This window comes from Anser anser (genome assembly GCF_964211835.1).
Source record: "Anser anser genome assembly, chromosome: 3".
NCBI lineage: Eukaryota > Metazoa > Chordata > Aves > Anseriformes > Anatidae > Anser > Anser anser.
In genome coordinates, this window is record NC_139722.1 from 7273749 (window position 1) to 7517541 (window position 243793).

At 44.0% G+C, this 243793-nt stretch overlaps 1 protein-coding gene and 1 long non-coding RNA gene across 13 annotated transcripts; one reads left to right on the plus strand and one right to left on the minus strand.

Moving 5' to 3' along the window:
• Positions 1 to 12419: 12419 nt before the first annotated feature.
• LOC310896771 lies at positions 12420 to 26775 on the plus strand. Of its 3 annotated transcripts, none has more exons than XR_014581825.1 (3): positions 12420 to 12770; positions 14488 to 14810; positions 20735 to 26775. It is a non-coding gene; the product is annotated as an uncharacterized lncRNA (long non-coding RNA). The 3 variants fall into 3 exon arrangements; XR_014581827.1 differs by lacking the exon at positions 20735 to 26775 and adding an exon at positions 16038 to 16092; XR_014581826.1 differs by lacking the exon at positions 20735 to 26775 and having other exon boundaries at positions 14488 to 16092.
• Positions 26776 to 33633: 6858 nt separating this feature from the next.
• On the minus strand, positions 33634 to 237653 carry EVA1A (eva-1 homolog A, regulator of programmed cell death). 10 transcript variants are annotated; one of them, XM_083829516.1, is made up of 11 exons: positions 237543 to 237653; positions 235656 to 235782; positions 227520 to 227749; positions 226487 to 226627; positions 180223 to 180437; positions 169458 to 169581; positions 151331 to 151483; positions 134631 to 134774; positions 46572 to 46736; positions 42357 to 42530; positions 33732 to 35094 (listed from the first exon to the last, which is right to left on the minus strand). In XM_083829516.1, exons 5-11 carry the CDS (start codon positions 180301 to 180303, stop codon positions 34724 to 34726), a joined length of 1212 nt encoding a protein of 403 aa, XP_083685642.1. In that variant the 5' UTR covers positions 180304 to 180437; positions 226487 to 226627; positions 227520 to 227749; positions 235656 to 235782; positions 237543 to 237653; the 3' UTR covers positions 33732 to 34723. The 10 variants fall into 10 exon arrangements, with proteins under 10 accessions (XP_083685641.1, XP_083685639.1, XP_083685642.1 ...); XM_083829518.1 differs by lacking the exon at positions 237543 to 237653 and having other exon boundaries at positions 235656 to 236544; XM_083829517.1 differs by lacking the exons at positions 235656 to 235782; positions 237543 to 237653 and adding an exon at positions 235330 to 235630.
• Between the last annotated feature and the right edge of the window lie 6140 nt (positions 237654 to 243793).

Here is a 243793-nt window from a genome sequence, read left to right on the forward strand (position 1 = left end):
TTGTAAGAAGATATTAAAGATGTTAAAATTCAGATAGCTGCAGTACAGACGGAGGCATATGTTGAGCTGTCTGTGCTCATGGTTCTGTGAGAGTCAGGAGCTGATTATGAGCAAGGACAAGACAATTAGGATTTCATGCATGACTAGGACTTGCACAGCCCATGATTTTTCTCCCAGTCTGATGATTTCTATGGCACGAAAGATGGTTTCTGTATGTGGATCCAAATGCACTGAAATAGTACATCCTAGAGAAAGCAGCAACTTGAAGGGTGGATCCCCTTACATTGACTTTACCTGGCAGCACCAGGCACCCTCAAGTTTCTCGGAGGGTTCCCAGGCAAATCCCAAAGATCCTGGCCATTGTCCTCAGACAATCCAGAAGCTCCCAAAACAGACTGTTGTGCAAACTGCTGCCATTGTTGGTAGTCTCAGTAAGCTTTGCTCATGAACCTCAAGAAGGTTCGTGCATTTTATTCAAGACTATTTGTCGGGACTGTTCCCAGGAGCAGAACCTGCCTCATGACTTGGCAAGAGATCCAGATTTCTTCTTGACTTTTCTTCCTCTGTCCCCATAAATCTGGGGGTGGGGGTGTCTTCATTGTCTCTTCTGGAAGGGAGCAGGGTATTCCTGCACATAAACTTAGTTAATTGATAGCTTGTTCTTGCCCTCCTGCTGGAGAAAGGAGTTGCTGAGCCTGAGACTGAGAGGAGCTCAAGTGTCCTCCATCCTTGTCAACACAATAACCACTGCAGTTCTTATACAAAAAGCAGTCTCCTGTATTTGTCTTCTCTGTTGCGAAGGAAAATGAGCCTGCTTTCGGTACCCAAAAGTATAATTCAGGAGCCCAAATCTAAATTTTTTATAGGTTCCTAATGCTAAGAGGGAAGAAGGATTTTAAAAATACTACTCCCTTCAATAGTTCCTGCTAAATACCTCTTCCATCAACACGCTAGCTCTTGCATACAGTCTGAAGTGTCTGTATGTTACTTTCCACTACAGAGGGAACTGGGGTATGTAAATACAGTGGCAGTAGACCTCTAAACTCAGTTATCCTGTTCTCTTTTCTGTATTTACCTTTTATGTGGTTGTCCCTTAATTGTCCAGTGTGCGTACCACATTACAGGGAAGGAAAGACCTGGACTAAGTGGAGGAGCTCAAATAGAAATCAAGTATTGTAACAGAAACAACAGTCTGGGGAAAAAAAAATGTGTTTGCAGCATCTCTTTGAATAGAACTGAAATGAAATCTTGACAAGCTGTGGTGGCAGTTTGGACAGCAGTTCTGCCAAGGAAAACATCTGGATTTTCTAAGATACGAACATGGCCAGCCATGTTAGAAGCACAAGTAGCAAAAGCGACACCCAACCAATAGGTCTCACTCATAAGGAAAGCAACCTTTCAATTATGACAAAAAAGTTTGTGATGGAAGACACAGTGTTTAATAATAGTATGTTCAGTGGCTTCCCATCTGTTTAGGACCCATCCTTACAAGAGACATGATATGCTTGTATCATGCACGGATTCGCATGGGCCAGGGACTATTGCTGATGTTGCAAAGTCTGAACACGGCCAGCAGGAGTTAGAATCATTAGCCATGTGAGTGCAAAAGAACATTCCCCTGGTCATTTACTAGCTATAGCTATGGCTGGTAGCTTTTTGCTTGTCCCAAAATTGTTGTTCTTACATTTTTGTGCAAGTCCATAGAACCACGAAAAATAGGGGTGAAATGGATTCTTATGTGTTACCTACTTTCTACTTGTTCCAAGACAAGGAAGGCAGTGTCACTGAAGCCACTCCACAGAGGACCATCTAACCTGTCATTATTACTCATTATGGACTATGACAACATTCCTACTACCACAGGCTTTGTATGCAGGAAGAATGACACTTGGAAGGACTACTGCAGTGGCACTGAACTGCTTTTTAATTGCTTCTTTTCAGTCTACTCACCTGTGGGCAGTTTCATCCATGCTCTCTTTTCAGGAGAGTCAGCAAATACACGTTTTTCTCTGGGGGGGGGGAGGTTTTTTTCACGTGATGAAGCTTTGAAAGAGTACAGGGAGGAAGGTGATGATGGCTAGCTGGACACATATTCAAGATCACGGCTACTGTAAAAACAGAAGAGAACCAGATACTTCCTAATGAAACTGAGAATAACTCTGGTTAAACATCCCTTGTGGCTACCCACTTGGAAAAATAAGGTCCTTTCAAGTTACAAGACCTGCTGAGGCTGCCTGTGCTTGCAGCAAGATGTGGTGCATGGTCCCGGTCTTCAAATCCACTGTGTTTCATTCGGCTGCTGTTGAGTTAGGCTAGCAGAGTGATTTGTTTTCTCAGGCCCTGTAATACATATCCACTCTCCAGAAAATGCTTTTCAAGACAGTTTCATTTTCAGCATAAAAATTACCTGCAGAACTACTTCTTCCCTCCCACACAAACAAACAAACAAAAAAATCTATTCCTCCTACTTTCTGTTTATTAATCAAACCTTTAAAAATCACATTTTTTTTCATACTAGTCTGCCTAGAAAAATAAACAGGTGCTATTGTTAAAATCTAGAAATCTTTGTTAAAATCTAAAGAAAATCTACTTAGAAACCAACCATTTTGAAACAGGACTGGAACTGAGAACACTGGATTTGATGTACTTTTTTTCTGAACATAATGTAGTGGAATTGACATGTTCCTATAGAAAGTTTTTATATTGATGAATCTGCATTTTCTCATTTAAGAAAAAAATAATGCCAGCTCTAATCCTGAGCACATGGAGTTAAGTGTTTGCACCATCCCAAAATAAAGTGATAGATATAATTACCTGTAAATCATCTTCCCACCCCACAGGCAGATAGCAAGTATCAGTGCTATTTCCAGCGTCAAAATTTTTACAACGTCCTTTCGCAGCTTCTGTTTCAGCTTCTGTGTCTTTTCTTTTAGTACATACAATGCAGTGGGACCAAACTAGCCAAGAATCCTTTGTGCAAAGCACTGGGTAATATACATTCAAAAGACATTCTTTTGCCTGTGTCAGCAGGATTATAGGAGAATGAAACCAAAACAAATGAATGTAGGATTAGAATGAGTGTATTCATAGTTCTCCTAATACTTAACCTACCATTGACTAGCAGGTGCTAGAAGGATGTGACTGTATAGATACACCAGCATGTTTCATGCTAGCTCAGCAGTATTTCTGTGGTTTTCGGTAGTTTCTTCCAGCTGGAGTCTCTGCCATCCTCTGAAGTCCTGTTTAAATGGAGCAGCAGTTCTGATGAGAATTAGCAGCCTCCTGTGCCTTCCTAAAGTTCATCCTTGCTTTTCAAGAGACAGGTGAATGCTCAGGGCTGCTGGACCAGGGGAAGGATACGTCCAGCACCCTTGCTGCAACATGCCAGCGCAACCCCTGCTGAAGAGGGAGCATGCCATCGTGTGGCGATACAACCTCACTGCATCAGTGCAATTTTTCACCACCGTATCGGATGTAGCTGGCGATAACTGCACGGTGAGGTGGGAACCTCCGGATCCTTCCGATTTCCCTGTTCTCTGATCCACTCAAGGACGTTTTAAGCCTTTTTATGTGTCTCTAGTATTGCTCCACTTTACCCAGAAGTTTTGGAGGCCCTCCACTGGCAATAAATAAATAAATAAATAAAAATAAAAATAAAAATAAAAATAAAAATAAAAATAAAAATAAAAATAAAAATAAAAATAAAAATAAAAATAAAAATAAAAATAAAAATAATAAATAAAATAAAATAAATTAAAATAATAAAATAAAATAAAATAAAATAAAATAAAATAAATAAAATAAAATAAAATAAAATAAAATAAAATAAAGTAAAGTAAGGTAAAGTAAAATAAAATAAAATAATGAATTGAAGGATGAAAGCTGGGGTGCTGCCATACAGATGTGACTTTGTCCCCTCTGATGCAGAGAAGCCCTCCTCATCAGCCCTTTGTGATGTCTCTTGGGCATCATGGACATGGGAGGTGCCAACTTCACCAGCATGGTTCTGCTGAGAAGATCTTGGCAAAGTGAATTTTGCCAGGTGAAGGATTGTTCTGGCTGTGGGTGGGGGCTGAAGTGCCCTGAGCTTTCCCATGCATGGCTCCCTCCTACCTGACCTGTGGTGCTCCTTGTGCCTATTCTGGGTCCTTCCTGGAAGGCTGTGGCAAAGCAGGGACATTGTCACGGGAAGAACTGACACAAGGCTACACCACTTCTCACAGCAATTTAAGGGCAGCCACCAAGCAAAACAGGGCTCTGAGGATGACTGACATCACAGCCTACTATCAGAAGGATAGCTCAGCAACAACCTTTGAGATGCACAAGTGCTGAGAAGCAGCCAAGCTCAGATGACTACTATTTGTTTGGAAACTAGGCGTAAACACAAAATATCTCCTGTGTTGATAATGTTATTGACTTCCATACTCTAGAATTCCCAACACCAAATTTGTTCTGTTGATGACAGTATTCAGTTATTAAAATTTTGCAGAATTTCTTGTGTTTCATACAAGCGAGCATACATGGCAGGAAAAAGGCCAAAGCAGTGCTGGGAAGTTGCTGACAGGGGAGGTGGGAAGGACTGTTGGAGGAAATCTTTTCTCTTAGACAAAGATTTTAGAGGTGAAAGAGCTAGACAAAACAGAGTGGCTTTCCAAACTTTGCAAAAAGTTGACATGTCTTTAGAGGTTGACTTTCCTGAATACTTTCTTGCCTGCGACATTTCCATCATCTCCAGACAGATTGTTTTAAATCTAATCCTTGAACCACTGCAATATTGATCGCAGGCAGCCACAGAGAAAGTAATTGGCTCTATCTTATTCCTCTCACAGTCTTCTCTCCCCCTCTTCTACCTCAACATGTACCTCTTCTGGTTTCCCTCTAGCCTGCCTCCACAGCTATCTGATCCCTTCGGGTGACAGCACTCCTCCCAGAACACCATAACCCAGCAGCTACAGTATTTCCTTCCTCCCTCTAGGTGGAGCCATGGGTTTTCCCTGAGTTGCCTGGGACCTCCAAAAATCAAGGTTCTGGTGCAGCGGGATTCTGCATGTAGACCTCAGTGGCTGCATTGGGCAGAGGTTACATTATGGTTGAGGGAGGGTATATGGACAGGGAAACATCACAGAGGGTTTAATCTATTCCCCCCCCCCCACCCCCCCCCCCCTTTTTTTGAGTGAGCAGGCTGGGATAACCGCAGTTGCCCTTTTCTGTTGCAAGATCTTTGAACTCTTCCCTCCTTTTTTCATTCCCTTTCACTTTCTCACCATCCTTTCTTTATTGCCCAGAGTGGCCCCTCTCGATGGAATGTAAAAACAAACTATATGAGAGCATTAAACTGACCTTTGAGACCCAGGGAGCAGGTTTCATCTGTAGATAATGCTATCTGAACTAATCAAAGAGTTTTTATAGTTAGAAGAAGGAAGCTGAACTAAATCCCCATGGCCTAAAGTAGGCATCTGAAACAGGGCAGTGCCACCATGAGAGATGTCCCAGTTGTCGCCATGGAAAGGAGCCTCGGGTAAATAGTTCAAGTGTGAGTGCCTGCATGCTTGACACCGGAAGAAGGATGGGATGAATAACTTAAATAACTTAATAACTTAATAACTAAATTTTTAAGATCCAGAGCAGCTAAATGGCATTTATTTGCTCTAAACACCAGACACAACACAGGCAAAACACAGACTTAAATGAATGGATCTCTTTGCTGCAATAAACCTTAAAGGATGTCATATTCCCAGCACACAGGAGCGGTAGGTTTGTTTTAGTCATGAAAAGCTGGTTAATTCAGAGCTGAACTAATCCTGACCTGGAGATGGTTCAGGTGTGGATCAGAGTCAGATTTCAGTGATCAAGTCTATCTTTACTGGCCTGAACAGTAACCCCAGTGAGACCCTCAGGCCCCACATTTCCATCCCCACATTTATTCCTGTGTCCACTTGTTCTGCTCCAGCACGTTATTACGTGGAGGAAGAGAAGGCAGAGAATCAAGGCTGAGTTTTGCCACAAGTTCCACTAAGAGGTGCAATTTGCCACCACTTTTTCCCCTCTCCCTCCCTTCTGTAGGTGTCATGGGGCAATAAAAATGAATATACCTTTCCAAGAAAGGATTTGAAAGTGTGGCATTGCACTGGCAACCTGCAGCTGGTTCTAACAGGGAGTCTTCCCTGCACTTTTCCTGGAAAATGCATGAATAGTTGTTGTCTATGCTATTCTGACACAAAATCATCCGTAATGTTTCTCTGCTTCCTTTTGCCAGGAAATGCATGAGTTGTTGGTTTTTATGTCTTTCTGAAGCAACAACATTTGTAACGTTTCTCTGCCTTTATAAACAAGGAAGTGGGAGGAAATTGCTTGTCACCCAGCGGTGATATGCCACGTTTATTTACATGGGAAAGCAATAAACATGATCCCAAGTGAGCTTGGGAGCCTTGTGCCTCAGCCAAACACAAGTCACAGGTGTGCTCTGGTCTCGCTGTCAGCCCCACAGGTTGAAACGTAAAGGCTGGGGATAGCAGAGGTCAGATTAAAGAGCTGAAGATCATCCCTGGCCTTAAATAACCCACAATCGAATCTAGACAGCCTTAAAGGAAACAAAGAGATGCCCAACTCTCCATCCCTGAGGAATACCTTCTGCTGTTGGAAGCAGTGGGACAAGGGAAACCCAGTAACTGTCCTCAATGCAAATCAATTTTTATTAAACTGGTGCTACACAGCAGGGAGGCTGAGGGAAATCATTAAACCTGGCCGCCCATTTGGTCACTTCAGCAGTCCACCAGAAAGTCGGGAAATCGAGTTTAGCCATCGCAAGATGAAAGGATTTTCCTTCCCATGTTGTAAGGCAGAAATGAAATAGCAGGACTGCTTTGCTGATGGGAATGTCGAGTGCTGTGATTTTTGAGTGAGACAAGGCTTGTGGGGAGAGGTAACATCTTTTATTAGATCAAGTAGTATAGCTGGAAATAGTTGGATGCTCAGGCAGTTACTTCTTCAGGGCTTGGCACAAGGCTTGTCTCTTTTTAACAACCTTAGCACCTGGTTAGCTGAAAAACATCAGCTCTCAACATCCCCTCCATTTAACTTGGTAGAAGACATCAGACTCTTCATGACAGTGGTCTTTCGCCCCTCTCCGTCTTGCCCAAAACACTGTCTGAAAATGTGACCTACTCCAGCCAGGCTCCCTTGAGTTTCCATAAGGAGGAAGATGCCCCAGGCATGCCACACTATAAGCAGGGCATTTACATTTGTCAGTGGCTGCCTGAAGAATAGACAGACTAGCAAAATGCATACCTGAATGTAGCTACTGTGTTTTCTGAGGGACCATTTCTTTCTGCAGAACCCACAGAATGTGTGCTGCAGCTGCAGACCTCCTTAGAGACAAATGGCATCCGAAAACGTAGCAGCGCTGCTGGCAAAGTGCGTTCAAAGGCATCCAGCTCTCTCCGGAGGATACAGCTATGTTAGACCCTGCTGGATAGATGACTAGGTACCTGTTTTAGGACCAAAGTATTAAAAAGAGCTTTTTCTACCTCAAGGCAGTAATTTGCTGAAGCACATAAGACGCATTTCCCGTTGGCAGGATGAAAAGAAAACTTTCACCCCATTTTTTTGTTTTTTTGAAACACTACATTATGTCATCTCTGAAAAGAGCTCTATTGTACATGTGAGCCATGGCAAATATGGATGGGAGAGAACTGAAATGACAGCTTGTGGTGCTTGTGTAAACACACATTAACCCTGCATGTCCAGGGTTTTGCTCAAATTCCAGGGTCTGACTTATACCAGCAGCCGTGACTTGCAATCAGCGGACATTGTGCAGCTTTCCTCTTGTGTTTTGTTAGTGTGAACCTGGCGAAGGGCCTCGTCCATTTTTGTTTGCTTTAAAGAATGGGAGTTCACGAAAAAAATCCTTAATTTTCTTCTCCTGGATAGATGGTGTGCTGTGCCAGTTTCCCATTCGACTATGTTGGTAAATATTTTGAATCTAGATTGCAACTTGGAAAAAAAAAAAAAAGAAAATTAGATTTTACCCAGGATAATTCTTCTCTCATTTCCTCCAATTTTACACCAGTGACATTAACACAGTTAGTTTTTGATTTACATTGGTACAAGTGAGAGAAAAATGGGCCCTTGAAGAGCTGGCTTTAATTCAAAGCAGCTGAGCAGAAAAAAAGGTGGACTGGGAAAATCCTATTTTCCAGGAAAATGAGAGCCATTAGCTGTCCCTAAAGATATGTTTTAATAAATTGCTTTAGGAGTGCTCTTGGTAACTCCTGCAGAATCTAAAATCTGCTGTGAATGACTGACTTTCTGAAACCAGTGAGTTAGCGAAAAGCCCAGGACCAGATGCAAGATGCTCACATTTAACTACAGCTCATGTATTTTCAAACCTACCCACTTCTCAGTGCCCAGCTTGGATCACCAAACAGGGGAATTTGTCTGTTTTCAAGCTACTGAACTGTACGAGCTAATGCAGCAGATATGATTTAATAATTAAAATCATGGGAAATATTCTATATAAGCTAGGAAATGGTTTCTCGTGCATTCTGTCAAAGTTGCAGCCTTTGCAATCTGGTAACTTGATGAAAATTGCTGTTAGCTCTTAACAAGACCTGGGGGAACTGAGTAATTTGCTGTGTTGATTAACATGCATTAAGTAGAGGGGCAATAATTTTCTTGTAACAGAAGCTGTGATTTAACAGATAAGAGCACATCTAGTAGGTATACAGGTCTGTTTCATTCTGCACATCAGTTTTATATCCTCATCTTTCACAGCCACATTGGATGCTCAATACCTTTTATTGTCAGATCACATTTATTTAGATGCCTGCATATGTCTCTGTGCCTGCCTTTAAGCAATGGATTTTGATAGTTTCTGATAATTTCTAATCTGCTTGGCACCATTTTACTGCAGTGTTTTCCATCCATGCTTTGGACCTCTGGGTGTCCAGGACATCTTCTGCGGGTGTTGTTGTGATGCACAGTGCAGAGCTACAGCTCTTTATTCCCCCTGGACTCCTGATAATCCAAGCTTTTCTCAGGAGGGTCTGCTATCCTGGTCAGGATATCTTTTATATGCTCAGTCCTAATGACTTTACTTTCAGCGGTTTGCTAGCAGCAAAAAGGGAACAGGTACATTCCTCCTCCCTAAGCACCCATGTCCCCACTGCTGTGTGTCCTCTCCTGTGCCACAGCCACAGGAGCCACTGAAGGGTCCCTCCCCATCTTTCTAGAAAAAGGTGGGAATAGATTTCCCTGGGTGGCACTTCGTTTTCTTGGCCATGAGCATGTAACGTACCATGGGCTCCCTCTTGTGATGGAAACAAGCAGGAAGAGCTCCAGCCATGAGTTATATTAGCCAGAGAATTTAGTGAATTTGTGCAAGGCCATGCTACCCAAAACGTCTCCAGGGCTTGCACAGCATACTGGCCCTGTTTTGGTGGCTTTTCGCATACTGGTGGAGAGCATTAGATTCCTTCTTGTCTGGTATGTCCCCAAAGCCACCAACTGGCTGCCAGAAGAGCCTGGTTAGATATGCCTACCACATGTGGTATGCATTAGCAAATATGGTGTTTTGGACCCAACTGAAACCCCTGTGGCTCCTTAATATTGAATTTGCTGTGGCAAGAACAAAAGGCACAGATGGTTTTATTCATCATGCAGTCCGTCCTCTTCAGTAGACCTTTTAACAGCTCATGCAGAAACACTGGCTCTTTCAGACACCAGAGGGAATCGTCAAACCCCAGAGCCAGACCTTATCACTCACCCTGCTCGCTTCCCATGTGCTACAGCCCATTAACACCACTCCTCTCCAGTCCTCAACACGTTCAGCTCCATAGTGGCAATGAGCTACAACAGCCAAGTCCGCCACATTCCCTTATTGCACCATCATCTGCTAAATGCCTCACCTAAAAGATTATGCAACTCAAAGGCCAAAAATAACTTATTTCCCTGTATTCTGTTCTCTAAGGTCTCATGGTTGGCTGATATAGAGGAAAGCCTGGGACCAAGGGACAGAGTGCAGATTAAACTGAATTTAGGTAACAATTATTCTTTTCCTCTGCCGAAGAGCCACACAGGGAGGGACTGTATTTTCTCACTTTTGTCTGGCTTGCGTTCTTCTTTCAAGGGAGGAAAGAGGGCATATCTGTGCCTCAGCAGAGCTCAGGAAGCAAGTTGCTATTTTTTCATTTAAATCACAGTTCATACAACCCTGGAGTGAATGAGCTGCTACCTGAGTGGTCACAGCCTCCGTGCAGCCATGTGTTTCTGGCTGCTTGGCCAAATGTCTTCTTGCTCCGAAAATATTTGCAAGTGTTCACAGAGTGAGAAGAGGGACTGTTAAAAAAATGTTTGCAAGATGTGAATCTCCAATTCACAGTATCCACAGAACTGTCTTTAGAGCAGGTCTCAAACAAAGAAGCATGGACAGCCTCCAAGGAAATCCTTGACTGGGACACTCAATAGAAGAAGTTTCCTTATTTAGAACCGAATCAAACACAGGAGAATGTGGAGCATCCAACAAGACAATATTTTCCTCTAAAATAAACCTCTCAATTTCCTTTTTTTTTTTCAGTCCCTTCTGGGCTGATAATACAAAGTTCTAAATGTCATACTGGAATAGAAATTACCCAAGTTGCATCCCTTTGAATGGTTTTATAGCTAATACTCTCCAATATACTTTACATCAGTAACACAGAAGCATCTCATACAGGGTTTTGTTTTCTTCACTCCTCGTTTCCCTGGCACACAACCAATGAAATTTCAGGCAGGAAAACATGGGGAACACTAGCAGGAAAACGGAAACAAAACCCTCAAAACAAACACACCAGCAATAATTCAAAATAAGGACAACATTTTAAAAAATATCTGGATTTCAGGCCATTCTTCCAAATATGATTGTACCATTTCTTAATACTGGTAATCCTTCCGACAGCTTCAGGAGGATTTAATAGGAAATATCCTTCCTGAAGATTCATGAAATATAAGACAGTTCCTTGTAATAAATCCATCTGAGAACTCCCAGCACATTTAATGTATCTAAGGGTATCTGAATTCAACTATGGGAAAGAGATGTGCCTCCAGTAGAATGTTACTAAAGATTTTTGCCTCCAATATAATTTTACAAATGATTTACAATGAGCTTGCTCAGATTGCTTAGATACTTAGAAAGTGAGAAACACACAAATGCACACACAACCCCACAGATGTCCTCAAACCCCTAAGGCAAGATAGACAAGGACCTTCTGCACAGTGCATCTTTTTACATTCCCCAAAATTCTCCATACTCAGCTACAAGCATGTTAGTTGTCAGTGAACAAGAACTGTTAGCTGGAAACTAGAAGTTAGATGATCTTTAAGGTCCCTTCCAACCCAAGCCATTCTGTGACTATATGAAATATGCAGCTTGAATAAATAAATAAATAAATAAATGCATACATAAATAAACAAACCCTCACCAAAACACATGAAGAGCAAGAGCCACCAGCTGTGTTTGGAAATCAAGCTTGTTGCCACTCTCACCCAGATAGGTGGTCCAGTGACCTGCAATAAGATGTGGCTTAAAAAACTGAATGTTACAGTTGAATTTGGGTGGTGCCTGGTAGGTTTCTACAATGGTGTCAAGTCTGCAGAGCCCCAAAGAGCTGCAGTTGCACAGAAAGAGAGTCAAATGACCCCAGACCTTGTCCATCCACAGACTGCAACCTCTTGCTTTGAAACAGCAGAGGCTGTGGATCTTAAGAGTTGTACATGACCCCAAGGTGACTGGAAGCAACACGTCCTGGAGGTTAACAAGACATTTGTTAATGGCCTAGGGGACATTAAGTTACCTCTATATGAAGGAGGGCTCCATGCTGCCCTCAGTTCTTGACTCCTGCATTGTCCTCTCTGCCTATGGGTGGCTCAAGTTGGGGCTCAAGTATGGCATGTGCTGACTCTGCAGAGAAATATGGACATTGAAGGAGACTACCCTGAACCTGAACCCAATCCATCATCAGAGCCATGGCTTCCAAAGCCAGATCTGCATTGTCTAAGAGGTCATCTGGAGCCTTCACGTTTCACTGTTTCTCTTTCTCTGGTGTGCATCCAGACTTATGCCTGAGCTTCACCACCATGACGTTCTTCTCTGAAAAGGAAAGAGAAGGAACTTCTAGCCTGGGAAATTGGGCACCCATCCAATAACCCCAAACGATTCCCCAGTTCCTACTTCAACTTATAGTCAAAATATGAAATTTGACCAAAATACTTTCTGCCCCTTCACACTCAAGCCCTGTTTTTAAAGGTCTAGGATGTTCATCATACTAACTGGAGGCTTTAGAAAGCAAGCAAAATAAAATGGAGGACTGAATTACTTCCATAAAGGAGGAGATCACAAGTGCAATGTGCCTGGCTTGCTGTTCGCCTGAGACCAGCCCATCAGCTTGTATCTTTTCTGAACACTTTGTCCTCGTAGACAGCAGAGAGACCAGCCCTTCCCCAGGGGTTTCATCCACATCAGAGCCTGGCAGTGTTCCTCCTGCTGACCATCAGCCCTCCTACACGATGTCTTGAGAAACAGCTGATCTTTCACAGGCCAGCTTGTGTCATGACCCTTCCCAAATATGCTTGTGCTGTTTACTAAAAATACCACAGTCCACTCCAACCCATGTGCCCTCCCAGAGAGAGGAGCTCCAGCCCTGGTGCTGTAGGAGGGTGCTGAAGCCACCGAGCCCAGAGGAGAGCACAGGGCATGCTTCAACGGCCAGCAGCTCAGAGGTGGGTCAAGGAGAAAGGTAGGTCTCTGCTTTTGTTCTCCTCCCCTTCCTTCATGCTACTGCATTGCTTTTGTCCACTCTTCCTGGTCTTATTTGTAACCATGATACCAAGTCCTGGGATTTTTTTCTCCAGCATTTCAAAGAACATTGCCAGTTCCCTTCCCCGAGGAAGGAATATATGGAGTGACAACCCTAGCTTCTGTAGCTCTGCAATTTCCTTGCAAAATTACAAACTTGCAACTAACTGAAAATTTTAAAAGAAGCCTTCAGATGCCAAGGGACAGGGCTGCTGTCTCTCCTCTCCTCATTCAGCCGCTCTTTCCATCAAGCCTGGGCACTCTTTAATCTCTGTAAGACCTGGTGTAGGTGGTGAGGTTTCCAGCATAGGGGCTGGAGATGGTGAGAGCTTCAAAAGAAGCTCCAGTGAGTCTACAAATTGGATGTGGAGCCACACGAAATGGTCATAAGAGATGCTGGAGGGTGCCTCACCACCAGCCTGTGCTAGTGGGAAGAGGTGCATCATCTGCCTGGCACTGACACAGCTTCGTGGGCTGCAAGCATCCCAGCTCCCAGCTCCTCACCAGGGCCTCCCTCTGCAGCAGACGCAGCTCTGCTGTCTGGTTCCTTCGCTGTGTCTGCATCTGGCATGGTCTCCCTCTTGAGAACTGTTCTCAGAGACAGAAAAAAAATAATTTATGGAGAGAGAAAGTATCCCCTGAACTGGAAACCTGACTAGAATAGTCATCGCTGGCTACTTTGCTGGGCCCAGAGGTGGGGGTAGCATGCTGTCGGTGTAACATGCTTGGTGAAGCATATAAACAAACCCCAAAGGCCTCGAATTTATAGGCTTTGGGATGACAGATGGGATTTTCTCAGGCTTCCTCAGTGGGTGCTGGTGTTTGGAAAGCAGCTGGTGACAGGAATGTTGGCACCCAGGCTGGACGCAGTGCCCGAACATCTGCAGAAATAAGGGACATCAAAGATCATGTGTGGAGGTGGTGGCTACTTGTCCACCCCTCAGCTGAGTTGTCCAGGCCCAGGGGGGTTAAAGAACAGATCAGAGCCTTGCAGGAGGAGAGGGAATCAGGAAAACTTTTGGGAGAGAAAAGCCATAAACCTCAATGAAGCAGACTGAGGCCTTTTAAAGAGTGACTCAGCCAGCGTCTAGCAATTCTGGGTAAGACTCCACGCTATAAAGAGCTCTTAAGGAGAGGTGCTGAGTGATTGCTTTATTGTTTCTTACAAACCTTGCTGTGAAATCCCTGTAAATATGTTTATGAGCTTGTTGGGGCGGCTTCCCCACTGCTGACTGTACTGTAAATAAACACGCAGGCCTTTGATTCGCGGAAGTTCATCTTCTGGACTCCATTACGGGCCCTGGCTCCGCTTCCAGTTCAGCCGTGGGGCCCCTCCTGCCCCGGCGCACAAGGAGCGCGACACTTCTGCTCTCCAGTGAATAGCTGGAAGAAGCCGCGCACATGTTTGGGATTACACAGCCCATATGGCAGCCCAGCTTGCCTCCAACTCCCTTCTGCTTCCTCCAAGAGCTTTGTGAACCTCACCAGCTCTGGAAAAGCAGCCCATGGCCCTCTGAGCCTGCGTGGGCAATGCAACATCCTGCAAGTTTTGGGGACTGTTTGTTGTCTGCATCCATGGCAGATGTTTGCAGGCGTGTGGTGCACCTAATCTTGAGGACAACCTCAAGAAATTGTGTGTTTTGGTTTCCATCCTGCAGTTTCCCTTGGAGCAACTCAAACCAAAGGAGTATGGCCGAGGTGAGCTGACACAGCTGCTACTCCGTGCTGCCTGTCCCATCCCCTTGTACAGCCAAGCAGTCCCTGTATCATCACAGCTTCACATTTAAAGCGAGCTGAGTTTGGTGCAGTTTTACCCTAAAAGCTCAGATTTTGTGATGCTGGATCTGTGGATGTTCAAGCACTGCCAGATGAGCAGCCAAGACAGATGTGCAAAGGGGTCACAGCACAGACAAATCCTCTGCAGCCATCACAGTTCTCCTGGGGAAGGATCCTCCAAATCCCAACAAAAAACAGAAAACAGGTAATTTACTGGTACTTGTGAGTTTCAGGCCATTCTGGTGTTTTGGTATAGATCAATGGACATAGCCATGAACTACGGTAAAAGCCCTGCTGAGGCCTCCTCCATTCTGTAACCAAACCAGCACCCAGTAAGGGTGTCAGATGGTGTGGTTGTTTGCCCTCAGCATTCAGTCTGGTTTCCTAACCGCAACATCCAAAAAGAAAACAAGAGAAAAAGAAAGAAAAAAAAAACCTTAAGATGAAGAAAACATCTCAGAAATGCAACAAGAGCAAAGGGAGATTTTATCAGCTTCTCTGCTTCCACCCACTCTCTAGCTATGGAGTTAAAATATGGGGTTGGTCCAGGAAGCAATATACATCAAAATTAAAGACCCAGGATATTTGCCCATCAGTATAAGCCAAATGAGAGACACACCAAACATCACAAAGAATCCCAAAAGCAAGGAAACATCTTGTGCACTCAGCAAGCAAAAAGCTCCTATTTTATGCAATGTCTCCTAGCCCGACTGTAATCTGAAATGTTTGCAGCATAGCTTAATAAATTGTCATAGGTATAAACAGGAGACTGAGGAGATATTTCTTAGCTGGCTTTTGAAATGAAACAGAATCAGTGCTGCAGGAAGGCAGCTCCAGAAGACCAAACACTGAACAGAACATTTTTTTACAGCAAAAAAATAAAAAGGACCTTGAGGAGGTTTATTAGTACAAGAGGCTGAAGCCAAGTGGTGGTGAAAGGTTTAAGCAGAAGTGCACCTGCATATCAGCAGGCCGGTGTCTGAGTGACTGTGGCAATGAGTTTGTGTACACAGCAAAGCGATTCTCAATGAAACTGCAGACAGAGACCCCATGGGTAGGGCGCTTGGTCAGGACTCTGCAGGCTGGCTCAGGTCAGGGCATATTTTAGCACATTTAGTCCTAGGCACCAAATTCCCACAAATGCCAATGGGGAATCAAGTGTCCATTTTCAGTTGGTATGTGGGTCTTCACTTTTTTGAGTCATTTGAAAGCTTTATATTTTTCTTTTGGGTCTCCACTTCATATCTACAGGACAGAGACAAGAGGCCACGAGATCTCTTGCCTTCCTTAGCGATCTAGGTTGTGGGTCTTCATGGGGGAAGATTGTCCCTCACTGTAGGTTCCTGTGCCGACACGTAGTAATAGGACCCGCTGAGGGCCCAGGAGTATTATGGTAGCTATACCAGAGCTGGCAGACCCTTTCTTTGCTCAGGAAGGAAGAAAACTCATCAGAATGCCAATCTGGAACCAGTAACAGCTGGAGTCTCGATCTCATTTGGATCACCTACACATTACCTACAAGTTGCAAGGATACAAGGAAACTGTCTGCTATTTAAAAAAAATAAATAAATAAAGACTATTTCATGCCTTCTTTTTAAAAAATCTCCATTTCTCTTTCATGATTTTCAACTACTGGATGGTATAGTTGAATGGTTTGACATTCTGGTCCAAGACTGGTAGCCACAACACAGTAAGTTGCCTTCTGTTCCCAGCTGTCTTCAGAGACTGTGGGGAAGGGAACAGAAGAGGAAAACCCATGGAAAATGAAAAACTGATGGGGCATTTCTAAGAAGTGTTTGCAGGGCTATCCTGGGAAACCACCAGGCTTTGTCCAGCCTGACCCTTTGCGGTGCTAGTGGCCATTTCTCCAAAGCAGACGTCCAGGATATTCTTCCTGATATGTTCACACCTCTGGTTCAGCCTGCCAGCAAACGCTCCCATTTTTGGAGAGACTCAGGAACAACTCTGAACTCTCTGGCGTAGTCCCATTGCTATTTTTAACCTCTAGTCATCTGGACAACACAAATTTAGGGAAAGGGAAATGAAGAGGATTTCCCTCTCCCAGCACATGGCTATCAATTGATCCCAGAAAAAAATCAGATTTACTGCTCCCCATTGATGGCTCATGGGAAAGGCACTGGCTCTACAGCAGTAAGTCAAAGATGGGAAGAAACAGTTGCCTGAGCAATGTGAACGGTGGCCACAGACAAAAACACTTCCCTCTTTGTTTTGTAGGTTAATTGCTGCACCTTAGATTTTAAATAGACATATGGTGACTGACCGTTGGATGGTGATCTGGAGCCTTGCCTTTCACCTTTCTCCGCTGTTCAAATTTTCCTTTCTACTTTCACCAAAACAAAGATTTCTTTTTTCTTTTCCTCCTCCCCTTGCTTTGGCTTAACCAGGACCTGAAGGCTCAAGACAGCAATTATTTGGCATAATTATACACCCTGTGTTATGCAGATAGTCAAGTGAATGATCTAGTTGTCCCCTCTGGCTTGAAAATCTCTTCAGGTCAAAACCGCAATGGCAATGCTAATGCAGACATTTTGCAGATGTTTATTTCAGGATATGAGTGTGCGTGATTCACTTCACTTGGTGTCCAGGAATAATTCAGTTCCCAAACCAGCACTGACAACCATATTTGTTAATTTACTGGCAATAACTTCAAACTTATAGATTGTTTTAGTATTATTCATTTGGGCCCTAGGAACAGAGAAGCTTTGGACAAGCGCATTGCACTACTTCCTAGCATGTCTGAATGTGCTAGCTTTTAAATAAGATGGTTAATCCCTATTAGTTAGTAAGGAAATATTTAGTCCTTCACGTCTAGTCTGCAGGATAGTCTGCAGGATTTGAGTGTCAAGAGAAGCCAAACTAGTACTTCTAACCAATATGAAACTCACTTCAAAAAACAATGAATCAGTTCGTTCTTCCAACTAGAAGAGACACTTTGTCACAATGTTAAGCTCTTGCAAGTTTTATACCTGCTCTGGTTCAGAATCAGATCTAAAATAATTTGGGTTTGATTGCCTGTTCTCAGCTCTGATCATAAAAATGAAGCTTGAATTAGGTTATGAATTTATGTGATTCACAGCACTGTAAATTGGAGGTGATGGCTCCCCCCTCTTTCAAAAATATCTCTAAAAAATCAGTGCCAGAGACTTCCTCGTAACTGGACAATAAAGCAACCCCAAAAAAGAGGGAGTGTGGAGGAGGGAGAGGAGAGAGATAAATGTCAGGTTAATCCAAACACTGGTTTATCCCTCAATCCAGATGCTTAAAAGATTTAACAAGGAGAGAGCTGCCATGTAGCCCGCACATACGCACTAGAGAATGGTTAATGTGCCCTAAAGTTTGATAATCTGAATAAAAATGGATTTGAGAAATTGATTTGGATTAACTTGATCTGCTTTTTAGTGAAAAGATTTGGAATCCTAAACAAGCAGCTTATCCACGATTAACTCATTTAAATACTTTCACCACTAAATGTATTCCCAATGCCCCGAGCTGTAGGAGTTTTACACTTTGGGGATTACACTGAATCTCAGCTGGGATTTCCCCTGCCCTTCTCCTCCATATCTGCCTGCTCTGCAGACTCATCATACCACCTATTGCCTTCCTTTCACTGTAAGGGGCTGGAGAAAGAAAGATGTGGGAATTTCTCCCCATCCATTCCCATCTTGCTGTGAATTCCTTCCCCTTTATCTGGTGAAAAATAATAACAATAATAATAATAATAATAATAATAATAATAATAATATCTGAGTTGCACACCATTTGTCAAGTCACTGAAGAAGCCCAGCATTCAAGATTCAAGCAAGATTAAATCAAGATTCAACCAAGCCCAGCACAGAGATTCAACCATGCAGCTGCTGCCTTAGACTGGCATAGAAATCCTTCAAGGGGATGGGAGTGAGCATCCACTTCTCAGCTTGGAGACTACCCCATAATAAGAATCAGTCCTTGAAGTATGTATGAACACCCAGAGCAGTTCTGCTGATTTAGTCTTGCCTCTGGACCTGTAAGGACTCATTGTCTATGGCTACACTAGCAAACTAAAAAAAATGAGGGCACAAGCCCAAAAAAAGTCATGCAGCCAACCATGCTGTTGCATTATTTGCATCCCCCTTGTCACTGTATAGACCTAGGCCAACTTGAAATGCACGGGCACGACCCACAGGTTAGATCCAGGCCCAGGAGACTATTTGGATGCAGCCATCCTGGTTTGTGGATTAGAGGGATTAATTAATATGTGCATAAATTGCACAGATTAGCCTCAGAACCAAAGAATGCTTCACAACTATTTTATCTGAGAATGCAAAAGGCTTCTTCAATGAGGAAAAATATGCTGGGGAATGTTTGGTGATGTTGCTGAGAGGCAGTCAATGCTTCAGGGAAGCCATGCCGGGTGGTTCACCTCCCTGTTTACCACAAAGAAAGAATCTGTCAGAAAAAAAAAAAAAAAGATAAAAAAATAATAACCTCATTTTACACCATAGGTTGCAACACACACCTACTGTACCGAGAGAAGGAACAAAGCCACTTACCATTAGCTCAGAAGAAACTAACATTGCGAAATAAGTCCTCCCCGAAAGCTGAAATATTTTCTGTCCATTAGATAAAATGTGCTGTGAATTGCCAGTGCCAGAGCTCGTCAGAAATAGTCAATCTATGATTTTTTTAATCTGTATAGGAATGTTCTGGGGCTTTGTTTTGTCTTGTTTTGTTTCTTTCCCAAAGGAAGGGGGAAGATCTGTTTTTAGGACTAAAAGCACCTGGAAATAACATGCTTGATTTATACTAGACCTTAAAAAATTTATGCTCTGCATCTTTGCATTTCTAGAGGCTTCCTGGTGAAAACTGGCATTTTGTGTCCAGACGCCACCTATTACAAGGCAGATGTCTAACCTTAAACTGCTCCTCAGTGCAGACACACAAGCTCTGCTTTCTCATGCAGACACTTGTGCTTTCATTATTTTTCGGCTTTACTGCTTTTGTTTTACTGCTTTTCTTCTTTTTTTTTAATTAAATAACAACACATTTTTTAAACTAAAAGCAGAAAAGAATACAAAATAAGTCTTGAGAAGAGAGCACAGTCTGAGCCTTTACTGCAGGAGCAAGATTCCCTTAGCACTAAATGATGATGTCTTGCTCCAAAAGCCCCTGCAAAGTAAGGTAAAGGGAAAACCAAATCTAAACAGAAATGTAGTTTCATTTACTCAAAATAAATCATGGGACTTATATCGAAACTCCATGTTGCTACCCCAGCCTGATGATTCAATGAAATAATTATGAAGTTTTTTCTCCCTTTTATTTACTATAATATTAATGTAAATGTTGCATTTGCCAAAGGCATTAGATTCACTGTCCTCTGGGGTAACAGACTACAAAATTTGATGTAAAGAGCTTCTAGATCTGGAATTAGGTTCCTAATTAGAACATTTAACTCTGCTACAGTCCTCGGGATCCACCAGGGCTGTCTCTGAATGTCCTTTCGTCACACCCCCACCCTCTCGCTGGTCCTAAACCAAACCTCTGAGACATTGCATTGCCTTCCAGTAGTTGCAATTGGGGCAAACCAGACCCTGAAGGCTCAGAAAAACATACATCCAACAGAGATGGATTTAATTCTCGGTGCCACCATGAAGCACATGGGAAACACATTGTTCCAGATGTGATACTGTGAGATCCCACAGGCCAGAGAGACCAAGGCGGTGGGTTAAAAAGATGGGAAAAGGCATGAGTGTCCCCTGACAGCTCTGTAAGTCAGCTATGCTGCACCATAGTTTCTGATATAGTTAGAGCTCAGTTTATGAACATAGATGGATGCATGAGAAAAGAAGGCTATTACACCCCACTAGTTTAGGATATGGACTTGGAAGGTGTGTGAGGGAAAGTCTGATTATCAAAGGCAGAAGCATGGATATATGCCACCCCACCTGGAGTACTGCATTCAGCTCTGGGGCCCCCAGGACAAGAAGGACATGGACCTGTTGGTGCAAGTCCAGAGAAGGGACACGCTTTCCCACTTTGTGGGAATTAAGCAAAGGATCTTGATGGTGCCCAGAAAAGTCCGCAGAGAACAATTAATCATTTTTGTTTTTTTTCTCTTTTTTTTTCTCTCAGATATCTTTCTCAGGATGAGCTGAATCACCTTCCAGAGGTTCTGACTTCTGTATCTTCTTTATGGAGCTAGCAAAGACTAACTCACAATTAAATGTAATATTGTTGGTGTAATTTAGGGCAGAGGAGTCCCACCCATAGGTATGCCACATCTAACAGTGAGACATTTCCTTCACAACACTCTGCTGAGCTTCAGATACTCCTTGGATGAAATATCCAAAGACTATATAGAGCCTATGGTTCTCCCAAAATGAACACACATGACCACCTATGTCCCGATACTGCCAAGATGCCTGAAGTCTCAGCTCTTGTCTAAAACACAACATTTTTAACAATGTATTTCCTTATTTTATCAGTGTGACCCAAGTCAATATATTTTCTGAGCATACCTACCATATTGGGCCTTCTATACCATCCAACCAACAGCACTAGATAATTTTGCCAAGCATTCATACCTACAAGATGGGAGTTTTGTTTTCAAAGCCTCATTCTGCTCTTTTGGGAGTAGTATATCCATTATCCACAACTCTAGGGCCACCTCTCACAGTGGTCTCATGACATCAGGTTGTGTTTGGTAGCACCTTGCCTTTGTTCTAAGGTAACAAGTAGGAGATGAAGAGGGAGTGCTGCAGCTGGGTATTGCATTAGAGACCTGGACTTCTACTCAGGACAGTGAGATTGCCTACATTATACGATAGCTGAGGTTTAGGCGTTGTAATACCTAAAACACATCTTGGACACATCCTCCAGACCCATCACAAGAGCAGAGCGGAATAAACAATGAAAACTTTCCAACGCATTGCTCCAAGCAGAACCTTGATTGTGAAATACTCTGGCTAGGTATAAAGTCAGAGTAGATCCTTTAAATTAATTTCCCTGCACCAACTCATTTTCAAGGTTATTATTCAGAACACTTCACTTCTTTCAGCCTAAACAAAAGCACTGATCTCCTAAATAGTGTTCATGATTCCTTAGTTCTGTTTTTACACTTCTGCCTCTAATTTTTTTTTCCCCACAAAGCTCAGGATGAACGTTATAAATTGCTTGCTCCACACAAGGAAATGAGCACTAAGTTGTAAACATGGCTTTGCCTTTGGATGAGCTGAAAGAGGGTTTATGAGAAAACTCTCAGGAAGCCAGCCTACGTAATGATGGCCATGCCAGGTTTTTCTGGTTATGACTGACACCAGAGAGCTGACATTGCTTAACTCAAATGGTGTTTCCAGTGTAGATCTGGGAAGGATCCAAAGTTTCTTTCTGTTAATTTGTCAGAGTGGATTAATTTTTCAGCAGCCCATTACTGGAATGCAGCCTGCCCAGCTTCAAGCTTCATTGTAAGAAGCCAGTGATACCGAGCTGACAGCAGTCGTGGGCAGACAGAGCCCAGATGTGGTACAGAGCTGCAGGAACATAGTGATGACATCTGGAGATCAGCTTGCTCCTCCAGAGTGAGACCAGGAGGATGTATTTCAGCCACTTCCACGACCCAGCAATCATTTCCCAAATGAATTGATCCCAGAATCACAACTGCTGAGTCTTGGATATCATCTGTACTCATCTTGCATCTTGAACGGGACAGCGCAAAGGAGAATATAGAGCATAACTGTTATTTTAAGCACTGAATACCAATCCTGGAATACTCTGCTAAATGTTCTCCTGTTTAGCACTGGTTCTCTCTCTTGCCACCAATAAAAAGATCTGATGAGGACTGAGCTACAGCTGTGCTACAGCAGCTGCTCCCAAAGGCTGGCATAGTCAGAGAGCACCACCCACACACTGATGGGGTGCTCGTCAAGTCCCAGCTTTCTGCTTTCTCTTTGCAAAGCCACAAGTAGGTCTAGTAGACCCATATTGTTATTCTGTACATGCAGTATCCGTGAGAAGACCAGATCTGCTTCAGACACAGACATGGACTTCTCTTCAGCAAACCGAAATATTACACTTTTCAGTCCTGCAGATTCATTAATTGCAAGGAAGTTTTAGCTAATTTCATTGATTTATCTATGGGCTTCCTTCTCTCTAAAACAACATCAAACAGCAGAAGTCTACTGAAGCCCATGAAGTTGCATCTCATAGCATACCAATAGTTCATTTTTTTTATTAACAAATACATTGCAGGAACCTTTTTCACCTCTTGTGTGTACATTCACAAAACAGATGAAACATCAACCATTAATAATGTGATGTAAAAAAGCAGCATGAAGTGAAAATCAGCCCCTTTGCCATCTGTTCTCCTAGTTATTTGGCATTCAAAAGGAAGATCTACTGCATGCACATCTGTTTTACCTGAATGAAGAAGTGTTTGCATACATCAGCATGCATGTTAGGAGGGTTAAGCCTGAAATTCATGAGCAAACAACAATGACAATTCAGTGGTCAATGACAAAAGAGTCATTGGGAAGACTGTGATGTTAAATGTAGGCAGCTCACAGAGATGAGCAATCAGGCCCTGATTTGGATAAACTTTTCTGTGACACAGGGTCACGTTCCCAAAAGCTGCAGCTTTCTGTGGCCAAATACTGCTCAGGCTGTATGAGAGGAGAGTTGGTGCTTAGTTCTGAAGCTAAACTGTTTCTTGTCAAACTTTGCACATTTTCAGCGCTACAAAATTCTTAAATACAGTTTACATTAAAAAAAAAAAAATCACAAAATCTTTGAGGTGCATGCCCATAAAGTAAAATTAAGATATTATTGCTGTTGAACTTACAAGGGCCATTTTCCAAAGGAGTATCTAATCATCAGGATAAAGGAAGCCTATGTTCATGTGTGTGTGTGTTTGTGTGTACATACATGTGCACCTTCATCTGCTCCCAGTTTTCTGGCTGAAGTTTTCCTTTCTGCACAGGGCAACAAAGTACTCTCTGGGATAGAAACCCGGAGTGATCCTGAAAATGTTTCTCAGTTTTGTGAATGAAAGACTCGAGCAGCTATAGCAGGAGCTGGGTTGTACCCTTCTGACCCCCAGAACCTTAAATTTAATAATCACCTTAGCTCTCTTTCAGAAAAGGAAGAACGACTGTCAGGCTATGAGCACTAGCAAAGGCTGGTAAAAATAAATGTAAGAAAGATTCATATGCAAAAAGACAGTAACTTCCGTAGAGGTGATCAAGATGAGGACTTTGGAGATGAAAGGCAATACAAATTTTCTTAATTCTCAGGGAGATCTTCCTGGAATAAATCAGAAGATAATTTGCAGTCTTAAAAATTGTGGGTGCTCATTAGTTCAAGGCACAGTGCTTAGCTGCACTCTGCACTGTGTCATGTTTATAAAGCATTTGCCACAGGCCCAATGATTGCGCAAAACACATACCACCATTAAGTTATTTTGCCTCTTGCAGTCATAAGGCAACAAAGGATAATGTGCTCTTTGAAACAAAATGAATACACAGATAGGTCAGCAAGGAAATATTTTACTGCTACAGCCATGCTATGAATAAACCCAAAGATAAAATATCACATTAGAACCACAAGGCATACAGAATTGAGGCTGAAGGATGAAAAAATTCCCAACCAAGGCAACCTTGTCTTCAGCAGTTTGCAATTATAAATCACATTTCAAAGGTTTCTCTCTCAGAAGAGATACTTGGTTTTGAGAGGAATTACTCCAAAGGAATGTTTAGTGCCCTGAACTGACCTAATCAATGCAAGTCTCTTCCCCAGACCTTGAGTTCATCAATATTTCATACATACAAATGGAAGCCCTGTTAGCATTTTAGTTTTGCCCTAAGTAGTTTTTTTTACATGACTGCACCTGTGCTTCTGTTTTTCCCGTAGGATCAGCAACAGATTCAGATCTCTGCATAGAAATCAAAAAATGTCATTTTTCCACATCACCAATACGTTCAGGAAATAGCTTACACTCATCACGAGGGGACTCTGTTTATATCTTCTTGAAATCATTACGGATTTCTTCCTTCCTGAGCTGTAGACAATGCTTTTTCACCCAAGTAAAACTGGGAGAAAAGACCTCTTTCATCTATAAATTTCAGAGGGGCTTAACATCAGGAACATTATGTATCTCAGAAGCTGCATTCCCTGCATCTAAGAACCAGTGCAGATCTCACACTTTGAGTATATTTTTAAGCATATCTTGTCTGCTGAATTAGGTAGAAAGCCAGAGACGGTCAGCTTCATCAGATGATGGTCAAGCACTAGCCACAATAGTATTGCATGGTGCCACGTCCAAACTCAGGTTGTTCACCCCTGAGAGATATCGTGGGTTTGCTTTTTCACCCAGCTCTGCATGGGCATGCTAATCAAACAGCATCCTTTTACCTTCACAAACACGTTGGATGTGCTCTCTGCAAAGCACCCCAGATTCCATGAGCCTGCAAAGAGGGTGGAGGAGTCGTTTCACACCACAGGGCATTGGCACACGAGACCTGGAAAGTAGGCCTGAGGGAGCGGTATCTGCATAGAAGTGCCTCATCATAACCCACTGCACTCATGAAACTGGAGCACGTTATTAATGGGTTATTAATAATGATATTGTTCCCAGAAGGACCTAACGGTGGCTGTCATTCTTCGTGCTGGCTTTTGCTTAGTTTCTGAGTGCTGGATCCCAACAGCCTGGAGGGGTTTTGCAAAAGGCTGGCGGAGAGGGGACGCGTGCTCGCTAACAACCTGCCTCTCCCACACCATTAGTCTTCATGGGAGAAGAAAGTCTTGAGAGGCCTTAGCAAACATGACTGATGGCAGAGAAAGTGCCTCACACACACCAGCTTCTCTCCCTCTTTCCTTCTTCTGTCTCAGCCCCAAGACATGCTTCAAATATGAAGTGTTATTTTTCCCCTCTGTGCTACGCAAATGCTGGCTGCAAACCCCGGCAAGCACCCGCCAGACTGGTGAGACCCAAGACACATCAGGGGTCCCCAGTGAGCAAGCCAACACGATGCCAAGACCCAGGGCTTGGCTCCTCAACCTCTTCAGTAAAAGGAATATCTCCAGTGACTACTTCTATAAAAATCCAGTTTCTCTTAATTGGGCCAGCACAAGGCCCAGTTTGCCCAGGGACAAAGTTTTCCCCCGTGGGCAGGATTGCTGCCTAAAAGGTGGTGTTGAGTAGCTCTGTACTATTGCTGGGTTGCTCTATTGCCATTCTGTAGGCCATAGCCCAGCCCTGAATTTAGCTGAAGGCAGAGTCTGTAGGAGAAGTTCTCCGTGCCATGGGTTAAAGACTTGGCAGGAGCTGTTTTGACTATCTAATATTACTTCAGTATGACATATGTTGAGGCTTTCCCTGAATTCCTCTCTGATTTGAAATGCAGTATGTCATTCAGAACCCCACTCTCCTGATTGCTATTTTCTACAGTCACGTAGAATCCACCACTTGCTAATTTTTTCCAAACCCAAATTATTGTCATTATTGAAAAAGTCTGCTTTATGTCTAGTCTGACTTAGCTTTGTCTTCATTGGCTCTTGTTACTAGAAGTAGGTGAGAAGTTTTCACCAAAACATTTCGTTGTTTTTTAAAAATAATAAAAAAAAAATAAAGAAGATTTGTGGAAAAGGGTTAGTTGCAATGGGGTTTCTCAACTTATCCCTGTTGGGCAATTTTTAGTTGAAACATTTTGACTACCAACCAAAAAATATGTTTTGTCCTTGTGCCTGAATAGCTTGATATAAAATAGAAATAGTCCAAATCAAAATGACACAGCCCGAAATTATTTACTCCTTCATCCTTTCCCTGCAAGAAGTCTGTGTGGGTGTCTGAGACATAAACTTCGACTGCTGTCACTGCTGCTTTTGCTTTTGAATGGTAATTTACAATAAGGAAGTAAATATAATTAGTTCGCATTCAAATGGCATTTTTCCATCCTGGAAAACTGAGTATATTTTAAAGCCAGTGTATAAATATGCCTGTTGTAAATCACAACCCACCAGTGAACTGAGCTGGCTGTACAGCACCAGCCACTCTATGCTGTTTACAAGAAAATATTAGATATTTCTTTTGCGGAAGATAGAGAAGAGTTATCCCTCACCAGGAAAAGTTTTCACTGCCGGAATCAGGTCATGTTCTGCAAATAAAACTGCATCTTGGAAGGATCAAGCTCTCATTCAGAAGGACTATGTAGCCTATTGAAGAGTCTGTCCTGGCCTGGGTCTTCCAGGAAAACCAAGCACCAGAAGGAACTACAGGTGGGAGGGCTTTAGGAAGACCTTGATGTTGGGGAGAGGGATCTGGAGAGCAGGGTGCTCGGAGCCAAGGATCTGTGTTTCACAGTCACCCTGTTCTTCACACCTTCTCCTCTCCTCACCGTTCCTCGCCTCACCACTTCACCAGGAACCCCAGGTGACAACCCCAGCTATCTCCCCACATCTCTCCCATGCTGCTGCCTATCTACTTGCTGCAATCAGCACTCATCCTCCCTGCGAGGGTCCTCCCATGCAGAGAAATTTGTGGTCCTGCTGTGAGGCAGAAGGCAGGCCTGGTAGAAGGAGGCCAATCTCTGAAGGAGCAGAAGATTTTCTCTCCTGGCTACCATCCATGTTTGGGGCAGGGAGGGACATAAGGGCTGTAGACAGCTGTTTCTGGGGCAGGAGGGTCACCAAGGACCGGCAGCTCTTTCCCTGGTGGACCTCAGCCCCCAAGAAGAAGAAGGGAAGAGGCTCAGCTTCACCAGCCTCAACCCTTCTTGTGTAGCTGCTGTGGTTCACCCTCCTCTGGTCCACAAGACAATCTGCTATGGGAACCTGCATTACTGGTACTGTAAACCCAAACATAGATCTGGATAGGGAAGCCTGCTGAAATACTGCTGTAGCAGACAAAACAGAATGGGAAGAGTCTCAAAAGTACGCCAGGATTGCGGGTGGCACCTTCTAGTGTTTTGGCAGGCAGCATTCAGCCTCTCTTCCCATGAAATGCCACCTCTGTTAGTACTGTTCTGTAAGCACAAAAACACACGAGCTCCTTAGTCTTCAGGCAGTATCACTAACAATTGCTTTTTCGGCTGTTTTTTGATCAGTTCTCAGAAGCAAACTTGGTCATTGCCAGATCGCTTCCAGTTCCAGGAGAAAAATCCCGCACTGTGTGCAGAAGCAAAGTCACCAGTTCTGACTCACGCTGGTTTGCTTGAGCCCTCTTGAACTTTTTCCGTGAAATTGTCCTTTCAGAAGATGCCAGAAATATACAGATGCTTTACTGGTACTGTAATCGCCCTGGGAGCTCGGACACCTAGGACAGCTATGGGCTGAAACGGCAACACTCACAGCTTCTGCTGGGCCTGTTACTTTGGAAATCACAGTGTGATTTCCAGAAATGAAAGCAATTCATATAAAGCACGGTTTAGAAAAAGCTTTGGATGACTCTGAGCTCTGCTGTTAGTGGGTGGTCTGGAGGCTCCAAAAAACGCAGGAGCTGGAGGAAGGAGAAAAACTTCTGTCCCTTCTAAATGATTCCTTCATTTAAACAAACGTACCCTTACCCCAAGAACGAGGCGAGGACTATCCCACATTAAAGGAGGGGTTAAAGACCTTTGCAAGAAATGGAATGCACAAATTGCTGCCTTTTTAAAAGCCAGAGGATGTTTTTCCAGCATGGCACCGCTTTCACAGAAAAGTGCCGCAGGGAGCTTATATTTTACTCACGACACAGAATAACATCAGAGTCCAAACACAACCAGAAAATAAACAAGCTAAGTCAGTGCCCCACAAGAAACTGTAAAGAAAGCCGCCTTTTCAGTTAGATATGCCATTTCAGGTTTGTTTGCCTTTTTTTTTTAATGCCAGTTTCCATCACATCTTTCTAGTTTGTATTTTTTCATAAACTGATAATGGAAAGGGAAAGGTGTTTTCTCTTAGCTTAAACAAACAAACTTGACTTTGTTCCCAACTGCTGTCACTATCTGTTCTCAGAAAGTGCTTGTTCCAAAAACAAAAGCTTATTACGCAGGAGAAATTCTTGTAGTTCTCAAGAGTGGCAATGTTTGCATTTGGCAAAGGATGCAAACCCTTGGCAGAAGTAGGTCTCTCTCAAAACTGAGTTTGTCCTGTTCAAGCTCAGCCACAGGCTGAGGATTTGCTTTGCTTTGCAGTCATTCAGCTTTGCTCAGATGTCCTTGAGCAGGAAAAAAATCCAAAACCAGGTTTTGATTTTTTCACTTCCACTCCACTGCCATTTGTTCTTCGATAGGAAAAACATAGAATCACAGAATGGTGTGGGTTGGAAGGGACCTTAAAGATCATCTTGTTCCAAATGCCCTGCCATGTGCAGGGACACCTCCCACCAGCCCAGGCTGCCCCCAGCCCCATCCAGCCTGGCCTTGGGCACTGCCAGGGATGGGGCACCCACAGCTCCTCTGGGCAACCTGTGCCAGGGCCTCACCAACCTCAGAGTAAAGATTTTCCTTCGAACAGCTAACCTAAATCTACCGTCTTTTAGTTTAAAACCATTACCCCTAGTCCTGAGGACTGATGAACTAGTGAAAGCCAAGATCCAGCCCACCGTCATGAAAAACATGGCCTTTTGTCAGCAGTAGATGGGGAAAGGGCAACACTGGCCCCACCAGCTAGGACAAAGAGAGGAGAAAAATCAGCCACAGGAATGTGGTCTGCCGCCATTTATAATCCTAGCCATAGCTGGGCAGTCTACAGAGGAACCAGGAGGAGGGCTGTAAGAGGTTATTCAGCAAAGTAGATATGTAGGAGGGATTGGGACATCTCAAATAAAAATGCTTCCAAAAAATAACAAGATTGGTCATTATCAAAAAGTAACACCTCCTCCATTCATCAGGATTTCCTCCAGAAAGGTGATAAGGCTGATAAGAAAATGTGACATTTTCTCTGGAGAACTCACCTTTTAAATTATTTTCTTGTGGAAAAAATAATTCTCCAAATGTCATATTTTGCAAAGCAGTCTAATTATACTCTGTCGTTGTATAAAGGGAAAAACAAAACATGCTTGGGTCCCCATCCCCAAACATGGAAGGATCTGCTCAGAGGTTCAGCATGGGGCACATTGGTCCAGCTCCCTCTCCATCTGGGTACCTTCCTGATTTGCCCACTCACGTGCAGAAATAATAATCAGTGATGCCACCCATCAAACCTGCCTCTGGAGAGGTGTTGGCCACATTTCCAGGCATTTGACTGAGGAATGTGTCATGCACCTCCCCTCAGCAAGCAGACACTTCTCAAGGGAAGCCGTGGGTCAGCTGCACACACACTTCTAGCCTTGAGAAGGACAAAGCCAAGTCCACTTTCCTTTCGTCCCTTCAGTTTTCTTCTGGAGAGTCCTACAAAGGAACCAGTAGGCAAACACCACACAATGCACTTCCCAGAGCACCCATCGCACACACACTTCTGAACAGCTTACAGGTGGCCATGGTTCATCGCACACGTAACTCCCTAGGGCACTGCACCGGTGACCCAGGACTCCAAATGGTGACAATCACACAACCACTGCTGGAACAGATCCATCCGGTGATGGGTAATTTAAAATCCCCAAAGCAACTCATTTACTTAAATTCTACTAAACCACCACGTCCACCCAGAGCAAGCGAGCACCTTCAGACCAGGCATATTTGTTGCAACATAAAGGTGAGCTGTTGTGTAATGAATCAAAACCATTACTGACTTTTTGGTGAGTTATATTGAGCCGTGGCTGTCCTTAAGACAACCACAGAAATAGACTAACAGACAAAGATAAAGGCAAGGAAATTATGTGAAGAGGCAAGCTGTAGTGATTTTAATGAGTGAACAAGGGAAGGTGAACAATGCTTTAAGAATTTTTTTTTTTTTGGGGGGGTATCTAAGGACACTAGAATCTCAGATCACATTATTAAAACCTACTGTGATTGAGACCTCAGTAATGATTGCAAGCAGAAGGATCTCTGGGCCAGTCTAAGATGATTAATTGCTTGTGATGCCTCCAGAAACTTAAGAGAGTCCATGCAGCACGAGAGGAAATTCAGATTCCCCGCAGTACCTTGAGCATATGCTTTGCATCCTGGCAGCACAACAGCAAAGAGAATTTGCTTTATTTGTGCAGCCCCCGGGGTGCTGGGAACGATGGCAGGCAAGGGGTTAAGTAGTGGCATTGTGGTTTCTGGAAGGGAAAGGCACGCCTCATTAACTGGCTGGAATTTGTGGAGGATATGAGCACCAGGGTGGACATGGGAACAGCAGCAAACACCATGTTACCGAGGTTTTCAGGGTACATTGAACACAGGTCAGCGAAAGAGGTCAGTGCTGATGGAGCAGATGATAGCAGGAGGTGAAAATGGCCCTGAGAAGTCAAGGGCAATGCAGAGGGAGCTGGGAGAGCATAGCGGGTATTTAACAGGAGCAACTCACCTCTCTGCAGTCTCTCCATACATGGCTGTGACTTCTTCTGAAACTGGCCCACCATTCCCACCAGAAAGGAGGATAAAGAACGTGCGGTTGGCTCTTGGAAAGCCTCACCCATTTCCACGCATTTAGCTTCTCCCAGGAGTACCACCCTCCATTTTCCAACCCATCATTTTCATATACAAAGCTAACACGGTGCAAGTTATTGATCTGTAATTTAATGACTCTCCGGTTCCCAATGCAAGTAGCCTGCAATTTGTAGAAGCTTGAATGTGTCTAGGTATGTAGTGGAGGCGTTTCACCTCCTGAGGGTCACCTGCATCCCCACTAGACAGCACAGTAACTGCAATCCTATCTATCTGTCCCTCTCTTTTAAATACTGTACCACACGGCTCCCCTTCAAGTAACTCAGAGTCCAGGATAGTTCTGTTATCCTCTGTTATAAAATTATAAAGGCAAACTGAGGCATAAAGACTAGATTCACGCACACAACGACCTCAGCGCCTTGTTATCCAAAAGGTCACTGATTGGGAAATGCATTCATGAAACGGAAATGTTGATTCCGACTGCTTTATCTGTCTTGGGGAATTCGGATAATGTTATTCTTGTAACAGTATTTCACTTTGATGTAGAAAATTAGATAACCATGAAAGTGAGGCCAGATCTGTGCATAGCCTCCTGCAAGAGCAATTCACATTAGCCTAGTAAAAAAAAGTATTTGTTCTCTGCTCTCTGGCTCCAGAAGCGTTCAAATGTTTTGTGTGGCATGATAAGTGAAACATAAAAGATTGAGAGGATCCTCTTTTCATACTCTTTTTTGGGGTGAGGAGTATGGATTTTACCCCGTTCTGCAGTGAATCCAGCTCTTCTGTACTCCGAGTATGTGTTTTTCCTCTGTTGGTTTATAGAGTTAAAGGCAAACCACCAGTTCCTGCCCCATGAATCTTGATTGTGTTTTTATTTTTGTTTTTTTCCTCCAAACTATGCTAGAGTTTTGGGTCAAATCCAGAAATAGTTACAGAATGACTTGAAGTCTTTTACTTAGGGTAGCTCAAAGGATTGTAGTTTTCTTTTTCTCGAGTCAAAGCTTTATTAGAAATGCACGGCCCTGAGACAAGAGGAGCTAGAAGGTACAGGGAAACATTGCACGTGCTGGGAAGATGGTGAGTCTACTTCTGTTACATCCTGAGACATTGGGCAAGGCTGACCTGGGCTTGTCTGCTCAGCTCTGAGCAGCGGCGTGCACAACCTGCTGCTTTGCCTTGCAAGATTCAGCTGGAAGATTTACAGCAGCACTAGCAATGCTCAAGGACGATTGTTCATCAGTCTGTAACATGGACTCCGTTGTGATTTACATTGGAATCCCTTAGTTGCATATAACGTACACTCGGGCTTACTACACTTGCTTTTTCCTCTGGTCAAAAGAATTCAGTTGGTAAAATTGTATATGTAAATCCATTCACTTATAGCATTTATTTTAATCAGTTTTGCAATCTACCTCTCAGGACACAGCACTTTAAATCTAAAATTTGCTGTCCCCTAATCACCAGTGTTGAGGATTTTATCTTATTGTGGAAGAAAACAAATGGCCAACAAAGATGATCCCCCGACCTCATCCCGTCATTTTGATTCTCTTAGCACAGCACACACAGCAAATTATACAGACCAGCTAAAGCACAGCACCTGGTGTCTCAGCCAGGGTTTGGGACTTTCCTTTCTTCTTTATTTCTAAATATCAGCTGTAAAATTACATCCCAAGTCAATATTGAATCTTTCCATTTGACCCTGAACAGGCCCAGAAACAGGAACCACTCTGTGGTTAAGCCACTTCTTGTTGGCCAAACTCATTGCTGACTTTACCAGCAAGACCTGTTGCAGTTATTCAACTTTGTTCTTACCTTCCAAGAGCCAAGAGACAGGAGAAAGCACTTGTGAGCACTTCAAATGCAGCTGGACTCGATGATCCCTGTGGGTCCCTTCCAGCTCAGGATATCCTACGATTCTAAGAAGGCCCTTGGTCTCCAGGGCTGTCCCACCACACAACTGTTCGGCATAGCATATGAACCCTCGAAGCCCCGCTCTAATGTCCCCAGTTATCTTGTGGGCAGGTCCACCCATCCTCATCTCTCCCCGATGCTAGGGAAAAGCTCTGGGCATCCAGAGCCTTTGGTTGTTATTTGCGTTGCAAACTCTTAAGATACAAGCGTGCCAAGCAACTGAGGAGCAAACCCTAAAGCCATGTGGGCTAAAGCAATCTTGTACTACAATACATTTCACTTTTTTTTTCCATGTATATTTTTTTTTGGTTCATTTAATATTTACCGGACCAGGTATGATTTGGGTCTGGGGAACAAGCTCAAAGCATCATGAAACCACTGGTACTTTTTCCCTTGGTGCAGGTAGGCTTTGGGATGGCCATTGGGAACCAAGGCACGGCTCAGCTGCTCCTGCTTGTGTGCCCTGCAGAATCAGACTTTGGGCTGAGGCCAAAGGAGAAAGTGCCTCCAGGTTCCTGCATGCAGAGGATGTCAGCCTCGATTGCCTGCAGAGGTGTGCTACTCTTCCAAAGCATTTCCCTCGAGCAACCAAAGTGCCAAAAGTGAGGATGCAAATTCAAATGCATTGAAGCAAACCAGAGTTTATTTAGCATTTATTACCCATTCTGCTGTTATATGTGGCTTCTTCTGTCTCCATTTTCCTCTGGTAAACATAGACCTTTTCCTTTTTTATTTTTTTAATAAAATATATAAAACATTGTGCATTGCTATCCATAGGAAAACCGTAGTTTAACAACAAAAAAAGAATAAGGCACATTCCTGTGCAGCATCTTCAAATATATATATATATATATTTAAAACAAAACAAACAAAAAGAAAACCCTTTTCAACCTCTTTGAGGTTGTTAATATCTCACCAATCACTGACACATCTCTTATATTACCATAATTTCATTGTCGGAGGTGGGTTGGGTTGTGTTTGACAGGGGCCAGCAGGGAGAACAGACTCAAAAAATAATAGGATTTTATCCCTGAGGTGTCAGTAAAAAAAAAAAAAAATGCTCCCATTGAAAAAGGAAGATGAAAAGACAGCCATAAATAACTGAATACACTATGGCAAACATCCAAGCACCGAGATGATTTCACGATGGAAGAATCCCTCCCTCCCCCCCATCCCCCAGTTCTTAACAAGTCATATTTGCCGTTGGGTTTAAATTAAGTTAATCTCATGGCTTCTGAAGTCACAAGACAATCAGTCGGGATGTACCTCCCCCTCCCTTCCCAAATCATCTTTCCAGACTTGTAGTTTCGTTCACAATTCTCCCAAAGTCCTCAGGAAAGAGAAACCCCAAAATCCTAAATGAAAACCAAAACCTAGATGACTCCTCTCCCCAGCCAAGAGGGGAGCACTTGTACCGCGGCATGCCAAGCTCCATGCCCCACATGGGAGGACTCTAATTGCCGGCTTCCTGATGGCTACTAAGAAACGAAGTTGGCAACCACCTCTGCTGTAACCAGAAAGTGTCCGTGAAGAGGGGTGATAGCAATATGTCAGGGAAAAGGAGAGGGGGAAAGCTTTATTGCTGTCCATCCACACTGCTCCAGGTAGTACTCCTGGAAGGAAAAGGGGAGACATCCAGGTGACACTGCTCCCCTCCCTCTCCTCTACCAGGTGTGGAGGAGCAGTGCGGGATGGCTGGGCTCCCCACCACCTAGTAGTAACGGTTGAGGCTCCTGGTCCCTGGGATGTCCGGCTGGCCGTTCATCCAGATCTCCCGGATGATGCGCTCCCGCTCCTCCAGCCTCTGAGCTCGCTCCAGCTCCTCCGCCGACGTGAAGACGTTCATGTTCAAAGTCCTCTCGAACCTGCGGTGCCTACGGGCCGACAGGTCAGAAGTGGTGTCCGAATCGTCGTCGCTGTCACTGCTGTCACTGTCGCTCTCCCGCTCCCGAGGAGGTTTTTTGGCGGAGGAGCGTTTGCAGTCCGTTCGGCAGGACACCCTGAGCACCAAGGCCAGCAGCGTCAAGACGAGTCCAATGCACACTCCGGAGACAAAATACAGAGCAGCCCGCTCAGGGTTTTCTGGAAGGGGAAAGGAAACAATGCTTGAGAACAACCCTTAAAAGAACAAGACGCACAATTTGTTCCTCTGTGCAAACACCAGCAACGGTCTCTGGAGGTAAGAAGTTTCTGTTGGGTCTTTTGCTTCCAAACGTCCTTTGCCACCTCTCCCCAGGGAAGCCAGGGAGGAGAATTTAAATGGTGGATTTGCTGCCAAGGCATTTGCCCGCATGCAGAATGTGGGTTAGCTGCAGTTGTGTCTTGGAGTTATCTGGAAGGGGAAGGAGCAGCCCACAGAATTAAATACTAATTCCAGTGGCTGTGGGAGTGGGGCTGAGACCAGGGAGCTGCACACCCAGCAGCAGCTAAGCGCAACTCTCTGTCACATCCATTATCTTCACACGAGGAATAAAGATGATTATAAAGCTTTATACGCTCTCTGTGCTGTAGCCCAGCAGAAATGGCAAGCCTTACAGCAAGGAAAAATGTGTATTACTTATTCATAGGTTTCATTTGCTTATCTAAGGCAAGTGTGCTGGCTTTCCGCCCAGACCACCAAAAAGTATACCTGTGCTGCAGAAGCATAGCTGGAGTTAGTGCACTAACAGGATGAATCCTGCATGGCCGCATTTCAGAGGTGATATAACAAGACTCCAAAGGACCCACAGTGCCTTTTAAACTAGGTTATCTTGTTTACTTACTACAGGGTTTTTTTGGTTCATGGGACTACTTAGAAGTGTAATTATGATCAATGTTGTTACTGCAATTCCCCTGGGCTGAATCATCTCAGCACATTCCGGGTTTATAGATAGACTGAATGGGTGAAGATGAACCAAGCAGAAGTGTCAAGATCAGCTCTACTCTGCTGTGTCTGTTGGGAGTCTTGAGCTGAGGGATGGAGTCAGCTCCTCAGATTGAATCCTACTGCTTTGAATTCAGTGACAGAGCTGTAGCAGTTCCCACAGCTGAGAGCCTGACACTGCATCCCTGGAAGATTTCAGTAACTAAAAGTCTCAGCTCTACCTTCACCTCCCCACACTGTGATTTTAGAAACTGCCTTCTCCAAGTTAATTCCTTTAAGGCAAAGTTTGCAGAAGATGAACTGGAAAAGATTTGGAGATACTCAGAACTCAACAGGACAAGCAACACACTCCAACTTCAACGCTGACTACATTCTGAGTGGGGGCTTGGACCAGGTGACCTCTGGATGCCCCACCCAACCTAAATTATTCTCTGATTCTGTGGTCAGAACTAGACACTGACTTGTGCGTGGTTCAAGGCAGTGCGTGGTTCAAGGCAATGCGTGGTTCAGTGTATGGAGATGCTCATGGAACAGTTTCAGGAACAAGATGACTTTGTGCTCTGCACTTCTCTTCTACCAAAAGCATCCAAAGATGACAAGTTAAGGAAGAGGAAGATGTCATGATAGCCTGAAAACTGGCTAATAAAACTTGAGACTTGCTAGAGGGGCTCACATGGGTGGTGTGGAGAGAGAAAAAGAGACTGAATAGAGACTACAACAGAAGGAAAAGAGAACTGCAAAAGATGCATTCAATAATGCAGAAGAGGAACAAAATACAGTAATAGTTCGAGACACAAGGGAGACCAAAACCAGAGGTTTTAAGCTAAAATATTTTGACAAGAGTGAGCCAGTAAAAAGCTGAAAGTAAAAGAGAATATAGCAGAAAGGTACGAGAGGATGTGCTGGCAGCTCTTGTTACAGTCTGGCTGAGTAAAATCCTGGCTGCAACGAAGTTAACAGCAACCCTGAACTCAAGGGACAGAACTCAAATTAAATTAAAGCTTCAGCCCTGCTTGTGCTGTAGCAAAACCACTGCCCTCCTGCTACAGTGTGAACACCAAAGAAGTGGTCTTAATTTCAGACATTTGACAACCCCAGGAAAAGCGGAACCATCGCTGATACCGCTTTTACCTCCACCTGCAATGTAAGTCAGGACAGCAATTGTAAAGCTTCCCTCGCAAGTAGGTGTAAGGAGGGCTCCAAGGACACCCAGGCTGCAAAGAACAAATGAGCAGGAGTGCTCTGTTTGTCCTGGAAGACACTTGGTCCAGCCTGCCTCTGCTCTCTCTCTGGCTGACAGGATGCCAGGCACACTTTCCTGTGCACCACATTCCTGCACACACATGGGCTTGATTTGGTTGCATTAGTTCCGCTGCTCACTCTTTTAAAGCAACTCATAAAAAAACATAGATTTGAGCCTGAGACACAGACACATGTGGTTTCTCTTCTCCCATTTTCGTCCATGTCTTGCTTTTCCATTCTCCTCCACGCTCCTTTTTCCATGCTACTGTATCCAGCTCATGAGCAAACTGCACCTCAATTACTACTTAAGCAACCATTTTTCATCCCCTGCTTGTCCTTGTGTGTATAGCCCTTCATGCAGTACGAGGCTGTAATTGAATCTTTGGGCTCCACTGGCATTTATGAGCTCCTACAGCTACTCTGTCAACATCTGAGACACTGTCTGGACTTCCTCACTCAGCTGTAACCCTATGTTCAACTGCAGTCTTGGCATTTATCATGCGTACAATCCACTTGCACAGCAACATCTCTCTTTTCACAGCAGAAAGAGCAACTTAAGCTAAAAATCAGGGGCTCTGCTTTTTCTCTGTTGGAGTAGCCAAGTCAGCAATAGCCTAGATTTGGGGGGTTGACAGATGATTAGTGATCTTGAGAACCTCCCCCAATACATGTTCTCCTTGCTAAGTCCGAAAAGGGGCAAACTTTTTCAGTAAATGTATTCTCAGCATCTTCCAAAAACTCAAGAGAGGCTCAGATTCATCATGCCAACACTGACACCTCAAAAACAGTTACTGTATTTGAAAAACTCTTTAAAAGTGTATGGATATCAGTGGCAGGAGTTAACATAATTTTGGTATGCATTCAAGTGTGTATATGTGTGTACCCTATTACACCCTTTAACACATGGATTTTGACCAGAGCAGCTTTTTCTTCCCCTGCTGTGGATGACAGCTCAGAGCTATGTTTTTCTCCTAAACTTTTAGCAGGACCCAGTTGCTGTCAATCTCTCTATTTGGCGTTACCTTCCCCCCTCCCTGGTATTTCTCTTTCTGGACTGAAAGCATTGATGAAAATGTCACTGATTCAAGCCTGAACTTAATCAATGCAGACAAAAGATATATGCTCTTTATAGCCCTTTATACAAAAGCCACCATTTTCTATGTGCTCAAACTGGCCAAAAATTAGAAACACATTTTATTTTGTTTTTCTAACCAAACCAGCAGCAATTATGGAGCCTGTTTCCTGAGGGCTAACAATCTGCTGGGAGCATCAGCCCAGACTGCCATTAATTCCCCAGGAAATGCCCTGGGCCAAGGTTGTTATTGCTATTATAATAAATTGTTTCAATAAATAAAAACCAATCTAGGCATTAACGCTGCTGGCTTCCTGTGATAGCTTCATACATTCAGAAACCTCAGTGGAGAGGAGAATTTCAGAGGGCCCCCGTAAAAGGTTCGCCATTAAGCATAGCCAGATGAACAGTAGGAGCAATATCTTCTAGGGAATTTACAGTTAGCCCCACAGGCCGCTGAAATCCCTTGGTAGAACAGAGGAAGCTCTCCAGGAGCCCCTTATTAATAAGGCTCAGGCCAAGCAGTCCAGAAGTTAGAATGATCTCCCCCGGGTTGTTTTTTGGAAGCCCCTCGTTAATAACTTGGCAGCATAGCTCTCTGCTTACGGAAGAAGAATAAAACAGGGATTTGTGGAGGTTTCCCTCTAACTACTTCAATCTGAATGCGGCAACAAAACTGGAGTAAGTCACCTGTCCAAGGGAAGTGCTCTGATACTATTGGGACATTTAATATTTATATAATCACAAGAGATGGTTCTGGTCTTGCTGATAGACTGTGACTGCAGAGGTAGTTCCAGATGTCACCAAGAGTGGTGAAATCTTCCCAAACACTCAGACAGGTTTTGGATCAGGTCCATGGCAAACAACAGGTCTGAGGTTTACACGCAGGGATTGCATATAATTAAAAACCTAACTCTGTAACAAAGATCAGCTTTCAAATTAAGGGCATCCTTGAGCCTTTTGCAGGACTGCACTTTCAGTAAGACTCATTTGTCTGGTCAGCTTGTAAATTCACTTGTCATAGACATCGTTGACTCTTTCTCCCTGTTTCTGAGAAATTGTATTCAAGGTTCTTGAAGCTGGGACAAGATTAACACCTAACTGGCTCTGATACTCCTAACCATGGTGATAGCTGCAAACAAAATTGACAGTGAAAATCAACACTCCTGCAAAGAGCCTGTGCTTCCTGCTGTGCTGTGATTTTTCAACCCCCGTTTGTCAATAGGAATGTTCCCAACTTTTATATGACAACTTCAGCCAAAAAGATGGTAGAAATGAGCACAGATTTCACTAACCCTGGTACTTTTCCCCTCTATGTATTGCAAGACCCTGCATGTACCAACGGTGCAAATGACAGAGCCTGCAGCTCTTCATTGCAGCTTCCCAGGAAAACCTGTCATCTTGTGAAGAAAAAGTGAACACCTGTGAGCATATGATTTTGGTGTTCTCCCCAGGCCAAGAGACACCCTGCTGTCAGGAGGCGGAAGAAGAAATAGAGTGGATGGTCCTTACACTTGACCCATGCAATACCAAGTGCCCGTAACTTTATTTTTCTGGAATGGATCTGAGGGTATACAGCATCCGCTGTACCACCAACAACATTTTTCTTTATGTTTCACCTCTGCCTGTTTAGAGTTTACTCTTGCGGAGTCCTGTTTTGAGCCAACTCACCAGCACAAGTGAAACCTAAATACAGCAGTTTCAGTTTGCAAAGTGTACCTAAGGGACGTTTTTAGTATCATGAAACATAGCAGTTCTTGCATTAATGTCTCCCTATGGCACAGAAGCTGTGGTTAGGAGTGGTGGAAATTGTGTGAAGCAGAACCAAAGTCTTCCTGGCTGTCCAGCACCCTGCCTCTCCTGAGACACTTTTGTGGCTCCTCTATGAACATCAACAGTTGCTGTGGCTTAAGCTTACTTCAGGGCTCAAAACTCAGGCAAGCATGAAAATTTCCAAGTGTTCTGCTGCTCAGCGTCTGCAAGATGAAGGGGGGTGGCTTTGCAGTGCTTTGGTTTTATGCAGACGACTTTTGTGCCCTATGACACAGCCTGTCTTTGAAAACATAGTTTTAAAAGTCCCCATTCTCACATATAGCAAAATTAACCATGCCAAGTCTATCCTCCCTGCTAAAATCAAAGGGCTATATTACATGTAGCAAATAAAGATGGTTTAGGACATCTGCTGTTTCAATCCATAGGGCAGCCATCAATTATTTTTGTGATAAATAACAAACTGAACATCCATATCATTGAGATCAAAATTCACCTAACAGTCATGGTTAAGTGCACTGATAAACATGAGCAACAAGCTCCTCAACTCATCACTGAAAACCAAGGTTGTGAGGTCTCAGTTTTGCCTATTTATTTGCCATCCAGTGAATCCAAACACATCACAAGGAGACCACATTGTGAGAGGACAAGCAAGTTCCACAGCAACAAGACAGTTAAAGCTGTCATTATTTATTACTTGTGCTGGAGTAAGTTTTCGAGACTCCTGCCAAGAGTGACACCCTGGGAAGGGGATGAATCGAGGCCTTGTGCCCCATAAAATGAATGCAGAGTCAAAGAGTTCTGCTGTGGTAAACGGAAGCAAAGTCCTTGGGGCACAGTCAGCAGTCCTGAATCCTAGTACCAACTGCCCCCTGCCATAAATCCTACAACCTTCTACTACCCATTACTGTTCAGATGGGGAAAATAATGTTAACAGCATTTTATTTTATAGTAAAGTTGGGAATGAAGGCATTTTTCATGTCAAAAATGGCAGATGTAGGTAAAAAAGGGGGGAAGTGCGATACATAGAAGATTCATTTAATGTTTGCTTTTCCTAATTTTTCCTTAGAGAAGTCCATGCAATGAAAATATATCCCTTTCAGCCGTCTTTTGTGAAGAACATTACTACTTCCACTTAATCTACCTGCTCCTTCAAGGTGTCATGAAAAACCAGGGCCCAGTGCGACCATTCAATGAGTAGAAAGCCAGAACTTTGCATTCGCTATTCATGGTCCTTTTAGAAGGACTCTCCACTAAATGTGCAGAAAAACTCTTCTTAAGCTACTCAATCATTCCAAAATGCAAAGCTCGAGTTAGTTGTTTCAAATCCAAATACTTGTCTGTAGCAGCATGGTGGTATCTCAGCAAGAGCATTGAACCAAAAATGCATTAGTATTTAGTGAATCAGCAAGGCTGAATGGCACAAAGACATGAATAACTGTTGCTCATGAATACAGGAGTTTTAGTTATATAGACCCCAGCCTAACTGTGAGCAGGTCGGTTGCAGTACACAGAATTATTAACAGTGTGTAGTGAAAGAGCAACAAGTTAGTATTACAAACAAGGTGCATACAAACATTTCATTCAAATGGAGAACAACCTGCAATCCCACAAGAAACTTCCTTCTGTGGAAAGCAGTAGTTTGCCCTAAAATGTGTTGAATTAGTGCATCTGATGTTACCCAGCCAGTGCTCCTCCTATTTTGGGGATGGCTTATCCAACTCTGTAGTCAACCCCTACTTTGACAAAGCACCTCACAAGAGGAAAACATTTGCACTACATCTCCTGCCTTTGCTGGACTTTTTGCTATCAATGGTACTGACCCCAAGCAATGAACAGAGCACACAGTCTCTATTTCAAGAGCAACTTTTTAACGCCAATCTTTAAGGCAGACTGTTCCTCTGCTACTTGAAAGCTGCATGTGGGTGAATGATAAACTGTGATCCAAGGAAATCTTGCTCTAAACTATATTTAAATATACAATTAAGCAGACTCTCAAGCTACTTCATCTTCACACTTCTACTGAAGATAAGCCAAATTCTCTTAAGCAGGGTAATGATCTGAGTGCTGCTTATTTTCCAAATTACAGGACAACAGGCTTGCCTTCCTAATGTGCCAGGCTTTGATCTCCAGGAAAATGGAGCATTAGGAATAATACAGCATGTAGGATTACATTGTATTCAACTTCAGATGAGAGCAAATCCAGGGGAGAGCAGAGCACAATAAACCCTGTTGTATACTGTCAGCTACAGCTGCCCTCGTCAGGTCTTTCAAGGGAGAATTTGCTGAAAGATGAATGAAAAATACCAACAGTTCAAAGAGGCGGATTTAGCCCTAGGTGGCTGTGAAACATAGGCTCGTTTGAGGGCCCAGAGAGGTGGCGGCCACCAGACCTACCTGTGATGAAGGCGTACGCTGCTAGGATGTTGCTGAGCAGTGCCATCTCTGTGCTAACGCCCACGGGCTCCATGCTGCTGGTGAACACTGGCGGTTGTGTCTCATCCACAGGAAGCAGGAAGGGGGTGTTGTCCAGAGGGTAGAACGTGGCCGATCTCCCTTTCTTCTTCTCTGCTTTTGAAACAGAAAGGGAATGAGGAACCAGGCAAGTGCACCAGCGCTGTCCTGCCCTATCCTCACAAGGTCAGCAGCTGCATTCAGAAATCCAGAGCTACTCAGCAGCAAGCCATCCAGATTTGCTCCTCGTTTGGGGGGCAACTAAACCTTTGCAGTTACCTTCAGTCGAGCCCATGCCCTGTCTGCATCCAGACAGCATCTTCTCTCCCCCGTCTCCTGCTCTTTCATGTCACCACTTAAACACACCCACCTACGTTACAGCAAATATATAATCAGGTTTCTTTTCTCTTATGTAAATCAAAGGGGCCTTTATCAGCTAAGCTTGTTATAAGCCGGCACACTGGCTCGGAAAACACCGACAGAGTTGGCAACCCTCCGCCGGTGTCACGCTGCAGCGATCCATCCACACCTGGCAAACAGATGCACTTTCTCTCCTGCCTTTTCAGGGAAGGGCGGATCTGAGTTTATGACTTCCTTCAGAAGCCTGCTCGCATTGTGTTTCACCCAGACATTATTTCCCCCTCGGAGAGGTGAGTGAACATGGGTTAATGATTTGATTTTATTTGTTGAAGACCGGAGCTAAGAATACAGCTAATTCCAGGAGGCTCAAAGCGACCCTTTCAGACCTTATCAGCTCACTGCTGAGTACTCCCTGCACCTTGATCTGCTGGCAGACACCCCCACTAGTTATAAAACACCAATTGTTTTAAACACACAAAAAAAGTCAGTGCACGGGACCCAGCTCCACCATCCACGTGGCTGTTTAACGGTAGCTGTCACAGATTTCCAGGCTCCTTTCCCCGTGTGTCTGGTTCCAAGCGGCACAAGGTAAAAATCACAGACTTGCACCTGGCTCCCATTTACCTGCAGGTATTAAATTCAGGAAACTGAAGGGTCCATCTCCTACAATACCACCAGTGCCATACAACCAAAGGCTCTCTGACCGCAGCCACAACATGAGACGGTCTGTGCTCACCTGATCTGTGTGCGTTCCCTGAAAACCTGCCAAAATAAGACACCACCTTCAACCTCCCGCTGCGTGCGCTGGGAAGCGGCACAGCCCAGGGAAGCAGTGACAGAAATTGAGGGCTGTCAAAGAGAACAGGTAATACTGGATGGAGAGGCACTGAGCGCACGAACATGCGTGTAGCAGTGTCAAGTCTTAATCTGCCTCACAGAAGCAGCGGGGATGGATGTCCAGGTGTTGCTGTAAGGGATCAGCCCCGAGGAATGTGGTCACGGTTGTATCTCTGCCACTGAAAAGCTGCATGGCCTTGGGAAAGCCACACTTTACAAGCTACCAAGGTGTTAATGACTGGCCCCCGAGCAAAGTTTTCAAATGTGGGTGCCTGGGTGGCAGATGCAGAAGGGAAAAATATCCAAAGAGCCTCTTGCTGTGGGAGAACAGTGACTGCTGCAGACCAGTTATGCAACGGAGGCACTGGGGCACAGAGGGGCAAAGGCACAGCCAGCAGGAAATCAACAGGAGAGCTTTGGAAAATACTTTAATTCAGATGTAAGCACCAGAAATATTAACATAATCTCTAATCTTTCTTTTTATTCTCCTTGCCCAGTCAATCCATGTCTATACAACTGGTTGAGTTTTTCTCAACTACTGTTCCTGCAAAGAAATCCACTGAAAGAAGGGTAAATTTTTCATGTCCACAAACTAAACCACTACCCTCCTGAAGATGTCCTGCATACTTCAAAGCATATCACATAGCACTATGTATCTAGACTGAGGCAACTGAACCCTGCTGTTAGTTGACAGATCTTAAGAGTGATTCAGCTCTCGCCATGGCTGATACTTAAAGCTTGGTGTATTTGCTCATAAATAGACATCTAAGAAACCTCAGGGTCAGCAGGACATCCACACAGAGCTGCCAGATATGAGAAGGGATGTAGGGAAAACTCTCACCCTTTTAGAGCAGCATCCAGAAGCCAGGTGAACATCCCAGGTCATCTCAAATGACACATATATGTGGAAGCAACTGAATCCTGCCCAGGATGTCTACATACTGAGGTCTAGCTCTGAATTACTTAGTCTAAAATCCCTTTACAATCAATGAAAAGGAAGAGAATCGTCAGATGATCTCCTAACCACACATCTCATCCTAAAGAGGACCACTGGTGGTCCTGTAGGTGGCTCCAAGTTCCTAATAGGTCTTTGAGAGGTTTCTATGACACTGCATTGAAGTCCAGCTAACATAGATTAGCTGGTAGGATATGAACCTGGGACCTCTGCATCATGCTCTCTCACTTGTCCAGCTCTGAGTTACTGACAATCTACCTTCCCCTCACTGTCAATGCATTCACGGGATCTCACTAGGACTAAGGTTTAAATTATACTAGCTGTAGGGGCTCTGTATTCATGCACTAGATCAGCCAGGAAAGGCTCAGATGACACCACTTCTGCCTGGGTTTGGACATCCCGTGGAAACCAAGCTGTGCAAAAATGGTGTCTTTTAGGAGAGAGTAATGCATAACTCCTCTTATGTGAAATGTAAGAATCTTTTTTTTTTTTACTTCTGACACATCCAAAGAACAGATGTAATCAAACAAGTTTTTAAATTAATACTCATCTGCATACACTATACTCTGGCAAAGAACACCACAAAACCACAGAACTGGTTTTGTCATCTGCAGGACTGTACAAGCACAGACAGGGAAGACAGAAGATGACTGGGGTTATGCAGGAGGGAAAAAAAAAAACAACAAACAAACATAATTTCATAAGGGTCATGTGTTGCTATGCTACGCAGCTCCCTGTGTCATTTAATCCAGGATCGTACTAAAAGGAACCTCTTTTTCTTTGCTAGCTTTGTAGACTTTGTCTTCACCTAATCCCTCACTGCTTTTCTCTTCACCACGTTCACCCTTTCTCAGCTGTTCCCACTCACTCAAGCAGTTTCCCTGTGACTTTACACCAAAGTTGAACAAAATTATTACAGCTAGCAGTAAATTTGGCCAGTGACACAGTTTAAGCATAGCAGAGGTTATTCATGATATCAGGTAGACTTTAGAAAATAGTTTTAATAAAAGAAATAAAACGGGAAAGGAGATTGCAGAAATGTCCAAATATTTCTTTTTGCTATTTTTGAAACAATCTTCCAGCTTTTAATATCAAAACGACATCTTTGTTTGAAAAGTTGTATTTTCAAAATGAATGAATAAACAATACGAAAGCTAAATAAAAATGTGTCATTTGTAGAAGTGAAATGTTTAGATGAAGGAAAATGAGTTCAGCTTTTTTTTTTCTTGTTTAAAAGAATCACCAGGATCACAAAATTTATTTCAGGCTGACCTAAAATTCTTCTCCTTGACAATTTTTCATTAGATCCTCCAAACTGACAAATCCATTATTGCTGACTTTTAGTTACCTGCAGATTGATTATCCAGGCTGTGGGTTAACTTTACCAAGAGACAGACAAAGACAAGGTAGCTCTGTCCATACACTCCCTAAAGCTGAGTCTCTGGGAGCATAGGGTGGGAATTTCAGAAATAATGTCATCACCGTCTCCAGCATGTTGGGAAATATAATGCAAAAACACTGCCTAACCCAGTAAATGTTCACCTGTGCTTTTCCTTTATTCATACACCATCCCTTCCTCCTACTCACCTGTCCCTAGATAGCAAAGATTTGACTTCATTCATATCTCTTCACTTTGCATTTTATGAAAATAGCATCATATTTCAAAGCTCAGCTGAAAGCTTCTCTGTCCCCTCTGAGGCAGATCTCCTGCTATGTCCGCCCTGGTTTTGATTTGCCACTGTGTTAGACGGGTCTGCAAAGTATTTCTGTGATGAGTTTTGACATGCATGGCTATTGCTGCTACTTCAAGAAACCCAGTGTGAGTTTCACAGTTCACTTTAGTCAGTAGGTGGTCATGCCTCGAAACCTCTCTTTCTGACTTTGACATGGATTTGGGTACAATATAGAAACCAGGGTAAGGTACATAGCCTCTGTAAGGGCAGATGGAAGGGAACAGTTACCACACCACAGTTAGGTTGAGTCAGCATTGCAATAGTCATAGCTACCTGGGAGAGCACGTCCTATATTGGAAGGAGAGACATCAGAAAGGAACACGCCGTCCTCTATAACATTGGGATCAAACACCCTTGGCCGCAGTGGAAAATGTGGCTTCTGAAATCCTTGGTAATTGGTCGGTCCTGGCTGGGTTTCATGCAGAAGCTTCCTGGGAACTGAAAGAGAGGAGTAAGAAAAGCACAGTTGTTAGAGTGAGTTATTTCAGCTGGTCAGGATGAGAATTATCACATTATGCTATGGGCTCATCTGATACTTAATTATACCATGTGCAGACCAAACAGACACTCATTTACCATGAGTACCATTACTTGATGAATGCTCTCCAAATGCCAGCACAGAGACGTTCAATGAGAAAATGCTAGAAACTATAAAGTGAATAAGATATTGTTTACTTGTAATTAAGGGTTGAGACTAGACGAAGGGTCAGATTCAAACAGCTTATTTAGACACCCATCTAAGGCACTGAAATGGCTGGTAAGCTCGTCTTTGGTCTCAGCCCTGAGGTTTGGAGTCCTCCAGCTGGACAGCCCTGTTCCTACCATGGTGTAGGGTTGGGCAGGGAGCCCGTAGCAAAGGGGAGGGACTGTTGGGTATGCCTGAATCCCTGCCTCTCCCCAGCTATCATGTTGCTGGCCCAGAACTGCACAGCTGATATTTCTGTCCACTTTGGATTCCCAAAACCAACCTTTGGAGGATGCTGTCCACAAAAATGCATAAAGCCTAAAACATCCACCACAGAATAAGAAACCCTGCCTACAAGAAATCCTCCCTACTCTGTGGGGTTGAAAATACTCTTCATTGGGCTTTAGGCTTCAGCTAAGCTGGGAAAGACCCCTTCTCTATTCCTGCTATCCTGAGAAAGAGGGTGAAGGCTCAGATAATTCCTTTGGCTCCATGTTTCATCCAATACACAGGCAAGGTAGGTTAATATGTCTACAAGAGTTGGGTCTGAGCATCTTTGGCCTCTTCTTTGGACCAAACCGTGCCTTAGTAAGAAGACTATTTTCCCCTCCTTGATGTTGCAAGGCCAGCTCTTCAGCTGTACCTCCAAGCAAAGCAATCAAAGCCGGTGTGACTACATCAGTGTACACCCACTGAAAGTGAATCCACGCAGTAAATTCACTGATCAAGCCATGTGGAGACACTGAAGTCACTTGTGGAGCTGAACCAGTTCTCTGCCTCAGCCGCGGCCAATGCCTGAGGCTATTTCTGAGCAAAGTGCCTTTCCATATAAAGAGAAAAAAACACATAGACAGGTCGTTCAGCTCAGAAGTCAGAGGAGTAGAGCAATGACGGACAAAATAAATAAATTAAAATTTCCAGAGGAGAAATATATGATCCCCTTCTGTAACTGTACTCTAATACGTACATCAAAGCACCACTTTGTCCTTCAGAGAGCCATGACTTTACTGTGTTAAAGACCCAGACTGCTGAGAATGAGGTACAAGTTCATTAGACCCACAGAAACCCCAAGGGAGGGCTGCTGGGATGCTCAGCTCTCCTTCCTCCAAGTCTAACGGCCACTGCCTTTCATATCCCAAGCTGGCTGCCACCTCCTGGTGCCTCAGTTTCCCCACTGCTCTGTTGCAGATCGTTCTCTCATCTCCACTCTTCACAGGGGTGTGATGTAGCGTAATTAAAGAAGTAAAGCACTTTGAGATCCTTGGCACAGGCTCAAAAGAGGACTTGGAAAGCGTGCAGCCCTGGAACAGAAAGGAAATTCCTGCCTGCCCCCTGCAGCTAATCAGCTGCCAAGCTGAAGCATGAGATTTAATCATGCCCACTAAATTTGCCTGCATAACTACAAATATTACTGGTGGGGGAAGCAATCCAACCGCCTTGTTTACATTGTGTTTGACTTACTGTCTTTGCTGAGGCAAAGAGAATTGTAACTATATTTACTGACTGACCTGTATTAGGCTGCCAAGATATCAGCACTGAAGTTCTCACATTATTAGTAGAGTCATGCTAGGTCAGGAAACAGACATAAAAAACCTACAGCTCCTGAATAGCAAAAAGCTGGCACAGCAGTTTCTAGTGAAACCAGAATTGGCAACTGTCTTCTGATGGGAAGGCAGCAAATGAAACATATCCCCTGCTAAGAACTAAACAGAAGTGAGGGGGATACCTGTGCCAGAGAAATATCAGAACGTCTGGGGAGGAGGTGGGCAGAACAGAGACCATCCACACAGCCAGGGAGAATCACAATTCCGGGTGACTTATTTGAGACACCAAAAGGAAACCTGATGTTCAGAAGGCTCAGCATCCTCCAGAAATAAAAACACCTTTCGCTGCACCTCAGGCTGAGGACCTGAAAGGCATCTAAAGGACACAAGTCAATGTGCCCTTAAACAGTCTTCATCCAAATTGCATCCCAGGTAACATGTTGATATATGTCTGATGAAGAAAATGAAGCAAGAGGAACACAGAGACACATTTTTAGTATATTTTGAGCTAGTCTTTCACATTTCAGACTGCCTTTTAATCATAAACATCCCCTTTCACCTCCCAGTATTCATGTCTGTCTCCGGGGCAGAACACAGGCTGGGTGAAGCTGCGTCTTTCTTTGAACAGGTGGCACCACCAGCTACTTCGAGCCAAATGGGAAAAAAATAAATAAATCTTTTCCTAAGCACACTTAGGAAATTGAACTACATCTTTTCTTTTGGCAGCTGTGCCACAGCCACTATAAATGCTACCTACAGGACCGCAAGAAGAGACAGAGTAAAACAAAGCATCATAAATCACAGAGCAATCAGTCAACAGCATCCTAAGAAAGGGTGGGGACAGAGAAGTAGTTGGAGGGATTCACTCACAAAGTGTCACAGCACCTTAATGGGCTATGGTTGTGCTTTTATCCTTTGGGGATGACTGAGAATATAAAGAATAATACCAAGTGAGCATTTGGTGCCTAAAAATGCAGGTGTATGTATGAGAGAAATGTATGTAGAGAATGTATGTAGAGAAATTCCCAAAAGCAGGCAGACATTTAACATCTGCGATTAGCATGTGCTTTGGTACTTTTAAAAATCCTAGGCAGTTCTTGTCTTCATCTCAGCAACTAAACCCTTTTAAAGACCTGGAAGCAACTTAGTGCAAAACAGGATGTCTACAGCAGATGAACTTAGGACTTTTTCATTTGAAGGTACCATTTTTCTCTCTGGACTCCATAAACATCTCGAGGACATTTTGCCAGGACAAGACTATATTGGCAAAGAGTAAATAAAGTGACGGCACACAGCAAGTCTGTTCTTTTTCTAGTTTATATGACACTAAACCCATGCGCAGCTTAGATAGCTTGATTTAGAAAGTAAAATGGAAAGGCTTTTTCAAGTGCAAAACACCTCACAATTTCCAGTTAGCTTCTGTGTGGCAGCCAACTCCACAAGAAAGATTAAACATCTGGTTCCTTTGAAATACCCTTCTTAAATTCTCCAGAGAGGAGTACATCTGACATTAAGCATGGCATGAACTGAAGCAAGGTGTCAAGAAAAGTTATTTGTAATTGAACCCACCAGAAAAAAAGTACCTGGGATTTTAGTCTTATCTCAGCATTCAGCACAAAAATCCGGGCAGGGAAGGGCTGGCACTCAGCCTGCTCCATTCAATCAAGCAGAGAAGTTAACACAACTCAGTCAGCAGAACAAGTGAAATATGAGGACAAGTGGGAATGAAACAGGGCCCTCAATCAAAATGCTAACAAATCCGATAGTCATGAGCCTTGCACCTTGAAATATGGATGAGAAATGAGTTGGGATGAGTTGGAAGAGAGGAGATGCTTGGGGGACTTCTGGGGACCTTCAGTCTTTCAAGGGGCAGCAATCAACATTGAGATGTGGGCATTTATCCAAATGATGAAATTCTCAGATAACATGGGCCAGGCAGCTGAGCAGGGCTTAAAATCTTTATACCATCCCTCTGTGTCTGTTTTAAAAGCAGTTCCGGCTCCTTGCTCCCACTGCTCCTACTGGAAGACTGCTCATCTGTCTGAATCAACATCGTGCTGGCAATAATTTATTCCAGTTCCCAAACCAAGACCTGCATTACCCGTTTACAATGAATTAGTGGTACTAATCCCACAACGCATCCTCACCACCACTGCCTGCCACCTTCCCCCTGAAATGGAAAACGAAAATCAAATGAAAATCAAAGCCAAAGCGTGCTCTGGCTGGTACAGCAGACCCATCGGACTTGAGTACAAGCAACTGGCATGGCAGCGTGAAGAGGCATGTGCTGCTGCTGCTGACAGCATCCTTATTTGTACGTGGTGGAGCCTACTTCTGCTGGGATTTTCACACAAGCACTCTCTTGTGTGGCCAGGAAACAGAGTTGCTATGCCTACAAGCAGCAAAATTATGAATTACAGTGCTAAGAGATGGAAAATGCCAGCCAACACCTCGCCTTTTTGTTAATCAAGATGGTTTGCTGTATTTTGTCTACTATGTTGATCTGTCTAGTTTTAAACACTCCAGTTCTGGGGGTTCGGCTCCTTGCCACATGGGATTATTTTGAAGAGGAATATGGCTCTTTCTCAGGAACTCTACTCCAATACACTGCTGAGTGTTTCAATTGAAGCGCATATATTATTCCCCTAAACAAAACATTTGGCTGTTACAGCCCCCAAATTTTACAGATGGGGAACTGGCTTAGGGACAGTTTTGAAAGTGTTTAAATATCAAAATAATTTGTCCAATCTCACAGAGGGAATCTGTGCCAAAGAAAGGAAACTAATTCAGACTCCCTGTAGTCCAGCCTCACATTCAAACTCTGCTAATTTCATCATTTGGTGTTTCCTGATGCTTGATCTGGTCCTAAACATGTTTAAAGACTTTCACTCCCTGACCTCCACTATATACACAGATCAGTCACTTGGAGGGGAGATCAGTGAAAGCTCACTCTTAAAAACATACAGACGGGGGCTTTGTCATTCTCCAGTCCTCCACTATATACTCACTTGTGCATTTCCAGTCCATGAGCTCAGTAAAATTAAAGCAGATCTGCAGGACCTTCAGCAAATCCTGCTGTGAATGACTGAGGCAGTGTGCAGTTTGAACAAAACATGATTCTCTCACCAATGAAAATTACAAGCAAACCTTTTATCCGGGCAGGTTGGGGCCAGGAACTGTTGACGCTCAACATATTTATAAAAAATAAAATAAAAATACTGTGAGTAAACACCCAGTACAAACTATTGCAGGTTTTTAGAGCTGGCAGCTCCAAGGGATTGTTGTTTGAGACTTGAAAGTAAACAGCATCTGTCCAGAAATGGGATCATTCATGTTTCTGAACTACTAAAAGAAAGCAATTCCTTAGCACATATGTAAGGTACATGCCTCTCTAAAATTGCAGAACTGGAAGTGCTTTATGTACTGTAAAACCTAAATTCACTAAGCCATCAGTCAACAATTTATATTAAAATAATGGATTTTGACTGCACAACAATATAATCACAGAGGAAAAAGGAAAAGTCACGTATGTGAAAACACTCTGAACCTGGTGACAACAGTAACACCACCATAAAGAGTGGAACATGGGAGTTGAAGATGCTAATTTGATCAAGAAAAGTAAATTAAGGCACAGCCTAACCTTCTGGCTCCTTCCCAAGGGTCTCAGGCATGGCCAAGGTGCAGGTTGAAATTTCTTCCAGCTGTCTGTGGCCCCTCGTAGCCCTTTCACATGACTTTCAGTTAGCATCATGTGGCAAGAGTTTTCATTTTGTCATAGTCTCCTCTGTCACATCAGACATTCAAAGCCTACCTTGAAATCCTGCCCTGTGACTAGACATTCCCCCTTCATCTGGCAGGGGAGCTGTTGCTTTTTGTCAGGTATAGCTATAATACTAGATAGGAGACCATCAGACCCCGCAGTTCTCAAATGTCTCCATGAGTGGCTACATGGCCTGGGCACTCCCATAAAACAGGTTGAGTGCACTGGACATCAGCTCTATGCCTTGGCTGCAAAGCCATATTATACCTTCGGGCAGCCTATATCACATTTAAAGTATGGTACAGTTTACATAAAAAGTGTAAAGTGACCCAGGAGGATGCGAAGGGACTTTGTGCAACAAAACATAAGCCTATAAGTTGGAATTTGATCAACACATTGCCATGTAAAATCATCAGTCCCAAAAAAAAAAAAAAAAAAAGAGCAGATATTTAACAAACATAAGTACTCAAGACCTTTCCCTCTCCTTTATTCATTTTGAAAAGGGAGATAAAAGGGAGATTTTTCAGCCAGCACTGGTATGGTCTGTAATCCTGAAACTGAAGGCAACATCCCAGAGAAAGAGGGAGTTACTCAGCCTACTGCAGGCATGCTCTCTCTGCATGGTGGTTCCAAACCACCGATAACAAGGAAATGACTCATGCCAATTACAGTAAGTCCACTTCCAAGCACCACGTGGAAATCAAGTGAGACTGTCTGGGAAAATAGCCCTGCCGTAACCAACCCACATACACCTCTCCGAGCCCAAAGCCTGCACCAGGGCCCTCCTCCCCTGCCCCTCCCTACAGACACTGCCCAAAGCAGAAATCCATCTTTTTTTCCAGTGAATTTTGGGCTGGTGGGAAATGGTACAAGCTGGGATGCCTGGCACAGCTCCTATAAACTTTTGGAGATCTCTGCCAAGACCACTCCTGAGGAAGCCCAGACACTTTGCTCTTTGCTGCATCTTCTGACAGCAGCTCACTACAGAAAGGTTGTGCAATAAGGGTATAAATATAAGGCAGACAACCTCTTATCTTTTTTGTTTTCCACGGAAAAGATGTTCATCCTTTTCTCACGCAGCTGCAATCAGAGAAGTAACTTCAGAAGTGGAAGCATTTCTGGTCCAGAAACAAAGCCCACACAACAAAAAATCTCTCAGTCTCATTGTTTCTCCCGGCGGATTCTCCTGCAGTCCACTGGGACTCTGATGTGTCTGTGATGTACGTGAGAGGTTTTAGGAGATGAAGGTACCACAGGGCACATCTGACTGAGGCTATTCATGGGGTAGAGACATGCACAGGCACTGCTCCCTCCCGGTTTCTCCCTTCTCTTGCACATGACTTGCAGGACACCTCCCCCCTTGTTTTCTCCTATTTCCAGAAATGCAATAACCTTATCAAAAGAACTAGTTCACCTCATTTGGGCATTCAACATATGTGTGCCCTAAAGAAGTCCTCCTTAAAGAAGCTACATTCCTAAGTTCCCTGTATAGTCACAACAGTGAAAGGTGGGTGCCTTGAAACCCTCCAGGGGAGATTCTGTCTACTTAAATTTAGGAGCCTAATTAGGGGTAGTTAATGAATCATAATGTTACCTGTGGATTTATTCTCCTGGGTGTATCTGAGTTAAAATCTTACAAACTGCTTCACATCTTTTACTCAGATATTTTTCTTCTATCTTGAACTTTTCAGATCAGGATTTGAAGCTACAAACACCTTAATTTCTAGCCAATGATGCATGTGCTTGATCTATCCACAGGCACTTTTCCTTCTGCTTTCATAGTCATGAAAGTTAGTTGTTCTTCTTTCATCATCTTAAATGTAATAACAGAATACGAAGCATCTATTGCCAGGAACTCATAAATCTCTTGCTTGATGTGGCTTTTTGTCTCCAAAGGGCACAGTGGAAAGCATCGCATGCACCAGTCTGCTCCCTACATGTTCTATTTGGAGAGAAAAATGGATCAAAAGGAAGAAAGCCTTGTAAGAGATATCTGCAGATACGAAGAGCTACTTTCATCTGGTAGATTTCTGCTTGCTGCTGAAGTCAGTAGAGTTCTGCATTTTCACTAGATAATACGTCTTTAGGAGGACGAGACTCAAGCTGAGACTTGTCCAAATTCCACTGTATTCAGCTACACCCCCCATAGGACCTTCTGCCAGGTGTAGCTGTAAGACCTCTCTGGCGGTCCAGCTGCATCAAACCTCCACCAGACCCAGAGGAGACCACAACAGCAACTTTACACTCCTAAGCAGCAGCTGTATATTTTAGGGAACAATCAAACTCAACGTCACCTCCAGCAGCTACTGCTAGAAGCATGGGGTAGCTACCATCAGCAAGGTTGCTGTGGGAACAGAAGCCTGGCTCACCACTCACATATGGAGGTAACCCTGCAGAGTTAGGCAAACTTCCCCTTATTTACGTGCCAAGCACATTCAGAATCTGGCCATTCAGTTATGTACCCTCAATTCCACAAGTGGCAGCATTCTTCTGGCTTTCTCTGTTCCCCCGTTTGAACTGCATCTAGCACATACTTGCACTGATACTTTGCAAACCAGCCCACTCATGTATGGATTTCTCATGTATTATTGAGAATACCAGTCAGTTGATCTCTTCAGAGGAGAATTTTATTACAGACTGTAGTTTTATGCAATGATGTAAGTATATCCACTCCACTTTGGATCACAGTGATGCTAAATTTCAAATTTTGACAAAATTCATATTTTTTTATAGATTCATAAACCATACTGAGTTGAAAGGGACCCACATGGATCGTGGAGTCCAACTCCTGGCTCCACACAGGACCACCCAAAACCCTGTGTCTGAGAGCGTTGTCCAAACACTTCTTGAACTCCAGCAGCTCGGTGCTGTGCCCGCAGCCCTGGGGAGCCTGTCCCAGTGCCTGACCACCTCTGGGTGCAGAACCTTTCCCTCACACCCAGCCTGACCCTCCCCTGTCCCAGCCCCATGCCGTTCCCTCGGGTCCTGTCGCTGTCCCCAGAGAGCAGAGCTCAGCGCCTGCCCCTCCGCTCCCCTCGTGAGGGAGCTGCAGGCCGCCATGAGGCCTCCCCTCGGCCTGCTCTGCTCTGGGCTGAACAAACCAAGGCACCTCAGATGCTCCTCATACATCTTCCCCTCCAGACCCTTCACCATCTTTGTAGCCCTCCTTTGGACACTCTCTAATAGTTTTATGTCCTTCTGATAATGTGGTGCCCAAAACTGCACACAGTGCTTGAGATGAGGCCACACCAGTGCAGAGATGTTTAGGTTTAGAGCTTAGTGATATGGTTTAGTGGAGGACTTGTTAGCGTTAGGTCAGAGGTCAGACTAGGTGATCTTGGAGGTCTCTTCCAACCTAGATGATTCTGTGATTCTGAGAGCAGAGCAGGACAATCCCTTCCCTCAACCAGCTAGCAATGCCGGGCCCGATGCACTCAGGGTACAGCTGGCCCTTTGGGCTGCCAGGGCACACGGCTGGCTCAGATTCAACTTGTCAACCAGAACCACCAGATCCCTTTAAGCAGGGCCTCTCCAGCCTCTTTTCCCCAGATCTTTACATACAGCTAGGGCTGCCTCATCCCAGGTGTAGAATCCACCACTTGCACTTGTTGAATTTCATGTGGATGGTGATTGCCAAACCCTCTGATTCAGCAAGATCTGTCTGCAAGGCCTCTCTACCCTCAAGGGATTCAACAGCTCCTCCCAATTTAGCGTCATCCACAAACTAACTCAGCACACCTTCAAGTCCTGCCTCCAAGTCATTAATGAAAACATCAAAGAGAACTTGTCCCTAAAATGAAGCCCTGCAGAACCCCACTAGTGACTAGTTATCATCATGCTCAGTCATTTTAAACAATCTTTTAATACTGCATGAAGGACTTTACTACTGTAAATTACTTTTATAGTACAGAACCATTGTCTTTGGCTTATTTAGGCTTTGGCCTTGGCAGAAAAGCCTTTTGTGCAGCTTATCTATTTTTCAGGAAAATATGTGACACAATGTGTGGCTCACAGGACGCTGACAGAACTGTAAGAATTGTGTGTTCAAGTGTGGCTGATTCAGAGCCAAGGCATTGCTCATGTGAAGAACAGCTTGCCAGTGGTGGAGGAGAGTCTCCGTGCTCAGGATGCCAACACATACCCAAGTGGTTGCAGCTCTGCAAATTTCCAGAAACCAAGGATACAAGGATATCCAAGATAAAGTAAGGGGAATGGCATGGAGTAAAGGACTAGAAGCCCTGAAACAGTCTGGAGCTGATGAAAAGCCATGCCAGCCTCCACCAGGAACAAGACAAGGAAGGCAGAGAAGGAGTCAAAGAAGAAAAGAAGGTACCAGGGATGGTAAGGACATCCACAGCTACATTGCCCTACCCCAAATAAAGTGTAAGAAGCCTCATGCTTCAGCATCTGAGCCAACCACTAGCCTGACACAATCCAACCATTAAATTCCAAGAGTTAGGAATGTAATTCCTCCTCTGAGTCTACTCAGTGAGATGGACATTTAGGGAATTGTCTGTGCCCATCTCTTATGCAGCATTACCCATCCTGTAATACACCTAGACCTGTAGCGCATCAGAGAAGTGATACAGAAAAGAACTAATTAAGAAACAAAACAAAAGAGAACAAACCAAAACAAAAAAACAACAACAACAAAAACCCTAAGCAAACAACAACAAAATACCCAACCAGCATTTCCCCAGACATTCCCACATGGTTTGTCTCCGTGTCTGCTGGCAGGCATAGGCAGGAGATGCTTCCCATTTGTTCCTCTTGTCTAATTAAAAATGTTTGTAATTACAGCAGTAGAGCTATGCTCTCTAAAAAAAATATTTTCTTTTTAACTAAGCACTACTTACCCAACATTGTGTGCTAGTTCTTTATCATTTCATCAGCTTTTTTTCCCAGTAATCAAACAACAGAGAACTACACAATGGGCTAGACTTGTTTTCCAGAAAGATAGCGGAGCCTTGATAACAAGGGCTGAGAAATGTCCAGCGAGCAGCTGGTAACCTCTGCCATTAAAGGCAATGACTTTGTCTGGTCAGATGTCTGATTCAGTGTGACAGTTCCCAGGATCCCACAAGATGCCCAAGCTGGAAACCTTGCACAAGGAAAGCTTAGCAAGAGCACTGGAATAAGGATTTAAAGTGAACGAAACCTTATAAGGTGGCTACAGTGCTATATGCCCTACAGTTATACACAGATTAATGTAAATTAATATTTACCGAACCAAAGTACGATGCAGTTTAAGATACAGAGCTTGATGCAGCTTCCATTGTACAGGACTTGGCTTATGAGAGAAGCCAGACTACAATAACAAACTTGAAATCCAAAGATCTTTGAACAAAGTGGCAAAACTGTTTTTAATATAAATCCTCCTATTCGTATGGTTATAACCTGTGAGACATCCTCCTCTGGGGATGAGACTTCCTGAGCCCAGTGAAAAGTTTGAGGATAAATTCTACAGATGTTTTTGAATTATGAGAGTATTAAACCTCCTCTGCTTTTTTAAATAAGTACATTTAAGTTGCAGAGCCTCTCTAACACACACCATTGGCCTTAAGTTATCTGGCTTGTAGACTGTGAAAAGTTCTTTGCATGTTTTTTGTAATTTTTTTTCTGGTAGAAAAACACGTAGCGTGCATCATCTTGCTTCCATGCATATCCTGAGGGAGCAGTAAGGACTACGAGCTCGAGTGTTACTACAATTGCTACTGCAAGTAACTGCCAGTTCTCTCGAACAGCAAATTATAGTCACTTTCTTGCCACCACATAAAAGCAGACACACACCATGGAAAACAATGCCAGGGTTTTGTTTTAGCAGAGCAAGGATGTTACTGAGCACCTACCCTATGCTCTTATGCAACTTGCCCTGCAGTTACTTCCACCAAGCACAATCTGCGAGCACGGGAAAAAACTGTGGGAATACGCAGCGCTGGATAGTTGTGGCAGCTTTCCAGTACTTAATAATGATTTTTTAAGAGAACTCAAGGTTTCAAAAGCTAAATGTTTGTTTCTGTTAGGCTTTATGAAATGTTCAGTGAGGACACTATTTCGAGCACTCTGGTCTGCTCTTTTCTACCCTTCACACAAGTAACTAAGATTCATTTATGTGGAAGTCCCTTTCTCAGATGGTACCTGGACTTGCACCACGTAGCTGAAGGCACTTACTGAGATGGGATGGGTGATTAATTCATTCCTCCATCAGCTATACAGATAGGCTGACTGGTCTCCCAGTTTAACCAGTTAAATGCCTCTATTAGTGTGATTAAGGCTTTGCAAGACTGAGCTGCAAGTACAAAAGTTATATATAATATGTATATATATACACCTATATAGAGATATTGGGGTGTAGGACATAACTGGGGAAAAGGCTTATCTCATTTATTCCATTGTTAGTTGAGCTAAATAATGCTGAATTGAATCTTACCCGCCAATGAATGGAAAAATTATTTCAGGGCTACTTGGGACTCCCTTGACACCTCTCGAAGAGAATAGCAGGTCTGACACATCCCAGCTACTCATAATACTTGATTCACTGGAAAATCTTCACCACGTTGCCACCCTAGCCAAGCCCCAGGGCAGTCATTCTGGGAAGGTCAGCAACACTCCTTTTTTAGTGACCATTGCCAAGCATGGTCCAGTTTCTGCCTGTTTGGGTAGCAAGGCCTGTTAATTGTCATCTTACCTACTTCACCTTTCAAAGTGATTGAATTCAATCCATTTAAAAGAGTAAATGGAGACGTATCTTCATCTGTTACGTGTTTAAAAGTGCTTCTTATTACACATTCCCTAGGAAATACAGATTGCTAACTCACAGCCAAAGATCTATAGGGCCTCTAGTACACACTCCATGATGTGGTACCTTTATTTTCAGGCTTCCTTTAGGGGACTCTTAAAATCTTTTTAAGACTTTAACACATACCTTTGCTGCTAGTAACTTGAACTCAATGCAGACCCTTTATCTGGCATGCACTCAATTTAAGTTGCCACTTCTTTCAAGTGGAATATAATGTTCTGTATCGCGCAGTGTATTTGTTCCCTCTACTGGCTATCTTGAGCCCACCAACCCTGATATCTTATCATCAGATGAAAGGATTAATCGAACGCAAAGGGCCTGTGAACATCTTTTGAATAACTAAACCTTTAACAAGCACATTTCTAGGAGGTGGTATAGACAGGGATGGTTTATGAGACCCTATAAACAGCAAAGAAACTCATATAGTCCATCAAAGTATTTCTGTCCCATGCTGGGATGACTGTGGTTTATACCAACAGAGAGTCTGCCCTTCTCTTTGAAGACATGTTGCAGGATTCACTCGGCTCACAAATAAAAGTGTCAGGTCCTCCAAACGAAAATGAATCCTTATCGTTTCAACTGCATGGGATAAAATCTACCTCACAACCTGCTCAGGTTATAGTGACAAGCTGTTATTAATTGCAGTTCCAGTAACCATCCACGTTACTTCAAATCTGAAGTATCCACCTTAATTACCTTAATGCTAATAACTGGTTGGGATCATAACAGTTGTAGGAGAAAAATACTTGTTAACTTGTTGACTGCCAGATACAGACTGCTGATAGGAGATTTATCCGATATTAAAGTATTAAAACTGACCTCAGCCTGGCAGGAGAGGGCTGTGATTCATGCCCATGTCTCCTAGGCAGTGTGGGAATGCAAACAAATAATTGAACAAAGATGAAAGCATTAGCTGTTTCACTGGAATAAGGCAAGAGACTCATCTCTGGTTTACTTTCTGGTAAAACTCCTTCCTAACTTTCTCCTAGTTGAGCAAGAACTTCAGCAAGTCCACTACAGAAATCTGTTACATTGCTACCTTGTTTACTCCTGTACCATCCCATTAAAATTACTCTGGTGGAGGGTGAGAATTGGCCCAGTATTCTGCTTAGTCTGAGCTTTCCGTCTTTGAGTTGCTTCAGACTTTTCTCTGTGAAAAAATGGAGAACCTATCTCAAACACAATCTGTATTTAAGAAAATAATCTTGCATAAAAACTATTTTCTTCACCCTTGAGCAAATAGTTCACTTCCAATTACATCCCAGGTAATGGAAAGTCTAAGACAAATAGAGTTCAAAGTCGGGCACGTTGTGAAAGAGGCACACTCTAATTAAAAACACGGTATGTAGAAGAAATGCTATCTTTATGCTTGTACAATAGTCAGTGCAAAGAACTGCCTTCACAATTTCCCAAGAGCAGCACAGGTTTTGGAGGCACCTAAGTACTGCTATGATGTCAAGTTTCACAGAGCTGGAAATCAAAAACTATCGTCAGTCTAGTCTCCATATAACTGGCTGACAAAAGGGATGAAACAGCTACAGCATTATTCAAACTCAGGCATTTAATGAAACATATCAGTGGTAACTCTGAAATATCATCCGTAGAATGGCTTTTTCAAGTGGAATCACAGCAGTTTGCGAAGCTGGGTCTTGCAACAGTCCTGATGCATTTCTTACCACCCTGTAAATCTACTCTCACAGGACTGGTGCTTGCTGTGCACTGAGACAAGGGCTACCCTCAAATTTCATATTTCTGCTGATCGTCTTCAAAAGGCAGTAAGGATTCTTTTCCCTCAACAGGGGCCTGATGTCGTTTGAAGGTTTATTTTGTTTACTTTCTTCTGAAAGGTCGGAGACTAAATATACAACATCCACAGCTATCTGCAGGCAATGAGCACCTGGCCACAGAGGAAGAGGGAAGCTGTGATCTGGAGACAGATTGAAGCGTAGGAGGAATGACCTTAGCATCATTGGCAGGTCCTGACCTTCATGCAAAGGTACCCAAAGCGATGAAGAAACCCAGGAAGGGAAATGCGTGTGGTCCTTCTAGTGTGCTGTTTAGACCCGTGAAGATTTTCTGATAGATAAAATAAAGATCAACTGATTTTTGGAACCATTAAAAAGACACAAAGAGCATTGGGCTTCACTTACATGTTATGGAAGAAGTAAACTGTGGTTGCAGTGATGCTAGGAAATTAAACACACCGTTTACCTGGTACAGCCTAACAACGTTTGTGCTCTCTTAGCACTCAAAACAGTGGCTCCATCCAAAATGCCCACTGGGAATAGCATATAGCCCACGCTAACTTCTAAGCTGTGTCAGGAATGGGCAACAAACACCAAATACTGCACCTGCAACTAAGCGGGACCACTCATTGAGTTCCAGTGGCAAGAGCTCCTGGGCTTTGGCATGGTTTTATTCATCAGTACAGAAAAACACAGAAGCCTAAGCAGCTGGGCTAGTCTGGGAGGTCAGGACTGTTCCTCAGGACTCAAAGCATCTGGGACATGGACTCACAGGTCCATAGCATTATAACAGACATGACGTTGATGACCTGGAGATGTGTCAGGCCAAGAAAGAAGCTGGATCTGCTGTCTGTCCCCAGTGAAGGGACCTGGGACAGCCCTGCAGGACAGTAGCCAGACCCAGGGCCGTGACATGTACTCAGCTCAGGGATGTTACCAGCTATGCATGGTACAAATGGACAGCCCTTTAGAAACACTAGAAGAAGCAAAATGCTCCATGGGGAAAAACAGTTGAAAATATTCACTTGGCTTCCCTGACCTGTCCCTGCTCATGTGTTCCAGCCATGTTTGTAACACAAAAAAAACCTCTTGTATACAGAGCTACCTGTCTCTGGCAGACCATCTGTGATGCACCATCTGCCCCCGTGGAACAGTACACATCCCCTCGACTTGTCAGGGCAACACGGGCAGCAGCACTCAGCCTCCACCATAAAAGAGAATGAACTCGGTTGGCCCTAGCTAAACACTCTTATCAAACTAATTTATTAACACAGCGTAGAGCCGCTACTGCCCAGAAACAGGAAGGAAACATATTACCATATCTTTCCCTAATACTCCTCCTTTCCCTTTAAACACAAAGAACAAAAAGGTTGTGTTAGGGAGTCCAGCAGGCTCCTGTGATTGTGCAAGGATGTTATAGTGGGCACTTCATCCATCAAAGAGACCAGCAGGGTTTAGGGGAGAGATGGTGAGATAAAATAGTCTCCTGGGTCAAATTCAAGCCATAAACGTTGCTCCTTTTTATGTCAAAGGGAAGTCTTTGACTTTTAATCTTTCCATATTTCAATTAAATGATGCAAATGACAGAGCTAAAATAGATGATAGATGTGCAGCGAACCTCCCCCATGTTCTTGGGTTCCTAAGATTTCTCTTAAATACCGTTACAACCACTGGGTAAAATTACAGTGGAACTTAGTCTTAAGCCACACTTGTATCAATCATTTGATTTAATGAGCTATTCAAGGACTGTTTCCCATCGGTGCCCTTCTCCAGTCATGGCTGTGCTAGAGCTAACAGCACGGATGTAAGACAGCTTCCTATGTGGAAACTCTCATCCTCCATCCATGTACGTTTAAGTAAGGCTTTAGAGCCATGCTTGTACACAATTAATCACGATTATATTTTTGCAAAACTATTATGGTATAGTCTGACATTAAAACTGCTTTTTCCTTCTCAGTTTAACCAACTGAAAAACAAAAGTCAGATTTCTGATGGAGTTACCTGAGACCAGTACCTTCATCTATTTAAAGGGGAACATCTTCTACAGGCACGTTTTGCATTTATTTGTTTTCTTGTTCTTCTACTGGTATTTATCAAGTTTTTTTTTCCAACAAGAACGACACTGACTGCACTACCAGGAAAAACATCAGGAGAAACAGTCCAAGAGGAAAAAAGTCCGTATCAGTGCTGAGCATGTGGAGCCAGAGACAGTCCTAAAAAGCTGATCACCCACAGAAGGGGTGAACTGCATCTCCCCACTTCCACTAAAGAGGTCAACAGCCAGAGATTTACAAGCACTCCAGCTCTCTTGAGACAGAAACCTTCCACCCAATTTAAAACCAGGTATTTCCCTACCAGGGCTGTCCTCCCAGGCCCAGCTCTGACTCTGGGGAGTACAAACTCCTCATAGAAATAATTAATGGAAGTTTTGCCCCAAGACACCTTAATGTAGAGCTCAATAGGAGGTCTTCCACTGGTTTCTGCCAGTGCTGGCACATTCACACAGATGGACACAAGCTGCCACGAAAGACAGACTGTAAGGAAAGGGATTAAAAGCTGGCTGTGCAATTCATCCTGAACCCAGCTTTCTACCTCCTTTGTTCTGTGCTTCGTCCTTAACACTAATTGCAGAAAAAATCTGCAGAATGCTGCCAATAAATGTGGGGCTTAGTCAAACAAAGCCCTCATAATTGTTTGATTAAGAATCATTTTCTTTTTGCAAATACAGAGAAAATTAAAAACAGTTGTGCCCTTCTGCATTCATAGTGTGGAAGTAACCACCGTGGAATCTGAACACAGTTAGCTGAGGTTTCTCACTGCCAGCCCAGCGTGAGCCAGACCATGTCCTGGCCTCCTGGGAGGAACGGCTGGACAGAGGAATTGCTATTTTCCCTGGATGGACACAGCCAGTCAGCTGGCCATATAACAGACATTATGAGATAGTCTGGGATTCAAGCACTGCACAGATGTCAGATAAATGTTATGCAGAAGAGGCAAAAGATGATGTCTGGGTGATGAATTGTGTGAAATGAATGTGCTAGCCTTGTTTCAGTACTCAGTAGCAAAAGTCATAATTATGAACGACACTAATGGGAAGACTTGTTGGCTGTCAGTTTACATGCCAAAGACATAATGAATGATACCTCTACCCTAGGACAGCACGACTCTCAGACCCGAGGTGGTTCTTCCAAAACAAGCTCATGACAGGCAGGTGACGTGCAGGAAGCACAGCCTGGCCTGCATCATTTCAGCAGGTAACCAGAGCACATCCACCCCAGGCTACATGGCTGTCAGCTTCACCACCCTCAGCAGTCCCTACTTGTAAAGGAAGGAGCAGAGAAGCCATATCCACCAAATGCTGAAGGCAATATACTTTTAGAGACCAGTCTTTGTGTCTGTCTGCAGCAGACCTGAATAGTATAGCCAAGGATATAACCCAGTGACCACCAAAAAAAACAAATAAATCACATTAGATTCAAATATTCCAATGCCATACAAGTATTATCATCAAATCTGATTGAATGGAAGCAATCCTCTGTCAAGGAGAAAACATTTCCTTTTAAAGCCTTCAAACAGCCTCATCCGTAGCTGACTATTGCCATCTGTTTCTCCTCAAAACTGAACCCAACCAAAACGTTTCCCAAGCAGCACAATACAGTAAGTACATGGGCATGTTGAGCCCAGCCACCAGGCCTTAGGGGTGCACTGGGCTCACACGACAAGTCCTGCCAGCTCTCAGAGAACAAAACACAAGAGACATGGGCTTAGGGCTTGCGCCCAGCCTGTCTCAATGCTCCAAACTGAGTGACTGGATATCTAGTCAAAGAGCATGGAGAACTCCAGGGAGCTTATGTCATGAGCTTAAAAGGTTTGAACACCTACAGATTTCCCATGTGAGTCACTAATTGCTGCATCAGTACAGGCTTCATTTGGGTGACATGCCCTCTCCCCGGGATTTGATCCCTGAGCATCCTACAGAGCTGAGCTACGAAGTCCTCCCAGCACTGGTGCTGTAGGCCCATAAACTACATTTCTCCTTGTGTTCTCCAGAGACCCAGGGCATTGGTCCAAGCACTACAAAATGATCATCTGTACTCTTTAAATGCTCACACAGTCCTCAGCGGAGTCTTGGACCACGCCAACCAGCACTCCCTGGACCAGGGCTGGCAACAGCCTGGATACATGCCATTGACCTGTTTTGGAGAAAAAACATCTGTCTGGATGCAAATACTGCTGTACCACTTGCTCCCAAGACCAGAGAGGCTTTGCCATATTTTATTTCACAGTATTGGTGCAGCCTCTGCACTCTGCGCTGTGCCCCGTCACAATCATTCTTTAACATCTAGCTCAAGAGGTTTTGGTAAGGAGTAAGGCCCCCAGTGCACACCACCTTACCTTTCTATTTGCACAAGAGAGAGCAAGCCAGAGTCTGAGCTGATTTAAATCAGCCTGAGAAATCTGGCAAGGAGTCCTGCTCTGCAAAGTGAAGCCAGCTGGAATGTAAGGCTTTCCACTCCACGCTCTGCATCCACAGCCAAAAATCACATGTGGGTAGCATCGCCAAAAAACAAACACCTTCTCCTGTCCTGCCTCAAGTTTTGTGTGAAAACAAACGATGGCCTTCACAGTTGGAAAACTCATATTTCAAGGTAGAGTTTTGTGCTTCAGGAAAAAAACACCCTGAAGTGAAAGAGCAGCATTAGCTCCTGGCAGTGCTGCAGAAAAGTCCAAGGAGAGGTCTACTGGCAAATAGTCAAAGAAGCATGGCAAATCCTGGCTCTAAAAACAACACGTTATGTGGTTTTAGGCAAGTCACGGGATCAACCTGAAGCAACTGCAAAATAAAGTTGAGTGTAGAGCATACCAATAGGGTTGAAAATCACTTTGCAGGGTTGTGTAGTCTCTCCTGGCTCTGTAGCAGGATGCAAACTAGCTTGCTTGTAAAGACTCCCGGTGATGGAGACCCCACTATTACCATTTAGTGTCTTCCTGTACCTTTCTCTTTTCACCACTGCGATATTTTTCTGAATGTATAACCCAACTTTCCTTTGCTACAGTTTATGTTCTTATCTTCTCCAGCAACTAGGTTAAGAACAGGCAGTTCTCTCCATCTCTGCCACAGCCTATGTCCCTGAAAACTACTAACCTACTCTCATCCTAGTCTTCCTTTCTTTAGGCTAAACCACTTCTAATTAGGATTCATATTACAGTTGTACCCAAAGGCAGAAAACAGGCTGAAGTCCTTCCTAGAGCCACACAAACACAGTCTGAGTGTCCCTGCTCCAAAATGCTCATATTTGACACAGAAAGGGAAAAGGACAGTAAAATGGTCAAAGAGGTAATTCATCTTTCAAAGGTAGAAACTCGAGCTTATTCTTTTCAAGAACTCCCATAGCTGCAAAGGAGATTACCGGGGGCTTAGTACCTAACAAAATTATTGCATTTGAAAATGTGGCTATTTCAGCTTCTACTGAGCTGCTAGATAAACTATTTTGAAATACAACCTGCAGATGTATGACTGTTTGTGACAGAGCTGGGAAACACAAACCAGATCCTCCAAGTCCTCCTCCAAAGCCCTAATCTCAAAACCATTCTTCCTTGTAGGGGAAGTAGTAATGATTAATGATATTTTCAAAGCTCTCCGAAGATCATATTTTTTCTACGGGAGCTTGAGAGAAAATGATCATCACTTGCATGAAACAGTTACATGCACCCTTCCTTGCAGGGCAAATCTAAATGATAAATACAAGTTTAAAGGATTCTGCACATCAAATTTACTGTACTTGCAAATTTCCTTAAGACAGAGCCATTAATAATTGCCTGAATGGTCAAATTTAGGATTTTCTAAAAACGTCTTCTGAATTAGTATGTGCATTACTGATCACCCATAGGCTTCACTGAACATTCACTCACCGTTTTAATTCATTCTCTTTGACATTAGCGCACACGCAAATTCCCTGCTCCTTGCAACGTTATGCTTTTGCAGCATTTTTCATGCACTCCACTGACATTTAAAATAATTCACGCAGCAGAGGCAAACATAGTTCCAGAATATCAACAGAATATCAACCAGATCATGCTGGTCTCGAGGACTATATTACAGAGTTAGTGGACCCTGAATACAATGTAATAAATGCAAAGGTAATGCTAATGAACTAAAAAAGTCAAAGACAAAACATCTTTAAATAAAATGTAAACATTACACAGAGTGATTTTGTGTCAGAGAGGGAAATTGCATGTGAGAAAGGAATTAGACAAACAATTTTATGACAAAAATTTGTCCTAAAACAACCTGGGGGAAGCATTAATCTTGAATTGTTCAGATATAAAACCTATCCTCCAACCAGAAATCTGTTTGGGGGCAGTCGTATACACTGATTGCCCCAGCACACTCAGGTTGATGACCTCAGTCCATTGATGCACACAGAACTATGGCAGCAATCTATTCATCAGCAGGGCAGGAGTCAAGTCAAATTGCCTTTGCAGTAGGCAGAACAAGAGCACAAGGAGGAGGACAGGGCTGTCTTGTGTTGGAAGCAGCAGCATTGAATAAACAGAGGTCACTGTGAATAAAAAACATGCGGTGTGATGCTCTGACTGTAGTATGTTATTTAGAGGTATAAAGGGGAGGAGTGTTGTAGGGACAGGGTATGTTACTCTCTTGTGTGACATGGCTGAGACTGTAATTGGAATATTGTGTATAATTCAGGCAGTCTGTTTGTTTTAGCTTGAAGAAAAAAAAAAAAGATGAAAGAAGAAGCAGAGAAGAAGCAGTGGAGTGATTTAAGACCTGAAGAAAAGCTTTATGCTGGAAAACGGGAAGAGCATGATGTGCTCTGTGAAAGACGACTTGACCTGATATATTTTGAGATAGAAACCATCAGCTTCCAGTGAATGCTTCAGCCTAGCAGAGGGAGCCATAACAAGAACCACTGGCTGGACACATCCCAGATTAGAGAAATGGTGCAAGTCTTTAACAGTCTGGGTTGCTAATCTTTACCGTCACTGCCATGGGTGACTTGTGAGTTCTCCAAATCAGGCCTGGACCCCAAGGTGGGATGTGTTTATTGTAACGAGCTTAGTATAAAAGCAACTGGATAAAATGTAATAAAGTGTATTAGATCACATTGGATGATCCAGTGGTCCCTTCTGGCTTTTAAACTACATGAATGAACAAACCTATGACCTTTATAAAACATTGGCTGCACTGGAAAAGATATTTAAAAGTATGTGCAATGAGTTTCCCATTATGCTAAGACAGGCATCTTCAACTCTGTTTCTAAGACTTAACCTCATATTGTCATAAACATTGCCCATACTGCTATAGTTTCAGCGTGGCCTGTCTTTGTGATCAGTGATTCTCTGAGAACATCGCTCAATGTATGCTTTCAAATGCGTTTCCGTTAAGAGTGAGCCAAAACAGAGTAAAAATGTTAGGTTCCTTTCCTCCATAAACTGAAAGTAGCAGGAGGCACATGAGCTATACACACTATGTCAGCATTTGTCCCATTTTCTAACGCCTTGTCCACTACCTACCTTAGAGCCCTGAACCCTCATAGCTGACCCAGCACTGAGCAAGCAGTAGGATTAGAGACCTCCAGGGCTCCCTCTCGACCTGAACTCCTCTATGCCCTATGATCCTATTTTGCTGCATGTCTGTGATGAGTTTTGCACAAAGCCCCTTGCGAGAAGCATGGTTTCATTGCACCTGATTTTCTGCCTTGTCCAGCTGTGGGTGCTCTCAACACTGTAGATCATACACTTGGAAGAAAAAAAGAAAAAAAAAGAAAAGAGATAAAAAGGCTACATTCACCTGAGCATATATAGTATACTAAGCAGGCAATGGAATCTATTACATCTAGTAATAGATGTAATATAGTCTCTCATCATAGTCATTATCTCTCATCATAGTCTCTCTAAGACTACTTAGTAAGACCCTTTAACCTAAATAAAAAAATTAAAAATTTGCATGTATATTTCATGATGATGCTCTTTTCTCCTAATCCCTGATTTCGGAAGCCTAGTTACAAACTTTCTGCCCTCATATTTGTCTCACAGAGACATCGTGTAAGTTAGTATGCCTTACCCTGCTGTCTTTGAAAATCAGCATGCAGCCCCGCAGACGCCGAGCCCTTCTTTGTTTACTGCCTTATTATTTTCATTCACTCTCGCTTGCACTTGCAAAGCGAATTGCTAATGGCAATCACATGTGTGTAGGTTGTCACACCCCAACACATGCCTGCCTGTGATTTATAACCCTCCACTTCCTGGCACACGAGGCAGCCCAACATCTGGTTGTGACTAGTGCCCCATTTCGGTTTGAGGTTCCTTTTCTCCCCTGGTGTCTGAAAGCATCGAGGACCAAAAATGACATAGGGAGCAAACCAGCCCATGGCGCGCTGGAGCTGGGCTTGAGTCTTGCCATAAAAGCAAGCAGAGAGCAAGAGGCAGCAACATCCAGCCACAAAACACACCTTGTTTAATCCCCGTTTACAACGTTAAATGAAGGTGCACACACACCTATGTCCTGCTGACACTCAAGATGTGGCTTGCAAGCCACTCCAAAATGGTTTGTTAAATAAAATTTATTCTTATCCCTTCACCTTTAACAATTTGAGGAGTTTCACAGTCAGTTTTCACAGTATGCAGATGGCTTGAAAAATAGAAACTTACGTGATGCAGGGTTAGATCAGATTGCCCCTTCTTACTGTACAATTCAGGCATCCTAATTATCATGAAATCTAAATTCAAGATGATGATGAGCAACTGCCAAAGGCTGAGAGCTTGGCTTGTAACACCGTCAATGAAGAAAAATAATCACTGGCTCTACACTGGAAAGTCATAGCAGGCTGACCTCATGATTACCAGTCAATCAGAAGCATGAAAAAATAAAGTCAGCTCTTAATAAACATCACTGAGTTGGTAAATCTTGAGGGTGGGCCAGTTGCTACCAGAGCTATTAAGGACACTTCAGAAGGTTTGTCCATGTCCATAGGCAATGACTGAATTAGGAATTTAAGAAAGACCTGTCTATGAACTTTTAGAAGCGTCCTGTGGCAAAAACTTCTACTCTACCCCATTATTTAATTACCATGGGAGTTGAATTATTTGTTTAAAGGTGCTGGTGTGACATAGCAGGTTCCACACCAGGGTATGTTGTGACCAATGGGTTTCAGCATCAAGAAATGCTTTCATTAATCAGTTTTTGTTCAGTTCAAGATAACGAATATCAGTTCTGATAACAGAAGGATGAAAAATTTTCATTAATGAGCAAAGTCTAAATAACAAACTTTCCTTTCTCTTCCTCCACACCATAAATTAAGTGTTAATAATATTCATGAAAAGACTATTTTGAAGACAAACCTATGGCTCATGAGGCTGTAAGCCTCAAGCACAAAAGAACCTTTATTCCAGCAAATTCTGACACATGTTGAACAGCATTAAAACTCACCTGTGTGCAAGTATGAACACCTGGCCTTAAAAGCAACCCTCATGGACCCACTTCCTATCACAAGGGGAAGGAGAACTTTCAAAATCATTTAAAATGCACATCTAAGTATTTGGCACCTTTTCTTACAATTGTAAGGGTGCTGTGGTTGCTATGCTTATGCTTACAAATAAGACTGGTCAGGGCTCATTCTCTGACCCTCAGGGCAATACGCTCAGCACAGCTTGCGTCCATATGGCTAAACTTTCTCCCTTGCATGCTCCCACACAGCATGGTTTCATTCATAATGCTTACAGGGAAGAGCTGCTGGCCCACATTCACTCCCAAGCCTGGACAAGGGCTAGAGAGCACAGGGCAAAGCCATGGCAAAAAGCACAGGAACAATTCAACAGCTCCGGTGCTTGAGCCCACACCTGGGACCTTTGGAGCTTGTTAGTATGGATGCAGCCAGAGAGAGCAGTCAAGAGATTCAGACAAGAAGTCATGTGGCTGTGTATTTAATATAAACAGAGTTTGATCAGAGGTGGGCTAAAGTCAGATTCTGGGACGCAAACACTATAGAAATAAAATTAATATTCTGCCTTCCTCCCAGCTAATGAGGTTGCATTATGAAAATACCATAACAGCATATTCTTATTTAGCACCTACTTATATGCACTATCACATATTTCTCACTTATTGTTGATAAGTAAGCTGACTCATAAATTTTAATCTATTCAAACGTCATCAGGACATACTAATTTTGCAAATAAAACTTATTTTCAGAGCAAAGTTGGTTTCCTACTGTGCAGCTATTCAGAAAGCTGTGGAAATACCCAGCATTAATTCTACACAGTATTCCCCTGTCCTGGGAAAGGTGTCTGGGGGAAGGAAGGCTCCATGTGCCTCTAGCACGAAAGTCAAAATGAAATATTCTTGAAAGATGCACTGTTTGCTTTGCAGCATTAGAGTCAAATGCTGTGTGGTCTTGAGAAACAGAGCTGTGCTGCTTCTCAGAAAACGAGGAAAGAAAAATGAGCAGTAGCTTTCAGACTGACCATTGTGTGTTCTAGCATTTCATTTACGGTTTGCCTTCACCGGAGGATTAATTTGCTGTTAATCTGAACACTCCCTATTCAGACACTACACATCAGCAGTGTCTTGGAAAGAATAGTGTCTCCCAGGACTTTCCCATAATCAAACTACAGAAACTTGGTGTGCTGTTAGGGCAGGAACTAAACTAGATGGAAAAGAGTTTAGAGTGTAGTTATCAATGATTCATTTTCACAGCGAAAGGATATATCAAGTGGGGTTTTGCAGAGGTCAGTCCTAGATCCAGTCCTAATGAAAAATATTTGTATGTTCCTGGACACAGAGTACCTGGATGATGACCAGGATGCTGGAATACAGATAATGTTTATTACATTTGCAGATGATACCAAGTGAGGAAGGACTGTAATAAAAGGAGGAGAGAATTCCACATGCTCGTGACAGGTTGGAGATATGGACGAGTCCAAGATACCAAAGTCAGCCAGGAACAATCCAGTAGACACATACAGGAGAGCTGCCCACATGGCAGTCATGCAGATCACAAGGATGGACATCAACCAGTGATGTCAAGTGGCTAATGGGCCTCAGACCAGAATGTCTGAACCCTTTCCTTCTGCTCAACATTGGTAAGATCTCAGCTGAAGTACTGTGCCTGGTCTGAGTCTCTCATTTGCAAGTGAAACATGGACCTTCAGAAAAGAATATAACGGATTAGACAATACTGATACTCTCACCACACAGCAGAAGACTGAGAGGGAATGTGGGAGGCACAAAAACTGGCTTCAGAACTATAAAGGTTGCTAGACAGCAGAAAGACATAATGTGTTTTGTGCTTGGACGCTTGGACACATGAGAAATAATGGGCTAAGAGAAACTGCAGCAGGAAAATTTAGGTTAGTCATTAGGCAAGCACTTCCAATGGAAAGGAAAGTGCTGGAAGTACGTTGCCAGAAGGGTCTCCTGACAAAGGATATCTGTCAAGATTGGTCAGTGCCCATCCTGCTTGCTGACACAAAGGTAGACTATATGAGTTTCTGAAATGAGTTTACAGTTTTCTGACTCAGAGTGAACCAGTTGCTTCTCCACGTGTACAAGAAGATCCTGACAAAGCCGGCCTGTGTTGGCAACTTTAAATTGCCTTCTGGCCATTGATACATCATTATGATGCATCATTCCCAGTTTCCCAGTCACTTTCCCCAGACCTCCAGAGTCTTCCATCTCAGTCCAACCTAATTCAGTCCCAGTTGCCTGCTTGCTCATCACATTCCCTTGTCTGATGACTCAGCTTTGATTGTCTCTGTTCTCCCTGTTGGCAATGATAAGGTCTATGTTAATTCACCAAGGTATCATACTGCCAGCTGACTAGGAGCTCTTACTTAAATGGTTTTTAACCTTATAAGGATGGCAGAAAAGCATATAAGTTAGGAAAGCAGGCGGAAAACAAATCTGTATAGAGGGAGCTAATTAAAAAGGTCAACCTCTAGCTCATCAGTGCAGCTCAGCCGCACAAGTCAAAGATTCAGCGAACAAAGGACTGGAAGAGGTTATTTGAGTTTTCAAGTCCTTACAGACATGTTAAATGTGCACAAGAAACTTTGTCCAAACTGATTTCCTTCATACTTCCCCATGCAGAAAACCAATCCCAGAAAAGAGGATGTTTCAAACCTACAGCATGACAGAGAAAAAAGCAAGAAAGACCAGAAGCACTCTCCAAGTACTACTGGGGATTCTGGCAGTGCACATATTCAGAGGATTGTGCAGAGCATTTCTGTACCCCAAAACATACCTCAGCAGGATCAGACCTCCCAGATTCTGAACATGAGGAAGGCAATGCCATGAATCACCTTTGCCTTGTCACAAGTCCCATCCTGTCCTACCTCTCTTTCATAAGTTAATAAGGACTCTGATTTGAAATAGATAACTTCTAATTAGCATCTCTTATTTGTGAGAATTAAATTGTTTGATTGTTATTTTCAGCCGGTATAAAAACAACTAGCCAGCAGGCTCACAGGTTTCATCCATGAAGGAAGAAGGCATTTCTCTTCACCTTTTGCATTTCTGCCTTGGAACAATGAACTGTTATCTCTTTATAACAGGATTAAGTGACCCCAACACCCACCTCCATATCTTCATTCTGTTGCTTGGGAGCTACTCTGATGAATAGCTAATCAACCTGTATTTCCTTTCCTTTTCTCTTGCTTTTTGTTTCAGAGAAGCACATCTACACATCCAATTACTGAGCGATGCATCCTGCCTTGTCTCACTCCTGCCCAATGTTCATCCAATGCAGTTTATCAAGCAAAGCGTAATTTGGATGGGAGCTTCCACAGTGCAATGTTTGTAAATCATCATCTAAATGTTTCAGAGTGCCAAAGCCTAAAATAACCAAGCAGTCAGCAAGTGACCAGCAGTGACCTGATTCTGGCAGTCAGCAGTGTTGTTCTCGCAGTGGATGTTGCTTGACACCTAACCCAAATAAATGCATCATCCTGGCAAAGCAACGAGAATAAGAAAAGATGCAGACAAGTCAGCCTTTCTCTACGATCAACACCACAGAGAGAAGAGTGCGTCAGAGTTGTGACCACTGGCATGAAGGATTTTGCTAGTATTACCACATCAGCCCTAGAAAAGAAAAAGCCATAAGGTTGGTCCCAGCTGTGCAGGAGAAGGAAACCCTTGGTGTAGCAGAATGTTCTCTGTCTGCTTTTTTATGCACTGTTTCATTTCTCACCCTGGGCATACCACTTCAGGCTGGATTTACGACACAGCAATCAGGCACACAAACTGCACTTCAGGGAGAAAGTAAGTGCTTAACATTAACAAAACGAGTCAAAAAAAAAAAAATTTATACTCACTACCTGCCCAGGTACCTCACTAAACCCAGACTTCTTATTTTGGCATGCCAGGTTGGCATCTGCTGTGCATGCCTGGGAATGTCACCAGGTCAGCAAAGCATCCCTTAAGGTCCCATATCATGCAGTGGCCTCTTGCACAAAGCTCAGCACTCACAGACACTTTCCATCAAAAATAGAGCATGCAACCACCTTCTCCAACCTTGTCAGTGGAGCTCAGGAAACAAGGGATTCGCATCCAAAGCCCAGCTCAGCCTGAGGAGGGCTACAATCAAAGTTAATCATTTCCAAGTCCTGAAAGGACAAGAGAGCCCAGATGAAGGAAATGTCCTCTCTTCAGGAAGCTAAGCAGCTGAGCCCAAAAGCTGTAGGGCAGAGTCTCTTCTGTTACTCAACGCCTCACCACCAGATGAGCAGATGTGAGATTTGCAGCCCAGGTGAGCAAGGACTGTATTCCTGACAGCAGCCCTGATGGTCCATACCGCTGATCTTCTCTCAGCAGCAGTGTTGACCAAAACCTGGCCAGCTGTCCAAGAAAAGAAGCCCACAGCCATTTTGTTGTTTCAGTCACCAGCCACACGAGGCAAACACCCACATGGTGTCTCAAGCAAGGCCTGGTCATGAAAGCAGAAAAAGAGCTGGCAGCACAGAGCCTCTACAGCCTTCAAGCTGGGAATGGGAGAAGTCCTGGGTCCTGGCTGAGCTCTGCTTTTAGGCCCTGAGTGCCAAATTCATGTGCACCTCAGGAAGCAGGGATGAGAACCCAGGCTTTCCCTCACCCATCTCCTGTATGTGAACCCAGGCCCAAACTGCACGTGCTTTGTGAGGGGGCAGCCCAAGACGTTTGGTCACACCCAAGCACCTCAGTGCTCATGCGGATCAGGATTTACATCCCTCTTTGTCCCAGTTCTCCATAAAGGCAGGAAAAAAGTATTTCCCAGCACCCAAAGGCTAACACAAAGATTATGAGTGACAGCGAGCAGGCCCCGTAAGTGGCTCTCATAGACAGGCACGGCCCTTTCCATTACAACAGGCACTGCAAGAGGAATTAAAACACATCCACGTGCCCTCGAACTTCAGAAAAAAACAAATCTTGATCCATCCTCTCAAGTGGAGGTTACAAACTGCTGGGCTTTTCATATCATGAATCAAAAACCATCCTGGGGAAAGAGGAGCTACAGAACTGCTGCCATGCCGCGCTCGCAGGACAGCGTCCCTCTTTTGCTGGCCCCCATTGCAGTGTTTTTATGGTTTTCTTGCTTTCCTTTCTGCCCTCTTTCACGGTCCCCTGGAATTTCAATCAAAATTGCATTTCCCTGCTTTTCGTTCCCCCCCCTTGCATTCCGGGAAGCAAAACAAGGCCAGGCTGGCCATAAAAAGCTGTTCTCGCAGCAAAGGCAGCGCTATGCAATAAAACTGAAGAGGTCTGGCTGCGCTGCCTGTGCTTCGCTTCCCTGCTTTAGGGCACATCTGCAGAGAGACAGCAGCCTCGAATGGGTGACATAAATAATAAGGAATAATTCTTAATAATCAAGCGACTTCAGCCTTGCCAAAAAAGTAGCCAATCCACCCACTCCAGCTACTGCACACTTATAAATATGCTGATCTCCAGAGCCCCCTTCCACCCCCGCAGCTGGTAACTGAACCAGTCCCAGGTTTGATATTTCTCTCAGTTGACTTGTTTATTGCCAAATTCCTAAACTGAAAAAAAAAAAAAAAAATGCACTTTTCAAACGTGATTTATGAAGTGCCTCTAAGTAAGCGCGCGCATGTACACACAAAAACACACAGGGCTGTGGTTCCAGCTGTACAGGAAAAGCAGCAACAGGAACTCTCACTACATAATAAAATCTACCTGAGCAAACCCTTTTCCTTCTCTGCAGAAGCTTGTGGTCAGATCTTCAGGGAGAGGCATAACTGCATTGCTTCATTAGCTTCATTCTGGTTGTGAAGTGATGCTTTTTTGTTGTTCCGTTTCAAAAAAGTTTTCTTAAACATACACACACACAGAGGAGAGACAACTATCAGGTTTTGATCATTTTAAATCGCCGTCCTTGCATGTCCAAATAGCTTAACAGCCCCAGCTTTAAGCCTTTACAAGCACCTCTTCTCATCATCAAAGAGGAAAGCTGTTTAATTTTTATTTTACAGGGTAGAAGGAAAGTATATTAATCTTCATCCTATCTTTAGTTAACAATAGTGCTGTGTACCTTGGCCCAAAGCAGCAGTCATTGTCCAAGATGCTCCCACAGCTATTAGTAGAGCAGCAGCTCTTACATCACCCCTGTAAACTCAACGTGCCAGTCACTGGGAAGCAAACCAGGGTATGCAGCAAAGAACAGAGCTCGCTTGCTGAAGCTTGCATGCTGCAGATTGCGAGTAAAGCATTTCAAGTCCCAAGAAATGCTCCATGGTAAAGCCCAGTCCAACAAAGGTACTCTGATAGGGATCAGCAGCCCCTGCCTGGCTCTGATAAGGAACACGGTTTTGCATCCCCAGAGGTCCATGCTCTGAGCTTTACCCTGGCTCCTGCTCTCCTCCCTAGGCCTGTGGAAGTTCAGATATTTTTAGCTGCTTGCTATGAGTGAAGGAATGTCTTTTCCTAAGTTACCTCATTCACAAGGGCAGCTCCGCCAAGACAAACAGGTCCAAAGTGTGATTACACCGAATCTAGCCAGGGGAGAGAGCTCGCACCACATTAATGTGCATGCTCAAATCATAAGTACCTGGAATTATTAGTATTTATGGTGCATGAAATGACGTTCTTGACTTCCTCACCTGGCCACACAGACAGGAGGAGGAGGCAATTTCAGCTCCTTCCTGCCCTTACGTGGCTGAGCAGCTCTGAATGCAAGTGAGGAGCCCTGAAAGCAGCCCTGCAAGATCCAGGATGAGCATGGAGTCATCATGGGGTTCTCCCCAAACTGCAGCCTTTGCAGGAACACATGCCAAAAGGAAAGCCAGCAGCCAACAACAGCTCAGTTTCTCGCCTGGGGAAATCTGCTCACCCCCAGGCTCACTGTGTTAATCACACACTCACTTCCATGTGCCTTCACTCTGAATAACCCCTATATAACACTGTTGTGCCTCAAACACCAACTAATTAACCCTTTAAAACACCACCTCTGTTGTAAAACCAGCAAAGCATTTACCTTTTGCAAGTGACAAAATTAAATCTTGGGAGTCAATTGATTTGCCCAAGGCCAACACGACAAATCAGTGTCAGAGCAAACTAAAGGCAGCAAATGTCCCACAGCTGCCTATGTGATCTCAGGCCCATAGGATGTGTAAGTCTGGGGGAATGGGGCTTCTCTGCTTCTGGGGGGCAAACCCATTCAAGGTGTCCAGACGCAATCTGCCTGCAGATACCACGTAAGCACTGACAATGACACTGACTCAGAGGTCTGGCTTAGACACTTCAACCATGCCAGGCAGGGAAATGTAGATAACAAATATTTACACTACTTTTGTAATTGTAATACAGGTGACAACATGCAAAGAGACAATGACATCCATCCCTTGCAAGGGACGTGTGCTCATCGTGGCGTGCCTTGTGCACAGCATTTATCATCCTCTCAGCAGCGACAAACTCGGTATCAACAACAACAACAAAAAAGGCTTAATCCTTTTCCAGGGAGTTCTTGTCTGCAAAATCCTCTTTATGAAAGACATATGTGAACCTGCCAGTTGGGCCAGATGCAGAAAGCCCTGGTAAATGCAGGAATGAGTGTTCACTCGCAGAAAATTGGCAAGAAATAACGGGGAGATTCAAACAATGAAAGAAGTAAATCACTTCAATATGACAGGCTGGATTTGAGAAAGATTTCGGGCCACGGACATAGAAATCAAAGACCATCATCTCCGTCAATCCCAAAGGAACATAAACCTTGCCTTTCTCCAATGAGTAAAGTTATAAGCCAAGGTGAAGTGAATTGAGAGTGAGAAAGGGAATGATCCCTGTTCAGTGAGGCATACTGCAATAATCAGGTACTGGGGACTTAATTTAAAGCAGAGATCAAATTCTACAAAGCAAGACGAAAAGGAGAAGTAATAGTAAAGGAATGCTGTGAGCGACAGGAAACCCCAGGCAGTGACGAGGCTTGCTGAGCACTGCACAGCCCATACAGCGCTGCCTGCACCTGAGAGGAGCTTTCACACTGCCCAGATATTCCATTCCCCTGCCAGACTGTGCGCATGATTTTTCTTTTCATTAGCCAAGATCCAAATCCAGCATTTAATGAAAGTTCTAAGTCTCTCTAACCAGCAGGAATAAGAAAGATGCCAGAGTAATTTCTGGGTTAGGATGAAACAATGGGAAGTTTGGGAGGTCGGAGCCTTACCTTGGATTCCTGGCAGCACAGCGCTCCAGCCTCTCCCCTCCTTAATGCCTGGGGGCAAGGAGAGCCTTTTGCTTTTGTTAGGGTATGAATCCTACATGTTGCAGGCACAAATGGAGTTATTTGCACCTTCAGCACTAGCAGGTAGCTCACTTTGGTGAGCCTGGGCAAGAAGAGAGGACAAAGCAGAGGGTTGCAAGAAGCAACGAATGTGGGCACAGCACCACATCTGCTTTCCTAGTCAAAGAAAACACCAAAAACAGCTTTTAGGCTTTTGAGCCTTTTGCTGGGGAGGCTGAGTCAGTGGGGGAAAAGGGCTGTCACCGCTCCTTGCATGCCAGCACCACCCACCCTATCACACCCACTCAGCACCAACCCTTTACCCCACACCACTTCCAGCACCTTCTCCCACCCTCAAAAATAAACGCATGGGTGGTGACAAGCCTGAAAAATGAACCAGCACGGAGAACTCCAGGCTGTTATCACTCATCAGTACCCATACTTTTTAGAGATAAACATCCCTTCTTTGAACCCAAAGCAACACTGTCCTCATCTGCTAAATATCACTGTCCTCCTCACCAGCTCTGCAAAGATACAAGATTCTGGTTGTATTAACTCTCAACCTTCTTTTATTTATTTATTTATTTAATTACCAATTCAAAATCATTACTCCATTCTTCCCTCAAACAGTTCATTACTTCAATTACCTTCTTGTAAGCTTTCATTTCATGGTAAAATGTTCCCAGAGTTCCTTTCCAACCAAAATAATAGCAATTACCTTAGGAATTGGCTTCCTTCTTACGTGAGTTTTGGCTATTTACCTCTCTCTCTAGCAATAAAAATGGTCTGCAAACCAACCACTTTCAACTCTTACCATAACTTCGGAACTCAGGACTACATTTTGGGGAAGAATACTGAGGTTAAGAAAATATAATATATATATAGCATTGCACATTGTTCACCCACCACCTCAAAGCAGTTTTGGGGTAAAGTGGCATATAATTGTTTCAGCCTTCCAGTTCCTTTTCTCCCCAGCAAGATGTCAAACTTTCTTTGTGAGCTGCAGGGATGATCTCACAGGTTTCTAATCGCAAGCATTTCTGTTGTGGGTGACTGCGAGCGATGATTCAAACTACGCGAGCCCTGTTCCGATCCAGGAGCATAAAACTGCAGCCGCTGCTGCTTGGACCGTGGCCACTGCTTAGCAGAGCAGAAACACACCACGGATCCTGGGAATAGCAAGAGGGAGTCATTCGTGCAACATGTGAAATTTACACAAAGCTGGGGGATTTGTGCAGGCAGAGCAGAGATGGCGATTCCAGCACCATGGGCTTGGGCATCAGCACAATACTGGCTCACACAGAGATCCCCTGCCACCCTTCCTCCGTTAGCCCTTGGGAATCCCACTGTTGAGGCAAAACATCCAGGAGATGACTTGTTTCAGCACTAGAGGCTCAAGGTTTAAAATTGCCTTTTTCCAGCCACATCCATACAGAAAAACAGCATCTCCTCTGTCTTCAGCCCAGGGGAGTCCCATCCATGTCTACAGGTTGCCACTAGCTCGGGAGGAAAACACAGGCACTTTCACATCTCCTTCTGTAGTTCTGGTTCACCTGCTATCCATCTCCACTATTTATCACGGAGAAATCAAGCTATATATTTGAAAAAATCTATCAACTGTCTGACATTTGAAAATCTATGCACAGCGCTTGTCTTCTCATTACCCTGTTTACTTTACAACCTTGATTTCATTGAAATGGCATTTCAGAATATTGATTTCACTCAAATGGCAAATAAATTGGTCTTTCTTGAAGAAAATGAAATATATATATATATTTCATAGTCAACAGATAGGAAAATCTCTTTGAGTCAGCCTTGAATCATGAAAAAAATGGCCCCGTTTAAGAGGGCCTTGTAGTGTTGTACAACTCAGGAGACTGAGAGCTAAGTGCCAGTGCCTGGGGGTTCAAATCCTGTTCACAGCCCAGCACCGTAGAACCCATTTATTCAGACGTGTGTTTTCACAATTCCCAGCAGTGATGATGAAAAGCCCTGCAATAAAACTTGGCCTTTTATTCTTTTCTCACTGTGCCACCAGCTCTACCGTTCTCTCCATTAAGCTCTTGGTAAAAGGTGGGTGAGTGGAACTGGACCTTCTCCAGTGGATGGAGAAAGTACGTGACATTGGCTCATTTTGTACATAAACCCTTTGCCAGTAACACTGTGTCAGTAAGAAGTGTGGAAAATCACACACCTGCATCTGACATGGCTATACAAACAAAGCACCTCATGCAGGGGCCAGGAACCCTATTTCCTGCTATAGCTTCTCCTTCCAAGCTGTAGAGTAAAAACTACATGGGCAAAAAAAAAGCTTTCTGGCAGAGATTAATGATGTCTTTATTGGGCAATTTATTAAAAGAGCTTGGCTGTTGGAGTTGTAAATCCAGGTAAGTAAAGCAACCCTTTATTTGGAAAGAAAGAAAGAAGTGTCATTACAAAGGATATATATTGTGTTCATTGCAGGGCAGTAAACGGTCATTAGAGATGGCTCCACCTTTTCAATCACAAGGAAGCCCTAAAATCCTCTGGGCATCACGGTCCAAGTGTCTTCTCACTCTGTCCAGGGGCTTATCATGAGTGCTAGCCCCTCCAAATCCCTCATTGCCCCACCAAAGGGAGAAGGCATCACCGCATCCAAAGAAAAGGGCTTTGCAAGCCCCTGCAGACAGAGACTCCAGCTGTGAATCTTCATACCAGGAAAAGGATTGGAGGCATATTGAGCCAAGATATACAACCAAAATGATTTCCAGTGAAGCAAAGAAGCAGTGAGGTGGGAACTCCCCCTGCAGAGCTTCTCCCGGAGGAGATAGCTACCAGCCGCGGAGCTGCCTCTGATAAGCGCTACCAGCTGCTCATTGCTCCTTGGTTATTAACGCTCATCAGATGGCCAGCAAAAGAGAGAGATTTGGGGTTTCTCACAGGGAGAGTCACTACTAATTCAGTTACAACAGACCAAACGTGGAATGGGAATATGCTGACCCACGAAGCACTGGAAATACCTGCAGATGGGTCAGAAAGACTGTCCCTCTCCCATGGGTCACAAGATCCCCCTCTGTATTTCCAACACTGCCTTAATTAAACAAAGCAACCAGATTGCTTTACCAACCTTTAAACCTGCAAACACACCTCTCATATATTCTGAACGTCTTTGGTTCAGTTGCACAACAGGAGTGCTGCAAGACTACGCCACACACTAGGCTGAGGACACAACTATGGGCTCAAAGCCCTAATCCACTGCCCAAGCATGTCGGTAATCACCTAACCCTGAAACAAGCATCCTCCTCGACCTGCTACGAAGAGGTAGATCAGGACAAGTCATAGTTTGAAGCCACCTGTAACATGATTAGACCTGCATACTTCTTCCCAGGAGCCGAGGAGGGAGAAAAGCCCCAGAAAGTCTCCTTTCCTCCAGCATCACATCCCAGCACCTGCTGGTAGCGTGATACAGGAGGAGAAGACCTCCTCAGGCAGGCGGCAGCCTTGGCCATGTCACAGAGCTGTTACCTGCTGGCTCCTAGCCCGAGTGCGTGCCTGGGCAGTCACAGCAGTGTCTGCACAGAGACAGAAACACGCTTGGCCAAACCTCAGCCTTCAATGGGAATGCAAAAGATAAGCAGAGCAGTGGAGGCTGTGTCAGCTACTTCTCCAGTGTGTCTTGGCCCTGGGCAAGAGAGACTTCTCACAGACGTATGAGAACTTTCTCTTTGGAGTATTTGCCAAGTGGTCTCTGCAACCTGGTGCAAAACTGATGGACATCTGTACCTCCTCGTGCTACTCCTGTGCTTAGCTGTAAAAATATATAAATGGCTTTAGTAAGTACTGTCCTAAAAGAATGACCACGACATATGGCAAGTCCCACAAAGTGTCAAGACTGAAACGGGGCCCTAAAGAGCCCCAAAAGGCACAACTTCTTAACCTGGGCTAAAGGACGAGCAGCCCCTTTCAGTCCAACAGGTAAATCCCTATATAACCCTACAGACTCGCTGTAGTTTAACCCAGCAGGCAGCTATGCACCACACAGCCATTTGCTCACTCACCGCATTGTGGGATGGGGGAGAGAATCAGAAGAAAAAAAAAAAAAAGAAAAAAAAAAGTAAAACAGATTGGTTGTGATAAAGACAGATTTATAAGGAAAAAGAAAAAAAAAAAAAGGAAAAAGAAAAGAATACACAAACAAGAGATGCACAATGCGATTGCTCACCACCAGCTGATTGATGGAGCTGAAAAGTCCTTGCCTCAGTGTAAGTGCTGCTCTGCAACAACTAAAACATCACGTGTTATCAGCATTATTCTCATCCTAAATCCAAAACACAGCACCATACCTAGCTACTAGGTATGTACAGTACCACAGCTACCAGGAAGAAAATTAACTCTATTCCAGATGAAACAAGGAGACTCACCAAGGCAGATGCCATTTGCTGTGCGCAACAGAGGCAAAGGAAGCTTCTAGGTAGGAAGGACATCCAGATACAAAACTTGGTGATAAGGAGTGATGGCCTGCTGTGTTGAGAGCATATGCATTACCCAATGTGCCAAATGTCAAGAGGAGGAGAATTCTGAATTTTGTGACACCGTTCTTTATGTCACCACTGAACTTAGCAGCAGTTACCACAAAAAGTCATTTTAGCCTCTTAAATTTGCTATAAGAAACAAAACCGGTTTTTGAAGTGGCAGCTCAGGTAAACACTTAAGTCTCAATCTGTACACAATAGGGGGGCCAGGAAACAGGTAGCCTATTCTGTAGGTATCTGCCTATAAAATGCTGTCATGGCAATGTTCTTTTCTGCTCCTGATCCATCTGCAGGAAACTTTCAAATACTAAAAGCTATTAATTCCAGAAACAATAAATTATCTACAAGGAAAAGGGAGAAGAGGCAGCTCCTTTAATCTCCTAATAAAGAAGCAAAGGAAATTGCATCATACCCAGATGGGAGACTGATGTTGGCTTGCCAGACAGACAGAGGGATCGGTGCGTTGGCATTAATGGCATCACTTTCACAGATCCAGACAGACAGACACCAGCTACAGAGAAGAGGGCCAAAATGAATCCAGCTCCCTCTTGGCCATCCTAGAGTCTTGACTCACTTGTGGTGTCTGGTTATTACTTCTCACGCAAAGTGAATCAAAACCCTGGCCCTAACCATCTTCACACATGGCAGGGAGTGAACTTTGCTACTCAGACACATTTCTGGTGCGGTTCTCAAACAACATGGGAAAGGAAAGTTAGAAATCTTTATCCCCCAAGTGTCCAACCCAACAACTCTACAAAGTGAGACTGAGCTGAAAAACCACGTTTGTCTTCATTTTCAGGGCAAAGTAAAAAGAAATGAGAAACAGCTTTTTGCCTGAGTTTCCTTTTCCTTTTTTAGTGCCGCTATCTTCTTTTTTTTTAATCCATTATCTCGTCAGTAGCAACAGTTTATTTTCTGGCCCCCTTCCACAAGCTCTCTGGGTCACATAGTGGCATTTGTTTTAATGTAACAAATATGATTGTTAACCAAAAAGAGGCAGACATTCATCATAGGAAGGTTCCCTACACAATCCCAATCCCCTTTTCCCGAGGTTACCTCTGTCTGAATAAAATGCATTTAAAAACCAGAAGTAACCACTCCGGAGAGCAACAAATAACCATGATATAGTGGAGAATGACATCCTCCTTCCCTCTTGTCATGCCCCTTACCATTTACACCTCACCAAAGTGGAGTATGTACTCCCAAATCAGAGCAGCAGCATTTCAGATGTGGCCTCCCCTGTCTTAACCAGGAAGCAGGGTAAGAGAAATGGAGCCTGTATGCTTAGGAAATAATTCTCTGGATGATGTTTTCACCTGGAGCAGGGGTTTTCTATACATCAGCACCCCTAAAGACTTAACGTATGGAGCCTCAGTATGCCACCAGCCTTAACCCAGCTGTAACTTGGAGCTGTAACTCTCCAAAAAAAAAAAAAAAAAGGAAAGGAAGACCAGAAATCAACAGGAAGCCTCTGCTTTCACAACCCACTAAATGAAGGCAGATGATCTACCACTGCCTAAGACCAAGCTCACAGCCAGTTACTGAAAAGCAACCGAGAAGCACTATTGCTCATCTGGGCCCACCAAAGCCCTGATACACCATCTGCTTTTGCTCCATCACACATCCTAAGAGCAGTTTCATGCTCACCGGGGAGCATCCTCCTGCACAGATGGCAGAAGTGTTGCCACTGCTCCCTCCGCTGATAGAAGGTCTGGTTTTAGGGAGCAGTTCCTCGCCTCGCCCAGATTGGCCATTCACAAGGAGCTGCTGGAAAGCTGGGTGCGAAATCACATCCACATGTAGACCTAACCCTGGAAAAGCAGCACAGCCATTAACGGCCATGACAAAAGGCTCTAGATTTCTCCAGGACCCTCAACACTTACATATCAGCCTGAGTGACTTGCCACGGCTGAGGTTAACTCAAAAGGGCCACAGCAGGAAGAAAAACATTTGAAACTAGGGGCAGGAATATTTATTAGCCAAGAGAAAAACCTCCCTCTCCATTGGGATCTGCCCGGGTAAACACAGAAGACACAAATCAACTTAATTGCCCGGCCAACCCCTCACCCCACATCCAGCCAGTGCATGGAGCCAGCCCCCTTTGCTCTCTCCGGCAGGAGACTCCGCAGCTTTCCTTCTCTGAAGTTTGCTTACATTACTTGCTCCCTTTGCTGACATTGGCAGCTGGCTCAAGCCTTAGCAAAACTATTTTTTCTAGGATATACTTAATCTATCTTATTTTTATCCCATCTGTGAGAAAAAAACGGCCGCAGCGCAAACGGATCTGCTCAGCGGTGCTGCCAGCCCCGCAGCTCCCATGACCTCCTCGCTGGGTTGCTGCAGCGTTTGCTGTTTGTCTGGTGCTGCTCCGGTGCACTCACCCACGTCCTATCCCTAATGCGGCGTGCATTTTTAGAGTTCTCTCAACGGCCTCTTCAAGGTGAATTAACCGAGTCCCATGCATGTTGGAGCGTGGACTTCCAGAACTTTCTTTTTCCATATAAAGTTTTAAATAAGCTTAGGCTGAAAATCATCCTGAGGTTTTCTCATGTGTTCTCCATGTGTGGAACCTGCAAATGAAGGTGGCTGCACTCCCCGGGAGATGCTGCCACGGCTCAGGGTGTCCCAAACGAGGACACACGGACCACTAATGGCACACACACAAAAGGATTTAGGGCCAAGGAGAGGGAAGGTAATGGCTGTACCCACGTCAGCCGCTGGTGATGGTGGAACAACCCCTGCCAAGGATGGTACCACCTGCAGAACAAAGGTGGGATGCTTGCTGTAACTGAAATGGGAACTAATTCAGGGAAAATCTATGTCTGCTTTTATCCAGGAAGATGGACTGAATGGTCTCAGTGGTCTTTTCTCCCCTTTTATTTAGGAACCTAGGGAAATAACTGGGGTTGCCTGCTTCGTGATGGCAGCCAGGAGGCTGTGATTTTAATTTCTCAGGTAAATGTTCCTCTGACAGATCACTTCATTGCCTTGGGGGAGGAGAGAATTTCCCCTGCAGGAAAACAAAATGTCTATATCACTTTTGCTTTGCACTCCTAAGGAAGGAGAAAAGAGGAAAGGTTGCCACTGTCCCTGGGATGCATGGCTGGGCTTTTGCAAGGGCACAGCGTCCTTCTCAGCCCAGCGTGTCCCATGCTCCCCTCCCTGAGTGGTCAGCAGAGCCACGGCAGGTCCATGCAGGGCCGTGCTGGCTTCTCAGCCGCTGGAAAGGTCTCCAGGACACAGAGAAGGCACGGCTGTTTGTCCCTGTCTGCCACCCCAGACAGCACTGTGCTCGTGTGAAGCCTACGGTTCGGAGACAAATGACGTGACTGTTTGTAAATCCATGCGTGTTTGTAAATCCAAACGTTTGTAAACCCCTTCTCACCAACTGGAAATACATGAGTCATTGACCGTGGCAGGCGAATACCCGCAGTACTTACAGGAAGGCGGAAAGACATCATCCTTCTTTTTTAAATCAATATTTTTAACCAAAATTGCCTGAAGGAATTCGGTAGAGCAAAGATTGTTGTAAAAGTAGACACTTGAGGACTTGACTGTCCCTTCCACTCTCCCTGTTTCTAAATGAAGGAGCAGGACACAAGATGGTCCTTCTACTAGCCAGGACTTACAGACGAGCCATACTCTCACACCACTTCATCTTCCTCTGAAAGAAATCCATGGCCCAGCCTGCACAACATTAGAGAATTCTTTCAGTCGCACATAAATAAAAATTGGCTAAGCTTTGAATGTTTACATCTTGTTTTTATTTTATCTGCTTTCTTGGCTGGCTCACTGGGCAGCAGGGGAGTGTGCTGGTATGGGTTGTCTTCATTTGTTTGCAGACCACCTCCTCGTGCATCCAGGTCCGTTGACAAAGGAATGCTTCTCCAAGGGATGCTACAGGAGGGTGCTCTCCTAAGCACGTTAAGGAGGTCTGAGTCTTCTCAAGATGTTATGAATCTTGTGCTTCCTCCACCTCTGGAAACTCTGTAACTCCACGGTACACCCTCTCGGCCCCTTGCTAGTAGCACACCGCGGTCCTTAATGCCGAATTCATGCAGAAGAACCAGAGTACACAGAGTTCTTGGGGAGAGGGAGATAATGACTGCCTTTTGAATTCTCCTGGAAAAATGTAAAAGTGGTGTTTTTTTGGAGTTAATATCTTTTCCTGCTGCTCAGTCTGGCTGGAAGGATCCCCTCGCCTTTCCTGCCTAGCATTCATCTGCTCCTTTCTGAAATGCAGGAGATAAAGGAGATTTCTCCTGTGAGACTGGGTGGGGAAGGAGATGTGGTCCATAGGTAAAGCACAGGAACATGAAAGATCTGGAATGCTCATTTTCCTAAGGATTTCACTTAATCAAATTATCACCAAACTGTAGGCCATGTCTAACCACTAATCACCCACTGCCTGGAAACTATTTTGAATGAATGTAAATGTGTACAAAAATCTGGTTGATGAAAGCCTTGAAATATAGATCCTGGGAAGTTTGTGAACTCTAACAACTGCGGAGAAACAAAACCACAGTTTCTTTTTGTAACTTTGATCCTATTCTAGGGGCAATACACAGGCGCATGTAACAGATATTTTCTTCCTCTCTATTTTCTTGCCAAGGATGCCATTTAAACTCTTTGGAAAGAGCTCTACAGCTACTCCATTTATATTTGAATAAATGCATGCTAGAATTTTTCTACAATGCCTCCCAGTAAACAGGGGTTGTAATGAGACGACATTCAGACTGAGAGAGTCAAAAAAGAGCTAATCTGAAGTCAAATTGAAGAATTTGGTGTCATCCCACAGTACCAGCCTCTGCATAGCGATATAACAGGTGAAACACTCAGAAGGAGTGAGGGACCACAGACCTTCCCTTCCCCTACAAAAAATAATAATAATAATAATAAATAATTTAAAAAAAAAATGCAGCCTGCCTTGGCAATGACTTCTTCTCTTTGTGCCTTGAACCTCACAGGGAAGACTTGTCACTGCATATTGCACTGCAGCAGCAGAACAGCTGAACCGACTACCCAGCCTTGGACAGGGGGAAAAGCCCCCACGGATACCCTCAAGCAGTCCACGTCTCTTCCTGAGGATTTCTGAGCAGGTTCACTTCATCCTTCTCCAAGTCACACGGTTCAATGGAAACAACAAGGTAGAACTAATTCCCTGCAAAGCCATGGAGATTGTATTTTGTTAAGCTTTCCTATGCTATGTGTTTTTAATCTGTAGGTCCTTATGGCCCAAAGAGGTTTTTCAGAATGAAATATCAGGTTCTTTTCTGCAGACCAAAGTTCAAACCTTGATGGAGGTTCACATTTTCTCTATGGTAATCTAGTCCCTACAGTCCCCATCACAAAAATTCTGCTCAAAAGCAGGACCCCAAGCTCAGAAATTCAATGAAAGGGAGGAAGGAAGAGATGACGTGGCTCTTATGCTGCCTACCTTGAGGCCAACTCTTGAAACTGTAATTGCCCAGAAAGAGAATGTATGCAAACACAGAAGATAAACAGGGCAAAACCACAACACAGGCAAGCTGCATCTATTCATCAATAAAGCAAGAACAAATATTGTTGAAACAGGAGATTTTTTTTTTTCTGAGCCCCAGTTTGGAATCTGCTTTTTCTTCCAGGGTCAACAAAACCTCCAGTTTCAAACTTTTACATATATGCTTTGAGAACTTGCATGCTGTGAGGTCTCGCCACGGATAGCATGTCTTTTCTCAAGCAACTTATATGACAGAAAGGCTTGGGGATTTTTTCCAACCTTCCCTCATTAATAACACACAGCAGTCGCATTGAGCTTTTCGTTTTTCAAGCAAGTTGCAAGCAAGAAAGAATTAAACCTCTGGCAGATGGGTGCAAGATAGCTCTCCCATTTTGCAGTTGGATAAGATGACCTTCCTACTGTCATGAATGGTGAAGGACACAAGTGTCCTAGTTCCTCCAGCTGCACTTAGTCCATAATAGTCCCGAGGGCTGCAGGGGGATGTTATACCCTGAAGAACCTGCGACAGAGCTGTAATTTAGGGTGCCTGCTTTGAGATGTGTTCATATGAAATAACTCCAGGCTGTCCAGGAGACATGGACAGGCAAGGTAGGATGTTTTGTGTCTGCCTCTCAAGGTTGCTTCTCTTGAGCAGGTGGTGTTCTTCATATCTTTGCCTGTATTCCTGTCTTTCCCAGAATTATTCCTTCCTAGTTCTGGATGCTAGCATGGGTGCTGGAACTTGACTGTCTATGCTATTACACAGCTATCTCAGATACTTTTATTCCAAGCCAAGTAGTGCTCTCCAAAATAATTCCCAGAAAAAAAACTCAAGAATCAGCATGCAAAAGAACCACTGGAGCACTCAGTTTTTGCAGACACAGGTACTTCAACCTTCCTAAAATTTCTCTCCATCATCCATTGTGGAGATAAAAGACAGCTCACAGCTTGGCACCCATCTCCTAACACGTCTGCAAAACACACTTCAGAGCAGTGAACTTGTCTGATTCTAGAACCCGCTTACACTGCTCTGACTACACCATTTACTTTTGCTTTAAGGCTATCTTCTACACTCAGGAGAGGGTGAAGGCAGCTTAGTACACATGAGAGTTGGTCCCAGTGAATCTCCACCTTTCCTTTAACTGCTATGATCTCACACAATGGGAACAGCAAGTGATTCACAGCAAAAACCACACCGGTTCAGGGCAAATGGGTGCACAGTCTTTATCATTGTTGCGATGCCAGAGAAATGAACAAATTTGCCCCCTGGGTTGAAGCTAAAGGAATGAAATTCTTGAGCCCTGCCTAAAATCACATGGGCCTGCTTGGCTCGCCTGCTGTTGTTCCATGGTGATTCACAGGCACTTCTCTGCCTCGCTCTCTGCTGCGCAGTGTGATGCTTGGCAGTGAGCTAGCTGCACAGTAAAAGCTGTGCAGAGAACAAACTAGCACCCTGGATGGATACTATTCTTTTTTTGGGTTGGTTTGGGTTTTTGTTTGTTTGTTTTGTTATGTTTTTGCAGGCAAGCTTCTGCCTCGCAGAGACAACTCTAGAAAATTACAGAACAGGCAAGGTCTGGACAGAATCAGTAAGTGTTTAGTGCTACTAGAAAATAAAGTGAGATTGCGTGGCACGATAGCCATGTGGTCCCCGTCCTAACACGCACAATTTCTCTTAGTAACAACGGGCAGTGCCTTGCATACTTTTTTTTTTTTTTTTTTTTTTTTTGCAAATACTGATTAAGCCTAACAGTACTTCTCCCCAGACTGCAACCTTTCCTTTGCACCTGCAAAAGCCAAGCTACGGAAAGTTGACTTCAGGCCACCTAGAATAAAGAACAATACGAACCTAAAGACGTCCTGCCCAGCAGCATGACCCAGAGCACCTATCGTGAGCATTGAGGTATCTAACAGAGAGTGCTGAATTTCTGAGGAATGACTCAGAACCTGTAAGCATTCGTGTATTGTCCAGGGAGACAGGGTGTCTGTGCAGGGCAATTAGGTGCTCCCGCCTGCCAAGCTGAGAGCCAGCCAGCTGGCTGGGATATATCTGAACAGGCACCTACCTCCTGGCTCGCTCCTCTCAGAAACTGGTTGGCACCAGAGAAGCCTTTCCTGAGTATCAGCTGAAAATTCTCACTGGCAGTGCATGAGACCTGCACCACCTGGCAGCTTCCACCTGAAGGAGAGGTGATGCAGCCCCACACAGGGAGGTAAAATCGGAAGGTGGAGGGTGGCTTGACTGCCTTTGGGGTGCCTCCTTCCTCTCCAGGGAAGGTTTATGTTGCCACTGTTGCTGTCACTACATGCTTTAACCTTTGTTTTAAAACCTTTGGTCAGGAAGAGCCAGCATGCCTGGCAGATTTGCCTAGCCAGGGCTTCTTCAAGTAAGCAAGCAAAAAGAAGGGAATTCCCAATGCTGCACTAGTTTGCTTTTTAAACAATTAAACTCAACTAGTGAAAGGTATTTAGACTCAAATCTCATACCCAGAGCTTCCATTCAGGCAGGTTGTGGACAGAGAAGAGAGGTGGCAATCTTCTGGAAACAAAACTTAGGAGGAGAGGGGAAGCCTCCTTGAGCTCTCGGTGCTGTTCAAGCCTCCTTAGCTGGCTGAAGAGCATCCTCCTGCTTCCAGCTCCTGCTTGTAGAAGACAAACAAGGGAGCTTCCCTGCACTTTGGTCACATCTTTCCCCCTTTTCCTCCTCTGTATAGCTGGTGCCTGGCACAGCACAGGACTGTGACACTCATACTGCTCTCCAAAGAGCTTTTTGTACTTGCTCTGCAATGTACTCGGCTCTGAGTGTGCTAAATATATGAATCCAATTGTAAATATTATATCAAGGGGGAGACAAGAAATAAGAAATGTAAGCTCACAGTCTGCCAACCATTCCAAAACCAGAGCACTGTGTATAGTAAATAGAGAGAAACAACAAAACAGGAGTCAGAGGAATTCGAGTCTTTCGTGGCCACTGATGTAGTAAATCAGCAGTGCAATTTAACCCAGCCAAATGTAGTGTAAAGTAATATGTCTGAGGGAGAGGACTGAACTTGAAAGCATATATTTAAATGTGACATTCGTGCAGTACACTAGCCAGGAAAAGGAGGCTGATTTCATTAAAGAAAAATAAATCTCTGAAGACTATACGGTCCATGTATGCATTAATAAAGAAGAAGAAAAAAAAAAGAGAGAGAAGAGGAATCCAAGCATAATTTACATAATTTTAGACTATGTCAGAGGGCAATCACAGTGACTACTCAAATAAAAGGAGTACAAGATGTATATTATTAAGCTAGCGAAATTAAGTCCAACTGGGAAACTCCAGAGGAGCTACAGGTAGTGTGAGTGTCAGGTACCACTGAGGATGAGATACGGGCTTCACCCGTTGTTATCGCTGTCCTTAGTAGGGTGACTGATAGCCAAGAAGCAAAATCTTATTTGTATAGCATGCTCTCTGCGTACATTTCAATTATGGTAGTACATGCTTATTTAAGTTATTAAATTAAGGAGGAGAGAGCAGGGAGTGGTGGTCTTTTTGTTGCTGGCAGTCAGGAGAAGAAAGTTTAAATAATGTGGTCGCATGGGGAATCAGTGACAGTGCCAAAATCAGATGACCAGATCCTTTTTTTCCCTAACTGCAGAAAGCCTTTAAGGAGTGCAGAACTTTTTGTCCTGAGCTGCAGGTACGAACCCACACTCACTCCAGCACAAACCAGCTGCCTCTGGCGGGGACAGGGACAGGCTGTTCTGCGCTCCTTGGGTAGCACCAAAGAGACTGGCCAAGGACAGGGGAGCAGAAGTCCTCAGATTCAGCAATGCTGCGGTTCAGCAACGCTGCAGATGGCCTGGGGGTGCGTTCAGAGTGACTCAGCCCCGGCGAACTGCTGGGAACCTGCATCAGGAAGATGTGGTCTGGGATTCCCACCGTGGCTCCGTGGAAATCACGTATCTCAGAACAAACACCCCCGATGCTGACCTTCCGCAGAGGTCAGGTTTATTCTCAATGGGGAAAGAAAACCTTTCACAGTTAGCAGATGAAGCTGAACAAGAGCTTACAAGGACTGGAGAAGCAACAGGAGTGGCCTTCTCCATTGTGCCTCAGGAGAACAATCTGGCTTTTATTACAAAATTCCAGCTTCGAGCTTCCTCCCACAGGATAGAGCATGGAGGCCCAGTCTTGTACAAATTAACCAAAAACAACACTTCCAGGGAGGGAGAGGATGACTGAGGGGACTGCTGATGGGACACAGAAGCCTCTCACCTTGTGTTCATCGGTTCGACTCCAGGAGAGGTCAGGAGGAAGGAGGAAAAGCTCTGGCTTTAAGCCTGTGTCAAAGTGGCTGGTACCCTTCGCTGATTTCCTGGGGAGCCACAACCATCAGCAGCTATATCAGGAGCCCCAAGCCAGCAGCTGGAAGAGCAAAAACCACCCTTCCACCCTCAGCACAAATCCACCTGAAACAGCTGTGAGTTGCACAGTGGCGAGGCTCAGACCGATTGCGATCTTCAGCCTCTGGTAGCAAATAGGCTTAAAAATAGCCAATGCAAACAAGATACTGGCTGGGGAAGGAGGGAGGGAGAGGGAAGGAGGCATGCACCTCTTCATCTCCTGATTATCTCCGCCACGCATCCTGATTGCTATGGCAATATCCCATAAACAGAGCAGTGATCAACAGCTCCCTGCAGCACCGAGGCGAGGGCTGTCCGCAGGTAGTGGCGCTGCTCTAGAAGAACGGAAACAAGAGATTCGCGCAGGCGAGCCAGAGACTCACGAGAGCATGTAAACGCTACCTTCATTTGTGCATCAGCACTTAAATACCACAAGATCTGGGGCTCCAGGCAAACCCCAGCAGAAAGTGGAAGCAGGCAGCAGGCAACGTGAGGCCAGGCAGCACCGGAGCATCCTTGGAGCAACCTCAGGCAGGATAGGAGAGGGAGCATCATGAGCTTAAGCACAAAAAAGCAGCTCAGAGGAAAGGACCACCAGAGCCATCAGAAGCCACCAGCAATGGGAGATGTCTCCTGGAGATCAGCAGCCACCATTGGACTGAAGTGTCTAGCTCAGGGCTTAGAAGAAGCACAGACCTGCACCTCTAAGCTGCTACAAAGCAAGACTTGTTCATCCTGCGCTTGTGCAAGACGGAGGAAGGGGGAAGGGAAACTCGTGCTCACTCCACCTTCTTGCAGAGACTTCACAACCTGAGGCCTCTTACAATACTGGTTCCCCCACTGCAGTGAAGTGGCCAAAAGAGAGGCTTCACTCAAGGTACTACTTTAGTGATGTAATTTAAGACAACAGGATTAAACTGAAACAGACAATTTATGTTGTGCAACAGGAAATATTTCCAGACAGTAAAGTCTGTTGGGCTCCAGAGCACTTTCCCAAGGCAAGCAGCAGAACTGGAATCTCCATCCCTTGACTCATCTGTCAAGGCCACATCAACACTAAAAGCATGGTGTGGAGAACATGCTCGCACAAGGGGAGAGACAGGACCAGGACCCCGTTTTTGGCATTTGATTTTATAGAGAGCAAGGTTCCATTAACAGAACATAAAGATGAGATTCGGGGCAAGTGAGAAAGTCAAAAAAATCCAAAAAAGCCAGAAAGGTCCTGGTGGTACCCAAGCCCCTTCAGTTCCCACCGTGATCTCACCTTGAGCAGGTTTCTCTTGTCTTGCTTTCTCCCTTGCGAATCGTACACAAAAACAAACATGAAGAAACTGACTTTCATCTGCCCTCGACTGCTGTAAAACAGGAGTAACTTCACTGAAATCATGGAGTGATGTTAGCTTAAAATGAAGTGGGTTCACATTTAGGTCCAAAATAGTTAAGGGTGAAATTGCATTGTTCTTATCTAAAGCCACTGTGGCACCCATAGCCTAAGTCATAGGATAGATGATAATCGGATTACCCAAAATTGCATTTGAAACAGGTTTTTCTCTCAACACGTAAATACGGGGATGGATTTCTAAAGATCCTCAGGTCCTAACCACCCTTTAAGCATCGCCTGAAGCTGCTTAGTCCCCTTGCAAGTGCAATGGCTCAGCTCACCTACGAGTTAAATTGTCTGGTGGACTCCTGCAAAAACGTCAGTCTGTCACTCCATTTCCTTTCATATCTAGAAATGCAAAGCATAGTTCCAGGTAAATACGATTTCTTCAGCTCCTCAGAGGTGCCAGGAGTAACTCCTGCTACAGCTTCTCCCCTCCCTCTGTTATACGAGCTTGTTAACCTCTTGGCTACGTCTCTGCTAGTAAACTGAACGGTGCCAGAGCCCATTCTTCAACCCTGAAGCCAACTGGCACAGCCTGCCGCCTACGTATTAATAAACTCTCCTACCCTCTAAAACTAGGTGGCCACATCCAAAATGCCTTTCTGGAGTGTCCCAGCCCATCCGAGCTCCCAGCAACACAACAGAGTTGTCCCACACCAACCTATGTCAAGGACCATGGGTGTCAGCAAGGTGCCAGCACAGACCATCAATAATAGTTCACTTGTACAGACAGAGCTGAGTGGAGAAAGCTGAAAGGGAAGAAAACTTCCTGAATAATCAGTAAGGAGAAGCACAATACTCAGAAAGAGTCTGGGAGATGGGAAGACCCAAAAAAATAAAATAAAATAAAATAAAAAAGCATTACCTACACAGCTCAATTTTGGAAAAAAAGGAAAAAAGAAAGAACAAAACTTTTGTACAGGAACTGTGAAACAGACTTCGAGCTTTTGCCTAGAAATGAACTCCAGGCAAAGATGTCAGTAGCGTCTCCTGGGTCCCTCATTGCTTATGGACACAAGACAAGGGATGCCAAGGCTGGGCAGGGAGCTTGAACTTTCCCCGGCCATGGGATGCGATGTGCCTGAGCTGGAGGCTGGGGCGAAGGACTGGTGTGCTCAGGGTGTGCCCAAAGCCCCCTGCCTACGTTCCTCATCTTGTACCTGCACTCCCATCGTGGGGATCAGTGCCAGGCAGGACTTCAGTGCAAAACTAACATAAAATAAGGGTGAGCGGAGGGAGAAACATGAATCGAGCAATGACTCGGAGGTAAACACACTGTACACAAAGCGTTAAGATCATTTTTCCCAGGGCCAACTCCGAGGCATTTTTCCCCACGTCTAATTAGCCGGTAAGCACTACACATATAATTGACCTTTCTAAATGCTGCCGAGTAGCTGGAGGTGTTGGGAACTAATCCTGCCCGTGAAGACCCTGGGGTTGTGCAGCACCAACTCTCTGCCGCTGCCTATCTGCCGGTGTGTTATGCTCTGCAAGCTCTTCTTTCCTTCACTTACTGACATGTTGAAATTTACTGTCCTGTGTCAGTGAGTTCAAGCAAGCCTTTTAACTCCGAAAGCTCTGGGAACTGGCTCCAGCACATGCTTCGGGATTTAGCCATCACTTTGTTACGCCTTGTTTGTCCAAGAAACAGTCAAGACAGAACGAGTCGGGATTGACAGAAATAGCACATGAAGTCACAGTCGCTCTGCTTTAAAGCACAAACATTTGTGTCATTTTCTCGCCAAATAAATAAATATATCTGCCTTTAGCGAGCAAATAAGGAAATGTCAAAGGAAAGGCATTACAGGCAGGTTTTTACAGATGCCAGCTGATTTGTGCCCGCTCCTCCGAGCGAGCGCAATACAGATTCTAGCAAGTATCAGTTCTGTCTGATACCAGCCACTGGGACTGCAAAACCCCTGAACTCCACAGCAAGCAAGCCTTAGGTAAAACCTTTCACTGGGGTAAATGCTAGGCTGAAGCTGAAAGACGAACACGTAAGAGAAAACACTGCGCACCCCCTGCTTTTTCCTTCACCTCCCTGCACTGGCTTCCCCACAGCCAGGTTTTTTCCTCCTTTTTTTTTTTTTCCTTTTGCATCGAGCCATCAGTGTTTGCAAAAGAGCATCAACGCGAGCCCTCGCGGATGCTGACCTCTCCCCTCGCCGGAGCCCCGCGCCGTGCTCCCGCACCGCCACGCTCGGGCTCCGCATCCCGAACCCCTGGCTCCCCACCTCTGCTCCCATCCATCACCGCCGGGACCACCACGGCCACCAGCCACATCCCCCCTGGCGAAGAAAGTTTGCGAGAAAAAAGGCTGCTTTGGCTCTCGCTGCCTTAAATTCCCAGCTGCCTGGGGAAAGAAGGGAAAAAAAAAAAAAAAAAAAGTATCGCTGAGCTGTTGGGAAAAGAAGAAAGTTGTTTTACCGTTCGGCTGTTCTGCTTGGCCAGGAGCTGAGCCCGTGGGGACGGCAGCAGGCAGGCGGTGTGACAGGGGAGAGCGTGGGGTGTTCCCGTGCTTGCTCACATCCTCCCCAAAAAGCAGCGAGCCGGGAGCGAGGACGTGTGAGCGTCTGCGGGAGGAGAGCAGCGCGGGAGCGAGTGTCGAGGGCAGCAACAGGAAATGACACAGAAACTTCACCAGGCTCCAATCCAAACTTGGCCCCCAGCGCGAAAGAAGGGGGAGGCAGTTGGATGGGGTGCGGGGGGAGAAGAAATTTTTTCCCCCTCATTAACCAGCCTAAAAATCTGCTGACTTGGGGAAAAAAAAAAAAAAAACGCAGCGCTGTGGCAAGTTTTATTAAAGCAGGGAATGAAGTGGGGCGGGGGGGGGTTCCCATCAGAGTTTATTTATTTGAGCGAGAGCTGCGTGATGCTGTTAGACACCGAGAGCGAAACACAGTTTGCAGCAGCTTTATGGCTTTTCTAAGCCCCTCGCAGGCTGCAGGTTGTGTAAGAGGGCTGCGGGCAGGATACGAGATCCCCCCCGTGCGTCAGCCGCTGCCCACAGGAGCCCAGCTAATTCTGCCCAGGTTTGCAAGCAGCTGCTCCAAAACGCAGCGCTGCCGGCTGCCAGCCCATGGGGATGGCAGAGGGGATGGGGCAAGGGTCTCGCTCCCAGCCCCATAAGATGCACGCCGCCCCACACGCCTCGGGGACAAGGCAGGCAGCAGCCCGAGCGCTGGCAAGCCAGGAGACGTGGCTTTGGCGCTGCGTGACACCAACAGGACCCACCGAAGCACGAAGTCACACCGGGTGTGTGGTCAAGCCTTTGCCTAATTGGATGTGATTCATTGCTGTAATTGAACAAAGCTGGGTGGATGTCTTCCAGCGAGGCAAACCCCTCATCGCTTCCCTGCGTGCTGGGTACAAGGGGACAAGGCAACCCAGCTGGGTGGCGTTATTTAAAGCAGCATTTGGACCTAACGCCTTGTGTGCCTGATTCCTTGCAGGCACCCCAGGCTTCAGGCTGTCTCCAAATCCCACCTGCCCTTGCAGCAGGCAGTGCCCAAAACCCTTTAGCAGGATCTCACGGGACTTCCTAAGTGGTTCTTTTGTCTTCCTGGTGCTGCTGTAGGGTGGACGAGATGGGTGCCAGTCTCACCCACACAACAGCTCGCTATAGACTGAGGTATGGATCAGATGGAAATTTTCTACTTGGAAGTTGATGAGTTCCCCCCATGCTGCTCTAAGATGTCCCAACAGATACATTAAGCCATGGAGATAGCTGGAAGCCAGGCCTATTAAAATAAGAATTTTAAATATTCCTGCTGAATAGAAATATCTTAAGGCCAGGTGAGGACACTTCTCTGATCATTACGATCACTTGGTCTGATTTTCTGCATAGCTGAAGCCACAGAGTGGTGTCCTGAATCAACACCAGGACCGCTATGATTACAGCACATCTTTCGGGGACACATCCCACCCCGAATCAGAGACTTTCCATGAAGGACAATCCAACCCAGATAAGCTATTTCAGTGCCTATCACCCTGTGAAGAAGGCTGCCCTTTTAATCTGTATCTGCCTGGCCTCACTCTCCACCCTCAATCTCGTCCATCATCCATTGATCTGCTCCATAAGCCACAGATTCAGCACGGACACAGAAGAGCTACAGCCCACCGGGACACAGCCCAACCTCAGTTCACCCTCAGCACAGCAGGAATATTTTAAGCCCAGGTATAGCTGTGGTTCCTCCAAGTTTTCTGGCGGAATGCACCCAGGCTGTTCAGCCCCAAGTGGAAACTGGAGCCCGCTGTTCCCTCGCCATACGGGCTTGACCTTACAAAACCACAGCCAAGTTATCTCGTAACCTTGTCCTGAATAAATAAAATTAGCTGAGCTTTTTTAGTCTCCCAAAGTAAGGTAGATTTTACGGGCAGACCACAAACTGTGCCTGTCACTCTTTTGAGATCCATTTCCACTGCATTAAAGTCTTTTTTTTTTTAAATGTGCCTACCAGAACTGGATGTGGTGTTACAGCAATGACCTCACCTCTGCTGTAAATTTTTAAGACACTTAGATCCAGTCAGCCCAACAGAAGCATCCCTTCTCGCTGTGCTTTTGTGAATTTGGTAGTGTGTTAACAAGCTGAATTAGGGATTTATTGGTACAGTATCATTTTACTCCAAACTTCAACCTTCAATACAAAACACTTTAAGATTTGGCATTTATACAGTGTTCAACATATGCTTTGATCCAAACAAGGGCTTTGACCTGCCTAACCTTTGGCGTATTTTTTTCTCTCTTGTGAATGACTTGAGCACAATTTAAGGTATCGGTTGTCACTCCCTTAACAAGAGGTTATTTTCAATTAATCAAAGGAATATAAACAGAGCCCCGTATTGAGTTCAAATAAGCTCAGAGCAGTTATGCCCTTAAAACAGATGTCTGAGGCTGTGTCACGTTTCAGATCAGAGCTGGTGTACTGTCAGGAAGAGGCCTCGCAGATCTGTTTTGTCAACCGGCTCCAAACACCACCCTCAGCTCCAAACCCTGACATACTCCAGCGCAGCCCGTGGAAGTCACTGAGAGGGGCAGCCCGTGATGCAGATCAGAGCATTCAGGCCAAAATCAGATTTCTAAAGTCATTATAGATTAGAGACAACAGTGGAAGGGGGATTAGACAGCGCCACACTATTTGCAATGCCCTGCATCGAGCCCAGGACACCATACCCATTTCCCCACAGGTCTGATCCTGACAAGGATAACAACATAAGGGGAATTAAATAATAATGAATATTTATTAATAGTATACTTAAAATAATAGAAACAGAAGATGAAGAGACTGTAAAAAAATGCTGATGAACCTTGTGATGCCTCACCCAATGGAGAATACATTACCTTGCTTACATTAGACACATCCATATTAATGAACTCAGTGGGGTCAGGGGTCTGTGGCCCTGGGGCCAGCAGGCACAGTCCAGCCACACGTACATGGGAGGTTAAACACCCTTAACCTCCAAAAGTGAATGGCTGTACCCAAACCGCCTGTAGGGAATGAGCTCTGGCCAATGCTAATGTTCAAGCCATGCCAGAGCTGTCACTGGGCTGGGATAACCATGGTGCCAGGGACCACGACAGAATTTAACATCATGGATAGCAGATTTACAGTGGCTGGTGCTATTTAATTAACTATTTAATTAACCAATTAACTGCAATATAGCAGCGCCTAACTAGTCTCAGAATGGCAAGGGACCCAAAAGCCCCACAAAACTCTTCATCCCACGTGGGTCTTCTCAGCAGGACATCCACTCTGAATTGCAAGATGTCAAGAGAGGGAGAAGCCACTGTGTCTTTCATTATCTCATAACCCTGAGTGTAATAAATTAGTTTTCAGTGTGAATTAATCTAAGGCAGCTTCCTGTACTTTGCTTTGTTGCAAATTTATATATAGAATTAAGTATCTTTTTATGAGGTGTTGTTTTCTCACTCTAAAAATACTTACTGGGTATAATCAATCAGCTTTCAGACTCCTGATAAACTAAGCTCACTCACAAATAGCACCTGCAGCAACACCTGGAGAAGGTATGGGCAATGTATCTGAGAGCAGGCACTTTGCAATTAGCTTCCTTGACAATGAACACAGCATTTCCATTTTTACCTAAAAATCAGACTAGCAGCAGGGAAAAGGCGTGTCTCAAGTGGACGGGTTTTGCCTGTTTGTTTTTGAGGATGTGCAAAGTGCAGTCCCCTTCTGATAGACATTTACCTGTGAGGTTTTCGGTTCTACCAGCTTCAGCTGTCCCATCCAGACTAGCAGCTAATGAGACTCTTGGGGGAAATGACACAACTTTGCATTTGGCTGCTGTATAAAAGGAAAGCATAAGGGGTTTGTTTTAATGCCTTTTTTTTTTTTTTTAATGAGACCATTCCAGAGCTCACTTTGAAATCCAATGGCAGCATGGCCCATGGTGGAAACCAGTAGGACCTGTGGATGAATGACCTGCACCACCCTGAATAAGGCTGTAAGAGGTGAATCAATCCATTTTATCCTGTTGGTAGATCTATCCCTAAAACCAAAACAATAATGATGTTCCAAAGCATTGTTTTTATTACCTATGCCCTCGCTTTGTTTTATCATTCAGGAGAAATTACTTCTAGTTGAAAGACTCTTTATCCTAAACCACTTATGGAGAGAGGATTAAGGTCTCGTGAATTCAAACAGAAGGAACAAACAGGCTCGCATACATTTTTTTTGTTCAATACCTTTCAATTCGTGATAACGCTTCTGAATTCCACAAGCAAAACTATAATGCCAGAGAGATGAAGCCTTTTCTGACATTTGCAGTTTCACAGAGATCACTGCAGTTTTCACACATTACCATTAGATGACCAGCTACTTTATAAAAATATTCTGTTCATTTCCCGACATGCCTGCTCCTTCCCATTTTACTTTTGGTATTTAAGATGCCAGCTACACAGACTTCACAGGCAAGAGACCTTTAAAACTGGAAGATCTGTAACATTTAAATCCTGCACACTTTACATCAGGATCAAAGCTGATTTCAACTGCTATCCTCTCCCTGCCCCCCCAAAAATAAATAAGAATCGTTTCTCTCAAGTCTTTCCCTCTCCAGAAAAAACTGACCTACAAATGGCTTTCTCATAACTCAGCAGACTGGTTTAGTCCTCAGATGGATTTATCATTAACCACATAAGCACATGTTGTCCATTCTGTCCAACCTAATGAATGTGCTATAAATAAAATATCTCTCAAAGCAAGTTTCACCATACTTATGAAGCTGTTGCTGCAAGTCCTTGTAACTCCCAAACCCACTTATGTTAGAAACATTAATCACTTGATTATAATTCAAAGCATCAGCTCTCTACAGCTGAAACTCCCTAGCACTTGACTTTGGCTAGACCTCTAACCTCAACTTATCACTTTCAGGCTTACTCCACATTTTCTTCTCCAATCTGTCACTAATGTAGAAAAGACGTGGGAAGTCGCTTTTGGAAGGTATTTTTAACCTAGGAGTGTCTCATTAAAAGGAGAGCTTGGTATGGAAACTCTAAAACAAAACCCTCCTCATTTTAGTTGGCATAATAATCAGAAAATACCAGAGGTGCTTTTCAGCACAACCTATGTCATTTAAAACTCAAGCAATGTAATGAAAAAAAGGATATTCTTTCAGAAAAGACACTGAGTGTAATTCCTACCTATCCCACAACCATTTTAAACAATCATAGTATTATCTGTAGAGCCTATATTCTCCACATCAAATGAAGGAAACTGAATCAAGCTATTAATTCAGAATTGCCTGCTCATTCATTCAGTGTACACAGAGGTAGGTTGGGTTGTTTTTTACTTATTTTAGCTGTCAGTATAGAGATCATACGGGATCTCAACTGAACTTAAAGAAAAAAAAAGAGAGAAACAAAATATTACTTGTAGGAAATTATTTTTAAACATCATATGTTTTAGTCTGGAAATAGAAAATAAAACTCCCAAAAGGAGAGCTACAGCTAATGAGAGCCCGAGAGGAAATGATCACACATTCTCAGCTCTTCTGATGGATGTTCATCTAGCCTTATTAATCAGAAGTTTGTGATGTCGATAAATCACTGAAGTATGATAACAGATGAAGGTGAGTTTGGACATAAAATGATCCATGGTGAAGGATCACAATAAAGGAGGAAAAGGAGGGGGAGCCAAATACAGTTTTAAAAACTGCATCCTCAGCTTGTGAGGACTTGTAGCTAATAAATGTCATTCCTCTTCTACATTATCTAGGAGATTAAGAATGTTTCTCAGTGTATAACTGCTGGGAAGCCTCTATAGCACCTTCTCTAGTTACTTCAGGAGGTTTACATTACATCAATTGCTTTATTTTTCCAGCAATTATGATTTCATTTACAAAGAGGAACTTAAAAGTATCTTTCTTCTTTTAACCTTTCTTGGAGGAAGCAGGCTGCAGCACCAGCAAAGGAGAACCCAGGCAAAACTGTGATGGTTTTGAACTTCCAAGGTTTGTCAGATTCTGCTTTGAGATTCCTGCAGATTTTCTAACATGACCTTATCCTCCGTGAAGGATCTGATGTCGCAGAGGTGTCAGCAAGGTCTGTGTGCCTCTAATTAGTCTGTACAGAGTACCATATTCCGCAGAACCACCCAGCTGCCAATCTCCATGTATCACAGTTTGCGGTTTTTAAGGAAAACATTTCCCAGAGCACTACAGAGGTAAACAAATGGATTTGAGATACTATTACTGATGAAACAGTTCCCTTCCAGTCTTTGTCCTCTACTAGTGGATTTAATTAGATGGAAGACAGCTCTGGTTGTCCAAAGCAAACCGAAGCTACTGCAAATTCTGGACTGGAGGTTATTAAAACCAGGCAGTTTGCCAATAAGGCAAAATTTCCTTTAAGCAACGAAAGCCAGAGGCTTACCAGACACCTGGGAAAGAAAGGACAGAAGTGCACTGGATGCCTGGGAGGATGCTTTCAACTGAAATAAAAATTCATGTGGCTTCCTAAGTATTCTTTAATCAATTTTGCCCCAACACAAAGAGCTGATGGCTGATGCCAACTGAGGGCTGATGCCCTACCAAGCTGGCAACGCTACCACGCACTGCAGGACGGCATTTGGTGGGTGAATGCCTCGGTTTGGTCCAGACGAAGCAAGGGACTTTGCTTCTTGAACTCATAAGCCCTACGGACAGAGCACATTAGCTTGGGTGCACTGTGGGTGTTGTCTCTATTCGTGTGGAGCCAGCCCAAACTCCCTGCTGTACCGCACTCGGCAGTAATTTAGACTGGGGGTTACAGATGGCTTTCACTACAGCCCTCAGAGCTTCCCTTACTGTGGTGTCTCTGGCACCATCTACCCACAACATTCCCGATTTAGATGGAGGCAGCTAACAGGGAGATCAGCAGGGGAGTCAAGGGGACAGCCTTTGAAGCGATGAGATATTCCCACAGAAAATAAGGATGATTTGTCCCCGTAATGACTGTTGGGCGCTCTGTGGAATGATGGGGCTTGTATTTCTGTTGCTTCTGCTCTTCACAAGGTTTCTGCATGTAGCTATGTTTCAAGGGAAGTACTGAAAACACACATGAATGGACATTCAATTAGAGCATTTCCCTCCAGGCTTTCTAAGTCAGCATGAGCAAGAACAGAAGACAAGTACATGTTAACATAAATGCTAAGCTGGCGTGTAATTTTACACATACAGAAACTGGGAGAGTGGGGAACAGGGAAAATGGAGAACAAAAGGAAAAGAAAAAAGTCCTAAAAATAAGCTCTAGCACCTGAGATGAAGCAAGCAGAATACCTAATGTACAGCATTGCAGTTTGAGTTCTGCTGCCAATGGATGCAAGAATCTGAGGCATGGAAATGAGTCGGAATTATTGTCCCAGGGAACACACTCCTCTGGAGCAGTCCAACTTACCTTGGGGGAGTACGAAAGTCCTACAGATATGATTCCTGCCAGATGTCTGGCTGCAGACAGCTGATCGCTAGCAGACTACCTTGCGATGCCCACGCTTCAGCTGAGACCAGTTGCTTCCGCCCCAAGAGCAGTTAACTTTAAAAATGCAAATAATTGAGTGCTTGTGATCGGAGTAGGAATGATCTTAAATTACATCTTCATGCTACAAAGTCTCTGCTCATGAAATATGGAGGCAACTCCAAGAAATAAAAGGGTATCCAGTCTCTCTCCTGAGTGCTCTTGAATGGAGAATGGTACAGATTTCTGGCTCTGAATTCAGGCCTGGAAGCACATCTGGAAGTGCCTATCCTTGCATACATTAGATTTGTGCCACAGCCAAGAAATCATGACTTCCACAAATATCACAGATGATGGAGAAGATTCCTGCCCTAAAACTATATATTATTGCTTTCTCTACGACACTGAGATTGTCTCCTTAAAAGCTGCTGATAGCACAGCCATGAAGTGTCAGTTGCAAAGCCTTGGACTGACGTTCTTGTGAAGTCAACTCTTTGAAAATCCACCCCTGAGCTAACACACCAACATATTCCCAAACCACACGGTCATTCTGCATTTGGCACAACAGCGAAAAATTACACGTATCAACCAAGAGACACCTCACTGTGATAATCCACTGCCTTCCCTTACCTGCAGGGGGAAAAAAATTGCAGCAGGGGAAAAGAAGGAGTCTTTGGCAATGCACTATGAGATGAAATGAGCACACAGCCCTTCTCGGCAAGCTCACCAGGCAGAGCAGGTGTGGATGAAGCCCCACCGTGCAGTGCCAGCATTGTGTTGATCGTGAACAAACCCTCTCCTTCCCTGCATTGCATCTGTTGAATTTCATGGCCGGGAAGACCTTTAAAAGTGGAGGTGGAGCTACCCCTGCTCGCAGGAACAGCCACGTCTCCTGCAGCAGCACTGCTACTAGGAAGCATTACATAAGTGAGTTCACGTTGGGGCACAGTCAAAAGATGGTCAGAGGCAGAAACACTCCAGCAAGCATTATTTTTCCACAGCAAGCCAACAGCAGGCGATTTTTTAAACACAGTAAAACTCCATGGTGGTTGCAGTCACCACAATGTGAACAGTGGAACATTTTGCAGTTTGAACCATTGCCTCCAACACCACCTTTGCTGCACTAAGTTGGTGAAAGTGACATAAATTTACAATGAACAGTTATTTCAGCTAAGGCACACAACCCCCTGGGAGAGCCTCTGGGGAAACCTCCATGTTCTTGAGCCCAAAGTACTATTCCCAGAACCAAAACCTCTTGGTAGCTACTTTTCCCCAAGTATATCCCATGTGTTAGAGAAGAAAAACTTGAGCTCAGGAATCCTCTTCTTAAAAATTAAAAGTAATACAGAGAGGAGCCATGAAAGCCTTTATCCCAGTTGCACACCACTGCTGATGCTGTCTCATTTCTAACAGTGATTACAGAGGAAACGAAAGTCCAATTGAAACTGCAGATTTCATGACTCAAGAGGCTCAGCAAGGAGTGTTTTCTCTGCTGGGACTCCACAGGGCAAGAGCAGGGGTTGCCAAATTGGGCTGCATCCCCAGCCTGGAACTAGAAATGCTAATGGTCCTGCAAGTGTGCAGGAAACTTGTGCCTTGGCACCAAAAAGGGCTTCACAAATAGGGAACTTTTGGAACTACTGCTCTTAAGGGTTCTAGTTAACTGTGTGTATTCATGTCTTACTAAAGGGTGAATTGACTGCATTCAATAACTCAGCATTGCATTTCTACCCTTAGGAAGGTGATGAATTCAAGCAAGAGGATTAACAGGTAAGCAAGTTGTCAGAAAGAAAAAAAAAGGGGTGGGGGGAACAAAAAAACAACCACAGGACAAATAAAACCTCTCTGACCTCCCTGGAGTTTATAACTTCTGCCCCAACTTTTTACCTGATGGCAAACCCTTCTCAAACCCTCTGTAACTGCAGCATACATCAAAACTGGTCATTGCAAAGAAAGATGGTCAAGGTCTGAAAAATATCATATCTCCCTCTTCATAACACATTACATTTTGGCTTTTACCCATTAACCACGGGCCCAGCTGCATTCCCAGCAGTCAGTCCTGCCAGCATGCTCTGAACATCCTAAAACAACTCTGAGCTAAGATTCCTGAATCAAATATCCCTTCTTCCTAACTCGTGCCATGGTAACACTTCAACCTGAAATTCCCAGTGGCTCTGAGAAGAAATCTTTCTTTCCCACATGCAGTTGTACAGCTTACAATGAATGCTGATGCTGAGCTCCTCTATAGTGCTATTTTTGAACAAAGCCTTTAAGACTGAGCTGGCTAAATCAATAGAACTGTGGGACAGATACGGGCATGGAGATTGTTTCATAATACAGGAAACCAAGCCAGCTAAGAACATCACTGCAGGTCACACCTCTCCTCCACCACCCACTGCAGGACAAACCTCCCCTCCACCATCTAGCCCAGCTTCCTGAAGATTTCTGGAATTACTTCTGGTCCTTGATGCTCATTTTTGTCTTCTGGCTCCACGACATCTCCAAGACATATAAAAGCTCTAGAAGAACACAGTGATTAGCAACTCTGATCCTCTGGCTCCATGAAAAGAGAAATCAGGGTCTCATCAAAATAGTAAGATGAATTCCTTTACAAGCCACAGACTACTTCAAATCTCACCTCCTTTCACTACAGTTACATGGTGCAATTCTTTAGCCTTGCCTATGTGAAATAAAACACATGAGAGAACACACACAGTTCATAAAAACCAAACCACCTTAAAATCCTATCAAAATAATATGCTGCACTTCAAACACTCCTCCCGAGAGAGGAGGTTGAGAAAACAATACTTGAAAGATGTATAAGCATTGTGCTTAATGCACTACTGGAAGATGCTCAAAAATTCATCTGATAAGTGCAGAAATAGAACAGAAAAAATATATATATAGTTCAATTCAGGCCAGGTCAGGTGATCTTCTAAAAGATTCTTCCTATCCGTTTTCTGAAGAAGCACAAAACCCATGAGATTCTATAAACAAACAGCTACCCAGAAGGGAGTATGATACGATGATAAAAACCAACAGTCACATTTATAATAATTTTTAAAATTAAAAACTCTTAAGTGAAATCCAGGAGCTGCTTGTGTGCACGCTGCTCACCACAATGCAATGTTTTTCTGTAACTCCTAAAAGATTTTAGAAGGTAAAATGACTTGACGTTCCCCACACACTGCATACATTAGAAAGGGGTTAATAGGCATAACATCACTGGCTTGTCTGCTTCACATCAATCCCAGGCAAAATCATAAGACAGCTTTGGAAAAATAGGCAATTAATGTCCATCAATAATGGTCAGCAGAGAAGGAATCCCATGAAATTAATCCAGTCTCACTTTTTGATAAGCCTACAAATGAGGTTGATAAAAGTAATAGGATAGATATAACATGCTTCTGAAAAGCACCAGACTTGAATTACTGAGTACTAAATTTGACTGGTTTAAAATCAGCATAGTAATTCTTCATTTCAATGGAATTGGAGATCAGCTAATTGATATCTCTGTAGTAGTAAACTGGAAGAAATCATTCGTGAGTGAGCTTTTGGTCCCCTTAGATCCTGCCTCACCAGTTGCTATTTAGTACATTTACTGCTGAGATGGCAGAAAAATTAGTAAGCTTGTGAAAGTTTGCGGAGGTGGTATGGAGTGAAGAGGACAATAAAGCAAAGCAATTCAGAGAGCAATCCAGAAAACTGCACACAAGCCAAGAGTATGAATTTCAGTATAGACATACGCGGAGTCCTGGATGTAAGATTGAACAGGGGAGACCTTGTTTCTCAGGCACGAGACAGGAGGCCAGAAGCAGGAAGCTGGAAAAAGCCTAGCACATTACAGAGTCTAATTAGTTTAGGGACAACAAGTCTGACATCTTCAACAGTAAGGCATGCGCTGGGGATGTAATATCAAGCAGAAGAAGCAAAGAAATTGTACGTCATCCCAGCTTGGCATTTGTGCAACTGTTACTGATATACAGAGCCTATTTCAGAGGCTGAAAATACTAAGAAATGGGAATGAATTCAGGGATAAGCCACAAGAATTAATTAGGAATTGGGAAACTTCATTCTGGAGAAAGACAAGGTGCTCTACCTCTTTAATTTCACAAAGAAAAGCCTAAGAGGTTTCTTAATCACAGACCATAAGGATGTAAAAACAGAATAAAAGTTAGCTAATGAGGGTTCTTTGGCCTTACGAGTAAACACTCTAGCAATGACCGATAGCTAAAAATTGAATCTAGACATTCAGAGCAGAAATAAACCCCGCTTCTTTGACAATTTTGCTATGTGCGTGGGATACTTGCAGTCACCAGGAATCTTCAAATCAACATTTTTGACATTTCACTCCAGTTCAAACAGCAACTAATTCAGAGAAGTCTTAGGCCCTGTTGGTCTCAGTAACTTATCAATTAAGTGACAGGGCTTTGAGTGCTTCTGTGGGAGGCTATTTTACAACCTAATAAATGTCATCTCTTGGGAAAGCTTCATAGGATTCTCCTTTATTCTTTAGCACACTACTAATGGACCACACAGGGTAACCAACTCCCTAGTTTCCTACTCCCATCAAAGAACAATTAAAATAATGATCTTTCAACAATAATAGATAATAATACCTTTTCTAATACTTGAAGAGGATAATCAGAGAATGAATCAAGCAATTAATCCTTACTTCTTATTCCTTCCTCCCACTCAAGTCCTGAAATCGATGTTCACTTAAACAGAGGAATATGTGATGAATGTTTCCTTCAGACAAGCACTGGAGAAGGAGGAGAAGGAATTTGGGCATTTGTGACACTCAGACTGCCATATTTTATGGTATCTCTACCCAAGCCAGAAGATTCCACAGAAGAAAAATGAGATTCTTGCAGGGGCTGAGATAAATGTGCTCCTGTGGCTATCACACACTCTTTCTCTCTCCATTCTCACCTGTTTTGTTTTTTTTTTTTTTTTTGCTCCTGCTTGTTCCTTTTGTCATTCATGCTTTAATTTGCGTCCTGATCTCAATCTTGCTATTCACTGTTTAAGCATTGTGCATGTTTCCCTAAAACCACAAAGAAGCAACCCCACTGTGAAAACGAAACCCATTAAGGCATTCCCTGCCCCAGGGAGTTCACAACGTAGAATATAACCCAGCCTTGTTGAACTGGTGGCCTGCAAACCCGACCCAGCACACACAATCCCATCATATTTCTTCCTGAGGCTTGGAGGAGACATTCATGGTCATGAGGTGGCTATGGGGGTAGCACTGGGAAATGCCTAACAAATTAATAACTTCTGCTGGGCCTTACAGCTAGTGATAGACAGTGCCAACAAACGCGCTGCTAAATGGTAGCAAAATTGCTCTGCATTTCCTGTCCCCGCTGTATCTCTCTCCCTGCCCTTCTTTCTAGATATGGGATGGGGTTGCTTTTGCAGATTCTTTTTCCCATGTGCAAGCAGCAAGGCAAGCTGCACATCCCATCCCTTTTCCCAGCCAGCACCATGCCCTTCTCCCAGTAGAACTGCTAAACATGCACCATCAAAGGCAAGAGGAGACAGACGACCCAATCTCAATCTCCAAACTCAAAGCAATGGCGAGAGTCCCCCCAGGATCATCTTGACATACAACTTTCACTGAAAAAAAAAAAAAAACAAAACTGATGGGGAGGTTCCAGGCCCCTGGAAACAGGTTGAAGGGCAGTAAATTTAATGAGGAAACACAGACCCTATAAAACACAGACCCTATAAATCCCTGTTATTACACCAGCCATCTGCCTGAAAAGTTTAGTACAGATACTTGCAAGATACTTACTGGAATCATGATACGTGTTCAAATATCAGTACAACAAAACAGCATGTTTATGGAGTTGGCCAGGAGGCTCTTGGTTCTGGTGTGGAGACTCCGATGTGCACAAAGTTGGACAAACAATAGATAAATAAGTGGGAGAGGCTGAACCATAGTGGAAACCAAGAGAACTTGTTTGTTCCAAATGACTTCAAAGTATCTACTGACAAGTGCAGTTAGGGCTTTGCGTAGAGCCCCTAGACTGAACTTGTGATTCTGATTTATCCAAAATTTGTCAGATCAAAACTTGTTAGTATGAGTGTTTTGGAAAGCATGATCCCTCCCAAGATGAGTACTGTCCTAGCACTGAGTTTACATCACAGCCAACCCTCCTTCCAAATCATTAATTAGGATCTTAAGCAAAACCAGTTTAACATTGTTCCCTACTGCTTCCCCAAGGAATCTCCCACCAAGTGTTGGCATTTATTCATCACTGTGTGTTTCTGGTCCCTCCAGCCTGTTTTCAGTCTGTTTTATAATCTTCATCTCCAGTCAATCTAAATTAATTTTTCAGCTCAGTCTTCATGAGACAATACAGTAAGTGCCTTAATATATGAGCAGACATCTTATTTATGCAGATTAAATGACCACATTCTTTTCATCTATTTGGACTGCAGTTGGATCAAACTAAATGATTAAGTTATGTCTGGCAGGATTTGTTTCTGACAAATTTATGTATGTGTTATTCATGTTCTTTTATTTTTCAAGGGTGAAGCTAACATATGTAGAGGGGTCTGCATTCTTCCTACATGCCACTAAAGGAATTGAATTAATAACTAAACTGTGCTCTGAGTCACACAGAAAAGTCAATAAATTCTTCTTCACCAGGGATGAGGTTTGCTTTAACTGCTTACAGATTTACTTTGTTTAGCATTTTCTCCATTATTCTGTTACAACAAAATTCACTCCTCTCTTTTCCCATCATTTACACTCCGTTTTGGCAACTATCTTGAGGGTTAGCTAAGATGCACATGCCTCCATGTGAGTGCATGGCACAGTAAATTCTCCTTTCCTTACTTAGACTATTTTACTAGAGACGGAAGCCAGACTTTTGGGACAGTTACTAGCTCTTTTACTGACTGCTGGTTATTCTTAAATGTCAGTACAATTTGTAAAGATCTTAAAGATTAATGCAAGATATTTTTTCTCTGTCCTCTAAAAACAGACTGAAAAGAGGTAACTGTTTGTCAGCCAGTTGCCTTACTGGTTAATTGCAATAAGGTGGCAGACGTTTTCCCAAACTTTATTTCTAGGATTTTCCTATTTCCCATATCCCTGAAATTTGCCTCATTCTGCCCCATTTCCAATGTATTCAGTTAATGTTAGTGTCAGGAGATAGCACAGTGCTTTGGTAAACCCAGCAGTACCGACTTCAAGTTCTCATTCTGTGGGGCTTCCTAATGCTGTTAGACAGTTTGAGGTCTAAAACGGGATGAAAGGAGACAAGGCGAGGTAAATATGTCACTTCCATTCACAGCTCTGCTTGTGAATGTTTCCCAACTTGGTGAAAGTCAACTAACCCACAGGAACAGCAGCAAGGTAGCTTGGCACATGAAAAAGTCAGTGCCTAGAGTCCCTCTTTGCAGAGCTCAGAACTCTTTCCACCACATGTAATGCAGGTCACCCCCATAACCAGGTGATAAGAACAGGATTCCGGATCAGTTTAATACCCGAATCATCAACATTTTGTGATTAAAGGGGAGAATCGGGGTCATGAAAAAAAGAGCTCTCCATTGTTTTGTGTCACTTCACCAAACAAACATAAATGTGAATTACCATTAGCAGAAACGAAATGGCTGTTTTAACAGAGTTTTAACGGAGTTCCTGAAGTTTAGAGGCACAACAGTAACAAAGAAAAGCCAAACCTCAGAGCAGGAAAACTGTGTAAATGTCCCCTACAAGGGGCCCTACCCTGTTAAAGCAGACAGACTTCTCCAAAAACAATGAAGAGAACAGCATGTGCCAGCTGCGCTGTGACTCAGACTGGTGAGTGCAGCAATTAGCTGGGCAGTTCTGGGACAGCAAAGGTGGGAAAAAATAAAGGCCAAGTTGTGCCTTAGTTCAGAAAATGTGTGGGTTAAGAGAAGATTTCAGGCAACCGAACACCAAGCTATTGGACTCCTCTGGCTTCCTGCTTTGTCTGACCAGTCAACATATCCACGACACACATACACAGATGAGGCACGAGTGCAGGGATGAGCATAGGCAAATATGAGCCTAATGGTAAAACTGTATCTGAAATACTTATATCTGAAAACTTCATCATTTACTTAGGTTCTGAAAAGAGAACTGAGCACAACTGAAGACAGGCTGCTATGGCTAAGATCTTCAAAATTACCATTGCTTTAGGGAGCTTCAGGCTTGGGCTGTGGATCCTAAGAAATCTCAAAGGAGACCTACTTGTGGAGTCCAGTAGTGATTGTTTGATGAGATGAGAAAAGCAAGACAATAAAGATCAAAATGGACTAGATAAGTCTCTTGATATCAGCATCTGTGACTCTTTTGCTATCAGCATTGCAACACTGAATTGTTTCCCTCTGTTGTCTTAACTAAGACCTATTGAAATGAGAAACAGCACATCTCGGGCATTTCATGAAAATCCCTTTGAGTCTCTGAGTGATGTTAATGCCTGAGGGTGGAGTGCAGCAAGGAGAATGACATAATGAATGGCACAGGACACACATCCACCTTTCAGATGAACTTCTACCTGTATACTTCCACGGACTCTCTCACTACACCTCACCACCTCCTACCCTTTACCTTACTTATCTTCTTCGTTCTTCTGGAAATTGTGTTGTGGTTGGTTTTTTTTTTTTTTTTGGTTGGTTGGTTGTTTTTAAATAGATGGCTGAAACAGAGAGAGAATAAATGACTTGTCTAAGGTCTCAGAGGCCTGCCCAATTCTCCACCACCGGTGCAGGCAGAGACATCCAACACTTACATTTTTGGAGCTGCAGCCAAATCTTACGGCTGGTTAGTCCTTAAGGATGTGCTGGGAGCTCTGCTGCTCCCTCCCCTCACAACGCCTTCTCCATCTCCGGACATTACAAAACCTATCACGAGGGGCAGAACAGTTAAGGACGTAAGTACCAGCGTCAGACCTTGTGAAGGTGCTTCAGGTTTGGTGCATGTGCTCTAGGAGCTGCCAAATTTAAAGACACTCAAGAAGATTTTTGCAGAGGTATTCACAGAGACAGCCTGTCTCCACAAGTCTATCAATAATGCTCAAGTGTCAACACTTCCAGGCTAGGATCTTAAGATGCCCTCATCTGCTATAGGGTTGCTAATGGCCCTTATCTGTATTGCAGAAATGGGGAAAGTCAGGCACAAAACAATAAAACAATTCTTCTGCAGTCACTCACAAATCAGAGCTGGAATAAAAAAAAAAATAGGAATCCTGGCTCAAGTATCAAGTATTATCTACAGAATAATTGAACCACTTGTCCTCTCGGAGTTTTCTCTTCCATTCTTTCTCCACCAGCCCCACCTTCCTCTGACTGCCATCATTGCTCTCTTTGCTATTGTCAGCCCCATTCCTAAAGTCTTTCCTACTGTCCCTTTCCAGAAATGTTCCCTTCTTCCCAGTTCTTCAGCCTTGCCTCAGGTCTTTCCCTAAATTTAACTGTCGTCATACTCAGGCCATCTCACTTTGGACCAGAGCTGCCTCTCAGGAGGGGAACATGCTGTTGTTGGTGGCTGGAAAGAAGCCAGCAGGCCCCTTCCCCTCTGGCTGTGCCACGGGAGGATGCTGAGTGACGGTAGCAGCACAGAGCAGTAACAGGCCTTGGCTGCCTGTTTGGTATCCGGCAAGCAGCCTCTAGTCTCTGGAGAAGGGATCTGAAGAAGAAAGGTTGCTCCCCAGGGCCTCACCCCAATGACATGTCATTCAGCACGAATGAAACATTGACAGAAGGGGCTGTGTGTCACCTCCGATGAGAGATCCTTGGCCTGTGGGGATGTGCCTCCGCCACCGGTCCAGCACGAGGGTAGGCACCTGTCCGAGACTCCTGCTTTCCCTTAGAGGGTAAACGCACAGCATTTTGGTCTGCTTGTAAACTGGGCTGCCAGCTGGAGCAGAGGGAGGACACGAGCAGGATAACCAGCTCTCTGGTGTCATGAGGAAGGGACTAGGATGAGGAGAAGGATTATTTATGGCGCTGCTGCTCTGATTTGAGCACAGAGGGGTTTGCAAGTGTGCAGCTTTCACGTTAATTTATTTTTAAACTCAGGAGGAAAGGCTGGACTTCCTACTTGTGAGCACATCACTGACCTGCTCCATGGGTCTATTAATCTATGACATCCTTCTCCAGTGCACCTCTCCCAGGATATACTTCATTAGCTAAACCTAACTCCACACAACTTGCTTTCAGGATGCAGAACAGTCAAATAATGGGAACAGCATGGTATGCAACAGCAGGACAATGGATTTGAGCAGAAGGCAGGTATTCTCCAAGCCTGCCTTCCCAAGCAGCGTGTCTGCAAGTGATGAAATGCATTGCTATTGAATACCAGGGCAGAAAGCATGAATAAATAAAACATGAGGGTGCCTCTTAAAAATAAATGTTGCTCCATGATCTTTTTCCCAGGAGAATGAAGTTTCCAGTGTGTTCGCGCTCTCTGCGTGTGGTATCAGATTCTGCACGGTCTGTTCCCTATAAGCTCTCAACATATGCTATGAATCTGCCTCTGCAGTACAAGTATTTTAAATCAGATGCTTATGCCTTCTTCTGATCTTTTGCAGTCACACGTGTATATATCGGATTTTGCCACAGGCTATCTATCATTTTTCCCTTTCCAGCATCTGAAACGCATGACCCACAATTTAGTTTTATGTATGTTTTACTACAGTTTCCACATAATCACACAGGAAACTTTAATTCTCACCTTATGAGGCCAAGCACAAACACATAGCGCTGGACACAGACCGCACTTCTAATCCTTCTCCTTCAGAAGTGTCAAGACTGTATCTCTGATCACTGACAGGATGCATTTCTCATAACAAATGGAGAAATATCCAAGCTGCAAAGTCCATTTCAAGCAAAGCCTTACCCTTCGTGCTCGTTTATGTGTGCCATTTTATACCTCCTATCCCAAAGCAGCACCTAAAGTCATTAAGCGATTGTCCCCTCCAACTCTGAGCTCTCCTCCTTTCAGCTGTGGATTAAGCAGAGCAGCAATGCACGAAGTGGGCATTTTCCATCACTGTGGCACAAAGCTACACTGCAAAGGCACGCACCAGCCCTGCAATGACCCACAGCACATTGCCAGCTTGTGTTGCACTGCATCAGGGTTGAGGGTGAATAAACAGCTTCTCTGCAAATAATATTTTAGCTGAAAAGCCTAGAATATGGGACCGAATATGGTTCTGAAGTATGTACGGACTTTTGCAGCCAAAAAAAAGGGAAAACAGACCCATCCCCTGCAAACCCATCGCAGCTCCAGGATGAGACTTGCCCCTCTCATTCCTCCCTCTCACCTCCTCCTGCTTGTCCACCAGGAATTCACCATGCCAGGCCCCATCCCTGTGCCAGACCGCAGGCAGCAGACACAGCTGGTCAGCATCATCCACCTCCCAGCTGCCTCCGTTTAAGGCCACAAAAAGAAAAAAAAGAGGCTGGAGGTCGCCCCAGCCCCTGGCTTACTACAACCACCTCCCAGCTGTGCAAACCCTCGTGCCTCAAGGCCTGACATGACTTGGCAGCGGGCTCACCAGAACGGTCCCGTCTGTACGCACGCTTGCTGGTGTTTACAGTCTTCCAGGATGGCATATCCCAGGCAAAGGGAGCTTTATAGGCGGGATACGGACTCGCTGGTCGGATGCAAGAAGATGGAGGATTTTTTAGCTCCCTGAGAAGGGACTAGGTGGGAGATGGTGACAGGAAAATGGTCTTGTAAAATACCCACCCTGTGCACGGAGCAGAAGAAGGAGGAGCAGATGGCACAGAAGCATCAGAGAAACCTTGTAAACAGCCAGTCAAGCTCTAGCCACAGGCCGTTTCAGCTGCTTCGAATATAGCCTCCATCACCTTCCAGCTGGGGCTGGAAAACATCAGGCTGGGAGTCTGTGTATCCTGAGCTATTGCCAGGAGTGCCTTTGGTTCTGGAGGGATCAATACAGGCCCTGTGCAGTGTATCAGGACAGCAGTGACTTACCTATGCAAGAGGGAAGCTGGAGACATTCCTTCCCTCTCAAAACTATTCCTTGGCTCTTTATGTTAGTTATCAGTCCTTGGGAATACATTTTCCTCTCTTCGTATTTTCCTGTGGTCTGCATTATCATTTGCTAAATGCTAGCCTGTGCTATTTATCATGAGATCCACAACCCTTGTCCACTCCAGGGAGTTTGCGACTAAATCACAGCAATAATTTTTCTGGTCTATGGGCTTTATAACACCAAGAAGCACACAACTGAAATTATCCTCTTGGAACCTTCAGCCCCTAATCTCACAGCGAAACCTTAGTCACCAAAAGCAGGGAGGGTGCACACAAAGGCAGGTTGTTTATATTCACAGTGGATTAAGACTCAGGCTCCAAGTCTGCCTGCTTACTAATAATGATTACTTTGGCTCTACTGGTTTTATAACATGTTTGAAAAGCTCAGAAAACCACATTATCTGTAGCTCCCTTTCAACAGTATGTTTGGTTCATGAGAGCTGCTAGGCAAGCTAACAAAACAGGGTGTGTTTGTGGACTGGGAATCAGTTATAATAACATCATAGTGACCAAAATGGACACTGTGATCTACAATTACTGCTGTTCCTCTGTGTTTATTGCAGGATAGAATCATCTGAGACCTGACTCAAAGCCTATTGATTCCACTGAAAGATTTTGCAGCAGGTCCTACAAACCACTCAGACAAGACATCATCTCTCACTGACTTACTAAGCCCAGCACATCTGGGGAGTTTGGCCTTTCTCGCTGCAATAGCTCTTGTCTAAGAAGGGATTCAAACCTTGACTAGAAAGATATCTCCAGCACCTCCTCATTTCTGAGACCCAAAGCCTCTTTCAGACTCATTCTTCGTTAATGACTAGAAATGCTGCAGTTTCTTCTGGCTACAGGATCTGGTTCCAGGCACCTTCAAAGCAAATCAGAGTTCAAACTGAACTGGGAACATTTAATAAAAAGTGTTAGATTTTTTTTTTATTAAAGAAATAAAATAAATGCTAATTGAATGTGCATGTCCAAAAGAAATACTGAGGAGTCTGTAGTTTTGAAGTTATCAAACTAGACCAGCTTTATTTCCATTGCCAATCTAAACAATGGTGGATGTTGTCCAACAACTTCTTTTTCCATCCAAACAGGCTGAGAAATCATGGGCGAACTCATTAGTATCAGAGAGAAGACATCCTTGTGCCCTGAATGTACCAGATAGTGGTACACAGGGCAGCTGCTGCTCTGAGAATGACAGCCCACGAAAGCAATGTGATGAGCTGCCAAGTGGCCATGTCCTCCATGAGGAGGGAATAACTGGCATTAGTAGGATTTGCTTTGCAACCTTGTGACAACAAAAACAAGAGAAAGAACTAGACAAAAATATATGAGAACAGCTTCAGAGCAAAAATGGGGCACATTTTTGGGCAGGGCAGCCCTCTCCTATATCCCACTCTTGCTCTCCCACTGCGATGGGAGCCAAGATGGGAAAACCCTCCCCAGTGCAAGGTTTGCTGGCCATTCCCTAGCCAAATCAAGACTCACTCTGCATCACACAAGGGCTGGACTGTCTCAGCATTTCCCCTGCAAGAGATTCTTCTGCAGCACTATTGTCCTTTACGGCAGGAAAGCTGCACTGATCCAGAGCAGGGATCTTTTCTAAGCATGCCAGCCTGCTGAATGCAATAGCCTGTTAACCCAGACATACTGAAGAATGAACAAAGAGGGACTGAAAGAATAATGACCAATAAACCTCGTTGATCTGGAGGTCAAATCCAGCATATATCTACATTAATATACTAAAGGGCTCAACTTTTGGAGGTATTCCCCCCAGCACAGGGTTTTCCTATCGGTGGGCACCGAACCAACCCCTATGGCTCCCAGGTCCCTTGCCCAGCATGGGGGGAGCACATCAGGGTAGGGACAGTGGAGTGGCAAAGGGGTGGCATACTGCAACACGTCTGCTATCAGATGGTGCCGAAGGGCTCGGAGCCAGCTGGAGAAGGGCTCTAGCCAGGTTCTGCTGGTTTCTGCCAACTTCAGGGCTGCATAGTTCCTGGAGAGCCTCCCAGGATGCTGTCTGTGCCTAGCTGGAAGCTGCATGCACTAAATGCTCTGCTTTGCTGGAGAGAAGAGAGTTTCCCGGTGCTGATGAGGATGTTCACTCCCCCTTTCTTGTCATTTCTCCAGGTGACATAGGTTGTCCAAGCAAGCAGCTCCTTGCAGGATGTATGTCCTTTAAATCAGGCAAGACCTCCCATTCTTGAATAAGGTTGTTGGGGTAAAACACCTCTAGGAACAGGACAACTGGTGTCACCCCAGCTGCTTCCATGGGGCCGAATCTCCCAAAGAGATGGTGTGCAATGTATGGACCCGTCAGAGCCCTTCACATTACGAACTACAGCGCATAAACACCTCCAGGAGCTTCTGACTGCAGGACAAGTGGCTGTTCTTGGGTTGGTTCAAAGTATTACGTGTTGGAAATTAGAGTGTTTTCAGTGTTACAGACCCTAGTCCTAACTCCAAACCCTTGCTTCTGAGCTGGGTAAGTTTCTGCTGAAATGAAAAGAATGGGAAAGTTTTTCTCTTATCACTGACTGAGAAAAGGAAATGCCCTTCAGAAGGACATGGATTCCTTTGATGTCTTAAAATAGAGATGAAGCTCTTTGCTCTTCTGTGCCATAAGTGGGATAACACTACCATGTCCATATTTGGGATCTGTTGTTTTCAAAGATGGGTAAAAATAAGAAAGAAATAGCAACATAAATAGCCTTCTCTCTCATGCATTCTTGCTGTCCTCCACAGGGATGGCTGCCAGAGCAATGAAACTATATTAGGCCTAGTGCAACCCTTAGAAAAAAGATAAACACTTCCCAGGTTTTCCTCCTTGCATAGTGACAAGAAGGGTGGGAGTCAGCCCAGGATTCAGACACCTGTATTTATATGTCTGCAATGTAAACATCCACAAGGGTATTAGGTGTGTGAGCTCCCACTAATGTCGGCACTGATCAGGTCTTTACAGTCTGAGAACAATTCAGCTCGGCAAATATCCACCATCCAGTTAAACTTGAGTGCACAGTGCTTTTGAAAGGCCCTGGGCTGAAACATCAAAGGCAGGGTTTGCAAATATTAGGTAGAACCTATAAACAAAACAGATTGTCTAAAATATCTCTGTGTACGTATACATAAGGAAATGAACTCTAGGTACACCAGTCAGTATCAGAAGTTTCCTAGGCTCACTGGCTACAACAGGAACTTTGATATTTCATCTACCTCTAGGCAACTACATTTGGTATCAGAAACTGAATCCCATCCAAGGAAACTGGGTACAAACCCTCCAAATAAGAACCTGTCAGGAGAGACATATTTCCTGAAAGCAGGTATTACATACCTAATTTTTGAATTTTCTGGCAATAAGACACAAAACTATTAAAGAATTGTAAGTTAATAAAAAGATCTGAAGCAAGTTAGCAAACACAATCAACAAGATGATAGAACTGGACTTAAGTACTGTGAGGTTTGAAGAGTCTTTAAGGAAAAATAATGACAATTGTTGAGAATACGTAACTTTGTAGAAAACATATTCAAGGTGAGACCTATCTGATCTAACTTTAGACATCAACAATGCAGAAACTCACACTTGATTTAGTCACCATGATTTCCCTCAGTAAACAAAGGAGAAAAATAAGCGCTCGTAAGGTGCCTGTGATGTCTACATAAAAACGAGATGAACTGCAGCCTAGAAATGCCCATTTCTTTTCATATACTAACTACAAAGGGAGGCCAGAGTATCTAGTCCATATGTAGCTGATTATAATGTAGACGACTCCATCTGGTCAGCATTAGACTGTGTTTAATAACATACCTATTTGCAACTGCATTCTTACTCAGATCAATATGTCCATGCACTCAGTACTCCATCCCTCCACTTACACTCAAGATTGCATCCACTGCTAGTCCAAACCTTTAGTCTTGAACTTCAAAAGCATCTGTGGGCTGGATCTGGCTACACTGAGATCTACGACTTGCTCTGTAAGTTCCATCAGGAAACACAAATGGCCACGCCAGGACAAGACACCTGAGATGCAGCTAGAGACACAGCATTCCCTCCAAGAGGTCCGCAGAGGAGCATTTCCAGGGCAACAGAGAGGAATCATTACAAGTCCCTTCACTTAAGAAAATATTTTCACCCTAACCAAAATGTCAGTGCTAATGATTAAATACATTTCCTTGAATAAAACCTATCTGCTCAAGACTTCAGGAAACACATTTATGAAGATCCGTAATGCCAAAAAGTGAAGCAGTTCATATGATCCTGAATTCAGGAGTGAGCCAGCCTCACATATGTAGAGAGCTATTGAACCCGTTTGTAGTCTGGGAGAGGTAAGCCATTTCTTGCACCAGTCTAGCTTGAAAGTCAAAAAGCCTGGCTCAACCATGAGTGTGTTGGCATCCCAGAGTATGGGGCAGAGTCTCTTGGCCAGCTGCAAAAACAAAGGTCAGTCAGTCATCCAGATCTATAAAGCAGCAACTTGCACTGTTATTAGAAGCCTGCTTCTCCATCTGGAAATTAAATGCAAACATATGCATAAGCCTAAGTGTTACTTAGGAGAAAATCACTGCCCTGACAACACTGAATGGGAATGGGAAGGAAAGAAAAACCAAAAATACAAACCAATATCTATACCTTCATTGTTTCATTTTCTAACTGTCAGAGGCACCCTCATTTTTAATTAAAGGCAATTTAGGGGAGAAAGAATTATAAGGTGAGAAAGGAAAGCAAATCCATTATTTATTAATAGGGTAAAAGGCTAAGAAACATCCACCATAAAATTTCCATTACACACATTCCAACTCCAGTTTACTAGGTGGCTCGCTCCTCTTGACAGAGAGCCACAGTGCAGGGCTGATGTTCTATGCATTCTTCACTGATACCCAAGGCATCTGCAGAAGGTTTTGATGATCTTTAATAGCACAAAGGAGAAAATTTGCCTTTCTTACTTTTGAGAAATAACGTACGACTTTCACATAGCAGAAGTTGGACTCTTTGATGAAGATAGAGCACATCAAGAAATGTGTATTAGTATGTAATCCTGGGATAAACACTGAATGGTTTGGGTTTTTTACTGAAAAAAAAGGGGGGGGGGGGGAAGAATGGAATTTAGTATTTGTTATTTTTCATAGTAATAATAATTATAATACTCCAGGAGAAACAAAACATAAAGGAGGAATGTGAGACAGTCATTGAGTTCAAGACTGAGTGAATTATCGTGACAAGAATGGAAATGTCAGGCAGAAGCTTAACACCTGAGCTTTCCAAAGCTTCATGTCAATAAAATTCAACAGGAACTGTAAGCACTGAAAGCAGAGACTCACCACATCTGTGTGATCATGTCTGCACTAGGTGCATAAACTGAAAGCCCACAGGAGGTGGTGAGGCTCCTGTTTCTCTTATGCCAGATGCTGAGCAAACAGCCCTAGGACCTGAAGTCTAACTACATGAGGCAGGAGGAAGCCAAGTGATTGCCCAGTGCCAAAAAGCTGGTGACAAACCAGGGTGAAGAAGAAAGCTCCTTGGTCTAAGGCCAGTGCTTATCCACTGGGCCATGCCTGTCCAAAAAAAACCCAAAAACAAAACAAAAAAGATGTTAATTCTTGTCAAGAAAGAGAAGGGGGAAGGAATGTGCTAGCTTTTTTGCTCTTTTATGAGCTGATCCATTTTCCTTCTAATTTTTCCTGTACCTTCATTAAAAAAGGCATTTCCTTTATATTCTAAGAGCTTTTTTTCCTTCTTTGAAAGGAAACACTACAATCATCAAAGCTTGAAGCAAATAAATATGATCTAGGGACTAGACAGAGCAAGTCCCACCTAGTAAGCGGTGCCTGACACACACTCCCTAGGCCACTGAGAGCATCCAGGCTGAAGCAACTTTTGGCCAACTAGGGAATAGGTCTGTCGGACTCCAGATGGAGCTGCATACCAGGTATCTTCCTCTCCCTAAGGCTGTGGCTTGGACCACAATGGAGTGACACCCATCCAGAGAACATGATCTCCAAGTCTTTGCCCTCCCTCCTTCGCTCCTTCCCTGAAGGCACCAAGGGTCCAGCTGCTAGGATTAGCCAGCCTCCAGAGTCTTTGCAGGCAGCTGTGAGATGGCTTTTAAAGATAAGAGATGGCCCAGGGTGGCCTCATGGGTTAGGAATTTAGTTAAATATCTTCTAAAGGGATTTAGCAGGATTTGCTCCACTGTTTATATTATGCAGTATCAGTCATCCTTCAGGCCTCGGGCCTTTGTATTATAAAGCTGGGAAAACAACCAGCCAGAAGGGGTGCTGATGCTGTTCCCCATAACCCTGTTTTCCCTGTGCAGAAATGCTTTCCTACTCCAACATTCAGAAGTTGCTACTTTCCTTTTTCACTTAAGTGAGGGGAAATAAGTGAAATACTGAGCAGCACGATACCTGAGAGTGAAACTCCAGAGAGAGTCGGCTGTTGCTGCCAGGTAGCAGTGCTGGTACTGCACGAAGCCCAAACAGCATCCGTTGTTAATATATGGCAAAGAAATTGCAAGTCTCTGCTGGCCCCCAGGAAAAAATAGTCATAAGCCTGCTCAGAGTTCGTTAAAAGATATAGGTAATTGTGGAAAAGAGAAACAAAAAGACAATTGAGAGACTGGACAGGTTGATTTATGAGGCAAGATTAAAGGAATTGAACATGAATGGCTTAGCTAAACAATGATGAAAACAGGACACGAAAAGTAGCCACTGTCAACAGTATTTGAAGTGTCTGTCTCAAGGGGCATTAACCATTTGGGTGTGTACAATTTGAATAAACTGAGGTCATGAAATAGAAGTAGGAAAAGCAGATGAATGTTTAGGGAAGTTTCCAGAAGATTGGGACTGCTGGGGTGTAGCTGCCACAGCAATCTCTAATTGCCCTATTTTGGGGGATGTCCTGAAAGGTCATCTGAACTGAGCAGACATCACCCAAAGAGCCTTTTGGGGGCTTCCACTCTTAAAATGCCTCACTGGATCTTCCCAACCATAAGCACTAGTGCAGGGGATGACAAGATACCAAGAGTGTTTAAGCCTATCCTAAGGCCTCCATACAGCCAGAAGATAAACTTTCTATACCTCAGGGCTCAGAGAACCAGCAGGAAGAGAAGAAAATGTGCAAAGAGGGAGAAAAGAGTGGCTCTCTGTACTGTTCGCATGCCTCTGAAGGGTGAAATGGGACAGAGCATGTTCACTGGTAGAGGGAAAAAATGGAAACATCATCCTCTGTGCCCTACCAACACTTTGCTTCTCCCAGCTGAGAATGGACTGGAACAAAAGAAATCCTCTTGACTGGTATATGTCCATCACTGAGCCATGATAAATCAGGTAAGTCACACAAGCCATGTGAGTCACATCTGCATCATGTGCACAGCACCATTCTCCCTGCCTAGCCCATGCAGGGCAGCGGGTGTTAGCGCCATGGAGCTGCTCCCCCAGTTGTTTTGGCCTTGGAAAGCCACAGCTCGGGTTCCTGGCAGGTGAAGAAAGAAATGGAAATGTACTTGCCACATCCTGCTGCCTTCTCGTCATCTCGTGTGAGAAGGGATTAGGCAGGAAATAGTGCATGGTGAAAAGTCCACCTGCAGAACAAAGCGTGGCTCTACTCATCTCAGAAAGTCACCACCATCAATAAGCCACCGGGGAAGGAGGAGGCATGCACAGGTAAGGCATTACGTTGAAAGATCTTAGATTCAGCTCCTATGACACAAACCCTTGGGTAAATTTTGTCTCCACACATAAACTGAAAGCAACACTTTCTCCCAAAGTCTGCCTGGCCCTTCCCTACATAACCACAGAATTACTCATAGCAGGGACCACTTCTTAATAAGTGAGTGCCTTGCGTAACGGGACAGTCCTTGCTGAGGCCTGTAGGCAAGGCAACATGATATAAATCATTAGTGCACTTCCCAGAAATTGAATACACATCTGATGCTCCTGTGCCTTTCATCAACAGGCTACAGACATTCCTGAGTGGCTTGTTTCTGTGTTACTCTATTTCAGCTCACAAGCCCCAGTTGTACCAAAGGACCCCACCACGGAGGCCGCATATATTTGTATCTTTGGTGGCTTTCAGAAAATCACTATTTATTTCCCTTCTCCGTCCCTCTCTTCCAGTTCTCTTTTCACGTTCAGGAGCAAGGATTTTCCAAATCCCAGAGAATTTCCTGTTTGCTTTGCAGTGAAGTGGAGAAAGAGACAAGAGGGCGGCCAGTAAACAGCAGGGCAGTGGTACGTGCACAGCAGAGAAATGTGCACGTGCTCGCAGCAAGACACCAGCTGTGAATCCTTCTAAAAACAGTGGAAGAAAATGGCATAGCCTTTATAGATTTTCAGCAAAAAGGGAAAGCAAATATATATGTGAGCCATGCAAATATATCTTAATTGGTCATGGTGTCAAACGCTGCCTTTAAATTTAATCTGATGAGCATTTCGCTGAGCTGTCAGCAATCATCAGTAGCCTCCAGGCACTAATGAGTTAGCATCAAGGTGTCAATGCTTCTGGCATTAACCTCAATTAGGAGGAGTTAGGGTGATCGCTGAATGAAGGGTCAGCCCTTCATTGCTGAGGCATTCCTCTGCCTGTAGCCTGCAGTCTCCTGCATGAAAGGGGCTGGCAGACTGGCTGCCTGCTGCCGCCTCGGTAAAGCCTCATATGTGGCAACATTTATGTTAATTACTACATTTGAAACCTGTGCAGGTCTTGACACGTGTGGAGAGTCAACAGGAACCCTATTTAATGAAGGTATTCAATGAGGTTCCCAGGTGAAAAATTAGCTTGTTAAAATAAAATGATAAATATCTATAACCTATTAATGGCCAGAACTTTCAAAAGAACATGGTTAAGGCAGAAAATATATTAAAGAATAGAAAGTCTGGGCAGCAGGGTTATGCTTCCAGGAAAAAAAAAATCAAGATATAAATAGTCCGTGTAATTTTACCTCTGCTCCGCTTATCTCTCTCCATACTTCCTGAAAGTTTTCCTTTAAATATATTACATTCAAATGTCACCTTGCACAATCTTTCTCAGGTAGATCTGCTTTTACAGGATGAAATTCAGGGTGGATCACAGTTGCTTTCAAAGTGTGTCCTCCTCATTAGAGCAGGAGGTCTCAGGAGAGCCAGGCACACCCCTGAGCCACCCCCAGCCTGGTTCTCTAGTTGGTGTTCAGATTGCTGTTCAGGCCCAAGGACATGCATATGTATGCCAGAGGAAATCATTCAATGAGCAAATCTGTTTAGAAACCTTAAAGATTTGTCAACCTTGATTACATTACAGTTTAGCATTGCAATTATTGCAGTACAAGTTCTGGGTCTGTTCTAAAATATTTTTAAAATTGAATGAAAACAAACAAAACAAAACAAAGCACCTGCCTCCTGGCCATCCTTGCCGTCAACCACTCCACCATGGCTATCCGTCTGCCTTTCCTTGTCTGTACTTCCAGCAGCCTGTAGCCAGGAGCACCACAGACCCTGGGCAAAACAGCCCTGGAGCAGCCCCTTCCTCAACCCAATGGGAACCTCGCAACAAGCCCCCTGTCCACTCGCCCATGACTTTTACACAGTGGTCTTTAACAAGTAAAACAAGACAAAGCAAAACATAGAGATAAAAATAATAAAGGCTTGAGGTGCACACACCTTTTGAGCAGTGGGGGTCAGGGGTTTCAGAGTACTTTAACTCTTTGTGGGACTCTCTTTCTCCATAGATATTTCTCAATAATGGTCAAGATGCAGGACCACAGCAGCAAGCTTACAAATTTTGCCTAATTGTAAGGCAGCATTTGCCTCACAGTTAATTCTGCTTAGGATCATCGTAAAGATGTCCTTTGAAGTCCCTTTCAGCTTCCTCCAGCCCCATCTTCCTTCCTCCCCATCCCCAAGGCAATGATTTTTATCTCCAGGTCTCCATTCCTTCTCTGCAAGAATCAAAGGACTTTCAAGCCTTTCCCTTGAGGTGACAGCATTACCTGCTCCTCCTCCACCTGAGATGCAGAGCTCTGCTTCCTCAGAATATTTATTTACCCTAATCTATGTCAGACAGACTCATTCTGCCATGGTAATGAAGAGTTGCTGTGTCTGGGCCAGCCAGGCCAGACATGTTCGGACTCTTCTGGATGTACGATTCAGATCAAGCTACAGTGAGTTGTAGAACAAACGGGAGCAGCATACTGACAGCTTCCCATTACCTCATTTATCAAACTTCATCTTCAAACTAGTTAGGCTGTTTGTACCTTTTCTAATTCCCAGCTAAGTTCGTTCCTGGCCGTGTCACTCAAATTCCATGTTCTTGTGCAATCACTAACCTTAAACCTAAACAGTTCTTTGCCCCTACAGCATATTCTTCCTTGGTGTATGATAACAGAGCCACTGCAGAAGGCTCTGCTCTTAGCAGGTACCTCCAAGTCCATTAGTAGAGTGTGTGCCCCGCTCTAGCACTGGTCAGCAAAAGCGATGGCATCTTGCCTTTGCCCTCCAGTAATCCTTGATCTCTAACAGATCTGTGCCGTTGATCCAAATTACACGAGCCTTGCTGACCCAGCAGCTTCCTTCCTTGCTTCTCTAAGATCCAGGAAACTGCATCCACAAAAACTGTTACCAGAGCACCACTAAAGATGAAAAATTCAAAGCCTCAGAAGCTGGAAAATGTCATCCTTAAACTGACATGTCTGACCTATCACGATGCAGTCTTTAGTTACACCACTACATGCTTTTTTGACAGGTTCTGTGAAGTCCAAGTATTTCTCAAAGTAAGGTCTGAGGTTCTAAAAGGAGTGACAGGATTCTTGCTTTTCCTTTCCTAGATGGAGGTGTGTAAGAGGAGGTTCAACACATCCATTCACTTGCAGGAACAGGCAACAAATGCTACAAGACCAATGAAAACCTACTCTGCTCCCTCTGCTCCTACTCTGCCACCAACTGCAGTCCCTGACAGGCTACAGCAAAACTAAGAACAAAAGCCTGGAAAAATCAAAACCTGTAAGGCACTCAAAGAAGACAGCAAAGCAAACAACCCCACCTTGGCTCTTAAAAACATCAGGGGAATTTGCAAAGATGAAATGCAGAGAGTGGACTTCAACCCTGTGCAAATCCAGTTATCAGGAAAATCCTCCTCCAAACCCAGTCCTGGAGACTGAAGTAACCCTGAGCTGGGGTGCAAGGCACTGAGCTGCTATTTGAGAGCTATTTCTCACTAATGCTCCTGTCAGGGTAGAGGCAGTTTCTCATGATACAGAGGAAGAAATCCCCCTAAGAACAAATAAGCAACAAGTTCATCTTTTACCCGGGCAAGTCTATGGTAACCATAGATCCAGTCAAGCAGTGGGAGTGGGAACCAAAAAACAAAAGGAGAAAAGACAGGTATTATAATTATATGGCAGTGATAATTTTGACTAAAAGAAGCATTTGCCCAAGAACACAATGATTGAAAGCCATCTAACCAGATGTAGATATCTGCACTGCAGAGGTCCTATGTGTTGATAACAATATCTCAGCTAGCCACCAGAAGCTGCATGATACATGTACAGGAGACCTGTCACTTCAGATATGCGGTTCATCTCTTTCAGGCATCTACTTTAGGATGAGATGATTTGTGCCTCAGAAGCAGCTGTTTCTCTCCATTACCTGTAAAAGGAATTTTTCTCAGATGGGAATGTCTACACTATAAATCTCCATGGCCTATGTGTCTACACTTGGTCAGATGAATTCCACTTTATGAATTTTTCATTATTTGCAGTCATTACATGGGACTGGATAGCTTTTTAAAAGATACACTATAACTTGAATAGAAGCATGGGCTTGATACAAAAAATAGTGGAGAAACTTCTATGACGTTATGAAAATAAGACAGGATATGAAGAGATGTCCCAAACCATCTCTGAACCCAGATTCATGTCATTGAAAGTAGCCATGTCTTGTGATTATATTATACTATTATTCTGTTCTTTATCTATTTGTTAGATCAAACTACGTGGCCATGAATTTACATTCTATGTGTCTCCGAGTTCTGCTTTACAGTATAACAAAAGAATCCCAGTTAAACGGGCATTATTAAACATTGTTCATCCAGTTTAATATCCTTAGAATTAAGTTTTCTAAAATGTTTATTTGCTGGTAAACATCAGTTTATAACTTCTGAAGAAAAGAAGTCTGTTTTCTATATTCTCTGTCTGTCTTTCTCTAGCAAGACCCTATCTGTGTTGCCCTGTTTCTAAGAGGGTCTAAAAGGGGTTGTTTCTTTTTTGAAGTCTGGAATTGCTTTTTTTGTTTTGGTTTCGTTTGGGGGTTTTTTTGGTTTCTTTTTTTTTCAGATCTTGGGCTTTGCTTTTTATAGCAACAAAAGCATTTTTACAGTGATTAAAATACATTTGCTACATTCGTGAATTCATAAATTTTAACAGCAAAAGGGACTATTACATTCACCCAGCCTGAGGCATTGACAGATTTACTGCACAGGAGTTAATGGACTAGGGGATTGTCCCTTTGAGGTTACAGGAGAGAATTTGTGTGCCTCTTCAGCCTCTCTCCTCATCATCATCATGAGGGCAACCACCTCAGAGCTCTCATCTAACACAGAGCCTGCCTCTAGTCCAACATACTTGATAGGATATTGGTTTAAACACAACATTTTGGAGGAAGCCAGCCTGCTTTCCCAAGCACCCAGAGAAAGCAAAGGTCAGCACGCTCCCATCAGCCACGTTTGGTCTCCCAGTAGCACCACTCACCACAAAACAGCATTAGCTGCTGTCTCTGCAGTCATGTTTTATCCTTTACCCGCCCAGTTCTCTCATCAGGATGTAAAGGGTGAGGCTTCTGGGACTTAGCTTATTGCCTCATAAAGCAGGATGGCAGGATTATTAATGCGGCAGAACTGCAGGATTTTCAAGCAATTTATGAGTTTCCATGGCAGTTCATTAGCTCTCAGCCCAATGACCCCTTTCTATTGAGCATGAATCAAGGAGACACACACACATCTAAACACATGATGGATACTCATATCCAAGGCCACATTTGCTCCATTTTGTAAAACCTGCATCTAACAAAGGCACTAAAAACTCAGCACTTATCCAGGACCTACAACCAATCCTCTGAAACATGCCTAGACAAAAAGAAATTTACAATCCCCATCTTTTCTTTTCTTTTTTTTTTCTTTTTTTTTTTCTCATCAGGGCATTTCTGATCAATGCGTGCTTTTAAAGAATAGGAGGTACTTGGCAGAGGACTCACATTGACAGTCTCCGTTGCCTGCATGGTGGCAGGTCTGCCAGTCAGGACAGCAGGCACTCTGGATTGCTCCCTTTTCTTGACTTACAGTGCTATGAGTATGGTTTCTCTTTACATACAGTCAAGCCCCACTCAAGGAAGTATTTAAGAAAATGTTTAACTTTCATGCTATTTATGCATGGGACTTAAAGCACACACTTAAACACTTCTTTGAATGCAAGTTATATTACGCATGTGCAAAAAAATTCAGCTAGTCTTCAAATTCATTGCCGAGTTATGAGTTCAGTACACTAGAGAGGAAAGATGTCTAGAAAATTAAAGGGAATCTTTGAAGGTAGTAAGTGGACAATTAAGAAAGAGGGAAAGGTCAGGAGTACAGTAACTTTTATCAGTAAGTACAAAATCACAGCAATAAAGACGCTAGGAAGCTACCTGCAGATATTGCAAATACAGTGTTTTATACCAAAGAAAGACACAGATAGAGACAGAGTGACAAGAGACAGGGACAGAGAGAAGAGGGGTGAAAAAAACAAAATGAAACCAACCAAAGAAAAAAGGAAGGGAAGGGAAGGGAAGGGAAGGGAAGGGAAGGGAAGGGAAGGGAAGGGAAGGGAAGGGAAGGGAAGGGAAGGGAAGGGAAGGGAAGGGAAGGGAAGGGAAGGGAAGGGAAGGGAAGGGAAGGGAAGGGAAGGGAAGGGAAGGGAAGGGAAGGGAAGGGAAGGGAAGGGAAGGGAAGGGAAGGGAAGGGAAGGGAAGGGAAGGGAAGGGAAGGGAAGGGAAGGGAAGGGAAGGGAAGGGAAGGGAAGGGAAGGGAAGGGAAGGGAAGGGAAGGGAAGGGAAGGGAAGGGAAGGGAAGGGAAGGGAAGGGAAGGGAAGGGAAGGGAAGGGAAGGGAAGGGAAGGGAAGGGAAGGGAAGGGAAGGGAAGGGAAGGGAAGGGAAGGGAAGGAAAGGAAAGGAAAGGAAAGGAAAGGAAAGGAAAGGAAAGGAAAGGAAAGGAAAGGAAAGGAAAGGAAAGGAAAGGAAAGGAAAGGAAAGGAAAGGAAAAGGAAAAGGAAAAAGAAAGGAAAAGGAAAAAGAAAGGAAAAGGAAAAAGGAAAGGAAAGGAAAAGGAAAAAGAAAAGAAAAAAGAAAAGAAAAGAAAAGAAAAGAAAAGAAAAGAAAAGAAAAGAAAAGAAAAGAAAAGAAAAGAAAAGAAAAGAAAAGAAAAGAAAAGAAAAGAAAGAAAAGAAAAGAAAAGAGAAGAGAAGAGAAGAGAAGAGAAGAGAAGAGAAGAGAAGAGAAGAGAAGAGAAGAGAAGAGAAGAGAAGAGAAGAGAAGAGAAAAGAAAAGAAAAGAAAAGAAAAGAAAAGAAAAGAAAAGAAAAGAAAAGAAAAGAAAAGAAAGAAAAAGAAAAAAGAAAGAAAGAAAGAAAGAAAGAAAGAAAGAAAGAAAGAAAGAAAGAAAGAAAGAAAGAAAGAAAGAAAGAAAGAAAGAAAAAGAGAGAGAAAAAGAAAGATTTCTGAAGTTTTTGTTGCACTACATTTCTAAGTTACATTATTGCTCTTATTGGCTGTTACTCTGAGTTTCAGGGTATTTTAACGGAAAAGCAAAGCCAAAATTTTTGTATCTTCCTCTAGTTACAGCCGCCATGCTCAGAAAGCAACCCCACCACGTGTTACGTGCTTTCCCAGAATTAACTTGCCTTTTCCTATTTAAATAACAATTAATGTATTTATTAATGCAGTAATGGGACCCACATACTGGAAAATCCCACCTTCCCCACCATCCCATTAGCTAAATTTGGCTTTGGACCAAATGTCAGCATTTCAGTTCTTGCCAAGGTTCAGGTTTGGAATGTTTTATGTTGGAGGATTTTCATCTGTTTCCTTGGCCCGGCTAATGGGACCCTAATGCACACGCGAGATCACTATCTCATCGGGCTGCCAGTTACTTGCTTGTTTCAATCATCTTGTACATACACGCTAACTCGTAGCATTTCCATCTCAGCTAAGTGATGCCAATCAGTATATATAACATAACATGGAGTTCTGATCCTGCCACACTGACTTGAGACAAGCGTTCCCAGTGACTGGAGTAACTACAACAAATCATTCAAAAACCTAAAGCTGGACAAAAAGTTAGATGACACCTTTCCTTAAAATCAGATTCATCAACAAAATTGTGTATGTCTGGCAGGAGCTCTTATATCCAATGAAACATTGGGGATGGAGGAATGGACCTCCAAGAAAATTGGAAATAGTTTAAAGAAACCAAAGCTGTTGCCTTACCTATTTACTCCTTGGAGATCAGGGATAGGGGGCTCAGCTCCTGCTGACAAGTCAGAGAAGGACAGTCTGTAAATGCTGACCTGAGAGATTTTTGCAGATGTTCTTCTACCAGGACTTGGAGATAAGTCACCTCACTTGCTGTTCACTAGCCATTGCTCTACACAGCCTACACCAGTATTAATGCCTGTCATAAGTCCACATCAGCAAAAGAGACATGATTTCTGCTAACAAAACGTGTTTTGAATTAATATCACCTTTTGTCACCTCACAAATTAATCCCTCAAAGGATTTTTCTTTTTCCAGAAATTGCTATCAGGAGACATATTTTTCTCTTTCCAGCCCACCCCACACTTTAGCAGAGTTCAGCTGCCCTGAACCCACAGCTAGTAAAGTTTCTCAAATGGGAAATGTCTTTTTAAAGATCCTCCTACCCACAGTACCATGTTCATCAGTAGGCTTGCTCTCACTTCCTCTTCTGAAGCAGCACAGTAGCTCAGTAACACTGGTCAAGGACACATTTGTTCTTGTCACGGGCAGGACAAGTGACATGGTCCAAACTGCAGAACCATGGCTGGACATTCCTGCCATGGCTTGGCAGCTGAGAAGTGAGAGAGGTGAGCAGACTGCACAGGTTGGTCTCGGAGCAATGAAATCACCTACGTGAGGCAGTCAGGAGAATGGGTGAAGTGATGCTCAGAGAAACCTCAATGTACACCCATCACGCTTCCAAGCTATGCCAGGATTGCTCTGCATCTTCCACTGCTCTTCAATGAAAACCATCAAAGCCACAACCTACACTCCATGCATCCAGTGTCTGGATGCAAGAGGTGGGGAACAGGGACGTGTATCAAGACATAGGTCATAGAAAAGAATGCCCAAACCAAAAGGTACAGGAGTCACTTTACCAATCAAACAAAGCCTGTCCCCTTTCATTCCCATGGGTTTTGTGAGCATAGCAGAACACCATAGCAGGAGCAGTGATACATGCAGCTTTATACAAACCTGAAACAAAGAGATATCCAACAGGAGGTTCTCTAAACTGCAATTGTTCTCTAAACCATAAGAACATCAAGTTCCTTGTTTCTATCATTTCTTTTAAGAGAATGATAGAATTTTCTTCTGTCCAGCATGAACACATGGAACTGGAATTTGATTTCTAGTTAATTTGGGGTTTATATTTTGAAGGATTTTGCCATTTGAGGGGAGAAATATGTCTGAATGATCACAAAATCCAGCTGAGACACATCTGAGATAATGGTTTTGTAGAGGAGCCATGGACACCCTCAAGGGATGAGGCAGATTTCACCCACTAAAAAGCCAAACATGCCATTTTTTTTCTCAGGTATGACTCATTTCCTGATGCAACTAGGCTATGACTAGGAAAGCTAAAGTCAGATTAAGAGATGACTAATGCCTTCTGTAGTGGACTTTGGGACCAGGACCACAATGCCAGAACGAGGCTGCATAGGCCTTTGAAGGAGGTATCTTCTTGGAAATTTATCATGGGGCTCTGTTTGGTTTGTCCCTGCATTTTGAATTATGGAGCTCCTGTTTTGCCGTGTTGCCTTGGTTTCTGTCATATCCCCATGAGCATGAGCTTCTCTCCAGTCTTTGTATAATAAAACTGGCATAACAATATCACCTTCCTGGCTAGAAAATTCACAAGGCTTTGATAGATATTCTTGCTATTTCTTGCTAAATCATTTCAAACAAAAACAAAGAAGTGAAGAGAAAAAAAACACATTCCTGCTACTCCTGCCAAATGAAACAACAGCCAGGCAGCAGCCCAGAGCTTCATGCTCCCAAATCTCTCTCTCCGCTCTTCAACATGCTACACATCAGCCACGTTATAGCAATTATACAAATTCTATAGTGACTCCATCTCAAAAATCATATAGTAGATTTGGCATGCTGCTGTTTGGCATGCTGCTGGAGATTGACCCACAGATCTGTTGTTGTCTGATGACACGGCCAGCACATCAGATGGTTCAGCCATCTACTTAGCAGATTCAAAATAGCACCAGAATTTCTCTTCCAGGTGGATGTAGAAAGTAACAGATAGAGACAGAGCTGATCCTAGCAACGACTATACAAACAAAACCCTTAAGCAAGTATTTTCAAATATATCAGCTACAAATGACCAAAATTTTTTCGCTGGAAGAAGACAGACCTGATCTTGTTTTCATACCACATAGCTCAGAGAGGAAGATTTTTTTTCTCTGTTGCAAAGATGACTAGTCAGTTAGGAGTACAGTATCTGCTCAACAGTATGACTTATGATCCCAACTTAGGACATTTTTTTTTTTCAGATAACAGCTTTTTGTTAGGAAAATATTGCTATGTTCACCTGGAGATTTTGCATGCAATTTTCTTCCAATGTCCTGGAAGAGTATGGACAAGTGATTGTCTTATTCTTTGGTACAAAATGAAGTACAGAACCAAGTAGAAAGGATCCTACTGATAACCACAACTTTGCTGCAGGGAAATAAACAGCAGGATGCTAACATTTGGGATTTAAGCACCCAGTGAATAGGTTGATGCCACTGACAGACTGTGCTGCCTTGCAGGGACAGTGTTGAATGGGTTAAAAAAAATAATAATAATTTCCATATTTTCTGCTTTTTCTGTCAAGCCAGTAAGTAGAAAAAGAGGCAGAATTAAACTCAAGTGACCCACAGGGTTTTCCCTTGTTGACCAAATGAAAATAGCCATCAGCCAACTGGAAGCTCAACCACTTTTTATGCACAATTACAACTCTTGTCATTTTCCGCACACTACTGTTCATTAAACACGTACCCCAATGAGAGTTAAAGTAAGAGCTTTTTTGCAACTCACCACAAGTGTAGATGACATTGAGATGCTTTCGGATGCCAGGGTAACAAGGATCTCCAAATTCATAGGTGCTGGCATATATGCTACAACTTCTTTTCCCATGACAGCGCTTGATCATGAGTTGGAGAGCGGTAGCCGACTGACACTCTACAAGGGAAAAAGGATATCTATTTTTGAATATTCACCCATCCACATAATAAATGCCCTAAGAAAAAATTTACCAGATGTAGACTGTGAGAGCGCATACATATGAGCTCTCCAACAGTATTTTAAAATCTTTGTGTTCACATGAAAAGCTGTATCTGACTCTCAAACACATCTAATTGATTGTAAATTGAAAGGGAATTACCAAAAAGAATAGCGTCAAAACTTCTCCTCATGAGCAGAAGGAAGGCTGTAAATAAAAGATTACTTGTCTTCAAAGGGAAAAGCCTATCCAAAATAAAAATAATTCCTCTTTACCCAGCATTTGTTTTATAAAGTTCTTAAAAGACTCTAAGAGAGGCATCGTCATCCTCATTTTCACAGGTGGAGAAACAGAGCCATAGAAAATGACTGTTTCAGAAAATGACTCTGAACATGAAGAGACTAACAACAGCAGGTCAGTGCAGAGCATGGAAAAAGTCTGAGATCTCAGGAGCTTCATTCCAATGCATTTATCCAGACACGCTACAAGCTTCCCCATAAACTAAGAGACTGTCATAGGAACAGAAAATATGTGGCTATAACATTTACAATATTCATATGGAATTCATGTAGATTTATTTAGCTGATAATGCAACTGATCATAGCAACATGCAAAATTATTAGCAAATTTCCACCTCGTGAGCGTAAGGAAATGATCTTGTTCAGGGAAGGGTAAAACCCCAGTTTGATTTGTGTAAGTAGAATTTTTTCCACGTTTTGCTTGTTTGTAGGTTTTTTTAGCCTATGTTATGTCCAAGAGAGCTGTCTCAAGTCTTCAGTCACCACCTCCACCCCTCCTTCTGCAGACAGAGGTGGTTAGCGTCCCTGTCTACTCTTGGCAGATGCTGTATTTCCAAGCATAAGGAGGGTTACTGTGAGGTCAAATAATTACAGTTTTACCATCCACCATGCGAGTAGAAATATTCTGTTAATTTTGTTTATTCAATGCAAGAATAAATGTTTGTCAGATCAGGTCTTTAGAATATGCAAAGCTCCATATGTAAATATTTACTCAAGTACTATCTTATAGCAGATTGTTAGCTACTGTTTTCTCATGTAAGACACGGAGGATTTGTACAGACATGCTCTCCAACGTTTTGGTGCTAAACTTGATAGTTTGCTTTCTCTGTCCAAGCAGGCCAGCCACCATGGGAATTTGACAAGGCGATACTTCTTCAACATCAGCAGTTGCCAAAAGCAACAGAAAAATGTACAGAGAAAATAATACAATCCCATTTGGTCACTAATCAGGAGGCAGGGAGAGGAAAAAGGGACACTAAAAGGTATTGAATGCTAGAAAGCAGTACGGTGGTTTCACACCGATGGGCAGCTGAGCACCACCACACTGCTCTCTCACTCCCCCTCCTCAAAAGAACAGGAGGAGAAAATACAATGCAATAAAATGCTTGTAGGTTGAGATAAGGACAGGGAGATCACACACCATCATGGGCAAAAAAGACAGCATAAAGGAGATTAATGTAATTTATTGCCCACTAAATTGTCTCACTAGAGCAGTGAGAACTAACAGCAAACTAAAACCACGTCCCCCCCATCCACCCTCTTCCACCTCCTCCCTATGTGTGGCTCAGGGAATGGGGGCTGCGGTCAGTCCCTGACGCTTTGTCTCTGCCGCTCCTTCTCGGTCCCTCTCTGCCCCTGCTCCCCGTGGGGTCCCTCCCACGGGATGCCGTCCTTCCCGAACTGAGCCTGCGGGGGCTGCCCACAGGCAGCAGCTCTTCAAGAACTGCTCCCACACGGCTCCGTACCACGGGGTCCATCCCCCAGGAGCAAACCGCTCCAGCACGGGGCCCCCACGGGCGGCAGCTCCCCCCAGACCCCTGCTCCTGCGTGGGCTCCTCTCCACGGGCTGCAGCTCCGGCCCGGGGCCTGCTCCTGCGGGGGCTCTCCATGGGCCGCAGCCTCCTCCAGGCCACATCCACCTGCTCCACCGGGGGCTCCTCCACGGGCTGCAGCGTGGAGATCTGCTCCGTGTGGGACCCATGGGCTGCAGGGGGACAGCCTGCTCCACCAGGGGCCTCTCCACAGGCCGCAGGGGAACTTGTGCTGCCTGCCTGGAGCACCTCCTGCCCTCCTTCTGCACTGACCTGGGGGCTGCAGGGCTGCTTCTCTCACATTTTCTCACCCCTCTCTCCCAGCTGCTGTTGCACAGAAGTTTTTTTTCCCTTTCTTAAATCTGTTCTCCCAGAGAGCCAACCAGCGTTGCTCATGGCTCAGCGCTGGCCAGCGGCAGGTCGCTTTTGGAGCCAGCTGGAGCTGGCTCTGATCTGACATGGGGCAGCTGCTGGGCTCTGCTCGCAGAGTCCAGCCCTGCAGACCCCTACCAAAACCTTGTCACAATATCCCAATACAGCAGCACAACAACGAAGTAATGACAGACACGGGAAGGCCACAGAAAACTAAGCCCAGAGGGCAACATGTCTTTTTTCTCAAATGAAAGGCAGCTTTTTATTTCACATGCTGCAAATGACAAAAGAACAGGGCCCCATGTGAGCATTTTCATACTGAAACACCCAAACTTCCTTAGGGGATTTTTGATCCATCGAGTGTCAGAAATTCCACTGGAAACATCTGGCATGCAGCAATCCTGCTATATTGTCTTTTGTCAAATGTCCGGTTAGAGAAACTCATCAAATCTAAGCACTGCATAGGATTTCACGGAGGGTGCTTGTTCTTTTTTTTATGTTATTGTTCTCACGCACTCCACAGGGCTGTCTGCACAGGGGCCTCACCCCCAGCACAGGAGCACAGCACCTCTGTGGGAGGCTGGAGAATTACCCATGCAGCTCCTATAACTGGTCCTGCGAGGGGCATGACAAGTCTTTTGCATCCGTCACCAGAAATGGTCAGACTTTGGGTTCTCCTCCTGTGCGAATGAGCTGTTACAAGTTACAGACTCTGCCTTCCACCATAACAAGCTGGACTGACTCTTCAGGTGCCAGATCTGTAGATTTAGCACACTGAAAATGCTGTTAGTAGCTTTATCTGCCATATGCCCTCATGCTAACATCACTGGTTTTTCTAGCCATCACTAGTGATCACCAGCCCCTTCCCCAGCCCCACCTACCAATGCAGGTGTTGCCTGAGCTATAATATCCAAGCAGAGAGCCATGTAGCTCCATCTGCCAGAGCAGGTCCTGACATTGCAATTCCTATTTGTATTTTAACAGTGACGAGGTCCAGCCTACACTGTTTGGCTAACGTGTTTGCTGGTAAATGGAAACCTACCCTGGCCCATTCCCCAGCCCTGAGGCCAACTGTGTTGGAACAACCCACATCGATGTTATTAAATACTCTTACCTTCCAAAACAGGGTGGTAAAACACAGTGGGAATTGACTCTGTCCTATATACAATCTCAAACCATCTTCTGTATTGCCTAGGAGAGTGTTGGTTGGGCCAAGGCAACTAACTATGGCATGGACCATGCTACAACTTAACAGAACAGAGGATATATTTCTAATGTCCAGGCCCTGGCACTGCTAGTTTACCAGCACACAGGTAGACCTAGAGAGCCAGCTTCTTACGGCACAGACCAGCCATCCTATTCACTTAACCATCAGTAATGTAATGTTTGACTCTTCAATTGCCAGACTGCTCCAGCTCAACCTGCATTAGCCAAAATGAGCAGAAAGCAAAGGAGACTCTACATGGTTCAGTTACAGATGAGGACTAAATTCCCTAACATAGGAAGTAGGGAACCAAGATTTAAAAAGCCTCTTTTTTACGGACTTTATAGAAACCTTAATATTGAATATATACCCAGTACAAACATCACCTGTTAGGACTGTAGCACATAAACCATACAACAATTTAGTTGGAAGCAATATCTGGGCCTTATCCAGTCCAACCTCCTGCTCAAAGCAGGGACAGCTTTGAAGTTACATCAGGTTACTCAATAATTTGCCCGGGCAAGTTTTGAAAATCTCTGCAGATGAATATTGCCCAACTTCCCTGGGCACCTGTTCCAGGGCTAAACCAATATCCAGGTGAAGAATTTTTTCCTTATATCTAATCAGATTTCCATTGCTGTAACTTGTGTTGATTGCTTTTTTTTCTCTTTCTTTTTTTATTCATTGTTTTTTTCCTATGCATTTCCAAAAAGTCTTCTATATAGCCAACTATTAGGGAGTAGAAAAACCAGCAATGACATCCCTGCCTGAGCTTTCTCTTCCTGAGACTGAAAAAACTGAGGTCTTTCAGCATTTCCACATATTCTGTGTGCTCCTGCCCCCTGACTATCTTAGTGGCTCTTTGCTAGATTCACTGCAGTTTTTCAACATCTCTCTTTATCTGGGGAGCCCCAAACTGAACACTCCAGTACTCCAGATAAGTGGAGTACTGGAGGGCCAAATAGAATGAATAAACCCTCTACTTGATGTGTTTGCCATGTTCTTACTAATACAGTTCAGTATCCATTTAGCCACTGTTGCCACAAGACCTCACCCAACTCACACTCAGCTTGTTGCCCTCCAGGACACCCTGGTCTTTTTTTTCTGCAGAGCTACTTTCTACCCAGCTGGCCCCCAGCCTGCACTGTTGCAGAGGGTTATTCAGGTGCAATTTGCCTTTTCTTAACTTCACAACGTTTCACAAGGTTTTTCCCTCTGAGGTCCCTACCACTTGCTGTAACAATTGCCATCCAATTTGGTACCACCCACAAACTCTGTCCCATGATCCAAGCCATTACTGAACATCTTAAGCAATATTGGTCTGTGTGTGGTTATTATTGACTTCTTGTAACTGGCTACCAGTTGGACTTCAACAGAGCATTGTGGAGGTTTCTGGTAGAACTTCATTTTCTTGACTCTTGGAGCAAACAGCCACGATCTAGTCAGGTCTTCATTGTTGGCACTGACCTCCAAATCCTAATGAGCACCAAAATCTGGTGAGTGCAGGAATGTCAAAAAGTCATCTCATGAACACAGGCTACAAGAGCCAGCTAAACCCCACTGACAACACCAGGCTCCTGCATGGTAAATCCAAATACTGTTCTCTTCCAGTACTCACAAAAAAAAAAAAAAAAAAAAAAAAAAAAAAAAAAAAGACCCTACAGCTACAGCACAAAAATTGACAAAGTATTCACTTTGAAAACTTCCCTTTGGTCACAGCAGAGAATTTTCCCTGCATACAACTTCTAAGCACAAAAGTCTTGTGATTTCCAGAAACATCAGAGCAAGCAGCCAGCAGTATTCTGAGGGAGAATTATACCTATACTGAAATTAGCTTGGTCTCCCCTCTTTTATTTTGACCTGTCAACTTGTCTGTCCTTCACATAACACATTGTACTGAAAAATGTGACAGCATCATCATAACCTCCAAATGGGACCATCTCCCTCATACACTTCAAAGGATTTGTGATAAGGAGGTCATTCAGTTGGAAGCCAAAATGCCATATTCTAGAAACTTTATTCCCTCGCTAACTAGCACAGAAGATGTCAATAATACATCTGAGAGATGGCTGAATGGTAGACGAGGCTACAGCATCCTCATAAATCACAGTCACCACCATGTCATCCACAGCTCTAGAAGTGAAAACCTGGTCTTTTCTTTTACACCCCCACCACCACCCCCTACCCCACCTCCCTCCCCATGTCTCAGGGGTATAAAAACACTCAGCATCACTCGTGTTAGCTGTTTTGACATGCATGTAGGTAATTTAACTTCTGAATGTAAACAAGTCCTTAGGGAGCTGGGTTGAAGTGAGATCTTCAGGTATATTGGTACCTTTTCAGGAGGTGATTCCAGGTCAGAAGGCTTCACCTCCAATTACCTATTCCCAGAGCCCAGAGAGGGAATAAAATGGAGATTCTCTTATCCATAAATGAAGCAGTTAGCCTCTCAAAAAGATGCAGGGAAGCCAAGCCCAGCAGTGTGGTAGAGCAGAGTTGGGCCACGGTCCCAATTCATGTTTTCCAGACCTTCAGAAGTGGCGCTCTCATTGCACTTGATGGCATGCTCATTTAGGGCAACATTTCCTTTCTTTTCCTGCTTGTTTGCTAAGTGCAAACTGTGTGTGTTATACTAAATACTATCCTGATCCCATGTGTCAGAGACACAGCAAAGGACACTCACAGATGCCAACACCATAACAGTAAGTCTGAAGTAAGTACTGCTAAGCAGAGCAAGGTCCCTGCCAAGAACCTTTTAAAGCCCACAAAGCTCAAATCCCACAGCATAGCAATAAAACTACTTTAAGACCCCACAGATGATACAGAACCCACTTACACAGGTTGGACCAGAGTTACCCTCTGCTTTCATTAGTCTTGGATTGCTCCAGTACACTGCCTAAGAAGAAATACAATTCCTGGCTACAGTGAAACTTCCACATGTGAAAGTGTTTAAAGATATCAGCTGTGCTTTTGGCATCTGGTATTTCAGACCAACGTTTGTGTCTGGGGGACAGTGGGATCAGCTCACTTTATCCTCTCTACTCCTGGCCCCACTTTCTAAAAGTTGCACATCCCTCCAGCCTCGCTACTGCTGCGAGGTCGAAGTGAATTCCCTTTCACAGCATTGCTCCACAAAAGCACACTGCTGGGCAGCTTCATTTCACAACTGTTAGTCTAAGCCCTCGATAGGCAATTCATCTTACCGGTTCAATTTAGTATTCCAGGACTGCTAGGCTGATATTACTCCCTCATCTACTGTCTTTATCAGCCCAACATCTGACAGGGTAAAACCCAAATCAGATGGCACCAAAGCCATGCTGGAGGATTTTACCAGCTGCAGCTTGCACACAGCACTGGCTTTAATACTAGAATCAATCTCGGTGATGTAATGTCCATATCATCAAGCTCACCACAATGAATGGGTTTTAGTCGGTTTAAGGCTGCTTCCCAGCATGAGTATTTCTTTATTACCTCTTCCTGGTGACAAAAACAAATTGGAGCCAATGCCTATTAATCACATCCGTTACTTTGGTTACTCACTGTTACTTGTTTTTCTCCAACAAGGGTGACACATCCAAATCTGAAAGCCAAGCCATACGTTGCTGTTTTTGATTGCAAAACCTATCTGGGTTCGAAAGAATGTTTCCAAACAGTTTAATTTTTACACTATGGTAACTCTTAGATGCTCCGGTGGAGATCAGGACCTCTTCCAAGGCAGCAGTCATCACAGATGGATCCCCAGATGTAGACACCTTGTTTTGAGACGTGTGACTAATTGTGCACCGAAGCTGGGCACGTGCCAGATGCCCAAGAACATCTGTGCATTTGTTAATCTCATGATCAGACTGATCAGCTACATCCATGTGCAGCCTGCAAAGGCAGGCTCCTGAGCTGATGAAGCAAGCTTTCCAGAGCAAGCAGGACCGTGTACACCTGAATGTGCTAATAAATTAGCATGCTGTAAGGCTGTAAGGCAGTGGGTTTTTCCCACAGGCTGCCCAAGGGCCTAGAAAGGCAGCAGGGAATGGAACACGCCTCCATTGACCCTTCTGGCAGAATAAAGAGTAAATAATTCTTCACAGACCTGAGGATCATGGGCTAGCACAACATTTTCAATCTCTCGCTGCTTGCTGCAATAATTACTCTTTCACCTGAGCATCGTATCAGCTTTATGTCAGTGATCTTGATAGCCCTGATTGCATATTGGCCCTTTATGCCCTCACTTCACATAAGAATCACGTGTGTGCACTTGAAAAAAAAAAGTATTGAGCCTGAGAAGAAACCTCTACCCACTTGTCAGAGGAAGCATTCCCTGAGTCGGTGAATTTAGCACAAAAATTGGAGCACTCATCCTACATTTTCAATAAACAAAACACAGTATAAGATCTTGAAGTATCAGAAGGACCAAATGACTAGCTATAAATGAAGGCTTCAGAAAGAGAATCACAGCCCAAGATACTATTTCCAGGAGTGCATGCGAAGTGATGAGGAACTGGAACATGACTAGTGGTGCCTGATCAAGAGACGAATTCTGCAGCGCACACGGGCTCAGTGATGCTTTGGCTGCCTCAGGAGCAGACCTACAGCTGGAATTAAAACGGTCAGCAGAACCCTAGCTGTCCTCACTGCCTTTCGAGGAGCAGGTGAAAGGAATGAGCTAAGGCATATATTCCCTTGAGGGAAGTCATTCACAAACAAGTGACAGCTCTAGGAGGAAACGCCTCCCAGGCAAAGGACGTGATTTCTCTCTGAAACATGCAGTAAGATTTCTTGCTAAAGGATAAAACAGGAAAAGTTACGTGCTGAGAGCTCTGAAGCAGGGAGGACAGAATGAAAGATGGAAGACGTGGAGGTCAAATAACTAAAGAGAGAAATCTGATTCCTGCAAAAAAATACTGACAGAGGTCTGAATCAGCACTGTGGTTACACACTTATCTGCCAAAAGAGAAAACAAACTTCAGTAGACGGGAAAGAAGGATGTAAGTAGGAGGAAAGTAACTCCAGTGTTGCAGGTGAGGCTGCTGCCTAGACTCCTTCCTGGAAAACCAAGGAACAACTCAGAACTGCCTCATTCAGTTGGTCGTCTTCATGGAGTACTGATGAGCCAGCCCGCACAACGTGCTGTATATCAACTCCCAGGCATTTTCAGCTTAGCCCATGCCCATTAAGTTTGATGTTCTTTTTAAACCCAGTGCAGAAAAATGGTAAATAAAGATGGGCTTTGTCCCATTTCCCTCTACAATAAGCAGCCCGGGTGGCTGATTTGTATCAGTGAGGCACTGTTGCACAGTTTCAGATGGGGGCAACAAAGATAAACTGAATTTCTCTGTATAGAGGCATACATTCCTCTATAAAGGACACAAGAAGTGAGTTAGATTTAGAAACAAAGGGAATGTGGGAAAACAGGGAGAAAACCAAGCCACAGATACGAGACCTTAAGACCAACCAATGTGAAGACCAGTAGAAACAAAAGACTGCCCTTAAGGAAAAAAGAAGCAGAAGTAGATGTCTAAAGAGGAAAGCTCAGGAAGTGGAGATTCAAAACGATGAAGAGGCGTTGTTTTGGAAGCCAGAACAATAGATTTCAAAAAACATGGACAGTAAATCTGTTCCAAATGCAAGAAAACCCTCTTCAAGTAGGAAATAAAAGAGAACAATTTGTTGGAAGAGATGGTTAAAAGCATTTCTGAGCTGTAAGCAGGGGCTCAAGATCATTTTTGCTGGATAGGGCACTGGAATGTGGAAGAGGGTTTGTGGACAGGATTGCTGGGGAAGTAACGCAAGGGTTTTGGCCCACATATTAGCTCTGGCTTCCCAGGTTCCTGCTGCCCAGGGACGTCTGAGCACCATCTGATGTGGTACAGAACAGAGTCAGAGAGATGCTCCAGCATCTCATGGTCCACACCGAGGCCAAGAAGAGTCTACCTCCTCAACAGCATCAAGCCTAGCCTGACATCTCCTCTTCTGTGAGCTTCTATAAGTTTCAGGGACTTTTTATTTCGTTTCTGTTCCTGTGGTATTTGGTACTTTGGTAGCACATTGAGCTGGGTTTCTGATATACATTGTCATCATCATTATTACAAATAGTAGTAGGGAAATTTACATTGGTGCAGCTGGATAAAATATCTGTCTTGCACAATGTCACTGAAAACAGCTGGCTAAAAAGATCTACATCCAAACCTTAGAAGGATATGCTAACAAGGTCGTTTTTACAATAAAAAATACATTTTAATGAAAGAGAGAGAAAAATTACTCACCACACACTTCATAAAACTTTGGAAACTTGAGCAATAGGCCAGAAAAGAGAAATTATCTTTTAAAAAAAAGAACTTTAATTACATCTAGAGACTGCAACTGAAAGATCCATTGCAGGCTTAATTACTGATGCCGTTATTACATTTAGAAGCATTTGGTTTATTAAAGTGATCTCAAATCATCTTATCACCTTTGTAGCTGGAACCAGCACTCATATAAAACATGTGAGGCTCCAGTTTTGCAGAGACTGACTCAGAGTGTGTGAAGTTGAGCAAATTAATAACGTTTTGCAGGTTTGGGAGTTACAGTGAGAATCTGAGGACAGCAACAAACTTGGCTCCAAGAAGTCTCAGAGAACAAAGAAGTTTGGGTCTGGCAACGACAGTAAAATTTTATTATTTAATTTGCAGCAGAAAACGGTTGATTGTGGGCCATAAGGCATTCAAGATACAAAGCAAAGAAGCTAACAGCTCCTGCTTCAGCCAGTAGAAGATAGGATCGGTGTATACAGTGCAGCTACTGCTCTGTGAAGACCCTCAGTTTATCTGTTCTTCCTATTCACTACTGCCCAACAATTTTCCTGAACATGGGCACACTTCAAAAAGTGCCTACATCTATGCTGAAGCAAGATCTAAACTTCGGAAGCCGTGGGACTGGCCCATCTTTTTTAAAAGACTACCCAGCTGACACAATCTGCAAGTCATTTCTTGCCCTTGCTTCCTAAAATAAAGCACGGCATGCCTGCAGCCTCACAGGTTTCGCATTACCTTTGTTTCTCAGGCTCAGCATTCACCATCATGGTAATTTTGTCATATTCTTGACTGACATCTGAATTATTGTAAAAGGAACTTCATCAGTTCTGAACAAGTTACACTGGTTTTCATGCAGAGTAACTCCATGGAAATACATCGAAATGTTACAGATTTATATCTCCGAAGTTCTTCCCTTTTATTTTTAGGAGTATATTCTGAATTTGCTTTTAGCTAATGCTAGGGCAACAGACGTCTTTTGTAAGATTGGTTACTAAGTAAGTTTATCATCCTGAAGGTGTTAGAAACACCCACTTTAATTCCCCAAATATCATATGAATATCAACACAGAGACTGCTAGTGCTATTTAAATTACAACTTTCAGAATTGTTATTTACAATCATTGCATGGGGTCATATACTCCACTGTAAACATTTTTTTAAAACCCAGTTGAACTTTGGCTTTGAGAAGGATCTTGCCCAGAAGCAAATTCGAATGGCTTTTTCTTTTTATTTTATTTTTAAACAGTAATTGTGTGCAAATAAAAAACAACTCCATATAAATAATTTTTATGACTATGGAATCCAACAATAGTTTGAGTTTTTTAGAAACAGTTGTAAAGTGATTTTAATTACCTCCTGGTGTTTTGAAACAAGAAGTGAAACACTCAAACTATCTAAAAAATGAAAAATAAGTTTCTGAAAGCAGGCTTTGTCTCACTTTAACTTTGCATTCTAAATGGGATTTTTATTTCATTTTAGATTTAATTGGGTATTATATGTGAATTAAACAGCAACTGATATTTATTTAGCCTTCAAATTTGGGTACTTGTGGGTTTTTTTACATACAAACAGATTCGCCTCTAAAAACATGTTCTTAATCATCAACTGTACACATAATTAAGCAGTTTCTGCCCTGAACATAAATCAAACATGCATAGAGGGAGTCCCACCTATGTGAAGGCACCCTCTGGAAGCCTGGCGGGCACCTTAGGAAAGAAAGCCAGAGTCCAATTCCCTCCCACACGTGCTGCTCATCCCACAAAGCCAGCGTTCCAGCCGTGTCATCTCCTGCATGGTGAAAGGCCATAGCCCAAGAGCATTTCAGCCACAAACACCCAGATCTGGTAAAGGATAGCTGAGTTACATGGCATTACCTGATCAGCACAGATTTCCGTAGATACCCCAGTCTTCTGCCATGCCGATCCCCCGCTGCCTCCCCCATCAGTGCCAGTGGTCTCGATTCCTCATCACCTCACCTCCACAGCTTGGAGGTCTTTTATTTTTAAGTATTTCACTTAAGACCTAGTTTAGAGCACAGCCACGGACTTGTACTGACAGAAATATAGGGTGGAATATGTCTTGGTAAAGAGGAAGAGAGACAAAAATGCATGGCTGGAGGGGCAGTAGTCTCTTAAAACTAGCTCTAGTGTTGGCAAGAATATAATGTACCATGGATTAAAATGATTTTTTTATTGTATGTATTTCATACTTACAGGCTAGATCTGATCACAGATAAACAAACTAGAAGGATCTATTATTTATATGGTGTAATAAATATTTATATGATGTTCTGTGAAAGCTCCGGTGCAAGTCATATATACATCTGCCTTAAGAGGAGGAAATCAAAACAAACTGGGTTGAATCACCTTCTGTCGCTGCATTAAAATGAAAAATGCCAGGGAATGAGCACCTAAAGCACAGGCTTATTCACTGAAATCATTTCTCTGCTCTTTCCTTATCAGATCCAGTGAGTTTGAGAGAGCCACTTCCATCTGAGTTTCCTCAGGGCTTTGTAAACACATCCATTTTCTCTCTACGGAGGCACAGGAGAGAACCTGCATGTTAGGTGACAAAGACATTTAATTTCTCAGCAGACTACTCAGTTTAACCCACACACCACGACCTTAAGTTGGGCTTTGGAGCTACAGTTCCTGCAATCTTGTGTCAAGTCAGAAACCAAGCCCAGATTCCTGCTACCCAGATGAGAGTGAGATTGCTGTGGGCTCTTTGTACAGCTGATGGAGAAAGACAGGGTCTGTGAGAAGGAGACCTGGATCCTGATGTTAGAGGTGAGCTGGGCACGTCCGTCTTATTCCCTGTGGTTAGGGGGCTAGTTACTATAAAAATACATGTGGACATGTCAGGTGCACTGAATATGATGAAGGATATTGCTCCACTAAATCATAAGAAGGGTAATTGTTTTACATCCGAGTTCTTCCTCTTTAGTTTCCTAATTAGATCATTACCTTGCACTCAGATACGAGTAGGAAAAGTCCATTTTTAAATCAGCTTCCCTTGGTATAAACAAGTCAGAGATGCAGGCAGAGGCAGCTGCAAACAGCATGATAAAGGGGCAGAGGGCTCGCTGGATATTAATGGCTTGTTGCTTGCAAATAACCCTTTCCCCAGAGACCTCCCTATGCTCTGCGTATTGTCTCTGCACAAGCTGGCAGCAAAGTGGAGGGTTTATTAAAAGAGTTACAAACAAGGTCACATTCCTTTAGGAGCTTCTCAGAGTTCCCAAGGCACTCAAGGAGGGGTCCAGCTGTTTGCAGGGGTTTCCCATTACGGTCAGAGACACAAGTTTCAGCACGTTTCCGCTGAAAAGGAGATCCTGGCAGTTTTTCTCTTTAACATGACAGGGATAGGATGGAGTCCTTCACAGTAACTTTCCCTTCTCAGATGCTAAGCACATTCGTGTAGACGTGGACAGAAAGCATGTGTTTGGCAGGGCATGGTGTGCGATGTCTGACTCGGGGATCCCACACTACTCAAAAGCAGCACAAGGGTGGCTGGGTTGTGCAGGTGTTAAAGGGCTGCAATGCCTTAATGCCTCAAACCACTCCAGCCAAATACCCAACGTACCTCATGTCTCTGCAGAATCCAAGGAACTCACTTTGAAGTGGACTTTATCTCCTCAACACTCCTACAGGGGTACATGATCTTGTTTTTCAAGGCAGAAGCAACAAAAATTGAATGATTTGTCCCATTTTCTTGTGAAAGAGTCAGAAATATATACAATGCTCTGTTAGGCCAACCCTCCTCCTCATCTCAGTTTAAGTCTCATCTGTAGAAGATGCAGATTTCTAAATTCAACCCAAATGTGCATTTTGTTCAGAAAAAAAAAAAAATGGAATAACATTTTCTGAACTGCTTTTCATCATGAGAGGAAGATAGCCTTCCCCACCTCTGGGGCAAGTACGAGTTCTCCACTCATCAGTAACTCGTGCTGCCTGAATAAAACTAAACACTGCAAACTTGTCCAGGACCTGCTTCCCAGGGAAAGGCGCTTTGCCAAGGCTCAGGAGTGACACAAATCATCAGTCCCGTGAAATTCAAACAGAATAAATCTTCCCTGTGCAGAACGTGGCTGGGTTCTGCCTTACGGGAACTGGATGCTGCCACAGAGTCTGAGTCACAGCCGTGTTTGTAAGATCAGCTCCTCGCAAATGTTTGGGATCAAAGGCTGTCACGGAGCAACCCTCTCCGTATCGCAGGGCTGTGGAAACGTGCAGAGAAATGTTCTCTTGCTGGGGAAAGCTTTGATTTATGAGCTGTGGCGCTTTCACTTACTCCTGAAGTAACAGAGTTGCCTGCTGGGCTAGGCAAGCCGGTGGCAGGAGCACGATTTCTGGAGCAGGTTGGGGGACTCTGCACGCCGCTCCCACAACTGCTAGTGGCAGCTGGGAGCGCAGCCCCCTCACTTTGGTGCTGCAAATGTATGCATGCCTATTATTTCTTGCAGCGCGCCGTGGGGAAGCGCAGTGTGAATGTGCTTTTTGCTGATTTGGGTTGCAGATGGATCCTACACCGGTTCCTCCTGTGGGGCCAATAGAGGAGTGATAACCACAGCCACCTCCCCTCTCCCCGCATCGCTGGAGCTCTGTCCCATTGGGTCAGCTCCCAAAAGATAGATGAAGGTAGGGCACGCTGACGATAAGCAGAGACTGCCTGCAGCACTGGCAGTGTCACCCCGAGGAGATCAGCCAGCTACTGCTGAACACTTAGCAGACCTGGACAAACACCCTCAGATGCGGCTGGGATTTCAGAAATGGAGTATGGAGAGCTGAAAGACCACCAGCCCACTCGCAGTGATTTACCTCGCACATACACACACCCTGCACCTCTCATCCCCAGCCCGGCAGGGCATGCAGCGAGCCACTGTCCCAGAAATATTTCCCATCCCTTTGCAGTTATGTAGGCAAAGCATACCTGTCCATCCTCCACCAGCTCCCCCAGCAGCACTGGGCTGACTTAACAGATACCCGAGACTGCAGCAACTCCAAACACGCAGAGAGTTTCTCCTCTCTGACAACCTAATCATTTTTAGAGTAAGCCCACAGCTTAAAACCCTGCACTGGTTTCCATTTAAGAGCTGACACTGCAGGAAGTAGCAGTGCTGGGATGAGCACACATCTCAGTAGCAGGCTGCATGCTACACTTTAGGACCCAATACCTTATTTCCTTGGGCAAACATCACACTTTGTAGAGTGGCCATGCAGCCCTGCTTCATACTTTGAAGCTGCTTGTTCTCCTAGCCACAGCTTTGCTCTCTGAGCAACATTGTCTTCCATCCCATTTTCTAGTTTCTCAGCCAGTACGAGTTTCAGGACTTTGCACTTGGGCAGAGAAGAGGAAAACATTACCTTTTGTGACTTTGATTCAAAATTAAAAGTTTTGCTCCATGCTGACATTCAAGAGCAGGTCCCAATGCTCGTATTTTGTCACCAGTGTGTGCCTCTTTCCCCACGCTCAGCAAGGACAAAGGAGGGGTGGTGTGCTCAGGTGTACACTAGAAACCCATCAAGTTTCGCTGACTTGGCAAGTTATCATCCAGCAACAGAACCACCATCGCACCAGTGTGCACACTCTTAGGCCATCCCAAAAACCACAAGAAGGATGTCTAGGTTAACCTGTCAAACATATCTGCTTCAGCTTCTGCTTTCTGGAAACTGGGGGACAACAGGAGCACATCCAGAGACGCATGTCATCTCAGAAGATGGGAGGTAACTTGTTAAAGGACCACGACCCTCCTGACACATGACCGAACCATGGCAAAGAGCAGAAGAAACTGAATTACTCCACTACGCTGCAATGCTCAGATTTTTGCAGTTACACAACTAAGGCACTCATCCTACTGCACAAATAACTCAACTGGCCCGACTCTACCTGTGGTCTCCTATTGACACCCATAATCTGCGTATCATATTTCCAAGCAGCCACTTCACATGCTTCCATGTGAATAACTTTTAACTCCTTAAGGGCACAGGATTAGCAGCTGGGAAGCCAAAGATCTCCAGATACAGCTGAACAGATACCAGCACAGGTAATAGCAGCCCCTCAAGCTTCCCTGTGCAGCCCCTTCTGAAGTCCTTCCCCCTCCAGAGGCAATTCCTTCAGGAAAGGGGTTAATCCCCTCTTACCTCTGCAGAAAAAGACAGTGAGGAATGTTGACCACAGGATTTTTCACTGCGGACATATGGTCTCTCTGACACTGCCTGAAACACTAAAGCTCATTTCACGTTGGCTCAAGAACAGACAGTTCTAGTGAATGTTTTGAAGTTTATCAATCTTTAACATATGAATGTGAGAGACTATGATAGCCTGGGAGTAAAGAAGTTACTTGAAGGCACTGTAAGTCAACCGTAACATGATGCAACTTAACAGCTTGCTTTTCGAATTTTCACCCCTTGATTTAACTTTTATTAAAGTTTAAATGTGATGTCAAGACTTGACTTAGCCACAGGTGGTCCGTGACATCTGCTGATAATACACACCTCCACAGAGGGTACGGACCACCAGGAGGGCAGAAAATTGAACAAGAAACTCAAGGCGTACCCTCAAGTGTATAGTCCAACAGAGATCTGCCAAAAATCTGAAGCGTGCTTACTTGGCTAGGGCATCCATCTGAACCTGTTTGGTGCTCATGCGGAAGTTCACCCCTGGCTAACAAAGTACCACACATCAGGAGCACCGCAGTGGCAGGTTGCATGTGCCAGTCCTGCCTTTCCTGCCTGGGATCTGCGCCAGCAGCACGTGATGGCAGTAAACGAAACCACCCTGCCCAGCTCAGTGTGCTCTGTCGAGCCATTCCCCTGCTTACCAATCATGGGCATCCCTAGGTTTTGGTATGGGCACTCCAGGCTGCCTCCTTGCGTCCTTCCAAAGACAGCAGAGTAAATGGCTATCACCATGCTCTTCTTACAGCTCAGCCGCAGCTTGTCGTCTTCACAGGCTACTTTACTCTTGTACTCGTCTAGAAGGAAACAAACAATTACTCAGCTGATCCAGAGGCAGGCACCCAGCATGAAGGGAGCCTTATCACCTCCCCATGGTGTGAACTTGTCGGAGGCAGCAGTGATTTTGTGCATACGTCCAGAGGTGCACATCAGCTGCCTTACAACTGCATTTGCTAGAGTAGCAGTGATCATTTGCATTATGCATTCTCTCTCTGGCATTAACAGCACATTTAATGAATGTTGTTTAATCTAGCCCATGCAAGTTCCAGTAAATAGCCAATAATTTCATTTTGCAGGCATGTAAGTGAGGCATGGCAATTGAGTGATTTCCCCATGGTGATATTAGAAGTCTGTGGCACAGGAAGGTAAAGGCACAACTTTAGGCACTTTACTCATCCACAGATCAGCACTTCATGTGCCAAGTGTTCATTCTGCATTCTGCCTCCCAAATCCTTCCTGAAATGGACAATCCAAACCACGAAATCCACTCTTGCTTTCGTAAGCCTGGTGCACACAGAGCAGTCACTCAGTTTACATCTGTCAGAGACTAGGCAATTATTTCACAAGAAATCACGACGTTCCCTTCTCTTTGCTATTATTATCTGTATTATGGGAACCCCTAGAGGTCCCAACCTAGAATAGGTCCTCCCCACGTACATCTGCCAACACACCACAGAAGATAAACACTGATTTGAAGAGCTGAGTCTTAATAGCTAGACACCTACAAGTGGGCAAAAAACAGGCAAAGAAAACTGATGTGGCATGTCTAAGGTCACCCCAGCTGACCCAGGGCACAGCCACGAATATAACTTCAACCTCCCCAGTCTCAGTAGTGTCTTTCCATTTGATTACATTATTTACCATTAGAAATGTAGCCACAACAGGCCAAAGACTGCTCTCCAGCCCCAAGGCCAGCTAGTATAGCTCACCTTGCATTCACACAGAAAAACTCCTCCATTCCTCCCCACTGCAAGGTACAGCATCCAAATCACCTAATGGCAAGGGTCCCTGACCCGTGGCAACCTCCCTGCCATGATCAGTCTTCATCTAAAATGCTGCTGGTTGTCCCAGGTCAAAACTGGGCCACAAAGCATGCTAATGACTAAACGGTGTAGGTAATCATCAGCCAGTGCTTGCAGCTGCCCCTGGCCCTGTATTTAGCATAGACACAGCTTTTGTCTCTCTGTGTCACTGTTTCTCTAGGCCTGATATCACCACTATTAAATATAAACATATATATATACGTATATGTGTGTGTGAAGATTTCTGCAAAATCCATATGTATCAAACTACTTAGTAACTGAGAATGCAAGATAATAATTGCATTACAGTTTAATACTTCAGTGTTTATACTACGGCAGCTGTGACATAATGGGACATTTTTGACTGTATTGTAACTATAAGTCCAAGAACCATTTCTTCCTAATGGGAGCTGGACAGAAATGTTCCACCAAAGTTGAATCACAGAAGAATTTAGGTTGGAAGACTCCTCAGGACACCATCTGGTTTAACTCCTGCTAACAGCAGGGCTAATTTCTGCATTTGATTATTTTTTTTCAGAAGAAACTACATGAAGGAAAGACATATTATACCAAAACAGACACATGATGATTTAAAAGAAATGTCTGAGAATAAATGACTCCTTATGCTCAGCTTGGAAATTCCTACTACAAGCTAAAAAACAGCCCCATCAAAATATCCTATTACCTGGTGATCAGAGCATCCACCAGAGCATAGAAACCAGTCACAGATCAGGTGACAATCTTAACCCTAGACACTAGTTATTTGGGTATGCAATCTTCCTTCTCCCTCATCAGCCTTGTACAAAAATCTCTGAAAAAAAAATAGTTTTCATCCCACTGCAGAAAAACTTTCAAACCTCCAAAATATTTATGGATGGGAAAACACTTTCTCATCCAGCTCTACTCCCTGTAGATGAAGACAGACTAAAGACCTAGCTCATGGAGAGAATATGACTGTTTGAAGAACATGCATCCCTCAATAATATCTGTAGTGACAAATCCATGACCAGTTCAGTGTGCAGAACAGACACAGGGCAGGAATAGAAGCTCTTTTTAACAATAGAGCTCTTTTTAACATCAATAGAAGCTCTTTTTAACATCAGAGTATGCACAGAAAGGGGATACCTCATACAGACGTAAAGAATCAGTCAGCCCATATTATCTGTGTAGGTATTTCAGCCACTATCACCACGAGGAAATCTGAATAATATAATGAATACACTGAGTTATCTTCATCTCTAGGACTTTTGTTTCTTCTGGGAGGGAAATGGGACCAGAGCTTTAACGTGGATATACAGTGTTGAACCTAGCAGAGTATAACAGAATTTTATAGACTTAAAAAACATGGTCTCAAGCTAAAAGAACAAGGGCATAAAACACTGCAATAGGACAAGCTATATACAGTTAAACCAATGCCACAGAAAGGGAAAATACTTGTGACTGGCTGAAGCGGCTGAAATATGAAATAGTTGATTAACTTTAGAAAAAGATCAATTTTGATGTCTCTAAAGAGCACATGCCATGGTCCCCTGTGAGGGTCTTATTTCTTACAAGGCAGTAACTCAATTTCCTCTTCTGATTTGGTTATTATTAGCTACTTCTCCCAATTATCAAGTATAACTGATTGCTTTACCACATGTCTTGTGGACCCATATAAGGTCTTTAACATACTGATTAAATGGTGTTGACTGTTCAAAGTCAGACCTTGCCATTTGTAAACTTCACTGGAATTCCATGCAGTGAGTATTGCACCTTCCCAAGAAGCCACTGGGATGCATGGCCATTCACATCACTGCTGACAGCCAGCACCAAAGCTCTGCCTCTCACATTTGTAGTTCTTACCCTTGGAGCTGCTCCAGGAAATCATGTTGAGAGCTGGTGAGGGAAGCTGCCTGAAGGATGGCTCAAAATATGGAACCGGGGCAGTGAGTCTGACCATGCACTCCCTGGGGACTAGTGCAGTTTATGGGTGATGTGCTGCTGGCACGCTGCAGTGTGGAGTCAGAGGGCTGTGCCATCTGAAAGAGATGCCACCTCCTCGTGGTCACTGACTTCTGCCTTAGGAAACACCTAGCGGAGCTGCGGGTTACCAGGGTCATGAATGCTTGGTTCTAGATGAGTCCAGGCAGGTTAGGAATGCAGTCGCCTGGGCTGTCACTGATGAAAAACACAGCTTTCTTAAAAGTTAGAATGAAAGAAGAAAAAATAAAGGATGAAGTACACAGTGGTATTTCAGACTCCCCAAAATTTCCCATAAGCTTGATCATTGGAGAACGGATGCTCTCAGTGTTTCAGCACAACCTGATAGAAATTTGGATAAACAAACTGATAGAAAGTGATGTTACAGAGGACACAAGCCTCTGAAAGCATTTTCTGCTTCATAGCATTGCCACCTCCATCTTAGCCAGGATGAACTAAAGCCAGCTGTCTTTCATCCAGACACTGATGGCTCCCAGGCATTGGGCAATGGTAAGGACTGTGATTGATGCAAAGAAAATAGAGAGCTAAGCATCACCCATACATTTACTGGTACTTCAGCCCATAATAGCCTTATATAAATATTGAAAAGTATTGAGGCAGCGTAAGTGACATAAGAGATCTGGGACTGGGAATGAATCTGCATTTTTCTCTCTCACTCTCCCAAGCAGAACTGGCCTCCTACAGATCAGTCACAATCTGGTCCTAAGCCTGCCCTAACTGTTACAGTCTGGATATAATTCAGTCCAAATGCAAACATTTGTATTAGTGGGTTTCATGTTTCACCCTGAAAAATTAAACACGCTTAAATGGCCTAGGAAAGGTGGCAGTGATATTCAGCAAATGGCTTACTCAACTCTAATCCCCCGTGCAGTCATTTGTAGGGCAACAGAGATTTACCATGATTAAGATATTTGCTAAGGATAATATCCCTTTTATTACTGCCTGTTTTCAGAGACACTGGCTTAAATATAACTCGACAGAGAGAAACCAAGGAGGGAACAGCTGCAGGCTTTTCTAGACACGTTTTAAAGGTCAATATATGACATGATTATAACATAGCTAGAACAATCGAGGGAAAACAATTAGAAATGTTTCTAATGGAAAAATTGGCTCTCTCAGACAGCAAAGAGAACAAGACCCATTGTAATTACAGGATGTGTACAAGAATACTAAAATATTGACCTGTAGTAAATAAATTTACCAAGTGACTTAATGACATTTTCATCCATGGTCCATGAAAATTTTCTGAATGATCATGATTGGGAAGCTCAAAACTAAATTCATTTGGCTCAGTCTCTGAAAGATCTTAGAGATAAAAGTTTCTAAAATGATTTTGCATCTAACAAACTGATGGAATGCCTTGTCTAAAATTATATTTTTAAACAGAACTAGCAGTGGAAAAAAATTAGGAAATTTTGCTGATTAACATATGCATGGTTCACATAATCAGTGCATAATAGTTGACCTATTTCCCAGATCAAAGAGCTGGAAAGACATGGAAAAAGAAATCTGTCTTCCTCACAAACTCCTGAAGGATTTAAATCTCAGAATTAGGATCTGAACAAAGACATTCTGTAGGAAATATAGATAGTCTTGCCCAATTCTTTCAGCTCAGGATTGTTTCCTATAGAAGTCTCCTACTTAGTTTATAACCACTAAATTAGTGAGACTGTACCCAAGATGCCACTTCAGAACTGAACTGCTTGTATTGGGCTTACATGGCAAGGATTTGGCTACAGGTGCGTGCGGCCTCTGTGAGCAGAGCCCAGAAGCTGCCCCTTGTCAGATCTGAGGGACCAAAAGGGAGTTCCTCCGAAAGTCCCTGCCGCTGGCCAGAACCGAGCCATGAGCAATCCTATGTGCACCTCTGGGAGAGCAGATTTTAAAAAGGGAAAAAAACTGCTGTGCAACAGCAACTGTGAGCGAGTGAGAAATGTGAGAGAACCAGCCCTCGCAGATCCCAGGGGCAGTACAGGAGGGCAGGAGGTGCTCCAGGCACGCAGCAGCAGTTCCCCTGCGGCCTGTGCAGAGGCCCCTGGTGGAGCAGGCTGTCCCCCTGCAGCCCACGGGTCCCACACGGAGCAGATCTCCACGCTGCAGCCCGTGGAGGAGCCCCCGGTGGAGCAGGTGGATGTGGCCTGGAGGAGGCTGCGGCCCATGGAGAGCCCCCGCAGGAGCAGGCCCGGGGCCGGAGCTGCAGCCCGTGGAGAGGAGCCCACGCAGGAGCAGGGGGTCTGGGGGGAGCTGCCGCCCGTGGGGGCCTCGTGCTGGAGCAGTTTGCTCCTGATGGATGGACCCCGTGGTACGGAGCCGTGTGGGAGCAGTTCTTGAAGAGCTGCTGCCTGTGGGCAGCCCCCGCAGGCTCAGTTCGGGAAGGACGGCATCCCGTGGGAGGGACCCCACGGGGAGCAGGGGCAGAGAGGGACCGTGAAGGAGCGGCGGAGACAAAGCGTCAAGGACTGACCGCAGCCCCATTGCCCGTTCTGCTGCACCACTGAGGGGGAGAAGGTGGAAGAGGATGGATGGGGGGAAGGCGGACTTGGTTTGCTGTTAGTTCTCACTGCTCTAGTCTGTTATTAGTGGACAATAAATTACATTAATCTCCTTTATGCTGAGTCTTTTTTGCCCATGATGGTAATTGGTGTGTGATCTCCCTGTCCTTATCTCAACCTACAAGCTTTTTTTTCATTGTATTTTCTCCCCCTGTTCTGTTGAGGAGTAAGAGAGCAGTGTTGTAGTGCTCAGCTGCCTATCGGTGTGAAACTACATCCAGCTATTCCACCAACGCTAGTCTTTTTTTCCTTTAACTGATCAATGAATTTGTTTAACTTTAGGCAGTGGCTAGTGTTGGTTTATGAAAGAGCATAGGGACAGCTCCCTTTCTCACACAGCCACTCCCTCCACAAGAACAGTGTTAAGAGCAGGTACATCTCCAATGCACTGTGTCACTCTTCCTACCCACATCTCTACCTGCACCTATCAGTGCTTGAACCACTGTCAGCTAAAGCAAGTTGCTTAGGGCCATGTCCAGTCAAGTTTTTAATGTCTCCAAGGACTGAGACTACACAATCTGCTTGGGCAACCAGTTCCAGTGATCTTGTTGACCATGTGAAAGATGAGTATAGCTAGTATCTGCTAATATCTCTTCTGGGGGAATTAAAGAGATAAGTCTCCAAGAAAAGAAACATGACAGATGCCTCCAACAGCATCTGTGAACAAGCGTGCCTGTGCAACCAGACTGCCTGTGAACAGTTCAGCTTGCAGATACCCATTCAGTACCCTTCCTCATAACGTGTGACCCTCATTTCCACTTTTATATATTCTCGTTTTCCCCCATAATCAGCAAATTCCCAGGATCTGTGGTACACCTTCTGTAAGAAAGAGAGAATTCTTTGAGTGCATGTAGATCTAAGTCCATCCTCCCAAAATTAAAATAGATTAGCACATCTCAGAGCAGGCAAAGGTGCCTTGGACAGCTTCCACTGACTCCCACACTCCTCTGTGAAGAAGGCAGTTGGACTAAAAGAATGCCTTCCAGTTGGTTCTCCCCTTCATACCTTTTCCCCTCACTCTTATGTTCCTATATCGGCAGTCCTGGCTATCAGGGGAGGTCCCAGTTGACTGGCGGCTAGCCAATGTGACACCCATCTATAAGAAGGGCCGCAGGGCAGACCCGGGGAACTATAGGCCTGTCAGTTTGACCTCAGTGCCAGGAAAGCTCATGGAGCAGATTATCTTGAGGGTCATCACGCGGCACTTGCAGGGCAAGTGGGCGATCAGGCCCAGTCAGCATGGGTTTATGAAAGGCAGGTCCTGCTTGACGAACCTGATCTCCTTCTATGACCAAGTGACGCGCTTGGTGGATGAGGGAAAGGCTGTCGTTGTGGTTTACCTTGACCTCAGTAAGGCTTTTGACACAGTTCCCCACAACATTCTCCTCGAGAAACTGGCTGCTCGGGGCTTGGACTGGCGTACGCTTCGCTGGGTTAGAAACTGGCTGGATAGCCGGGCCCAGAGAGTTGTGGTGAATGGAGTCAAATCTGGTTGGAGGCCGGTCACTAGTGGTGTCCCCCAGGGCTCGGTACTGGGGCCGGCCCTCTTTAATATCTTTATCGATGATCTGGATGAGGACGTCCAGTGCACCCTCAGTAAGTTTGCAGATGACACCAAGCTAAGTGCGTGTGTCGATCTGCTCGAGGGCAGGAAGGCTCTGCAGGAGGATCTGGATAGGCTGGAGCGATGGGCTGAGGTCAACTGCATGAAGTTCAACAAGGCCAAGTGCCGGGTCCTGCACCTGGGGCGCAACAACCCCAAGCAGAGCTACAGGCTGGGAGATGAGTGGCTGGAAAGCTGCCTGGCCGAGAGGGACCTGGGAGTACTGGTTGATAGTCAGCTGAATATGAGCCAGCAGTGTGCCCAGGTGGCCAAGAAGGCCAACAGCATCCTGGCCTGCATAAGAAGCAGTGTGGCCAGCAGGTCGAGGGAAGTGATTGTGCCCCTGTACTCGGCTCTGGTGAGGCCGCACCTTGAGTACTGTGTTCAGTTTTGGGCCCTCGCTACAGGAAGGACATGGACGTGCTCGAGAGAGTCCAGAGAAGGGCGACCAAGCTGGTGAGGGGTCTGGAGAACAAGTCTTACGAGGAGCGGCTGAGGGAGCTGGGATTGTTCAGCCTGGAGAAGAGGAGGCTCAGGGGCGACCTTATCGCTCTCTACAGTTACCTTAAAGGAGGCTGTAAAGAGGTGGGGGTTGGTCTGTTCTCCTACGTGTCTGGTGACAGGACGAGGGGGAATGGGCGTAAGTTGCGACAGGGGAGTTTTAGGTTGGATGTTAGGAAGTACTTCTTTACCGAAAGGGTTATTAAGCATTGGAATAGGCTGCCCAGGGAGGTGGTGGAGTCACCATCCCTGGAGGTCTTTAAAAGACGTTTAGATGTAGAGCTTAGCGATATGGTTTAGTGGAGTACTTAGTGTTAGGTCGGAGGTTGGACTCGATGATCTTGAGGTCTCTTCCAACCTAGAAATCTGTGATACTGTGATACTGTGATATATTCATTAAATCACTCATATGTTCCTATATTAATTTACTTTTCATTTCAAGTGAGCATTTGTTTTCTGAGTCGTGTCCTTTCTTACTCTTTAAAGATATAAGTAGATTCTGGCCTCTAAGTCCCCAAATGCAAATAAGTCAAAATGGATCAGAAAATCCTCACAGCTGCAACTGCCTATTGTTTGGAGCAGTGCACGTTGCTCTGGCTCCTTGCTTTTAGTTTTCTTCTGATTTCCTTTCATTTATGAGAGATGCACCTCATATCCTGAGTTTCAGGACTTCCCCTGCATCTGTGTCAACCTGCCACTAATGAGAACTTTTCATTCATGTCAGGATTTGAATAAATTCATATCAATCAAGTCAGTATTTCCTTAGGCAGGTATGGCTAAAGAAGATCTTTCCAAGACAGCTAAGATTTCTATAGTTCTCGGGTACAGACACTCCTCTGACTCCCCCAGAAGCACTTAAGCTGTGGATGATCTGGTCATTCCCTCATTTCAACATTCACAGTCTTTGTTATTTGGGCCCTTTAATTTGGAGCATAAATACGTGAGAATATCACAAACTGATATATTTTCAAATACATATCTTTTAACATCATTTAAGTTCGAACTTCCCTTTGAGAAACTTGTTTTGAAGATGCTCTAATTTAACTTTTAAAAACTAAAGTTTGCTACCCTCAGTGGCATGGAGCACACCACTTACTTCTGCAGAAGCTAATCTGAAACTCAGAAAGGTGCAAAGTCGTTGACAGTCCAGAGTTATACCAAATAGGCAGTTTGCCAGCTTCAGAAGTACCCTGAAAACTCAAGACTGCTAAGTTCTGGAGGTCTGAAACTGTTTCGACAAGTAAGAAGATTGTTCTTTGTAAATGACCTTGTCAGATTCCTTTAAAATTACAAGCCTGATGCACCCATCCAATTTGCAGTGTTTAAGAGGAGCCTTTCCCCACTGTCACTTTCATTAGTCTGAAGTAGTTGTCTTTTTGTATTCTGCTCCATAAAGTCTGGCAGTGTTGCAAATTAACTGCTACATTTCATTTCCAAAGTCGAGTTCTGATGCACCTAGTTGCACTTCCCCGCTGGACAGAAGTATATGGTTATCTAAAGAAGAATAGAGCATTATTGAAGTATATGCACTAGGCTGTGAGATGAGAGTTAAACAAAACCCTTGGGAGCCAGGGATGAATTTAATTCTTGTCCCACTTCTCCCACTAATGAATTTTGGGCTAATTCTCTGAAGTAAGCATTCAGTCGAATGGCTTTTCTTCTGCCAGACCCTCTGCCCTGCCATTTATTAGTCCCCCTTCCAATGACTTGAGAACCTGCTGGCTAAACATCAGCAAAATGTGCCAGAAAAGCTGAGGTGACAAAGGCAGTTTAAGGCCCTATATGTTTTATATAAACTGGTAGCCAGGTACAGAAGAGAGCCTAATTAGTGCCAAAGCTGTTATTTATTGTTGCACTGTCCCACCAACCAACCAGCATGGATGTAAGTAATACCCAGCTGATTAACGTGGCTATAGATCTGGAGAGCTACACTATAGGAGGTAAAATAGAAAGCATGGTGAAAACTTTTGCTACTGCAATGAAAAGATGGAAGGGATGCACCAAGGAAAAAAATTACTTGAATATGTAAATAAAAAGACTTAATTAGTTCATCTGCTCATGGCACTTTTGTTCATCTTTTCCAGTGGTGGTGCAAATATTACAATTAAAATAGCTGGAAGGGAGAATTTAGTCTTTTATATCATAAAAAGTCTTCTCCAAATGTCAAAATAATGGTGCTAATAATTCTAACATGGGAACATTAAAAGGATAACTGATTCATACTTTTGCATAAAATCCATGGGGTTGCCTAGAGCATAAAACAAGGGAAAATGAGGCCTACTAGATTAAAAGCTGGTTTGCTGGTTTCCTAAATAATTAAACACGCAGCATTCCCTCAATGGCTTTGTCTAGGAAGGAAAAATGTAGCTAGGAGAAATGCACAGTTACCAAATCTCCCAAATTCCTGTAAGTCTCACTACCATGGATATCTTAGCTCTTGGATATCCCAGCTCTTGGAGACATGATTAGGTGACAACCTCTGGTGCTATTTAAGTAGTCAGAAAAGCAAAAGTAACTGAGAAGAGCTTGATGTGCCAGTAGTATGATAAAAAGTTGAAAATATCAGTAAATTCCTATTTTAAAAATGTATCATAAATCTGAAAACCAAATGGGGGACTGATATGGAAAAAATATTCACAATATTGGAAAGAGTTCATTACCACATGTCTATGCCAGTACTTTTCATACTTATTCTTCCCTGCATTTTTTCCATTTTTTTATTTGAGGAGAGCAACTGATTTATATTTTCTGTCCTGAATAACTCCATATACAGGACTCCCTGCAGAAGTACTGCATGAATTTACCTCTCTGTTCTGCTTCTTGCTCTGTGAGACCTAAACACATGGTTTAAACTGTGGCTTCAATATAACAGATCCAGACTTCCATAAAAGTAAATGTTTGCAGCATTTCAGTTGGATTTATTAAGCATATTGTTACTGGGATATGCTTTCCTTGTCCAGTCTGCCAGAAAACTCACCAGAAAATCTTGAAATCTACCATCCGAAGCTTGACAACCTCTGTCACAATTGGACCATGCTGAGACTTGGATTTAGGGTTTTCATTCTCAAAAACCTGGGCCCTAGTTCCCCTGTGTTTAAACACCCCAAGGGCCCAGCCTTGCTTTTGTGGGGAGAAGGCTCCCAGATCACTTTGTTTCACACGTCACACCCGAATTGCCATCCACATTGCAGCCTCCATCCTCAGCCCAGGAACGTATCACTGGTGTTAACAATACCCAAGGATGTGCTGCATCTCCTGAAACCTGTTGTGCCTCAGGGCAGAGGCTACCAGTTGCTTCTGGCAATGCCATCTACTCACCCATCTCTGCAAAGAAAAATGATAGAGTATCCTTCTCTTGTCCTTCACTGAAGATCCACAGCTTAAAAGGTTTTAAAGGGTTTTCTCATTTTTCTTTCTTTCTTTTTTTAATTTTCCACCTCAGACCTCAAAGAAAACGTGAATGCCAATGAACAAAAGACATCTGTAAAAGTCACAGCCTATGATGTATACAGTTCAGGCAGAATGGAAGCGGGGAGCCATGAGAATGTGTCTTTCTCAGTGGTCCACATCTGGATACTGGAGACGTGACCCAGCAAACTTTATATCCACATCCTGCTCTTCACCACCTCTCTGTTCTCCTTTTTATCAGGCCTGACTGAGGAGTTTGAAAGAGAACTGGGATCTTTTATTTTTTCTTTTTTTTAACTCTCCCAGGTCAGCAGTGGTTTCTTTCTCTTTCCTCTACTCACACACCTTGGGGGCAGCGACTGACAAATAATCTCAGCACTCACTGAGAACGATATCACGGGGTCCTCTTAATCCTGCTCCTGACAGTCAAATGATTGCTGTGCTACAGAGACAGGGCTATTGCACAGCCTCTGAAAATCTCCGTGCATCAACGGCTTAAAACAATAGTAATCGTTAGCATTAACGTTTCTCTGACCCAAATCGCAGGCTGATGGATCTGTCCTCTGTTATGTTCCTTTATTTACACCTTTTCATCACTACGGAGTTTGCTGCCTGAAGTTTTATTGCCCTTATAAATTTCCCCTCCCTGCACCACCTTAACAGTTTTGAACTAATACAGATAAGCGAGAGCAAGCTGATGAATGCAGGAGGTAAAAGACCTATTTTACTGCCTCAGTGGCTGGGCCAGAAGGATGTGCCATTTTAACAGCTCACACTCCGCCGCGCTGCTTTAGAAAGCCTGGCCCACCAAAAAGCCAGGCAGCGAACAATACAGTGAACTTCTCCTGCCACCAATAAAGCTGTCTTATGAAGGAGATTAATGCTTTTCTGAAAGGGTTGATAACTACTGAATTACCAATCTATCCCAGCACTAAAATCAATCACCAGTGTTAAAGGGACCAGGGATATATTCAGGTCCCTCTTTGCTCTCATCTGCACTTTCTACAAAGACTGTCTTTCCATGGCCTGCTGTTCTTGCTCACAGCATTTGCAAATTCTGCTCAGGGAGTGAAAGCTTAAAGGATGTGTAACAAGACCAGGCTTTTCAGGCAGCATTCACCACATTTAACAGAAAAGATGTAATCCTCAGCCCAGAAAAGTCAGTGGCAAAGCTCGCACTGAAGTCAGTATTGTAGGAACAGATCACACAGAAATTAAAAGGCACACAAAATGCATTCACTGCAATCCTAGGTCTTCCTTCCATAATGCCCTTCCTAGACTTTTTAGTTAATCCATTTGATAGGTGAGAGCAGACCCAACCAATTCCCCAAGATATAAAAGGCAGCTTCAACTTCACCAGCAACTGGGAATCACCACTATGGTGAATGACTCTTTGCAATTCTTTGATAGCTGCAAAGCTCTGCCGCAAGTAATGCAATTCTGCTGTTTATAAAGGTTTTGAAGTACCACTGACAGAAAAAAATAAAATAAAAAATAAAAAAAAAAGCACATCCTCACCAAAAGGCAGCTACTTCTGGGACACAGTACAGCAGCTACATCACCATCTGATAGGCTGCAAACTTGAAGACAACTTTTTTATCAGAAGAAGATCTCATTAGAATTAATTTCTAATTGATTTCAAAATTCAATTGCCTTCTAATTAGAATTGACTAGTGCTGTTAAGAAAAATAGAGTTATCTGAGTAAAATTTTGGCAAGAACATCAGGATGGGCATTCCCAAGTTTGAAACACAGTCATTGCAGTTCACAAGAATTAACTGGACTTCTTAAATTAGAATTAAATCTATGGCTTAGAGAATAAATGCCTGCTCTGTTATAAACGTTTGTCCAGGTCAATTTTCAGCACAAAAGTTTCCTCATAAATCAAAGCTACAGGCCCTGAACTAGAACAAAATGACCTCCCCTCAAGCCCTTTCCTCCTCCTACCCCATAAAAACTTTTGGCACTTTACCCTTTGCCAACAAATGCAGGCTTCCCAGATGCATTTCTCAGAGCCTTGTGCCTTTCACAAATATGTTCTTGTATTGTTACAGAGGGATTTGAGCTGCAATTGGAGACCAGGTCACAATCCAGGCTTTCTGAAACTTCAAAAGGTTTTAGGCTTGTATTTGTGAATAGAAGGGAGAGCAGCAAAGCTTGGATTTACACTTTGCTACATGACAATGAACATGGGGAGGCCTCACACCTACCGGCCTCCCATTATCACACCCAGCTGCGCCACTCAGCGTTTTAAAATGAAATAAAAACAATAATAACTAAAAATAAATAAATAAATGGATGGAGGGTCTGTCTACCAGAGTCCTTGAAGTCATAAGCTAAAATATTAACTGCCTGGTAGGAAAGAGGGAAATGTCACTAGAGCATCACATTCAGAGCTGAGAAGGGGACAGCGCATCCAGGACAATGTGGCAGTGGCATCTCTTGGGTGCAAAGGAGACCAGGAAAAGGTAACATGCAGGGCACTCAGAGGGGAAGTCACAAAATCAGGGTTGAAGCCCTCTCTTCTCTCAATAGTATTGCCAGTGAATGGCCACCCAAACAGATCTCATCCTAAATAATCCTTTAGCAGAGACAAGCAAGCATTTATGTCTTCATTTTGTCTAGGAGCACTAACACTTTTGAAATAGAAAGCCAAAAAGAAACAACCACAAAAGCCACCATGGGCAAACAGATGCTCTGCAGGGACAGTTCGATCCCTGCTCCTGCAACAGCCAGAGCAGCAACCAACCTGGTAAAATGCTGCAATGGCATGGTTTGGGCAGCCCCAATGAGTCTCTTCCCAGCCAGGGTCAGATCTCGCAGCCCCTCTGGAAAGTCAGGCACACAGCAAATATTTCCTAGCTTACAATAACACGCAGTCTGTCTCTGAAGTAGGGGGATGAACAAGCACTGAATTGTTTAAATAATATTGGTGAATCCAGATTTCAGTTAGAGGGAATTCATGTTAGACCAATTAAATAGTATGTCAATTCCCTCTAATTATATGTTCCTGCAGCCTGCCCTGTAATTATACTTAATGGGTCTAAATCAAATCAGCATGTTACCTGAGAAATAATTGGATTTGTGTGCAATTTTTTAATGATCCTGAAAGGTACCCTGGAGAATGAAATCCTCTGTGTGCTCAGGGCCTGATCCTAGGCTTTGGTGCGTTTTGGATGTAGATCTCAGGCTGCCTCAGCCCTGATAAATTAAATGTGCCAATTCTCTGGCACTGAGGCCAACTGGCATGGAAGAGCCTGCAGCCATTCTCACGAACTTTGTTAGCCTCTAAAACAGGGCGGCCACATCCAGACTTTCTATTGGAAACCATTCCTGGCCAGCGCTAAATCCCAGACTGGGCCTGGGAGTTGCTCAGGTTGGCCTGCTTGGCCTGTCCCTCAACAGAGGTGGAATAACATGAGTGATGGAAATCCTGTGCCCACAGCAGCTCTCTGGCACTCTTTGAGGATCTGTCGACAATAGCAAAGAACAGCTTCAGGTTTCACTGCCGGCAGTGACATCTGCCAACCTTGTCCTGCAGGGACTCCTTGGGAGGGCTCTGTTGGGCCTGTAGGTACCGGGATGATTTACAAAGGTGCCTCCAAGTTTAAAGGCACAAGTCATAACTGTGCTCTGCTGAGACCTGTACTGTACTTATGAGCATCTTCCCTAAACGCTGGTGCATATTCAAAACTAAGGCCCACATGCATTGGGAAAAGAAACAAAAAGCTAGGCCCCTATATACTTTGTTGGACCTTGGCCCTCAAGCCACATAGAAGCAATAAATAGTCTCCCTTACCCCAAGCTGCCAGGATTTTATTGATCATTTCTGATCTCATTAACGATTCTGTACCTTAGAGTTAAAAGTATACATACACAGAGTGTATTTATTTACAAGCAGAGAGAATACACAGGACTGCCAAACTTCTGCCATTTAAAAGCAGTCCCAGGTACATATCTGAGTCCTGTACATGCAGATAAGTGCTCCCTAGACTCCAGATCCAGCCATTGGATCACAGGGGACCAGAATTAGCTCAACACTTCCCAAAAACACACAAGCTATTGAATTTCTTACTGCTTCTGGTTAAGCGAGCACCGCTTAAAGTTTCCACCACTTGGAAAGCAGTCTTCACCATTTGGAAAATGTAGCGTTTTCAGTTTCAGCATGATATACTGTTCATCTCCTTGAAATTCTGCCCATGAGGAACCAAAATAGCACCTTGCCTTGTGAATGAACCCCATACAGCCAGTGAGCACTGAAAACATTAAATTTCAAATGCAATGTAATGTCAGAGAGGCAAAACTGCAGTGACAGTGGCTGGAGGGGATAACTGCATCATCTAGTTATTCTTCAGCAAAAGTACAAGTAAAGGCCACTAACTTCAATTTTGCTTTCTTTCAAGAAAGACTTTCTTTTCAGGTAACTGAATCTATTTTGGGGCCTTTCAAGGCTCCAGCATGAATCTGAAACTGGGAGGGCTTGGGCATCCTTTATTTATATTAAAGATGTTCTGTCCAAACTCTGAAGGCCTCTTCCCAAAGTGCTTTTCATACCTGTATACAGGAAAACTCCCGTTCCTTCTACCTAGGTGGGCACTTAGCCATGGTTCAGTAGCACCACATCGGGCTCCCTCAATAGGCAAAGAAAACAGACAAATATATTTAGAGGACAATTCAGACCGTAAGTGGCTTCTTATTAGAGCACTTCAGTCATGTATACTGTTAAGAATGACAAAGCCAGGAACAGAGGCATAGTCCAAAAAATTGCACACATCTTTTGATAAAATAATGGATCAAAGCATGTGGCAGGCAGTGAGCTCCTGAAAATGACCCTCAGGTAGTCTTCAGTTACAGTTATGGGTGCTCAGACTTTCTGGAGCAACGCTTCATGGGACCACAGCTTTGGGGATCAATTCTTAAGCATGAAGACCTTCCACTGAATTCATTAATAACTCATAAACAATACTCAAGTACTCAATGCTCAAAAGAAACAACCAAAATTTCTCAGAGTCCTGTATTTTGCATTCTGTGGATCCATCCTCACCAGTCTTTTCATTAACATTCTCCTAACAGAAGGGTGAAAAGACATGATTATCAGACTCAAACAAGCATTAGGCTCTTTTTCTGAGACTTAAAATTAAAGCATTGAATCATCAAGGAAAGGTTGAATGTGTCCTGGTATCTCTGTGCAAGGCTAATCCTCACATATTTCAAACCTTGTTATTAATCCACTGGGTTCTGATTAAAAGTTTGCTCAGTGAATAACAGTTTCTGTCAGGTTACCCTGTTTTACCCTACCCTGGAGCTGTCTGAAAAAAAAAAATGTCTTGGGGAAATGTTTTCAAGCAACTTCCCCTGCTCTCTTTCAGGAGAATCACTTACCCAGCACACACACAAACTCCTTCTTTTCTAGCATAGCTGTAATTAGCAAAGAATGCCAAGCCATAAATATTTATGCACAGATGGGATCCTGAAGTGCCTTCAGAAGTTCAGCACGGGCCTCAATAGTCAGATTTCTCAAGTGAGCTTTGATATAAAACCTCCAAGTTTATGAGGACTTGTCAGAACACCCTGCTAATCGCTCCTGCTTCACAGAGATGCGCTTCTCAACTAACGAGGGATGTTCCAATCACTCACGAAAACCCCACAGTAAGTGCAGGTGCTTCATTACCTACTTTTCATTTGAATTCCTCACAGATCCTGCCAGATCCCTTCATTTCATTAGCACAGGTCTCTACGTGCTGGGGCAAAAAGTCTTCTCTGCAGCTCAGTTTTTGGATGTTTTTGCTGTTGTTTCAAACCCTTTCAGAAATCAGGTATGTTTTTCTTCCCTGTGCAAACTTTTTTATTTTATATATATTTTTCCCCCTAGAATTTTGCCAATGAGATGCTGGAACCATGTTATTTATGTTGTCAAAAGGGCTTGGTCTGAAATGTCTGGATTAATAATAGTGTCAGGGTCTATTCTCTGTATGAAATCAGTTGCCACTCTTTGGCCACCAATAGACCTGATCTGTCTCCAGACTAATGTGCCTGCTTCCAAATTGGTCAAGGAATCACGCTGAATCTCCCAGCAGAGCCAGGAATTGGCTAAGAGACTGTTGGTTGTCCCAATCCAAAACCACGCTCCTCTGCAGCATGCACAATTGTACTCCCAGTACCCAGGCACTGACCCCATTTAAGTTAAACACAGCTAATGAGATCCCACAAAATACAGTTTAATGTCACCCAGCCTGATCTGGAAGCAATTAAAAGCTGGATTGTGGCATGGTGTGGGCAGGTGAGTTTCTCATTGCTCAGCTCTCTTAACTGTCTGCCTCAGGCACCTGAATCCAAAATTTTCACCCACCCAGGCTGTCACTACACTGCCATGGGCAGGCAGAGAGGGGACAAGTCCCAGTGGGACAGGAGGGGCATCCCAGATTGCAGAATGGTTTGGGTTGGAGGGGACCTCAAAGCCCATCCAGTTCCAGCCCCCTGCCATGACAGGGACACCTCCCCCCAGCCCAGGCTGCCCCCAGCCCCATCCAGCCCAGCCTTGGGCACTGCCAGGGATGGGGCACCCACAGCTCCTCGGGGCAGCCTGCTCCTATGCCTGGAACTGGATAGGAGCTGAAGCAACCCCCTCACTGCCAACAGCGTTGCAGGGCAGCATGAGCTAAGGCTTGGCAAAGGCTTCCACTGGCACCTGCAAAAACAATCTGCTCCGCGGGCTGCCAGCAGGATGGGAAGAGATGAAGCAGCAGCATAAGAGCAGTGCAGCAAGTGAGGGGGAGAGGGGAAACGCGCTGCACCCAGGGGTTATGTTACACTGAAAATAAAGGTGGAAGGGAACAAAAAGTCCCAGAAGGTCTCGCTGGCAAGGATCAAGCACAAAATTGTTTTGGTCTCGCCAGAGCAAACAGATTTGATGGAGAGATACTCACTTGGCCTGCACTTGTACCACACGAGGAGGTATTTGCCGGTTCCAGGGCACGGATCTGCGCCAAACAGCCGGCTATTGACAAGGAACTGGCAGCTCCGTCTGTCCTGGCACTCGTCCAGCATCTTCTGCAGCACGGGATGCACACAGATGCGCACAAGAGACAGAAAAACGAAAGCACTTCAGTATCTCCCAAAAGGATTGTCAAATGCAGACAAGCTGGAGAAGGGCATGGCAATCCCTGCCTCCTTAACTGGCTCCAGCAATAATTATATTACCCAGCTTAACGTGATGGGTACTGAAGGAACCATGCGATAAAAGAGAGGAGTAAAGCTTGCACTGTTTTAATGAGTGTCATTTCTTTTCCTTTCATGCATGCAAAAGGAGGGCTTTGCATTGGGCCGGTCACAGAGATTTTGAAACATTCGCATGCAATTTAATTGTAGTATAAGGCAGTACCAGCAGCATGTCCCAGGAAAAGCCTTGACAATTAAAAACAGAGGCCCAAGCTCTGCCCACGCTGTTCTGCTTTAGATTCCTCTAGAGAATCACAGTTTCAACCACAGGTTTCAAAGGAGCTCTCTTCTTGGTTATATGAAAGTTTTGGCAATAGCTGGTATTCCAATAATTAGTCGTTGTGGTGGGAATGCTGTTACATAGCCAACTTATTCAGTTTTTAATAAGGCTCGCTCCTCTTCCCCATGCCTTTTGCTTTCCTTTTAGCTCAACTCAGCAAGGGTCTGTGGGTCGGAGGTCCTCCCACCACCCGTATTTTGGGCCCTGGTCCCGTTTTTTCACACTGCTTTTCCTCTGGCTCTTGCTTCCCACTTGCCCATTCATAACACTCATAAAAACTCTGTCTCAGAATCCACAGGGGCAAGACATTCTGTCTCCTGCTAGAAAATAGCTTCATTAAGAAAGATTAATGATTTTTTTTAACCCTATGATCCTCTAGAGCAGAAGTGTGGGGAGGGAATATTGTTAAGTGGGGCAGTAATTAAGTTTTAAATTCAGCTGGATGACTTAGGTATACTCCTGTAGAGCCCCTACAGCGCTAAAATTACCCTAATGTTTGCCTGACACACATGAACCTGTCAGAGCGTTTTGAGACCGCAGAGCGAGGTAATCCAGCAGCCTCACTAAGTCCCTGCAATACAGAGCAGTGAATTCCAGTCCCAAAACAATTAATTTTTCACTTGCAAGGAGTTGCTGGAAAATCCTCTCTCAGAAACTCCCTCAGATGCCTCCCTATTTCCCTTTCTTGTACCCACCTCAATGTTTGGACTTTCCCACAATCTCATCCCTGTGCCATTTACATAAAGGCCACCGCATGCCACCCAAATTTCTATCTGCCTCAGTGACTATCTATTTTTGAGTTCTCCCTGAACATAATATATATTATCTTTAGCATTATAACTCTGAATGTCACCCTCTGAACAACAGCTGCTCCGGTTTCAAGTGCAATTTGGAATTGCCCCATTCCACGGTTCCTTGCAACTTCCTAAAGCTTTCACCTTCGGGACTGACACATGCAAGATTTTGTGCCTGCCTCAAGTCTGACCTTTATTTTAAAGTTGAAGCCAAGATGATTCAGGCCTTTCCTAGAGAGCAGAGAACATGTGCTGTTGTTTTCCACTCACAAATTTAATAAAATGCAAGCATCTCATTCCAAAATACAGGGCTTACAATGGAAAGGCCAAAAGTGATCAGTGTGGGAGGTGCCTGGGAGCATTAGCCGTAGCTTGACCACCATGTTAGAATGCATAAAAGCAGCATATTCTTTCCTCTAGGCTCATAGGGTTGACTGTTCACTCAGCATATGGAATTTAATTTAATACAAAAGCCAATGAGTTGCAAAAGAATTCAAGTAAGACCTCTATGCAGACACCTCTTTTGATGTCATAAGGCAAGGAACAATTGGAGCAACTCTTGAGTGCTTTATATATGGCGAGAAATCCTCTCCAAATCACTGGGGACCCGGAAGGATTTGCTCATACCACACAGCCATGACTGCATTTACACCTAGGCAGTGCTATGAATATGTAGCAAAAGGAGGGAAGGAACACCCTGAAAGTTTTCTTTCCCACAGGGAAGCTTTCTCTCCTCAAAGGCAGCAGAGCAGACTCAGGTTTTTGGTCAGCAAACCTCTTCACACTGCATGGCTGGGATTTTCAAAAGACTTCAACATTACGTAGTAGGTGCCACTAAAACCAGTGAGAATACGACCCTGGATTTCAGCAGAGACTGAGGCCAACAAGAAGCCTCTTTGCAAATTTCGTCTCCAATGCCTAAGCAGCATTTGTTCCTCTTTAATCAGAGAGAAAGAGAGAAAGAGAGAGAAAGAGAGAAAGTGAGAGAAAGAGAAAGAAAGAGAGGGAAGGAAGGAAGGAAGGAAGGAAGGAAGGAAGGAAGGAAGGAAGGAAGGAAGGAAGGAAGGAAGGAAGGAAGGAAGGAAGGAAGGAAGGAAGGAAAAGAAATCAAAAACCAAGTTACACCAGCCTTACTGTCAACTTGAAAACTGGTGTATACAATTTTCACCTATCCTGGCATACACAGAAAACTTCTTCCCCATTGCTTTCGTCAGTCTGTGCTGCATAGCACCATCTTCTTAAACACCACGCAACACAGCGACCCTGAAGAACATGTGTGAAAAGGTGAGACTCACACTAGCTTGCAAACCAAGACTTTTAGCTTTCTGGTCCTACTCGCAGAATCACACTTCCAGGCAAGATCAGAGCTTTAGCAGATACCAGATATCATTTCTGAAGTATTTGCAGCTGATCAGCCAGGTTGACACCAGGAAGGCTGTGGGTTTTCTTGGTAGTGAATGCCCTGAGCTCACATGGGTGTGATGAATGGCTGGAAAAATTTAGGCAATTTATTCTTTTCTCACTGTCAGTTGTAAAAATGGGAAAACACAACCACAAAAACAAACCAATAAAAAGAGGCCCATGAGCAAACTGATCTTGCATAGAAGAAGTTATAGACACACAAAATTGTCCCTAACTAGTATATACAATCATCTGTTTGTGTCAATGTCATCTGGTAGGCCCCCAAGTAACATAAAATAAAGTCACGTTGGATGTTATGTTATAAAAATCACTCCAACGGGAGAAGGTGGAGGAGGAATTCCTGTCTGGCATGAGAGAGGAGGGAAGACACATTAATTGCGTTGTGCCATTTTATAATTACATTTCAGTGGTAAATCAAGCCCGAGGGCTGACAGCCAGTGCTCAGGAGGGAAGCTGTGGCTGTTTAAGCCCATTCCATCCTATGGCTCGTGACTGAGCTAAGAATCTGCAAGATTTAGAGGAGATAAGAGAAAAAGAAATGTGAATTCAAGTAAAACAAACACTAATCTAACCCCTGTGATTTATGCCCTGGATTAATCTCACTGCAGTGACCCGGGTCTTAAAGCAAGGGCAGCCTCAAGCTCAAAACCACGTCTTCCTAGTGGGCATTGCAGATGAAACACATTTCTCGTGCTCATACTGTTGTGCTCGTTAGCTAAGTAATTTCTTGTGCTTATTAGATAACAACCTTTTAAATCTGGGACTGGATAGGAACTCTGCAACAAGGCTGTCCTCAGCCATTCCCAAGGGTGCATTCATTTTTATTCTGTCTCTTCAAATCACTCAAGAAGTGCTTCCCCTACGCACTTAAAATAAACCACAACTGAGCTTAACACCCAAGGCAATTAAGCTTATCTCAGTTCTTAGTGCCTTGTAGTAGTTCATAGATTTAACACGCAGAGGGTGAAACTTTGGACCCATAGCAGCCAATAGTGAAACTCAATGGGAGCTGGGATTTTGCCAGAGGGCTGCTCTCTGTACAGCCTCCATCATCAAAGAACATAAGGATGACTTCAGGGCATGTCAGTCAGGCATGAAATTACACAGAGAAACCCTACTAAATGATTGCCCAAATTGTATGTTGCTGAGCAGAGTAATTCAGGGAGCAAGCTGCATGAGTGGATCAGAGCTGTGTGCAGTCCAATGAAGATAGGCAGAGATTTGTATGAAGAATTCTACACAAGAAGATACCAGTAAATATATATATATATATCATTAAGCATTTTTAGGTCACATTCAGTCCAGGTATTACTATTACGGTGGAGTTATACCAACACTTATATTGGTGCACCTCTGTGAGTTTTGCAATAAGAAGAAATAAATGCAACAAACAAGGTAGCATTAGTTCTCCCTACAAAGCCACACAGCACGATGCATTTGTGATTGCTTTATATCTCATTTTATTTGAATTTTGATACGGTTCTATATAACCCCGTGTATTGATATTATCTTAGAACATACTACAAACTTAGCACTTTTAAGTTGCAAACTTATTTAGAGGTCCTTCTTCTAATTATCTGCAGATTGCACATTCATCTCTATTCATGTGTGTGAATTATTAAAGTCCATAGAGCAAGAAGATTTTTGAAGGATCAGGAACAAGGAAGGAACGAGTACACGAGGAAGTGAAATCCATGTTGATGATATACAGGTTACATGCCTGTGGCTTTATCAAGCAATTTCCCAGCCTGCTCCACCGGAAAGTAATTCAGTTTTGCCCAAATTACCACATTCAATCTGTGCATCAAATGAAGAAGAGAACAAAGGCCCTGAATCTTGACCACTGACCTATGGGTGGTTTTAGTGCTCTGCTAGCTATTTCTTATCACTCTTACATGGGAGCTTACATGCGAGTCAGCAGAAAGGAACTATGCCCACACGTTTGGTGACTTACTCTAACACACCAGACTGTGAAATACAGCTGAAAATTGGACACAAATTCCTTTCCACCAGCTCAGCTGTGGCAATAGTAAACACCAACAAGGGCAGTAGGACAGGAGGCAGCGGGGTTGAGACGGTAAAAGGCAACCTCAAGATTCACCAGATTTCCTCTGGTAGAGCCTTGAAAGAGCCCAGAGACAGCAATTCACAAGGAGTAGGACTATGCTCAGCAGATGAAGGACCTGATAAAAACTGCATTACAAATATTGCCTAATTAACCATTACCTACATTTCCTAACAGTGGGAAACTTAATCTATATGTGGGGTCAACTTCAAAGGGAGAGGAGGTCTAAGCTGAAGAAATACAAAAGGATGCATAACCAAAAGTCATGGGATTAAAGAAAGTGAAAGCTTAAAACAGAGTGGAGAAAAATCATTGAGAGCAAATCATTACACTGTCAGGCAGGGTCTTAGTAGCAATGATGGAAGCTCCGTGACTTGGAAAGTTTAAATTTAGAGTAAACAAAGCATTAGGAGGCTTACACCCCAGGCAGCAGTCCTGCCTCATCAGTGAGACAGGCTGCATCGGCCACCTCTGCCTCCAGTGTCCCTCCTTCTGCGGCACATAATCACGCTGCTCTGACGAGCTATTTCAGTCAAGCCAAAGATTTCAAAGATACAGCAATTTAGAGATTATCTATGACCTCTGCATCAAGCTTGTCTTCTATTTGCAAATAATTAGCTGGGGGGGATGCTTGCCAGACAGTTGTATTTCAGCCAGTGTAAGCTTCATGAATGAAGCTTCACTCATTCTGTGATTTTTAAGAGCAACTTTGGCACTGCATTAACTTCTTCTGGACCCTTAACTCACTGCTCATGAGCCTCTGTGAAACAATCAGCATAGTCTGATGAAGAGTTGCCCAAACTGCTCTTTAATTCTGGTATTTCTGAAACTGAAAATTTCCTTTTTCAGATTGTCTGTAAGTCCTGGAGATCTTCTAATGTGCAATGTAAGTAGTAACCCTGGGTTTTCCTCCCAGCGGTACTGATGACCATGTGGTCTGGTGTAAATTATTCTTCTATTCTGTTACATTTCCCCCTCTTTCCCTTTGACCAGCATCATCTTATAGATTCAGAGACATGGGGAAGGGCCCTTTCTCTGAGTCTGTGTAGTGCCATTACAGCAGGACCCTAATTCCTGTTAAGGACTCTTAGGGCTGTTACATCCATGGGACTGTACCATGTCCTGGGACAGGGCATGACCAGTAACCACCATCCTTGACCTTCCAAAAAAGCCAGAGCAGTTGAATTATTTTCCTCTGCTTTGTATTTCACTTTGCCACACTGTTAAGCCAGAATGTTGGGGGAAAACAAAACCCTCTTCAGTAACACACACGCCTTCCAGCTCCATCACTTCATGACCAATAACTGGCCCATGCTTTGGAAGTCATGCAGCTACTGGGAAGTTTATCTCATCTGTTCATCACCAAAGAGGTCAGCTCCCCTTTGATTTCTATAACAGAAACCTCCCTATCCTTTAAAAAAGAAGGGGGGAAGAAGGGCTCGGGGAGTCTCGTGGTTAGCACGCAAGGAATCTGCCCTCTTTTGTAGGGCTGCCTCACAGGCTGCTAGAGTGACAGTGGGAGATGGTGGCAGCAAAGGTGTCGTGTGTCTCGCTTAAAGCACAAAAGGAAATACCACATCAGCAGCACTAGTGATTCTTGTCACCAGCAGCTGGTTGTCCTGGAGAGTGTTGAAAGAGACCCAGGCCACAGGCTGTGCCTAAGCTCCCTCCCCAGCCCCCTTAATTTTTCTAACAAGATGCAGGGCTCTGCTCCAGAACACCTTCTAAGCACAGCCCTCTCGGAGACACAAGTTGCACGGTAAAACGTTGCCCTCTGAAAGGGCAGTTTCCTGCTTATTCCAGGACATGTATCTGTGAAGGCAGAAGCTAACTTTCAATGTCTCTGATAAATATCTGGGAGCTGAAACACAACAGAAAAGTACATCTCCAGGGCTTTTTACTTTCCTTCTCAATAAGCTTTGCTCCAGGGCTTTCTATTTTCCTTCTACATAAGCTTAGGTTGTACTTTTATGATAATTTACCAAAACGAAAATTTTGCAGATAATCTGCTGCAAAGTGTAATCTAGTTTTCTGGTAATAAGCAATAATTTTAAGCCATTCATTAAACATTCTCCCTGAGTTGTGTATTGCTGAAATCCAGGATATATGGATCCAGGAATGAGAAGCTGTGGAAAGCTTTATAAACAAGGCACTCCCCACCTCCTCCTCTTCAGGTGAGCAGCTTCAAATATACCTTCAAACATACCTGTGCCCTGTGTATGTTTGCTGGCACAAGTTGTGTTTAGGTATCTCACCAAACAGATTCACTTATCGGTAGGCACTTATCAGCAGACAATGCAGAATGCAGAGCAGTAACACTCCTGTTTCTTCTCTGTGCCAACATTTTTGTGTTTGTCTGAATAAACATAACTGCCACTGTATCTGTTTATTAGCTTCCAGATTTACACAAAAGGCAAGATCTCATAGGAGCCCCATAGAATTAATCTATGGGCCAGATGCCCCCATGGAAGCAAAGTGCAAATATGTGTGGTAGTGTGATAGATGAGAGAACCACACATCTCCAAATCTCCTTGGAATAAAAGCTCTCTCCAGATGTTCCCCAGCTGTGCAGCAATGTAACGTAGCTCCTTCTCTATACTCTCACACACCAAAAAATCACACATTGCATGGCTTAAAAATGGGCTTGACCAGCTCTACCTGTGTAATATGGGATTACGGAGCAGGAGGAAACTCCACTGTGAAAGCCCAATTCGCTGATCTGCCAAAAATCTTCAAGCTCTCTGATTAAGATGCATGCTCCGACCAATTGCACCTGCACAATTGCTCAAAAGGGATCAAGGTATGTGCGAGTCACAATTCATTGCAACGACACCAACACAAACAGGACTATGCCAATGCATCTCTTTTTTCAAATCCACCAAGGCAGAGCTTCAGATGCTCCTCTTCTGTGACCCCATCCTGCCCTCCTGGCTGGGATTAGGGCACTGCTCTCTTTCACCTCCCAGCCAGGAACATCTTCAGCAGGACTCTACGGGCAAAGTACATGAGACAATACCAGCCCAGACTGTAGATAACAGCATTAGAGAACAAAATTAGCTCCTAATATTAAAGGTTGTATAGGAGTTTTCTACACTCCCATCTTTAAATTATCTCAAAGATGCTTCGCTAATACAGCAGAAAAATCTCTTTTCTTCCTGCAATATATCTCATGTGACTTGTGCTAATTCTGGGTTCCCCTGTTTAACAGAGTGGAATAGGGTTAGGAGGATGTTTATAAAGCAAATAATGTCTGGCTTTCAACACAACCTTATTTTGTTGTTCTGATCTCTCCATATGTGTGACTTAATCTAAAAGCTAACTGGAGACCAACCACATTAAAACTGAAATCCCAGTCTGAATGTCCAAATTCTTTGTGCGTTTGGAAATCTCCCACTGAATCCAGCATTATGGTGTTAGAATAACAGAAATGTGCACAGTTTGGGGTCACTGCCTTCATGTCTTGGACACACTCTCCCAAGTGGTCTGCATTTCATTTCAAACAAAAACAAGTGCCTAAAGCAAGGGATCCTGGCAGCCAACCACCTCAGGCTGAATTAGCAGTGGTTGTCTCAGAGTAATCAACTCTTTCTTTTCCTTTTTTAACACAGAAACTATGTCTGAACTGGACATTTAGAGGGGAAAGAGCTTCTAAATAGGAATTAACTGTTACTCACAGGTAGTGCTTGCAGGGAATAGTATTCGTAACTGTCCTTTCCAATCCCCCAGGCCAATCTCCAGAGAAGCAATAAATTTATACAGTCATGGGCTTGATTAGACATGGTAATTTTATATACTTAATTTGGAAGTGTTTAGTTTAGCTGGCTTTTTAAATTAGTGCCAATCAGAACACACATACAATGGTCCACTTTATAGCAGCCGTATAAGTGAGTTTAAAAATTACAAGAATACATACAATTTTCTTGTCTACAATTTTCTTGTCTATGTCCAATTTTCCTACATGCATGCATTTCCTACCAGCTAGCTGCAGGCAGCTTGCCATTCAGCTTGTCGAGTTTTTGGCTTAACCTTCAGAGAGGCATCACCCCCTCCAGGACTAGGAAAGAAGACGAGATCCAGCTCTGGCATTTGGACTCATCCTACCCTGGCCAGACACCGCATACTGAGCCAGATTTGGGAGCACCAAAGAGACACTGTGAATATTCTCCAAAGAGACTCAGGAGGTTGCCAATGGTCCCCTGACAAACTTGTGGCAGAACAATGTTCTTCTAGCAGGTATGCATCCCCCCAAAATGGACAAATAGGCATGTCCTGGTCTTAGTCATGTAACAAATTTATTATACAAGAGATCTGCTGCAAGAATGCCTACAGCAAACACAATTCTCACTCTGATAAACAGGGGGAGCTGTAATTACAAGCACCTTAAGTGTTCTATGGAAAGCTAATGGGTAACAGCTCTGAGAAAATAAGAAGCTATGTAGGTAAGGATCTCTTTCAAATCCCTCCTGCATATAAAACAATGGCATGAGAAGCCAAAGATTACATCTTCCTTGTTCTCAAGTTCTTCCAGATGCTTTAAGTGGGTCACTCACCCACAAAGGATGAGTCTATACACACAGTCAATCATGCTATCAAATTGAATGTTTCAAGCAAATTTATCAGTAAATAAATAAAAGAAAGAAGGGAAGGTTGGCCTCTGCCAAAGTCTTCAGTCCATGTTCTCCCACCTTAAACAACATGACTGCCTCATCTGTTGTATTAAAAGCTTTCGTTATCATAACTGGGAAAACTTCCCACTGATAAGGACGACATCTTCCCATACTACAACTCAGATATTTGATGTGCAGTGGAACTATTAAGAGGGCAGCTGCAAATCAGTCATCTCAAGGGTTACATTACAGGCAAACTCAAACATTGTGCAATTTCTTGAGAGTTTACCACCGACATTTAGAAGCCAAAGCACTCATATATACTTTAAAAAATGCTGTAAACTCTTCTAAAATAGTCCTGGATGCAAGAAAGAAAAGTGATGTGGGAAACACTGGCCTTTAGCCAAATTATAAAAGAAATGATTCACTAGCCCTGTAGGTTCACTAATCTAGTTCTGCCATAAATTTTTATTATGAGTTCTAACTGATTCGTAGCCATAAACACACAGGGTGCTTAAGAAAATTTGAGGTCTTTGCACAAAGATTTTCATAGTCCCAAGTCCTGCACTTGGAAAGAGTTGGGCTTTCTTTTACATCTGGGAGCAGACCCCACTCATCTCAACATAAACCAGTTCATGTTTCTAATTTTAGTTGCTCTTATTGACAGTTGACTAACACTGGCACCTTCCAAATAATCCTTTGAATTGCTGAAGTCACATATGCTCTTGGGAGGATACATATTGCCAACAACCCCTACACAAATGGACAGAGGTGATTAAATACAGATGTTTGGGAGATTACAAGCTTAAGTGATGTGTGATCACTTATGGTGGCCTAAGAGCCAAATGAGTCAGGAGAAGAAGTAAAGTCAAGGATTCTCCCTGGGTTTCAAGTTACTAGAGTAAAAACCTTTTGAAACAGAATCATTTCTGAACTGAAGAAAAAAAAATCTGAATATGTTAAAAAAGCTACCCATTGGGCAGGAGAACTATAAAAAATAAATCTTTAAACACAGCCCAAACATAATTTGGTCTTGCAGTGTACTTGTTTTTCAACCTCATTTCTGAACTGTTATTGACTAGGACTGTAGGAAAATTAAGAAATGCATTAGCAACAAAATCTAATTCAGTTCTGTCTAAACTACAAAGATGAATCACCCACCAAGCTCGGTGAGATGTCATTGTTCCTGTGCTGGGTAGCACTGCTCAATGCAGGGCTATGCAGGACCAACAGAGACTGCTGCTGCCTGGCCTAGGAGAAAAAATCAAAAATAAAAATGAACAGAGCCAGTTTAACATGCAATACCTGAAGGGAAGTACCAACTGAACAGTCAACGTCTTCCTTAATTAAAGTTGCATAAGAGTGGGGATAGCGGGAGGGACACATCTGATGACTTGGTACAATTCGGCCATAAAAAGAAGACTGGATGCTGATGGTGGTTCTGTGAGGACACCTCAGGGAGATGTATTCTCCATCACAGGCATGGTCAGTGTAATTCTTTAGTGCTTGTGATATGTAACCTGCAAAAGAACATGACAAAAAACATCATTAGTGACAGATAGCTTTTATTTAGGTGATTTACAATAATACAATCGAACAAACACACAACTAAGCCCATGAGGGATGTAGGATTTATTACTCAGCTTACACATGGGAAAAGAAGATAGACAGTGACACAGAGAGAGAGAAGCTGGATGATTTGGCCTTCAGCCATGTTATATATCCTTAGAGGAAGCAATATTCAGATGCTCCAAACTCTTAGTCTGCTCATACCACTTATTTATATTGATACAGATATCAAGTTTACAGGAAATGCAGCTAAGCCAGACTCATCATTTAGACCACATCTAGATACTGCATGTGATTTCTGGTCCCCCAGTACAAGACAGACATCAGTATACTGGAGGGAGTTCAGCCATGGGTCACTGAGATGGTCGGGAGCTGGAGAACTAGCCCTGTAAGAAGAAGCTGGTTCAGCCTCTGAAGAAGGAAAACTAATAGCAGCCTGCCAGTATCTACAGGGAGGTTAGCAAGGAGATAGAGCCAAGCCCCCCACAGGGGCATATGGTGGAAGAACATCAAGAACAAATCAAAACAAGAATGTTTCAGTCTGGGTATATGGAGCAACTTTTTCACTGCGAGAACAGTCCATCAGTGTAGTAGGTTACCAGAGAGGTTACACAGTCTCCATCCTTAGAGGTTTTCAAGGCCTTACTTGATAAAACTCTGGGCAACCTGGTCTGACCTCTTAGTTGACCCTGCTTTGAATAGGAAGTTAGACAACCAAAGTCCCTTCCAACCTCGATTTTCCTGTAATCCTATAATAACAGGCAAGAAAGTCCCAGACATAGAGCTGCTAAGGGGAAAGTTTGGTGTGAACACTTACAGCTGGTTGTATGAGGGTCTGTGCCATCACAGCACACCAGTCATACCTCTGATCTCCCTTCATAATATACCATTCTGATTTTCTGGTTACATCTTCTACTCTAGGCCTTTGACACAAAAGCTTTGCCTTCTCCCCGGTTCCGCAAAATTATGATAAAGTTAGAAGAAAAACCTCATGCAGAACCAAATCTCTTCTGTTTGTTACAGGATGGCATTATCAACAACAATAAAGCTGTTAATGAGAATAAAGCGTGGTGACAAAGCTTCATTAAAATTATGCTGAGCTAAAAGCTGATTGCAGTCAGCTTTCTGTGGCAACTGCCGAACATCTCCTGACTTTGCCACACTCAAGCCTGAGGGGAAATCTCTGTGGTGTTGATATAAAGACATCCGTGCAGGGAACTCTGCAGTACGTCCAAGTGCAGCACCAGCCATAGTCCCCTCAACCCTGCAGGCTTTTTCCTCTGTACAGTGAGTTTGGAATTCCCTTCCCACCACTAGCCACCAACACAAGTCTACCAGCAGCAATCACACAATGCCCTGTCTCTGTCTTCCTGTACCTCTTTCTTTAGAGGTAGAGAGTAATGATAAGACCATCTAGAGAAATGAGTAATACTTGGACAGAGTCCTAAAATGGAACCTGACATATATTTTAGGCTTGTTTTCTAAGAAAATGGCAGAAATGTGGTTATCATCTTGGTTGCTCATAATCATACAATAATTTAGGCTGGTACCTCTGCAAGTCATTTTGTCCTACCTTCTGCTCAATGCAGGGCCAATTTATACCAGGTTGCCCAGGGCCTAGTCCAGTGAAGTTCTGGATATTTCCAAGGATGGGGCTTCCACAGCCTCTCTGGGTAACCTGTGACAGTGCTTAACAACAGTCAAGATTAACCCGTCATAATGATTACTTATTGCCTCTGGTTCTGTCATTGTGCATTTCAGACAAAAGTTTGGTTTCATTTCCTCTACAAGTCCTTTAGATCTTGGCAAACAGTAATTAGATTCCACTCTATTCTTTAGTTCTCCAAGATGAACAGACCAGTTCCCTCAGTCTCTTATTACCTATCACATGCTCCAGTACCCTAGCCTTCTTGGCCGCGAAAGGGACTCTCTCCTGATTGTCAACATCTTTGTTATACCGAGAGGCCAGCTTGGTATGCAATTACCTTCCCTTACTGCAAGGTGCACTGCTTACTTATGTTCGCCAGCATGTTCTCCAGGACTGTCATGATTATGCAGACAGGGAAGCACAATTCATGTGGTTTGAGAGCATTCATGCTGCTTCCTGAGAATCATTTCAATGTCAACTTGAGCTATCCTTATATATGCATCCGAAAGCTATCTTTACTTCACTAAATTAAACACTCCCAGGGCCTTTTCTCTGGCCCCAAGGTCATATCCAGCAAATTCCTCTTATGTTCCAAAATAGTATAACCTCATCCAGATCTCTTACCAGGAACAGTTTTTTATTCATACTAACACTGCCTAGGAGTCGTGTGAGAGAATACTGGTCCAAGGGAATTTTAAGGTGCCTGGAGCAACTATAATAATCGTTCTTAGAGATAATCAACACACAGTAATTTAACTTAGACATTTAAGTTTCGCTTATGAAGGCTAGATTCTCTGATTTCTCTAAATTTTAGCCTGTAGTTCTCATTTAGCAATTTTGCTGCTGCAGTGCCTTAAGGTGTGTACCAAATAGCTATTTATACAAATCACATATTAATTTAAAAGTCCCTAGGACAGCATTTGCTTATAAGAAGGCTAACACAGTCCTAATAATTAGAGTAAGTGACAGGGCAGCATCAGATCAGGGAAAATCACTATTTAATTTAGTGCCATTTTATCACTTGATCAAAGAAGTTCTCTGGGGATAAAATGAACTGCTGGAGTGCATTTCCTTTCCCAGTCGGTAGAATACATCCTCTGTGTGATGCTAGTCCTGGAGTCAGATCAGCTCTTCTCCCTCAAAAGTGAGGCAACAAGATGGGCATCAGGAAAAGCAAACAAACAACAACAGAATATAACACAAAAACAATAGCCCCGCTTTTCGTGTTACTCCAGTGCATTAGGACTTTTCCCCAAAGCTGATCTCCCTGTTAGGGAAGCAGAGAAATACAGCCAAAGTGCAGGCAAGACAGCACTGGCTCCTCTGAATATTCAGCTATTCTGTGAGAAGTGCTATCCTTTCATAGTACCAATCCAGGATCAGAGAAGGTTTCAACCCCTGCAATTAGTGCAGATCAATTGTTGAAACAACTCCTTCCTCTCCTTTTCCATCAGCAATCTCAAAATAACTTGAACTCATTCAAGCTCAAGATATTGAATGGCTTGAATACTTTGATGGTGATTTAGTAATGATAAACAAAGGACAATGCCTGAAACATCTGGCACTGACCACTATGAGAAGATACTGGATTAGAAATGGACATGATCAGGGATGACACCATGTCCTTCAAAGAGCAAAAGGAACAGGCTGTAGAGTTAATGCTCTGTTTTTACTCTTTAAATGTGCCCAATTTGCACTATATTCATTGGCAGTTCTTTTGAAAATGTTGGCATTTCTTTACCCGTTGATTCATATTTCAGTAAACCAAAATCTAAGTTGTTTTCAGCATTGCTGCTGGGTTTTAGGTGACAAGTCTCCAGTGACCAGCATGTGGTACCGGGGAGGGAACTACAGGAAGGCTCTTTACTGAGTGAAGTGTATAAACATGTAGCCACGGGCAGGTGTTTGAGGACTTCAGTGGCACTTGTATACCAAAGCGAGAAGCACTTCATAAATACAAAAGGAATAGCTTACAGAGCTCTGACTCTTTCCTGGCAAGCGTGCAAAAAATCTTTTTTGGTGGCTGCAAGAGCGTATTTTTGTTTAGTAAAATGATACAGCAGATCACCAATCAGCTATTCACAGACCACAGAATGACAGTCAAGAAACTGAGATGAAAAAGGTATTATTGAATGATGTTATAATTCCCCATCAACCCTGCATTACTATCTGGAATAGAAGCTACAGCCTTCCAAGTGTCCACTCCAGACACAGATACAGCAGGCTTTTATTGAAGATGGCTTCTTTCTTCATCCTCAAATTCTGGGATGTGAAATAAGCATCGCTGTATCCAGGACATGAAGGAAAGCAATTATTTGAGGAAGACATTTCAGCTGTAAGGCCACAGTAAAATCTACTCTGTTTTTTTCATGGTTCATCTTGGAGTGAAAGTGACATTAATTCTCATGATTTTATCAGGAAATTTTCTGGTGAATCGCTCATTAGCCTGTCTAGGGAGGACAATGTTAGAGCAGGCGGCAATTTGAACTTTTCTTTAAAATATATATTTCATCTTGAAAGCATACTAAAAATATAGAAGAAAACTAAAGCATTAGGCCAACCAAAACTTTCCAAAATGCTGTACATTTTTAAAATCTGGGATAACAAAAAACAGATGTCAAAATCCTTTGGGTTTAGTACTTCTCTTTTTTTTAAGGACTGTGACAAGGACATGGAATCTTTGCTGGTAGGCTTTCATATTCCCAAAGTAAACCAGTCTGGAGGAGTCATGTGCTAAACGTCTCGATTTAAAAGGCCAATGTCATTACTAAAGCGGAGATTTACACTCTGAGGACAGTGTGTTTTATATCACAAAAATGATAGAACATGTTTTCCTCTGACAAGAAGGAAATGCTTCTTTCAAACACTGCTTGCAATTTGGTTTTTCAAAGACCAAAGTTTGATTTCTATCAGTCATCAGCAATTACTCTCCATTACTCACCAAACACAGCCCTTAGTGCTGACTGTAACTCTATCTCACCCAGTAACGTCAGTTCCCAAGAACCATTTTCACCATTTTTTCCCGTTCCTTCAGGGAATTGTTGCTCAGTTCTCATCCAGGAGCCACTTCTAACCCTTAATACATATGTGGGCTACAGAAGAACAGTTTCATACAGAATATTATAGGTACTGCAAATCTAAACATCATCCTTCACTTATTCTTACAGAGCTACAGTCCTGCCTTTTTGAAACTAAAGCAACTGAGTGGTTCACAAAAGCATAGATACAAGAGCTTTCCTGCAAGCCAGATGTATGATAATAGTAGAGCATGCACTTATACATATATCTTAATTAACCATGGTTGTTTAAAAATGGTAAGACCTCTTCTGCTTCTACTAAATATAGTTTTGCTTGACAAGGTCCATAGCAACACATCATCTCACCAGACATCAAAAGACAAACTTCATCTTTCACCGGGGAATATCTCAGTCTGTGTGTGTTGGAGGAATGGACACAATCACAATAAAACTTACTCTTTGTACACTTTTGATATGATTATAATCTTTTAATAAATAACAAGGAAATGTAAAGGATTTTAATGACAAATGAACTATCACACATAATTCAAGCCAGAGAACGTTGTGCATCAAGCCATATTTAAGCTATAATAATGTCTTTTTAGAATACCCAATTTTGAGCATTTATAGTTACAAATATAGAATTGTGTACATATAATTAAGAAAAATAAATGACATGAAAAAAGCTCCTTATCCTTAGAAGTGATTTCCCATTATCTGAAACAAATCAAGTCAATAAAATTAACTGTGTTCATTAAAAAAATATTGCCTTGCTCCTGGTGTACACGGATTCTTTTTTTGAGTTTTATCTCTTTTTTTTTTAATCCATATTGCTTTTTAACTATCTAATGTTATTTTCTTCTAATTTCCTCAGCTTCCCTGTGGATCTTTTTGTGACTCTGAATATGAAACAGAACTTTCTTCCAGGAGAAGCCTTAATCAGATAGCTTTCTGGAGCTCAGCCTGCCCCTACACCAGGCTTTTTCAGATAGATATGGACTGTAGAATTTCACCTTATTCTTTATATGCAGAACACCAATACTGCTAACATCTCTCTGAAACAGTGCGAAGCCAGTGGAATAGAATAACACACCACTAGGATAGGCAAACAGGGCTGAAACATGACCCCTGTCGAGGTTTGAAGCCAGAACGAGTAACTCAATGAGTGCATTTCATACCAGGCATTACTGATAATCCTGTGGTTGCAGCAGTAACAGCAACTCTCTCAAATCACAGAGCAGCCTAGTATGGACAAGTAGGGTTTGTTTTGCTTTGTTAATAATACTGGAGATTAAAGCTTGCTATTACAAACCTTCTACAGAGAGATTTGCTTTCGTTTCGGCTACTTCCCCCAACCCTTTCACCTTTCAGATACCGCACAGCACAAGAAAAGCTTGAACGTCTTGTAAGCATACTTGGGAAAATATTTTCATTTGAAGTCAACACTTCCTCACGCACTATCTGATCTTCTGTACAGCAATTGCAGCTCCAAACAGTATCCGGTGTTAACTTAGAAAAACTGCTTTAAAACAAGAGTGAATGTAGAACTGCGGCTAAGTGCCAGTATTTCAAGGCTAAACAAGGTAACATTTTGTAAATGCTGAACAGTATTTCACAGGTCTCCTTGGGTTTGTGTAAGGATGAGAAGGTAGTGAAAATTAGATTGGGGAGGGCTAGGGGTGACTGAAATTAAAACATGGTGGTTTTCAACTCCACAGGCTTGAATCTAAAACAGATACTAGAAAATATTACTCCTATTTATTCCCTTAAACTTTCTAACTGAAAACTCCTATAGAATTTAATAAAATACTACACAGCCCATTCACAGGCTCTTGGAAGAACTCCAGAGAATTTAACAAGCAACTTTTGGGGCCTAGAACTTTAAAGAATTGCTCTAAAAATTCAATGCAAAAATCTTGTTTACTATGTGAACTTCATCTGAGATGATTTTCTTTGAATCTCCTGCAAGTCTATGGTTGGTTGAGAACTTACTTTTGTAAAAATATTTTTTAAATGATATGGTTATGAAGGTTTTTTATTATTATTATTTTCTAATCTTTTAAGTTTTGTAAAGACAAATAAATAGAGTTTAAAATATATTATTTTTTACTCTTATCTTTCTAGAATAATAGGGAAAATTAGGCTGTAAGGACCTTCTGCGGGTCATCTAGTCCAAAGTGCTCCTCCGAATAGGGGCTATCTCAAACTGAGATTAAGCTGCTCAGGGCCTTTTTCTGCCGAGCTTTGAAAACTACCAAGAACAGGAACACTCCAGCCTCTGAAGAAACCATGCCAGTGCCTCACCACCCTTGTGATGAGAAACCTTTTCATATAATTGCTCAGAATTTACCCTGTTCTAACTCATGTCTGTTGCTTTTCCATTGTACACCTCTAGAAGGAGTCTAGTTTTGTCTTATCTACAACCATTTTTAGGAAGCAGAAGGAAGGAAATCAGCCTTCTCTTCTCCAGTCTCCCTTCCTATGCCATGTGCTCCAGCCCCTTCCTACTGGCCCTCCACTTGACTCCCTCCAATTTATCACTTTCTTATAATCTTGCACCAGTATCGTGACCTATACTTTGAGGGGTTGTCCATCCAATTCCATTGCATTTCAGTATTTTTTTAAAAACTCTTATTTTACTAGCTGAATGGGTGCAGGCATGCAGCCACGATGTTGAAGGAAATTTGACAGTGCAGAGACTTTGAATGTAAAGAGCTGCACCAGGACTTTGACAACTTCCAACCCTCTCCAGCTGTTTATTCCTGCTCCTACATTTCAGATCAAAGCCTCGTCCGTTATGCCAACACACAGATTTGCTGAGATATGGTATGAACTAAATCATGGAACTGAAATGGGTTTAGAAACTTATCTTCTTCATTTTTCTTCAGGCTGATTTTAACTCAAATGTAGCTCACCAATCTAGTTCACATCAGAAGCCCACAAAAACTTTTGCCAAACAATGAAGAGCACTGTTCCCTGAGATATCAGAGTAGCACTGCATGAGATATCAGAATAGCACTGCGTGAGATATATCTGCTGAACTGCATCCTACAAACACTATGTGTCACCACAGCTCTACAGTTTCTGAGAAATAGAGAACTCCAAGGAGTAATAAGAAATGGTTTGGCATGAGGCAGCTGATGTAGCTTTTGCCAGCCATTGTCCAACCTGCATTGTCCAACCTGTCCAACCTGAAGTTTGTGTTTGCATGAATGCTGAGTGTTTCTGCCTGTGTAGATCAGTGTGGCCAGAGACACACACATGTCTATCAGCAGTAGATGCTCAGCCTCACTACTGCCTGGACCTGGAATGGAGAGCTGTAGAAGCCTTGACTCTATCAGGCTACCAGATTTAGCAGTTCCTAAAACTTTTCACTTCAAATTCCATGTGTGCGTACATACATATGTATTCATGTGCATACACACATACACATACGTAAAAAAGAAAAAAAAAAACTTACAGAATATTTTACCTAATTTAAGTTACAGGAGAATCTTGAATTCCAGTATAATTGTGGAGTTCATTTTTTGCAGTGCAAAATTTCTCAGAACACTTCATAAAAATTATGTTATAATACTATAAATATTAATACGTAATGTATTACTTTAATTGCAAAAACTGTAACTTAACATGCATTAGTATGTATTACGTGATGGTTATATAAAGTATATTGCACATAACACAATCATATTTATAAGATATATCTTATACTATAACCTAAAGATAGTTAATAGGTCACCTTGAGAAGCCTTGTGGGGTTTGCTCAGTACTCAGAGAATGAAAGCTGTAATTTGGGGAGAGATTTAGAGCATACTTCCTACAACCCGAAAAGGACATCTCCGTGTCCCATAGACAAAGTAGGCAGTACTTCATTCTAGAGATACATCCTCAGTAAGATCATTGCTTTACAGGTGAAGTAACTACATGGGTGATACTTCCTGAGCTTCAGTTGGCTCTTTCTTCTTGGCTTTCAACCAAGTCCCTTCCCAACACAACCACCACACAAATAAATCACAGCACGGCTCACTGTGCCTTTTGTGCTGCTTTCTAACTAGTGATAAAGAGCTCACACCACAGGGGTCATGTTGTTCTTCTAAATTAAGTTGCAACTGGTTTATTTTATGGAAAGGACAAATTTCGCTAGATGGTTTATGTACAAGGGATTTTTTAACAGCAAAGCTGCAGTGGTACAATTAGGCTGCCGTGATGATACCTGTATAGCTTCCCACAGTAAAAGTATTCTGAGGGGACACGCTTGCTTAACTACCAATGCATCTTTGCTGGTAAACCTCCTCACGTAGACAAGTTCCACTGCTGTTCATTTTGACTTCCAGTTCCACAATGAAGTTCTCTTGATCCCTTCCCTTCCTGTGACAATTCTTACAGAAAACAAATTTGACCTTGGAAATCCATATTTGAAGTCCAACATGCAAAAGAAAAGATGCCAGCTAAGAAAACAACCCCAAAGCTTGTTGTCTCCTGGCAGCATTGACTGCAGCTAAGTTTAAGTGTCCAAACAAGATCTGTCCCCACACTCAGCCTGCTCCCAGGGCATTCTGACGCTCAACTTTATGGCAAGAGACTGGCAGCCCTTTTGTGCCTCCTGGACCAGTTACTAAAACTGCTGAAATCAAATTTGGGCAGTTTTTCAAGGGCCAGCTTATTCATGTGTTGCTAAAACGATTACCCAACGCAGTGCTTATGTAACAGGGGATGGATCCGTGCACCTGCCTTGGGACAGGTTCTGAGCTCACAGAATGTCTTACTACTTATTCAACAGGCCAAGAACACTTTATGGTGATCAACATCTTAGCTCACCTCCACCTAAGCCATGATTTGCAGGTTCATGGCTTGCGTAACCAACCTGCAAACCATCACTGTCACTCCATCAGATTCCTTCTTAGGCTCTCCTTAGTCGTGTCACCTGTAGCCAAGGCTGGTGAGGACAGTGAGCAACAGCAGTCTTCTGGTACACCCTTATGCATGATGAATGCACGTTTTGTTTTTTGTTCCAATATTTTGGAGGCCCTTGGTTCACCAGCTCACCACATACCAAAGAAAATTATTTCCTAAATATTCTGGCAATAGGAAATATTGAGCATCTGTCATGTAACCAACTGCTGCATGTCAGAGCACCAGCCCAGGAAAGTTGGTGACTGTTCAGTTTGACCAAAACACAGATTTTCACCATGGCAAATGCATGGGGAAGGGTATGTTTGTGTGCTGGAAACATGCAACATAGGAAACAGGAATCAGCTTTGCTACATGGTTACATGCACCTCTGCAGAGCTGCAGTAAGTGCCTCAAAGCAGCCTGGCCCTTGTCCACAGCTTTGCTGGGAGTGACAGCGAATTACCTGCTATCACCCAAACTAAAAGAAAGCTTTTACACAGCACACCACACTGGGACAGTGAAAATAGCTATTGGACCACAAGAGTGACAGACAAAAGTATGTGCACTGACCGATTCTTTAAGCAAATCAAGAATTAAACCATGACAATCTGACAAGGGCTAAGAAACACCAACGCTGAATAAACAGCCTTCTGCCCATTTGGGAGAACTTATTTCTGTCAAGACTATGAGTACAGAGAGACGGTAGCTTTGTTCAGACTAGGACAAATGGCAGGAGTGAAGGCAAAAGTGCATAACCCTGCAGGAGCTGCTGCTAAAGCGATCACAAGCAGACGTATGCTCCTTGCAGTCAGGACCAGAAGGCAGCTCTGGGGCCCTCAAAGCAGCCTGCACATCCCTGAAAAATGTAGATTTCAATCAGCAGGTCAAAATGTTGAACGATTCTTGTGATCCTAGAGAGCAAATTTGAAATCCTGTTACCTTGCATGAAATAATACAGTGTGACCTACATGTGCAAATACCATCTTGGCGGTGGAGAGTTCTCCTACAGAAAAACACTTCCCATCAGCTTTTAGTCTCTCTCACTGGTTTTAATGAGCAATTCAACACTCTGATGGTCATTTTTATGATTTTTTTTTTGACTGTGAAACTCCCTCATTTATGTTGTGTAATACGTGTAGGGGATAGGCAATTTTCATGCTCAACTAGATCAAATCAGTCTGGATTGCTTTGCCACCTAGCAATTTTTCCACTGAAGAAGCAGGAAATTTTTCAGGACAATGACAGATTGGTGTCTGTGGAAGGCACAGAGCTCACAGACAAATATTGTGAGCTCTGCTGAGACACAGCAGAGAACCCACACTTGTGGTTCCCCTCCAGATCACAGACCTTGAGCTTAATTCTCCTAGAACTCACCACCTGAGAAAATATAACAATTAGGCAAGAAAATATAGAAAGTATATAAGAAAATACAAACAATTAGCCTGTTTCCATCACTGGTATTTTAACATCTCCCTTTTCCTCCTGCTTTATATTCCATATTTTATTTATTTATTCATATTTACAGTAGATTTGACTAACTTAATGAGAGCAACAGCTCTGACACAAATCTGCATCCTTTTCCCCAGGACCTGCAATAAGAACCATGATGTTGCCCTCTGCATGACCTTTGCCTGTGAAATACATATTTTTCTTTGCTTTGGCCAGGTCTTGGCAGCTTTATGAACCCCGAGAGAGGAACGGAAATGAGGAGAGACTGAGACAAGATAGAAAAGGCTAAACAGTGAAAGGAAGAAGCAGAGTAAGGGATAAAGAAGGAAATGAATAAAGGGAAAACAAAAGGAGACAGAGGGTGCAGGAGGCAGGCAAAAAAATCTCTTTCTAATTTGTCAGAAGTGTGATCCCAGGAAAACATCGTGGGTGCTGGATCACTTGAGCAAAAGTAGGGAAACTAGAGAAACAGAAAGGGAGCAGCCTTAAAATACTAAAAAGGGGGAAAGAGAAAGATTTTGAGCAAGAATATCCATCTGTAAGTGACCCTGTGGTCGAGCTCCTAGATCTCAACACCATACCTGGTGACAGAAAGGATTGTGTTATGCAGAGATAATAATTACCCAGGAGAAAAGGGAGCTCAAACTGGCTGTGAAACGAGAAAAAGTTAAGATTAAAAAGTAGGTTTGCATTAATGTGACCTGATTTCTGATGTGTCCTATCTCCAATGGCTCGGTTGCAAACTCAAATACTGTCTTAATAGACAGTGCAGTGTGTTGTGTGTGCAACAGCCAGTCAAAACTGCCAAATCAGCATCTTCTGTTTTAGTCATTGATTTCAGCCAAGAGGGGATTTACCGTTCACAAGTAACTGGACAACTTCAAGCAACAGTAAATGCTGTCAGGGCACCAGGAGGGATGATTTCACAACTAAACTGGTTTTCTAGTTTGATATAAACAACACTAACAAGAGACAGGCATCCTGAGCATTACCAGTTCAAGCCGTCAGGCTGCTCGACCAGCCCAAAGCTAATCCCCACTTCCACGTGCTCCTCCTGGGAAAGGCATTGCAGGAACGGACAGGTAATTAGCACTGGGAGTAAAGGCAGGATGGTCTCCATACTTTGGGCTGAAGATCAAGAACTAAAGCAGGAGCTTGCTTTCTGCCTGCTAAACAAGCCATAGTTTCCCGGTACTCAAGTGAAAAACCTTGCTCGTCTCAAAATGTCTCTCCAATTTAACTGTAGCTTTATTTTTCCTGAGGAATCACGTCACTCACTAACAGAACTTGTAGTCCTCTTGGCGTGGCACTCAAAATCACTGGCTAAATTAGTTTATTCTGATTTAGGTTTCACTATCAAGAGCTGTTAAATTCCTGTCCTCAGATTCTTTTTCTTTTTTTTTTTTGAGACTGCCTTTTGGATGCCACCTGGCATGGGGTTTAGCTACTATTTGAGCTCTCTCCATACAGTCAGTAGAGGAAAGCAAGCAGTATCAGGTGCAAAACATTTTGTTCTAAAGTAGATATCCAACCGAGAACAGGAGTAGAGGTCAGACAAATCATGTCTGGACCAGTTTACCACTGACTGTGAAGGGAGCCTCGTCTAATTAGCTCAAGCATATTTTCATTAGAAGCATCAAAAGAAAGATGAGCTGAAGTGGTCATGATGTATCACAGCACTGAGCAATGGCTTCGTGACATTCTTCCAACAAGGGTTGCCCCATTGTGGAGCTCATCTTGGGTATGGAAGGTTGACAGGGTGGCAACACTACACAGGTGACCCCTTTGGGGTTCTACAGAGGTTTCTCTTACTGCAGTACAGCAGCTGTTAGTGCTAGAACGTGGTCTTTGGAGAGACCCTGGTGTTCTCGGCCTTTGCTATTCCTGTAGTCACTTCCTCCATAGCTTTTGCCTTTAGTACCTACATCTTAAAGCGAATCCTACAGAAGAGAAAACAAAGAAGACTGCATTTATGTACATAAAATGAGCCCAGGGTCAATCCGTATCCCTAAGGGAGAGGTACCAAACACCACTAGCTTGACTGATAAGCTACAATGATGGCATTCTTCTCCTTTCCCCAAAAATGAGGTGAACTTTTCTATTTGGACAGCTTGCATGTTCTCTTGAGCCATGCTCTGGCAGTGACTGGGAAATCGCTACCTAGTGCAGGTCAAATTAGTGACCTTGAGTGTGCAAAAGCTTAAGCAGGACAACTGTGTGGCAGTACTCAGCACTTCCCCAGCTCTGTTTATCTTACTAGTACAGAGGTTTAGCCATTCTAGTTTAGCTTCTCGGGACCAAAAGGCCATCCACAGACAGCTTCTATCTCCTCCCTTGTGCCAATAACGAAGGTCAGCTCTGGTCGCCAGACTTAGGGCCAGAGAAGAATTCCCAGCACAGTTCATTTGGTATCTTCCCTCAGTTTCCCAAATATCATCTGGAGATGATCCCATTTCTATATCCAAGGCCAGGGAAAAATAAGGACGTATGAAAGTGAAGTAACAAGGGCCACAGAAAGGCTGGGGACAGAGAGATAGAAATGTGTACTGGTTTTTAACCAGGAGCACTTCAGGACGCACCAAAGGGGATGAAAGGATACACAAGGAGAGGGAACCGCTTAGCCTGGCATATAAATTAATAACATTAATAAAGACATCCGAATAACAGAGAAAAGACAGAACAGCCCCGTTCTACCACATCACCACAATTATCTCTAAAAAGGCAATAAGTGAAAACACAAAAGGTATTTTTCCACAGGGTCCCTTTTCTCCCCCACCTCTCACTGAGGCCGTTCCCCATATTTGCAGCTTCTTTCAAGGACAGAAATAATATTTGGCTTCCCTGGCAACGAAGAACAAAGAGACAATAGAAATCCAACCGTGGAATTTATTAAGCCGCATACTACACTAACCCCTTGTATAGGGACAGCAATCAGGCAGAGCAGAATGGCCTCAGAGCAACAGCAGTTAGAAAGGCTTTTTGGCTAAAAGCTATTTGTGTTGCTTTGACACAGAGCAGTTGTTTTGACTAATAGGCTGGAGAAGGGGATTTCTTTTGCAGAGTAACACTTTGAAGGGCTCTTAGCCTCGCAGCTGTAACAGCAACTACATCCACACCACACGTTTTCCTCGGGCCTATTGTATTACATACCAAAACACATCGCAGGCCAAAACAGTTCTAGGATCAGCTGCTGCTAAACTCAGTGAGGATTGTGCACGTATATGGGCAGCATTTCTCATTACAGGCAAAGGTTGTGATTAAACCACAAGACCTGGGAGTATTTCTGAATCTATATATCTGAATACACATCCCAACTGGATACAGTCACACCATCCCTCCCTAGAAACGGTGATAACCTGAGATATATAGTTTAAAACAAGACACCCCAACTTGACTATTTTTTTTTATTATCCTCAGAAAACTTAGATTGAAGAATATCCCCTCCTATGTTATCCTGCTTTGGGACAGGACATGGAACAGTACCCAGGTATCCTATAGCTGAATCTAAACTTATACATTAAGGAACACTTCTGAACCTGTACATGTCAGATGATGTAGGTGACCCTGCTCTAGGGAGACAGGCTGGACTAGAAAATCTCAGCAGTCCCTTCCAACTTCAGCTATTCTGTGACATCGAACCACTTCTCAGCACACATTGACAAGCCCAGGTCTCCTTCAAAATATTCTGGAAGAAAACCTCCATATTTGGAGCTCCATTTCTTATGGCCCCAGGCAGCGTTTCAGCATCACCTCAGCTCTGTTCACATAGACGTGCCTTTTATTTAGACCCAGACTGTACTGCAACAGAGCTCAGGGAAGAAAAAGCATTCCCAGGAACATCTCCTGGACAAGCAGCTGACCTTTATAAACAGCATTATCATTCAGTAAAACTGCTGCTTCAGACAATGGAAATGCCACTTGGCGCTATGCATCTGCTGAGTAAGTGCTGTAACAAGATCACCTTTCAGGATTTGTTTGGTCTTCACATCTGTGTTTATTAATTTGATTTACTGTGATGTAAAAAATGCAAGTGCTACAGGAACAGAGATTTAGGTAACAACATTTGAAAATTTTATTATATATTGTACATAATGACAGTCTCTAGATTTACACAGCCAACAACATTCCCTTGTAGCTTGCTTGATTGCTCTTTCTGAAGTTTGTTCTCCAAGTCCCAGATGATCACAAGCAATCTCTCAGAAAAGAGGTCACCCGGCACGTGAAGAGATGGTGAGGCAGTCCCTGGAAACTGGCTGCTGCTCCCACCAGAAATACCACCCTCCAGACAGGGAGCTGCTTTCCATGTCCAGGAGAAAAGGCCATGCCAGTGGGGTTACAGAAAATACACTGGCAGATGCAAGTCATCCTGACACCCATTTTTTCCTTGGGACATGCCAAAATGAAGGGCTTCTGAGCATGTGCATGTGCTGTGCTGGCAGGAAACTAAGCAGTTTGAGACCTATCCTCGCACACTGGCTGAAAAAAGCTATTTGTAGGTGAGCAATGTGTTCTGCTAGTGTAGCTAGTGAAGAGGATCCTCCTCCCATCTCTCTCCCAACTCCAAATCAGAAATCATGCAGTGGAATTAGAAACAGTTCAGAGAAAGGTGGGAAGGTGCACCTAGCCCTCTTCTAGCTGGCAGACTGAAAGCTGAGAGGTGCAACAGATACAGAAGCTGGAAGGGAGGCAAAGGGATAGAAAGTATTGTTTCTCTCCATTTAAAACAAATAAAAAATGTAGGGACATCAAGTGAGGTAAACAATAGTTACCCTCTGAAGCTGAGCAATGGCACTTACTGGCACCTGCCCTGATATATATATACACGGAGTAAAAGAAGAGTCCCAAGACCAAAGAATATGAGACACATCTACCAAGAACCAGTGAATTCACACACAAATCTTGATTGAAGAAATCCCTGAGCTCTGAGGGTGATCAGACTAGAATGATGGAGCCTCCATCACTGGAAATACCCAAAATCCAAATGGTTGTTCTCACCGACCTCCTCTAGGTGACCCTGCTCTGAGCATATGGGGCACAATCTGCAAAGGAGCCTTCCAGCCTCCATGGTTCTGTAAACTGCAGATCACTAGATATTTCCCTGATACTGGAATTTCCCTGAATTTGGTATTTCCCTTACATCAATGTAGGGATAACGATACTGCTTGCCTTGTTCCTTCATTCTTCCAAAAACTGGTCACAGAGAAACCTCGTAAGGCGGCGTTGCCCTTTGGTTCAGGCTGGTATAGGTGTTTTTGTGTTATTTTCAGAGTGCCTACATCTCAGCAGAGACTATAAAGGAGCCTGGGATGAGTATCTCAGGTTAGAAATCTGCATGGTAAACTCAGAAGATAGAACGGTGTCATCTCAGCCCTTCCTTGTACCGTGTTTTGCTCTACAGCCACTCAATTTGTCATAAGGTAAAAGAGCACCAATAAAGACAGCATTTGAATTATCTGGAAATGTGCTGATGCATCTTAGGCAACATGTTAGTAGAGCAGAAAAGTCAGTAAGCTGCTCTTATTAGCAGATAAAGAAACAGCGGAAGGGAACTTGTCCATCAAAATCACACGATGACAGGCCTTTGCAGAGAGCATAACCGTCAGCATTGGATGGCACATTTATTAACTGAGTCTATCAACTTCCTTACAGTATCTGTCCCCGTTTCCATAGCCCAGAGCTTTGGTCTTGAGCTGGACTGTATTAAGCAGAGTAAAAGACAAAGGAGGGAGAAGTGAAACGGGAGAACGCTAGAGAGCACAGAGATGAAAGACACACAGGAAGGCATTGGATTAATGGACAAGCATTTAGGTTGTGATCAGCTAATGCACAGAGATTAGCATGCAAGGTATTTTCTGCCAAAAAATAAAAAGATAAAAAAATGTCCTGTCAGCCACAATGTGATATACAAAAGAGAAAACAGACAAATGTCTAGGAAGCTGTAACTCCATCTTCACTTCACTGTCTCTCACCCTAGAGATGGGAGGGGGGTAAGCCAGGAGAAAGGTCAGGGGATAATAACAACAGTGGGGAATTGGCAGAATGCCTCAGGCTCTGTGAAGCAGAACTGTCCCTCCCAGAGGATAAAACAAGGGCACAAAGCTTGGGTTTCCACTACCAGCACCTTAGAAAGGAGAGAAACTTCTTGGATACAATTTCAGCGTAGACATTACTTTCCCTGCACCCAGAAACAACAGATCTGTTATATCTTGGCTAAGCAGTGGGAAGCAACACCAATGGTCTCCTACATATTGTTTGTAAAGGCAGAGGGGTCAAGCAGAATTATTCTCCAAAGAAAAACAGAGCATCTAGGTGGGACAGAAACCTTCCACAGGACTGGATAGAGTAGGACAGCAAGGACTAATTGCCAAAAAACAAACTAAAAATACCAAAGAGCAAAGATTGGAAGAAATTTGAAGAGTCTTTCAATAACCTGTCCAACCACAGGCAAAAGGGCTAGATGGAAGAAAATTTTATGTCTGTTTCTTTCTATCAAGGCACTAGACTTGCCAACAGTGCAATGGAGATACAATTTGGTTATGCTTGACACAACTTGCATATCAAGATGTTTTTCACAAGTGAGGTGTGGACGAGATCATTAATATTCATGTCTGAGTGGGTCGTGGCAGTCTCAGCATAGCTCCTGTGCAGAAAAGACACGTGCCTAACATCAGGTTCTCATGGTCATGCCAATCCCTCACCTATTTCTCAACCAAAACCACAAGGGATGATTAAAGGGCACGGTCTTCTCAAGGACTGCTGGAGATAGGTGACCTACAGCAACCCCTCCAAAGGCAGAAAGAAGGTTTATGCTGTCCGGATTTCACTAGTGAGTCTACACAAGAAGCATGAGTTTTTCACACCTTGGGAATGGATCTAAGCACCTGGAGACGCAAGGTCGGTCTCCTTACAGCTAAGTATGTCTTACACAAATTTGCATGGGCAGGAGATGAATTATCTGATTCCTTTTGGTTGGTTCTCCTTTACTTCTATAACAGGGTCTGTCCACATTAACCCTGTGAACAGAGGATGAACAGAAATAGCAGGTTTCACAGGAGAAACAAAACAGAGGTAATTGCTCTTAAAAAAAGCCATTCACCTTTCTGCTGTGATTCAAGTCATAGAGATCAGGGAAACACTGGGAGGCTGGAACTTTTGGAAGTGCTTAACTAATTTGTCTATCACTGGAAAGAGTAATATTGACTCTTTTTCCACTGGAAACAGTGAGGATCAAGGGAAAGAGAGACAGACCGGTCACTAAAAAAATCCCCCCTCTTAACACAAGTGGGCTTGACTGTACTGATATTTCAGATCCCTGAGATCCATCTGTGAGCTGGCAGCGATGTCACTGAAGCAGCTGGCGGTACCCTCACTCTGCACTTCAGATGGACAAACGCAACAGCATGACAGAGTACTGGTCTTCACACTAATCACTTGCATATGCAATCTTACCAACACAGCATAAACCTTTCTTGTTCAACATCTGCTGTGTTCAAGGAAGAACAGTTACCTAAATGGCTAAGACGGCACCAAGAGGAGTGTGTCTTCTCACAAAACCAGTGGCCAGGAACTTTGACCAACCAGGGTGCTCAAAATATTGTAGCTGTCTTTTTGCGCTCTTTATCCTAAATTCAACCCTGATGCTAGGAGACATTTAGAGTTTAAACCCAGTTTGAGGTTCTCAGGTGAACCTAAGCTTTAAAAAACACAAAAATCCCCATCCAGTGGCACTGCGTCACGCTCCTCAAAATCCTCTCTGAAAAAGTTTCAGTCAACTGGCAAAACATCCATACATCAGAAAATCGGTATACTCCAGAGTAAATATGGGAAAACAGAATTTATCCAGTTCTAATGCGCATGATACAAAGTTGACCCACCCTCTTCTTCCCCCCCTGCAAGTGGCAACAAGGGAAAAATCCAACCAAACTTAATTTTCCCCCACCGGGGAGGGAGGTTAACTACTGGAACAGGTTGCAGAGAGCCTGCAGAAGCTCCATCCTTGAGAGAGTTTCCGAGTCAGCTGGGCAAGGTCACAAGCAACCTTGTGACAAAAGCCTGACACAACCTTGAGGTCCACCTTGCTTTAAGCAGGGGTTTGCAACTAGAAGATTTCCTATGGTCCCTTTCAACCTAAATCTATTTATGATTCTGTGATTGTCTTCCAGTCCCTTGGTGTCCCTTTAAAGTCTGAAATTTTCTAGGACAGACATAGACATGCAGCACAACTGCTTCTGCTGAACAGATACAGTGACCTGGCTCAGGATCCTACTCCTTTACCTTCTCTTCCCCCAACCCATGCCGATTAAAGTTTCTCCAGTCCAAAGACAGACTGTTTTATTAAGTGTCATTTGAATAATTTGGAGAATTAAAGCTTTAGAATTAAATACTATAGTAATTTCTCCACCCTGCACACAAGATAACATTTTATCTCCTCATCTTCATGCAGCCCAGAAGACTAATAATCATTCAGAGTCTGATCAGTTGAAAAACTGAGAATTAGTTTTAATCTATAATCCTTAAAATTGTAGTTCATATCACCTACCAAGTTGTGATGATAAATAATTGTCCTTTTTGCCCGGGGCTAGGTGCCTGTACCTCTAACTGCAGAGTCTTTTAACCAAGTCTTTTCCAGGATGAAAACTGGAACAGCAAACAGAAAAGAGAACTAAGAGGCAAAGGAGGGATGTGAGAAGACGGGAAACTGGCCTGCTTGCAAATGCGAAAGCCCTAGGCTTCATCAGCAATTAGCAGACTTATTCCCCACTTGAGGCAAAGGACACGACAATATAATTTTCTCTCTACTATCTGTCTCCCCTAACCATGAAGACGAAGGATGATTCATGGCTGAGATTTCCACCTTTTTTAACTCCCATAGATGCCTGAGACATGCAGTCCATGAACGACAATTCAGCCAGTCTAACTCTGTGGGTCATCTAAGGCCCAGAGCCCAAGGAGCTGACCTAGGCCATCGCTCCTTGCACAGACAACACAAAGAGAAGCAGAGCCCACTACTCAGACCATCAGAAGTAAATGCCAAATTTATCAGTTGTGACAACTTCTCTCTACTGGCTAAATTAGGCAGCAAAAACAGGGAATCCCCATGCAAGTCTTCATATCCACCGCTGCCAGCCAACAAAGCAGAAAAGGCAGTGGAAGCTGTTTCTGAGAGAGGCTTCTCCCCAAAAACGGGCAACTTGCATGTTGGCAAGAAATGAGGTTTAGATGGATGATGGAGGGGAAAAGACTTGTGGCTGCAACATGAGCGCTCTTTGTTTTATACATTAATGATCCCACTCACATATTAAGGGGTTTGTGGCTTCAGAGATTCACTGTCCTTGTAATATATGACACTGGAGATACAATATTTACAGGCTTTAGAAAAAAAAAAATCACTGTAACAGTAGCACTGGTCTTTCTGGAAGCTTTCACCAATAAGGGAGCCTCACAAAGACTCTTAGGAAGGGGAATTTGCAGGGGATTAGGATTAAGCCAGTCTCAGTTACTGAAAAGTGAACTTCTGCCCAGGGAATTAGGGCTGGGATAGCTAATTATTTGGCTTGCTTTTGCTCATATCTTTCACTGTCAAACTTTAGAGCATGCTACAGAGACAGAAGTAAGAAGCCAGACCTTCTGCGGCCAACAGGACCGCATGGCTGTGGAAAAAAATAAATAAAAATGCTCTGGGAGTGTTCCCATGCAGCCATCTAGGCAGGAATCCAAAGGGTAGGGAATAGTTCTGGGTCACTCCCAGGGTAAGAAAACTTTGAGGCCAAAGGAGGAATGAAGATAGGCCTGCACCACTTGTGTGCAGGGATGTGCATAGGGGCCCTGAAACATGGTCATCAGAGAGCCCATGGGAGCACAAGACACATTGTCCCAGCTCCACCTGTGACACAGCTTGCTTCCCACCTTATCACACATATTGCTTTTACTTTAAGTAAAAGACAATGACTGAAACCTTAGGAAAACCATTACAGTGCCAAGTGCTAGTCTGGGTTTCTGGGGCTCCGACCAAGTCACTGAACTGCTTTGTGGAGGTCTTCCTCATTGCATGTGACTTTTCTCCCCATTCTGTCCTCTCCCTGTATGCCCCAAATTTAGTCGCCGGAAATCTCTCAGTCACCAAGTGCTCCTATAGTCCCGATTTTGCCCTTAGTTTTGGAGCCTCAATACCAACATTCATCACTTCTGAGCCCACTGTTAGCTGCAGTTGCTTTTACTGACTGTAGGAGAAAGAACATGAAAGACCAACACTTAGATATAGAACGCTATTAGGCAGATTTTGGAGAATACATGAGCTAAGGGAGTCACCCAAAAGAAACCAGTCTCACTACCCATCCACTCTTTGCAGAAAGGCTCTGCCAGGCATTTCTTTCTCAGGGAAGTGCATCCAGCTGGGAAAAGAATAAATTCCTAGTTCAAACAGTCTCTCCAGCCCAACAGAGAAGTCTCATTTCAGTAAACTTCCACCGCTTTTTCATGCTGGTACAGCTACCCATTGTTTGTATTTGACTTGTTGACTTGCAAGGTTTTCTTTCAAAACCCCAGAGATGGTCTCTTCTGCTATAGGTGCAGTGAAAAGAGCCCTTTAGTTGAAATTAACTTCAAAGAAATTCATTGCACTCTTGTAAAACAGCTTACCATCACAAAGTGAAAGCTTAACCCAGAAAGGTTTCTAACCTCATAAACCACAAGCTTCTGACAAGGGAAGAATCAAGAGATGTTTTTGTAATCCTGCCTTGTGCAAGAGCAGCCGCTGGAGTACATCAGCCCCCCTCAGTCACCCTGGCAGAACAAAACCACAGCATTGCAGCAGCTCAAGGATCTAAAACTTAACAGAGCTATTCAAATCCAATAGTAACAGCTGGACTAAAGGGACATTCAAAGACTGATCGAGTGTTGAATTCAAAACCTGCTGGTTTTCCTGATATTGGACACTATCTCAGTCAGGATCTAGAGCTCTTAGGTCCATTTAAAATCATAGAGTCATGAAATCTTTAAGGTTGGAAAAGACCTCCCAGAGCAGCTGTTCCAACCATCCCCCTACCCACAATGTCACCCACCAAACCATGTCCCTAAGCACCACGTCCAACCTTTCCTTGAACACCCCCAGGGACGGTGACTCAACCTCCAACTCAGGCAAGAACACGGAAATATTAACCTGCTTCTAAAAACAAAGCACATGTTCTTTCTTGGGCCTCCATAGATCAAGGCCTTAGGCTGTGCAGACATGAAGTGATCTGTGGCATCAAACTACCACCACTGACATGCTAAGCAAGGCAAACTCAGCTGCTCCTGCTACCCAACCAGGGGTCAACACAGATGTCTCTGATGCATGTGCTGATGCAAGAATGGTCATGCACGACACCAGCATTTTAATTCTGTAAGAGTGAAACCAACCACCACCACACACAAGTCTACCCACCCCCTCGACACTAGTACTACCCAAAATTTTATAACAAAAATAATTTAGGAGCTAAACACCAAGACCTGCTCCTTGGCAAAAGATGTTACCCATTTACTATAACATTTGCAAAATTTTCCTTAGCCAGATATAACCACTCTGCAGCATCTTCTTCTATGCAAATTTAACCCTGAACAACATCATCTGATGGCACTCAAAATCCCCTGCATGCCAGGAGACCTCTGGTGTCCTATCTTCCCTCTCTGCCTTCTACAGTGAGGAGTTCAAGGCTCCCCGGGGAGACTGTGAAATGGGACCAAGGGGAAAAAGACAGTAGGATTTTATCAGACAAACCCACAAACCATCCTAGGCACAGACCAACAGGGAATTTGCATCAGCTCCCATGATTAGACACATAGTTTGAGGTTGTTCCAGTCTTGTGCTAACTAGAATCACATTCAAAAACTGGGAAAATGAACTAGGAAAAATGATAGACAGTTACGTACTGATTATTCATTTCCATATATGAAAAAGAAGAATCCCAGCGCAGCTGTCTTGCTTATCACAGCACACAGGTAAAATCTCCCTGACTAAATCTCGGCAGTTCCTCCCCATGCTGGCCTCCTCCAGCATTTATTCCCACCTCCAGGCTCTATGTTTTGTCTAGCAGAGAGCAGGTGAGATTGGCTGTGTGGTCTCGATAAAGCAGAGCAATCTTTAGCCCAAACTTGCCTGCCTGATCCTTCTGCCTAACAAAAAGAAAGAATTCAGCTTTCAGCCTTGTTTACTCGGGTGCCTAAAAGCATCTCCGTTCAGACAGTAGCAGCCCAAGTGCCCTCACAAGCAGGGTGAAAGATGGGCTGCCCTGACTGCCACAAAACATCATCTCTGGTGCAGTTTAACTCGGGAGCCATTCGTATGTAGCAGTTCAGCCATTCTCTTCCTTCACCCTAGTCTTCCACATAGGCTCAAGGGCAACCACAACACAGGGCACACGCAAAATGCAGGGATATTTTGTATGGCAGGTCAGCCTACCTGCCTGGCTATGAACTGAGAGACCCAGAACGCATTTAGAAAGAACAAAGGTGTTTCTGGGAGTAAGGATCCAAAGAAAAATGCAATATTTCCACATTTTCAAACTCCTTTCCATCACAATTTAGTTTTGTATGGGGATGTTTCCCAACTCCCAGAGCAAGACTCTAGAGCAGGTGCAAGCTGAGCACTCAGGGCAGATAAATGAGCTGCTAGGGAAGTCCCTGGGCTGCCCTACATGGGGCAGATACTTACCCATAAATTCCCTATCTTAGGCAATCACCTAACAGCTTCATTGCTATGGTGGAGATCAGCTAGGTGGAGATCAGCTAGCACCAAAGGAAGATTCTGGAGGATGGAAAACTTTCACTCTGGGGGATTCAGAGAGAGACAGACTCTATATTTGAACATGGGTCTTCCAGCTCCCAGGTGGGCATACAAACAGTAAGAGTATTCTAGAAAATGGAGGAGTGAGGGGGAAGAGTTGGTGTCTCTGATTATAAAAAATGCCTAAAGATCTTCCAGGCCCAAAACAAGGCCTGACGGGTGGTTCCCATGGTATGGACCCATGTGGGAGCAGTTCTTGAAGAGCTGCTGCCTGTGGGCAGCCCCCGCAGGCTCAGTTCGGGAAGGACGGCATCCCGTGGGAGGGACCCCACGGGGAGCAGGGGCAGAGAGGGACCGTGAGGGAGCGGCGGAGACGGAGAGACGAAGCGTCAGGGACTGACCGCAGCCCCCATTCCCTGTTCCCCTGCGCTGCTCAGGGGGAGGAGGTGGAAAAGGGTGGATGGAAGGAAGGTGGTTTTGGTTTGTTTTTGTTGTTTGTTTCTCGGTGCTCTAGCTTGTTAGTAATAGGTAATAAATTTCATTAATCTCCCTACTCTGAATCTGTTTTGCCCGTGATGATAATTGTTGAGCAATCTCCCTGTCCTTATCTCAACCCCTGAGCCCTTTCCATCGTATTTTCTCCCCCTTTCCCTTTGAGGAGGGGGAGTGAGAGAGCGGCTGTGGTGGAGCTCAGCTGTCCAGCTGGGTAAAACCAGCACATACACAGAATCCAGGATAGCCCGATGTGAATGACCCTATCACTAGCAAGTTGTTTAACATTTACTGAAGACTTGACCAAGGGTGACTAAGTGGCTTTTTTGAAATGGGGATGGCATTGATTTGTAAGTGAAGAGATCAGAGAACTCCATTAGTATTCCCTCTGCCTGGCTGCACAGATTCCCATCCAAAAGGGAAGGAGAATTTTCTCCATGTTTTCCCCTCCCCAACACAACAGTTTTAACTAGACTTCAAGTAATGTTTGGATGCAAAACAGATGTCACTTCCTCCTTGCACACCCCTGAAGGAATTTGGTGCTGTTTTCATGTGTGCTGTCTCCCAGGATCCTGGGGATATTCAATTTCCCATTCAAACACAAGCAATAGAAAAGCTGAAAGGCAGATTTTTGTGGATTTCTCCTCTGTCCCATGCCCGAACCTGTAACATGAATGAGGCCTTTGGTAGCTTTGTCCTTTCTTTTTAATAACTACTTCATTTACTACTTACAAAAGCCAGTCTTCTCTCCTCATTGCAGTCTCCTAATAAGATTCCCCCTACACCACTGAAGCCCAATTGTGCTTGGAGGCTGGGTTATTCAGGAAACAAGGAAGTTTGGATTACACAGCTATTCCTGCTGGCATTCAGAGCCACTGCACCCCTCCGCACGCAGCTCAGCTCTTCGGTGGGGAAAAGCCCTCCAGCCAGTGCCACCTCCCGAGTGGGACAGACTGAACAGCTACGTGCTTTCCATCCCTGCCCCGTTTACATTTTTTATTTCTGCAGTGGGAAAGAGAAATCCCGTGGGTGAGTAGCTAAAATTCTTCCAAGACAGTATAACCCTGCTCGGTTGGCATATCTTATTTGTCATGTTGAATTTCACAACTGCCAGCCACTCTGTGGAGGTGTGGAGTCCCCTTGCATTGGAATCAGGCTTCAGGTGTTTCCACAGGGAAGAGGCATCTGCTATGTATATGATCTCCGATATACCATCATCTGAGGTCTTCAGAGTAATTTTAGTTTCCTCTCACCACGTCATGTTGCATAGGAAGCATGTTGCAATCACACTCTTTGCGTGAGCTGATCAACACCTGCAACAAGCACTGGGTGCAGGTTGCTCTAAGTAATTGTTAAAAGACTAATAAATCCCTATCTCCCCCAGATCTTTAAGGCTGCTAAGCATGTCATCCTGGCATGAGTCCTTCTTTGCAAACAGTTTGCACAGGAAGCCAGAATACCATAGGATTGCTGAATCCATTGGGATCCATCCCCACGATTACTCTGGCAATAATCCAGCATCCCTGAGCACAGCCAGGATGCAAAGGTCCCTCCACTTTTCCCTTGGCTGGTCCAACCACACAGCTCTCATCAGGCACTTCAGCCCCACAGCCTGAGGAACTTGGAACAGCCCTGTTTCTTTGAAAAATGGTGTCTCCCCTTCCATCCCAGGTTCCCTCTCAAACCACACAGAGTGATTTTAGCTGTTTTGAGCAGCAGCTGAAAATCTGCACTACTTTTTTTTTTTATGTGCTCCACCTTTTACATGACTGAGGAATGTCTGAGAGCGCCAAGCACTAATAACATTGGGAGAATAATCCATTGGAGTATCCTAATTACAAGTGTTGTACTGGGCTTCTTACTGCAATGGCATGGCCACAATGTGTCGCAGTGTTTCTGACACTATGTCGTGCATGGACTGTAGTAATAAAAAGCTCAGCTCAACCCACTTCCATCAGCTTCAGTATGTTCTTAGCCAAAAGAAATGAATCAAGTGTGTATGTGAAAAACAGCAGCATTTGGCAGCTTTGATTCTGGCTGCTCATTGCAACCCTGACAGCATTATTATAAACATGTCAAATGCCTTGCAATGACAGGCAGGACTTAGCAGTTGTTTCCTAGGTCTCGGACTGTTTGATTTCCATTTACCTCACTCCTGCAAAGCAAGGTGTATAGACAATGCAAGGCAAAGAAGGGACTTCAAAGGAAATTCCTCTCTGAGATGAAGTATCATTCCCTCAGAAAAGAGCTGTTCCACTTGTCAGGCCAATTAGCAGCAGATCTGCTGCTTCGGTGCAAGTAATAGGGGAATGAGTCCAGTGGGGAGAGGAATGAAACCCTTGCATGATTCACTGAATCACCCCTGAAATATCCTAGGAAAATCTGCATGCAAAAACATCTCCTATTTCCTTCAGGCACAGCCAGCCTGAAATCAAGGAGAAAGGCAAGGCACTTCAGCCACATTTTCCAGACCCCCAAGCCTTTGACAGTCCTCCCCCATAATAAACAGTGGACCAGTGATTCAGAAGGAGCCAAGAACTAGCTGAATTAGAACAAAGCAAGCCACCCTTTTGCCAACCATGAAAAGAGCAGAAAGAAAAGCTGGCACTAGCAAGCATTGGCACCATGGGGTTAGGGACAGCACCTCTTAGGGCCTCTGACCCTCTGGAGGCTGCTGTTCCATGCTTTTTGTGTGGCACTGAATTGCATCCTGAGTAGTCTGGCTCTGTGAATAAGTGATACCACCAGGGGACATTTCCTCCCAGGGCTGCCCTTAGTTCAGTAGAGAAGTTCCAGGGAAACTGTTCCTCCTTACAGAAAGGGCAAGTGCATCAGAGCTGATGGTGCATAAAGATAACCCAAGCCTCCAGCTAATGGAGAGAGCACCATAGTGGGCATTAACATGATATTAATGTCTGTGTGCAAAGTGTAACACAGGGGCAGCATTGGTGCTGTGTTTGTCAAAACATCCTGGTGCTGTTTAATATACAACTATAATCACAATCCATAATCACAATCTATGGTTTCTTCTATAAATCACAAGGAAAAAGAAGCCAGAGAAAGGATGTAGCCCATACCAAAAACCATGGCACAGCAGCAACCTCTCAGGGATACTCTTCAGTCACTGTTTTACTTCATGCAGAGCCTAAAAGTCATGGGAGCATATTATTCCCAAAAATCTATGGTGAATAATAAAAGCCAGGGAGAGTTACAGCTTAGAAAAGCAGAACTCAGCACTTCAAAGCATCACCTGCATACTAAAGCATTCCACGTGTCAGAAAGTAACATTAAAAAACAGTGATATTGGCACTAACAAAAGCAGGTCTCTCTTTTTTTTGTCTGAAGGCAAAAGCACATCTTGATTTCTGTATTACTCATCTTCAGAAAAAAAAAGGGACTCTAAGCACTTCCAACAACATGAAGCTGTGTGTTAATATGATTTCATTCCCTAGATGGATTATTATTGAGGTAGCTGCTTGGTCTAAACTCATAAAAACAAATTCGGGGCTCTAGCAGAATATATCTGAACATTTCTGCTTGCACAAGCAACAGTTATTTTTCAGCCTGAAGTGCCATCTTCTATAATCTTCACTATTGATTTTAGTGTCAGGTAAAAAACTCCTAAATGACTTAAAAGTTGTGTGGGACCAAAAGCCCCTACCTGTCTTAGATTATTATAAATGAAAGCAATGAAAAAACACAACTTTTTACTTCACTATTGATTTTTCTCTTTTATCACTTTTCCTTCAAAATTTAAAAAAAAATACTTTTTGAACAAAAAAAAATTGTTTTTTCTTTGGAAATTCTCATCTTACTTGGAATTTCCAGGTTTAAAAGACAAAAAAAATGACATAACTAGTAGAACTTATTTTTATGTAAAATAAACACTGTGGATGTTTCTTAGTGTTATATTTTAACATAAACATGTAGATGTTTCTTGGTGTTTTCCCTCCACCATAGGAAAAAAATAATTTACATTTTTGACTAGCCATTTGCTAAATAGCTTTGAAGCACTTGGTAGGTTCTTAAGGCTGAGGTGAAGTCACGGTCTGTGTCAAGAAGCAACATTTTTCATGAATCCCTTTGCGAAGAAGACCAACCCAGAAGTATAGCATTTGTCACTGCTATATTTCCATTCTGAGAAATTTCAGGGTGCACCACTCATACTGATTTTCTTACCTCCCTCCTAATAGTGAAAGGAAGATGTCAGTGCAGGCATTCACGCACTTTGGCTGAATTTCTCCTCCTCAGATCTCACCCAGGATCCATTAAACTGAATACAGGCACAGCAAGCCCTCCCTTGGGAAGGAGAGCATTTTCCATGTAAATCCCCGCTTACCCAAACACTGCAGGAGAACACATTCAAGCAAACCAGGGAGGGAGGAGAAGCAGTCAGGGCAGGGGGAACAGCAGGGTGCAAAGGCTCTGCTGCTGGTGGAACGGCTGCACGGCAGCTCCTTGCCTAGTGAAGGGCTTCATCTCTTTCAGGACTTTCTTTTGAAAGCTGTCAGAGCCAAAAGAGAATGGCCTATTCAAATCCCAAACGCACGGGGTCTCTTCAGTGTAAATTTTCTTAATCAATAAAGACCAAACTCTAGCCTCACATCCATGTGCGCAACCCAATTACTGAGATTTCAAAGCCGAGCGGTGCTATTAAGCCTGTTTAGCCAGATCTCCACCATAACATAAGTCTTAGGTGTTCACACGACAGAGCTTTCACTAAAGCTCAATAACTTCAAAAAGAAGTATTCACTGAGTAAACTCCTGCATCTTGCATTTAAAAGCTCCAAACAAGCAAAACTCCATGGCATATCTTCATAAGCTACACTAACAGTTAATTACCATCCTTGTTAAATGCTCATGTCTTGTTTCCAGCAAGCATTACTCACAACTGGATACAGGCCCAGGTTCTCTCTATCTGAGGTAAATGAGCGTATTTTTCTCCTCTTAGTTCTTTTCACTACACTTCTGGAATACAAAATGAGATTCACTACTGGCAGTTGAGCTGTTGACAAGTCTTCCAGGCCAGGGACATAGAGTTTGTGTTGCTAACCTTCATGATTTAAATTACAAACCCAACGGTAATTAGTGTTTTTCTTGGAGCTCCATCTCCTGGAGACAGGTGATTATGGGAGAGTCCCTACTTTAGTCACTTTAAAAGTACATTTTAGACCTTGTGGATAAATCTAGAAATGCCTTGAGTACCTCTAATACATGTCAAGGTACAAACTATAACAGAGTGAATAACTCTAACTTTACTTACTTCTCATTAAGATTAATTATTATTGTTATAGCAGATGTCATGACTTGCAACTGGGGAACATTTGAAGGGAGAGTTAGCTCTGAGACAAGTATGAAAATGTCAAAAGAAATCCTAGAGTCCTTCTCAGGGATCTGAGAGGAAAATAGATGAGCTTTGAGGTTTGGACAGTCACCACCAGCAGAAATGGTGCTTGCACCAAAGGAGCTCACGTTGGCTTTGCTGGTAACTTTGAGAGATCAAGTATCAACTCTCATCACTGGAAAAGTCCAGTTTTCTTTACCAATAGAAATTGTCTGTGCCCAAGACCTAAAAAGATCTGCTCCTTATCTGAACACACCACGGTAAATGCAACTCCTGGAGTTGTCCTGACATAAAAGAACAACTCTTGGCCCAAGACCTGCACAGCCTACATAGCAATTCAGAAATTATGACTAATATGAACTACCACTACTGCTGTTCAGTGCTGATTAGCTTATTTCAGATTGTATTACTGCATTATTTTAATGTATTATTTGAATTGAATTAGTAAGTTTAACTGAATACAACTGAGAACTAATTGAAGTTTTCCTGGAGACTGGTCCTCCTGTATTGTGAAACCAAGACAAACAGCTTTTACAATAACACAGAGTGACCTCCTTGCTTTAATAAAAGACAGTACCACACTAATCTGCAAGAGCATACAGGATGTTCAGCTTTCACATTCCCCACATGTTTTTCTTCTTCTTAATCTTCACTGTCAATGTTTGTCTCCAAGTCCAGTTTGCCCTAAGGATAACACAGCAGTCCCCAGGTTCTCTTACTGCATGGGGTTAAGCCAGGCTAATTCAATCGGTCTCCCACTGAGCTCAGCCAAACAAGCCCACGTATCCCTCCTAAAGCAGGGGGGAACCCTCAACTGAGAATGACTCCACAGTATTAGTAGCAGTTGAGACCCTCCTCTATCACGAAAATGACATTTTCTAGTATCTGCAGTAACCACAGAAGGTTTTTTCTCCAGGAACTCAGCCTCCTTTCCTCAGTCGAAGAGAGATCTCAGTTCACAACCAGCAAATTTCTGCTTTATTTTTGACTACTCAATAAAAAATTATATTCACAAAAGGCCTGGTAAACAGATCCTTGGTGCTGTTTTACTGGAGCTGGCGCTCTACAGAAGACCACTTGATAGATTAGCTCTTCGTTAGATGTTGTCCCCAGGCAACAACTTCGGAGGTCTTCTCCCCTGAGCGATATGCTGCTGTTCTTCACTGTACGTGCTTAACCCTTCTTGTTTGTTTTTGCTTTGAGCATGTGGTAGGCAGGAAAATAATCCTCTGTCTGGGTTGTAGGGCATGATCTAACTATGCATTCGTGTGATTTCCCCATTTACCTATGTGCTCTACAAAGTCCCACCTTCCCTGCGCAAACCTCATCACTCCCTGAAAGCCTGCGGCATTTCCCCAGAGACTCTTCACTCAGCTGACAATCCCCCTGATAATCCCTGGTATTCAAGTAGCACGGTCTGAGGTCTGTTGCTGCTTGCTATCAAATATGTATCCCATAAAAGGTTTAATTGTTCGAAATTTATTAACTGCGATTTACCTTTATCTCAAAATACAGTGCAGGGGAGAAAAAACTAACTCCCACCTGTGGTGCCACTTCAGCAACAGTGTCTGGAGAAAACTGTCTAATTTACAAGAATACTTTAAAAGCTCCATTTAATCCTGTTAGAGGCTTAAAAAGTTAATATTTAACTTTATATCTACAAGTTTTATAAGTTTAGTTTCCTTTGGCTTCCTTTGATTCCAGAAGTGATTTTCATGTGTGAAAGTTTAACAAGAAATGAACTCAAATACGAAAATCTAATTTGTTTTGGCCAAACTACTGCTCTGATCTTAAAATCATAGGCCATTAAGAAACATCCAGATACACACCCAAATTGGACATTTCCAGAGAATCATTAAATATTTTTAGTCTCAGCCTCCTCTACAATGGTAATGGGGACTATAAATATCTCAAAAGAGACAGAGAGATAAATAAGGAATTCAGGATTACTTTTAAAAATAGAATGTAAAAAGAATATATTCTTCTCCTACAACAGTCAGATGCTATCAACATCTAGACACATCTTTCTGGGTTTGTAAATGGGAAATGTGAGTGTAGAATGACAATCTCTAGCTACACCTGATCAAGGTGGCATTTTAAACAGTGACAGCTGAAAACACAGCAGAATTGATGGGAAAGGCAACCTTTAAAAAGGCATGTGCAGAAGCATTAGACACCTGTTTGCTTTATTGACAGGGCGGGCTTTGTTTCAGAAGAATAGCAAGTATATTTAATCTTCATGTCAAAAGACACGGTGGCATTAAAGGGCAGAAAGTTACCTCAGGGACAAAAGTAGTCTTTAATCATCCCGTTCTTCATTGCTTTGGACACGGGAGCTTGACTCGATAACTTCAGCCTTGTGTTCTTACTCCACACTTCCACTGCACTGACCTCTAAAGGTCTGGTACTCGAGTCCTTGTTTTAAGGTGGTAATTACACAAAACTGGCAACACAAGCAGGTCCTGGTTCCAGGTCAAGTAACACCAGAGAATAAGAAGAAGATATTAATTATAGAGAGTGGATAATTGCTTCCTTAGCAGCTAATCCTCCCATTTATCCATCCCAAAGGTCAGATGCAGAAACCCAACACCCTTTCAGAGTACAGTGAATAATCTGTCCTTGTGGCCCCATGCCAGAACTCTTGGCTACATGCTAAGCTGGACTACTTAGGGGCACAGACCCTGCGCCAGCCATTTAAAAGAAACATAAACACTCATCTTTCTTCCTTGCCACTTGAAACAGGCACCTTAAACCAGTCAGAAACGGGCAAAAATGCAATTCATCACAGCCGATTTCTGTTGTTTAGCCAAGACAAGCAATACTTTGGTGTCTCATTATGCAAGGACAAGGCAAAACACGAGAGCTGTAAGCTTGTATTCACACAAACTGGTGTGAGGCAGAAGTGTGCTTAAGTAAAGATCTGCTGGGTTAGGCACTAAGGTGCTCCTCTTTCCACGGGTATTTCATTCCCCTAGCCTCACAAGCATAATTGTGGTCTTTAATCTTTTAGGGGTAATGCTAAAGGACTGAGCACATAGGGATGACAAACTGACAGCTGAATTCAATGTTCCCCCAGCCTGAGAGAAGGATTCCTGTTAGTTATTTTCTCATGGAACCACTGGGATTTGAATGCATTTACACTGCACTTTTTACTTGCTGTTAGGACAGCCTGTGGATACAGAGGAAGCAAGCCCATGGGTAGAGAAAGTAGCTTTTATCAGACCTGCCAAGGCACTCCACCTCTGAGCTGACACACTCCCAGTCTTCCACTTGAAGCCCTTTGGGACCAGATGACCAAGCAAATCATCTAGTGTGAGGCCACTAACCTGCTGCCAATCACACCGAACAAAACAGTAAAGTTAATATTATTTTCCTATGGATCCACAGACTTGGAGGTACAAGGTGTGTGGAAAGTTACAGTGAGGTCTTCCAGGTGAAATAAGCCCGGTCTTTCATCGCTGTCTGAAGAACCCCTCACACCAAGGAAGCAAGCAGGCACTTGCCTTGCTGCCTCTGAGCCTCACCTCCAAACCATCCAGTCCATTTAATTTTGATCAGACCACTCTTACATCCCCATATATTGTCCTTCTCATGAAGGCAGATGTTTTCTCCATCCCATGGTGGGCAGAATGACAAGGCAAGTGGTGGGGAAAGGACCACAGTGCCAGGCAGGCAAGCAGCTGGAAATCTGCTCTCTGCTACAGCCTATTCTATATCTCCTCTATGCATGTTCCCCTACCTGTGCCTGCTGAACAAGACCATGCTTTTGAGTGAATATAAAATTAAACACATCAAACTCTGTTTTAACAGCTTTGAACCAGCCAAGGAAGTTCTTGCATTACAATGCTGCAGCATTTTTGATCACAGAAGCCCTAGAACCAGGTTTTCTTTTTGGTAAAATTAAACTCCCCCAGCAAAGTTTTGTTTTTCTTAGTTATTTGGAAGGAAAACACCCAGTGACTTTAAGTTACAGGGGCCCAGATCCGCATCCAATACAACATTCAGTGCTTGAGTCCTGCCTAAAATCCTTACTTCCCACCAAAAATCAAGTGAGAAACCAGGAGTCTGAACAAGCACTAAGATCCTACTTAAATCCTACTTAAGTTTTGGTGCTTCAAAGGCTATTCAGAGGAACCGACTTCTGGAGCTGCATCTCCATCCCTGTTGCCCAGCAAGGGAACCATAACAGCACTTGAAGGTGGAGGGAACAAAATTCTGGTCCCCATGCGGAGGAAAGGTCATCGCAAAGCAGGCTTTTCACACATGCAACAACCTCAGACCTGGGGAGAGCAAGGCATTTTGTTGTGTTTCTTGTAATGTCTAGACAACACTCATAAATTTCTTTTACAAAACCAGAGAAACAAAATAATAGGGCTCACATAAAAGAGTTGAATAGATGCATCAGAAAGCTGAGGGGATGCTCCTCATGACATTTTAAAACCATGTAGTTTCTTCTATTTCATGCAATGTGTAATTCAATCCAACTCATCTAATTCAATCTATTTCCTGATGGCACTTTGTGCTCCCCACACAGACCAGAACTTTGACTTTTTAGAGGACAACAGAAACCTTTTGCTTTTGATATTTAATATCAGCAATTTGTTTGGCATATATAGGGAGCACTTTAAGCCGTATTTGCCAGTTGTTGCTTTGCTTACTAATCTAAAAGTGACTCTGAAGAGTTGGGAAACGCGGATGCCTTAGCTCTTCAGTTGTCTATGCTGCCTTGGAAAGAGAAAGCAGGAGAGAGATCTTCACAGGCTGAGATATTTGGGCAGAACCTAATCTTCACTGGAACACATGAAACACCATATCAAGTGCTGTAATATCCAGTCAAACACCATTAGAGCTACAATCCTGTGGCAAGGATGCTGTTTATCTCTAAAGCACTGAGCTAGTGCTTGAACTACACATTTGGGATTTTCTCCCCTGGTTTTGGACTTTTAACAATCCCTTTCCCCCACCCTGCTTGTGAGTCAGTCTCTGCCCACAAAATTCCTCAGTGAGCTGCCTTTGTTTCCTTTCCTGTTAGGAAAATGCCTGGCGTGCAGCAGGCACCGTCACAGCCTAATAAGTTGGCACTTTGCTGCGCTTTTCTACTCCAACAGCTCTTTGCAGCCATTAGCTGCAAAGCAGCCTGCAGAGGCTGCCAATTAATTTCCTGGGCCATTAATCAATGTATTCTATGCTGATAACATTCAAATAGATAAAAGCCATGCAGGACGGAGCAGAGATGCCAGTTTGCCCATGCTTGGCTGAGCTGTACTTGGTTCAGCTTCTCCCACGTGAGGGCAGAAGGCAAAGGGAGAGGTTGGAAAGCTGCTGGGAGGGTGCCGTCGGGCGTATGGTGGTACATTAAAATCAAAACACTGAAGCTGTTTTCATGCTTCCTCTCCTTTGACAGAAACATTTGATTTGCACACAAATCAGCTCCTTAGTTGCTAGTTCTTACTATGGTTAACAGAAAAGGTGCCCAACCTGTGGGTAGGGCAAATCACACAGGGCTTCCCTCTTCAGCCCCTCAATCTCAAACAGTTTTATTTACAATATGAACAGAAACCAGATGCAGCACAGGACGTGGAAGCCAATCCCAATATCTATATTTCTGTTATGTAATTGTGACAGAGGAATTTGTGTTTGTATCATAGGACACTTGGACAACCATCCATCACATTACAGGGGACCAAGGAGATCTCTCCAAAAGACCACGACAGGAAGCAGGTCACCATAACAATTCAGAGGGCCAGAAATTGTTTTCTGTCCATAGGTTGGGGAGATTCAAGAAGGAGGATGCCTGGAAGCAGAGGAGGTGAATTTTTCTGGCAGAGACATCCAGCACTGGGAATTCAGACACCACTGCTCTGGAAGACTGTCCCCCTAACTGCAGGTCCCCAGAGACACAACGTATTTAAATCTCACTTCCAGCTGAACCACCGAGGCTGGTAAAACCTTACGTCAGGTCATTGGGAGCACTTGCAGCACAGAGCTGGCAATGAAGTTTGGAAACTCTCCTCTCCCCAGGTACCAGCAGCACCCTGGTGCAGGTATATGTACAAAGGTGCACTGCTTCAGCTTTAATTTCAAGGACCTGCTGGCAAGAACCACCACCTACCAGTTCATCCCATCCTTTCTGTGCAGAATCCAAGGCACTGAGCAGCATTTTCCCTGGATCACTGCAGGCTACAGAGGCTAACTGCAGTTAATATTTATGTGGGATCTTAACCTGCCCTCCTGCTTCCAGGCTTTTACTACCAGCCCAATCTGAATTTCTACTGGTGATCAACAGAAACGTTACCAGAGAGAAGAGTGGTGAATGTCTCCAAGCCCATTCACCCTCCAACTCCCAAGGTACAAGGGTGGGTCCTGTATAAACAGGTTTTTTGTTTGAGGGCACCCAACAAAGCAGAGCCTGACCTTTCCCCTTCAGAGGAACAGCAGGCTTCAATCAAATGCTGCCGAGGGTTGGGGTTATTTTCCCCTCACGCGGGTCAGGGTGATGCTTGAACTCTCCTTGCCTCAGCTTCCCCACCCACCCCATCAATCTCAGCTCTGCCCTGCCTGACAGCTGGGGCCACCGTGATTTACAGCAGCCTCCCCTGCAGCTGCATCTCCTCTGGGACTTTCTCTGCCACTAAGTGCCTCCGCTTCTTGGGCTTTGGGTCTCCTTCTTGGGACCATTTCGGTGGCAGAATCTATCCTCTTAGCAGGAGGAGGAGGAGGACACTTGCCAGATTGATGTTTTCACGTTAAATCCTGTTTCCTAAGAGCACACTGCAAGCTAGAAGACATCAGGGTGGAAGTGGCTGAACTGTGTGTATTGTTTCAAAGTGCTGCAGTGTGTAAGGCATTTAAGGGCAAAAATGCTGTTGGTTTTGACCCATGATAATGTTGACATAAATAGGACTCCAGATAAGGGCTAAGAAACTACATCCTATATTACTCTATGGGAATAGTAAGGGTTCCTAGGAGAACAGTCCAGCTATGTTTAAGCAGCAATTTATACTCTTGGGCTACTCCCAGGTGGTATAAAGATTGTTATCAGTGCAGCCTCACTGCTGTCAGAACTACGCTACTTCACCCTTGAAGATCCAGCCCATTAACTTTCATAACGCTAAACACAGTAAACTACCAAGAAAAAGTTCCTCCTTTCCCTTCTGCCAGGAGACACCGAGCGCTGACTGGCTGCATCCCAGTTACAAGCACATTTTTCAATAAGGCTTCTTATTGTAAATACACTTTTCATTATTTCACAGCCAGATGAAGTCTGGCTACTATTCTGGACACTGTTTTAAAGACTAAGAGCTTTTATCAGGCTGTTCCAAGCCTGGGCACTAATCAGCAGAGTTGCTGTGATGGCCCAGAGCCCAGGATAAACCTTTGCCTGCACCTAATGCTCACTAAAAGAAAATAGCACCAGGGTGCTGCCAGGTAAGGTGGCCAGAGCATGGAACTGGATTTCCTCCACTCTTGTTTTATGCAATACAGCCAAGCTTGGCAAACCCTGCTCACTGTTTCCTGGGAATAATGGTGGTGTGGGTAGGTGAGACAGCTAAGGAATGAGTGCTGGTGTGGAGCTAGGCAGAAAGGAGAAAGACTGCACCCAGATTCTTCCCATTCATCTTTGAGGAAACTTTTGGGCCACAACCCTGCAGAGAGACCAAGGATGGGAATTGCCTCATTGCACCTTACAGCGTGCACCAATACCCAGCAGACTATAAATTAACAGGAGCCAGGGGGATCCTCTGCAAAAGAAGAATCTGGTAGAAGAAGAATCAAAGAATCCCTGAGGTTGGAAAAGACCTCCAGGATCATCAAGCCCAACCATTAACCTATAACCTAGCACTGCCAAGCCTAGCACTAAGCCATGTCCCTAAGCACCACAACCCCACGGCCTTCAAATACACCCAGGGATGGTGACTCAACTGCTTCCCTGGGCAGCCTGTTCCAATGCCTCACAACCACTTCTGTGAAGAAATGTCTCCTAATTCCCAGCCTCAACCTTCTCTGGCAGAACTTGAGGCCATTTCTTCCTGTCCTGTTGCTTGGGAGAAGAGACTGACCCCTACCCTGCTACAGCCTCCTTTCAGGTAGTTGTAGAGAGCAATAAGGCCTCCCCTGAGCCTCCTTTTCTCCAGGCTAAATAACCCCAGTTCCCTCAGCTCATAAGGCTTGTTCTCCAGACCTTTCACCAGCTTCTGCCCTTCTTTGGACTCACTCCAGCACCTCAATGTCCTTCTTGTAGTGAGGGTCCCAGAACTAACACAGTAGTTGATGTGCGGCCTCACGAGAGCTGAGTACAGAAGGACAATCACTTCCCTGGCCCTCCTGGCCACACTACTGCTGATACAAGCCAGGATGCTCTTGGCCTTCTTGGCCACCTGAGCACACTGCCGGCTCATGTTCAGCTGGCTATAGACCAACACCCCCAGGTTTCCACCGGGCAGCTTTCCAGTTGGACCAAGCTAAAACTGAGGTGTTCCTATCTCAGAGGTCATTCTTGAAAACTGCCTTTTTTTTAAGCTATATTTTCCAGCCCCAAAACTAGTTTTTTTTTTCTTTTTCTTGACATCATTGGTGATGAAAGAACTGATCCCAGAAAATGAAGAGCTGAGCCCAGAAAAAAGTGTTATGGTAAGAGCCTACAATCTTGTCTCCAAAACAGATTTCGGGATTTGAGTATCAACTCTTAAATATTTGCCGCAAAGGGGACACTATAAAGACAACCTGCCCTACAGAATGAACATGTTTAAATTATCAGCCCCTTCTGAAGGAATTATTTCTTCTTGCTGAGCCACTGATCTTACAAACACAGCAATATGCTGCCAGTGTCTCATTAACTTCTGCTTGGGGCCTGTCTCTCACTGTCCAAAATTGGCTCAAAAACAGAAAAGAAAAAGAAAAAAAGAATCCCGCAGGCCTGCACACAACTGAAACATCATATAAGCAGGTTTCTAGCTCAGGGAAATCACATGCCGTGCCTCTTGCTAATGCTTTTGTTCTTGCAAGCTACTATTGGCTCTCCTTCTTCCCACATGAGTGGAAGCACTATGCCAGGCCATCTGGCACATCAAAATTTATCTTCAGATTTCATTATCCAACCCACTGACCCCAATGTTTCCTTCCATTGACTAATGAGATTAGCCCATCACCTCCTAATTGCAGCATTTATACCTAGTGTGTTTTACAACACCCAAGAAAACAAATCCATAGGTTGTTTCACAGTGAATGAATGTAGTTCTGCTCTTAGAACAAGCACTGCATTTATAACCGGAGATGGGCACATACATCAAAAAAATTAATGAATGTACTTAGGCAGCAAAGTGAAATATAGAAAATATAAACACAAATGCAGTAATCTCAAACCATTGAGGTCAGCCTCCTCACTCCTGGGGTTTGTTTGGTGCTGTCAGAAGAGTGCAAGGAGTCTTATCTAGCATTCTTCACAGTAAGGGAATGATTGCAAGGATAGCAGCCTACTACATAAACATTACTTGAAAGGACACGGACAGAGTGGTATTCCAGGTCCCTATCTTGCCACCCTAGTAGGTGGCACTTCAAAAAGTGTCATAAAAAGACAGAAAGAAGGACTTACAGAATCATTGAATATCTGTTGCATATCAGCAAAGTGCCGTTAACTAAGTATAGCACAGGAGATGGTCTGGAAGTCAGGCTATCAGCTTTGCTGCTCTCCAGTTTAGTGATTTTGAGCAGGACATGTTTAGTCTAAGCTAGCTGTCTGGACCTTCTGTGGGTCAGTGGAGAGGAACCAGAAGTCCTGGGATGTCCCTCATCTCCAGATGTAGATGTAACACAAGTCAGATGGTGTATGTGCTATAAGTCCAAAGGAACAGCTTAGGTGAGATGAAGGTGTCTTTCGTGCAGTTAAATGAAACCGAATCCCACAGTCTGAGACTCAGTTTCTCCATCTGCAAAATGCTGTTGGTATTTATTATGGTAAAATGCCCGTACAGCCATGAATGATAAATGCCATGCAGCTGTGAATTATTTGATAGATTTATTGAGTGTGCTTGAACATGTTACTTGGAGACCTGTAGCAAATTCAAAACTAAAGGGAGAAATGGGGGAAACAATATGGCTTTCTATAAAGCTAGAAACTTTAGAGTTAAGTCACAAACAAAAAAGCACCTGGCCCTTCCTGCCTTGGAGGCAAACCAAGCCTCCAAGGTGTTTTACCTGCACCTCTACCTTACTACTGCAGGTTTTAAAGTTTCCAGAGCAGTCAAAAGCCTCACTAGAAACACCGGTAATGATTTATCACTGAAGCACTAGCATGAACAAGCCATCAGAGTGAGAACGAGACAGCCATCACCAGAGCACTCAGACTGCACGGAGCTTTACGCATGCCTGGGCATCCAGAGAGCTGGATGTTCCCCAAGCAAGACTCAGATGGACAGGAGTCTGGGAGAGCAAATTTCTGTTCCCTACCCATCAATTTCCCATATGCTCAATCTCAGTTTAAATACACCATCAGGCAGACATTTCCATGCCTCTCCCCACCACATTTTGTGATGTGTGCCTTCCACATCCCTCATATCTAAACTGCACATCCCATGGGGGATTGAGCACAGCTGAGCTTTGTTATCACATGAGCAGGCACTATTTACATGACAGCTTCTCTACAATGCAAATCAGGCCCATTGTCACCAATGGAAAAAGCCCTAAATGGAAAGTTATTGCCCTTTGATAGTCACTCCTTCAAGAGCAGAAAAGGGTTTTGACCTCACTCTTGCCCCAACACCACCAGGCCAAGTGTTCAGGGAAAAAGCATCAGGCCCTCTGCACATCCATCAATGCTGCCGTTAAGCCAATGATATAGGGCTGGGATGGAGGAAGCTTCAGGCCCTGCAAGAAAGCACTGCTAGAAAATGGGCTAGAAAGCCCCAGGGGGTCATGCGTCTAGCGTGACTCCTTCCATATCCACCATTTTGTTGCTTGAGCTCCTTTGGCTAGCAGACCCCAAACTGTACCTCGTTACTAATCCCCCAACACTGACAAGTCTGAGAGGGGCTTGAAAAGGCAACTCTACATCCAGCAGGTGTGGATACTTGGACAATATCCTTCTCAGGGTACTAACAGCATCCTCCAGCCCTCACCACAGCAGAAAAGCAGTTTTCACCCAGCAGAAGATTTTTGCACAAAGGGACAGGTCTGAGTTGAAAGACAATTCTTAAATCTCTTATAATCAAGACGAATCAGTCTGGTGCTTTTTCAGAATCAGAATTGGTGCTTTTTAAGACAACAGGTAAAATTTGGACTAAGCACATCCTGACACTGCACTGGGGAGAAGAGGACAGGACTGGACACAGTGAGGAAGTAGATGTGTTTCACTCTACCACCTCTGCAAGAGAGGCATGGGGATGCTGGTGGAGGTAATATCAGAGCCCTATGTCATCAGGCCCAGCTGCCAAAGGAAAGGATCCCACCAGCCCCAGCTGCACCTCTACTTTTCTCCAGGTCTTCAGGCAGCCACCACAGGTCTTACCAGCAAGCAATTTGCTGAAGCAGTGTCTCACCAAAAGCATTTGCTGGCAAACCTCATAAATGTGGATAAGCATAAATGTGGAGCATCGTCTGCTCCATTTGAGCTTGCTTTTACCCTTCGTGAGCTACCACTGCTTAGCAAATGCCTCCTGTCAGCTTCACCTGCCCCCTGCCAGCTCCACCCGCAGCCTCTCCCAAGCCCAATGCTGGAGCTGTTTCATGCTGTATTAATTCCATCCTACGAGAGAAATAAGCAGGTTCAGGCCTATCAAGCTGCTCCTCCACTTATTTTTTATTGTCCTACTTCTGCACTCAGTGTCTGTGAGAAGTGTGAGAGAATATTAATGGGATAATACAAACACCCCACAAACTCTCAGCACCAAAACTCTGTGGAAGTTACAAAAGTCCAGGTAATTATGGGAGCTGAGCTCCAAAAATCAAAGAATCACAGAATGATTTGGGTTAGAAGGGACCTTAAAGGCCATCCAGTCCCAAGCCCTGCCATGGCAGGGCAGATCCCCCCAGCCCAGGCTGCCCCCAGCCCCATCCAGCCTGGCCTTGGGCACTGCCAGGGATGGCACCCACAGCTCCTCGGGGCAGCCTGCGACAGGGCCTCACCACCCTCAGAGTGACAATAACTGCAAGGAATCAAGCTATAGCAAAAAAACACATGGAGACACTTGGGAGAAGTAACCAAAAGGGACAGGCAGGAAAACAGAGGCACAGGCCTATGGCCAGGCTCTCACAGCAAGCTCTGGGGCCGTGCAGGCCGGCACACACAGGAGGCCTGGAACAGTCTCTTTAATCACAGGCTCCCCTCACACTTGAACCAGGCCTGGGGCTACAGCCCCAGACTTCAGGAGACCCGTGGTTTGTGCCTCTAGTTTGCTTGATGGTATTTCATTTCATCGAACATGATTTCTTTCCCATGTGCCTCGCTCTCCCCTGTGCATAGAAATGATGGAAGCCTTTGGAAAAAAAAAAAAAAAAAAAAACACAAAGTGAAATTCAGGGTGGGCATTAGTTATTTCTGACAGCAGTAAAACAACATCTGAAAAGGGTTTCTTTGTTGCTTTCTATTTCTTTTTTTCCTCTCCGAGTTGCAGCCTAGAGGGGGGAAATGAGAAGACAATGTCCCACCCAACGCCTGACTGACAGTGACAGGGCCTGGCTCTGTCACAGCGCGGCAGAAGTTGTGCTTTTTGGGGAACATTGTTTTTATTTCAGGAGAAAGGAAAAAAAAAAAAGAAAAAAAAAAGGAAATGAGTAATCCCCGAAGGAAAGGGACTGAATGCTTGCTCAGACTCCACCATGAAGAGATTGCTATTGTCAAAGGGTGTTGCATTGTTCTGGCCTTTCTGAGAAACCTTAAAATATATCCAGAATTTTAACAAGCACAGAAAACAGAGTGGTTTCTTCAGCTGCATCAGTGTCCTATTTGCAGACTGGCTGGTGAAATACTACAGTTTAAAAGTATTAATTATCCTGATTAGCCCTTGTTTTTGCTAATGACTCGTTAAAAAAAAAAAATCTGATTAATGAGGAGTGGGCGTAAAGAGAAGTCAACTCTACCTTATGTGAATAGCCACACTGCTTTAAATGGAATTACACACAAGTTAGGGCTCCTCACAACTTAAGCATTAGCCTCCAGGCTGATCAACAGCAAATTATTACAATATCTGGCCAGGCTCATTCTTTCCCTGGTGCCATTTTCCAACACTGTCCAGTCTGTCCTGCCTGCCAGTGTGCTTCAAGTGTGGACTTTCAGCCAGGAGTCAAGCTCCAGGCAAGACCTTCAAGGTCAGCCAGAGAAATAGGATGCAGGAGAGATGCCAGGGCACAAGGATTTCCTTAAGGATCAGGAAAAGCTCTTAACCCAGGAAGCTGTTGGGCTTATTCCCTCTGCATACGTAATGTGGTTGCATTTCATGGGAGCAGCTGGAACCAGACAGGGCTGTACATCTAATCCCCCAGAGCAGAGTGATCTCCAAAGGAGAAAAAATACATGTAACATAAATAAGTAGATAGACAGACAGAGTGGATCCCAAAAGGAGAACTTAAGGATGTAAAGAAGGGAAGCAAGCAGCACATGCTACACCAGCACAGAACTAAGTTCCATGGAAGGAACTTAACCAGGAAGGACAGAGAGAACCAACACAGGTCATGGGTGTAAAAGTTTGTCTGTCTTTTTCCCTCCGACAGAAGGAGCTATCTTCCTGTGACCAGATATTGGAGAGGTTGATATGAAAGGGTCCGAGATGTTTTGATCTGTAGAAGAGGGCAATGCTGAGAGGCAGAAGAGGAACTTCTGTCCCACAGGTCAAACCAGCAAAGAAGAGCTCTTTATCTCCAATACCCTGCAACAGGCGCCTTCATCAGTTCTGTACTCCAATAGCTTAAATTAAGGGAAACGTTTAAAAAAATCACTTTATCGTTCAAATTGTGATACCACGCTGGCTGATCATCTTCCTTTTCACCCCCCAGCAGGCTTTTCTTGAGGAGGAACAATCACCACCAGCTCTACCACACTGATGTACAGCCGATGGGAAAATGCAGAGGAGTCTGGAGTGAACAAAAGGCACTTCAGGCCTGCTGGGGTCAGAAAGCGTGTCTGTACGGTAGATTGGGCTCTCCATTAATCCAGCTCTGTTTCTAATGAGATTGGTTCCCATTACAGCAAAAGGAGGTCCATGACTTAATTTGCCAAGGGGACCATTGTCATGCAGCTTAGGGAGGCAAAATAATCTTATCGGTTTGAACTTGAACCCTGCCCTCCAATTATATGGACATTGTTAAAGAGAGAGAGAAGGAAAAAGTGATTTCACTTAACCAGCAAGACGAATGGATTGTCTGCCACCACATATGCAGCTTCCTGATAGACCTTTACACTCCATCAGCTAGATGTATGTATATTCCATTGCCAAAATGCATCAACTGCTACCTGAGTACATAAAGCTGAACCAAGTTCCAGCCAAATGGCACCAACTACATTACAGGGCAACATGGTGGTGTAGCAGAGCCTCTGCTCTTACAGCCAAAGAGAAAGACTGGGCTGACAGCTAGGGACAAGCAAACCCGAAGTGCAGGAAGAATTAGATTACTTTTTTCACCCCTTTCTACTGAACCTCTGCCTCCCTGCTCAGTCCACCAGCTCCCCTTGGCTGCAATAGAAGAGAGACTGTCCTCTTCTGGGAGTTCTGCATCCCACACAACACAGCTAAAACAAAGAACATTTTGGCAAATAACAGCCAGGCTTCATCTATTCTTTTTTTCTATACAATTCATTCCATCAAAGTTGTTTAGCTGAACAAAACCCAGCGCTATCCATTATTGTGAGGCTAACAATAAACTAACATGTGAGCACAGCGTGGGTCACAGATGTGTGTGCTTCATCATCAACTGTGGAGCCACTTCCCTGCTCAACTCACTTTTATAAAGCTTTAACCTCTTTGAGCTGGAATTCAGCTTGAGCACATAAACCAGGAAGCAAACAGTGTTAACACAACAGAAGCAGCCCCTTTACAAAGGATGCATGAAGAGACTGACGTGCTTTGGAAGCAGGCAGATCAACAACCTCACTTTCCAAGGGGATACCCACACAATGAAAATCCAGAGATAAATTAAACCGGACAAATCCCAGGGGCTCCATTTTAGTGATATCACCTGCACCAGAGGATCTTTGTGCCTTTGAATAGGCACATTTACATTTTTCTCCTGTGAAGGGACAGAAACAAACAAAAACATGGAGGGATAATGCCTTCAAACCTCGTTTAGAAAGGGGTCAGCCCTTAGACTGTATTCAAATTTGTAACCCAATTTTAAGCACTGTTATCTCATCCCAAATGAAGTAACCCTCAAAGTGTGACTGCTCTAACAAAAAAGTTATGCAAAACCAGACCCTTCTTACAACTGCACTTCATGGGTTCAGACTGTACCCACCAACAACTGGAAGCTTGCTATCATATCCACCCCTAGTAGTTTATATTGCCTATAAAACCTACGTGTAACATTGCACTTTCCTAACTGTACAGGGTCTGGCTGGGATGGAGTTAAGTTGGTTTTTTGTGTTTTTTTTTTTTTTTTTAAACAGCTGCTTATATGGTGTTGTGGTTTTGATTAGTGACCCAAACAATGCTGATAACACACTGATGTTTTAGCTGTTGCTGAGCAGTGTTTGCATAGCACCAAAGCCTCCTCCGTTTCTCACCTTGCCCCTTCCCTAGTGAATAGATTGGGGATGCACAAGAGGCTGGGAGGGGGCACAACCAGATAAATGACCCAAACTTACCAAAGAGGTATTCCATGCCATATAACATTATGCTCAGTGATAAAATGGAGAGGAGGGGAGTTCAGGGAGGTCAACCAAATTTTGCTTAGAAACTGCTCGGAAATATCAATCTGCCCATGAGAGGTAGTGACAAATTGCCCCTGCCTTTTGCCTCTGCAAAAACATATTTTGTTTTCTTTCTCCCTTCTTCCACTTCTCCTTCACTTGTTAAATTATTTTCATCACACCACATGAGCTTTCTTTCTTTTACTCTTCCTTTCCTCTTCCCCATCCCACTGGAGGGGGAAGCGGGCAAGGAGCTGCATGGCGTTTAGATGTCTACCAGGTCTAAACCGAAACACTTAGCTATGTGCAACCATAACGCTCGTCTTAAACCCTGCAGTCCATTTGCAGATGTGCATTACAGTATTGGAGATGGAACTGTGGGTCAAGCGCCAGCAACCACGTATTTCTTCCTGCCTGCCACAGCTTGAGAGGGTGGGTAAGGGGCATTGGCTGCTCCTGGAGGCAAAAAATAGATCATGAACAACCTCTGAAACATTTGCTAGTTCCTAGTGCCCCAAAATGGACAGTTAGAGCTCTTGATGCTAACCTCTTATATTCTCACCTGTGCAATGCAGATAACACCCCAGCTTCTCCTTCCAGAAGGGCTGGACAGGTAACTACATCCCTGTTTGCCAGCACTCACAGCAAGCAGAATCAGGTTTAAATAGCACATGGTAAATAAGGCCCTGGGGCCATAAGGAACCTGAAGGATAAAACAAATGTTCAAGTTGGAGGCAGCTGGCCTGTGCACTGAGCAATACAAGAGTCCACGGGGGACAGGAGGTGGAGAAACAGTAATACACACTCATTAAAGAGTAACTCAGTGTAAATAATAAAATGCAAACAACCCGAAGGGATGGATTTAAGTAGCTACCTTAATTTTAGCATTTCCTAATTTACAATGCTTAATTTACATCTTTAATGCAGCTTTTGAACATTAAGCACAAAAGATAAACTTTTCCAAATCAAAGGAGAGATTTTTGTCCCATAGCATCTTACAGACATCGTCAGGGCCGCAGCAGCACTGCACTCACAGGCCCCACACAGACCACAGAGGTAAGAGGTTTCCCAAAGGCTGGGGCCCAAAACTGAACACAATCCAGCTACAGCAGCTCAAGTTACCACCTAGCAGCCTAATTGAACTGACAGTCTGCGCTCTTGGCCCAACACAGCTTCAAGGGAAAACACGCGAGCCAAAAGCCTTTGCAAAAACACAGCAAACGTGGGAAATTAATGCCACAAGTAGCATCTGCCATAGAGCGCCCTTAGTAGCAATGCAGAGGAGCAAGCAATAAAGGATCACAGATGAGCCCACAGGTCCCAGGCACAGGATGCAGGTCACCCCAGCCCACAAAACAATACCAAAAAACAGGAAAAATCTCCCCACTGCCGTGTTTGTTTTTATATTTACTTGTAGGAGTAAAAGCCCATTTTAAACCCTTGAGGCTAATACAACACATGTTGATAATATCATAGCAGCAAAACCACAAGCAGAAACAATCTGATAGCGGATGAAAATAAAACACGATCACATAGGGGGTCTCCAAGTAGGTGGTCTGAATGGTCCTTGGTCGATAAGCAGCACCATCAGGTACCTGGTCTGTCGTAGGACAGCAGAACTCATCTGAAGACAGCTCACGCTCACACCCTTGACATTTTGATGCTTTTGTGGGCTGCTGGAGGAGTGACGAGTGTTTCTGCTGGCACCTGGTATGTCAATACCATGTCAAAAGGTGACACATGAATGTAGTTATGGAAGTTCTTTGGTTGTAGGCAGCTGATAAAGCTTCTTGTGCTCCAGGTCTCTAGGCTTTCTCTCAAATTGCTATTAAAAAAAAAGAGAGTCTTTGCTTAAATCTTTCAAACAATGTGGGATACTTCACCCACATGTGTATGCGATCGTCCCTGCCCACCACAACTAAAGTGCTCAGACAACATCTACTGCAAATTCTTCTGCAGTATGCTAGATCCATCTGTTAGCTCATGTACACTTCTGAAACCCTACCACTCAGAGAGTTCCCCAACTGCAGGTCCCACACATGCTGCTCCATCTTCATGCCAGGATCCAGATAGTGCCAAGAGATTATTGTACACCAAGCCTTAACATCCAAGGAAACCCCACCAAAACCGATACCACAGCATTCGTTAATTCCATTCAAGGGCACAAGATATATTTGAAAAGCCCCACTCAAGGTTTATTTTACTGTGCAGCTCAGAACAGCCAAACCATCGTTGCCTTTCTGACATGAAAAGACACGCAGTGGGTTCCAGGCAGCCAAACATTAAGCATCCCCGAAAGAGCAGACATACATATATTAATTACTGCGAACAAGCTCATATCTTTGGTTAGTGAGCTGAGCCAGGCATATTTGGATCAGCCCAAACCCAGACTGAGGGAGGCACAACTCACTATCTTTCCTCAGGCAAAAAGAGCAGCTAGGTAACTAATAATAACAGGTAAGTTGAATAGTTCTCTTTAAAAAGTTCTCAATTATTACTTCTATATCAGATTTAATCAGCAAGAAGATGAGTTGGGATTAACTACTGCGCACCCTACAAAGCAAGTCAGCAAACTTGCCTAACAGCTGAGCAGAATTTGGCCCTTGCCTGGCTGGGATTTTTGTGCTTTTTTCCAAGGGAAAACAGCAGTACCTTATCAGTGAGGCACAGACTAGCAAGGGCACAAGGAACCTCGTAGTATCACCAACCAACCTGACCAAAAATCCTCTGCGCTACTTCTAGCAGCACATTGGGCCTGTTCCTGCAGGCAGCCATGTACTTACCAAGAGTCAGAAAGGGACTGAGTCTGTGAAGGTCTTGGGCACCTAAATAAAAAGGAATGACAGGGGGAAAAAAAAAATAGAAAAAAGAAAACGCCACCACACATCACAGCACACCAGGGCAGTTACTTCAAATGGTCCCCCACAGGGACTGGGATTGCTGTCTTGGATCAGAAAGCAGAAAGTTCAGTCTCTACATGCACATACATGCCAAGCATGAGCAGCAAGTAAAACACGTAAACAGCCCTGGTGTTGACCACCTAGGCGCAGCACACTTCAATTCTCAGTTCTGAACACCAGGCAGTTTGGGAAACCAGGCCACACTTAAATTAGCATCAACAAAAGGATCAGAAGAAGTGCCAAGTGTAAAAATGTAAGCTCTCTGCCCAGAGACCAAGCTTATTCTGTCCCCCACAACTTAAATTATTATTTTAGCATCAAAGTATCTCAGTTGAGAAAGTGTTACATTAAAATTCCCACTATTTATTTTTTGAATTGAACAAACGATTTGTGATTTATGAAATCTGCTTTCAGAGAGTCTTAAATGAAGGAACACATTTTACCTGAGGACATAAACATTTGCTTTCTTTAATTCTTCAGCATTCGTATCCCTAACAACACAGACGTGGGATGAATGCTGCAAGGACATTTTGCTGGAATAGACCGTGCACAAAACAGCTTCCTCTGGGTACTGATAACCTGGGACATTTATTAAAAGCGTATGGTTAAAATTACCATAGCGTTTTAATTTTTTTTGTTTGTTTGTTTGTTTTTAATAATACCAATTAACTGAAGTGTTCCCAGTACTGACAAAGTTTCCATCAGTGGATCAGTTTCTGGGCCACAGCATTTAGTAGGTACTGCTTAAACAGAGCCAGTCATCACACACTCAGGATCCCTGGGGACCCTCGGCCCCTGCTGACAGCCCTGATGGCAGGAACAGTGGATTTCCACATGATGCAAGCCAGATGCACACATGTGGCTCTCGAATACGGCACACCAAGGCTGGAAGTCATTGCACACACAAGGTTTCACACAGACCCCTCACGAGACACCCTGGCACCCACAGCAACCCCATCTTCCCTTCCCCTGTGGTGCCTCCTGCTGCTGGGGGCACAAACACAGACCCACCACTGCTGTGGGGCAGCAGTGACAGCAGCACCTCTCAGCACAGCCCAGGACCACAAATACAATCAGAAACACATTTCTATTCCCAAAACTCAGTTCGGTCCCCTTTAGCTGTGAGTAAAACCAAGCTGAACATTGTGAGAGTCAGTTCTCCCTCACAACATTATAAGCATTGGGAAATCCCTGGTGTTTTCTGGAGCGTGCCTCAGGACAGGAGCACAGAGCACATAAATCCTAGCCTAACAAAGTTTGTAGACGCCCACAAAGCAGCATCCCTGCTGACAAACTGGGACAGCTCTGAGGCACTGAGGCAGCCCCAGGTTTGTGCTTCCAGTTGACATCCTCCCATTGATTTCCTCCTCCAGCACTGCTCAGCTCTCTGCCCATTGACAGGCAGAGCTGCAGACAAAACCCAATGCACCTTCCCCTTGGGAGAGCTGCTCAGCTCCTGCTGCCAGAGCCTGACGCCCTCCTTCAGCTCCCCAGGCCTTGCTGACACAGCGCACCACACAGCCAGGACGTCATCAGAAGAGGCCCAAGCTGGTTTTTAAGTGGCTTCCGCGAGGTTTCGGAATTCGTCACCTCCGCAAAAGGAGAATTTCTTTGTCCCAGCACAGACCTCCCTCAGCCCACACAGCTGTGATGGATGGGCTGGATTATAGGGCCTCCAGCTGAGGAGGAAAACACTGCCTGGGGCAGCAACCTCCTCGAGCAGCAGCCCGAGGTCCATCCAACCTCATCCCCCAGGACCCTTCACCAGGAGAAGGTACGGAGGTGGTCTGGGTTCGGCCCAGCCTTTAAACAAAGTCCGAAATGCGTCTGTTTGCCCTTGGGGTCAAAAGCACAGACCTCATTACTGAGTTACACCACTGCACTGAAAGAGAAATTGTATCTGCCTTTCTCTCGAAAATCCCCCGTTTGCAGCTTGCAACACGTGGAAATCCTGTCCCCATGCACCCCCTTGACACTATCGACCCATTCAGCACTCCAAAACCAATACCAAAGTCTGACTAAAGCCATTCAGAAGCTGTTAGCGTGTAGATTTGGGTGATAATTTGGTGAATGGGCTTGTCAAACAAATTGCCTTTATTGTGGACTGATTAAACGCAATCAGGGAGAAGAGCCTTTCCCCTCCCAACTCCAGCCCTCAGCAGCTCCAGCAAACACCCTGAGCCAATTAGCAGGGAGGTGGCAAAAGCAGCTTTCACTTGAAACCTGCCATTCCTGGGGGAAAAAAGAAGGAAAAGAAACAACACATCACCAACAAAAAAATCTTTGTGCTTTCAAAGCCAGGAAGAGCCTCCAGGGAAAGCTCCCGAAAGCTACCCAGGGCTCACCTGCAGGGCGTGGATGGAGTTATCAGGATTCATCTGGCTCCCTGCCGGGTCAGCTCCCTTAAGCAAAGCGCTGCTCAGATCCTGCTCGTGCCAAATATAATGCAGAGAACATAAATATTAAAGTGAGCCCAGGGGGAAGCGACTCTACCGGGGCTGTTCTTCCTACAGCTTTATGTCCTGCAGCTGGGTTCCCCTGTGTCAGAAAAGGCACGAGTCCCAGTCAAAGCTATTTCCATGCCTAGAAGCCTAAGTTTTTGGCGTGGCTCCCTGCAGTGGATCCTCTGATGTCTGCAAAGAGTAGAGTTCACAGAATAGCCTTTTCTGCTCTGCTGTGGTAGTGAAGGGATCTGTCCCCACTAAGATGAGATTCATAGCAATCAAGTAGATCTGATGCCACTGCTGTCCTATCCAGAAATTAGCTAATGAACAGGAAAGTTACGGCAGGAGGTGAAAGAAGTGGAGCAGCCATGGCATCATAACCACATAAAGCCTAATTCCCTGCAGGTATGCAACTGGAAATTAAATGGCCACCGTGGCTGGTGGTGGGGAGAGCAGAAGTCGACGTGTGTTTGCACGATTTATCTGCAGGGCAGTGAAAGGAACCCCATGGCTGGAGCTAGAGACAGCGCATGGGGTATGAGCAATAGCTGTTGGCTAAACTTTCAACGCCTGCATTTTCAGTTAGCACCAAAGACTGGTTTTGGCCCTATTTTCATTAACTCTACACTTCTAAGAAGTGAGCTCTGTGCTCACCAGCTCCCAGGGCCTACGCAGAGTGGCAATGGCACAGCTCCCTCTGGCAGGGCAAGCCACTGCTTGGTCTCGGACTCCCCCTGCAAATAGAAAAGGGCCAAAATAAAGGTTTAATCAACCAACAGGGATTTCAGGGAGTTCATTGCCAGGGCTAAGATTAGGATGCAGTGTTTTGCAGTTAAAGCACGGGGAGCTGAAAGACCAGCCTCTTGCCCCTACCCCATCACAGTCTTCAAGCGTCACCTTGAACATAAGGGGTACGTGACACACCATGACACTGAGTCCCGAGCACAAGAAGCAATCACAATGAGATTAGATCAAGAGCCCATACTACAAGCAGCCACAGAGAGAAAGCCCAGGCCTTATTTTTTTAAGAAGTGGCTGCAAAGTGCCTGGTTACTCTGCTCGCTCCCCAAAGACCTGCTTCCTACCCCCACACCGTCCTGCAAACATCAATGTTTAAAGAACTATTAAAGAAAACAACTCCAAAACTCTCCACATAGTTCAAATACTTCACTTAAAAGGAATTTTAATTCTTACATCTCGGATTGCAGCAGTCCCCAGCACGACACGCACTCGCGTTCACGTTGCGGTGTTTGAGCTGTGCAAACAGGAGGGATGGAGCTGCAGAGTGAGACCGTGAGCTTTCAGGCCTGGGAGCCACAGAGATGGAGATCTCTGCCTTCTCTGCCTGTGCTTTCCTGTGGGCAACTCAGTTCACCATGCTGGGCCTCTGCTTACCCCCTCAGGGGGCTTTTCCATGACCTATGTAAAAAAATCCTCCTGCAGCCAAGAGATGCTTACCTTGAAGACCCTAAACTGTTTCTTTCAGGACTGGAGCTACGTAGGCTCTTCCTACCCCAGCAGCAGCTCCCAGCCATGCTGAATCAAACCAAGCTGAGAAGCCAGAGAAGCTGTGTGGCTGAACGAGGTCTACAGGGTTTAAAAAACATTATTCTCCAAAGAGCATCAGTTGCTCTTTGGGGACACCACTGCTATTTGCAGCCTGGAAAAGCCCTTCCATCCCCATGAGCTGTGTCATCTCCTTCCAACAAGTGGGCAGCAGACAAACTGCTGCCGAAACCTTCCAAGGGATTACATCAAGCCTTGTGTTCCTCAGCAGCAGTGATCAATATCCATTCATCTCCTTGGGATGCAATTTGTGTTTCATCTGCTCCATCTCTAGGTGGGCATATGGTAGGGTTATAAGGTTCCCCCAGAACCTTCATCTGCTCAACTCCATTTGTATCATCGAAGAACCCTGAACACCCAGAAGTATAGAAAGTATAGAAGTATAGAAAAAGCAAATAAATGGCTAGAAACCATTATGGTCAAAGTATGATAAAAGGCTACCCCCTTCCATTCCTTATACCAGCTAACAATTCATATATAGGGGTAACAGTAGCAAAAAAAAAAGCTCTATCATGTAGGAAGAGTTAACACGGCTGCACTGCCGCTGCTGTGCGAGCTCTTAGCACTGAAACTTGCAAAATATTTTGGGGCAGCATAACGTGTAATTTGGGATACCCTGTACCTTCCCCTACCCCCTTTCATCTTGTGGCTACACAGCTCCTGAGCGTGCAAGGCAGTATTAGAGCTGCTACACAGTGGGTACAGCCCTTTCCTGCAGCAAATTATGTTTCCTGTCCCATAAGGTACAGTCAGTCCAACATGAGTGGGGACACTTGCCAAGCCTGCTATTAGGAAACACGGCTTGGACCTGGTGGAAGATTTCAATGCTTGTGGGAACACACGGAAGGTTGTGTTGTTGGGGTTACAGACCCTGCATTAGAGTATAAAATTGCAGTGCAGGTACACAGGGTTAGAAACCACCCCTCTTGTCACAAAGCATGGCAGAACAGCTGAATGCTGCAGAAAATTTGATTTTGTTTTCAGTGTTTTGCTTTTGTTTTTAAGTGACAGCATCTGCCCCCCATTCCAGCATCACCGAACCTAAGGAATTTGCGCCTGCTGCTCTGGCTGTGTGGTGCAGGCACAGCGTGAAGCACCCTTGTTCTGGGACACCTCTGTGCACTTTAATGCTTATCGGTTGGCCTGGCTGGGAGGAACTGTATCTGCACTGTAGAAGGACCAGTGCTTTTCCCATCACAGCTCTTGTCCCTGTCATGCCCACTCCATGCACCCCTTCTGCATTAATGTGAGGAGCACAGAGAAAGCTCATTGCCAAGAAGGGAGGAGATAAAACACTCTCAGTTCTTCCCATTCAGAGGCAGATCTGCCTTGAATGGCAGCCCCCAGGACTGTCCTGCCTCCAAAGGAGACTGAACCACAAGCAGGTCAGCCCCCTTCAGCTTCCCATTAAAAGACTCCAAGCCACTATATATACTTTCCCCCACTCTCTGCCACAAGCTCCTCCTTTCTAACACAAATCTCACAGCAGCACACAGACACGCGAGCTCCCAGGAAGCGAGCAGCAGTGTTGTGATGTGTTGAAACCACAGTCCGGTGAGATTCAGCTCTTGCTAATGACACTTTTTCCATTAGCAAACTGTAATTGGCAGCTCTTATCTGCTCCTGCAGTTTTGCAACACTCACCTAAAGGACATGCCAGGCTAGACATCACATTAGGTCACAAAGTTAGGGCAGATATCCCAAAAGCAAAGCGGCCCCACTAGCCATTCCTGAGCAAAATAATCACCCTGCTCAACTGCAAAAGGAGATCTGGTAGGTTTTCATTGACTCATACACATATCCACAAAGAACAGATGCAGAAAGCTAATTTTAAAGTAGCTGAAGCAGCTGCACATAGTTATAAAACTTACACAGGACTCCCCACCTTCAAAGCACTGTGTATTTAACTGCTGCGCACAACTCAAAACAAGTGCTATGAATAGTTTTAGTTTCCTATTTTACAGCGTATTTAGAAATGAGACACATCTTATCCTGCTTTAAGCAATCACAGGCTGAGTATAATTCATTGTGTGCAGCTAATGCCTCCTTTATCTGAGTTTGGGACTTTTGGAACAGCCAGGAGCTTTATGCTAACAGCAGAGGAATCTGGCCCATTACAAAACACTTTAAATTTCAGCATTAGCTTTCTGTTACATCCATGACCATCCCGGTCTCCTAACCTAGCTCTTTTCACTCACTCCTCAGAGAAAGGCAGCACAAACCCAGCTACAAACAGAAGTTAACACAATTCCCATCCTTGTTCCCAAAGTTACTCTGAACCAACTCTGCTGAAACAGTTTTGCTACGGGTTATTGAGGCAGGCTTTTAACAAACTCAAAATCCTCTTACAGAAGGATCCTTTCCATCAGATTACTTTAAAAGGATTAAAATCGCTCCCTGCGTAACTCTCCCAGATCTGCTCACGTCCACTTTCCTTGTGCTGTCCCCGCACGCTGTAACAAGAGCTCCCGGCTGGGTCAGCACTTCTCCCCTACCTGAGAAGTCTGCCGAAGTCCTAGCAAAGTTGCTGCAAGCTGTCAAGCACATTAGTCCTACGAGAAAGGCGGAGGTAGGAAACACATCTGGGCAGCACATCCTTAGGTATCCTCACGGCTTGTTTTCTTCCAGAGAGAAGGAAAGAGCTTTCTGCCCCAGTCCGGCACTCATCGCCCGGAGAAAACTCTTAGTCCCATAGCTTGGAAGGATCGCAGCCAGCAGCCAGGAAGGAAAACCACTCGCTCGCACTCACTCACACACACACACACATCCCTCGGAGTGAATGAATCCGACTGAGTGAGGCTGACGAATGAGACAGACCTACCTGAGCCTTGGCGGAGGTCCCAGGGTCCTAAAAGCCATCGCTTTTTCGCCCAAATTTGCTGCGGGCTCCTCACGTGCAGCTGTCCAGCAGCGGCAGGGCAGGGGGGTGAAAGAGCTGGGGGGGCTCCCTGGGGGGTTGTTTTAGAGAAGTCGCTGTTATTTCAGGCACCCTGGGGTCTTTCCTCTCTGGTGCGGACGGACAGAAGGATGGGCAGTGTTTTCAAAGGAGGGAGCCCGGGACAAAGCATCTGAATTCGCGTGGATTTTTGGAACGATGGGCACTGGCTGCTGCAGTCAGTGTGAGAAGTGGTGTCCTGCCAGACTGGTGACAGGACAACTCCTCAGATATGCCCAGCCTTACAGCTGATCTCACAGTGGAAGAGATTTTGCACCGGCATCACTGGGATCAAACCCTCCTGGATCTCAGTGCAGGACTGGGGCTGGTGTCAGTCCATATATTCAAAATCCTCCTTCCTTTTGAAAGCAGCCAGCCCGGCCAGGCTTCCCCTATCCGCCTGCACCCCTCTTCCCTCCACCAAGCTCAACAGAGGATTTTCATGCAGTTCATAACCTCTTCAGAACAGGAGACCTGTCTCCTGCCATAGCCACTGCTTTAACCTCCCGCTTGCATGGGCTTAGCTGCTAACACAAGCTCTGCTCACCCTGCAGAGTCAAAAGATGGCTCCAGCTCACCTGGAAGCACATTCAGTACTTTATTTTACCTGATCTCCATCCATACACTGGCAGCATCAAGCCAGCTATCTTCGCTTGCAAGAGCTGCATTCTGGGGACATTGAGGTGGACGGACTGGTAGACCCTGCTCTCGCTGGGTACAGGAAAGGGATCCTGGCCTTGCTCATCTGCATTAGCAGCATTTCAGGCTTTGTGTATAAATAACGGACATAACTGATACATGTAGGCTAGAGTAGAGCAATGGTGCAGAGAACGGGCAGATGGTTTTGATGGGCAAAGCCAACATCTATTATCAGCCTGGGTATGCACACACAAACCCGCAGAGCAGCACGGTGTGGGGCTGCCAGGGAAGGTGGAGGCAGGCACACAGCTCCTGGACAAAGCTGCACCTTCAACCCACCAAAAATAACCAGAGGGAGAACATCCAAGGAAAAAAACACAACTGGTTTTTACTCTTCTGTCCTGTTCGCCCACATGGAACTAAGCCAAACTTTCCAAAAACTTTCACCTCAGAACTGAAAAGCACAAGGGGCTTCAGCCCAAACACCTCTATTTTTTTCTTCAGAGCTGAGTGCCCTTGTAAAGAGCTTCTTATGCTGAAGTTTCAAACAATGTTTCGGCTGTTCTCAGACGAGAATCAGACTGGCTGTCAGATTATATGTGAAAGACATTTTCAAGAGCACTACCATGAATACCACATTCATTATTTCCACCAGAAACCCACCCCGGCCTGTGCGCTAAAAGCAAACTGAAAGGGAGCTGTAAGGCTGTGGCTCTGTTTGCCTTCTGTCCGTACAACCACTTGTTCAAGTTCCACCCAGCCACACTGAGGACAGGGGTAGCGTGGGATATCCCGAGTTTGAGACCACACGAGCAAGGAGTTGGTCTGGCCTAAACGACACCTAAGCAACCCTCTGTCCCAAGCGGCTCCTCGCACCCTGAGGATCTACAGCAAAGGGACAGAGGAGCCAGCTCCCAAGGCCAGCGGTGGCCCTGACACTCCTGCTCCCCACAGATGACCCTGCCACCGTGGCACTTTGCGGAGGGCTACCTAAGCAAGATCAACCATCAGGAACTTCTGCTGGCTGCTTTGTTTCACCCACTTTTATCCCACCTGCCAGAGGTTGGCCTAAGCTTTAAATAGAACAGATTGGGACGTTTGGCTCCCTGCACCTACACATAACCCCTCTCTCACCTAGCTCTGCTGCCCTTGCCAAGAGGAAGATTCACCACTACAGCCTCAGAGGCGTGAGATAACTGTGCCTATTACCAGATTATCAGCCAAAGCTCCTTATCAGCGGGATAAAGAGGTAATAGGGCCCCTGGAAATTTATCAGCACTCTGGAAAAGGGAAGCCGTATTTGCTGAAAAGAGCCCACCCTGTTAGCAGGTGTTGATTTTACTGATTAAAGGGTAATTAGGTTTGGCTGACTCAGTATACGGGAATGAAAAAGAACTCTGATGACAAGGGGTTTAAGGCTAAACATGGGAAGTGTGCTTGAGCAGCCCTTTATGTTATTGTTAATAACATGAACCAGAGGTTTGGGAGCTTACGTCAATGTCATGTGAGGACTTTGTTTTTAAACACGTTTGTAAAGATGCCTTCCAAGAGCAAAGGATAAAACAGCTCTTGCTAAAAATAATAATACTAATATATATATATATATATCAGCCTTTGAGAAACAGGCAATTCTGTTAAAGTCCATTTCCATAATACCCTTATTCCTTACGGGATCATCAGCTGTGTGTTTCAAACGGAAAGAGGCCACCTGTCCCAACAGCAGCACAGACAAAGAATGGTCTTTCTCTCATGGACAGTCTTATGGGGTAAACATGAATCATGGGCACTCCAATGTGGGTCTTTGTTTTTGGGGTTAACAGCCCTTGAAATCCAACCATGCCTTCGAAGATGTCTCCTGGGGATAGATAATAATGCATGTGATCATGCACAATTTCTTGGATCCCTTGTCCCCAAAGCCACCCAGAAGGCAGAATAGGCCAGAACTGAGATGCAGTTACATCTTAGCTTGGAGGAAAGATTGCTTTCTTTCTCTCCTCCATGCTTAACAACTGTACCTCAGTCCTCCTTTATCACCATGAATTTAAGTGCATTGCTCTTTCTTCTCTCTTGCAGGTCCTATCCTTCTCCTGCTACATAAAACCATAATATCTGAAACATGCATATGCCCAATGTGCTTTAAATACAGTTAACTACAACTGCAACTAGGAAAACTGGGGCACTGAGAAGTGAAGAAATTCATCATGCAGTTTGGTCACCCCAATATCACCCAGTTTATGAATGACAGTCAAAACCCAGATAGCTTAATTCCTAGTTTAATGCTGTATGTGCTCATCTTGCTGCTTTCTAGGGCTGATATTTGGCAATGCTTTCCTGTTTTTCTCTCACCCTGCACCACTAACCTCTGCTTTGCTAGGCTAAAGCACCATCAGCTTGAAGAAGGGCTGGTCAGTAGAAGAACAGGACCAGGATTAGGTTTCAGCTAGAGAATCATCTGTAAGGCTGAAGTCGTGTTTATTTACACAGTCACAAACAGGTGTATTTGTACAAATGTGCTAGGACTCATCTTACTTACTTCTTACTGTGTTTTCTATAATGTCTCAAAGCATTCTCCTTGAGAACACGGTTGTATTCTTCCATTTCAGTCACAGTGGAAGTAAAGCAGTCATTTCTCTGAGGTCACCCATATCTCAGGGTCAGCTAGGGGCAGCTGTATCAGAAATGAGAAATGATTAAATACTTACCTGAGCCCAATTAGAGCTCTGTCCACTTGGCCACACTGCCTCCTCATAAATGAATGCCAATTAATAACAAAATATACATGCATTTATACCTATAGAAAACTGTCTAAACTGAGTGGAGAGAGCATCAAATATAAACTAGCGAAGCTTCCCAGTACAGCATGGCTCTTTGTACTCTTTTTTTTTTTTTTTTAATTGATCTTTCCCTTAAGAGTGTCTTATGGAAACAGATGGGGTTACTCATGGAAGTGAGCACAGTTTGCTTTCATCAGTATGGAGGCACAGGAGTTCATATAATGCAGTTTTGCAATAAAACACCAAGAATCTCAGGAGTAAAAATATTTTCCTGTCTCCATATTCAACATTAAACAACAGCTATGCAGAATATTCAAACTGATGAGCCTTGGAAGGTTTCACACTTTATGTTTCTCCATCAACCCAGCTTACAAAACAAATATAAATCCTGGGGGATTTGTTCCATGCTGGGACAGGTTTGGAGTGGGAGTGTTGCTAATTCTGTGTACAGCAAAGGTCCCGGGTGATGCATTTATCTCACAGAAACATTGAGAAATGTTGTATAGAGCGATGCAAAATTTTCAAATGTGTGAAAATGTTACAAAAATAAATATTTGGAGACTACAAAAGGATTCACAAGAAAGCTAAAACCTTTCTTCTCATGGCTGCCCTAAGTAACTGATGTTGAAACCTCTCTCAGCTGGCATTCTCCTCACGGTAATGACATGTTCTATGTCAGAGCATACGGTACAGCCTGGTGCTTTATTTCATAGAGACATAGGATGGTTGGGTTGAAAGGGTCTTTAAAGATCATCCAGTTTCGGACCCTGCCATGGCAGGGACACCTCCCACCAGCCCAGGCTGCCCAAAGCCCCATCCAGCCTGGTCTTGAACACCTCCAGGGATGGGGCATCCACAGCTTCTCTGGGCAGCCTGTTCCAGTGCCTCACCACCCTCACAGTAAAGAACTTCCTCCTTATATCCTTTAAATCTACCCTTTTTTAGTTTAAAGCCATTACCCCATGTCCAATTTCAGACCTGCATATCCAATTGGACTTAGTTTCTGCCTTGTGTGTGGGGTGCTCTTAGATTAATCACTGCTCTAGAACTACAGGGAACTGGAGTCATCTTCATACTTCATCTTCGTACTCCACCGCAAACATAAGGATTTCCAGAAACAAGGATTTCAATGATCAGAGTTTCTCAGACATAAGCTGGATTCTTCTTTTTCCCTGTGTTTCATCTGTCTTGACTCTTTAGATGTTGCTTCCTGACATTTCTTGATACGTGGGCACATGGCACCCAACTGAGACCATGAAGTGCTCCAAGACCTTTAAGAAGACTTACGCTGTTTTCTTATACCTTTAACATGAAACCTTTCTCCCACTTGACCTGGCTCTTTAGTACTCTCCTAATGGCTTTCCTGGGAGGGTTTCTCAGTCACTTGGATGATGGTACGTACTGGCTTTTTCACTGTGACTGCTATCTTTCCTTCAATATATTCAATAGCACTCTTGAACTGCTTATTAAATAAAAGGACTAATTTTACATCTGAAAATATCTTTCTTTTCTTTCTCAAGCAGCCATGGACACTCAAATAAGCGGTGTGACATGAAGAGAAAGGTTTTATATTTTTTTGTGAATCCTTTTGTAGTCTCCAAATATTTATTTTGTTAACATTTTCACACACTGCCTACCAATCCTCCCACATAACTTACATTGTCGTTCATTTCCACAGACACCAGAATTCTTCCTCAGATTTACTTGTCTGGAAGTTCTCTGCTTGTCCTGTGGGAGAAACGTGCCACGATGTACAGTGATACAAAATAGGGATCATCTCAACATCCAGCCTTCATATGACACTTAAGATGATGCCCCACAACCTATCCCAAACCTCGTGGACTCTGCCTAAAGGCATGTGAGTGCAGTAGCACCAAGAATAACAGAAGAGTCCTTCAGTGCTCCCCCAGATCCTCCTGTCCCAACACATCTACACACGGTCACATCCCATCCTTATTACAACTACTGTTATAACTTGCATAGGACACTTGCATGGGAAAGCCATTTAGTTGCCAGAGACCTTTTTTCCCACCAAAATGACTGTTTCCAAACATGGCCGTGAAGCCCTTGCATCACATCTACATCTATAGCAATAAGGTGAAGGAAGCAAGGGTCTGGACACAGGCACTGCAGCTGTGGTTACAGTTACCTGTTAGATCTGTCCTTGGCATGCTTTTGACCCAAGCCACCCAGCATCCAGACAACTCCTGAGTGTAGCTGGGGGGCTAGCAGGGAATTCAGCCATTCCCAACAGGAAGGGAGGAATCCTGCTTTGGAGTTTGATTGTATGAACATGGCCAGATGGTGCCAGCTGGTTCAGGGCCAAGGAATGAGTCTTGATCCTGGTTAGTGTACAGGTCTGAAAGAAGCCAGTGAAATTATGCAGAGAGTTCAGCATATGTGTCAGTATTAATAGGATTGCGACCTTTCTTTTTGTATGAGCTGAAGATCAAAAAGTGAGCTAACTCGTGCTCAATGACAGTAAGAGCACAGCCAGGTGCGTGCAAAACCTCCCAGTGGTATTTCAGAAGTTCTGAAGTGAAGATGCAGTGGCATGGGCTAAGAACTGAATCCCTGGTCCCTCGGGCAGGCCTGATCAGAGCTGCCCAGGAAAAGCTGCATCCTGCAGTCCCGCCTCCAGACTCCAGAACAGACGCAGCCCAGGCTGCTGGCTGCCATGCTCCCACATCCTTTAGATAGATCATTCTTACAGGGGCATTCAGCAGAGGCTGGGCTCAAGACTGAAGTCAGTGAAAAAGTCCTTACTGACTTCTCTGGTTCAACACCAGGACTTTCTTCTCCCATGAGAGTGAACTGACAATACAGCTCTCTGAGTCCCTCATGTCCTCAAGTCCTTTGATCATCAGCAAATTTGAACAACTCTAGATTGCAGGAAAGCAGTTTCATTGAAGCTTATCACTTTCTGAAATTCTCTTTATTGAAGGGCAGGTCTAGTTGAAGGCAGAGCCCAAGAGCACATGAGGAATGTATAGTGAGCAAATCTTTTCCCAGCATAACCTGGACATCAGCTTTTGCCTCAGGCTTATCATTGCCTACAGGCACAAGGTATTTCTCTGTTTTCTTGCAGATAGCAAATCTCACCAAAAAAATCACTGGCTCACAAATCACAAACTGGTAAGAAATCAAAGGGAAATAAAGGAAATGCCTTTCTGCTGAATGGGCAACATTAATCCCAAGTGTAATTTCACTAGCGTGAGTGCAAATTCAACAATAGACTCGGTCTGCCATTTGCAGGAAGCAGAACAGATATGTTCTCTTTTCGCATGTACTTAAAAGGAGAAATGTTACTTAGAGTACAATTTCTTTTCCCTTATTTTATTATTTTTTTCTATTTGAAAGGAGTGTTTCAAAAGTAACTGTACACTTCCACATGCATTTAAGTACTCAGGACAATAATATTGCCAGCTATTTATCTTACGATGGTCTCAGGAGACTATCCAGTGACAAAGCCCAGGTGCGCTGGGCATTGCAGACAGAGCTGGATTATGTCATCTAAAACAGACCGAGGAGCTTACAACAGTGTGGAAGTTCAGGCCATTCAAACCTTTGCACTCTGTAGCCACAACAGTGGCATTAGGGAACTCCACTTAACTTCTAGACAAGAGACACTTCCCACTGCAGAAATCCCATACCGAAATATCACTGCCTTCATTGTCTCCGGACACCTGGCTGGAAGAGCCCTGCCTGGTACTTACTGCAGTAACGTTACTTGCTGGACCAGCTGCAAAGAGCGCAGAGGAAGGAAGCAGGCTATGCAGCTGGCTTGCAGGAGATTTGGGGAGATTACAGGAGATGTCTGAGTTCACCTGGTTAGGGGCTGCCTGGACTGACTGCGCTGTTATGTGCAGAGCTGCTCGCAAGCACTAAACTAATGATTAGTGCTTGTAAACAACAGGGAATTACATAAGACTAGTATAAAAGGTGGCATTTCTATATGCACCTCTATATGCACCTCCACCTCAGAAACACCCTCTGGTGAATGACCGAAGCAGTGGTCTGTTTGTAGCAGGTGAGGTAAAGAGGAACTGGAGCTTCCAAACCCTTTTTTGATTTTTTGCTGGACCAGTCCTTTGCAGTGGAGAATCTTTTCTATTCATCACTACACTGTTGACAATTTCTTGCTTCACCTGCTAACCCCATCTCGTTACATACATAACGAGCCAAACCACCGTCTTCTTCTTTCCTGCAAAGACAGGTAGAATAATTTATTTTCAGCTCACCGAATCTGCCCTGAGACAGCTCACCAGCTAGCATCCCCATAACCCTCCCTCCACAAAATGCACCTTCTGACATGAGAGGAAAAGCAGCTGTGTTCATTACAAAGAGTCTCAGGGTGACCCGAGCGCTGATTTGAGAGGTTTTCAGTGAAAGATAACTGCCACAAATGGTGTCATGATTACCTAGAAGAGTGGAGGGCTTCTTCAGCTGGGTTAGGAAGCTGGTGTCCATAGTTGCTGCTGCCTTTCTGGGGGATAAGGCAGAGATGTGAAGCTTGTAAAGCCCAATTCTCAGGTGAAAGTCCTACAAATTCAGTGGATGCTAAGTGAGACATAAGATGAAGTCAGTTTCTCTCTCTCACCTATCTTTCTG

Coding starts and splice junctions, on each gene's coding strand:
- EVA1A (XM_083829513.1), bottom strand. CDS start 235,429: ATGTGCTGCCCAGATGTGTTTCCTACCTCCGCCTTTCTCGTAGGACTA. Junction 180,438..235,329: donor GACTTCGGCAGACTTCTCAG/GTAGGGGAGAAG, acceptor GTTCTTTTGCAG/GTTACATATCACAAGCACTA. Junction 46,737..134,630: donor CAATGTCATCTACACTTGTG/GTGAGTTGCAAA, acceptor CCTCTCTTTCAG/TTCCCAGGAAGCTTCTGCAT.